The sequence below is a fragment of the Aphidius gifuensis genome, linkage group LG5 (assembly GCF_014905175.1).
Source record: "Aphidius gifuensis isolate YNYX2018 linkage group LG5, ASM1490517v1, whole genome shotgun sequence".
Classification (NCBI taxonomy): Eukaryota; Metazoa; Arthropoda; class Insecta; order Hymenoptera; family Braconidae; genus Aphidius; species Aphidius gifuensis.
The window spans coordinates 3,582,229-3,801,999 of record NC_057792.1 but is presented as its reverse complement, the minus strand read 5'-3'; the positions used below and the strand labels follow the sequence as shown (position 1 = coordinate 3,801,999).

General features: G+C 26.1%; 11 protein-coding genes and 2 non-coding genes across 23 annotated transcripts; 7 read left to right on the top strand and 6 right to left on the bottom strand.

The window, feature by feature from the left end:
* Positions 1-2,910: 2,910 nt before the first annotated feature.
* LOC122856230 lies at positions 2,911-9,466 on the bottom strand. The gene is made up of 16 exons (XM_044157922.1): positions 9,346-9,466; positions 9,164-9,281; positions 8,614-8,842; positions 8,297-8,544; positions 7,795-8,230; positions 7,537-7,716; positions 7,119-7,466; positions 7,004-7,050; positions 5,851-5,984; positions 5,726-5,750; positions 4,615-4,717; positions 4,158-4,491; positions 3,727-4,066; positions 3,482-3,632; positions 3,157-3,398; positions 2,911-3,058 (listed from the first exon to the last, which is right to left on the bottom strand). The coding sequence occupies exons 1-16, from the start codon at positions 9,464-9,466 to the stop codon at positions 2,911-2,913; spliced, it is 3,204 nt and encodes a 1,067-aa protein (XP_044013857.1).
* Positions 9,467-10,325: 859 nt separating this feature from the next.
* Positions 10,326-11,086, bottom strand: LOC122856229 (structural maintenance of chromosomes protein 1A-like). The gene is made up of 4 exons (XM_044157921.1): positions 11,021-11,086; positions 10,603-10,950; positions 10,491-10,537; positions 10,326-10,404 (listed from the first exon to the last, which is right to left on the bottom strand). The coding sequence occupies exons 1-4, from the start codon at positions 11,066-11,068 to the stop codon at positions 10,326-10,328; spliced, it is 522 nt and encodes a 173-aa protein (XP_044013856.1). The 5' UTR covers positions 11,069-11,086.
* Positions 11,087-13,795: 2,709 nt separating this feature from the next.
* LOC122856228 (structural maintenance of chromosomes protein 1B-like) lies at positions 13,796-14,420 on the bottom strand. Its single transcript, XM_044157920.1, has 3 exons — positions 14,337-14,420; positions 13,919-14,266; positions 13,796-13,849 (listed from the first exon to the last, which is right to left on the bottom strand). Exons 1-3 carry the CDS (start codon positions 14,382-14,384, stop codon positions 13,796-13,798), a joined length of 450 nt encoding a protein of 149 aa, XP_044013855.1. The 5' UTR covers positions 14,385-14,420.
* A 2,822-nt stretch (positions 14,421-17,242) lies between these two features.
* Positions 17,243-21,089, bottom strand: LOC122856227 (structural maintenance of chromosomes protein 3-like). The gene is made up of 3 exons (XM_044157919.1): positions 21,075-21,089; positions 20,844-20,919; positions 17,243-20,766 (listed from the first exon to the last, which is right to left on the bottom strand). Exons 1-3 carry the CDS (start codon positions 21,087-21,089, stop codon positions 17,243-17,245), a joined length of 3,615 nt encoding a protein of 1,204 aa, XP_044013854.1.
* Positions 21,090-24,321: 3,232 nt separating this feature from the next.
* LOC122856226 lies at positions 24,322-26,397 on the top strand. Its single transcript, XM_044157918.1, has 5 exons — positions 24,322-24,475; positions 24,634-24,765; positions 24,860-25,525; positions 25,793-25,928; positions 26,013-26,397. Exons 1-5 carry the CDS (start codon positions 24,322-24,324, stop codon positions 26,395-26,397), a joined length of 1,473 nt encoding a protein of 490 aa, XP_044013853.1.
* Positions 26,398-27,196: 799 nt separating this feature from the next.
* On the top strand, positions 27,197-29,235 carry LOC122856225 (scoloptoxin SSD14-like). Its single transcript, XM_044157916.1, has 5 exons — positions 27,197-27,429; positions 27,536-28,280; positions 28,381-28,571; positions 28,664-28,907; positions 29,002-29,235. The coding sequence occupies exons 1-5, from the start codon at positions 27,197-27,199 to the stop codon at positions 29,233-29,235; spliced, it is 1,647 nt and encodes a 548-aa protein (XP_044013851.1).
* A 6,686-nt stretch (positions 29,236-35,921) lies between these two features.
* On the top strand, positions 35,922-36,374 carry LOC122856224 (cell wall integrity and stress response component 2-like). Its single transcript, XM_044157915.1, has one exon. The coding sequence runs from the start codon at positions 35,922-35,924 to the stop codon at positions 36,372-36,374; it is 453 nt and encodes a 150-aa protein (XP_044013850.1).
* A 5,650-nt stretch (positions 36,375-42,024) lies between these two features.
* Positions 42,025-42,818, top strand: LOC122856223. Its single transcript, XM_044157914.1, has 4 exons — positions 42,025-42,082; positions 42,164-42,489; positions 42,566-42,754; positions 42,798-42,818. Exons 1-4 carry the CDS (start codon positions 42,025-42,027, stop codon positions 42,816-42,818), a joined length of 594 nt encoding a protein of 197 aa, XP_044013849.1.
* Positions 42,819-43,391: 573 nt separating this feature from the next.
* LOC122856909 (ankyrin repeat domain-containing protein SOWAHB) lies at positions 43,392-109,321 on the bottom strand. Of its 3 annotated transcripts, none has more exons than XM_044158801.1 (14): positions 109,147-109,321; positions 108,882-108,943; positions 108,004-108,396; positions 107,761-107,907; positions 98,390-98,425; positions 98,204-98,308; positions 65,499-65,510; positions 60,372-60,374; positions 51,296-51,394; positions 51,176-51,181; positions 47,547-47,619; positions 46,941-47,033; positions 44,397-44,575; positions 43,392-44,329 (listed from the first exon to the last, which is right to left on the bottom strand). In XM_044158801.1, exons 1-14 carry the CDS (start codon positions 109,271-109,273, stop codon positions 44,057-44,059), a joined length of 1,608 nt encoding a protein of 535 aa, XP_044014736.1. In that variant the 5' UTR covers positions 109,274-109,321; the 3' UTR covers positions 43,392-44,056. The 3 variants fall into 3 exon arrangements, with proteins under 3 accessions (XP_044014736.1, XP_044014737.1, XP_044014738.1); XM_044158802.1 differs by lacking the exon at positions 60,372-60,374 and adding an exon at positions 65,343-65,345 and having other exon boundaries at positions 43,638-44,329; XM_044158803.1 differs by lacking the exon at positions 43,392-44,329 and adding an exon at positions 46,089-46,113 and having other exon boundaries at positions 44,396-44,575.
* Trnav-aac lies at positions 82,156-82,229 on the bottom strand. The gene has a single exon. It is a non-coding gene; the product is annotated as a tRNA-Val (tRNA).
* Positions 82,893-82,966, top strand: Trnav-aac. Its single transcript has one exon. It is a non-coding gene; the product is annotated as a tRNA-Val (tRNA).
* A 720-nt stretch (positions 109,322-110,041) lies between the features above and the next one.
* Positions 110,042-156,911, top strand: LOC122856908 (homeobox protein caupolican). 9 transcript variants are annotated; one of them, XM_044158793.1, is made up of 9 exons: positions 110,042-110,410; positions 110,736-110,894; positions 114,002-114,162; positions 137,270-137,659; positions 141,289-141,422; positions 145,665-146,023; positions 148,400-149,528; positions 149,769-149,875; positions 154,733-156,911. In XM_044158793.1, the coding sequence occupies exons 3-8, from the start codon at positions 114,025-114,027 to the stop codon at positions 149,812-149,814; spliced, it is 2,196 nt and encodes a 731-aa protein (XP_044014728.1). In that variant the 5' UTR covers positions 110,042-110,410; positions 110,736-110,894; positions 114,002-114,024; the 3' UTR covers positions 149,815-149,875; positions 154,733-156,911. The 9 variants fall into 9 exon arrangements, with proteins under 9 accessions (XP_044014728.1, XP_044014731.1, XP_044014730.1 ...); XM_044158792.1 differs by having other exon boundaries at positions 110,130-110,480; XM_044158796.1 differs by lacking the exon at positions 114,002-114,162.
* Positions 156,912-180,809: 23,898 nt separating this feature from the next.
* On the top strand, positions 180,810-199,535 carry LOC122856907 (iroquois-class homeodomain protein IRX-3). The gene is given in 5 exon segments (XM_044158790.1): positions 180,810-181,030; positions 189,933-190,445; positions 190,811-190,923; positions 198,144-198,448; positions 198,703-199,535. Coding segments are annotated over 5 exon segments (1,803 nt in total). The 5' UTR covers positions 180,810-180,991.
* The last annotated feature ends 20,236 nt before the right edge of the window (positions 199,536-219,771 follow it).

The window sequence follows — 219,771 nt, the reverse complement described above, 5'->3', positions numbered from 1 at the left end:
ACCAAAAACTAAAGCGATATAATGAAAAAAGCGCCAGAGGCATCGTTACACATACAAAAATATATCGATCATTCTCCTATCAGAATGACAATGCTTTATTTATTTCCAAAAATAAATTAGTCTAATTTCATTTTAATATCATTTTATAATAATATATATATTTGATCTCTTTCGAGAGTTCATCGATTTGAAGATCAATAAACTCAAATCAAATGGTGCAAATATATTTTTAAATTGATTATTTATTTTTTTTATTTCTTTGCAATTGACATTTATTTTCGTGTTTGGTAGTATGTAGCTTACTGATATAATTTTTATCAGTAGCCTTAGTATTTATAAAAAGTAGTCTAGTATTTAAAAATCTGATAAACCTCAGACAATAAAATTGAGAAAGGTCATGTTTTTTATGTTATTTTTTGTAATCAGTTAAATTTATTTTACTCAACTTGTCAAGTTATTTATTTTGTCAATTATTTAAATAAATAAATTTATTTATTTTAATATTTATTAAACTATACATTTGCATTAATATATATTTTTTTTATTTTTATTTTATGACATTATTTATTCCAATTTAAACAAGCTAAATGAGCTGATAAAATTTTTATTGTTTATTTTATTTAAACTTCATAAATTATATCAAATAAATTTATTTATACATATCGTAATTAAGAATTAATTATTGTTTTATTATTATTATTATTATTATTATTTTTGCTCTTTGATTGAAGAAAATTATCCAATAAAATAATTCAATAAAATATTGTACAATTATTTTTGCAATAATTAATCATTACAAAGTAAATAAAAGAAAAAAAAAATAATGTAAATAAATTTATAAACATTGCATATTGAAAGAAAAAAAAAAAACATTTTTTTTTATTTACTCTGTGTTTATTTTATTAAGTATTTCATTATAAAAAGAAAAAAAATTAAAACTTTATTTCATTATGCGAAAAGAAAAAAGAAAATATAAAACCATTTTAATATTTAATAAATTAATTATTGTTATAATTTTTATTTATCAAGTCGATGAACTTTATAGATTTTTTTTTTTTTTTTATCATTATGAGTGAATTAGAGTCACTTGTGGTCATTAAACTATCAAAAACTGGACGACTATTCTATTTTAAACTATCCATTAAAATTAAATAAAATCATCCAACAAATATATTATAAAATTAAATGATTTATTTAATGTTAATACGCATTAAATTAATAATAAATTTAGAGATTTTGTTGTATCGTTAATTTCAGGTTGATTATTAGTGTATAAAAATTAAAAATAATATAAAATATTGTCTGTAAATTTATTTTAGAGCATATTAATAATTAATAAATTTACATCATAAAATTTTATACCATTTACTTTGTTAATTGGAGTGTTTCTTTTTTAATAATTTAATTATCTCGAAAAATTAAAAAAGATGTCATTTAAAAAATTCGAAAGACTTTTAATACAGTGCCATCTATAATTTTAAGTATCTGAGATTTATCTGACATCTCTAAAATGATTAATAAACTTGATCCAACTCCATAACACATGTTTATTGTCAAAATTTTTTATGTTGTTTACGTTGTTTATTTACATTTTTTTTTGTTGACATATTGCCAATACTTGTTGCAAAATCATTGAATAATAATTATAAATAAAAGTACAAGTTAAAATAATTATAGACACAATTTTAAACATAAAAATGTCAACCTGGATGGCATTAGGATACAACTCGATGATTAATTATCTTGTTGACAATAATATTAAGACTGATGAATTTGATAAATTTCCATTATTGCTAATAAAAGATATAATTAAAAATGTATATTTGAAAAATGAAAAAGTTAAAAAAACTAATACACAGTTGAAGCATTTTTTAAATAATAATATTAATCAAATTAAAAGTGATGTGTCATTAAAAATTAAATATCCAGATAAAGTATTTAATATAAATACTGATTTTAATTCACATCAAACACATTTGAAACAAGAAAAAATAAAAAAATACTCAAGCTACTTGATTAATCATCGGGATCAATTAATCAATGCAAAAAAAACAAACAAAGGATGGGCTGAATTAGCTGATGTTTTTTATGAAGTGATGACTAAAGATTATCAGTATGATATTAAAACTGGAATTGTTAAGCATAATGAAAAACGTAAACACAGAATGTTTTTAAGTGGTAATGTTGATGCAATTATTTCGGAAATTGATTTGTTAAATTCATCAAAATTGGATAAATTAAAAATTAAAAAAAAACCACCACAACGTGTTACATCATCAAATACATCAAAGAAAAAAAAACCAACACCACCGACTTCTCCAATTGCAAAACGAATAAGAAGTAAAATTAAATAAAAAAATATTTATTTATATTTTTATAAGTATTAATAATTATTTTTATTTAAAAAAATTAACAATGAGTTTATATTAATTTGTGTTTATTAATTTAATTATTTTTATTTATATAATGTAATTTTTTTTGAGGAAATATTTTAGACGATTTCGATTTGATATTATTGTTATTAAATATCTTTTTTTTTTTTTCGTCATTAAGATTTTTAATAATTTAATTCATAAATGAATATATTGCAAAGAATGGACATTTTATTTTAATGAGCCTCAGGCAAATTTATGACGAATAGGAATTTTTTTATTTTAAATTTTAAGATCAATAAATAAATTATGAAATTGTTTTTGTTGATCAACATTAATTTTGTTGGGGAAAACTGATGAATATTATTATTTTTTTGGGGCATATATTTTTTCTAGGACAATAACAAACATAATAGCCGAATATAATAATAAAAAATAAGTATAATATTTTTTTTAAACCAATTTTTTATGTAGAGAATGTACTCACGTTATTTGAATATATTTAGTTATTTCATGATGACATTAACTTTCTGTTTCATTAATATTTATATGTTTTGTTTGGTGTAATGAAAGTACTTGGCAGTGCTCTTTGATGTATAATATCTTTTAGCCAATAAAATGAAGTTCTTGGTGTTCTTGTACGTTGAGAACTATTGTGATCCACATGAACAATACCAAGTGGTTGACTAAAATTAAATTAAAAAATAAATTATTTACATATTCAAGTACACAATTAATCATTTTACAAATAAGAATAATGAATATAAAATTAAATTAATTTTACCTGTATCCAAATAGCCATTCGAAACTATCTAATAAACTCCAAACAACATATCCCTTGACATTACAATCATCACGATTTTTAGCAATAAGCATTTCTTTCATATGTGAATAAAAATACTTTGTTCGTACCAAATCATAACTACTTCCATCTGATGGAATGCCATTTTCTAATATATAAACTGGTGGATTATTGTATTTATTTTTAATAATTCTCAACATATCTCCGAGACCTTCAGGAACAATCTAATAAATAATAAAATATAAATCATTAATTTATCATCATTCGAAAAAATTAGGTTTTTATTTGAAAATAATAATTAACATACTGGTAACCAAGCTGCTACATCTATTGGCCACTCGTTATTTATTGTCATATTAACACCTGAGTCTTCAAACCATTTTTCGGATGGTGTTTTTTTAACATTAGTAGCCATTTTTGATGTATAATAATTGAGACCAAAATAATCAGATGTACCTCTATTTTTAAAATAATAATTTTTTTTATATTAATAAATAATAATAATTAAATTATGTACATAAACAATTTTTTTTCCATCAATAAAATACTCACTTAATTAATTTGATCATTGATTTAGATAATTCAGGTAGTCTTGACGTTGATAAACCTTCTAAATAACTATTTTCCTTGATTCTTTGTTTCATGATGTCTGGATAATCACCTTCTTTTGAAAATATTGGATTTGATAACCATCCACAGTTATACTCAAATGCAATATCAGCACTTTCTGGTTCACTTGAATTTGCTGGATAAAAATTCCAGCAAACATTGACAACACCAATTTGACTGTCTGAATTATTAAATTTATTTTTAAACATGTGATAAACTTGAGCATGAGCTACAAGCATATTGTGTCCACAAATATAAGGCCCCTTTCCATTGAATGTATCACCTTAAAAAGAGATCGGTTGTTATTATTCTATCAATAAGTATATCTATTATTGCATTTATTTAAATTGTCTTAAAATAAAAAATATACATACCAGGTGGTAATTCACCTTTTCCATGTCCATAATAACAATATGCAATTGGTTCATTAATTGTTGACCAAAATTTAACTATATTAGCAAAATTTTCAAATACAACCTGAGCATAATTATTAAAAGCAATAATCATTTTTTCAGAATTCCATCCTCCGAACTTATCAAATATTGCTGGATGATCCCAGTGATAGAGTGTGACAAATGGTATCATTCCTTGTTTTTTGACCTCATTTAAAACGTTTTTATAATGGTTTATTGCATTATAATTTATATTATCAATTGAACCAGTTGGTAATATTCTTGACCAGCTCAATGACATCCGGAAAATTTTAAACTGTTGAAAAACATAAAATCACATATACATAAATAAATGTAATTTAAAAATTAGCAAGAGATTATTTCATATAAAAAGTAAAATTATTGATTGATATAAATAGAATAAAATTTTTTTACTAACGTTTCCATTTGCAGCAAGTTTAATGTCTTCTTTGTATTTGTGATAGGAGTCACAAGCAATGTCAGCATTGACAAAGTTATTTTTGCCATTCATGTATCGAAACCTCATTTAAATCATGTTCAGTTTCGAAAACATATTCCGAACTCTCCTTCTAATTTTAACATGCGAAAATTTATGTACATCAGCTAGAGAATTGAAAATTTTCTACAATTCGAAAATTTTTAAACTGATGATTAGCACTGAAATAACATTATTCAAAGTCATTGGCTTGATATTTTCATTGTTGTGTATGTGTTTCAGTGACGTATAATCGTTGTCAAGTCAATGACCAAATTATAATGAATTCAACATTAATGCAAATAAATTTTAATTTAATTAATTGTTATTATTAATTGATTATACTCATAATTCAATTAAATATTGTTATAAATTAAATTAATTATTATTATTATTAATTAAATTGATTATTATGACTGAATTCAATTAATATTATTATAAACTAAATTAATTATTGCTTATTTATTGAACTGATGTATAAAATTAAATTGATTAATACATATTTATTGGATTGATTATTATTTATTAAATTGATTTTTATTGTTTATTAAATTAATTGATATTATTGATTAAATTAATTTTTATTTTTGATTTATATGATTATTATTATTGATTTAATTGATTATTATTGTTTATTAAATTGATTATTATTGATTTAATTAATTATTATTATTATAATTTAATTGATTATTATTATTATTTATTGGATTGATTATTATCATTTATTAAATTGATCTTTATTGTTTATATTAAATTGATTATTGATATTAATTTACCAATATATTATTGGATTTAATTGATTATTATTGTTTATTAAATTAATTGATATTATTGATTAAATTAATTTTTATTTTTAATTTAATTGATTATTATTATTGATTCACTAATTATTACGCTAATTTAATTGATTATTAAAGTCACATGCATCAAAATCTTCGTTTCTGAAACATTGCTATGGTCATTTAATTCAAAAGTAAATTATTGGATTTTTATGCACAAATCCACAATTTCAATTTTCTGTATTTGTTACACAAAAAATATAAAATGCGTGTACTCATCCCAATTACTTGGTGATTTACCTAATATTAAATAAATAAGTAAGTTAAGAGTTTAAAAAAAAAAAAATAATAAAGAACGTTAAAAAAAAACTTTCGATTAAATATTATTTTTTATATTTACCATCAACATCCCATGCTCCCTCAGTTTGGAAAGCCGAGCTTGCAACACCAATCATCAAATCATCAGGAAATTTTAAAAGTTCATCATCACCTGATAGATCAGACAGACTCTCAATTGTTCTTGCAAATATCAAGCTGGAATTTTATCAGTAGTTTGTGTTAATAATATTCAATTGACGATATTAAATATATGTATTTTAAAAAAACAAAAAAATTATAAAATTCATACCAAAGTAAAAGCAAAAATAATTGTAATCCAATTGAGATTGGCTTCATTTTTTTATTTTAAATGTGTATCTGAGAAAACTACGCAACAAAAAAAATTAATATAAAAATAAATTGTATTTGTTTAATAATAATATATTCAAAAAAAAAATGGAACGTATCATATTGCAGTTGAGCAAATATATTAGCAATGTTTAAAAATAAAATATTTTCAATGTATTATAAATTCAAATTATTAAATAAAAAATAAAATATAATTACCCACGGTTTGACTTTGTTTTGAAAGTATATAGTCTTCTCGAAAGTTGATTGATTAAAAAATTGATTCACACTGATTTTAATGAAAAAATGTAGTCCATTATATACTACTGAAAAAACTAGAGCATTATTCATGAGAAAAACCAGAGTTGACCCGAGGCTATTCTATTGCCAAAAAAATATGTTTTAAAAAAATCAATGCATAGTCAGTCTAAAATAGAGCAACAAAATAAAGAAAGGCTAAGCTTCAGCGTCATGATAATCTTTTTCCCTTAGATTTCCGATAAACTTTTAAAATTATTGGGGAAACATGAAGAAGAAGAGGTAAACATAACAGATAAACAAGTAAAAAAAAAGAAAAAAGTTAGTAAAATATTTTTTTTTCAATAAAATTTTTTATAATTATACTAGCTTCATTTACAAATATTTTTTTTTATTTGAATTTATATAGTTCCATTAGAAAATGAATGTCATTTGTCTAAAAAAATACATGACAAGAAATGAAAACAGTATAACGATTTCAATTGAAAAACAAAAAATCATTATTCGACGCTTGACTATAAATTTTTTACACTTATGTATATCTATTTAAATTTCAAACGATTCTTTATATCAAAATTAACAAAACAAAAAAATTACATTATATAAATGAAAAAGATTACTTTTAAGACTTTATCAAAAAGAATTTTTTCTCGATAGCGTTGTCATCTTCAGTATCCTAGAATTAAAAAATAAGAAAAAAAAAATAGAATTATCTTTTAAAAATATGGAAAATAAAAAACTCACCTTTCCAATGAAGATGACAATGTCAGCACACTCGTAGATTTTATCGTGGAATGATTTTTTTATTAAAATAATTTGTTGATTTGTTTTAAGCCGCATGAGATAATTCATCAAACATAAAAATTGTTTATCATCAAGCTGATCGTCAATATTGTCAAGCAACAAAAATGGTAAATGATTTATTTTACTAAGGCCAAATAAAAGTGCCAGGCCAGCTAATGATTTATTTTTTTCATCAAGTGAATCAATTAATTCGTCTGTATATTCAATTTGTATTTCACCCAAATATGGCTCTTCTGGATTTTCACAAACAAATTTTACACTGTTATCATCTTTTCCATCACTTAGCATCTATAAAAAATGAAAATCAATCAACAATCCATAATTGCCATTATAAAAATATTAATTAAAATTTAATTACCGAATATATTTCATTGACATCAATAGCAAGTTGACAAAAAAAATTCATAAAACATTGACTTCTATTATTCTTAATAGAATTAAATTTTCTACGTATGCTAGAATTTATAGAAACTTTTTTAATTTTATTTTCCAAATGATTCATTTCACTATTCATTGTATCAATATCTTTTTGAATACCCTTCATAACAACAATTTCGTCAGATAAATTTTTTATTTTTTTACAAAAAACATTTTTTATTATTTTTCGTTTGTTTACGTCTGTTATATTTAGGAATTCATCAGGCAATTTATATTTTTTTTTTTTATTTTTATCGTAAGTAAAAGCATGATCTTCATCATCGCTTTCATAATCATTATTATCTTTTTCTATTATCGCAACAGCAGCTTTCCAAACTCCATCATCCATTATTAATGTATTTAATTTTTCTTGTTCATGAATTTTTATTTTTGATGTTTTTTCCCTTTCCATTGATATTATATCAATACAAGCATCAAATTGTAAACTCATTTGTCTTAATATTTCAATTTGTTTTTCTGCATCATTATTTTTATCTAATTTATTTTTATCAATATCAAATTGTAATTTTTTATTGACTTTAACATTTGTTACACCATTTATGCTTTTAAATAATGTTATCACTTCATCAAATTTTCGATCAAGTTTCATTCGATCTGCTTTTATACTTGGAATACTGATAAAAAAATAATATTTAATTAAATTATTAAATTAAATAATTATATTTTAAATATTTACTCACTCTATACATTGACTTGGTAATAAATCTTTACAAATTTTAGATATATTTATTCCATTATTTTTATTAGTATCATCATTATCTGGTGATATTTTTTTAAATGGAGCCAATTTTTCAATACATTCGTCAAGTTTTATTACAATCTCATTGACTACTGTTGTCCAAACTTCAGCTGCTTTTTTTTTCATCATTTCAAGATCTTTCTCAAGATAGTGTGTTTCAAATGAATAATATTCCATGGTTTTTTTATGCTATTAAAAAAAAAAAAACGAATGTAAATTATAAATAAATAATATTTTACACACACATTTAAAATTTACCAGCGAATCTTTAAGTCCTTCAATATTAACAACTGATTTTTTAAGATGATCAACTTTTGTTTTTACTCTATTTAATGTTGTTTTTAAACTTTCTTCTTCTGATCCTTCTGAATTTAAATCTTTTTTTAATCGATCATATTTTGCTTTATACTTAATTGAACCACATATTTCTTCAAAAATTAATGTTCTTTCTTCTGATGTTTGATTAACGATTGAATCAATAATTTTTCTGTTAATTAATATATTGTTTTGTTCAGTTTTAAATTCTTTTTTTAAAGAATCAAAATATGTTTTTCTGGATACCAACTAATCAACATATAAATATATAATTATTTATATTTTATTAAATTATTTATTAAAGCACTGTATCTATACCTTATTATCAAGACAATATTCTGATTGTTTATTTTCAATTGAACGTTTAAATACTTTGTCGGTTCCATCGTCAGCTTTTATTTTGAGGGCAACATATGTTTCACTGTAAAATTATTAATAATAATTCAATATCAAATTTATTAAAATAATTAATACAAAAATTGAATTATGTTACCTTCTTGGATCTTGATGACCATTTTCATCTTTATATTTAAAACTTTCCAAACTGTGTGATGAATCATTTGGTAATTCTCCAAGTGCAAATAAAATGGCATCAATAAAATTGGATTGGCCTTAAACATTAAATAAATGAATAATTTATAACAATAAACAAATGTATTAATTTTCAATTATTACCTAATTTATTGTCTTCTAGTATTGTTAACCATTGACAATTATCGACCAGTTCAATCACAGTTATTCCATGAAATGACAAAAAATCTGATATTTCAATTTTGAGTAAACGACCTGATGGCATTTTGTTATTATTTTATTTTTAAATAAAAAACACAAAAACAAACAAACAAACTGAACTGAATTTATCTGTATCAATAATACGTGTATACATTTATTTCCAATCACAATTAATTTGTTTTTAATTAATAATTCAACAAGTAAACTGTGTAAATTAAATTTTATTAATATCAAATTTTATTTTTATAATAATTAGTTGTTTTGGAGTTAATTAAATAATGCTCATACTATTGACAATCATGACATCATGTATGTGTAATATCTAGAAGACAGTTCCTGTTCCATTGTCTCCATTTTGTTATTTTTTTTTGACGTATGGAAAAAAAAAAAAAAAAAACTAGAATTTATAACTGTATATTTTAGTCTAGACAGAGTGGTGCTTTGTTCAACACATTTATATAAAGGGTGCACACTGTTATACACAGTTATACACCACATGATCCAAAAATGAAAAAAATAACAGAAAGAAAGGACCATTAATTTCTAACAATTATATTAACTTTTTCATTACAACTAAGCATCGAAAAAAAAAAACACAAAAAATTACACATTAAAAAAAACCTGAACTAGTAATATATTTTTGTTTTAATTACTCTAAAAAATTTATATTCTTTTTTTTTTTATATAAAAAAATTAAACAAAGGTTTACTTTTTTTATATTTTGTCTTTCACTTAATAAAATTTAATAATATAGATTCAAATGATGAATCTCCAATGTGAGAATACATGTTTGCTTTTTTTTTTTTTTAAATGAAGATACTTTGATTGTTTAATACGCAAAACTATAAAAAAATACTAATACTATAAATTAAAATTAAATATAAAATATAAAAGTAAGAAAAAAAAAAAAAGAAATAAAAAAATTAATCTTGAGTTGCATTCTCTTCAATAAAATTATTAGCTTCTTCACGTGTTACACAGACAACATTTGAAATTTTATTTCTATATATATAACAGTATAACGATTTCAATTGAAAAACAAAAAAATTACATTATATAAATGAAAAAGATAATTTTACTTTTAAGACTTTATCAAAAAGAATTTTTTCTCGATAGCGTTGTCATCTTCAGTATCCTAGAATAAAAAAATGAATGAAAAACGGAAATTTCTTTTAAACATATGGAAAATAAAAAACTCACTTTTCCAACGAAGATGACAATGTCAGCACACTCGTAGATTTTATCGTGGAATGATTTTTTTATTAAAACAATTTGTTGATTTGTTTTAAGCTGCATGAGATAATTCATCAAACATAAAAATTGTTTATCATCAAGCTGATCATCAATATTGTCAAGCAACAAAAATGGTAAATGATTTATTTTACTAAGGCCAAATAAAAGTGCCAGGCCAGCTAATGATTTATTTTTTTCATCAAGTGAATTAATTAATTCGTCTGTATATTGAATTTGTATTTCACCCAAATATGGCTCTTCTGGATTTTCACAAACAAATTTTACACTGTTATCATCTTTTCCATCACTCAGCATCTATAAAAAATAAAAATTAATTAACAATTCATCATTGCAATTGAAAAAATAATAATTGAAATTTAATTACCGAATATATTTCATTGACATCAATAGCAAGTTGACAAAAAAAATTCATAAAACATTGAATTCTATTATTTTTGATAGAATTAAATTTTCTACGTATACTAGAATTTATAGAAACTTTTTTAGTTTTATTTTCCAAATAATTTATTTCATTATTCATTGTATCAATGTGTTTTTGAATACCCCTCATAACATTAATTTCATCCAATAAATTCCTCATTTTTTTACACATAACATCTTTTATTATTTTACGTTTTTTTTCATCTGTTATATCTAATAAATTATCAGGCAACTTATAGTTGTTTTTTTTATTTCTATAGTAAGTAAAATCATGATCTTCATCATCATTTTCACAATCATTACCATTTTTTTTTGTCATCTTAACAGAAGTTTTCCAAACTTCATTATCCATTGCTAATTGAATTAATTTTTCTTTTTCATGAGATTTCATTTTTGATGTTTTTTTCCATTCTTTTGATGCTTCATCAATACAAGTATCAAATTGTAAACCTATTTGTCTTAATATTTTAATTTGTTCTTTTGCATCATTATTTTCATCTAATTTATTTTTATCAATATCAAATTGTAATTTTTTATTGACTTTAACATTTGTTACACCATTTATGCTTTTAAATAATGTTATCAATTCACCGAATTTTCTATCAAGTTTCATTTGATCTTCTTTTACACTTGGAATACTAATAAAAAAAAAATAATATTTAATTAATTTTAAATTCAATAATTATATTTATGTTTGTATTTCAAATATTTACTCACTTTATACATTTGAAACATTCACTCGATAATAAATGTCTACTAATTTTAGCTATACTTATTTCATTATTTTTATTAGTATCATCATTATCTGGTGATATTTTTTCAAATGGAGCCAATTTTTCTATACACTCGTCAAGTTTTATTATAATTCCATTGACTACTGTTGTCCAAACTTCAGCTGATTTTTGTTTCATCATTTTACAATCTTGATTAAAATAGTGTACTACAAATGAATAATATTCAGTGATACGTTTATCCTAATAAAAAAAAAAAACGAATATAAATTTTAAATAAATAATTTTTCACACGCATTTAATATTTACCAGCGATTCTTCAAGTTCTTTTATTTTAACAACTGATTTTTTAAGATGATCAACTTTTGTTTTTACTGTATTTAATGTTGTTTTTAAACTTTCTTCTTCTGATTCTTCTGAATTTAATTCTTTTTTTAATCGATCATATTTTGTTTTATACTTAATTGAACCACATATTTCTTCAAAAATTAATGTTCTTTCTTCTGATGTTTGATTAACGATTGAATCAATAATTTTTTTGTTAATTAATATATTGTTTTGTTCGGTTTTAAATTCTTTTTTTAAAGAATCAAAATATGTTTTTCTGGATACCAACTAATCAACATATAAATATATAATTATTTATATTTTATTAAATTATTTATTAAAGCTATAACTACTGTATCTATACCTTATTATCAAGACAATATTCTGATTGTTTATTTTCAATTGAACGTTGAAATACTTTGTCTATTCCATCAGCAGCTTTTATTTTGAGGACAACATATGTTTCACTGTAAAATTATTAATAATAATTCAATATAAAATTTATTAAAAGAATAAAAACAAAAATTAAATTATGTTACCTTCTTGGATCTTGATGACCATTTTCATCTTTATATTTAAAACTTTCCAAACTGTGTGATGAATCATTCGGTAATTCTCCAAGTGCAAATAGAATGGCATCAATAAAATTGGATTGGCCTTGAACATTAAATAAATAAATAATTTATAACAATAAACAAATGTATTAATTTTTAATTATTACCTAATTTATTGTCTTCTAGTATTGTTAACCATTGACAATTATCAACCAGTTCAATCACAGTTATTCCATGAAATGACAAAAAATCTGATATTTCAATTTTGAGTAAACGACCTGATGGCATTTTGTTATTATTTTATTTTGAAATAAACAACACTAAAACTAATAAACAAACTGAACTGAATTTATCTTTGTCAAGAATACTTTATCAAGAATAATTTATTTCCAATCACAATTAAATTGTTTTTAATTGATAATTCAACAAGTAAACTTTGTAAATTAAATTTTATGTGTGTACATAATATCTAGTACATCTAGACAGCTCGTGTCACATTGTCTCCATTTTGTTATCTTTTTTTTGACTCATGTAAAAAAAAAAAAAAAAAAAAAAAACCAGAAATCATAACTATATATAGAGTGCACACAGTTATACACCACATGATCTTAAAGTAAAAAAAAATAACAGAAAAAAAAGACCTTTAATTTTTAACATTTATATTAACTTTTTCATTACAAGTAAGCATCCAAAAAAAAAAACACAAAAAAACCTGAACTAGCAATATATTTTTTGTTTTAATTACCCTAAAATATTTATGTTCTTTTTTTTTATACTAATAAAATACTAATACTATAAATTAAAATTAAATATATAATATAAAAGTAAGACAAAAAAAGAAAAAAAAAAGAAATAAAAAAATTAATCTTGAGTTGTAGCATCTTCAATAAAATCATTAGCTTCTTCACGTGTGACACAGACAACATTTGAAATTTTATTTTTATATATAACAGTATAACAATTTTAATTGAGAAACAAAAAATCATTGTTCGACACACTATAAATTTTTTTTACTTATATCTATATAAATTTTAAAAGATTTTTTATATTAAAATTAACAAAACAAAAAAATTACATTATATACAAATGAAAAAGATGATTTTACTTTCAGGACTTTATCAAGAAGAATTTTTTCTCATTAACGTTGTCATCTTCAGTATCCTAGAATCAAAAAATAAGAAAAAAAAAAATAGAATTATCTTTTAAAAATATGGAAAATAAAAAACTCACCTTTCCAATGAAGATGACAATGTCAGCACACTCGTAGATTTTATCGTGAAATGATTTTTTTATTAAAACAATTTGTTGATTTGTTTTAAGCTGCATGAGATAATTCATCAAACATAAAAATTGTTTATCATCAAGCTGATCATCAATATTGTCAAGCAACAAAAATGGTAAATGATTTATTTTACTAAGGCCAAATAAAAGTGCCAGGCCAGCTAATGATTTATTTTTTTCATCAAGTGAATTAATTAATTCGTCTGTATATTCAATTTGTATTTCACCTAAATATGGCTCTTCTGGATTTTCACAAATGAATTTTACACTGTTATTATCTTCTCCATCACTCAGCATCTATGAAAAATAAAAATCAATTAACAATCCATAATTGCCATTATAAAAATATTAATTAAAATTTAATTACCGAATATATTTCATTGACATCAATAGCAAGTTGACAAAAAAAATTCATAAAACATTGAATTCTATTATTCTTAATAAAATTAAATTTTCTACGTATGCTAGAATTTATAGAAATTTTTTTAATTTTATTTTCCAAATAATTTATTTCATTATTTATTGTATCAATTTCTCTTTGAATACCCTTCATAACATCAAGTTCATCAAGTAAATTCTTCATTTTTTTACACAAAACATCTTTTGTTATTTTTCGTTTTTTTTCATCTGTTATATCTAATAAATTATCAGGCAACTTATAGTTGTTTTTTTTATTTCTATCGTAACTAAAATTATGATCTTCATCATCATTTTTACAATCATTAGCATCTCTTTTTACTATCTTAACAGAAGTTTTCCAAACTCCATTATTCGTTGCTGATTGAAATAATTTTTCTTGTTCATGAATATTCATTTGTAATGTTTTTTTCCACTCTTTCGATGCTTCATCAATACAAGTATTGAATTGTAAACCCATTTGTCTTAATATTTCAATTTGTTTTTTTGCATCATTATTTTTATCTAATTTATTTTTATCAATATCAAATTGTAATTTTTTATTGACTCTAACATTTGTTACACCATTTATGCTTTTAAATAATGTTATCACTTCACCTAATTTTCTATCAAGTTTCATTTGATCTTCTTTTACACTTGGAATACTAATATAAAAAAAAAAATATTTAATTAAATTATTAAATTCTATAATTATATTTATGTTTATATTTTAAATATTTACTCACTCTATACATTTGGAAAGTTCACTTGATAATGAAGGTCTACTAATTTTAGATATACTTATTTCATTATTTTTATTAGTATCATCATCATCATCTGGTGATATTTTTTTAAATGGAGCCAATTTTTCAATACATTCCTCAAGTTTTATTACAATCTCATTGACTACTGTTGTCCAAACTTCAGCTGCTTTTTGTTCCATCATTATACAATCTTCATTAAGATAGTGTACTACAAATGAATAATATTCAGTGGTACTTTTATCCTAATAAAAAAAAAAAACGAATATAAATTTTAAATAAATAATTTTTCACACGCATTTAATATTTACCAGCGATTCTTCAAGTTCTTTTATTTTAACAACTGATTTTTTAAGATGATCAACTTTTGTTTTTACTGTATTTAATGTTGTTTTCAAACTTTCTTCTTCTGATTCTTCTGAATTTAATTCTTTTTTTAATCGATCATATTTGGTTTTATATCTTATTGAACCACATATTTCTTCAAAAATTAATGTTCTTTCTTCTGATGTTTGATTAACGATTGAATCAATAATTTTTCTGTTAATTAATATACTGTTTTGTTCAGTTTTAAATTCTTTTTTTAGAGAATCAAAATATGTTTTTCTGGATACCAACTAATCAACAAACAAATGTATAATTATTTATATTTTATTAAATTATTTATTAATGCACTATACCTATACCTTATTATCAAGACAATATTCTGATTGTTTATTTTCAATTGAACGTTTAAATACTTTGTCTGTTCCATCGTCAGCTTTTATTTTCAGGGCAACATATGTCTCACTGTAAAATTATTAATAATAATTCAATATCAAATTTATTAAAAGAATAAAAACAAAAATTAAATTAAGTTACCTTCTTGGATCTCGATGACCATTTTCATCTTTATATGTAAAACTTTCCAAACTGTGTGATGAATCATTTGGTAATCCTCCAAGTGCAAATAAAATGGCATCGATAAAATTGGATTGGCCTTGAACAATAAAATAAGTAAATTATTAATCACAATAAACAAACGTATTAATTTTTAATTATTACCTCCTTCTAGTATTGTTAACCATCGACAATTATCAACCAGTTCAATCACAATTATCCCTTGAAACGACAAAAAATCTGATATTTCAATTTTGAGTAAACGACCTGGTGGCATTTTGTTATGATTTTATTTTGAAAAAAAAAAAACACCAAAACAAATAAACAAACTAAACTAAATTTATCTTTATCACGAATTTATTTCCAATCACAATTAAATTGTTTTTAATTAATAACTCAACAAGTAAATTTTGTAAATTAAATTTTATTAATATTAAATTTTATTTTTATAATAATTAGTTGCTTGAATGTTATCAAATGAAGCTTATACTATCAATAATGTGTATAATATCTAGCACATAGACAGCTCATGTTACATTGTCTCCATTTTGTTATCTTTTTTTTGACGTATGCAAAAAAAAAAAAAAAATAGAAATCATAGCTGTATATTTTAGTCTAGACAGAGTGGTGCTTTGTTAAACACTATATCTATATATAGTGTGCACACTGTTATACACCAAATGATCCAAAAGTAAACAAAAAAAAAAAAAACAGAAAAAAAGGACCTTTAATTTCTAACATTTATATTAACCTTTTCATTACAAGTAATCATCCACAAAAAAAACACAGAAAATTAAATATTAAAAAAAACCCTGAACTAGCAATATATTTTTGTTTTAATTACTCTAAAAAATTTATGTTCTTTTTTTTTATATAAAAAATTTAAACAAAGTTTTACCTCATTTATATTTTGTCTTTCACTTAATAAAATTTAATAATATAGATTTTTATTTTTAAAAGAATAAAATATATATTTTATACTTGAGCACTGAATTTAAATTTGTTTTTTAAAAACGATATTATAGTTTGCATTTAATAGTTGATCCAGTCAACACAAAAATTTAAAAAGATGCATCAAATGATAAATCTTCAATGTGAGATGCATTGTTTGCTTTTTTTTTTTTTTTTCAATGAAGATACTTTGATTGTTTAATACGTAAAACTATAAAAAAATACTAATACTATAAATTAAAATTAGATATAAAATATAAAAGTAAGAAAAAAGAAATAAAAAAAATTAATCTTGAGTTGTATCATCTTCAATAAAATTATCAGCTTCTTCACGTGTTACACAGATAACATGTGAAACTTTATTTCTATATATAACACCATAAAATTTATCAGCATGCTCCAACATTTCTGGTCTAAATGTCGTTGTGATAAATTGTGCATCAGAGCTCAATTCATGTATCATATTAGCAACAGTTTTTCTGTGCTCTGGATCAAGTGCTTGATCAATTTCATCAAACAAATAAAATGGTGCAGGATCACATTTTTGAATAGCAAATATTAAAGCAAGAGCAACAAGTGATTTTTGGCCACCAGATAAATGATTTATTTCACGCATTTCATTATCTTTTCCATTAAACGAAACACGTATACCAATACCAGCCAATTTATTTGATTCATTATCATAATCATCATCATCATAATCATCATCATGTTTATAATGTTTTTTAATAATTAATTCAGCATGTCCAATTGGTACGAGCTTTTTAAAAACATCAGAAAAATATTTACTAACTTGTTTAAATGTAAATTGCATTGCTTCAAATTTTCTCATTTCAAGTACATTCATTAATTCTTTAATTTTAATATCAGCACGATCAAGTTCTTCTTTACGTTTCATAAACATTTGACGTTGATCAGTAAATGATAAATATTGATCCAATGCTTTTTTATTAACATGTTTATAATCTTTTAATTGATTATTAATATTATCAATTTCTTTTAACAATTGTTTTGTTGATAAATTTATTAAATTTTCATATACGCCAGAACTTGGTAATGCACCAAGATCAGTTATCTTTTTAGTACACTCAGATATATTATTTTCCAATGTATTTTGTTGACATGTAAATTTATTAAGTTGTTTAGCATCAGAATCAATTATTTGTTGTATATCTTTTTCTTGATTTTTGAATTTATCAATATTAGAAATTTCAATATTTAATTTTTCATTGGTAATTGTTATTTTATTGTTTAATATACTCAAATCATTATTTATTTTTAATAATTTATTATCAATATCAGATAATGATGTTTTTGTTATATTTAAACGATAATTACGATCTTCAATTGATATTACTTTTAATGATTCAATTAATTCATCTTTACGTCTGTATAAATTATTAATTAATAAATTATCAAATTTATTTTTTTCAGCTTCAAATTGCATACGTTTTGTAAATATATTTTTATTGGTAATTGTTAATGAACGTATTTCATCATTTAAATTATCAACTTGATGCTGATCTTGTGTTGATAATTGTGTTATTAATTCTTGATATAATTCTGATTCAAATCCTTTTTTAGTTTCATTTAAATTTTCTAAATTTGATGAATTTTGTATGAGACGATTTTTGTATGATTCTCTTGTTGATATAATTGTCATTAAATCATCTTTCATATTACGTATTTCTGTATTTAATAATTCATATATACCTTTAGCTTTACTTTTTTTAATATCATGTTTTTGTATGTCATTCATAATTACATTTAATTCATCATTAAATTTTTTAATATCATTTCTAACACATGATAATTGTTGTTCAGTTTTATTAATTTCATTGACAAGTATTGATGATGATGTGTGTAAATCAAGACGTGATTTTTGTGTATTAAAATGACCACCAGTTAATGAACCTTTTGATGATACTTGATCACCTTCAAGTGTAACACAATCAAGACCAGTTGTACGTGCAAGTTTTGTTGCTAATTCAAGTGAACGACATATCAATGTTCTACCAAAAATATATCTCATTGCTCTGTCATATTTTTCATCATAATTTAATTTTGATATCATTGGTATTGCATCAGGATCATTTGGATAAAGAATTGGTTTAACATATAAACGATTTAATGGCATAAATGTAACTTCACCTGGTAATTTTTGTTGATTCATTTCTTTGAGTATTTTTGTACCAAATGTATCTGTTTTAATAATATGATGAAATAACCTATTACCAGCTGTAACTTCAACAGCTGTATAAATTTCTTTATCACATTTAAAATTATCAATAAGTGGTCCACAATAATTATCAATCTCATTTGACATATCAGCTTGTTGATTAAATTTTTCCAGTACTTTTTTAACACTATCACGACCATTTATAATAGCTTTACCAATCATTGATCTTAGTACTCCCTCAGCATGTGATAAATCTTCTTTTAAACTTGATAAATGTAATTCAAGTTTATTTTCTTGACGATAATAATCTTTTATTATTCCTTGATTATTATTTTTTTTAATTATTAATTCATGATATTTTTTATTAACATCATCATTAAATAATTCTTTTTGTTCTTCCATTTCTTTTGTTTTAATAAGAATTGATTTTTCCAATTCATTTTGTTTTTTAATATCATTATTTAATAATTCATTTAATTTTTTTTCATAATCAAGCTTTTCTTTTATATGTTTTGTTAATTGTTTTAATTGTTCTTTTATCCAATTATCACGTTCATCTTTAGATGAAAATTGACTACAACGTCCTTCTTTTGCATACAACTCTTTACGTTTTTGTTCTTTAGATTCAAGTAATTTAACACATTCTTCTTCTTGATATTTTAATTGATTATATTCATGTATTATTATTGCCAATTGTTGTTCATTATTATCAATTGTTATATTTAATTGTTCAAGTTCTTGTTGTAATTTTAATTTATCATCAGTATCATCTTTAACATCATCCATTAAATCTTCAATGATTAGTGTTAATTTTGTTTTATCTTTTAATAAATTTTGTTGATCAGTTGTCAATATAATACGTTCATCTTTAGCTGATTGTAATTGTTTTTTTAATTCTTTAATTCTTTGATTAATTTCATATTTTTTTTGTTGTGCTTCATTAAGATCTTTGCCAAGTTTTACATATTGACCTTTATTATTTTCACGTAATGCCAATAGTTCATCAAGTTTATTTTTATATTCTTTTAATTCACGATCATAAATTGTAAATTCAATATATCTACGTTGTTTATCAAGTAGCTGATATTGTTTAAGTTCTTCTTTTTCTTCATCAAGTTTTAATAAACGTTCATCAATTGTTATGATAAATTCAGTTATTTTTTTAATACTTGCTTTTGTTTGTTCAAGTATTTCATTTGATTCTCTTCTTCTTTCATCATAAACAATTGTACCAGCAACTTCAAGAAGTAAATTTAAACGATGTTCATCTGGTGCTATTGCTAGTTGATTAATTTCACCTTGTTTAACAATATAATATGGATTTGAATGTGAAAAACCAGCTGATTCCAATAGATTTGTAACATCAGTTCTTGTTGCAACTTTATTATTTAATATATATTGATCTTTTTTAGTTCCAATTATACGACGTAGTGTAACTTCTTTGTTGTCCATTGGTAAACGTCCATCTGAATTGTCAAATATTATTTCAACAAAACCATATATTAATTTTGATCCTGATCCTTCATGAATCAATATTTGACGATGTTCAGGTTTTAAGTTGGTAAATTCATCACTCAATACAAATTGTATTGCATGAAAAAAATTACTTTTACCAGAACCATTTCTTCCAACTGTAATATTAATAATTATTTATTATTTAAACATTAATTAGCATTGTTTTTTTTTTTAAATAAAATTTTTTACATACTGACGACATTGTGTCCTGGATGAAAATCTTCCACGTCAATTTGTTCACGAAATGACTTGAAGCCCTGGATGATAACCTAAACAAATAAAAAAATAAATTAAATTAACATTTTTTTTATGTTTATTCATTTGTTAAATCAATAAAATATTATTCATTGTTTATTAAATATCAACAAAAATAGTATGTGCCTCTTTTGTTTTCTTTTGTGTAAAAGTATTTATGTCTATTTACCTTTTTTATATGCATTGTTATTGCAAGTTAATTATAACAACAATTATTCCATCAAATTAAGCAATATTTAAAATTAAAACTTATATCAATTAACCTGTAATTTATTATGGAACTGATCAAATAATTATTTATTTTTGCACAGATAAATTTTGCTGATTCCAAGTCAAATTGGCATCATAAAATAACTGTAAAAAATAATGTATGTCACTGTGTAGATGTGTATGTAGATGTGTATTTGTAACCGCCAAAATAAAAAGGCATGCGCATAATGTAAAGAGAAAAAGTTCTAGATTATGGGGTTCTTTACAACGTAATTTGCATAATGGCTGATGTCCAAGACCTGCAGTAGGTGGAGCCAAAAAATGGCAAAAAAAAAAACTAGGTTTTCGCACACGTGTGTAACAGGTTCCACATGAATTAGACCAATCAGAAGCATCTTATAATCTTATATTAGCTATTGGCTAGACACAGCTAGACAATAGTAAAGACTATTTCTCTTGGAATCTCTTGATAATTTTTTTCTATGATAATTTTTTTCTTGCACTCTGTGGACGTACTCCAGTAAAATCACGTGCTCATTAAGAAATAGCAAAATACAAGCAATTTTCCACGTGGCAGTATAAGCTCCAAATTAATTATAATATAATTAACAATATTATAAATAAAAGTATAAAGAAAAAAATATAAAGAGTGGTGTAAAATAGAAAAATAATTGTGTAAATTATTTTCTATTTATTGAATATTTATTAAAATGGCTCTTTTTGTATCCAAAGCACTTGCTGAACTTGATACACCAGTTGATTCAAGTGGACGTGAAGAATATCGTAAATTTTTATTATCAAATTTGTCATCACAAAAATCAAAATCAGAAGAATTTGTTTTTCAAAAAAAAAATCCTGGTACAATTGGTGAAGATAGACCATCAAAAACAAAATCACTATCACCAAAATCATGGCAATCATCGGTGAAAAATTTTACTTTATCCAAGCCAATGAGGTCATCATCTATACCACCATGTGGATTGAATGGACGTGGATCTTTTGAGTCAAGTATTTGGAGTTCATCTGAATCAAGTAATCTTACTACATCTGAATCAAGAAGAAGTAGTTTATCTGGATCAACAGAACGTGGTTCATATGAATTAAAAAAAGAACGTGGTTTATATGAAACAAGAGAACGTGGTTTATCTGAATCAAGTGGTCGTAGTTTATTTGATTTGAGTCGTCGTAGTTCATTTGATTTTAATCGACGTAGTTCACTTGAATCAAGTGGTCGTAGTTCATCTGAATCAAGAGGAAGTGGTTCATCTGAATCAAAAGTAAGCAGTTTATCTGAGTCAAGAGAAAGTAATTCATCTGAATTGAAAAAAGATGGTGATGTTGGACCACGTAAAATTAAATCATTTGATGACTTTGATTTAAATTTAAAATGTGATAAAAGTTTTATATCTCAACAAGTCAGTGAATTTTTTTATTCATTTTTTGACCACAAAGTTGAAGAAAAACCAAAAGAAAATGATATTAAAATCATGTATAGATCACGAGATATATTAGACTTTCAGTCTAATACACAATCAAGATTGATGATTAATTATCCAGCTAGTTATACAGCTGGTGATAATTTTTCATATTTTAAAAATAATGATCCTATTAAGGAAGAACGATGCAAGTGTTGCAATATGCCTCTCAATCCACCAATTGATTATGCAGCAATTGTTACACTTAATTAAAAAGTAACAATTAACTTTTATTACAAACAAAAAAAAAAAAATAAATAAAAAACCAATGAGAGACAACGAGGAAGATCTCATATATTTATTTAAAAAATTTTAACAATTTATATGATGATGCTTCAAATGACATAATTCTAAAATGAATTTTATTTTACAAAATTAACTGATCAATCATTGTTGAAAAAAAAATATAAAAAAAAAAAGATAACATTGCTCATCATATAAAGACACAATCAATTTTCATTTTATCGTACTGATTTTACAAATCAACGTCTAAATTTTTTTACTCCACTGTAATAGAATGTTTTTTTAAATGAAATTTTTTAAAATGTTTTTAACATGCATCAGTACTATGTGTGACTATATACAACAGAACATTAATTTTTTTACAGTACTAATATTTTTTAATCAAATCGACAATTTAATGACAATATTATTCGAAAACTATTACTATTATTGTACAACAAAAATGCAATTTTCATGCAACAATATATGTTTTTTGAAATAAAGAATGACAATATTATTTTAAAAAAATGTTTTATTATTATTTTATTATTAGATAAATTTTATTTATATACTTTGACTAATAAATAAAATTAAAATTAATATTTTTTTTAGTTTTAATATTATAATTAATTAAGTTTAGTTTCTTTTTTTTTTTTTGTTTAGATTATTATTATTTTAAAACTTATTACTTAGTTTTTATTTTTATTAAAAATAATGACTAAATATTATTTTATTATTTGTTTATTTCTTTTTTCTATGAAAAATATTTAATCTTTTATCTTCAAAAAAGAATTTTGTAGAAATTAAAAACAAGATAGTCTTTTAGATATATTATTTTTTCTTTCATCAGACAACAGGTTTATTTTAATTCTCAATTTTACTATTATGATTCACTGAAATATATTAAATAATAAATAATTTTATTTTTTGTTTATATTTTTATATTTTAAGTTAGAAATAAAATAATGAAAAATATATTATTTTAATCATTAAGGCTATTTCGAATAAACCACATGTACCAACAACTCATTTTGTCGCGAAAAAAAAAAATAATAATAATAATTCTTGGGCGTGGTGGTGAACACGTGGTATGACCTTCAATATTTAATCTTTTTTGGCTTACCTTTAAAATACCTGCAAAATAATAATAGCTATGTAGTTTTCTTTCAAAGGACATTTTCTAAAATATTTGAGTAAAATAAACCAAGATACTATACTTGATTTTACTGCTGAAAATAAACATACACTGTTGACATAGTCTAGTGCTGGTACTGGCTGGTACCACATGTTACAACATTTAATCTGCTGATAAACACCAAAAAGCCCATTCATATTTTATAAATATAAAAAAAAAAAAAAACAAATTTTATTTGCATGTTTTTAAATGCTTTTTTTTCAATTATCACAATGGCTAAAACTTGTAGTGTTTGTTTTATTGAAACATCAAATTTAACACCATTATTTTCCAATAATTGTAGTGAAACTGCTTTATCAAAGATTGTTAAATCAATGAAGGGAATTAAAATAAAAAAAGCTGATAAACCAACATCAGTAATTTGTTTAACATGCATTGAACAATGTATCAGCTTTTTCAAGAATCAACAAGTAAATAATAATGTATCCAATATGGCTGTTGCTAATTTATCAACAAGTCATCAACCAAGTAAGTTTGTCAATTATTCATCAATTTAAAATGATATCTAGCTTCTTGTTTTAATAATAATAAATAGTACAAGTCATATAAATTTTATGTTGTTTATTGTTAGTTTGAAAATGATGTTAAATTATTAATTTCTTTAAACAATTATTTATATTTTTTAGAACTTGAAACTGAGTCTTCAAACAATAGTGTTGGATCAAGTGCAGATAAATCCATCAACATACTGGATTATGATTGTCTTGCTAAAGTATTAATGCTTTTTCCACCAGTCCAAAGAATAAAATTAGAAAATGGTAAATTGAAATCAATTAAAAATATTTATATCATTTTATTTTATTTTACAAATAAAATTGTTTTTAATTTGTTTTTGTTTTTTTTTTTTTCAAGTATGCACAAAATGGAAAAAAGCAGGATCATTGGCTTGGTATGATATTAAAGAAATAAATTTTAATGCATTGCAAATTCAACATATGTTGAATAAAGAATTAATATTGAAGAAAATATTATTTAGATGTGGTTGTTATTTGACTCATTTGAGTTTTGAAATATTTAATACTGAGCACTCAGAGTTGTTTGATGTTATTGAAAATAATTGTCGAAATGTAACACATTTGTCTCTTGATATGATGATACATCCACTTGGTTATTTTAATTGGATAAAGTCATTAAAAAAATTACAATGTTTAAAGGTAAATGGTGGAGTACCAGAAGGTCTTTATGAAAAAATTTTGGCAATGATTCCAAAAGATATCAAAGAAATTTATCTGTTAATTAATAAAAATTCTGAAATGGAGAAATTGAGACACACAGCAGTAAAGGCTTTGTTGGAGTTTCATAATCTTTCTCATTTAGCACTTCACAATGTATTTATTGGTAAAGATTTAATGGAAGCATTATCATTAAAAACAAAACTTGTTTATCTTGATTTAAAAGGATGTCATTTTTGGGAAAATGATACATCAATGTTTTCAAAGCTCATTAATTTGGAGCACTTGGATCTTCGATATGTCGAGCATCTAGATGACTATGTATTTTCAGATATTGTAGAAAATTGTATTGAATTGAAATATTTAAATTTAGAAAGAATATATAACATAGAAACAAAAAATCATGTCAGTCAATTGGGAAATTTAAGAAAATTAGAATATTTAAATTTAAAAAATACACATGTTGGTAAATTCATGCTATCTGATATTATAAAAAATTTAAAAAATCTTAGTTACTTGGATATAAATAATTGTTATGAATTACCAAAATATCTTATCGATTATCTAAATAAATTAATGAATCTAGAATATTTAAATTTAGAAAATATACAAGATTTAAATACAAAATCAGTTGTTGCCCTTGTAAACAACTGTAGAAATCTTAAAACTTTGAAAATATTATTGTCAAACAATGTATCAGCAAATGCATTTAAAAAAATTAGAAATTTAAAAAAACTTGAACATTTACAGTTGGATTGTATTACTAAAAAAAATGAAAAAGCACTTGTTATTATTGCGAATGAATGTAAAAATATAAAATATTTGTTGATAAGTGCAAGTTCACGTGCTACAGTAGCTTCACCAGTTGAATTGGGTAATTTAATAAAATTAGAAACATTGATATTAAATAATTTCAATGAAGTTCCACCAGAAATATTTAAAAAATTGGATAGATTAAAACATTTAGATTTTTCATTGTGTAAAAATGTAACTGATTCAGTTGCTGCTTATGTTATTGATAATTGTCAAAATTTAACATATTTATGTTGTTCGGAAACTGGTATTTCCATTGATTTCTTAAATTATACTGTTGAAAAGTTTAAATATCGCACAAATAATAACATCTTGATAATACATGTTGATGAATCATTATACGAAGATTTCGATGAAAAAGAAAATTATTCTTCTGGTTTAAGAGTAATGCAAGATTATCTTTAATCAATTATAATGAAAGACAATTTATAATGTCATTTAATTTAAAATATATTTATAAAAATATTCACTGGAACAACAACAGTCAAATAGTAATATAAATTTTTAATTAATCATCAAATTTATCAATTTTTATATGTTAATTTTTTTTATAAATTAAAGAGTTTATTGTAATATTTATAATAATAATTATATTATTTAATGTGTAGGCAAAATAATATATAAATATTTTTTAGTTATTTTATTTAAAAGAAAAAAAAATCATTATCTTTGTGAATGTTAAAAATATATATTTGATAAATTTTTTTATGTTTTAAAATATTAAAATATTTAAAGTTGAAAAAAAATTTATTTCTGAGAATATTAAAGATATGAATTTTGTTAATAATTATCCACGTATATGGTATGCTATCACAGCTTTCTAAAATAAAAAAAATAAAATAATAAAAATCAGTTAGTTGAAAAAAATATTGTTGTCGATATTCTTATCAATTTTTTTAATCAAAACTGTCGACGTAGTGGATTTTTTTTTTCAGTAATATAGTCATTAGTGGCTCGTTGGAAAAACCAAGTCTTATCAATCACACACACAATAGAATAAAAGCCAACGCATCAACCTCAACAGGTCTTTTCATTTGACGACACCGGAGTGGAACAACTGCCTCAAACAATTCTGGATACTGGTAACTCGAAAAAAAAAAAAAAAATCAAATTAATTTTTAGTTTTTAAAATTATTTAATTTTATTTTACTGTATCAATTAGTTTTTTATTTTAAAGGTTGATTTTTTAAATAAGAATTTAAAAATGTATCAACCCGTTCAAAAAGTTGAAAAACGTAAATCATGTTGGAGCATTTTATTTGCAATACTTGGATCAGCAGCAGTGGCAACAGTAGTGACGTGGTTATTGATGAAGTATGGACAATCATCAGTACCATTAACCACAACAGTAAATTCAACTTTTGATAAAAACAATGATTATACGCTGGTTTTTGGAAAGGTCAATGGTGACAGTGATTTATGCTCACAAATGGGACGGTAATTTTTTTGTTTTTTATTCTATTTTATTACTGACTATTTTTAATTTATTAATTGAATAAAAAATAATTAATTAATTATATATAAATTTCAGTTTCATTTTAAGGAAAGAAGGATCAGCTGTTGATTCAGCAATAACGACAATGATTTGTAATGGTATAATGAAGCCATCAGCAATGGGTATTGGTGGTGGATTTTTGATGACAATTTATGATCGTAAAAATAAACAGGCACGTTTTTTGAATGCAAAAGATAAAGCACCACTTGCTGCTCACAAAAATATGTTCAAAGATGCTGGATATCATTCATCTAAAATTGGAGCACTTGCTATTGGAGTACCAGGTGAAGTTGCTGGCTATTGGGAGGCTCATCAAAAATATGGTAAACTTGCTTGGTTTGATTTGTTTGAGCCCAATCTTCAATTGTGTAAAACACAATCAAAACATGCTCTAAAACTTCGTTCTCAATTGTGTGACACACTAAAAGCTATTGCTGAAAAAGGTGCTAATGAATTTTACAATGGTACACTTGGTGAAATTTTGATTGAAGATTTATCAGAGGTGGGAAGTATAATGACTGTTGAAGATTTAAAAAATTATCGTGTTAAATGGACAGATCCAATTGTTTCTGATTTTTTAAATGGAACAAAATTATATACATCAAATTTGCCTGGTAGTGGTGGACTATTGGCATTAATGTTAAATGTTTTTGATGAATTTAAATTCAGTCGTAGAGATTTAGTAGGAGAAACAAATAGAATTCGAACATATCACAGAATAATTGAGACATGGAAATTTGCTTATGCAATTAGAAGTCAAATGGGAGATCCAGACTTTATTGATATGACTGATGTGAGTTTAAAAATAATTTTAAACAATCAATTAATTTTTAAACATTATTTTATCAATTATTATCATGTTTTAATATTGTTTTTTGTTTTTTTTTTTTTAGTTAATGAAAAATTTAACATCAAAAGATTATGCCAGAAATATCAAAAATAAAATAGATGATGAAAAAACTTGGAATGAACCAGGTCATTATGGAGGTGCTCATAACCTTTCAAAGGATCATGGAACATCACATATATCAGTAATAGCACCAAATGGTGATGCTGTTTCTGTAACTAGTAGTCTTAATGGAAAGTAAGTAAATTAATCATGTATGATTTGAATATTTATTTAATTATTAATTATGATAAATTATTATACATTATTTTTTATTTTTTTATTTATAGTTATGGAAGTCTCACAATAAGTTCTCAAACAGGAATTGTTTTAAATAGTGCAATGGATGATTTTTCAATTCCTACAATAACAAATACATATTCATTACCAGGAAATAATAAAAATAATGAAATTCAAGGTGGAAAACGACCACTTTCATCAATGGTACCATCAATTATTACAACACCAGATGGTGATGTTAAAATGGTTATTGGAGCTGCTGGTGGTACACAAATAACAACAGCTGTTTCATACGTAAATAATTATAAATATTTAATAACATATTTTAATTAATTTTTTTTTGTTATTGTTTTAAAAATAATAGATACATTATTGTTTTTTATTTTAGATCATAGCTAGACACTTGTTCATGGGTGATTCACTACAAAGAGCTATAACTGTACCAAGAATTCATCATCAACTTTATCCAATGGTTTTAACTTACAGCCATCTTATTCCAGATAGAGTAATTCATGGTTTACGTGTATTGGGTCATGTTATAGAACGATCTGAATATGATTCTTCTGTTATTGCTCTTGTTCGTTCTGATAATGGAACAGTTATTGATCATTATGGTTCATAGGCATATTTGAGATAAATTTTTCGCCTACAATAAATATTTGTGTTTATTTTTAAATACAATATTGAAAATTTAATTTTTATTTTCTAAAATATAATACATATATTACAATAATTTTTAATTACATTATAAACATATTATCAAAATTTAAATTCAAACATATTTGTTAAACAAAAATTATTAAAATTTAATTGACATAATTTGATTGTACAAAATTTGTGAAGGCCATTCAGATAATAATGTTTTAATTATTTGAACTTTGTAGCGTTTTAAACATACTATTTTCATGTCTTTTGTCATTCTTTCCCAAACAAATAAAAATATATTAATAAATTTAATTTTGAAATGTGTATCATCAGCCAAAAATGGCATATTTGTTTTTACAAATACACGAAATCCAATAGTGAGTAATAAATTTTTTTGTACATGAAAACTTAGTTGATTAAAAAAATATTTAAATGCAATATCATTACCAATTTTAATACAATAAAACATCATTTTTTTTTTATCTTTAAATGTACCATCAATATCATAAACACGATATAAAACACCAAGATGTTTATTTAATGATGGAGTTACATTTGTTAAATACCATTGCCAATAATTAATTAAATTAACATGTTGATAATTTTGTTGATGTAATTTTAATTGTAGTTTCATTGATAAATATATTTTTTCTTCTTCACTATATTTATTCCATATATCATGTATTAATTCAATCAAACAATAATTACATGCTTCTTCAAATAAATAATCTATATCAATTTTTTCATCAAGATTAGCATTACTATAGTAAATTAATTTAAATATTTCAACTTCATCTATAAAGCCTGTTTTTAAATTCCAACTTGTATGATCAATATAATTTTTTAATGTTGGATAAACACCATATGATTCATTTAATTTTGGTAATATATATTTTAACCAATTTGTTAATCTTTTGCCAAATAATTTTACAGTAAATATTAATGCTGTTTTAAATTGATTTTCTATATTATTACTAATTTCAATTTGTTCAATGATTATTTTAACCCATTTTTCATTTTCAATATCAATATTTTCATAAATATTTGAATTAACATTTATTATAAATTCTTGTATTTTTAATATTATTGATTCTTGATTCCATAGCCTTGATGAATTTTTTACGTATGACAATTGTATTGTATTTAATTTAAAATCTAAAAATGATTCCATTTTAACACAAGACTGTCACTCTGTTTTTGTTTTTTTCACTATTTAGTTATTGTATTTGTTTTTATTGTTGATACACACACGTGGTCACACGTGGTCACACGTGCACACACATACACACACAGACACTCAATAATTTAATTTATATAATTATTAAAATTACGTTGTTTATTAATTTTAAATAAATGTAAATTTATCAACATGAATTATGATAGATACTTGACAAGAATTGATTTAATTTCAGTGTCCAATAACCATGAGACAGGCTTTGTCAAGAGACACAACCTTATTGAAATGAAAATTTATTTTTCAAAGGACTGAATGAGTCACCACTGGGTTCAATAAATTTCCTTTATCTCATGTGTTTATCTGAACACATCAACAGTCCAAAAAAAAAACCATGAGTAACACTTATGACAACGATAGTTACAGAATGTTTCTGAAAATAAAATTGTTTGTATTATTTGGTTATTAAATAGATAATAAATTAATATTTTATTAATTTTTATTTACCAAATCAGAGATCCAACTTGTCTGAGTCAAGACATCTTCATTGTCATCAAAGAAAACATCTTTTCCGGCAAACCAATGTGTCCAGAAATTGATAATCATCATTAAAATTTATTTATTTCAAATTTAACACACAAGTAGGCCTAGTGTTGCTGATGTTGATGATGCATTTTAGTTGCTCCAAATACTGTAACAAATTTTGATAATGCTCTTGTTATTGTTAATAAATTATTGTTGATTTAAAATGCAATTAGTTGACAAGCAGGTGAATTGTCTTTAGCATCATTACAATTTATCAATAATAAACTTAATTAATGTTGAATAGAATGATTTAACACTGCTCCATTTATCGTTTTGATAAATATTTTTTTTTTTTTTTTTTTTTGCATCATCCAAGCCCTGATACTCCATCAGTTGCCTAAAATGAATTAATTAAAAACAACCTATTTTTTAACATTAATTTTATAAATAGTAATTTATAAATAAATAATTTAGGTTAATTTTAAAAAATTAATTAATTAATTATTATTTATTTATTATAATTATTATTAAATTTCTTGGAAATCAAATTGCGCGTGCGCAGAGACATTTTTTGTAACCCTTGCGAACGAGTTGAGAATTTGCGGGGGGCAAAATCAGTTGGTTGCGCAAATTCAATGACGAAGGACGTTTTTTTGTGTGCTCCCTTTTTTTTTGTGTATCATTGTGTATTATTTGTGAGTGCATAGAGCTCGAGCCTGAAATCACCTGTATTTGTCTGAATTACCGCTGTGCCCTTCTTATCTCGCTGTTTGCTGTTTTTTTTTGGTATTGTTTTCTTTTCATATTTCATTAAAAAAATTAGTTTTATTATGCATGCATAGTTGCTCATTTTTTGCATGACCAACGACGCTCGCAAAATGGCCGCCGGCATTTTTTTTTTTGCGACGCAATATTTTATTGCGGGCTGTAATAATTTTTTTTTTTTTTTTTAATTCGCTTATTGCTTAATTTTTTTAATTGACTTTGATAAAAAAATACATTATTGGAGCAGCCGGTTTTTTTTTTACTCATAAAATATCAGAATCGAATATAATTTAATTTTTTTTTTCTCTTTTTTATTTTTTTTCTCTATTTCGATTTTATTGTATTTTTTATACGATAAGATATATTTTTTTTTTTCCTCCTTTCCATTTTCATTATATTTTTTTATATTTTTTTTTTTTCTCCTCCTTTGATTTTATGATGATTTTTTTTTCCCTCTCCACTCCGATTTTGTGATGTTTTTTTTTCCCTCACCCCTTTGATTTTATTAAATTTTTTTTTTTCTGAATTCCCGTTATAGATGGCATTGATGTCAAATAATTAAGACGCCATGTTAGTTACGAAATTCAAATGACGTTTTTGATTTAAAAAAAAAAAATAAATAACAATAATAAAATAAACAAAAAAATTTTTAATAAATAAATATTTTTTTTAGCTTTTTAAATTTTATATTATTTTATTCGACAAATTAAACACTTGTACAAACATTTGACAAATTTAGTTTCAATATATTTTTCAAATATTTATTTATTTATTTAAAAATAGAGGTATAATCAAGTACACAAGAAAATATTTAGAAAATTAATTTTCAAGGTTACACATAGCAAGTAGTTTAAAATATTATTTTAAATTAAAATGAAAAAATTTAATCGAGTAAACTGTAATACGATAGATATTTTTTTAAATTAAAAAATTAATTTTTATTTTTAATTAAAAATATAATAATTGTCAATTTATGATAATACTGGTGGGTTATTATTTAACTCTGGTGTTTGAGAGATTGGTAGTTCATTTGGTTTAGCAACTGATGATTCAGTAACTGTTGAATTTGGTGATCCAGTTATTGTTGACGTTGGTAATTCAGTTGTTGTTGAATTTGTTAATCCAGTTATTGTTGAATTTGTTAATCCAGTTGCTGTTGAATTTGTTAATCCAGTTATTGTTGAATTTGTTAATTCAGTTACTGTTGAATTTGTTAATCCAGTTATTGGAGATACAGTACTTGATGTATCATTTGGTGAAATTTCATTCAATAGTTTTTTCGTCAAACTATCAATTATATAATCACCCTCTTTGTCCCACACATTGGTGGCTGCATTGACCATAATATCCTTTATTGCATGACCAGCCGTCTTCATTACCAATAACGTTTTACGATTATCTGTCGATTCATCATTTATTTTGTATGGTTTAATTTTCTTCAAATGTCTCGTAGGTGCAGTTATTCTTTTTATTGGTTTTTCAGTTATTACTTTTTTATCTTCTTTGAAATTTTCATAACGTTCTGTGGTTGTCGTACGACGAGAATGAATTTTTTTACCAGTACTGTTTGATGGAAAAACATTATGTTTATCAGATTTATATTTAATTTTTGAGTCTGCAATGGTATCAACAATCACCATCATCAGCACTGCTAAAAGTAAAATACGTAGAGCCAACATTTTTAAATATGTTGTCGAGTGCTACCAGACACAGTATTGTTTGAAAATTTTTTTTTTCGTTGCTTATAAACCTACACCGAGTAAATACAAATGTTTCCTCTTTTTATTAAGTAAATAGATATTAAAATAAATTAATATTATTAGTCATTCATAAATTAATACCTAGAACTGAACCATAATTTTATTTAAAATTATTTCATAAATAATCGGTCAATTTTGAGGTCATAATTATTTATTTAATTTTTTTAATTAATTTATATATTCAATTAATTAATTAAATTAAAAAAGAACTATTAAATTTCAGCTATAAAATATAATTATTTTAAATTAGTCAAAAAAAAGTACAAAGAAATATTTAATTTTCAACTTAATTTATTTTTTATTAATCATTAGTTTAATAATTTTACATCAATTGAATTTTTTAAATAATAAATAATTAATTTTAAAATTAATTTGGAGGTGCATTACATTGGCTTAAAGTAAATTAAACTTAATGATTAGTTATTTTTTGTTAATTATTCAGTTGTTGATGGTTCATCTTCTGATGATTCAGTAGTTGTTGTTTCAACATCTGATGACTCAGTAGCTAATGCATCATCATCTGTTTTTTCAGTTACTGGTTTCTCATTAACTGTTGTTGATTCTGTTGATGAAGAGTGAAGTAAGTTGGTGAGTTCATTTGTAGCAACATCAGAGCCGGTATTGACTATTATTTCTTGTGCTGTCTTTCCTACTTCTTTAGCAACTTTTACAGCAACTTTTGAAACCACATTTCCTTTGTTTTTTTTCTCTGGTTCTTCAACTGATTGTTCAACTATTCGTTCAACTGGTTGTTCAGCTTTTCGTTCAATTGGTTGTTCAACTGATGGAGTTTGTTTTGGTACTTTAGTTGCTGATTTTTTTTCTGCTTCATGAATCACAAAATCATTGGGCATATGTTTTTTGGTAGTTTTTTTATCACTACTAGTAACACTCTTTGGAGCAGAATGCATACTTGCAGCTGTACCACTACTGCTTGGTTTTTTAATTTTAGTTTTACCGTTTGTTGTTCCAAAACTGTCTTTATGAGATGTTGGTGGTGTTGGAGGCTTGCTTCTTATTGGTGGTGGAGTTTTTTTCTTTCTAGAAAGAGATTTTGGAGATGGATCAGCCATGGTGCTAACAATCACCATTAACAACACCATTAAAATTGTAATACGTAAAGCCAACATTTTTTTAAAAATTGCTATCAACTGTTAGTCAACTGTAACTGTTACTCAAGTATGATCATCTATGGTTTTGCTTGTCCCTTATAAACCCACAAGTAAAATCCCTCTTTTTTCTAATGAATAATATTAAAAAATATAAATAACAACAAATTAATTAGGAAATTATTGGCCGGATGTTATCTATTGTTTTTTATTTTACAAAGTTAACACTTATACAAATAATAAACGACGACAATGAAGAAATATTTTCAACATCAACTTGTTTTGTTTTTTTTTTTATATGAATTTTTGATTTTAGGCAACAGTTATTTATTTTTCTATTCAAAGTCATTTAATTTTTTGGAGCCTACTATTGAACGCAATATTTAAACAGCTGTTTATTTATATTTTAATATTAATAATATTGTCATTGACAAAAATTGAAGGATATAATTATCAATTGAGTTGATTTTAAATTTACAATTTAGTATTTTTCAATTTTTATGTTTATGTCTTTTCATTGTTAAAATAATTAATGATCATAATTTAACAATAATCAAATAGTATTTAATTTAAAGTATTTTTATTTTTATTAATATATTAATTGATAAATAATTTTCATTGAATAAAAATGAAAATATTAAATTTTAATGTTGCTGCAAGAATAAGAGCTCATCGAGTCATATAAAAAAAATTTTTTTTTCTCATCATTCCCATGTAAAATAGTTGAAAATATTTAGAGAAGCACCTATTTAATTTTACACTGAATATATTTATGTAAATTTGACATTGAAAATAGTATTAATAAAAAATAATACTTGATCGTGTTTGAACGTCTGATATTTCAAGTGGCGTCAATGGCTATTTGCATAGCTGTGTACGTCAAAAAAAAACTACTAAATTCCGGTTAATTGTATGAAAATTTATTTGTTGATATTTTTTTAATTTAATAGAATAAAGAAATTGATATTATTTTGAATTATTTCACGACATTGAACACAGTCTATACAAGCAAGATAAAAAAATTAATTAAATTATTACAATAGACTGATATAAAAAGTAACATTTGAATTATGAAATTTGCGTCAATCATTATTTACATTAAATATGGATAATTCAAATATTATTAATATATTTTATAAAACAAATAAAGTACAACGTAAAACAAGGAACGTAATGATTTTGTATTAAACAACTCAGAGAGTATATAAGATATGGAAAATACGATTGAAGAATTATACTGTTTAGTAAGTGAGAACTAATAAGTCTAGTAAAAATGTTGGCTCTACGTATTGTACTTGTTATGGTATTGATGATGGTGATCGTCAACACCATGGCCAAACCAACGAAAAAACCAACTGATCTTAAAAGTACAGCAACTGGTACTGATAGAAGATCATCAACAAAACCAACAAGAACACAAATAAGAACATCAACAGCTAGTTATTCAACAAAAGCAACTAGAAAAACAACAAGATCTCAATCAACATCAAGACAACGAACAACATCATCAACACACAAGCAGTACAGTCCAGAGGACATAAAAAGAATATGCTCCAGTCTTACTTCAATAAACAAGATCGGCTTCAATAAAGAACTATGTTCATTTAAATCAACAACAACAACAACAACAGCACCAGAAGTATCAGACTATGATGAAGAAATTAAAACTACCGAAGCTCCAGTTACAACCACTGAGCCAGTAGAAACAACTACTGAAGCTGATTATGGAACAACAACTACTGAATCATCTGAAGATGGAACAACTTTTGAACCTGAAAATTAAATTTATATTCAACTGGTTTCAATGAAATTTAATAACTGTATCTCTTCAAGTAAATAAAATTTTAAAACATATTAAAAAATAATTATAAATTGTTTAAACAATTTCTTAGATTACCTTTTAACAAAATCTAAAATAAAAAAATATAATAAATAGAAAATTAAAATTAAAAATATAAATTTTAATAATTAAATAATTTCAAATTATTTAAAAGTTGATAGTAATTAATAAATAAATTAAAACAATTTTTTTTTTTTTTTATTTTATAATATTTTTTGTAAATTTATTTTCAACTTACTAATTACAAAGTATAACTAAAAATTAATTTTAAAAATTATCAGACAATATTATTATTAGAAAAAAAAAAAAAAAAAAAAAAACATTGCTTCGTTGTAAAATTCAATTCATTTGTTTTGTTAAAAAATTTTGAATTTCATTTTCCGTATTAAAATACCAAAATAAAAGTTTTTCAACACTATCATCACGTGAACAAGAATAAAAATATTGAAAAGCACTTGTAACATCTAATTCACCTTTATAAAATAATCTATCTTCATCATTTTCCAAAATATTATTTAAAAAAATATCTAAAATATCATATTTTTCATTAATCAATAATTTTAAACTACATTTTTTAAATTTCATAAAAAAATCATCTTCAATTTGTTCTTCATTTGGTTGAATTGTATCTAAAATTTTATAACGTAAATCATCATCAATACAAGATATAAAAAAACACAATGCTTGTACTTGAACCAATTCATCTGAATTCCATTGAAATAATTTTTTAACGTCTTTAACTTCACTTGAGACAATTTCCCAACACTCAGAAAACAACCAACAACTGGTACGTTTGATTGTTCCAAATGTTTCATATTCATTCATGACAACATAATAAATACCTTCATATAATTTTTCAATAGAATTTTCATCTAATGTTGGTTTTTGTATATTTAATATTTTTAATATCGACAATTTCCATGGCCATGTTTGAATTAATATTTGTACAAACTCATAATTATATTTTAAAAATTCAAACTTTATATCATCTGACATATTATTATAAAGATAAAAAAGACTATCCATACATTTACTATTTTCATATTTCATTTTAGTATTTGCTTCAATATTATCTTGTAATTTTCTTGCAGCTAATAATATTATTCTATCTTTTTCATTTTGTGATAATTTATTATATAAATATTTTACTTTTGATATATTATTTTCAAATGCACATATATCAATTGATATTATTTTAAAATATATATTATAATTATTTTTAATTGAAATATTTATTTTATCACAACAACGATATAAATCCCAATAATTTAATAAATCAATTATATTATTATCAGGTTTTTTATATTTTGATTGAATTTGTGTTATTATATTTTCTCTTATTTCATCTGTAAAATTATTCCAAATTATTTCAATCTCATTTTCTAAACACAAGCTACATGCTTCTTTGTACATAAAATTCATATCAATATTATCACTCTTCATTGATTCATTTGTTAATATTTTTTTAAATATTTTTTCTTCATCAATTGTACCATAAATTGTCCATTGAATGTTATCAAAATAATCACCAAATGATGGATATGTATTTTGTATTTTTTTACTTTTTAATCTTATCAATGTTGACTCAATCCAATCAATAAATCTATCACCAATTGATTTTATAATTACAGACATGTAATCTTTTAATTTACCAACATCATTATCATCATCATCATCGTTGTTGTTGTTGTTATTATTTTCATTATCATTTTGATAGTTAGCTCGATCAACACGTGACATTATATCTCTTGTCCATTCTTCTTTTTTAGCAACTACATCATTTGATGGATTTGATGAATCATAAACATTTGTAAAATAATTATACATTTCAATTTTTAATGATGGTATTTGCCATAATATTGTTGCTGATTCTATTGTCATGTAATGTTCCTTACTCAGCTCCAAATATGATGACTCCATTGCAATGTTGTTTGTAAAATTTCCACTGTTTATTTTTTATTTTTTTTTTAATATTACACTTATGCAATTTAAACCAAGTACCACTTGTTTTTTAATGTATAATGTTTTTTTTCTTTGACAGTTATTATTGTATTAAAAAAATTACTCCATTATGCACGTTTGATAAAATGATAAATTGTCGATTTGAATGTCTCTCGAGTTCAATTAAATAACACAATATTAATTTAAATTTTTTATTTTGAATTTAATATTTAATTAATTAAAATTCACAATTAATAGTGCAAATTTTTTAGAGAAATAACCCCAAAAAATAACTGACAAGATAAGTTTTTTTTTTTTTTTTGCTTTGGCTAGATCTTTATCGTATCTCTTTTTGTTGGCGATTTTCTTATTTTTTTGCCATGTCGATTTCTAATTGCAAGTGACAGGACATCTAGTGATGGAAAATCAAGTTGAAAATGACCTTGACAATAGGTGAAATCAGTATACTATTATTTTTTTTTTTTTTTAAATAAAATTATTTCTACATTTAAAAATAAAAATATACAATAACTTTTTGTAGCTGATAAGATAAAATTTTATTTTTTTTCTTTAACAATTTTATTATTATATTCAAGGTTGCACGTGTCGACAAAATAAATTAATATATTCAATTTATTGTCAAGAAAATATTTTTTTAAAAAAGGAAAAAAAATAATATAATTATCAAACATTTAAATATTTAATTTTAATAATTAACTAAAACTATCTAATTCTAAAACACTCAAATGAGCTGAATGATATTTATCAGAATTAAAATTTTTTAATATTAATTTATCCACGACAATTGCTAATCTAATATCATTTGTACGTTTTTTAGTTTTTTCAGCAGCATAAATAAGTGTCTTGATTGTAATTTTTGTTTTACGTAAATGAAGTAATTTAAGATACAAACAATTATCAATAATTTTGATGATACATTTGTCATCAATATTTATACAATAATCACAGCTCAATACTTTAAGTTTATACATATTATTAAACATGATATGTGTTGTATTAATAATATGATTTAAAATTAATTTTTCTAAATGCTCTAATTTTTGAATTTTTAATAGTGTTGATTCTTTGACATCTATTGAAGCCCCAATATCAAGATAATTTATATATTTACAATTATCAATAATACTTGATAATGCATCTCCATTATTTGCAGTTAAATTTTTAATAACTAAATATTCCATTTTACGTAATTTAACAATTCCTTGTAAATCATTTGCTGTTAAATTATCTGATGTCATTATTAATGTTTTTAAATTTTTACAATTATTTGTAATACCAATAATACCATTTGGATTAATTTTCAATTGTCTAATATTTAAATATTCAAGATTTTTTAATTTGCCTAAATTATTTAATGTTGATGATGACAAACACGTACACAAATTAATATCTAGATATGTTAATTTTTCACATCTATTTGCAGTATTAGATATTAAATCGTCATCAATGTTTATCACATTTTTAAGATTTAAATATTCTAAATTTTTTAATTTACCAATTTCACAAAGTGCTAATGATGATATAGAATAATAATTATTATCTGCATTTTTTAAATTCAAGTATTTTAAATTTTTACAATTTTTTGATATACGTATGATAATTTTATCATTGATATTTTTAACTGATTCAAGATTGAGATATTCTAAATTATTAAAATTTGCAAATTCTGATGAATCCCTTTCAAATTCACAACCTTTAAGATCAAGTTTTATAAGTTTTGACTTACGTGTTATTGTTTCGATTGTAGCATTATTGAGATAACAATATTGAAGAGTAAAATTAGAAATTTCATTAAATTTTTCAATAGCCTGTAAAAATAGTTATTAATTAATATGCAATTTATGTATTAATAAAATTAATTTTATTTTATTACCTTGATAAAATCATCCATAAGTAAAATTTTATAATTTCCTGGTATTAAATGTATTTCTTTCATATCAATTGGTAGTACATTTAAAATATCAGCATAAGTTTTACTCGTTGGTGAACCTTCAATGATTTTTAAATATTTTAATTTGATCATTTTTGATAATAATTTTTGCCAATTATAATTATCAATAAAATGTGGATTCATGTCCAATGATAAACTAACAAGATTATAAAAATTATTTTCTATAATATTCATCAAATCTAATTTATAAATTATAGAATATTTTAAATTAAAATGAGTTAAATTTGGACCACAATTTATTAATATTTTTTTAATTATTATTTCTTCATTTGATGTTGATGGTATTTCTAATTTATCAATTAAATCAATTTTATTAATATCATACCAAGCTCGAGTACTTGCTTTTTTCCATTTTTGACAAACTAAAAATAGTTATTATTTATTAATAATAATGTTACATAAATATTTCATTCAATTTGTTGATTTAAATATTTTACCTTCTTCCATTTCTAATCTTTTCATCAATGGAAGATACATAAATATCTTGGCAAGACAGCGTTCATTTAAAATATTAATTGAATTATTTTTTATTTGTTTATTATTAATATTATATATTTCTGGTAAACATTGATGATTTATTTTGATAACTTCATCATTGTCATGAAATAAAAAATTATAATTTTCTTCATTTGACATTTTTATTCTTGATTCATTTGAATTGTTTTGATTATTTCTATTCGAGTCTGAAATAAATTATTTAAATGAGGATTATTTATTTAAAATTAATTAATGTAATTGGTTAAAAAAATTTACATACGTGATGATTGATTTGGAGAATCATTTATTAACACATCAGGTGTAACAGGTGGATTACCTTGATAAAATTGATCATGATAAAATACAACACTTTGATAAATACATGAAATACAAATCATTGATGTTGATTTATTAATATTATCAATTTTTATTCCTCTTGATGATTCAACCACTTTTGATAAACCAGTATCACGAAATACATTGTCACCAGTGTTACGAAAAAGTGGTGTTAAATTTAATCGTTCAATTAAACAAATGTTGCAAATTTCATCCATTTTTATTTCGAGGTTAGTGTATCAATTTTATTTATATATATTATTGAAAACTTTCAATTAATTAATGATCAAATAATTATATAATTATATATTTATCGACTTTTCATATTTACAATAACACAATACTTTTAACAAATCAACTCTTTTTAATTTCATTAATTGCCATTAATTAAAAATTAAATCAACACGTGTGTTTAGCATGGTTCCAATACCTGTGTATTTTTTTTTTTTTTTTGTATAAAAGGACCTGAAAAGGGGCTGTAAAAAAATAATAATAACATCCAGGCTAAATGATATTTTTCCATGTCATGATTTTTTCAAAAGAGGGACATTGAGTTGAAAAAAATTAGTTATAATATTTTTAAAAAAATATTTAATCAAGGTTAATAAATAGGTTTTTATTTAAATAATTTAACAAACATATTTTCATGGTCATATATTATTTACACGTTTCGAAAAAAACAAACTAATAAGGAAGATATATTTTTAAATTCCTGGTGAATCGTAAAAAATTTTATAGGATAATTTTAAAATAAAAATAATATTTTAAAATGATAACAAGTAAATGCGAAGGAATATAAAGTAAGTGCACAAGTTTTACTGGTACAGTTAAAAATTATTTTTAATAAAATACAAACGTTTTTTTAAAATGACTCTTGCAAAAGAATTTTTGCTTTTTGTTTTGTCGCTTGGCATATTAATTCAAAGTAAGTATAATTTAAATAATTAATTTATTATCAATAGTTTTTTTGTTTATTTATTTAATTGAGATTAAATAATTTTAATAGGTGTACGTGGAGTATTAAAGGGTGATCTGTATCGTTATACTAGTAGCAATGTTCTACCTGCTCGAGTAACACTTCGTTCAAATAATGTTGCTTTTTGTGATGGTGTTGCTATCAGTACAAAGCTTATTTTAACATCAGCTTCTTGTTTAATTGACAAATCAACAACTTATTTAAGAAATCCATCAAATATTTCAGTTACAATAGTTGATGAAGAACTAAAACCTGAAACTAAAGCAACAAGATATAAAATTAGTGAAATGTTTTACCATAAAAATTTTACTATAAATCATAAATTACTTCCAAGAAAAGATATTGCTGTGTTAAAGGTAAATATTAAATAGTATTTATTGATTAAAAAAAAATTTAAAAATTGTATAAATATTTTTCTTTTATTCAATATAGCTTGCTGATAATTTTGAGTTTAAAACTTCGTCAAGATTAGATGCTAAACTATCTAGCTACTCCCTCAACATAAGTAATACGGTATTTATGTATGGACTGAAAAATGGAATTGATTCAACTTCATCAGCAAATTTGTTTAAAGTTACAATGACCATTCAATCTCCAGAAACTTGTGCAGAACCACTTGGTGTAAATCTTGATTGTAAACAATTGTGTGCTATCGTCAATTTAGGACAAGAATTATTCAGAGTAAAATTATTTAAAATAATTATCAAGTATTTATAAAATAATTATTATTATAAACAATTTTTTTTTTCTTTTATTATTCAGAGAGACCGTGGAGCAGCTGTATTTATTAACAACAAAATTGCTGGTATTATATCTCATATGGATTTTTATAATGAAAATGGAGTTGTTGTTATCACAAATGTTGTTCCCTATTTGAAGTGGATCAACTATATCAAAAATAACACGACAAAATAAATTGAAAAAAAAATAAATCTAGACATAATAAATTTATTTAATATTAAATAAATAAATAAATAAAATAAAAAATTCTATCAAGAATTCATTAAAATTGTCTTTTAAAATTATAAATCAGCAGATATTTTCACAGTTGGGAGGGCTTCGCCCCCTCAAACCCCCCCTCATGACCCGAAATCATTCATGTAACAATTTTCTTATTTCAAATTTATTTTGTCCAGATTTATTTTTTTTTAATTTATTTTATCGCGATTTATTTTCTCCAAGTTTGTTTTGTCCGGATTTATTTTGTAAAATTTATTTTGTCATGTTACCATATCAAAAATATGAAAGACATATAAAATTAATTTTAAATTTTCAATGAATTTATTATTGTCAATTAAATATTTAAGTAAATATATTATACATATTTGATGTTGAAATAAACTAATATTGTTGACATGAAAAAAAATATATAAAAATGATTACATGAAATTTACTTGTTGAAAATTATTTTCATATTTTTTTGTAATCTACATCCTGGTATTTTTTATTTATTTATTCAAGTATTTTAACATAAATTTTCATTGGAATTTATGTTGTCAAGTTTAGTAAATTATTTTTACAATATAATATAATATAAATTTCTATTATTGGAATTTTTTTACTGTAGAGAGAAACGTTTCGAAAATAAAATAAATAAGTAGGTGGCAGCATGTATTGAGGCATCGAAATATGGTAACACAGAACATACAGACTTTTTACTTTCAACATCATAATAAAGATGGTGATACCAAAAATGAAATTGAGAAAAATTTAAAAGCAAAAAATTTTCCATTTAAGAATTTTAATTTACTAAATATTTGTTCATCATGAAATTTTGTTTTACAATAAAAAAAAACAAAATTACAATTGACAAATTACAATAGTCTAATCTTCAAGACAATATTTATTCAAGTAAATAATAAAAATACTTTGATTGATAAATTTTCAAACTAATAGTGAAAAAAAAACACATCATAATATTTTTTACAACTGGGCTGAACCACGCCAAGCTGAATCAAAACCACAAGCACCATCAGAATCAGAATCTGGTGCTGTTTGTATATTTGTTGATATTGCTGTTGTTGATGATGGTCGTTTTTGCATTATTCTTGAATTTGTTGAAATTTCTTTATTAATTGGTAATGGTGTACTTGGTTGACTAGCTGCATGATTTTTTGTTGGTAAAAAATCTTGAGCTTTTTTACTTCTACGTTTTTTAATTGGTGCATATTTTGGTGGTGGCATTATTGTATTTTCCTTGAAATTAAAAACAACAACATTAATAAAATTCAATATATAATTTAATTTTATAATTTAAACTCACTTGAATATTATCAGCAGATCCCCATGTTTTATGAATTTTATCACTATTATTACTAGTGCTACTCGCGACTCCAAGAAACTGGCTGAATGCTTCCGTGGTACGTTTCACGCGGACGTTCAATGAGCCAATTCGAAGGAAGCCAAGATCTTTCTCTGCGTGTTTTTTTCTTGCTTTTATTTCTGTAATATAAATCAAGATTAATTTATTATTATGTTTTTAAACATTTTTTTTTCATTTTGTTATTATTATTATTCATCTTTTTTTTTTTTTTTTTTACACAATGAGAGTTATGTAGACACAATTTTTACAGTATATATTAGATACATCCATACATAACAAAGTGAAAGTATATACAACTAAATTTATTAATTTAAAAAAAACAAATTAAAAATACTAAGATGATAATAATTAATTAATATGTAGCATTAATTATAAAGCAGAACATGATATGAGGTCCTGTTGATGCTTGAAGTGTCCTAATAAATATTAATAAAATTACTGCAATTCATTGAATAGAATATATTTTTTTTTTTCTTTTAATAACAAGCTTTTTATTAATTTCTTTGTTTAAATAAACATATTTGTTTTTTTTTTCTTTTTGTTGATTCATTATTTGAAAATTAAAAAGAAAAAAAAAAAAAACATTATTATGTTAACTTGAGTTAATAGATATAAATGATAATAACTAATTACACTGTATGGATAAGGACTGTGAGTACAATTAAATTGCTACAAAGAGTATATATTTAATAAATCACGCGTGTGCCATACCAGCTTGTGAAGATTATATGTGAATATGTCAGTATTATGTGGAAAACACTCTGGAAAAATTCTCATGTACATTTAAAAAAAAAAAAAAAGACAAAATTGTATATATTATACAATTTTTATAATTTAGATTAAAATAAAAAAAAAAAAAAACGCGTGCGCATGCCACCTCCGTGACGAGTAACACAAAGGGGATTTAACATTGCCGGCTTAATAATAATTAATAGTTTATAACGTTATCTGAAAAAGGCTTTTTGCTACTGCAGTGTGATATATGTATGTTGTGCCGCCACTTTAGTTAACATATATGCAAAAAAAAAAAAGAAAGAAAGATAGAAATAAAATCATACGGCCCAAATGGCAAACAAGTATTAAAAATAAAATAAAAAAATAATAATATGTGGAAAATTGAAAGAGCCTTAGAGAAACACAAGTACGATTAAACTGATAATTAAATAAAACGAGGTATAAGCATCTTGTGCACTATATGTATATTAAAATTTAAGATATTATAAAATATATTTTCCATAAAGGCATGAAGAAACACGTGCACACCTGTATGTTAATCAGTGAGAATATTATATGTTTTTAATGTGATAATTTCTCAGTTGTTTGTTTATAATTATATATTTTTTTCTTTTTTAATTTTCATTAATATATTATTGTTTTTTTTCTTTATTATTTATATTAATAGTTAGAATGTTGTATATTATTTTTTTTTGGTTTTTAGCAAGCACCTATTACTTGTGATTAATTATTATTTATTATTTTTAAATATCCATGGTTAACCCTTAACATATAGACAAAAAAAAAACTCATTATAGGGTTTCATATATACGTTACTTTTCACGATAATCTTACACAACTATCGTGACTAAAGCGTATACATTTAATTAAATTAACAGTATATACTTTTTAACTTGCCTCAATGTTACGGCCGACATAATCCCTAAAGAGAAAAAATTAGAATTAAAAGAAGAAAAAAAAGAAAAACCTTGTATATTAAACTATTCACCCATTTTTTTTTTTTTTTTATTATTATTAATTGTTATATTAAAAATAATAAAAAATTAAAATATTTATCAAATAAATCTACAAAAGATTTTATTTAAAATAAAAAATTAAAAAGAGTTAAGAGTTTTTAAATAAAAATAATAAAATTTATAAAATAATATTTATAATAATGATTATTATTAATGTAAATTTTATTTTTTTTTTTAAGTTTTTTAATTACTTGAGTTAATTTTTAATTAAAAAATTTAAAAGATAAAATAAATTTTATTATTTTTTCAAGTAAAAGTTTGAGAATATATTTTTAAAATTATTAATATAATAATATTTAATAAATAAATAAATAAAAGAAATAATTATTTATAAAAAAATTTAAAAAATAAATGTAAAAATCAATATAGATTAGGTTAAATTTTTATGTCATGTTTATGTGTGTTTAAAATTCACATTGAAATACGTAAATTTTATAGTGTAAATTATAGACCAGTTGACTTCATCCATTTCATCTATCTTTGATTTTTGTTGTTAGCTGTACAGTGTACTTAATGCATATGCATTTGTGCAATATGCTAATCTGCATGCTTCACATTGCCTCGAATTTATAAATAAATTCACACAAATCTCAATCATATATAACTTTCTACAGCGTAACTAATCGGATTAAAACTTTTAATTTTTTTTTATCTCAAAACTATTTGACCTATTTAATTAATTTATTTTTTTATTTATTTATATATAATTTATTTTTTTAATAAAGATACTTACTGCGAAATGTATCTTGGCTGACCGCGGCCTTTTGTGATGGAAGGTATTGCCTGGCTTTTTTCCCACTGTGGTCTCGAATTTCTTGATTAGCTCCTACAAAAAAGAAAATATTATAAAAAATCAATTTTATATTTATAAAAAAACTAATAAATAAAATAAATTACAACCCGTTAAATATTTTTGATACATATTTATAAATTAATAACAACAAAAAAAGAAAAATGATTTTATTAAAATTTATGATTAAATTTGTTTTTTTTTTTTTTTGATTATTTGAAATGAATAAAATATCTTGCATTATTATCATAGTGATAAATATCGATGGATCAAATTATAACTAATGGACTGTCTGTTGGTGTAATCGTTGACAAACTGTCTTTAATGTCGGCAAGTTTTCTTTGAGGCCGCACCCATTAACTCATACAAACATGTGTCGCAAAAAACTTGTATTAAAAAATAAATTAAATAAATAATTTTATAAATATCGTTTTCACATTTTTATGCAATCAATAATATGATTAATGTTAGAAAAGTACATAATTCATATAACGGTTATTCTGTCGATTGAATTTAGCTACATATGTGCGGTACAAGTATATAATTTACCATAGACTTGGACAAGAAGGTTAAAAATATTCTCGTTGTTGAACTGCATTGCAACGTGTAGTGCTGTGTAACCCTGAAAAAAAAAATTAAATTTAAAAATCAAATATATATATATATTAAATGAGAAATAAAAAAAAAGAAAACAACAACAACAACTAGATATTAAGAGAATATAAATTTATAGAAAGAATAGAAATAAAAAAAATAGAATACAAAGTAATATGAGGAAATGACCTCTTTTAGTTTGTTTTTTTTAATTTTTTTTTTTATACAGTCTGCGTGACGAATGGCATGCACTGAGACTCATGAGGACAATGAGGAATTAATAATTAACGATTTTATGAATATGACGATGAGAGCGTGCGAATCACGGTTTACTGTGTGATCCCATCATTTAATAAGCCTACAAGAATTTTAAACTAGCTACTTGTAATTTGATATATATTATATTTTTATTTTTACATGCGAGTTTGATTTATCTTTTTTTTTTTTACTATGATGAGATTATCGTAGTATTAAAATTACTATCGAAACATTTTTTTTTTTAAATATTCTGTTTTATTAATTAATTTTTTTTTTTTTTGTATTCTAAAACTTTACAAGACGACGATTAAAATTTATTATTATATAGATCAATTTTGTTAAATTTATTTTTTCACATATTATTTGATGAAAAAAAAAAAAAAAACTATAAAATTGAAATACACATGATATTGAATTATTATTATATTTTAAAAATAAAAAAATTCAATGCACCCTTTATTGTTTTGAAAAGGGAGAATTTTTCATTTACTCAGATTTAAAGTCGAGACAATAATACAGTCAGTTAGATATAAAGGCGTGAAATATACAATTTTATCTTGCCCCTTGATTTTCAGTTGAGGGGTGTGTCAACCCCTTTATCTTACAATGAATCCTCATATTCGCAATAGACATACAGGCAACATGTGCAAAAGTATTGCCATTCGTCTCACTCTACATGACCATGTGTTCAGCAAAAAACTACTCTTTTAAAATTTCTTCTTTTATTTTTGACAATATTTTAAAACAGATATTGTATTGTGAAAGTACATATATATATATAATATCAAGTACAATATCGCGACTTTTTCTAAATATTATTTTTTTTTTTTATCGCACTTGTGCCAAGTTGTGTCCTTCAGTCACTCAAGACAGCTGCTGGCCACCAATATCCTTCTTGTATATATCACAAAACGTTTAGTATTTTTTCAATTTTAATATGTTTTTTTATTTTTTGACATACATAATATAAAAAAACGGGTGAATTTTCTTGTTGTAAAGTGTAAATCATAACTCAGCTCAAGTGAACTTTTAAAACTTTTTATTTTTTTTTTCCAATAGTGAAATATATAAAAATCAAAAAAAATAAAAAACACATAACTCGTATTTAGATTGAAAAATTGGGCTTTTTTTTTCTTCTATTTTTGAATATAATAATATAAAAAAAATTTATTTTTTATATCTCTTTATTTTATTTTTATTGAGTTTGTATTTTATTTTTTTATTTTAAAGTGGAAACAGAGTGTTTTAGGATAAAAAGAAAAGCCATGTGTGCAAATGGTGTATATATTCAGATCCTCCCAGAAGAGGGATACTGAACGTTGGCCACCGGGGCTGGATTGTACCGAGTGAGATAAATATATATTTTTTATAAAAAAAAAAGTAAAAATACAAAAAATAAAGGATGAGAGAACTACCGTTTGCAGGACTTTGGATGAGATTGCATTGTCGTGGCTGTCGCACGCCACTGTATGTTTCGCTTGTGAAGAAGGCGCCACCCCGGCGCGGCTTACAGTCTCCGGAGACGGCCGCAATGTAACTCCCTCTGTTTTGTATTTTATTTTATATATATTATATATATTTTTTTCTCTTTTGGATTAAATGCAAAAAAGATCATGCGATAAGACTCGATAGATGGAGAGTAACCGCGATATCGGTGACAGATTAAGGCCTCGAATTGTCGCCAATATAAAAACAAAAAATAGACACTTCAATGAATCGATTTGATTTTGATATTTAATAGAAATTCAAATAAAATATATATAAATTTAAATAATTTAACATATTATTAATAAAAAGATTTAATTATATATATTTTTATGCAATTTAATTTTTAATATTTCAAAGTACTAATTGAGTTGAAAGTTGTGTGTTTTTTTTATATATATATTTTGTAAATTTAATTTTTGTTTTGACTGTTCAACGACTTGCAAAAGCCTCAAGTCATGAAAAAAAAAAAAAGGGAATAAAATGGACTGTCTGAGTACAAAGAGGAAAATAATAAAAAAAAAAAAAAAATTGAAAAAGGGAATCAAGAAGTAAACGCGTACGCCAAGAGGGCACTTTCTTTCGATAATTGGGTACACGGAATGCGACTCCTTTTTCTTCCCCACAAAAGTTTACAATATATAGATATATCCTTTATTTTTTATTTCAATGTGTATATAGTTATGGGGGCATTCGCTATTGAGTGGGAGAATCTCTTAGTGTAACGAGATAATTAATGTCTTCAAGTGGAATTAGCGATTTACATGAGGGAGAGTGCAGTATCATTGCCAAGCATGAAATTAAATTTTATCTTTGTCTTTCGTATGATTTACAAATGGTAGAAACAATGACAAGTTACGAATAAAAAGAATTTAAAAAAAAAATAATTAATGACAGAAACAACGAAGACTACGACGACGACGACGACTATGGTGGCAGGGCCAAGTCAAGAACGAAGAAAAAGGTGCTGCTGTGTTGACAGCTCAAGCTCTGGATTACACTGTTAAAACAAATGAGCATAAAACCGCATGTTGAGGGTGACCAAGACAACGGTGTCCAGTGTCCAAACAATTTGAATCAATGTCATTTTAACTATTTTTAAAAATATTTTATCTTTTACACACACAAAGAGAAACAAAAACAAGAATTCATTCTGAACAATTAAATTAATTTATTTGATTGTTATAAAATAAAATTTATTTAACACAAATAAATTAATTAGCTTACTTAAAATTATAAATTTATTATTATTTATTTATTTAAATTATAATAATTAATTTTAAAAATCTGGATATTCAACAAAATAATTTATTTATTTCAAAATTTACTTGATTCAAATAAAATAAATTTTTCTCTTTATATCTCTCTGTGTGCACTGATAAAAATTTGATACTTTATTAAATTCATTTTCATATAGAATAATCAGTTTAATTATATTTAAAAATTAAATTTGTGTATACCCCCTTTCATTATATAATTTAGTTTATATTTTTCAATGAAAAACAAGTTGAGGGAATATTTAAGCCCATCTATGTCGATATAGTGGTGTTTGTCGCGAGCCGCTAACGAGCATACCGTGCTCTCTTTCGACTTGGCTTATATAAGTCTTATATAAAAAATAAAAAGATGGACCACACGCATGCGATCCTATCTACTTGCATTGGTCGTCCACAAGTCGTCTCATTCTTTTCTTTCTCAGTTACAATTTCTTAACTATACATGTATAAATATATATATTTATCTTTTTCCTCTTGTCTCTCATCCATGTATCTTTCTTATTTCCCTTCATCTTATTTTATTGCTTGTTTATCTGTTTATTGATAATAATCGTTTCAACTTACCCCATTCTGTCATTTGAATAAATACCGGAAACAAATAAAATTGAAAAAAAAAATATTAGTAATATGTTATTTTTTAAATTAAATTTAAAATTTATATATTTTTTTTTTTCAAATACTTACAGTTGTTTCGTTGACACTCTTGATATAGTCCTTATAAGTTCCAGCAATCAATTTAACAATATCTTCATTTCCATGTTTAGCAGCCCAGTGTAATGCCGTCTAAAAAAAAAAAATAAAAAAAATTATATAATTAATATTTAATAATTTAAAAAATTTAATTTCTCTACACGATTAATATCTTTTAGTTTATTTTTTACAATTTGGAACTTGAGCGAAACGAGCAAGATGTTACAACAAGTATAAATAATAAAAATAAAAAAAACAAAGTAAAAAGAAAATGTAAATTCAAATGAAGCAGAATGAAAATTCAAAGAATAAAAAAAAAAAAATAAGAAAAAAAATTGCAAAATAAGACGAAAGATAATTCAAAAGACGAGATGTGAACAGCTGTTAGTATTTTGAGAGTAAAATTTACCCCTCAGAAAATATATACTCTGTGAATTAAACGAGGTGTCACGTTAACTTGGACGTCTGAATGAATGTGCTACGTCGTACTGCACTTGGATTCACCTCGATACTTTTACATTTTATTTATATATATATATACAATTTTTTTTGTCTTCAACATTTTGCAACTAGTATATATATGTTTAACTGAAAAGTTGCCTTTCAGTTATCTCAATTTTTCTCTGTCTAAAAAAGATGATCATTTGCCAAAATAATAAATTCTACGAAAATTGAAAATAAAAAAATATAAAATAATAATCTAACAGCAAGCTTTTGGTTTTTTCACTGTCTGGTAGAAAATTAAAATTTAGAGACAAAATTATTATTATTATTTAACATAGTCCTGGTGAGTTAATATTTCTTTATTTTTTAAAAGATTTTTTTTTTCCTCATTTTGATGATATTTTTTATTTTTTTGTGTCTCGGTGTTGAGGTACTTGCAGGTCGGTCTAATTAGCACGGAAAAAACCTCATTCTAACAAGGCAATGGTGCCTAATGACAAGAGAGAAAATATATATTTTTTTTTAAAAACATCAGCATGTTTTATATCCGTCAAGGGTGAATTAACAAGTAAAGACATGGAAAATTATTATCATCAGATAAACACAATAATACTCATATATAAATAAAAATTGTATAACCTTATTTTTCATTAATGTTGATTTTTAGAAAAAAAAAAAAAAATTGTTGTTAGGTAGTATTCTTGTCTGACAAATAATGAATTTACTACTGATGTGTGTGGGTAATAGACAGACGACAGCATACGTTACTTTAACATATAATTTCATCTCGGGTATATATGCAAATAACTAACAAAGTTTTATGAAGCTTTGTGTATTATATTTTTCTGTACTTTGGTAAAAATAAAAATAGTATATTCCTTAATTTGTGATAATACTGTGTGACTCTTTATTTTTTTTAAATTTTAGTATATCTTTCTGCGGCTACCTGTCGGACATTGGGGGTTTTTTTTTTCGTTTCGTTTTTTTTTTTTTTTTCAACCTCACCCGTATGAAAAGAATGGTATGTCGTCGTTGCCGACACCAATGATATATATCTTTTTTTTCTCTTCCCTTCATTTGACTGCTAAAAACAACACATACCCACAACCCTTCATGTTATATTATATATTCTTTCTCGCCTCGTTTATATACCGACACTGCGGGCCTATATGCAACTAAGAAATTCCATCTTTTGGCGAAAAAAATTCAGCCCAACACCTCACCAAATTTACCCACTTTATAAATCTTTTTTTTCCCATGCAAAAAATGTTTAAGAATATCATTGTAAAATAAAAGTTAACTGTATAATTTTTATTTTTATAATCATTAAAATATTTATATACTTTGTATATATAAATTTTATTTATTTTTAGTTTTTTAAATTTTTATGGGAATATATATTCTTAAATAAGTGTCATTTAACATCAAAGAATAGGTAAATTTATTTTTACTTTTTTTTTTTTGATGTATTTTATGTCTTTTAATGAAAAATAAAATTTCTTTTTTTTTCGTATTATTTTTAAATAATTAATTTTATATGTTAGCGTTAATATAAGAGTGTCATTTTAATAATTTTTTTTATTATTTATTGTTGCAGATTGAATGGATTTTTATTGGAACCAACTGACAAAATTAATTTAGAATTTTTATTAACTACAGTAATGGTGAGTTTAGTAATATGTATTATTTTATTTTTTACATGACCAAATATTTTTGCGGATTGTTTAAAATATTTTCCGTTTAAAAATTGTATTAAAAAAAAAATCATTCTTCACCTTTATAATCTTGTCAGCTGATTAAACAACCCGCGCGTTTATTTTTATAAAAAAAATTTAAAAACAAAAAATAAATAAAATTTGCTACCGCGCGTCGGCAATGCACGGTTAGTAGCTCTACACAAGTTCTGATGTATGCAAGCGATACAGATATCTTCGCAGAGGAATTTGCGTTGAATTAGCGTATAATCATTGGGCCCGATCTGCCTTCATACGGAATCCCGCGGACCGCTTACACGTGTCCAACGACCTGTATTCTCTGCGCGAACACAATATTTAGTGGTGGCTAAGACACCGCCATATATGAGACTTTCATGGGACCTCTTGTTATGTTATATATACCACTGTCTTCATATATATATACACTTGCTTTTATTTTTTTTCGCCCCTGTTAAATATATTTTAACATTATTTTATTTTTCATAAGGCCAAAAGGTGACAGTTGAAACGTAAATAATAAATATATCGGTACATATAACGTTGAGTCGTTTTCTGAATTATTTTTTACACTGATAGATCCCACTCTCATCAGATAATATAAAATAATTACAGTACAAAGATAAAAAAAAATAAAAAACAATTTCCAACAATTAAATTCATCAGCGTAAAGTTGAAAAGGTGTCATTAGAAATTGATAAAAACATATTAACGGAAATGGTTGAGTTGTATCATTTAGTAAAATATTAAATTTTAAATTCAATTGTCGAGTCATATTACAATGTAATCAAAATTCATCTAAAGTCATTTATAATACTTTTTTTTCATTGAATAAAAAAAAAAAAAAGAAAATAATAAATAAATAGCTTTTGGCTGGTAGTTAGTTGATTGTATTATTTACAAAACGCCCATCAACATTCAGACTGACTATTTTTATGCCATTTTTAATAGAATGATGAGTGTATAAGTATAGTGTTTATGAGATAAATGTTGAAATAGAAAATACATATAAATAAAAAATTGAGGAAGAGTGAAAAGTGTTTAGCTGACAGGTCAATATTGTATCATAGACAAAACAGGATATTCATTGCCGGCAGGTGCGTTATTCGACGAAGCAAAACGTGACAAGACATTGCCATCAGTCGACCATTAGTCTGTCATATTCAAATTAATTCAAGTTAAAATATACATATATCCTGTGACAATTATAATTGCAAGTGTTTATAAAAAGAAAAAAAAAAAAAAAAAACTAAACACTTTTACGATGAGTAATTTTATAAAATAATAAATATTTACAAAAGTAAACATTTTAAGAAAATATAATTAATTTAAATTATCTAATTTTAAAATAATTTAATTGCAGAAAATATTATTTAGATAAAATAAAATTACATATTTTTATTTTTTATTTTTTAAATTAAAAAGATTTGTATTTTTTTTTCTTTCGACATAGTTAATTTAAAAATAAGATAATTTCAAATGAAATATCTTGAATTAAATTCAGTGCTTTGTTAAACATTTAAAGAATCGATGTTCCGAAACTAAAATGCAATCAGAGATAATAGTGAGTGTAGTGAATCGAAACATTACGGATTATTAGCCACGATTAATGAATGCCTCAACTTGATACGACAAAGTTTCTCGAAAGCGTTTTCGACGCGGCTACTATTTCACCCTGGATTATATTGGCTTATACGATTTTCATTCTCAATTCCATCAGAAGGGCTAAAATGTTGAGGGGTAAATTGTATACGCACTATAAAATTAGAATTGAAAACCATGTGACACATGTTTTTTTATTTTTTTTACATAAAAACATTTTTTATTATTTTTTTTTTTGTTATAATAATTTATTACGCGTTTATTTATTTGTTTTTTCGTTTGATATTTTAAATCAAAATATGCCATTATATTTTAAAATACATATGTACCATGGTAAAAAGCAATCGGTATTCGAGAATGAGCCCACAAAATATGTGCTGGCGCTTGAAGATAAATCGTTATATGCACCGCTTTTATACCTGTTGCCAGTAATATTATTTGCTCTTGAAAACCCTCACAATCATCCACTTACTCACACCCTACAACACCCACACACAACGACTCATATTTCCATATTCAAAACAACAAAAAAAAAAAAATTATATAATTTTTTTTTGTACCCTAACGTGGCTGACCAAAATGTCTCGTTTTAAATTTTTTTTTTTTTTCATTTAAATTATTAAAAACTATTTTATTTTTATGATTGATATGATGTATCATTTCTATCTGGTATCAGAATATTTAAAAAACAAATTTTTTCGTTAAATAATTTTGAAAATTAAATCTTCTCTATTAAAAAAAAATTAGATACTTTTAGTTGCAAGTAAATATTTTTTTTTCAAATATATTTAGTTTTATCTAACAAGCGAGAAATGATAACTTGATTAGTCATGATTATCAGGGGGTTTGAATAATGTAATCCGTTTTTGTAAACAATCTCAGTAATATCCAGTGAACAGAGTAAAGGTCCAGGCAATTTAGTTAACCCAGGATTAGTCTTTTATGTATTTCTAAAATGTTTAACTTGTACATAGCAAATCGAAAAGTTCAACTATTTCCTTTGCAAATAGTAATCCTTCATTTGTCCCCAAAAAAACTATAAAACAACCCTAACAATCCCTCTACAAATGCATACATAATTGTAACAAATATATATTATTTTAAAAAATAAAAAAAATAAGAAAATGATTATAGAAAAATTTGTTTTACACAGTAATTTTGGTATAACAACAAAAAATAATTTTTTATGTCAACTTGAATATGAAAAAATAAATAAAAAAAAAAATGTATATGCACGTATCCGTATGCCGTAAGATTATTATCTTTGTTGGAGCCGCGGTCCTTTGTAGCTTTTTTAGTTTTTTACAAAAGACTTGCGTATGTATTTATGTGAGGTACTTCTACCAGCAGCGCCACTATGCATTTTATTTTTGTTATTTTTTATATATCTTTTTATTTTTATTAACGTTTCTTTATGTTACCTCTATCTTTTTTCTTTTATACTTTTTTTTATTTTTTTTTTACTTCGAGTCGATTCATGACATACCTGAAAAGCGATGGACCTAGGCGCGCGCTTTTGCATTGACCAATAAATTATATACAAGATCACAATCGAGCTATGGACTCTATATATATATACAATGTATATGGTTAAATTTTTTTTATTTTTCATAAAAGTATATATGGTTTTTAAAGATTGTTTTTTTTTTTTTGTATGGGGGATTGTTTTTTTATTTTATTTTATTATCCTGCATTGCGTCATTAAGCAAACGATAAAATTTTACATCAACTAATGTGTCTCAATATTTTTTATTGATCTTGTAACATCAAAAACATATTTAAGTTTAAATTTATTATATATCATTGACAATTTCGTATATAAATTTTATGGCTTTTTAATAAAATATCTAGTAAAACAATTTTGTTAATAATTTTACCAAAAATATTATAAAATTTAGAGTGTTAAATTTAATATGTGGTTAAAAAAAAAAAGAAAAGAAAATAATCAAATATAATTGGAATAAAAAATTGTATAGGATGAGTTTATTGTGTGCGTATAAAACTGAGAAAGGAAAAGAATCATTATATTGAGTTCTTGGGTGTATAAAATGAGCCCACGTACTGTTTTCGCGGTGAATTAAATCGTTTTACGGCCTTATCCAATCATTCGACCCAGCACGTATACACGTCAATCGATCTCCCGTTGATTCTTGGGAACGTCAACCAGTACAAAAATCAAGAAACCTTTTTTAACATATCAGTGACGTCTTGATTTAATAATAAAATTTATCTATATACCTCCCACTGTGTGTGAATATGTCATTATGAAAATTATAAACAGTGATCGTTCTTTGATCGCATCCAATCTTTTTTATTTATTTTCTTTTTGTTTATTATTTCTCACTTTTTGTTCATCATCTTCAGTATAACCACGTTTCAACGCCTCGATTAAACACACCATACACTTTTACCTCGACATGCGGTAAAACATCATTCAAGCTTACTCAGAAGTGTGCATATAATCGTTTTCAATCGATGTCGGTATCCTACGTTGACTTCCTATATAAACGTGCCGGCACTACGCAAGGATAAACTAAACTCTCACTCATATTTGTGGCTTTTTTTTTTATGTCTTTTGCTTTTACGAATAACAAGAAAAAAAAAAAAAAAAAATTGAGTATGCCAAAACCGGAAGTTCTTTACTGATGAATATTTATAACGTGATGAAAAACATTTGGATGTATATGTTGCATTGAAAAACTTTAACAAATTTCATGGAAATAAGGTAAAAATAATTTTTTTTCGTGAGAACTTCCTTCTTTTATAACAATATATATATTTGTAATGATAAAAAAATAATAAAAAGAAAATTTTTTTTTTATTAATATTTAACTTAGTCATTGAAGCCAAGTTTAGAATTGAAATTTTCTGTTCTAAATTTTTCAAATTGACAACAAAAAACACCGCTTTGTATCCTCGACCCAATCGAAGCAAATTAAAACTTCGTAAATCTTCGTAATTTTTTTTTTATTGAATTGTCTATGACCTAGACAAACTTAGAAAAAAAAATGAGAATTTTTGAAACCGTCGAAAGAGAGTAGGGAGTGGATTTTAGCTGTTTTTCATTTTTCCGACTATGATGGCAATGAGCTATCCTCGTAATTTTTTTTTTATTGAATTGTGTAGGACCCCAGCAAGTCTAGAAAAAAAAATGAAAATTTTTGAAACCGTCAAAAGAGGGTAGGGAGTGGATTTTAAGGGTTTTTAATTTTTTTGTCAATGATTTCAAGTGTTTTTAATTATTTTGTCTATGGCAGAGTTGAGCTATCCTCGTAATTTTTTTTTTATTAAATTGTGTAGAACCCCAGCAAGTCTAGAAAAAAAAATGGGAATTTTTGAAACCGTGAAAAGAGGGTAGGGAGTGGATTTTAAGGCTTTTCAATTTTTTTGTCAATGAATTTAATTGTTTTTAATTTTTTTGTCTATGGCAGAGTTGAGCTATCCTCGTTATTTTTTTTTTATTAAATTGTGTAGGACCCCAGTAAGTCTAGAAAAAAAAATGGGAATTTTTGAAACCGTCAAAAGAGGGTAAGCAGTGGATTTTAATGCTTTTAATTATTTTGTCATGATTTTAAGTGTTTTTAATTTTTTTGTCTATGGCAGAGTTGAGCTATCCTCGTTATTTTTTTTTTATTAAATTGTGTAGGACCCCAGCAAGTCTAGAAAAAAAAATGGGAATTGTTGAAACCGTCAAAAGAGGGTAGGGAGTGGATTTTAAGGGGTTTTAATTCTTTTGTCAATGATTTTAATTGTTTTTAATTTTTTTGTCTATGGCAGAGTTGAGCTATCCTCGTTATTTTTTTTTTATTAAATTATGTAGAACCCCAGCAAGTCTAGAAAAAAAAATGGGAATTTTTGAAACCGTCAAAAGAGGGTAGGGAGTGGATTTTCAATTTTTTTGTCAATGAATTTAATTGTTTTTAATTTTTTTGTCTATGGCAGAGTTGAGCTATCCTCGTTACTTTTTTTTTATTAAATTGTGTAGGACTCCAGCAAGTCTAGAAAAAAAAATGAAAATTTTTGAAACCGTCAAAAGAGGGTAGGGAGTGGATTTTAGCTGTTTTTCATTTTTCCGACTATGATGGTAATGAGCTATCCTCGTAATTTTTTTTTTATTAAATTGTGTAGGACCCCAGCAAGTCTAGAAAAAAAAATGGGAATTTTTGAAACCGTCAAAAGAGGGTAGGGAGTGGATTTTAAGGCTTTTCAATTTTTTTGTCAATGATTTTAATTGTTTTTAATTTTTTTGTCTATGGCAGAGTTGAGCTATCCTCGTTATTTCTCGAAAATTTCACGATACGATACGATAATGACTGGATTATCGTATCGTATCGTATCGCGGCAACACTATCGCTTACATTTTCTATTATTTTTCTAATTGAAAAATTTATTTTAAAAATGAATAATAAAATGAGTAAACTAATTGATTATTTCTCAAACCTCCCTTATTGTCCACGGTTTTAAGATGACAAAAAAATTTGATAGTAAAATTTTTGTGGGTATTTTGTATGCGACATATATAGAGCAGCTGGCGTGTGGTTGACCACTGGCCACAACGTTGCGTTGCTCGTGCATCACTAGCCACCATATCAACCCCAATTCCCAATACCCTAGAAATTCAGTACAAAAGGTGGCTATATACACAAACTCATATAAACCAAGGGATGGTCCACCACATCCATGGTACTATGTTGAACAATAAATATATATATCTAGCCTCAATTTAACCCCAAATTAAATAATAAAATTGAAAACAATATAAAAAAAAATATAATTAATTATTTATCACTCTTTGATGATGATGATGATGATAATAATAATCTTTCAATATTACTGAGAAATATCTGAATATATCCGGGAGATTATATCGTTTATATACAACAAGGCAAACACACAATGTAACCTGTTATATCGAAACAAGGCAAAGGTGTTCATTTATAGGTGTAGAATATAGCACGAGCTCATATTCCACATAATGAGACCAGACGAGAAACATCTCAGGTCATATCGATACATAACATTTCAACGTAATTGAAATTTACTGATTATTCTCATCAGAAATTTTTGCCGCTTTTGATATCTTCTATAAACATCGATATTAATATTTTTTTTTTTTATTTTTAAAACCACTAAAATTTGATTATACCTCATTCATTTCTTAATCTGCTATTTAAAATCAATTTTGGATAATAAATTTTTTTACTTTTTTCTATTATTATATTATTAAATAAAGTAATTATTTAAAAAATATTTTTTTATATTGTGTCTAATATATTTTATAAATTATTTATTTATTTTTTTTTTATACTTACATACTGTTTTGTTGTATTTTGAGTGACATCATTAACCATGGGAAATTCAACAGTCAGCAAAACAAGTTGATTGTAAATCATGAAACAGAATTTAAAAAAATATATATAAATAAATAAATAATAATTTTGTTTATTATTATATCTAGTGTTCGTGGGATTAAAAACTTCCTGTTGGTAGTTATAAATAATAAAAAAATAGAGAAAAATTAGAATTAAAAAAAAATGGATATAAATAAAAATAGTAGGCTCGTGTCAAAAATTTGAGTGCTAATCCATCATGATCAACTCGGGACCTGTGATTTAATTGTCACCGATACTGGGCTTGATTGCCAGTAAAAGAATTTAAAAATAAAATATAATACAAAATGAAATTTTATGGTCTCACGTATACTTATTATAATCGTAAATTTTTTCCCTCATTAAATTTATTTGATTTAATTATTTAAAAAAATTTGATAAAACTATTATTGGTTTTTTTTTTTTTAAATAAATAAATAAATAAATAGAAAAACAAATAAAAAGTTGAATAATTTTTTGAGTTTTCTTTTTATGATTATCGAAATACATGTCCTTTTTTTTTTTTCTCTTTCATTTTATAAATGTTTAAATATATTTTTATGTATATTGTTTTGCACCAAGCACCTTGCACGTTTGATGCACTCTATACGAATAAGTTTAAGTGCGTGGTGCACGACAGAGTGTATGTCTCGTGGTTCTGTATAATTTGACATGTTGTCGTACACGTTATTATTCAGATAGATCTCGAGATATGCGAAACGGGTAGTCGCTTGAGTACCTTGTCTCTCTTTCTTTCCCTCTTTTTTTTATTTTCATTTTTATCCTCCCTTTTATTCATTTTTTTTTTTCCATTTACTCTTTCACCCCTTTTTTTCTGCTTTTATTTTTCTCATCCTTTTTCAACCCCTATGTGTATGTCGTGCACACGAGACACCGACAATTTTGAATGTCACGAGATCTGAGAAACACGCTTCTCCTTGTTACCCGCAACTAAATTAAGAATACATTTTTTTTTCTTTTTAAAATAATTTTACTAATACCTTTTCTTTTTTTAAACATAAAAAAATACATTTTAATCTTTTTTTTTTACCTGACATGTTTGCTTGTTTTACAGGTATCTATGTAAATATAATTATGTTTTTTATTTTCATAATTTTTAAATTTAAAATAAAATAAACATTTATATATAGTTGAATATTATTATTATCATTTTTTTAATTAATGTATTTTCTTATGTTGAGCAAAATTCTTCAACAAATTATCACACATTTGTTTAACAAAATTATTATTCTACTTTTTTTATTCTCTTGGTATTTTTATTTATAATCTTTTTAATATTCTCACTTTTATTTTTTATATATTTGCAAATTTTATATTTAATATATTGATCTTAAAATAATTTACTGATAAGATATTATGCAGATATATATAAGAGCCTCTAAACACCAAAGCTATTATATTAGATTGTGTATATTTCCCTTCATAATTACTTGAATTATACGAATTATGTAAATCGCTATGTTAATACAACCAAAGTACTTAATTTTATTTTTTTTTTTTTCTTTCATTTTGTTTATCTCACTCTATCCATATACATATTGAGTATAAGTATTACAGCAATTTTGTTTAAAGCCTTGCCTTAAATGAAATTTGTATTTTTTTTTATTTTTCAATTTAATTTATTTATTTTTTATTTTATTTATATACCATGTTGGTGATTTTGCTTGTGGCATTAAAATAAAAAATAGAGAAAAAAAAAAAAAGGTTGAACAGCAACATTGTGGATTATTATGTGCCAAAGTAAAATGCAAAAGGCCATACCGAAAACGATACTATACCATTAGGGTTTTTATTCTTAAAACGTCCACTCTTAACATTATTTACATAATATCTTAGATCACTATCCAAGTGCCTACGTGACATTTAGCGCCCTCGAAAGGTTTAAAATATAAATAAATAAAATAATATATTAAAATGTTGAGCAACATGTTGTTGATCGCTACTGGGTTTAATCATAATATATATTTAAAAACCTGGTATCAAAAGTGGTTTTCATTTTGTTGATTGTATGTTTGTATGCTGTGTACAAGACGCGCCTGTAATTTGCTGACAATTTTCAGTATGAATTAACTTGAAAATACGCTAAAGACGTGATGAAAGTCAAGAAGACTTACGCAATTACTCAACCAATCTGTTTTATAATTATATATATATATTTTTTTTTTAAAATTATTATATCTTCGTTATGATCTTTAATCTCGTTGTTTTAATAAATATTAAATTTATGATTTTTAGATTTAAATTTTAACTGAGAAAAGAATGCATTTTATTTATAAAAAAAAATAATACTTATTTAAATCAAATGAATTTTATATTTTAAACAAATAAATTATTATTACATCTAATTAATTTATTTGTGTTAAATTATTCTCTCGGTGAATTTATTTTTTATATTAAAGTAATGATAAAAAAATTTGTACAGACATCTGTTTAATACTTTTATATATCACATGGCCTACATAAACCTTGTGATTTTTCATGCAAATTGAGATGTCTCGATGTCATTATGTATTAATAAAAAATAATGACAAAAACGATTAAGTATCAGCCACCATAATGAACGTCATATATTTTTTGTTTTTAATCAACATTTTGTTTATTAAAATTATTATTAACAACCTGAGAAAATAATTTTATATTTCGATTATATATTTTGTATAAAAATAATAATTACGTGTATCATCGATAAATAAATAATAATAATATAATCGATTAAAAAATTTAATCGATTTATAATTTTTTTTTCCCAACTGGTAGGAAAAAAAAAAGGTAGATTTAGCAAAGCAAAGTTGACTAATTACATTCAATACAGTTGTATAAATTCTTTTCGTCTGGCAGTTTGCAGTAACATAAATGTCCTTGCAACGACAATTTAATTGCTCGATTATGAGTAAATGAGTGTGATAATGTACATCGCATACACAGATATAGAAAAATGAACGATGTGTATACACATTTGCACTCTGGTAAAACACGGTATCACGCAACAAATTTAACAGTATAATATACATAAAAAAAAAAAAAAAGAGTGAGAGAAAAATAATAAATATTAATAAAGAAAAAAAAAATTGTTTATATCATCAGCTGTAGAAGATAATTATAGTTGCAATTAATACATTGTTGCCTGTTGGTATGTTCTGACAACTTTTTGTCATGCTATATCGTTCAAAGCCATTATATTTTCAACTCATTAAATTATAATTAATTTTTTTTTTTTTTTTTCATTTATTTATCAAGTTTAATATATAAATTTAAAACAAAAAAAAAATTAAATTGTCTTGCAAATCAGGATTTTTATCTCTTAATATTTACAGAAAACTATTTGACGAAAAATAATCTATACATTTTGCTATTGATTGTATCATCATTAGTAACTCGATTTAAGGAATGAAAAAAAAAATTTTAATTAATAATTTTTTATTATACACTTGGGAGGGAGAATTTTTTTTTTCTTTCTGTGAATCAAATTTTAACGTTGACATGAGACCAGCTGCAGTCAACAAATTAATGCAACAATTAACCTGTCTCTTATTTATATTTATATATATTTTTTTTTTGTTCCCACTGAGACGAATAAATATTGTAATACAACTTGTTTATTTTTATAAAATGTATATTTAAAAGCTTTTTATATATATAAAATTGAATCGTTTGATTCTTTGATTCACCAACAAACACTCTATCGTGTAAACAAGCAACTGAATATCCACGTCCCTCTTGTCACCCTCATTTGGTATAACATTTGTTGTTGTTTTTTTTTAATATATAAATAATCTCGTTGTTATTTATTTATTTATCATTTTTTTAGAATCAAATGTATTCAATCGTTTGGGGCAAAGAACCGAGACGATGCACGCAAGCTACATTTTTATTCTTCTATTATTCTTTTTTTTTTCAACATCGTTTGGATACATTTGCATTTATAATTTATTAATTACAAGATCCCTTTCGCGTCAACCCCTTTTTTTTTTTTCTTATACAATACCAGGCGTTATGATGTTTCTTCTTTTTTTAACTCTACCTTTTTTTGTTTTATTTTAAAATTATTATTTATTTAACTGTTATATACCTCAAATGCTTCTGATATTTTATGATTTTTTATTCTCTTTTTTGTCTGTTGAAATAAATATTAAAATATACAAACATATATTATATTTATTAACTAAATAAATAGATATGTAGGATAAAATTTAATGCTAAGATATAATATATATAAAAAATTTTTAAATAAATAAATAAAAATAAACGCGTTCCCGGTATAAAGTAGTATAGTATACAGAAAGATTTTGTTGTGATAAGAAATTGACATTGGCAGTGTCCATGCAGATATTCTCTGGTTGCAAATAAAACAAGTAATTCAAAAATAAAAAAATACATATATATTTGGTTATTAATTTAAAGAAAACCACAACGGGGCATCGAAAAAAAGGGCCTATGTGTTGTCTCGTTTCCTCACTGTTTATTTTTTTTCGTTTGATTTAATTTTATTATAAAATCATTTCTCTATCTTATTTTTGTGGCTAAGACAATGGTCGCCTGTGGTGCTGATGTCTACGACGAAGTCTGGTAACCCCCTGTTGTGACGCGGGCGCCATCCACCTTATACTTATATAGAGACGTCAGTTATCGGGTTCCATCGTTTTTCTTAAACCATCTCATAAATATTTTTGACGCGTGCCAAAGGCAACAGAGACAAGAATATTCGGCACTCAACTGTCAGACCGCACACGTGTTAATGGAAATGATTATATATATGTGTATTTTTTTTTTTTCTTTTACTCGTGTGATAAAATGTGTTTACAACAAATCTAAATTTCTCAAGTCTCATTGGTGTCAAAAAATATGTTATTTATTTATTTCTATAATTTTAATTTATTGATGATGTTTACTTACACCCTGTGATAGAGAATAACACATGTCATCATCATTCCAAAGAGTCATTGAGGGTTGTTGACACAGATTCAAGCATGAAAGAAAACATGCGTTATATAGACTGATGATTATTATTTATAATATTATTTTTTTTCTTTTGTTTGACGGTATACTTACGGACGATGGATCCTGAAACAGATAAAGGACAGAAAAAAAAAATTAATAATGAATATTTTAGTTTTGCGCAAAAAGTATTAAATATATTTTAATTCATGAATATATTATTGATATGGCTGTGGCTTGTGTGTGATTGGAAATTTCAAAATACTTGAAAATGCTTTTTTTTTCTTCAACGTAAATTCGTGTCTCGTGCGCAGGTGATTTTGGCATGTCTCGAAATTATGCGGGCAAAATAATTGGAATGTAAACGACGATGCCGTATATAAAAAACGCTGCAAGCTAAAGAACAGTTTTTTATTTTTCGAAAAAAAAACTTGTGTCTCTCCTTCACTTTGGTAACATCAGACAAACGTTATATTCAAAGGAGCACAGTAAATTAAAATATAAAAATATAAAAAAACTTAAAAATTCAGTAGCTCAAGATTTCGACAACCCTATCTTTGTGTAGCATTTATAAAAAAAAAAATATAAAAAACAAAAAAATTTGGTAAAACTTTAAAAGTATAAAGACGTTCGATAAATAATTTGTTATGCATACCCTGAGACTTGAAATTGCGTTCAATTTTATTTAATCTTTTTATTTTTTTCGTCATCAAAATAACATTGACTACATAAATATAGATGTTCATTTTAAAAGACAATTTTCTTGTATTTAGCATAATTCGTGTGTTGGTGAGGTATACATTTTTTTACTTAGCTACATCCTTTGAATCTCGATTTTTAATTCTTTTATTTTTTATAATATATTTTAAATATCAAGCGTAAATTTTATATACACACACACACATGTATTGCAGATGATTCGATTATTTAAATAAAAGAATGTGTGTATAATAAAATAATGGTGTATCGATTTAATGCGGAAATTGGTTTTTATATTTTTAGAAATATTTATCTCGTAGTTTTATCGATGAAAATTGCTATATAATTATATACGTAATATTTTATATAATTTAAGCTACCTGGAAAATGTTATATGAAGTTTATACATGGAAAAAATATATACATATAAATAAATAAACAATAAGAAGAAAAAAAAAATTTTAAAACATTATGAAAACCGCAAAAGTGCCTCGAGCTTCGCATGCCCTATGAAATTAAAAGAAAAAACTTTTTAATAATAAAAGCGAGGGAGTCTTTTAACGTCGTTAAGTTAAAAGTAAAAGAGATAGATATAGTTTGAAGAATTTATTTATACCTTGGATTATCCAGGTTTTATTTAAGCGAAAAATAAAATAAAAAAAAATATGGCAAGTGAATATAACCGCAGCATAAGAACCGCCGCAACCGCAAAATTACCAGCACTATACTCTATTGCATCGATTCGATTTGATGAATTAAATGCTGATTGATTGTTATTAAAATTTTTTTTTAAATGAATTTTCAACCCATCAGTTATTATTATAATACTTATTGAAAAGGAAAAAAAAATTAAGTAGTATAAAATTAATTTAGTCAGACAAAAAAAAATGATAAACTTAAAATATATAAAAAATTTTAAAATAAAAAAAATAATAAAATAAACAAATAAATAAATGTCAAAAAATATTAAAAAATTATTACAACACATTAATTTTAATCAATTGACAAAATTTAATGTATTAAAAAAAAAAAAAAATTATAATTTTAAAATATAATCAAAAACTTTCACTCAACTTCCGTAAGCAATTCGTCAAGTTAAAATTCAAAAAAAAAAAAAAAATTTTATTAATGACTCAACCGTTGTCCTCGAATATAGTTTTTTGAAAAATTACACACACACACATATACTTTACCCAGATAACTCACACAATATTATAAAATGAAAAAAAAAAAAAAAACACACGACTTGTTCGATAACTCTTAAATATTTACTTTCATATATAAAAATATTTATTATACATTTTATTTAAAAAAAAAAAAAAAAACAAATTCAACCACCAACTGAGTGTCCCAAACCGAATGATTCATGATAGTTAAAATAATGTGAGATTTATTCATCGATAAAATAGTCGTATTCCCATTGTGTATACACATATCCCCGCATAAATTGACCAAGCTCGAGAAATGCCTCAGTAATTTGTCCAATTCTATTCTATTTTTTTTTTTTAATTCAATTTTATTTCATCTAAAATTTAGATAGAATAATTTAACAACATATATATACTCTTCTTTTTTTTTTATCTGCGAAATTTTAGTTTTCCTCGTTTAATCATGGAACTTGATAGCAAATACATGTATAGAGTGTTTGTGTGCCACACGACCCCCCTGGATGAGATATAGCATAGAGGTATACATATATATATTTACAATGTTCAACTGGGTACAGTGCTCAAAGTGAATAAGGGGGATAAAAAGGGGGAACCAGAGAGAGAAAGAGGCATGCTCGAGCCGTCATTTGTCAGGAGCTGTCGGACCACGAGCGTGTTTCTGTTTCACCAGTGCAGATAGCGGCCCGTCCATGGGCCGTTCATCTTTATTCCTTTATATATAGTACACTATGTATATATATGTAAACACTTATACATATATATAGACGATACATAAATATATAGTCAAGCAATTCCCCTCATTTGAAACCACACAATTGCATATATACTTGCGTACCCCTCCAACATTTTATATCTATAACCCCTTTTATATAAAAAAAACCCCCCTTGTACCCTTCTTCGTCCCCTTTTCTCCCACTCACCCCACTGACAGTATATACCCATGCCACTGACTGTATACACGACTCCCTCGAACTCATTTAATTACAACAAACAATTTATTAGGTCCATCCGGGATCCGCCCACGGGCATAAAATGGCGCGGCTGCCACGCTCGATTTTAGCGGCGTGGGGAGGAAAGCGGGGGCGGATATTGCCCAACCAAAATTCCCACTTCGGGGCGTCACCGTACGATTGCATCTGTCGTCGAAAAAGAGGGTGCATATAATCACTATATGTGTGTACTAAATTGCCACTGATATATACTATTTTTTTTTTTTTTTTATTTGAATTTTTTGTAATTTGTTTGATTGTTTTTTTTTATATTGCTGTTTTGGGGGTTGTCATCAAGGCATATATTTTTTTATGAGAAAAGTTTTGTTCGTATTTATTTGAGAATGAAATTATTAGTAAGAAAATAATTGTCATTTAATGCGGTATAATGATTATTAATTTAATAGGGGTTGTGATTTTAATTTAATTTATTATCATTTAAAATAATAGATTAGTAAAGTGGTTCAATTTAATTTTTTTTTAATTTTTGAAAATAATGATTGAAAATAAAAAAAAATTAATTGTAAATTGACACACAACATGTTGTCTATCAGAGGATAAACCCCATATCGTATATGATAATTTTATTACACGCTGTTTTGTTGTGTTGAAGGGGAATAATACAAAAGATTTCATCCCTATAAATACCGAGTATATTTGTCACCATTTAATGCATATTTTAATATAATTTAATTTGCTAAAAAATATATTTATTGAATATAATTTTCATATAATAATTTAAATTCTAAAAAAAAACCATGATGTTTATAAATTTTGTTTCTAAATATATAATTCATCATAAATTTTATAATTTTAATAAAAAAAATTAAAAAAACAAAAGATCATAAATATTATTAAATTCAATTGACGATAAATTAAAATTACAAAACATGAGAAACAATATTGTATGATATGTCTTGTACATTGTCTATGTGTTTAAACAAACGTGGGTGCTGAATTGGTTGAGTTATATAGAAAAATAAATAAAAAAAAAAAAAAATAGAAAAATACATATCCGACAGGTACTCATATACTGTAAAATTGTTGCAGCACATATACGACAATTTTACGGCTTTGTAACTTGTGTCCCATAGAAATATTGTATTGCCTGATAATATACTGTTTGGATAATGGATTCTCTGCTTGTTTTGAATACACGCGTATTACCTTGTTGATGGCCACACTCTCATTCATATAATAAAGGCAAATATATTTATATGAAAATTGTAGAATTATAAAAAAAATAAATAATAAATTAAAGATTAAAAAATAATAAATATATTCGAGGGAGGTAAAGAGTAAAGACAAACATAAATAAATATTATATACATTTTAGCACATATACACAGTTACATATATTATATACATACATACAAATATATATATATTGTACTCACATCTTTTATTCATCCGACAGAGTGGAGCCTTAATTTGAATTGAATAGGATTTATAAATTATTTCAAATTATAGTTGCGACGCATGACCAAACAAACGGGGGATGAACTACTACTTGTTTATTTGTTTTTTTTTTTTTTTAAATCTTTTCTCATTTGGCAAACAAGCACACATACTTGATAAAGAATAGACTTTTACCTTCAAGTGGCGCCCAACAATTTTAGTCAGCAGGTGCACGTATATATTTATCCGACGGGGATTAATTTTATAATTCTTCAATTTATATTTTCATACTTTTAAAATAACCAAATTTATAAAATATCAATTAAAACATACAGTTTTTTTTTTAAATGCTAAAAAAATTATTTCTTTAATTTTAGTTGAAAAGAAAAAATTGTCAATATTCTTGATCAATTTGTCTTTTTTAATTTTATATATAATTTAAAATTATTTTATTGACAAACACGAGTAAATAATTTTTATCTGTTTATTTAATTTTATTATATATATATATTTTATAGAGAAAAAAATCTTATCATAATTCATATACAGTTATTATTCAAACAATAAAAAGTAAATAATAAAAAAAAGAGAGAGAGAATACATGAAGATGAGAATTGTAAAATTGTCTTGTTCCTCTTTCTCATTCAGTATATTTTTATGTGTGTGTATGTGTGTGTTCGTTAGGCAAGGTTTTATTCCCACGAGATTGCCAAAGGAGTTGTGCGCTTGACAACTGATCCAGCCAATAAAAAAAAATATATAAATAAAAAATAAAAAAAAGATACTTCATGAGCATCTTATAACGCTTTGTCCATCATCAGTTGCGTTATGAATTACAGAAGCATATAAGAAAAATTCACATTTTACTGAATACTATTATCAAGAGTTTACAATAAAAATATAATGGAAAAACTGCGTTATAAATATAAAACAATTTATCGATATTATATTCTAGTAACCCTGGTAGAAATAATTTGTTTTTTTTTTTTTTTCTACAAAGTAGTTTATAATGTAATTATAAATAATACAAAAATTTTTGCAATGTCAGAAGCGATTAATTTGTTGAACAAAATGAACTGACAAAAATATGCCTGAGAGAGGCGGATGTTGTTTGTAGAGTTAAATAATGGGACCACCATTTATTAAACTGAATAATAATATATAAAATGTTTCAAAAATTTTGGTAGGGATAAAAGCATAAAGTGCACTAAAAAAGGGGACAGTTTTTTTTTTTTTTAAGGAAATTATAAACGTTAAATTTAACATTATCTTGTGAAAATAAATTTTATTATTATTAATTTTTTTCTGTATTATTTCTATATGCCAATTGAAATATTAAAATTTTATTTTATTATATATATTATGACAGTTATGTTGACTATTAGATGATAATAGAAATTGTATAAATGAAGAAAAACAATGCATTAATAAATGAACTAATGATGATGATGCATTGTTAAAGATCAAGCATAAACAGACATTGTAGTTATTAAAATGCAGCACTATATATTATAAATGTGTATATATATGCATTATATTATTCATACAAATTGTCAATAAGGATAGCAATCGTGCGAATATTATCATTGTTGATAGAAAAGGTATAAAATTTAAATATTATATTTGTTTAGTGATTTATTTAACCTAATAATAATGCTATCAAACAAACATATAACAGTACTTGTTATTAATATTGTATATATATAACAATATCAATAACAAGTTAAATGATGATGGACACGATCATTTAAAGTTGCCACTACAGAGACGAAAAGCTTTGTAGTTATTGATTGCAGCACTTATAGACGACATGTGTCGCGATACTTATCGTTGCATTATACGCATACCATAGCGCTTGGTGTTCTCATTCACATTGGATGGGGCCTCATGTCGTGCATTCTCCAGTGTCATTGGAAGGGAGGGAAAGGGTTCAGGGGGAATTTAAGAACCTAATGTCACCTCTCAACAACAAACACGTCACCTTGCTTAAATTCTTTTTAAATAACAATAAATAATAAATAGTAGAAACACAAAAAAACAATTAAATAAATGAATTTAATTGATGATGGTATTTTTTTTTTTTTTTTCAAACAATTTCAACATATCCTCAATATAATTGTGTAAATATTTAATCATAATATAAATTTTTAATTATTTTTTAAAAGTATATAAATTAAAAAATTATTTATAAAATGGAAATATATATTGATAAAAATAATAATTTAAATTAAAACAATGAAATATGATCTTTTAAAAAAAATATATAATTAAATTTTTAATAATTTAAAAATGTATCAAAGTGTTTAGTTTCTATATTAACAACAGTCTTTCGAGTAGTTAAATATATATATAGATATATTTAAAAAAAAAAAAAAAAAAGCACACCACCAATTAGCTCAAAATAATGAACGTGTTTCGGCTCCTTTTGTTTTCCATCGTAGGTTTGCCTCAGAGCCCAAACGGTTAATATGCTGCTGCTTTTGCTTATAAACTGACTCAACTAATATACCCTATATCTTTCTCTCTTACTCAAGTATTATAAAACAATAGAGAAAATATTTCTCTCACATTTTGTGCACCATATTATGTTGGGATATTTCACCTGCAAGAATCTTTACCATCGAATTCACCCTAACTATAAATGTGCATGTAGATATATATATATTTTAAACTACGGAAATTGTAAGTTCTCTCTTATACTATATACAAGGTCCACGGGCTTTTCAAGATAAATGTAAACAATGCACCCTTGTTTGCTCATATTATTTTCATTATATATATAATACATAAAAATTAGTTGGCAAATATAATTAATTTATTATTTTTAATATCTCTTTGACTAAATATATTACAAGTATTAATTTTCTCATAAAAATAATTTTGATTCATTTGAAAAATCCCAACAATTATAATTTTTATTATCAAAATAAATATAAAATTCAATTTTTATAATATAAATTTTTCCTTTTTGAGTTTGACAGTTACGTTTATGTCTATATGAATAAAAAAAAAAGAAAATATTTCATTTAAAAAAACAATTTAACAAAAATAAATAAAATATATATAAATAAATAATAAAAAAAAAAAGGAGATTGGAATGGAACGGTAGCAGACGGAGAGCGTGGATTAACAATGCCGCAAATACTGGTATACTGGTTGTGGAATGCCCGCGAGCGCACACGGCGCATAATTAATACCAAAGAAAAGAGAAGAGAATAAAAGAGTAAAGCATCTTTTTCTTATTCTTCTTCATCTTATTCTATAACATGTATACAACTCTTAAGGTCTTGTCTTTGCTGAGTACAAAATATAAAGATGGGTTAAAAGTGGGTAGAGAGAAAATCCAAGAAGCCGGTTCTCTCTGTAACTCTTTACCTCTTATGTACCTTGGGTGTACTCTATACCAATGATGAGAGAATTTTACAAAGAGAGAAAATAAATTGAAAATTGCTGGTTATATTCAATGGGAAAAATTAAAGACTTCAATAAAAGGGGATGAAAGAATAAAACATTATATGGATCATGAGAAAAAGGGTGGTAGTTATGGTGGAGGGTATAAGAGGATCACAAAAAAAAAAAAAAGTAAATAGTTAATAAAAAAAAAAAAAGGCAATAAGATAAAAAAAAAACGAAGGGAGCCCATAGCATGTCCACGAGGAGGAGATTTATGTGGCTCCTGATTGAATCGTTCTCACTCGATCGCGCCGCTTGGCTTTTTGCTTCGATATCCCGGACTGTTTTACCACTCCATATATATATATATGTGTTATTTATATATACGAGAATATTTATTTGTGAGTGTGTGTTTTTGTTAAACGCAAAAGAGTACTTAACCTATAAGAGATTCTCAACAGACTGCAGACTCTGGACCGTATGCGAACTCAACTTATGGTCACGTATACGTGCCCAGAGTTTTCTTTCGGTATCACTGACCACATCAACTATTCTTTGCTGTTTTTTTTTTAAACTCAATTTTTTATTTTATTTTGTCTCCCCTCTGTCTCTCTCTCTCTCTCTTTTTTTTGTCTCTCTTAGGTTTTGCACACACAAGTCAGTTATCTATATGGTCACGTACATTGAGAACACGTTCATCTGAAAAATTTTATTCTTTTGCTTTTGTCTTTAGTTTCTTTATATACTTCAATTGATGCTCAATGCATTTTAACGTCTTTAAGGGTATGTTTTTTATTGTATTTAAGAAAAAACATGAAAAAAATCACAAATATTTTTATTGATGATTTTATTGCTTATTGCCTTGTCAACAAGAAAACTGAATTTTTCATTTTAAAAAATTTTCTTCAATTTTGCACAGATAATTCTGTATTTTCATTGACCCGATGCAAAAAAAAAATCAATCAATCTGTAAACTTTGGAGAACCACTTGTCTCAATTAATATTTAAAAACTTTTAAAAAAATAAAACTAAATTTGACTGTATTTTGTTGTTTCAGGAATTAAGATGCGGCATTGTGTGTCCACTGATCAACGTGTGTGAGGTGAGTTTTTAAAAAGATATATTTTTAGCTTAAAATAATACTCACGTAAATACATTAATTTATTATATAATATAATAAAAATTACATATGAATTTTTGAAAAAACAATTAATCATATTTGATGATACCTTTGTCGTTGTATACAGCTGCATCAACAAAGTGGATCTTTTCATACTGAAATGCATATTTTTTTGAGCGACATTGCTAACCCCATTATTATAAGAATAAATATATAAATGCGTGATACATAAAAAGCACAATGTCGAGTATGTGAAGCTTTTTGTCTTTATGATAAAGCAGTGTTAAAATAAATAAATCATATATACTTTACAAGTGTGTTTCATATATATATTTTTATACTGCACACAAACATGTATTAGTTGATTGGTTGGCATATATATTTTATATGAAAAGCAATATATGTTTTAGACAAGTGACAGACACAAGCGAAATGAGTATATATAGTAGTGGAATAAATAAATGTACAGTTTGAGTGGATACAATCAAGGGTGGTCTTACAAATAAAATGCACTCACGATGATGATACTACTACTTAACTATACTGCAATACTTGCTTGATGTTTTGACATTTTACCTCAACTTTCAAATTCTAATATATATATTTAAAAAAAAAAAAAATAGTGTAGAATCAAGTCACGAGAATATATATATTTATTTAGTGATGATAGATATTTTTATTTTTATATTTTACAAGTATAACATAGAGAAAAGAAGGGATAGATAAAAATAACACATTGAATATATGAAAATGTCAACTGAGGTTTTGAAAAATATATATTTCTAAATTTTTTTTTTTATATTCTGGATAAAATAGTGATCCAATAAATTGACTGGCGAATATTTTCTTTGGTGGTTTAAAAAAAAAAAGTCATGTGTATCCGGGTTTTAAATTGTGCTTTGTAAATGATGATATTTCAAGTGATAATTTTTTATTTTTCAAAAAAGTGTGGATCAAATTAGAGTGACGATGGGATTACGCGTTTGTTTGCCAGTTGTTGACGAGAGAGTGGAATGTTGAGCTTGGTTACAAACTCAAGACACGCAATAACACGTGTAGATTAAATTTTAATATATTTTAAAAATTTTACAAACATTATTATTATCGTTTTTTTTTTTTTTTTAAACAATTATTTTGTTATTTCAATTATTTTCTTTTTTTTTTGGGTTTTTTAAATGACATATAATTGTAATGACGATTTATAGGATGTATTTAAGTATTATTTTCGAGTTAGTTTTTTGTTTGAGTTAAAAGCTCACTCATGATTTTTCAGCTGCACAAAACTCGTCAACGGTGACGTCGGTGGCCACCCTCGGCGTGCGTTAGCATTCTTTCTCCAAAGAAATATAAAAAAAAAAAATGTTTAAAATGAGATGAAGAAAGAAAAAAGCAAAAAAAAAAAAGCCTTATAGTAGTTGCAATGGTGCGTCATTTAAGTTTTTCTTATTTTTTCCATCTTTCTTTTGAAACCTCACTCTTGGCGTATATCTCTTTGGTTAACAATTGCGGCCTCTCTTTAGTTACCGTGTGCAACACACGCGGTCTTTCTCCCTCATCGTATAATAGCCCCACGGCGACTTTACGTCGGAGTGAATATTTTTTTAGTTGAATCTTCGAACAGCCACAAGTCCTGGCTAAAGAGTCGTGAGGACGATACACGCGCCGCTGTCTTCATGCCATTTTTTTATTTTTATTTCATTTCTTTATATTTCTTTTCTTAAGATGCAAAAAATTTTATTCAAGATGACTGAATGATCAGACTTGATGAAAGTTTTACGATTGGTTTTATAATAAAAAATACTTTTTATATTTTTAACAAAAAAAAAAAGGAAATACACTTAATTATTTATTGTGTATATAATAATTTTAAAAAAATTTATACAAAGTTTAATTTAATTGAAAATAAAATATATGTAAATATCATATAAATTGAGTCAATTTAGAGGTACTCCATCATCAACATGACGTCCCCTTTGCTGATACTTTTAACCTTTCTACAAAATAAATTTTCCAGTAACTATTTAAAATAAAAAAAAATAAATATATCCAACAACGCATAAAGTATAAAATAAGATCTATAGATGTGAAAAATGACTGGGACGCAGACAGGGTGTTTAATGACAGTGATTACTCAGTGAATCGAATGGGCCGGTACTCTCAACTTGACACAGCACGTTACGAAATACCAAAATAACGTCACTAATAAATATACACTTGGTGTATATCAGGGCGGTCGTTCTAACGAATGACTCCAAAATTAACCGGCTCAACTGCTGCACAAAATTACACACACAAGTGCAAATGTTGCATTTACACTTGTTAAGAATTATTAAATGGCATGAGCCACTGGGTTAAGTTCAAATCACAAAAGAATATAATAAATAAATTAAATAATTATCATACAAAAAATTAACTTCAAAACAAAAATAAATAAATAAAAATTTATGACCAGTATATTTAAAAAAAAAAAAAAAACAAAAATACGACAAGATAAATAAATTTTAAATAAATTCAAACACCATCATATGAATGATCTAATAAATTTTCATGTTAGGAATGTCTATGATCATAAAGACTTATAGTTTTTCCTGTAGGCGTTGACAAATATATATATATATATTTTTTTTTTCTTTTTAAATATCAACATCTTCAGTGAAAGAAAGTGACTTGGTTGTCAACGAGTCATCGTCACCCCGATAACGAACAAAAATCCATGGTTTTATACACATACCAATTTACACAATAACAAACACACAAAAATATCATAAATTAAATTAGTGATAAATATTGTCAACTATATTAAATATTTATTTTCGGATATATTTATTCAATAAAACCTATATATCTCATCAACATCATTATAAAGTTAAAAATATAAACATCAAAACGACTGGCTAGATATTTTTTTTTTTTCTTTCGGTCTTTTTTTATCTACATGTATTTTTCTAACCACGTATTTCGAACTCTCGGAAGTGATTCGAAAAGGGAGAGTCGATGCAGTGACTTGGTTTTTATTTACTTTTTTTTTTTTTCTTCTTTTTAAATTCTTATTCTTCAACATATTGGATTGCCTCGAGGGACGAGAATGAGGACGAACGATGAGACTTGGGTGAACATAAATTACTCTCTAAGTGAACCACATATATAGGACCAAGGGGAAGTGAGTTATTTACGTGTGAGTGATGGAATGAACCAGCTGAGAAAAACCTCATATAGCTAAACACCCCTTATAAAATCTATATCAGACCCTACATTTTTTTTTTTTTTTATATATTCTTTTTTTCATTCAACACCTCCATCATTTGTGCCATTGACTAATGTCTTGAGGGTATATTAAACTAAATTTCAAATTCTTGATAAATTGAATTTCTAAAAAAGAAAAAAAATTTGCAAAATATTCAAGATAGCAAACTTTTTTTCTTTTTTATCCTTTGACATTATATGAGGACATGCATGTATATAAAAAAAAAGTAAAGAATGATAAACAGAAAAAAACAAAAAAAAAATTCATGAACCTTGGGAATATTTTCTTTATTATTTTTTTTTGTTTCATCATTGTGTGTTTTATGAATATATATCTGTTGAAGCCAGTAGGGTAAAATTCTATACGGATATCGGCAAAACATAAAGGCATTGTCGAGTGGCCACTCAGTGGTCATCTCGAGAGTATATATACGATATAACACGATGACCCTTTACCAAAGAACCGTGTGGTTATATATATACACACAGAATTGGCTTGATGTCGTTGAGGGTTTTCTCTTCAAGTACGTGTCCAAGCTCTTATATGCACGAGGACAATCCACCCATCAAAGTAAACATTCAATTGAAAAAAAAAAAAATAATAATAATAAAATACCACCTGGTTTAAATATTGCATAACTAAAACTTTTTTATTTTTATTTTTTTTTGAAAAAGCAATACGTATAAGACAAGTTACTATAAAAATTTACTTAATTTTTTTTTAATCATATACCCTCAATTTTTCAAAGATATAACAAAAGGTAAATCGTTTATCTTGCTTGATGAGGAAAGGAAGAATTAACGAGGAATTAATAGCACATTTTAAATGACAAATGATTCACCTTCCGAATTCGCTCCTTGACGTTGCCCTAATTTGTCTAATTATTTTACTTAATTCTACTTACATTCTGGGATCTTTGGACACGTATTTTGTAGATATATATTATATAGATTGGTGTTTGTATATGTATATATGGATAAAATACTTGTAAGAGAGAATAAAAAAGAGAGAGAAAGAAAGGAGAGAGAGTAAAAAAGCCACCACTGGAGATTCTTTGCGTCGCGCGGCATTCGACGAAACGAAGGTAATTAATGAAGCCATTAGCAAGGACGGAGGTCCGGGCGTGCATCTTTTTCGAAAGGTATATAGCCACCACCACGTATATATATATTTCGTTATATTTTTTTTTGTTGATTGCAATGTGTTCTTCTTTTCAACTCACGGGAACTTAGCAATTCTTTAACATTAACATTTTATCGATACCAAAGATCCACGTGTAAATAATCAAAGGTGGATTGGAATTTTTAACTGATTATTTCACCAGTTATATATAAAACATTAAAATTTAAAATTATTATTATTTTTTTTTTTTTTTGTTCAAATTGATTGTTATATACAGTTTATCATTCCAATAATTAAAATACCATTGTTTATAATTATTTGTTTAAAATTTATATATAATTTTTTTTTATGCAATTATTTATTTGAAAAAAATTTAAAATTATTATAAATTTTATTTTTCAAATTTTTGTTTTTTTAATGGCATTGTTTGGTGTAATTATTTAATTTTTTTTTTGTTTCGATGTGGTAATTAGTCAGGATTTTTATGTCCTGTTTTCTAGTGGCAAGTATTTTTATTCAGTTAAATAATGAACTCACCAAAATTGTTATACTGAGGGTTTTGTTCGAATGGGTTAAGAGTTCTTGATGTGGCGAGACTAACCGATGCACGCCTCGTTGATGCTGTCACCACAAAACTATCTCACTCATTAAATGTATATCATCCAACGTTACGGCTATTCTATACAGATATTTTAGTTAATATAAATATATATATTTTTGTGTTATATAGAAGCATCATCTGTCAGAAGCCGAGAATATTTATTAAATGTTTCTACTCTTGTGCTGACAGTTATGACAGGACACGTTTTTATTTAACTCAGTTGATATCTGTATGACCCTCATATTTTTTATTTTATTTTTTCACTCACAACAAACAAAATAAAAACTTAAATAAAAAGAAACATCCGTTTACACAATATTTTTAATTCCGCAATATTTCTATTTTTTTTTTTCAACGATGAAATATGGAATATTTTTTATTTTTTTATTTTTTCATAAAATATATGTTTCTATATAGAATAATTAAATTTTTTTTTTCAATAATAAAACATTCAAATAGGAGTTGTGTAATTTTTTATATTTTTTTAAAAGTATTTTGAGGAAAAAATTACTAAAGAAAAACTAAATCTCTTTATATAAATTTAATACCAAATTAAGAATTTCAAAGAAAAAAATAAGTATACGTAGAAAGATAATTTTTGGTGGCAAAAAGATTAAGTGTTTTTGGTATCCACCCTTTCTCAATCAGCAATTAGTCAAATGTCCAAGTTGAATATTTCACCTGCCACTTAATTGTCAGCTGTTGTAATATTTTCATTCAATTTATCTTTTTATTAAATTTATTTATTTAAATAAATATTATTTGCGTTACAATTTGTAGTTTAAAAATTATATCTTTTTTATTTTTATTATTTATATATAATGTAGTAAGTGACTGATGCATTTGCGTATGCAAGTTATTATTAGTAACGAGGCAAGTACGTCGACAAATTAAATGTGTCTCAGATAGTTGTTTGGATGAAGAAGTGTTCCCAAGAGAGGAGGGATGGCTTAAATGGCTTAGGCTATTCATGGTTTATGGTTGTTTAGATTTAGCAAGTATTTCAAGCTTCAACGAAAATCACATGCGAGACACACTCATGTTATCCGTCTACTAACGAGCATGTACCAACAATTAGGCATCATTCACATCTCTTGCAAAAATAAAAAAAAATATTAAGTAAATACATAAAAATAAATTAAATAAAAATTAAATAAATATAAGCTTGTAAAAGTGATGGAAAAAATTAACGATAAATTATTGTTATTTATCACTGGGTATGTTGATAAATGGCCCTTAGTTTTTTTCTATGTGTTTTGACAATTTCAAGTAGATTTCTAATTCATTGATGAAAAATTTAAAAAAAGAGAAATCATCACATAAGACACACGCTAATATTTTACCAATGCATTTTTTAAATTTTATTTTTTTTATATTAATATGTGTGTGCATGTGCTTGACATAAAAAATATCATGGTGGCTCATTAACAAAGTTGACTTTAAATTGCTCTTTCTCGCATGTGCCAACAAATTCTCATGACCGTTTTTTTTTTTTTTTTATAAAACATCAGGCAAAGAACTTTCTTTCTACAGATTATAATTTGTTTTTTTTTTTTGTTTTATTTTTGTGTTTTTTAAATTTGATTTGCAATTTGATGAACGAAAAAAAGTTTATGATTATTTTATATGGTGTATCCGACGGTAGAAAACGCATTTTGTTTTTCCGATATATATTTTTCTTGACATTTATTTTTGTTGTTTATTTATAATATTTTTTTTTGACCTTTTTTTTATTTTACCTCTTCGTTTTCACCGCGTTCTTGTACAGTTGTAGATGCCAAACATTGATATAAAATTTAGGAGCGTCACGGTGTTGAGAAACTGTCGACGTAATGATCAACGTTGTTCTTGGCATACAGTCACTGCCACGAATTAACTCTAGGATGTTTTTACATACACATTAAATAAGTCTTACTGAGTTATCAAACTATGTGTTTAAATTTATCGTCATTTTTTTGTAAAAATTCTTATATACTCCAAGAAAAATAAATATACAATTGTTTGTCGTAAATACTTTTGTTGTGGTGATTAGAAATTTTATGTTGTTAAATTTGAAGCTAAAAAAATATATAAATATATTATACTGACAATATATAAATTTAGATATTAATCAAACAGAAATTTTATAGAATTGTAAGTGTTGAGAGTGTGATTGATAAAATTGATAAAATTAAAATGCATGTTGCAATGTTAGTAAATACAAAAAATTGAGAAATAATAATTATAATATATATACGATCAATTATATTTCATCACGAATTTTTATTTTTAAAAATTAAAAAAAAAATTTAAAGGACACCGGACGAGGGTAATAAAAATTTCTATAGCAAAAGGGGCTCAGATTTTCGTCGCCAACTGACACTCGTTTTGTGTGTCTCTAAACTTTATTGCCCTTTTTAGAAACAAAAAAAAAAGACAAGAATTTTAAACTGGAAAATCTTGGAGTATATATATTTTTGAAAAGAGGTTTCCGGTTTTTTATTTTGAATAATAATTGTTTCAACATTGTAGGGGAAAAAAAAAATATGTCGTTAAAACAAAGCGATAAATTATTTCATCACATGTATAATAATTATTTTAAATATCAACAATTAATTTTAACGCAATAATTATCATCGTCATTATGTTATTATTATTTTTTTTTTTCGAAAGAATATATGCGGTGTGACAAAATGTTAATATATGAATAAGGGTAAATTAAATTCTGCCTATATAATCATAGTAATCATGGAAAATTTAATGGTGCAAACTGTCACGCCGCAGATGCAGACTAAAAAGGGTTGCTGGTGCAGCTGCCAGTTATCACTGCACCTCCTGCAACTTACGACCCAGTCATGAGTTAGATTTCCGTTTCGATTGCATTTCTCATGCAGTTGCTTATTATTATTGTTCTTTTTGGTATATTAGTTTGAAAAATTCATCCCATACTTAATGAATTCAGAGTGCATTCGATCACAACATAAAAACCCATCAAATTTTTAGAGAGAACCGGTCTTTACATAGTTATGCAGTTTAGCTATGAAAAATGCAAAAAAATGTTTTCGCCCAGGTTCGAACTGAGGACCTTCCGCGTGTTAGGCGGATGTGATAACCAACTACACCACGAAAACGATGACGTACGATGCGCTATAGACATACAAGTACCGAGATGTGTTCGAACTACGAATAAACTTGTATTTATTATCGTATTATGAAGCTAGTGTTTCTACCCTTTTTTAAAAAAGTTTTTCGGTTGAAGATGAGCAATATGTATCGTACAATTGAAACATCATTCTCATTTGCAAATATTCGACTATTGATCCGATTTTGTTCAGTTCAGCTATGGAAAGTGCAAAAAAATGTTTTCGCCCTTCGAGGCGCCTGAGGCGCGATTGCAACTACACCACGAAAACGATGACGGTCGATGCGCTATAGACATACAAGACCGGAATGTGTTCGAACTACAGTTTATCTATTGTTAAATTATAATGTTCGTTATTTTTTAATTTTTTATTATTGTAGAACTAGTGTTTCTACACTTTTTTCTAATATCGATTCGCCTTAAAACTATTTTAACCATGCATATATGTCCGTTCAATAAATATAAACATTAACTGTTAATCTGATGTGTCAATTGTAGAATACATACTCCTCATCTTTGATCAAGAAAATTTTTTTAAAAAGGGTAGAAGCACTAGCTTTATAATACGAGAATAAAAAATAATAGATACAAGTTTATTTGTAGTTCGAACACATCTCGGTACTTCTATGTCTATAGCGCATCGTACGTCATCGTTTTCGTGGTGTAGTTGGTTATCACATCCGCCTAACACGCGGAAGGTCCTCAGTTCGAACCTGGGCGAAAACATTTTTTTGCATTTTTCATAGCTAAACTGAATAAATTCATTCCCATTTGTAATTTTTTGACTATTCTTCCTATTTTTTTTCTGTTCGATGGGTCACAACAGTTTTCCTTTGGAGCACATTAATAACCATTTGTTTCGAATTAATAAAACATACTTATCAAACTTATGTAAAATACCTGTTCACTAAAAACTTTTATCTGCAGTGAATGCTTCCTTATTTTTTTTGTCCCAAAATAAAATAAAAAACCCAAGCAATTCATCTTAAGCATGAGAGATAAACAAAATAACTTTGTTAAGATAATTTCTCAAATTCTTACTACTTATTTATCATGATATTATTTATACTCCTTCAACCTATTAATTATTTTTTGAGTGTCCAGTCACAGAAAATGAAAATATACACATAATAATATCTCTGTAAAATTAAATTAAATACTTTAAATTGATATATGATTATGACCAGCAATGTGCATCTACATGTGCGCTAACAATTATGCATATGATATATGCAATGTGTAAAAATGATTTGTTTTCATCTGTCACGCTGTGTATTATAAAAATTAAAAAACAAAAAAAAATAGTGGGAAACAAAACATATATACAGAAACGATTTATAAATTCCCTTATTATATATACGAGTCCATGACTGTTTTAAAAAATTCTTAAACTTTTTTTCCGAACCTTTCTCTGGCGCCTAAATCTTTTTCTTTCGACCTAGACACGTCATCCTCGCACAATTTATAATTGTTAAAAAACTAAAGATATAAATAAAAATCAACATGAGTTTGAGATAAAATTTTTTTTTCAAAAAATTAACGATCTGTCTTTTTTTTTTTTTTTTGACTGGTGTAGAGACTAATTAGTTGAACACAAGGAAAGAATTTAATTGCACAGCTTGAAAAGTAAAATCTTGAATATATATATTTATTTTTGAGTTTTTCGTCTGGTTCAGACTTAATAATCTCAAATTTCACAGATATTCAGAGATGAGGTCATATTGCTGGCGCGTCAGAGGTAATTTATCACTATTGTGTCGATGCATCAGCCACTCCCACACTGTCTAATTTATTCCATAAACGCGTGAAAAAAAAAAAATAAATTAAATGATTTGAATGTTTCAAAATGAAGCTATACACTGGTCGAAATTGTGTCGGAACAAACATGGATCATTTTGAGTTTCTCATTTTAAGTTAACGAATAAAATAAAATAAAAAAAAAAATTATATACATATAACTGAACAGGATGCAGGTTCATGGCGTGTGTGGTCAGTGTTTGGTATGACAGCGGGAGTTCTGTGATCTGGTCCTGGTAAACATATACAATTCGCTTTTGTCGCTACTGAAAAACGACAATATCTGACTTATATATATATATATTTTCTTGTCTTATTCAACGAACATGCGTCCGGCATATGTTTCCACTCGGGTTAACATATTTTGTCTGTACAATTGTTATGATGCATCATCAGTAAAATATATATGACATCTTCTTGTAGATGATGAAAAACATAAAACTTAAAATTCTTAGAATTAATATCATCAAAAATTGAAATAATACAGTATTCTCTCAATCAATGAATATTAACTGAATATATAAAATCATAATGCATCAAAAAAATAATAAATAAAATTCAACAAAAGCAATGAGGTAAAGTAAATAAAATTCTATAATACGGAATGTTGAATAAAATGAAAAATTTATGAAACAAAAGATTTTAAAAAGAATAAAAAATTAGCTATACCTTCATAAATTTGTTGAAAAAAACATTTAGAGACAAAGATGTTTGGATATGAATCAGAGTATAAAGAAAGGAAAAATAAAATAATAAATAAATTTAAAAAAAAAAAAAAAACATCCAGACAACATAACTTGAATGAAATCGAGCTACCACAACCATCTGGCTCCTGAATGGCGCCTAGGATATATATCCCTAAGAAAAGTCAGTAAAGATCTAGAGGGATGTTATCGATGTATAGATCAGCGAAGAAAAAAAAAAAATAAAATAAAAAACAAAATTTTAAAACCTACAAAACAAGGGGGATGAAGGATAAACTGGCGCTAACCCCCCTAGATCATTTTCTTCATGTTTTTGAACCCGGATACACTCGTCATCCACACGATTTATTCGTCCCACTTTAAGATATATATGTCTTACAGCCATAATTAGGGATTCACCGCCCATGTGAAATTTTAAACCGGCTATTCAGTTGTCATAAACTTGAAATAAAATCTCTAGAATTTGACAACTCTGACGCCAGATGTATTATTCTATACCTATATGTCATCAAATATTTAACACAAATATTTTTCATATCTGATAACTTGAAACAAAAATTAAAAGCTTAATATTATTCAAACAATAATAATTTATGGATTGTAATAAATTTTAAAAATTAAAGAATAAATGGTGTGCAGTCATAAAATATTTAAGTATACACTGCAGCAACTTTGAGATTTGAGTCTCATTCATACAGATAAAAATCCAGTAAAGGAGACTAAAATAATTTGAGATAAAAGTCACAACGGAAATGTATCCTGTAAACTATATACTAATCATCATAAACCACCATTTTACACGTGTTACAAATTTACTGAGAAGAAAATTTTCACTGGTCGTTTTGTGTCACAAGTGTGTACTTCTACATTTTGTTATCCTCAAGGGATATAATCTTATACACCATTTAATTTTCTAAAACTATATACAGATTAAATATTTTATTGTTTAAAAAATGAAACAAAAAAATACAGTAAATAAATTACTATGCTCTGTTTGAAATAAACTTTGATAAATTTTTTGTCGGTTAAAAAAAAAGATTGGAATGACAATGTTTTATCGTTGCAGCAGTCACGATGGATAATCGATTTTGAAATATTCGATGTTAGTTAAAGAGAGAGAGAGAGAGGGAGAAAATGTTATAGAGATAATTTTCTTGTGGACCAGCAACCCCGCTGTGGAAGTTTAGGAGAACAGCACGCCCACGTATGTACAATATGAAATGGTGAAGGTGCACAAGAGAATTCCAGACACACAAGACACCACTCCAGTGACTTTGGAGGGTATAAAATGAAGATAGTGGAGTGAGGAATCGAGAGAGGATTGTATGGAAGAGACATTCGTCTCGCATTAGCATATACATGCCACGAGAGGGTCCGTATGCTCGTTTGATTCTCTTCCTTCCTTCCTTTATTTGGCCCCATGTCATCTTTCTTATTTTGCATTTTCTTGCTCTCATCTATAAACTTTCACTCTCTATCTCTCTCAATGCACCAGCATCATTGCTTAACTCTTGCTAAAGTATCTTTGCAAACAGTTTGCCATCAGAATATCTCACACCACACACACATTTACCATGTTCAAAATACAAAAAAACAAACAAAAAAAATAATAAAATGATTCAGTTATTTTGCATCAGGAATATAATTATATATATTTTATATTCGTGTATATATATTGAAATATATTATTCATTTTGATTATTTATAGTATTCATTGGTAATTGAAATTAGATAAATAAACACAGCTTTATATTTTTTTTAATAAAAAAAAAATATGAATTAATAGTTTTTGCAGTTAGGTTATACTTATTTTGCAACTCATTCGGTTTGTATGTTTTTCATCCTTTTTTTTTCTTTGAATTAATATTTATTATGGATAAAAATGAGAAGAAAAAAAAAGGATAAAAATATATATATATAAATAGTAAATAAATATATAATCAATTTATTCATTAATAAATTGTTACTCAAAGTAATTAACCTTATCAAAAATCGGTAACTGCAATGTTGTTGGTACATTTGCATGTGGCGAAACAGTTGGATAAGAATAAATACTGACGCAAACAAACAGCACACAAGAGAAATAGCGCTTTGAATGAGTGCATCGTAAAACTTTGTATTTTCTTGGATCTTCCATTCATCTGTCGTTGAAGAATTAAAAAAAAAAAAAAAAAACAAGTTAAATAAATAAAAAATAAATTTGAATAAAAAAGAAGAATGATCGAATAAAAAAATAAAACAATAAAAAAAAAGGCGCGTGTGCCAAAGTCTCGTGCAGGTCCATGGCCGGATATGATAAACCATCGGATAACGATCGTATTGAGAGAAAAAGATATAAAAATAAAATAAAAGACCAAGGACCAAATTAAATCTTCGAGACGTCGAATCCTTACAGGTTCAAAAAAATAAAAAGCAAAGTAACAAAAATTAAATTAAAACAAATAAAAGTAAGATAAAAAGTTGAGTTAAAATAAAAAATAAAAAAAAACAAAATTACAGAAAAAGTTTACGAGGGTTACAATGGGTCTCTTAAATGACTTTTGCAAGAGCTAAATCGGCAAAAGCAAAATGCAATTCAAAAAAAAGGACAATTCCAATCACACAAGAACCATGAGAAGTTTCATATACGGATTTTCTTGCGCACGCCATACGTTATTCTTGGCGCCGTTTTTTATTTTTGTTTTTTTTTGGCCGCCCATGAAGAAGGATCATGAAAAAAATAAGCCAAAGAACTTAGCATCTGCCCCCTTTCCCTCTTCAAGGGTTGTTAAACGTTATATTACCACTCACCATAAAAAAAACCCCACAAGAAAAAAAAAAAATTATCGCAAAAACAATGACGTTTTATTACAATAGAGCCTGACCGAATAAGGGTTCTCAAAGTGTTGAAATAATCAACATGAAAAAAAAAAAAATTAAGTGAATTCAAGGGAGGTATAAAGTTTTTGAAAGAAAAAAAAAATAATTAATATCAAAGTTAGGAAGTGTGAAAATCCATGAATGTTTTAAATTTTTTTTTCCTCTATTTTTTGATGATGGTAGATTTTTTTTTTTTACTATCCCACATGTGAGACATGAAAGAATAGATATATGACTGTCGTGTATATGTAGAGACCATCCAGGTACCCCATGTTTTGACAACAATTTCCACTTAGTGTTAAGAATACCTCGGAGACTGGACTGACATTATAACCTGACTATCTTCAACATCGAATAATGTTTAAGCTTAATTTATATTTTTTTTTTTTTATGCTGACATAAAGCATCATTTGTATTTTGATATTTTATAAAAAAAATTAAAGAAACTCGTGTTATTTTATAATTAAATTAGAGATAAAAATTTAATTTTACAAATTGAGTAAAATATTATTATTTTTTCAACGATTGACTTATTGCATCGATATTCTTAATTGTTATTTTTTTTGTTCTAAATTTAAAATCAAGTTTAATAATAACTAGATATTTTTTTTTTCGTTCCTAATAATGTTGAGTTTTGGGTATTTAAAAATTCAGTGATATAAATCTGTTTATTTGCAGTTTATTATCTTATATATTAATTTATAAACTTTTTTATGATTTTAATCAATTTTTATATCGAAAGAAATATTATATATAAAGTAAATATAATATCATGACAATATATATGCAGATATCACACTCAAGGGGAATTATATAGATCCAGCTTGCATAATGAATATTTAGGGGAGGTTTTAAGCAGCTCTTTTGAAACTCCTTGAGTTGATTAGTCGGGTGAATTGACGTTAGAGCCATTTACAAAATTATTCGGGGGAGGAGTTGAGATGATAAAAACACATTATTCGTAAGAGGGTAGTTATGGTTGTTGTAATGTTTAACTTGGAAGATGAAGGTGTCAAGATCCAAGTGAACATTGTCAACTTGTAAATAAACAAAAAAATTATACCACTGTTGATTTTTTTTGTACAAAAAATAATTCACTTCTAAAGATTTTGAAAATTGTAAATCTTTACTAAAGAATGTACTCGTTTATTTATGCACTGGTTAAATTTAAAAAATAAAAAAATCTAAGTTAAGGGAAAGGGGGACAAAAGTGTATTTATTTTTGAGATAAATTATTTAGCAAGTCACTGTGGCCTCTAAAACAAGTATCAAAAAGATAAGAAATAACAAAAAATAAAATAATTAGAGGAGGTGTTTGAGGGCACGAAATAAAAAAATAAAATAAAAAGGGGTGAGTAGGTGGAGCAGTATAAGACCACCCAGTTTGTGTCGGTGATTTTATAGTGTTGGTATAATGCGTGGGCGCCATTATTCGACCTTCTTTAGTTATTTACTCTGGCTTCTTTTAACAAACCCCTCCTTAAAATTACTGCACTCCCATTTCGTTTCTCTTGTCACCGAAATAAGTGTCTCATGTCGACCAAATAAAAAAACAAAAATTATCCCATTACATAAAAGAGTTAAATGCAACTAAATAAATTTGAAAAAAATAAAAAAAACTAAAACAAATATATATGAAGAAAAAAGAAAAATTAGTAGAAGTAGAGAATTTAAAGGAGAATAAAAAAAAAATATATTGAAGATGTAGAAGAAACTTGTGTGATCATTAATAAATGGCAAAGTAAACGTGTAACCAATTCACCATTGTCTCACTGAATGAATGAAATCGTACATTTAAATTGAACATTTAGTATTTGTATAAGTATTTTTGGGTGTTAAAAAATTCGTAAAAGCCATATTAAAAGACTACCAAGAATGATGACATTCAAAAATTACGTTAGTGCTTCCGTTCTTAAAAATTCTTAGGATCATCAACGAAGACATCATTATTCTCATAAATTATTGTTACTTTTACAATGATCGATGACTTGAACCTTTTTCTAGTTGTTTTATTTTGCATATTCAAGTGCACAAATACACACATCGATAAAGCTCACTTTTTCGAAATAATCATCAGTCAAATTTCTATTAAAAATATAATAATACTAAAATTAAAAAATAAAAATTATATTTAACAGACAACCTATTCATTGAAGCTTTGAAAATTTCCAATTTTCAACAGGGCATAAATTTGTAACGAATTTTTTCAATTTTTAATTTTAATAAAAAAGCAAATTCCATATAGAATTCCCAGAAATTTTGTTTGTTTAACAAAATTTTACTCTCGGTTTGTTCATTACTCGCCAATTATCGGTTTGCCCAAGGCAAAAAATTCAACAATATTCTCCCATTATTGGATGACAAGCTTATACCTTTCATTCAAAAAAAAAAAAAAAATAATTGATATTTATTTTTATCAACAAAAAACAAGGCTCAGTTGTTTTATTTAAAAAAAAAAAATGGTTGTTTTTAATTTAATAGCTGAAGCTTTTGACTCTGATTTATTTTCTGTTAACTGCATTTTGTTGATGATTTTTTTTTCTTTTCAATTGTTAACACAACCATAGCGAGGTTTTTCCTAAATAAAAAATTGACAAGTTTTATCATCTCTATAAATTACATCGTTTAACATGAAAACAGTCAAGATTTCGTATCTCGATTGGTCTTATCTTTAAAACACCCAATTCTGATTTTATTTTTTTAAGGGTTTTTTTTTAAAATTTTTTATTTACGTTTAAAGTTTTTTTTTTTTTTTATATTTCTCATTCTTCACAGTCACTGGGATATTTTTTGCTATTTTATTACGGTCACTGTTGAATTGGAGAAGGGAAAACATTGAATCCCCTTTGCGGCTCTGGTAAATGTTCGGCAAAATTAAATGACCAAATTCGTTGGGGAGTATATTCATCATGGCCAACTATTTTTTTTTCCCTCTACCCCTTTGCATATTGCTATTCGTTTTCAACGATTGCCACTTTGCAAATACTCGTGTATATATTCTTATTCTAAATTTTAGGATTTTATTTTTTTGTTAAGATGCATAGAAAAAAAAAAAAATAATAATAACAACGAAATTGAGAAGAAAAATATGGTCGAATTGGTTCGAACAAATTACAGATTTTGGTCAACCTTCGGAACTTTCCCGGTGTCTGTGTTTCAGAGATGCCGATGGCGCGCCAACCCTTGTTGTAAAAAAAAAAAAAAAAAGGTTCGACGCGAAAGATAATATCTCTGGTTTCGATGGTTATAACGATCTCAAGTGGCGCCAGTGTCCACGAGAATCTGGATATTTTGGCTTTTGACAGTTGTCACAAAAGAAGTAAAATAATAAAAATAAAAAAAACAAGAAACCCGAAAAATAAAAAAACAACAAATTTACAAACTTTGTTATTTGTACTTGTTATTTTTTGTCTAAAACTAAATTGATGTTCGACTGACAAATTAGCATCAAAGATAAAGAACAAAAAAAATAAATAAATTCCATTGTATAATAAAAAACTAAATAATTCAAAAAAAAAAAAAAAACTACAAGACTATTGAAAATTTAAATTAAAGCAATTCCATTAATATTTCAATGTCAACACCATGGCTGTCAGTCATTAATACCACGTTGAAGTTAGCACCTTCTTCAAAGTTCTAAATCGAGTTCAAACTCCTAATTGCCTCAACACACACACACAAAAAAAAAAAAGGACATGCATAGTCATAAACTCACACACGTATATATTAACAAAAAAAAAAAGTTTTTTTTACACACCTATAAAACATCAAAAACCTCTTGATTTTTTTTATAACCAACGAAATAATTATCATTATTTTCTATTTAGTATAAAAAAAAAAAACATCAAGAAAAAAAAATCATTTTTTTTATTTATCTATAAACACAGTTATTCACCATGATCAACAAAAGAGCTTTAAATTAAATTGATAACGAATAACGATATACACACGAAGCAGCAAGATTTTTATCAGTTGTGCTATATGTTTGTTTGAATGGCTGAGCGCAAATGTAAAATAAAATAGACAAGGTCAATAAATTAAATGTGAAAATAAAAAAGCATTTTTAAAACATAAATAAATAAATAAATAAATACAAAAATAAAAAAAAAAATAAGCAAAGAGTTGAAGGTAGCTGGTATAAACCAGTTAAATAATAAAATAATCAAATGCAAATAATTCTAAATACAGTCCTTGTATGTATGTTATTTAAATGAAAAAATTTAAATACTTTTAATCCTAATTTTTTCAATTTTTTATTTTCCTTTTTTTTTCATAGTTATAAATGTATATTATAGTTTAAATCTGACGGAGATTAGCAGATCACTATCTTATGGGTGGTTTTCACTAACAAGCCACTCCAACTTTACCCAGCCCATCCTTCGTTTTTCTTTCTCCTCTTGTATTTTTTATTTTTATTTATTTTGCTTTATTTTATTTTTATACTAAAATATATATATATCCTTCATTCTCAGTCTCTTCTTGCAAACTTCCGGTCTCTTTTACTCTCAACAAAACTGTCATAATCAATTATCAATTTATGTATCTTGCTTGTTAAAAATATATTCACAGTATAAATCTTAACGATGCATAACTGATAAAAATATAAAATTAAATTAATTTTTTTTTAAATATAAAAATGAATTTTTAATTTGATATGATATAATTAACAAGTTTTAAAATTATAACAATAAGTCATTTTTCCATTGACTTATTTTTTGAGATACAATAAACAAAAAATGTTCTAATTTTTTTTAATGAATATTTAATAATAAGCTTATTAAATTATATGTATCTTCATGTGAAGTATTTTTTTTTTTTTTTTGAATATGTTTTTTTTAATATGAATAACAACTGTGACTGTTGTTTTTTTGTTTGAAGATAGCTGATATCAAAAAGATACATATTATAAATTTTAAATAAAAAATAAAAATAGATATTAACGATGACATAATGCGATGGTATATATAAAGGTAAAGGTAATAAAAAAAAAAAAAAAAGAGCGTATTATACTGGCGTGGATTAAAAGTATCTACGAGTAAGTTTGACGCTTGTTCGCACCGTGGGCCCCACTAATTAGGCACCGCAAGAACGATGACTATCTGTCCAGCCACATGTCCCTTAAAGCGTTTCCAGTCCCAAACATCCGGTGTAAAATATACCAACTCTTTACTGTTGTCCCCTTGTTTTTTTTTACTTTTTTTTTTTTTACTTCTCAACAACTTCAAGACACATTATTTGTATAAATTCAAACTGCAAGCACGTGTTTTATTTATTTATCCCATATTTATTGTGCCAATTATTTATTTTTATAAAATTTTTTTGTACAGATTTTCTCTTGGCATACACGGAGACAGTTCGATAGAATGAAGAATTTATTTTACAAAAAATAAATATTTACTTAACACAACAATAAATAAGGTATTTATTTAAAATATTTAATTTATTTTGATTATTTATATTTATTAAATTGATTATAGAGTTTTGAATGAAATAATATATTTTTATTGTTAGATAAACATTTATTATTTTTTGCATGAAATATTTTTTTTCATATATGCGAGGAGATACACAACAATAATTCTCGTCAATTGTGTCTTGGCAATTAGTTGAGTGAAGCTTTCATTATGTAAATTTAACGCGTAACAAAATACTTAATAAAAGTTTCATCATGAATTTTTAAATAGACAAGTGAATATTTATATATATATTTATATAAATGTATGTGAACCCGCATTTATATAAACACCTTAGTCACGAATATATCTGTATATATTGTCTAAGTGTAAAAAAAAGGTGGTGAATTAAACGTGCGTTAAGTAGTGTGTGTACATATTTTTCAATATATGTATTATATTAAAAATACATTATTCTTGGTAGAGTTAAAGGGAGTAGTATATCCTCTCTTTTTGTATATTTTTTTTTTGGACTCTCTTAGGCAAACGCATCGCGTGTCGATCCACACCGAGATATTTGTTACTTTACAGTTGTATCACGTTTTGTTTAACGCAACAAGAGGGTTGGAGAAGACAGAGAAAAATATAAATAAATAAATAAAAAAAAACTTCAATGTGCCCCATTGTTTGCACTACGTATACCATGTAAAATATGTCTTTTTTTTCTGCGTTTATATATATTTATTTCTACAATTGCGGATACACTGTCGAAACATGTCGGCCTCTTTTTTTTTTATTTCCATTCATTTCTTGATTTTATTATTTTTTGAAATCATCAAAACGCTTTCCCTTTGTCTTTCATAAACTATACTACTGCAAAACGTTTCCTTCATTTTTTTACTATATCTCCTTCCGTACGGTTTTTTTTTTCTTTCTTTTTTTGTTAAAGAGAAAATTGGAGACTTTCTCGAGAGAATAATGACGACAGGGTCCACCTAATTTTTGTCCTCAATCTAGTATTTTTTTATTTTATTTTCGCGAGGCGGAGTCGGTCTGATGGTTGAAACCCAAGACACCGAAAAACATGTCTCGGAAAATTCGATGACGGTAACATAGAAAAAGGTGCGGAAGACGATGCCAGTTAGAGATGACGACTTGCTGGCGCCTAGAATATATATCCATCCGAAAAATAAAAAATAAAAAAAAAAAAAAAACCCATAAAAAATACTCGTAACTTCTATAATACATTCTTGTTACATTTTTGTATTTTTCAACGTCACCTCCCACGTTGGATATTTTCTAAAAAAGTATAAAGTATGTCAATAAATTCAATTTATTGCTTCAAACCAAACTAAATTTATACACATGTTTTAGCTACATACTTACATGTGTAAATATATTGTTCAAATACTTGTTACCAATTTATCACGAACAAAAAAAAAATATATATATAAACTATCATCACATTTAATTATTTATTTATTTTTTTTTTTTTCAATTAAAATTATTTAAACACAGTATATACCAAGAACTTGTTAAGATACATATTTTAAAAAATGTAATAAGCTAACTGGAAGCTATATCGTATGATTGGAAAATAATAAAAAAAAAAAAGTGGGCTGAAGAAGAATCGAATTGAATAAGTGCCTTGAAGGGTATATATACTGCACTCTGCAGCATCTTCAAGACAGGTAATATAAAGACAATTACGCTTAGCTAAATGAAGCTCGAGGTGAGTAATGGTAGGCTGAGTAGGCTGGTGAGGTGATTGGAATTGCCGGAGGAAATGAGAAGAGTATATAGATAATACAGTCACGTACACGCGCCAAAAAATATCAGTGTATATTTGCATGTATATATAAAGTTTATTTATTTTTTTTTATTTTTTTTGGCTTTTTTCGATTACTGCTATTATTATTTGTTTGAGTTTTGCAAAATGCATATAATGCGTATACACAAGGGTCTCTTATACATACATATATAGAATAACCACATCTCTTCAGTATTAAAGAGGACAAGAGGCACTTCCTTTTCCCGAGGGGTTGGCCAGTAAGGTCGAAAATAACTTTAGTGTATAATAACATGCATAAATCACAAGTGTTAATATTAGAGGGCGTATTTGTAGAAGGTGTATATTTATTCCACCTATATCCACCTGTCTGGACACACTGGGTAACCTTGCATCACGAATATATATACATAAGGACTTTTAAATAATACTAATGTTGAAATCGGTAGATCATATTTGTTATAAATGTGCACTCTAGAGTTGTTATACGCCTACTTGTTTAATCACAAAGTTTACTTAGTCCTTTGTGCTCTTCTATAACATCTACTAATATAGCTAGACGTTAAACAACTACTGCTTTGTATATGAATATAATTATTTATATTTTTATATATACTGTTTTTAATGAGTAAAATTTCAATGAAAATAACAAAATTTATATACTGTAAATAATATGGTATTTCTTTATTTAAATTATTAGACTAAAATTAAAACACAAACACCTTTATTTTTCTTTTGATGAATTTTAAAAAATAAATCTATATGTAGATAAGTGTGTAGTAGTTAAATAATGACAGATAGACGTAGTAATTTGTATAAGTCAAAGAAAATGAAGTTGATGATGAATATCAGGTAGTTAGTCAGGTGAATAATATACAGAATATATTGGTACATTGTGGGCGGTCCTGCACCCCTTAAATCAGCCTCAAGCAATTATTATTATAAATCCTTGTCTTGTTTATTTGTTTTTGTTTATGGAAAAAAATGTAATTAGAATTTGTTACAAATAGCTCATTACTTATATATATTATTTATTGATTAAAAAACAAACAAGAAAAAAGGCTTAAAATAAATAAACAAATATAAACTGCTGCAAAGGTAGCAGCAGTGAAAAATAAAATAAAATAATAATGAATAATTGAAAGAGATGAAAATTATTAATAGAATGTAATATTTATTGATTGGTTTTATTGAGTGGATTTGATGAAACGATAGATGATTCATTTATTCAGTGGATGAGTATTTTGTTTTATTTTATAAAAATGTACATAGTGTTAGTTCAAGTCATTCTCTGACACAATGATACACGTTGATTTTTCAAGTTCGATAACGATGAGTGACAGAAATAGACAGCACTAAAGTTAAGGTGTCTAGATACACACCTCAGTTAATTTCTCACCGTCAATTTTTAACTAATACAATCGCAATTTATTTATCGTAATGCATCACACGCTTTTATATATATAAAAGAGTATATATAATAATACTGAAAAGATAATCACAACAAAAAAGTCTTTTAAAAGAAAAATAAATAATAAACAAACAGAATAAGTATTTTGAGAATTATAATCGAATCATTGAAGCTTTTGGTCACGTATTAACGTGACTCATTAACCATACGGGTTTAGAAATAAATAAATATTATTAAAAAAAAAAAAAAATATAAAAAGTTTTGAATAATCAAGTATGGTAAATAGTAACCCTCATGATAAAAAAAATTAAAACAAATTTGAAAAGAATTTCATTTATATTCTGAATTCGAAAAGTTTCCATTCATGAAAATAAAATAAAAAAAATTAAACATATTGAATTTTAATTTATCAATTTTTTTTTTGATAAAATTATTTCGATGACTCTTTTTTTTTTATTTTTTTTTTTTATTTGTTGATTCATGTTTATTTTTATTGAATGAGTAATTTTTTTTTTTTTGTGTCAATTTGAGATTGTTAATTAACAAAAGGTTTAATTTTCTAAAACAGAAAAAGTATTGGGGGTAAATAAAGGTGTGACGTAAATTGAACTGTAAAATGAATTGAGGGGTGTTGAAAGGTGTATAGTTGATAGGGAAGTCTCGTTAATTAGCCCCGGTGTCGATTTAATTACCGGCTGGATAATTGACATTGGCCAATATTTTTCCCTCTGCTCTTCATCCCTCAAATCTCCCTTTGTTCATTTCGTCATCACTCTGCATACCATTGCATATTCATCGTTTGATTATTATTATTGAATTTTCATGTTAATTTTCAAACAAATTTCTAGCTCGATATATTAATATTCAATTTTATTTTATTTATTTTTAAATAATAAAAACTAAAAATAAATTTAATTTATATAATTTATAAAAAAAAAAAAAATAAAATAAAAATTCTATTTTTTCAAATACCCAAGAGTTAAATTAAAATTCCCAATTTAATTATTAATTCTAGTATAACTTTGAGGCAAACAATTTTGAAACAAAGTGAAACACAATTTTCACGAGGTCATGTACATTTAAAAAAAAAAATAAAAATAAATAAAAACATTGTTGTTTGTATATATGAAGAAGAAAAATAAAAAAAATAAAATCAAACTGTTTTTCCAGGCTTACAAATACAATAAAGGTTGATTGTGTATAGGTTTCATTTGTGTATGTATATTGTATATAGTAATGTTATCCCACAAACACGCGAACTATGGCCAATTTATCCCAAGGGATGAAGCCAACGACGACGTGCCGAATATATATGTGAATGGGGTATGAGGCAACCTTGTCCACCAGAATGAATTCAGTATATACGAAGCCTCATGCGGTTTGGAATACTGACCATACAGTATTGCATCAACCAGACAATTTTACTTTGTTAATTTTACAAAAAATAATTAATCAACAATATTGCGTAAAATCAACAAATAAAATTACTCGTATAATCTTTATACTTTTAAAACAAATAAACATTTTGTTTCTTATTAATTTTTTAAAAACATAAATTACACGTTAAAGTTTGTGTCTTTTTTTTTTTATTTTTGTTGATAAAATATTCTACAACTATTCAAACGATAGCCACTAATATATACGCGCGTAACTGACTATTAACCTGCAGAAGGTGCATATATTATAAAATATGCACACAGATGGAATATTATTGCAAAATATACACCACACACGATCATAGAAGCCACATCGTGTGTATATTGTGTGCATGACCCTCTCAGTAATAAGTACACCAATTCTCTCTCTATGTACCTAAAATTATCAGCAAAATATTGTTGGCAATGTGGGAGTTAACACTCGCCCATCATCATCATCATCAAAATTCAAAATAACCAAAGCAATTATAATAATATGTATACCTTGTATACACACACCTATATATTATATATTATATACGCAACGAGAAAAATTATAAGCATATATATTTATATCTTGAATTTTTTTTCTTACCTTCAATCTGGTCAAGCGAGGTTCCTCTGCTGCTAATTTAGCAAGTGCATGATAGTCACCCTGTGCTGCTCTCACAAGCCACTCTCTTGATTTTCCATCAAGTTGCTAAATAAAAATATTATAAATTATATTTTTTAATACTACAATCAATAATGTAAAAAAAAAAAATTATATAATTATACTCACTGATGCTACAGAAGCGCGATCATCCTCCTCTGTTCCCTGAAAAGATAAAAAAAAAAAAAAATAACATAAATATTATATAAATTGAAATTATTTTATGTATACAAAAAAAAGTTTAATAAATAATGAAATAAAAAAATTGATTATCAATTAATTTTGATTCAAAAAGAATAAAGATAAAATTACTGTAAAATAATAAAAATTAAATTAATATAAGAAAGTATTGAATGATAAAAAAAAAAAAAAAAAGAAAATAAAATTAATAAAAAATTATTAAAATCGAATGAAGGATGATAGGCAGGCGGAGCAGTGTTGATTTAAATCATGGTAAATGACTATTCATCCCTGTTAAATTGTTTGTATTTTCACTCGTCACGATAACGTTAAAACTCCAGGGGGTCAAATACCTATATATCGACACTTAACATTGTGTTGCGTGCAATCAAAGTACCATGACTTATCATAAATAAAAAAATAAACGAATAGTAACTGCGTCATCATTAGTTTTATGTATATATAATTTATTTTTTTTTTATCATATATTTACATTTCGATTGGCTGATATATCTTTATCTAATATAAGATTTTTAATTCTTTAAAAAAAAAAAATTTATAAATAAATTATTATATTATTAATACAGCTGAAATAATATTTAATTAATTTTGAAATATTTAATATCATATTAGTATTAATTTTAATAATATTAATACTTAAAATATTGAATTATTTTTGAGTATTGAAATTTAATAATATAAAATAATAAAAATTACTAAATTGTTTTTATTTATATAAATTTTTTTTTTTTTATTTTAGTAATATATCTTTTGTGTTTAAATAATTTAAAATTGTTGGATAAATAATTTTAAAAGGTCGTGATAGGGTGTGGGTTGAATGAGAATAACGAAGATGATGCAAATAAGAGGGTAAATGTCGAGAGACAAGCGAGGACCTCCAACGTGCAACAATTATTCTTCTTTTCTCTCTCTATCTCATTGTGATTTATTTTATTTTTTGGTATAATTAATATTTTAATTGAGATCACTGAAAATTAATTAACGCAAAGAGATTAAATCCATCTTGTTGGGGGATCCAAAATGTCTTTTGATTGATCTTTTTTTTTCATTTATTTATTTGACATAATAATTAAAACTTTCTCACATAATATATTCATTAAACATATTTAATATTGCGCATTATAAAAAGCAATATTATTTTCATTATTTTTATTTTATCAATATTCAAAAAAAACTTTCTCACGATATACTACATCATGTTTTCCAACAAAACTTTGAAAAAAATAATATATAAACGATCAAGAGCTCTTGGAAACTTTATTCCTAACATGAATTTAGTTTTTCATATTATATTCTGATCCTCGAAAATTTACTCATATGGATCAAACTTCTTTACAAACATTTTTTGTGTTTTATTTTAACAATCATATTTATATTGTTATACTTTGTATTGTTTGTAAAAAACAAAAAAAAAAAACATCAAAGTGTCCTTGATCTTAATTCAAAGAGTTTTTTTATTATTAAAATTTGTATTTTATCATTGTTGTTATAAAATATTATCGAAATAATTGCGAGACACGCGTTATTGAGCCAACGGCACGTGGCTTTTTGTAAAAAAAATATAGCAAAAAAAAGTCGAGGTGTTTTTGATGTTAAAAGGGCGCGAGAATGTGGCTGATAAAGGGGTGTTTATACTCGGGGGAGTATGTTGAAACGTTTTAATAAGTCAAAACACATACATACACACACACACAAATTTATATAAAGTTTTCATGTGCACATGCGATATATGAATGCATGTGGTTAACGTCTCTCGGGTGCAGCCAAGTATAAAGTATATATTTGTATATGTCTGGGTATAATATGTATATATATCTATGTTGATGTGAAAATTGGGGGATGAAACTGGCGGTCATACAGAAGATATCGGTTGAATGGGGCTTGGAAACAAGAGGCAAAACATGTTGTGGCACGAGCTGACTCAAGAGCCACTGTTGAATTAGCTTTATTATAACCTCGGGGCTATCTATACCTACCATAATTGCAAGTGAACATTTACAAAGAAGACAAGTTACATTATTAAGAATAATAACAGTAAAATAATATAAATAAAAATATCATTTTTGTTTTTTTATAATTTAAATATCAAGTATATTTATTTATGAGAATGAATAATCATCTTGCAACGAGAAAGTTGGAACATTGATGAACATTTTAATTTTTTTTTTCATGTCAAGAAATTAAACAATTTGAATTATCAAATTATTCAACAAGTATGGATCATGAAAATCACTTGATTTTATTTTTTTTATATTTTTAAATTTGCCTAGATCATTTTTAAAAAGTTTTCAAATTGATTTCTCATGTGACATTGTCATTTCGAAATAAAATTCTACAACATAATAGAATGACGAAAAAAAAAAAAAATAAAAAAACAATTATTGAATTGATTCAGCGACAAAAAGAAGAAAACAAATTGCTAAACCTTTCTACATAAATATAACAGGGTATATAACAGCAAGAACAAAGCCTTAGTATGTATATGTTAAAATGTATGATGACGATAGAGGATAGTAAATTGGTAGTAGTAGTAGTAGTATATAGAAGAGTATAGAAACGATATAGAAGGAATGAGATAACCACACAGGATTAGTTGGGTAGGTTATATTTGAGATCGATTATGCGATCTGTGGATAACGTTGGTCTGATTTATTTCCCTAATGGGCGTTCGCGCATTCATTTCATTTGGACGAGGCAATTCGCAAGCATTGGGGGGCTTCATCGCGTACCACCACCATCACCATACTACTGTAACTGACAGGAAAACTCTCGTTGGGTGATTCAGCGTTTGGTTTCGGCGACGCCTTTCACCAAAACTATATACGACTATGGATATAATAATACCAAAGTCACTTTGAATAACTAAATTCTAATTGAATATATCATCTATATGTATTTTTAATGTCTTTATGAAGACTGAAAAAAAAAATCATTCAAATGGAAAATAAAAAAACAAAAATAGCTATGAAAAATTTACATAAAAATTTTTCATAGTTTATTGTGTTTTTTTTTTCTTTAACTTTGATGGATTTTGATGATGATGATGATTGATTATTTTGATGCAAAGTCAACTCTTTTTTTTTTTGAAATATATAATGCATTAATAGCGTGGGACAGACAGGAAACGAGAATGAGAATTGGTACGGTAGAATTAGCAAGTACAACTCGATTATTAGTTTGGTGGCTGAATGGTGATTCATTGCTGGTTTCGTTGTATTTTACCTCATACTCAACAAATGCAATATTCACTAGATAGACAGAGAATTAAAGAGAGAGAGAGAGAAAGAAAGTTTATAGTTTGCTTTGGATAGTGAACATGGTACTAGTTGACAGGTATATTCGTACGTGTACAATTCTACAAACTCTCTAAAATACCCTCATATCTAATTCTCTATATTCTCATCGTATCACAACGACAATATCGCGAATATTCACTTCAATAATTTACTTGAATTATTATTCAAGTACTTGATTTGGTATACCATTTATATGTCATGTACCATCATAACTGAATTTTGAAATTAACAACTTAACATTATCATTAAATATACATTCAAATAAAATTACCATATTATATATTTATAAAAATATATTATATTGGTATTTTAAAATAATGATAATGATTATTGTTAAATTTCTCAATATAAAATTAATGTTATCATGTGAATCAAATTGTCAAGATATTGCTAAAATAATCAACAAATTAATCAGTAAAGTTACTAACGAATCAAAATGGCCAAGTCACGATGTGAGAATATTTGCGTAGGTGTTGATGAGGCTTTCAAGTAAGCAAACAAACAAACAACCAACAGCAAGATGATGATGATGCTTTATAGAAACAATGATACAGAGAGAGTGTGGGAGAGAAAGAGAGATGATAACCTGGTGTACACTCGTGATATACCTTTACTTTCCATGGTTAATTCTGAGGTGTAATCTGTGGGTACCATCTCCATGGATTAGCATATAGATAGCGTTAGGGGATGAAGGTAAATGTATACCAAGAGATTGGCTACTTTGCCTATAGACAATCAACCTATCACGATCATTTGGTTCAGTGTCTCTTCAACCCTAAAACAATATCAAATTACCAACAACATCCATACAAAATAACTATCACTATTTTATTTTTTTTTTATATTAAAAAAAAATAAAGATAATGCTAATGAGTATTGACAGAATGATACTTGGTTTAATGCGTTAATAATTATTAAAAAAAAATAAATTTATATTTATTTATTTATTCATTATTATTATGTATTGAAAATAAAAATGATTGGAGAGAGAGTTTCATCTCTCTTGGTAAAGAAGTTGAAGGTAATTTGTGCTCACAGCAGGACTGAACAAACACGCACAGTAGGGATGCTACGAAAAATTAAATAACCCGATGACTGGTCACATTTTGTTGTGTGCTTCTATATTCATATATATATGAAAGTGCAGTCTTATTTTCGTTGTTTGTTGCGAGAGAATAACGGGCCCCGTCACGCCGAATGACGTTGCCCTCTTTCCATATATATATTTATATCGCATTATTGCCTTCTGGACCTTGCCAACCCTTTTTTTTATATAGACTATCTCATCGTATACACTAATTTCATTTTTTTTTTGTTTTTTGTTATCCAGACATTTTTCATCAAGTTACAAATGAAGAATTATCTTGATACCCAATATGAACACTTAAAAAATAATCTTGACATCTTAAAAGTGGATTTATCTTTTTATTTTTCTTGACATTTTTAATTTTTTTTTTTTTTTACTTTTAATCATATCACTAGTCAGATAGCTTTGAGAATTATTTGGGGCATGTTGATGTGATTTAAAATAATAATGAAAATAGGGAAAAATAATATGGGAATTTTAATTTTGTTTCAGTACATCAACGGGGTACCAAATACTAAAGTACCAAGTGCACCGACCTCCTGCAGACTTATGAATACAAATAGCCATTCACTGTGCAATTCACAGATCTTTGATAAAGGTAAGTCTCAACGATCTTGGACTCGCCCCTTCTTCTTCAAACAATCTTATATTTATTTTTTACGATGAATAAAAATAAATAGTGTCTTTGTGAATATACACCAACACAAGAGCAATCGTTTAACAAAAGATTATCCTTTACATCCGATCTGATATTTATCTGAACGACTTTTGCTCGAGTAATCAGTGTCATTAGTTCTATAAATATAACTGATCACACTGAAGGATATATATTATTTTTTATCACTTTGCTGATGAAGAATTTAGTGTTTATATAGAAAAAAACAAAAAATTTAAATTTATTTAATTTTTGTTTAGTTGTGACATTAGAATTAATTTAGAATCATTTTTCTTTTTCTTTCTAATCAAACTATCCTATCAAACAAATATTTTAGCCTTTAGGGTTTTTATTTTATATTATACAGTCAATTCAATCAAGCTTATCAATTTAATACTCAAATTAAATCAAAATTTGTTGATTTGAGAGAAGAATAATATATAAACAAGTTTTACAGTAGAATGGATCAATTTGAATGAAAAAGTGATACTGTGTTTTGGTCCGTTACAATCTCAAAGGTAGATGGAATGTCGTTGGTTTATTCTCAACAAGACACCCACACCCATTATCCATTTGCTTGAAGCATATATATTTGTTGCGGTGACAATATAAACTCCCATCCCGCAAAATAAAAAAAAATATACTCCTAATGTCATGTTCAGACGTCATGCCAAGAGGCTCATCAAAGAAAATAATTTTAAAAAATTACTCTGACTTTATAAATAAAAAAAAATAAATAAAATCAATGAATTAATTCAAATGAAAGTTAGCAGTTATATCTGTTTATTAAATCAATCAATTCATCCTTCAATCAATGATATATAAGAAACGAAAAAAAAGTTCCCATCATTAAAAAAAGAAATAAAAATAAATATAATAATAATAACAAAAAGAAGATATATATAAACAAAGAACAAACGTGTTGGAACGATGGACAGGCAGAAAAAAAATTCCAGGTGAATTCTCAAATCGACTTTTATCAAAATAACTAATTTGTTTTCACCTACCGTGGACAAGATATGTTTGAATGAATAAAATAAGTGTATATAACAAATGAAATAAATAAAAAATTCTTGTGCCTATCATACGTATCTTTTCGACTAATAGTGACTAAATGGATGGGTTAAAATTTGTGTTTATATATATCTGAGAAATTGGAGGCCAAAGACACACTGAGAATAAAATATATTATTTTTAAATTTCATTGCCAGGTGCTTCCGTACGACGAATACGAACCCCATGTTGTCTACCTGAATAATGACTTAAATGAATTTTTAATATTAACAATGATATACACCTTCATAGTTTCCGGATGCAAATTAATAATAAAAAAATATATATTATAAATGGGTAAATAAATAGAAGTCAAGTACTAATCGTCTTGTGTATCATCAAATATTATATAGATTTGACATTGAAGATAGCGAGCTCATACTGAGAGCAATAAAAACGCCTACCACAATGTTGAATCAACGAATATAGCTTTTTTTAAATATAATTTTTAAAATGAGATAAACACAATTTTTTTGTTTTTTTTTTGTTTTATACACACATCAAAGTGAGAGAAAAATGTCTACCACAGTTGGGCGCATTTAAAAAATTTTTCCAGTCATTCATCATAGATCACATTGAATGGATCATTCAGACTGTAGAAAAAAAAAATTTTAATATACCGTTGATTCACTGATTTAACCTTAAAAATAAGATAAGAATTTTTTTTTTTTTTTTTTAATATTAGCCTCATTTTTTAACTTTAATTTTTCAATATATTGTCGTTGTAATTTTTTTTTTTTTTATTTTAATATTAATTTATTTTAATAAATTTTTTAATAGATGTCAAAATATATATATTTTATCTTTTTAAGATATCATATTTGGTGTGGTATACTCAATCACTTTTCATATGATAAAAAAAATAAAATATATACTTTAATAATATATAAAGTTTATGAAAAAAATAAAAAATTGAATAATGATTATGTTTATAGAGATGAATAGATATGGTATATGGAAAATATATAGAAGCTACTGTCTGTAAGACACGCGCATAATTTAACTAACAGTTGAAAGTTGTCGACAATGTCGTTGTCAGAAATCATGCAAGCTGTGGCCCCCCCTAAAAACAAAGTCTTATACCTTTTACCTTAGTCTATTTCAACACTGTCTCAAACCCTCTTTGCATATACATACTGTAAGATTACTTTGTGCGGTTTAACACTCTCTCAACCCTTTTAACATTAAAACCGTCAAAGTGTATGCCAACCTTGTTTAAACTCCACCCATATAGATATATATTTTCAAGATGAAAACTATATAAGGCCATGCCAGAGGCCAAAACTACCATCATCCAAGTTTCGTCCTTCTTAATGTATGCTAGAAACTATATACAAAACTCACAAGTTTCCCTTACAGTTTTAGACTTGGAGAATGAGATTTTCGTATGAGATAGTATTAGTTTATATGTATATATATATTTTATATGTGTATAGTTGTTTTACTCTGATGTTCGTCTAGACTCTCTCTCTCAACATTGGATAGAATTTCTTGATGAGAGAGGACCACTAAAAAGAGAATTTCATGCACAAGAACACGCGTGATCTTAATTAGGAAAAGGCCTGAGGGCAACAACAAGTAACTCTCTGAATTTTTTAAAAAGAAAAAAATAATTTTTTTACTTTAAAAAGCTTGTATGTTCAACTGTTAATAATTATTATTAATTTAGCTATATAGAAGAGAAAAAAAGGAAAAAAACATTAATACTCCCAGACTATTAAAAAAGAAACAATTTTATGATTTTCTAAATAATGAAAAAATAAAAAACATGTATTTCTAAAAGTAGTTTTAATTAAATGAAAGAAAAAAAATATATATATTTATATATTTCATGTTGAATTGAAACATGAAAAATGTTTTAATTTTCAAATTATCATCAATTGATGAAGCTATTTAGAATATATTACGGTTATTATAATAATTTTTTTTTAATAAAAAAAAATTATTTATTTAATGTTGCTGATGAAATCATCAACCTCTTTGTCAATTAAAATAACAAAAATATAAATAATAGTTGTATAAATGGCGCTAAGGTTTATCAACATTGATCAAAACATTAAAAATCAATCAGTCACGTAAAAACTATTATACAAAAAATAGTATATAGTTAAAGTCGGCACGCGACAGAGTCAACTCATTGTAATGCCAGTGGCTAAAAGACAAGTTACCATTGTGCATGATAATTATAAGAAAATAAAATATAAAAAAAAAATACGAGTTGCAAGTGCATGCCGGCATCATCATCATCAACAAAACACAAAGATAACAGGATGTCCGTCGTGGGGTGCCTGGTTACTTTCAACGCAGTTGTATGACAAAAAAAAAAAAAATGATGATATTGAAATTGTCAAATTATTTAATGAATAAAAAAAAGGACCCACCACATCGATAAAGATTTAGAGATAATTTTTCTTCCTTTCTTTTATGCGTGGATATATGTAGACACACAATTCATTTGATAACTTTTCGATGATTATTTATATTTTATTTTTATATTATTCAATATGATATTTGTTGTTTATGCAATTTTGTTGACTTGGCAGATTGTACAACATGATTTTGGTTTCTTTTATTAAAACCGCTCAATATAAATATATATTTGAATTATGATTAAGCATCCGGTTACGTTAGAGTCAAGCTTTGTAACCGATATATGTGTATACATTTAATTTTAAACTCTCGACTAATTATGATTTACGAACAACACAGGTACGAAACATTCTGATCCTTTGTAAAGATATACACAACACACCGAGCAGGATATTCATATATGACTATGAACGATAAATTTTTATATTTTTTCCCCTTTTTTTTTCTATATTAATCTGTAATTTTTGATCGTTTTGAATAATGGGAAATAAATTTATGAAAATAAAAAAAATGATAAAAATCTATAAAATTATTATTTAAAAAATATGATAAATAAATTTAAAAAAAAAAAAAACGAAAAACGCAATGTTTTGGAAAAATAAGCTAGTGAATTAACCGACAAAAGAATAATTTTTCTTGATAATCAATTGAGTATGCCAGATGAGCACACAAGCACGTAATATTTATTTTTTATTTTAATTCTTTTGAAATTTCTTCGAAGTCTTTATTTAGATATAACGCGTATTGTTATATCATTGTAGCCTCACAAAATTAACAGTAATCATATTGTATTTTTAAATAAAAAAAAAATAAAAAAATTATTTATTTTTAATCTTACCTTCTCGGTGCGTTTTTTTGTTGGGGTCGTTGTTCCATTGGGACGCCCAGGAAGATCCGTCTCACATGCCATTTGATTAAAACGTTGCATACGTTCACGAAAACTTGGCAATTCAATGCCACTATTTCCTGATGTTCCATCATCATCCTGAATAAATTTTAACGAATTTAATTAAATATTTAAACAAGTAAAATATATATTTTCTTTTTTTTTTTGAATTTAAATAAATAAATTTATCATTACCTTGATTTCTTCAGCAAGACTATTATTTAATTTATCAATACTGATATTATTTTCTTTATTTTCCAGACGAAATTTATCCTGACTTTTTCTACGTGGTGGAACAATTGGTGGTGAAGCTATTGGTGAGTTAACTTCTGAATGATTACGTTTATTAACTGTTGCATATAAATCGTCAGCTACACGATAGCTTGATGATGATGGTGATGATATATCAGATGATGTTGGACTTAATGGTGCAGGTGGTGGTGGACGATAAGGTGGTGGATCACGAACTGGTGATGTTGGAGTTGAAAAATCTGATGTTGATATTGGTGATCCACTGTCATAATACTTTGTTGTAACATCCTCAAAATTGGTTCGATACTTTTTTTTTAATACTAAATATTTTTCACCCTAAAATTAATAAAAAAAATAATGTCATTCTGTTATTAAAACAGTCAATATTCTTGGTATTTTTATAAGCTACATAAATATTTAACAAATGTTTATAATGATATTAAATTTCAGGAAGTGATTCATCAAGTTTCTCTGTTATCAATTAATGTACGTGATGATTGTTAATAAAAACAAATCATTTTTTTATCAATACTATAACTTTGTTGTAGTTTTGAGATACTTGTTGATAATTTAAGCTCATATCAAATCTTGTAAATGATAATCAATTAATAATATTTAATTTATTAGATATAAATAAAGTGAATATGGCAACGTTGTAAGAGAGCATGTCTTTTAGAGCAACAAGTCGTTCCACTGTCAGAACAATTTGGCCACAAGCTATACTTTCATAAACACACAGATAAAAATAACACAAACACAAGTCACAATACTAATACTATCACACACATAATTTATCAAATAAAAATATACAAAAAACTCACATCTTCATTTTTAATTGTAGCCAATGTGTTGACATATTCTTTGAATTTATTTCTTGCTTCAACTGTAATATAAAAAATTGATAAATGTCAATTACAAATTAATTATGATAACACACATGATTTAATTTAATAATATTGTTTTTTATATTTGTAAACATAGGTTAACTGGGGTCAATTTTGTTGAGCTAGATGACACATAAACACGATAACAAAAAAATATTAAGACAGCTAATGTAGATTAGTGATTTGACTTAAACAAACTTACCACGTGTTAGGGGATCTGTTAAATAATTTTTAAAATATTTAACAAGATCATGATTACGAGCTAAACCACCATTATTTAATAAATATTTACGTATTTCTTCAATTGACAATTCATTCGGCGACGCCATGTTGGCCACTGAGCCGATTGCCACGAGCCTGGCGGTCAACTACTTTTCATTTTAGTCGGTAAGTCAGACATTTGCCCTGAAAAAAAAAAAAAAAAAAAATACATACCTATATATGTATACATTCTTATAGGGACGCGTCATTTTTTATCGTCATCATTCCAGTGAAAATATTACTCATAATCAACTTGATAATAATTAACATTTAATTAATAAAACAGCAATTAATAATGCTTAAATTATTTAAAAGAAAAATACATAATCACTCGAGGTAAGTTTATTTATTTGTTTGCTTGTAAAAGAAAAAAATTAACCTGTAATTTTTATATTTTCATTAATTGTTTTTTTATTTTTTCTTTCATTGATTTTATGGTGAATTGAAATTGTATTTAACGTGTCTATTGAGGCAATTGATTAAATCCCATTATTTTATTTACTCACAATGACACATTGAAAACGTAAATTTATTGAAAGCATTTTATCGTATAACTGTGACAATCGTCTGGAAAAAAACGTATTTATCGTCATATGTTGGAGTACATTTTGTCAATGTAAATATATTTGACAATAAAGTGGCTTAATTTATAGCCACTTTGTGTTGATAAAATCATTCATAACAACAATTTGTATTATATATAAATAATACGACAAACAATTTCAATTTATTTGTGTTGTTAATTATGTCACACTGAGTAACTGCCAATTAATATGACATGGCTGTAAAATATAATTGTCACATAATGTTGTTTGTATTTTTTTGTTTCAGGATTATTATTTATATGTTGATATGAAGAAAAAATAAATAAGATGAATAAGACAAGAGTCTATATCTACATGTAATAAAACAAATGAAAACATGGGTCAGAATTTCCGGGTCTCGTTTGGCGGATAGGATCGACAAAGATTGGTACTTGGTGAAGATTGTTGTACACCAGGAGGCAGTGATATGCTCGTATTTTGCGAGGTCAAGTTAAGGGTTATAGATATAAAGAGCCCGTGAAATACAAAGAAACAACATGAATACTGTGGGCGACGACACCCCCCGTTGGCCCTTAGGTGCATCACCGATATCATCTACCTGTGTTTCTTGGCGTTATGTTTATGATCTTGCATACGTAAAAATTCAACATTTTTTCAAAGGTTTTTGCTTTGACTATGGCGCTCATATATACAACACAAAATATTGTTACTTATTTTCAACTTTAACCAGGTAATCTACTGCTTTTTGTATGACATTTTATTTTAAATATTATTTTTTATTTTCTTTTACAACTTTATTTAATTTTTTTGCTTTATTTTTTTTCACTTGATAAACAAGCTGTAAATATTTGTCAGTTAATTTTTAATTGATTAATTGTGCTTATAATTTCATTTGATTGATAAAATTGAATGAATTTTTAAATAACAATTGTAATGTATATTTATTTGGTTAATTTAATTTGTTTTTTTTTTCTGAATTAAAAAGACTTGTAAACGATGAAAAAGAATGAATATGTCAGAGGATTGTTGGGACCACGTGGGATTACTCCAGGATGTCAATCATTTGGAGCAACAATCAGCAGCACAAACAAATCAGGATTTTCTTTGTCTTCAACAGCCACTGCATCATGTGCATCAACAACATGTGAGTCATTGTTTCAATTAATTATTTATTTTATTTATTTTTAATTTTTTTCTAAATATATTTAAACTCTTATTGATATGATTACTGATAACGACAAAATTCTATATACAATTGCATAAGAGTATTATTTGTAAAATTTATTTAATTAATTCACAATGTATAAATTTGTCATTGTGATACGGTCAAATTTGCCATGTCAGCCTTGTTACTAATTTTGTTGTTGAGGACATTATACCCAATGTGACTTGGTTGATGCTCGGTATATAGCAAGCTTCCTTACTCTCGGGACCCCATGCAAATATTTCAAGTTGATAATATTTTTAGCTTTATTTATAAAATGAAATAAAAACGTTCGAATGAAAAATAATTAATAATAATGAGCGATAAATATTATTTCATCGATAAATATATTTTATTTATTATATTTATTTTGAATTTTTAATGACGTTTTTCACATCAACTACATCACGTATTGGAATTTAAAATAAAAAAATTAAAAAATCCATTAACACGATGGCTATGAAAGGTATAGTCTCCTTGTGTGTGAGCAAAGAAATTCAATATCAAAAAATTGCTCTCTTTGTAATTCTTCATCGGTTGATATGCTGGATGTTTGACAAAAAAAAATTTATATAAAAAAAAAAATTGCATCTAAATCTCATTCGTTGGCTTGTCATCGAATGTTGCGTTATATATGTTATGGATGTCAAGGCGAACCAGAGCATCCGGGGAGTCTGAAAGACGTGATGCCAGAAGAACAAAAATAATACAAAACTTATATACACAATAATTTATTTTCAAGATTCGTGACTCGATTACAAGATCGCGTTAAATTTGACAGATCTCTTGGTTGAGCTCATCCTTCATTTCTCCCTCTCATCTTCACTATCATATATTTATAATACTCTAAAAATTTATAATAATGCATATATATTTTTTTTTCTTATATTGATTTTATCAGAAAAATATTTTTTGTATTTTAAAAAATACTAAAAATGACAATGATTTATAAATCCATCAATAACAAAATTATCTTGAATTTCAAATTATTTAAATATTATTCTTTATTGTTTATTAATATATAATTTTTAATATTTTATTAATCGAAAATACTTCTAATTTATATTGACATTCGAAATAAGAATTTTTTATTTTCTCTATTGCTAATTTCCAAGAAAATATTATCTAAAAAATAGAAGAAAAAAATCCTTAGATATTTGATGACTAAAGTACTTGAAAAAAAAATTAATTTATTTTTTAAAAATCATCGACACACATGAATATATTATCTCACTTGTGTAAAATGCACCTGTTCATCATCAGAAATAATCTTTTGTTTAATTTTCTCACAGTTAAATATTCATAGAATATTTTTTATTTTTAATTAACTATATTTGATTTTCAAAGACTTCAATAAACTTTAAAGCTCGACCATGACAGGCATTACACATAATACACATAATCCTCATATTATGTGCGGAAGCTGTACAAGAGCTGAATGTGTGTATAGACATGCCAAGTATATATGAGCATGCGTGACTCTTGGAAGAAGCCGCTAAAGAAAATACATAATATTATGATGCACAAGAAAAATAGTAGAAAAAAATATTATATATATAAATTCACGCAAATGAAATTTAAAAAATTACCGAGCCCCTTTTTTTTTTCTTAACGAATCGAAAAAAAATATAAAATAAAATCGAAATTTTAACGAAAATTTTTCATTTTTAAAATTCAAATATAATAAAGATATATATAATCTCATCAAAACATAAATACTAACACCTTTTTTAAAATAAAAAAACATTATTTAAAACACTAAATAAAAAAGATACTCGTTTATCTAAAAAACCATTGAAGATATGATAATCCAAAAAACCATGAAACAATTTTCAATTTGTGATACAAAAAAAAAAAAAAAAAAAAAAGGCTACTGTTTAAAAATAAAGATAAAAAAAAACCAAAACAGAATATTATCATTGAAAAAGCTGATTAACAAGTTTAAAAATGATTTAAAATTAAAATGAAATAAATATAAAAATGATTAAGATAAATTTGTCATTGAATAAAATATATATATAAAAATGAAAATTTTATATATAGTGCGCAAATGTATGATAGGTATCGACAAAGTACACGCAGGTCTTTGAACGGGGGGCAGGTATTGGCGCCACCTCTAAAACTCGAGTAGAGAGAGCTTCGACTAGGGCAGACTTACGCCTTACGCCTCACTATCACTCCCTCCTGCCAAACCATCATTTCATCCCACTTTCATCCTCTCTTTATCATCAGCTATATATAAATATACCTATCAAGTATCTCTCTCTCTTTTTCTCTTCTTTATGAAAATTCTCTCTGTCCTCTTTCTACCTCCTCCTCCTCCTCTTTTTCCCCCCTGCCCCCCACGCACATCGCATGCTCATATGTCCCTCCACCTTTGCCACAATTTCAACCCATATCCAACGCATAAGTTTGTCCCACTTTAATCCATCCAAACCACATTGTATTTTGTCTTTATTCTTTACCACCCGCTATATCCGTTCTCCAATGTACTCTCTTGTCGTTGTCGTCATCGTTGATGCTGTGTGTGCCGTTGTGCTCGTTGCTGCTGCTGCTGCTGCTACCTCTGCTGCAACTCTCGGTGGCCACCACGACTAAAACCCAACCTAACCCTTTTTGGCAAACTTCATTCCACGCCGACTGACCACCACCGACGGCAGACTCCGTTGTCTACGTCGTTGTTATCGTTGTGGCCCGCCAAATATTCGACAATTAAAATATAATCGGTATTGATATCGTGACGTGATTATAATTAATGTTTTTTTTTTTTTGAAAATATAATACAAAAAGTGTTTTTTTTTAATTCAATTGAACATAATAACTATTTGAATTTATTTATAGTTTTTATTATTAATATTTAATTTTGATTTGTTTATATATTTTTTTTTAATGAACAAAGTTTTATGTGCCGTCGGTTAATTTTTGATTGATTAATTGTGCTTAATTTTGTTGGATTGATAAAGTTGAATGAATTTTTAAATAACAATAAATACATATGTGTAGTTATTTGGTTAATTTAATTTGGTTTTTTTTTCTGAATTAAAAAGACTTGTAAACGACTTGAAAAAGAATGGATATGTCAGAGGATTGTTGGGACCACGTGGGATTACTCCAGGATGTCAATCATTCGGATCAACAATCAGCAGCACAAACAAATCAGGATTTTCTTTGTCTTCAACAGCCACTGCATCATGTACATCAACAACATGTGAGTCATTGTTTCAATTAATTATTTATTTTATTTATTTTTAATTTTTTTTTAAATATATTTAAACTCTTATTGATATGATTACTGATAACGACAAAATTCCATATACAATTCCATAAGAGTATTATTTGTAAAATTTATTTAATTAATTCACAATGTATAAATTTGTCATTGTGATACGGTCAAATTTGCCATGTCAGCCTTGTTACTAATTTTGTTGTTGAGGACATTATACCCAATATCACTTGGTTGATGCTCAGTACTTACTCCTGGGACCTCATGCAAATATTTGAGGAGATTGAACTATCGATCTTGCTTGATATCTGACTAAGTGTTTTGTGGTCCAGACCCTCTAAAATATGCATTACTCATCATCTATTAAATTTTTAAAACACATTACTAATTATTTAATTATCTAAAAAAAAAATAATCATCATTGACCAATTTTAAAAATTCATATATCTCAAATCAAATTTGTCATTTTTTAAATCTAAAAAAAAATTTTTTTTTTTAATGAATTTTTTAACGCTACATTATTCTCCATTCGTTACGACTAGACAGGATTGAAAAATAAAAAAAAAAGCAAAACTGGAATGGTGAATAAAAAAATAAAAAATTGATAAAAGGGTTCTATTAGCCGGAGGCTGATTCAAACTGGCAGGTGAATTTCATGCCACCTATTATTCACATTTATATATATTTATACCACACTCCAGAAAGATAGAATAGATGATATAGAATCTGTTTGTTTGTCCAGCTAAAATATAACCCCAAGTTAAACCAGTAATGATTTCAATCTCTTGAATCATCGAAAAATAAAAAAAATAAAAAACTCGATCCCTGAATAAGTGACACAAGAATTATCATTGATGTCATTCTTGTAGAAAATTTACTCCAGCTTCTTTATTATTTATGTTTTTTTTTTCCATATAATACGTGCATGAATTTAAAAAAAATATATATTTATTATAGAAAAAAAAATGAGAAATAATGATAAACGAGGTTATTTTAATTTTTTGCAAATTGTAACGAGGTAAAAGCACGAAAGGAGTGAAGAACTTTATACTTTAGTTTAAGTAGCTATGGATGAAACATTGCGTCGGGTATATCGGCTTTTGACTTGGGCGTTGGTTATTCTGCCCTGTAATCATACAACAAAATTATAGACATTTAACTGTGCATGAATGAACGGATAGAAAAATTTAAGAAGATATCGGTGGCATCAACGCGCGTTAAGGGCGCGTGCACGTCTTCAGGGCTTGTCTGACCAACCTACACCTGCTGACCACCTTCAAAAATTTCTTCTTCCTGTTGTTATACAACTGATCAATATCGTGATTTGATACTATATATTTTTTTATTTTTACTCAGATTATATATACTCATTTTTTTATAACCCCCTTTTTTTTTTTTAAATTTAAAAATCCATTTACCAAGTATTGATAAATTTTCATTTAAGGTATTTCTTGAATTTTGATTAAATAATTTATCAATTTACAAAAAAAATATAAATCTGCTATTTTTTAGAGATAAATTTTTGATTTTATTATTTAAGTATAATTTTTTTTTTTCACTCAAATTGAGATGAAAAAGAAAAAAAAAAATCTAAAGGTGTATTGGCTCACGTATGAGTTTCCCACGGATAAGTCCAACCGACGTGTGGGAATATACTGATTATTACGTTTAGCATAGTTTAATTCACTCGATATCAATAATTTTTATATTCAGTTGGTGTCATGAGTATCGACACCATTGGCCCCGACAAATATACCAGTTACTTTCGGCAATACAGATGATGATGTTGAGATATATATTCTTTTTTTGACATGATCATTTACATCATAAATTTTATCGGTGACAATTGTAAAGTACAATCTTGCAAGATGAATTTTAAATCTTTTTTTTTAATTCAATATTAGTATAGACATAAATTACTTCAAGATTTACTGTCAAATAAATTGTTTAAGTTTTTTTTTTTTTTTTTTTAATTGGCATATAACTTTGGGTAAAATTAATTCAATGAAAAAAAAGTTTTTTAACTTGTAGTTTTTATATATTTATATTCAGCAGTTTTTTAGTATTTATAATTATAATTATTTTTAAAATTTTAAAACTAGACAAATATAAACATAAAACATGAAATTAAATTTATAACTTTTTTTTATATTTAAATATTTAACATGTGTTTTTCAAGTTGGCATATAAATTTAATTTTAAATAGTAAAAATTGCATGATAAATATAAAAATTAATAATTATCTTGGTAGATATTTTAAATAGTTTTTTTGAACTCAAATTTATTTATTTATTTATTAACCCTTATTATTGATACCCAATTTAAAAAAAAAAAAAATGATAATTGATTACACAAATTTAACATTAAATATGAAATAAAATTTTAATTTTTCTTAAATTTTAAATTTATTTTTTCAATTTTAGAATATATTTAAAATTTACATCTCAAATTTTAAATATCAATTTTTAAATAATATAATCCATCGGTCAATTATAAAATTAGAAAATTTTTCACAATCATTAAAATTAATTAATTTATAAATTTAAAAAATCTTGTGACTATTTTTTTTCTTTTCAATTTTTAAACGGATGATAATAGAATTAGTGACGGTTCAATCAATTTATATATTCTTAAAAAATGTTGAAATTTCAACTTAATTTAATTTTTATTTAAAATATATTACCTATATATCGGTGTGAAAAAAAATAGAAAATAACTGAGGATTATCGATGAGATAATCAGATATTGGAGTGTCGATATTTGGCAATTGAATCACGGTCTGAATTGGATAGTATAAACCGTTGTATACGTGGGTTATATGTGATGTATATAAATATATGTACCTAGTAGACGATGGGAAATACTGCAAGCCGTCACTAATGGATATTACGTACGCCAGGGACAATGAAGTAAATTTTAGTGGCCACCGACGCAGAGGAGACTCTGTATGTAATACAAATCGAACGCATTTTCTCTCACGGACTCTTCAGTTAAATATACTTGTCAATAAAAATAAATAAAAATATCATATAGGACTATTGTTCCGTGTCAATTCGTAAATGCTCTTATCACCAATACTCTTTTTTTTTTTTTTTAATGCTGTGGAATAAAATAGAAAAAATCTATCACTCTTGGAAAGAAAAAAACAATTTAAACTAAAAAATGAAAATCGAAATTTTACAGTTGACATTGTGTCACCATTTATCAACTTTGAGTGACTTTTTAAAATTTTCTTTTACTCTAAATTTTATTTCTTTTTTTTTTTTTTTTTTTCTTCACGTATATATATCTACTTTTACTTGTCTAACATTTCAAATTTGTTAAATAAGAAAAAAAAAAAAAAAAAAGTAAACTCAAGTAAAATTTACGTTTTATATACCTGTGAAGTAAGAAAGTTTGTCGCCTTGACCACAACCATTTTCCTTGCAATTTTAAACAAAATTTATGACTCCATTCAATTGTATGAAAAGAAACTTTTTTAAAACGGAAAGGAAAATAATCTTTTAGAAAAGCAATTTGTATATAATAACGGTAATTCTTCCAGTTATTTGAATATATGAAAAAAAAAAAAAAAATAAAATAAAATAAATAAATCGAAATAAATAAAAAATCCTTGAATTAGAAAAATGAGATTTTTAAGTTTTCGTGAAAAATCTATTATGTGAATTTCAAGACTGGAAAATAATTTATTGCCTCAAGGCATGGGTCATTCTTTTTTCTGTCAACGGGAAATAAAAAAAAAAAGTGCTGAAAGGACACACACAAATTCACCAGGAAAAAACAATAAAAATAAATAAATAAAATAAAAACAAAAAAATAAAAACCTACAGAGAACCGTTGAAAAATAAAGTTTTTTTTTTTTTTGTTAAAAGATCCTTGTTATAATTGTTATTACGTAATTATAAGGGTCGAGGGTATATATTCACTTATCGACGATCGATCGTATAAATGCGACACTTCAAGGATTATTATAGGACCTGACACGACGTGCCATGGATGTTAATTTATATATTTTTTTTTTCACTGCATTAAATTCACGACCATTGCTTTTTATTATGGTTATTATTCAAGGTTAACACACCCCCTTCCAATCGCCAAAAATAAAAAAAGTATTACGTTTTTTTTTCACCTCAGTATAATACAGTTATTTAAAAGCTTTACTCGAAATTATTATATTCACAAAATTACCCAAAAAAAAAAACTTGTACAACGAAACAATGTGACAAGCATGAAAAAATAAAATACAAAAGAATCATAAATTAATAATAATTTATTCTTGGAATAATTTTAAACATATCAACAATAAAATCAAGCTAAAAAATAATAGTTATAATTTCATATTTTTATCTAGACAATATAATTTTGTTGTATTTTAAATAAAAATATATCATATTAAAAGTTTTATACAGTAAATTTTTTTAATAACGTCTACAAAGTGCGTTACAATTCACTGATTTTTGATGTATTATCAAATTAATTGCTGACAATTTATGTTGACTATTACAATAATAATTCTCGAAGTAAAAAAAAAATTTGATAAAAAATGAAAAATAAGACATAAATAATATGTTTTTAAAAAGAAAAAAACAACAACTTTTAGTTGAAATTTATTAACGTTGGATAATTAAATAGGATACACCTGTGTCTCATTTTCCGTCCCATAAGGTGTCATGTTGTGTTGGCTTTTACCGATCCCCTATAATACATATACTCAAACCAACGACCATAGATAAAACATCCACTTCCGGGCCTTGAAGTGCCCGTATCTGTTTCTTTTTTATTTTTTCTTCGGGTCACTTCTCCGGGATGGGACTGGTTATATTCATTTTTTAAATTTATTTATTTTTTATTTTTTTGAATGCCTAGAAGACATATTAGAATCAAACCTGGATCACTATCCACTGGCTACATCTAAAATGATCCACAAATAAAATAAAAGACAAGGTTATGATACCCCTCGTTTAATATCAACTATATCTTTTTTGTTTTTTTAATTTTTTTTTATTTATATATAAACGCACGATAAATACCTTATTCACAACTTCATCCGGTATTTCCTTCAGCTGCTTATTTTAATTCCGTCATCGAATAATATACCCTATCGCTATTTATTTTTTTCACATGTATAATAACTTTAATTAGCCAGCTTTAAAATATATTATATCGTGACTAAAATAAATATTTTCAATGATTGACTTTGAATCTTGATTAAAAAAAATATTTGACAGTTAAAAATATAAAATTTTTTTTAAAAAATAAATACACTATATAGTTGCACAGTGAAAGTTTAAAATAATTCAAAAAAATTTAAAAATATATCTATTAATTATACTTTCGAAATGAGAAGAAGAAAAAAAAAATTTCTAATAGAATTAAAGTCATATTTTTTTTCGATGCATTCACATCTCAATGAACGCAGACAATTAAAATTTACAAGAGAAATTATAAATGAAAAAAAAAAATTATTTATTATATATTTATATTGAAAAAAAAACGGACATCCGAGTTGTAATTGTTTTTGATATCTAAGCGATTAATGAAGTGCACAAGCCATCTCATAAATCACAGCAATTACTAAAGTCGAGCGTGAAAAAACGAACAACAAGATAAGAAGGTTTTGTAGCTGCGATACTTATTTATATATATAATGTATCTTCCTTTCTTATTTATTTATTTTTATTTTATTAAAATTTTTTGCTTTTTTTGCTGACGCGGTGGCCACGAATGCGAGAGAAGCGTTGATTAATTCATTTGGCCATGGGTCTTCGAGCAACATGTATATGTGTATATATAATATACGAATGAGCCAACGGCCCTGGACCCTGAAAGGTACCATGGCGGTCCATTAGCCCATTAGGAATATTCTCTGTTGCAATATATATTTTCCTTTTCTCTCTCCATCTTTCCATCTCTTTCTTGTGCTTATGCTATTAGTGGTGTCTTGAAATTGCACTCAACACAAAATCACATATTCACATCAACAAATGTCATCAAGTGTATTGTCTAAACACACACATGTGTTTGCATCTGTGTTTGCATATTGTGACATTAGAAATTGTCTGGGTGCATATTCATTTTGTGTGTGCTTGTGATATACATATATATATGAACCTATAACGAGAACGTTAACGACCAAGGTGCAGTGTATTATTTACACTTAATTTTGTGGCGTGTCTATGTCCACTTATCCACGCATAATCTGTCTTTGATGGGTATGACATTAAAAAAATTTATATATTCTATTAAAATTGATCTCTTTCTTTTTTTTTTTCTTCTCACCAGTAATCCATCAATTTTTTTTTTCTTTTAACAACACTGTATCGAAAAATAAATTTATAAATTTTATAAAAATTAATTTTATATCTGTGAATAATTGAAAATACACAAGATGTATAATTTGTTATTATTCCAAAGTAGAAAAAAAAAAAATAATAGTAGTAGTAGTTTAAGTGTCACTAAAATTATTGAGGGTGAAACACAAGTACTTTTTCAGTCAAAAAAAAAAATATATATAGACTCAGTGTATATATTCATAGACTCGATAGAAAAATCTGCAAATTTTCACACGAACCTTTTTATTTTATTCTCCCACAAAATACGTATTGAGTACTTGTCTGAGTAATTTTTATTTTCCCCTTGTGTTGTGTATTCTTGACAAGTACACTTTTAAAATATATATGAATTTCTTTAAGGGTGTGAAACGGTTGACTTGATGCACGTGCATGTCCCGCATTGATATGACACGTGTTTAAAATAAGTACCTCAATATTTCTTGACCTTCAATTTTATTATTTTTAAAATGATTAATGCATACGATGGTTTTATTTTTTGTTAATATTTTTATTAACACACATATTGGTTGTGCAATTGTTTATGTAGAATATTTTTTTTATATTTGTATATCCATAAGCAAGGTGGTATAATATGTGCAAGTTGATATTTATATTTCGTGTTTTTGAATATGAAAACAACCCCCATATCTATGATATGTGGTGAGATGTATTTATATATATTTCGTTTACTCAAATAAGAGGGTACAATCTTGTCTATATGTGTATACACTGAACAGTGGTCTAGGCTTCATTAGCTCGAAGCATTCTCTTGAACCCCTTGGCACTCACTTCATCTCGAGTTATGACGCAACAGTTTGCACACACCCCTAACTAAAACACTCAAAATATTTCGCTTTATGTTGCCAAGTCTTGTTTTACCTTGTATTTTCATTCATATATATTTTTTGTTATTTTTTAAAAATATCTCAACAAGTTTTAAACATGGTTACATTGCTTTTCATTAATTAGATTTTTTTTGTTTTTTTTTCAACCAAGTTGAGGATTATTATTATTTTTTTATTCTTTTTATAAATTTTAATCATCAAAACATGTATGAAATTATTTTCTTAAAAATAGATAATATATTTTTAATTTAATTTATGTAGTACTTGTCAGTAAAATTATTTTTAATTCAATATTTTTTTGATTATTTATTTTTTTTATTTTTCATTGATTTCACAACCCCAACGTGTTGCTTTTTTTTCTTCTTTCAATATACGATGTCAGTGAGTTTCCCGCTTATTCAGCAATGATTCAATTCGGATATATATATTTTTTGTACGCCCATTGCGAGTAGTAGGTGCTTGAAGTTTAGTTGCCATACAGCCCCCAACACTGTGAGCCAAATGAAACTAAAATCTGTGGTGGGTTATGTGTGATGCCAAAGTGGCTCAATACACTCAACCACCCTCTTTTTTTTTCTTTTGCTTTTATTGTACTTTGAAAACAGATTGCTTCACATTCATCCACCCTTACTTACTTTTTTTATTTTTTGTCGTCTGTACGCCTCGTTACATTCGTCTAAAAGCAAATCTAAGACAACGATATGGCATTTGGCTTTTAATACAAACTAACGAAACGTAAAAACTAATTTAATATATTATTTATTACAAATTTTTTATATGAATTTTATTTTTAAATAAAACTTGTTTAATATTTTCAATTCATATATCCTTATGAAGAAAAAAATTAAAATATATTTTAAGAAAATTATCACGATGATATGGTGAAGTTTAAATAAAATAAAAATAAAAAATACATGTTCATGTTAAATGATGATATCAGAAACAATGATTGGTCAAGTCCCAAAGGCAAATGCTTGCCTTCGTGACAGTCTTGCAACTTGGATCCAAGTGATCATTTTTTTTTTTTTTTATTCAACACAAATATGGAAACATACAAAAACACACACAGCCATATTTTGTCAGTAAGTGTTTACTGACGTTTCGTGATGTTTGTAATTATCATCATGTATATATGATGTTGTAAAAAGTGTTCAATATCTGAGTATACACTTGTTTAAATATATAAAATGAAAAAAGTAAATAAAAAAATTATTGATAGGGTTAAAAAAATAAAAATAAAGTCTTTGAGCATCAGTTACGAATATTTATTAAATATATGGGTATATATCGTGGTCCCACCTTCATCAGTCAGTCGCATATTAATACCCAAGTGTATAGCTATATAATGCAATATACTGTGTTGCCAGAAGCGGACAGCTGCCGGCTCGTTTGCAGCACGCGAACTTCAAGCTCTCACCTGTAACGTATCCTCCTTCTTTTCAAGTGCTCCCGAACAACCACCACAAATATTGCAATATAAACTCAATATAATATTGCATGTATCATCCTCATTTTGATAAAAAAAATTAAAAAAAAAAAAATATTCTCAACAATTTTAAATATATAGCACCTTCACAGCTCTTTTATTTTAACAAACAAAAATCATATACACTTTTCCAATGATCATTTTATATTAAGCAAAAAAAATTAAATTAAAAAAATTATATATTTACATTTATAAATTAATCGAATTAACAAACAGATTGCATGATCGATACTTGATCATTAAATAAAATTTAACAAAAATATTCTCAATAAAAAAAATATATATATTCAAAAAAAAAAAAAAAGTTATAAAATTATATCTTATTTATAAATCGTAAAATTTATTTAAACATTTTTTTTTTTTTTTTTTTGGCACACCCAATTTTAATATTTGACAAATACGATACATTGAAATATATTTATCGTTTTTCATGTGTAACATTATTCTTCTTCTTATGATATAAAAAAAAAATTAAATATTATTTTCACGATTATAATTTTTTTTTTTTTAATTTGAAGCAAATAAATATTGGATAAATTTTATATATATACAATGTCAATATATTTATTATATGAATGTATGTATTTAAGTATCAAAACATTGCTTCCTTTTAAAATATAATTCTAATATACTTACGCGCAACAACTTGGCATGTAACTTGGCAATTTAATAAACTTTACAAGATGCGGCTTCAGGTAAAAGCAGTGTATATTCACCTTTTGAGATGAAAACGATCGGATAATTGGTGGTGGAAGAGAGAAAAGGGGAAATCGATATTAAATCGTGGTGGATCGATTCTCACGCTCATGGGCCACGTTTGTGTTTTATATAAAATATATATATATGTATAGTTTTAATATTTAATATATATATATTTTAAATGTGTATATGAATTTGATACAACATGCAGGTATATATTCCCGACGGGGGAATCGTGTGCGCTCGAGTTTTTGATTAGTCGCTGACTGATATCGATGTACGCATGTATTCCTCTGAGCCTAACATGAACAAGATCCACTGTATTACCTCAACATCCCCTTTATTCTCTTTCTCGTTTTTTATTTTTTTTATTTTTTCCCCGTTTTACCTCCTACTTTTTCATGTATCATCCAATCGAGTTTCACTCCCTATTGCCGACAATAAATTATCGGTTATTACTGAATGAAATATACATGTTTATGCGAATAATATTTACCAACTACCTCATATTCAACTTTAATATTCCAATACAAATCTTAACTCGTCAATAAAAAATTTTAAATTACTTGATTTTTTTTTTTTTATTAAATTTATTTATTTTTATTTTATCTGGAATATATATATTTCAGTATTTAAAAATAAGTATATTTAAATTAAAGTTTGAGAATTGAGAAAAAATATTTTGGTGTCCTCGCTCTTCTGAATATTCAAAAGAATTTATATCTTTAGCCAAAAATATAACTCTTGATATTTTCTTGGTCTGAATTGTTTAGAATTTTTTCCATTATTATTCAGTAAATTTTTAAGACAATCCTTCGTTGTGTTCTTTTGGTAGAAAAAAAATAAGATTGCGAAATTCTAAAAATGACTATTTTTTTTGTCGAGAAAATATCACTTCTAAAAATTTCACATTTACAAAAATTTACAAAGATTAATTTTAAAAAATAGGATAATCTCTTAACTAAACAATTAATTTGATTATTTAAAATAAATTTTTAAGAATATTTTGGCTTTGGCAATGAAAAATTTGGAAATGAAAAAAAAAAAGATTTTCCAACAAGTTTCTGAGAATCAAGGGTATATGCATTTCACCTTAGTCGTTCGACCTTGGCCATTTGTAAAGGTTTGAAGGTAGTTTTTGGCATTATACTAAAAGGTGAAACGAAAAAGAAAAATAAAATAAAAGAAAAAAGTACCGTTATCCATGAAATTGAATATTATACAATCACAATTAGAGTAAAAGAAAGTTTTGTATAGAAAATAATATTTTAAAAAATTTAACAGGTATTGTTATACAAAATTTAGACTAGACATAATTAGTTCCCGATGTCGCGACAGTATTGTAAGTGAAAAATTTCCATTTTTCTTTTTTTTTTTTTTTTTTTTATATATTCATTTCAAGTTACCTTCAAAGTATAATATATACTTAATTCTTTGATGGATAATTTTCCTGTGGCAACTGTGCAACGTCGTTGTCCGGTTAACTTGAACGAACACTTAACTCTGATTTAATGGTCGTTTCGTGTTTTTTTGAATAAGTCAATTGCTTGCTGTTTCACTATATATATAAACGCACTTTGTAAGTTGCGGTATATTATGTACGACAACACCATAGAGTGCACACAATAGTTTTAAAAGCATTTGACTTCCGTTTTTTTTTTTTTTTCAATTTTATATATTTTTTTAATGCGCAAAAGAATTAAACATCACAGAAAAGATGACCATATGATATATAATCACGACTCTACTATTTTCCTTTGTTACTCATACCATCATTAATTTAATTGCAACTATCAAATACCAAAAGTATTTTTTTTTTATATCTAAAAGTTATTTTTATATCTCAAGATTTTCATATATTTAAAAATTGATTATTTATATTTTTTATTGCTCTGAGGATAGTTTAGTGTGAAGGTTTTTCGACGTATCCGGGACATTGATAGAATAAATAATAGTCTGTCCGATGGCATATCGATTGAATCAATAATTATAGGCGTCAAGGGGAACAGTATAGTTTGCATAGTTTGTTGATACTTTCCCACGCGTGACTCACGCCATTCCACCTTAAAACCACAACAACAACAAAAATTTTCATGCGCACATCTTTAACATCAAAAAAAAAAATTAAATCTTAAACTATTCATTCAGCTATAGGTATACTTTATACTAAATAAAAAAATTTTTATGAAATAATAAAAAAAAAGTTATAAAAACTTGTCTGAAACAAAAATTTTAAACATCAACGAAATAAAAAAAAATAAAATTCAAATGTTGGATATCTTCATAGTTATCGTTTCCTGCTCAGTTTAAATAAAATATTGCCCGTTCATGGGTGTATGTCCCCCACGTGGTTGCATTATATCTTTCAGTACGAAAGTGCGACGCCTCGTGTCGTCTCGTTCAGGGGTAAAATGGAAATGCAAGAGCCAGCGGGATCCATAGGAAACCCCGGTGTGTTTGAGTGTACGAAAAATGAAGAAGAGGATGAAGAAGAAGTAGAAAAAAAAGAACAAGTTAAATAAGAGAAAAAAAAAAATATGTATGAAATATAAAAAGTGGGATAACTCTCAACCCCTGGCGATATGTAATGTTGCCCATTGCAAAATAGAAGTCTATAGTTCCATCAGGGTTTTTTTTTGAAATTTTTTTATTTTTCTTACTCTCCTGCAAATGACTATACCCGTCGGACCTCAGCAAATAAGCTATACGTTCTTTCTTTCAGGGCTTTTACATTCATTGACAACCTGAAAATTTTGTCGTGATTAACAACACCCTGACGAAAAATCAAAATAGGGAGCTTTTTTAATTGGCTATAATTGTCTGGCGCAATATTTTCCTTTCAATTTTGATTATGATGTGTTATTATACCCTTCTTTTTCTTCAAAACATCTATCTATTTAATATTTTTAGTACAATTTTTTAAAGTATAAAAACTATGATTTAAGAAATTGCTTATTTATAAAAGAATTTATTGATTAGAAAAAAAAAAATCACTTCATCAACCCTGCATTAAATGTATATTAAATATTACAAAAAAATGTAAATAAAAAAATCAAAGATGAGAAGAAGAAAAGACGTATAAAAGGGGAAGAAAAAGAGTCCAGGGCGCCGAGTGAACGCGGCAGTTTATTTTGGTCGGGTTAATTAGTGTTGCCTCGCAAGGTTTACGGTTGACATTTAGTTTGGTCGTTGGGTTATTTGGTATAGAGAAAAGAAGCCAAGCAACTAAGAGTCTCTTTCAGATACGTTAAAAAAGATGGAGACACATAGACAAGGTGAAGTTGGGTGTGCTGAGCCGGCTTTTTTTAAAAAAACTTTTTTTTTTTCTTACGGCGACATACTGGTCAGCCATACCAAGAGTCCAGTTGAGAAAGGCATATAGGTAGACATAAAAGAAAAAATAAAAAAAAAAAAACAATAATAATAAAAGACTTGCGTGCACCAATAAAACTTTACCGCGTTTTGGAATTAAAACGACTTTTTAAAATATATATATATATATTTTTTTTTTTTTTATATTCTATAGAGGCGCCAGTTTCCTCTTTCAAATACTCACTGAAAAATTAGACAAAAAAAAATTCAAAAAAACCCACTTGGTATATATACAATAACAGTTTAAAAAAAATAAAAATCCAACTCGAGAGGGTAAATAATAAAAATATAATAATGGAATAAATGAATTAAAGTAAATTTTTTATTAACAACTGCAACAACTTTTGTTCCCATTATTCTTTATTTTTTTTTATTTTTCATATTTATTTTGGTGTGAATATTTCGTTAAGTTTAATAGTCGAAATTAGAATCGACTTTATAGTATAACGACCATACACCCATTGAGGACTTGATGCCACTAAAGAGAGAGTCAAAACTATTTAGGATCCCACGTGTCATAAAAACGTTCTCACAAGGTCCCAAAAAAAAAAGAAGAAAAAAATAATAAAAAAACCATATATAAAAATAAAAAATACATAAAACAATAAAAAGCAAAAAAAATGTGTTAAAAAAAAAAAAATGTATTCAATTTTTCAGGTATATAGAAATAAAATAACTTTGATGGGTCGTTGAAAATATAAAATACCAAGATTTTTTTAATTTTTGACGAGTCGATGATAAACCCAAGTCTTTTTTTTTTTATATCTATTTAAAACTTTATCGAAATACATATATATTTAAGTGATTTTTTTGGTCGTGGTTAGTGGTGATGGTACACCATCAGGTATAAGGGTGTAAAACCAATCAAAACCGGAAACAAACATTAAACTTATACTTGATGTATTTTAAACCACTTGACAAACAAAATTGTATAAACATATATATTTAAAAGATTAACCTTTTTTTTAAAAAAAGAAAAAAAAATTTACTTTAAAGATTTGTAAAACAAACTAACCTCACTCAATTATTATCACAACGGTTTATCAGGTGTTTTTTTTTTTTTTTTTTATTTTAATTATTTACACAATCAGTGTTAATCACTATGATAATTTAAAGCATAATATTTATCATCAAAACATAAATGTTTATTTTAAATTATTATCGTGTACTTATATAAATAACTTTAATTATGAAATTTAAAAATTTTCAATTAAATACATTTTTTTTTTTTAAAACTAAATAAGATTTATTTGAGTTTACTGGATAATTACTTATTATTATTTTTTTTTTTTAAATGTATATGGAATTTTTTTGCTAGATTTGCTTTTTAAGTAACATAGACCATGCACATTTAATCAAATAAAAATAATGAGCTGTGGAAATGAGGCAAACTGAGCATTCATGTCGATCGTGAAAATACCAAAATACCAAACAATTTATCAAAGCTATATAGTCTTGTTGCTTTGACACAAACACGCTAGGTTTAAATTTGTGTGGGGAGGTAGTTTTTTTTTTTTTTTTCTTTGCTTTTTGTCGACGCAATAATATATATTTCTTCAAGTTTTTATTCTATTCAATATTGTTTTGTGGTCGAGCACGATAATGTCCTACTTAAATTCAGAGTGAAACTTATCTTAGGATTGTACATAGATGTATTTCATAAACTTTTGTGAAAAAAAAATTAAATGCGATTATATTTTACTGTTTATATTTATTACAAGTTGAGAAAAATATATATTTAATATTTATTTACATCTATAAACATATAGAGAAGAACTTGTTTTATATAAATAAAGCTCATTTGAAGTTATAAAGTTTAAAAAAAAATTAAAATAAGTGAAATTAAATTCTATAACTTTCAGAATAATTATATTCCGACGTTGTTTAAATATTAGAAGGATAATTTCATGAAATTTTAGCTTAGAAATATTTTTTTTTAACACTAACCACTTATGGCAAAAAAGAGTAAATTTTCAAAAATTATAAAATTGAAAAAAAAAATAAAAATAATTGAAATTAATTTTTATAGCTTTCAGAATAATTATATTTCGGTGTTGTTTAAATATTAGAAGCATAATTTCATGAAATTTTGATTTAGAAATATATTTTTGAACCATGTGGACCTCTAGTCAATTTTTGACATTTTTTGTTTTTTACTTAGAGTTATTAGTCTCTATAAATATATTGGAATATAACAAAAGTAGACTATTTCTGTCATTTTTCATCTCGTAAGTCAAAAACAAAAGGTAATGCGATATGATGGTTATCGAGGCGACGGTAATTGATACTCAAATTTAATGCAACGAGTTTTGTGTATGATTATTGGTCGACCTTTCTCCTGCATTAATGCCTCATTCGTCGAGACACTTATAGTCGAGTTTATGAGACCACCTGTCGTGCATAGAATGAAATATTTTATTATATATATATTAAAAAAAATTATTTTTTTTATTATTGAAATATATGCTTATAGTAAAATTTTCAAGTGTCGAGTTGCGAAAAAGATATTCAAGGATAAAGAATAAACGAGATACTGAATTTTAAAATTGTCGGCAAACATCATAAGAAAAGTGAAAATTTAAAAAATATAAAATAGAAACCGTAACAAATAATATATAATTTTAAATAAAAAAATTTTCCTCAAAATAATCTCTAAATGTCACGCAATTTAAAAAAGATAAAAAAATTTTTCTTCTCATTTAACCGAAGAATGCTGGCTATTTTTTTTTTTTGTCCCCTTTTTTTTTCTCCAGGTCAATGGAGACAGGACAAACTCTTGACTGACTAGATCTAAATGGTCAGCTAAAAATTATATCCACAACGACTGAAAAAACGAATTTAGTAAAATGAAAAAAAAAAAAAAAAAAAAAACAGTGAGAATTGAAAATTGGCCTAAAAATTGAGGGGGGTCACCGAAAAAAAAAAAAAAAAGGCAAGTTAGATTTATTCAAAGCACAAGAGAACAATATAACAAGCAAAGTTTAAAAGCAAACTACTAAAATTTTTCACAAACAAATAATTTTCACATATTATGTCGTCTTGCTGAGTTTCGGAACGTATAACGTCGTTAAAAGAAACCGGGTTTACGCAGTGTGGTAAATCATCCCTATAGATTTTCGAGATATCTCTCGACCTCGACAAGTTCCCTGGGGTAACAGGTAAAAATACCTTATCCCTCAAAAAATAATGGAAAATAAAAAAAAAAAAAAAAGTGAAACGACAAGAAGGGAGCCATCAAAAGGGACTCTTCACCACCTTATCTTTTTCGTTGTTTGGGGTCCCTAGGGTGTCTTTAAAGAACAATTGTTCTGTCATGTAATCCCGTTACTCTTTAGAAAAATAAAATAACATATTGAATAAAAAAAAAAAAAAAAAATCCCTACGGTTATTTTACATGATTTTGTATAGTTTTCATCAACAATGTTCGATATCATGTCATGCTCATGACAAATTTATAGATATAATCATAAAAACATATTTGTCAATTTCCTTTTTCCATGTGGCATCAATCCATGCAGATTAATTTTTTTACTAATTTTGTTTTTCATCTTGAAGAAAATTTAATTGGAATGAACGACTTGATACTTACAGACTTCTATACGGTTGTTTTTTGTTTTTTAATTTAAAATTTTATACTTGAAACTTTAAAATTAAATCCATCGTAAATTGTTGTATTATATCTTTAAAAAATTTAATATAAATTTACCCTTATGCTGGTTTTTTTTTTGTTTTTACATATATGCGCATAATCAATCTCATGTATAATTCGCTTGTTTTGTCCTCACGCCAATTATCATGAAACATGCCATTGGTAATTAAGCACAAAGTAAAATGAAGTAAAATACCGTAACAAGTACGAACTATCACTATATTTCTTCATCCCTCTTTCTCTGTCTCTTCAATTTCTTGTTCAACTCAACATGGCGACTAAAATTAAAATAAAAAAAAAAACACACACACACATATTGCAGAAACGAAAACAGAAATAAAAAAATCTACAAAATGAATATATATCAAGCCATACGCCAAATTTACAATTTGTCCAGGCCCATCAATTAAAGCCACCTTATCTTCCAACATATCCTCGTTTCCACCAGGCCAATCTGTACAATCTTGCACCAAAGGTAGATAAATAAAATAAATAAGACAGGAAGAAGCAAGGACACGGAATAAAAAATAAAAAAAATCATGAAAAGTTTACAAAAAATTCAAAATTATATATAAAATTAAATGTTTTTTTATTTTTTTCGTTGTCAGTGTATATCAACTATATCAAAAAAAAAAAAAACAGGAAAAAATTGTTAGATGGATGAAATACGCGGGCGCATACACAGGGTAGTTGATTGTGTCAAAAGGGGATGAAAATAAATAAAACAACAAATGGTAAAAAAAAATGGAAAAAAAAAAAAATTCAAGATTTATTTAAGTCTCGTGCCAACGTAGATGACAAGATTCGAGTCGCGTAAACACACTCGTTTCTCGTTGTTCTCAGTTTGTGTATTTTTGATACAATGAAAAGTAAATTCATGAGCAAGTTGGTATTATATATATATAAAAAAAAAAGTAACAATATGCCATACAAAAGTATATAGACTTGAATGTAAGTTAAATAAGGATAAAATAAAAACCAAGAGGGTAACATGAGTTTCCAGGATGATTTTAAATGTGAGCTTTTTTTTTTTTTTTCTTTCCATTTGTTTATATTTATTTATTTATTTTAAATTTTTTATAAAGAGGGTGGGATTTGTGTTGTATAAGGCGTACGTTAGGTGGCAGTGCAGCCTGTTAAAATGTTGATAACCAATGAGAAAGGATGAACACACCCAGTTAAATATTTTACAAGCACATGCAGTTTAATTTGATTGGCTTATTCTCACTAGCTCCACCTTTTTACATAAAAAGTGGGAGTAAAAGTTCAAGTACTTTACTCGAGAGGGAGCTACTAGCACGTGAAAGCTCGCTGAAGTGGTGTGAGTTGAGACAAGTCAGTCGTAGACTGGAGAGCCCTGTGAGAACAGGGGACGGATCCTGTGCTAACTAAAATTATACTAAATAAATAAATCAAATAATAATAATAATAATTCGAAAAAAAAAAAATCCGTCCCGCGTGTGAATATTTTCTAGTGTTTTTTTTTTTTTTGCAACTTTGTTCTACTAAAATCAACTCTTAGTTTTAATAATTATAATCGTAATTATTTTATTTATTTAAAAATAAAAACACAAGCAAAAAAAAAAGTGCAAAATTTATAACGTGAATTTTTATATTTAAAAAATTTAAATATAACAGTGTTGGTTTTTTTTTTTTTTTTTTTTAATTTTAAATAAAACGTTTTAGTAATGAGGGGTGAAAATTATAAATATGAAATACCGAGACAAAGAAAATGAAAAAATAATGACTTGATGACACTATAGTTGATTTATTATATATTTTTTTTTTTTTCTTTTTTTTTAATTTGTTAAATTTATTATTTATTAATAATTGCTATTAATTATTGATATAATATTATCGATTAAAACTTGAGTGAGTGATTTATTGTGTAAGTGCATCAATTTGGTGCAATATTGTGATTTTGTATAATATAATATTTGTAAGAACTGGAAGACTTTAGAATAATGTCAGCTTATGCACAGTTCGGATACTCGTATCCGTCGGCATCACAGGTAAATAAAAAAACAATAATTAACATCAATAATAATAATAATAATACTCGTAACTATATCAACGAGTTTTTCGATTTATTTTTAAATTCCATTTGACATGTGTAGTCTATTTTTCTATGATAATAATTGTTGTTATTATAACTGTATTATTATTTTGGAGTAAAAATATTTTAATATACAATTTGGCACGTGAAGGTATGGTCCTGATGTATCAAGTGGTTATTAAAAAAATATTATTAATCCTATGTCGGTTGAATTGTAAACACAAAGAACTTGTCATAAAAAAAAAAGAGAGTTAGGTTCGCGCACCTGCTGAGTTTACTTAAGGCTTGAATGCGACGGCCGTCGCTCAGTTAAACTTAAACAACAATAATTATCGTGTTTTATATTTTTAATAATTTAAACTAAATTATCAATTGAAATAAATCACTGTTAATATTAAACAATACATGCGCGTGATAACCTATTTCGAAAAAATAAATAAATATATTTATTGCATTTTATAATAAGCTAAAATAATGCAATGTAATAGATAAATATAAACAAGCTTCTTATCAGTACTTTTAAATCATACAAGGATATTGGCTAATATTTTCTTGCTCAATTTACAATTACAATTTTAAATACAGGATATTAACAAAAAAATATAAAAAGTTATTTCTTTGTTCTAATTATATTTAAAATGAAATGAGAATATTGTTTTTTTTTTATTCTTGTTTAATTTAATTTTGGAGTAGATATTTTTCGAGTATATAGACATAGAGAATTTTATTTTAGTTGACAGACAAAATCACGCGGGCGCGCGCACATGCTCGCGCATTGAATACCGATCTGTCTGGCTAAAAAGACTTGGGGGTTTACCCGCACGAACGATTAATCGGCATCCCGGTGATCTTTCCCCGCGAACACAGCGGGATATTCTCACGCTGGAGCAGACTCTGAAGTGCTTATAGGCCTTTTTCGCATGCCTCGTAACTTCATTTAAAACAAACACAAACACGCACACATACATATATTTATATTAAAGTGAGAATCCTTTGGAATTTCATACGATTTTATTTTTATTTTTAAGAGGGACAATCTTTCGCGCCTTACACCTTGTTGTGCTTTATTTGAACGTTGAAAGAATTTTCAATGAATAAGATTACAAGGAATAATAAATTCGTTTTTTTTTTTTTTTTCTTTTTTGCGCTGAGCTTTTTTCGTATTTATATATTATTTATTTATTTACTATTATTATTATTTTAAAATTGATTTTTATACTGTAAAAATACTTGACGGTTTTTGCTTTTGAATTTTTTATTTTTTGTTTATTTTTATTTAGTCAACAATTGAATAAATAATGATTTTTTTTTGTCTTTAAAAACTTGAAAAAGTTACGTATATATAGAAGCACTCGGTTTGTGATGTTTAAGTTTATATACGCACACAATATTTTTGGTTAAAAAGTTATCTGTACTTGGAAAAGTTTTAAGAGCCATTTCTACCTTTATTCAAAACCACCCTTACAATTGAAACCCACCAACTGCACAGCTGAGTCACCTCGGGATACTCAAAATTTTACAACGCAAGCGCAAACAAATTGCCATTTTTAATATTACACGTACTCATATTATTTTCTATTTAACAATAAAAATATCTAGTCAATAAAAATTAGTACAAAAATAAATAACAAATTTATACTATTAAAATTATTAATTTAATACAGGTGTATAAATAATTTTTATAAAAACAACGATCCCTGGCGACGGAAGAAAAAGTTTCTTCACGGTTAATATATATGAATTTGCAATATACATACATTTACAAATTGCATTATTGGCTGACAAACAATTCATGTGTATTAGACCATTTTATTTATACAATATAAACACAACACTAATTTTAATCCAGATTACTTAAACATGACAGATATATATTTATAAATAAATAAATTTTAAACTTTAAAATTTTTTATAAATATAAATCATAATTATATATTTTCAAATTGAATTCATACGTTATTTATTTTATTATTTCAAATAATATAAATAATCATATGTTTTAATGTACAAACGGAAAATAAATTTAAATACTTCAAGTAGATATAAAAGTAAATAGTCAGGCAATTTAAAAGGCCTACTTTTACGACAATAAATAAATAAATAGATAAATAATTGAATAATCAGATAAATAAACAGTCGCATATATTTTAAACATTTAAAGGGTGCAAGTAGAAAGGCTGTAAGGGTTATTAAAAAAACAATTTCAAGATAACGAAAAAAATCTGATTTAAATAAATTCAAATTAACTTGTGAGCAACTCTAATAAATTTTATTGTTGTTTATAAATATATATTTGACATTTTTTTTGAGCTATGATAATAATGAAAAAATTATATATCTATTGCAAGTATATTTTTATATATATTGTATTCATTTTTATATTATCGAATGAATACAAAATTAATAGTACTTGAATCACGCAATTTTTTTTTTTTATTTGTATCGTGTATCATGCGCGTTTTAATTACTCGGTCACGAACTACAAATATAACATACATATTTTTTTATTTTCATATCTCTTTGATCTATTATTTTTTTTGTTATATTCCTAAAAGAAAAAAAAAAACAGCCAAACAAGAAATAAATATAATAGCTTGAAACAGGAAATATATATACAAGTTGAATAAATCAACAAGTTTAAAATTTATTAGTCAATCAAAATCACTTTAATATAAATATATATTATTTATTAAAGTACCTGAATTTTTTTTATATTGTTTTTTAATTTATTTAAAATGTAAAAAATAAAATAATACAAAAAAATATTGTCAAAAAAGGCAGTATAGTATTTAATTTCACCCTCATTCAAAATTGGACATTGTACCGTTTAATCGAACAGTCAAAAGTTTATATATATAAAGTTAAAATAATAACAATAATAAATAAAATATAATAATAAAAAAACGAAAAAAAAAAATGTACTCGTTCGTGCATCGAATAACAAGAGCAGCTTTTTATCGTCATGATGTTGGTTCTATATGTACTTTTTCGTTGTTGGAGCACATTATTCGGCGACGAATCGACAATTGACCAACGAATTCACGCCTCAGTGTCTCGGTTTGCATTGTTGTTGTACATTGAATTTATATTTGTATATGTATTATACTAACACATTTAAAATTGAAGCCCCAGTAAGTATATAAACATACACCAAAAAACCGGTTGCAATGATCTCACATACACACATGCATGCATGCAATTTTATTTTTTATTTCTTTTCTAAATAAGTAAAAAAAAAAATGAAAATAACAACCGTTTGGCTTCGCGTATATCATTACGTATTTTGCACAAACTTGTGGCGCCCTCTTTTACAAATAATCTATTTATTGTGCTTGCATAAAACAAATTTTAAATGTTATTTTAAACATCAAGCTTTAAAACTATATAGTTTTTTTTTTATATAAAAAAATAGATAATTAACAGAAAAAAAAATAAAATACATAAATCAAAATATAAAAAGATTCATGTTAATAATAAAATATAACAAGTAATTTTTTAAATTTATTTATTTATATTATTCTTGATAGTTTATCTTATGGTTTTTTTAGTGAAAAATAAGTTGAAAAATTTGAGCATCTGTCTGTGTGCATTTAAACAGGCATATCCACATCCTAAAAATGACTCAAATAGACAGTAAGAGACACACACTTGACGACATGTTCATCCCACGTTTAAGATATTTTTCTTGACTCCCTAATAACTGAGAATTTTGTCGCACGAGTTCATCTTTGACGAGTAAAAATAAACATTTGCCTTTGTCTCATGATTATTTTCTCTGTATTCAATATTATAAATATAAATTTTACAAACTAAATTTAATTTTTGTTGACCTTTTTATTTTTAAAATTTTACTTGTTTATCATTTATTAACATTATAAATTAATTAATTTCATTTATCAAATAATATATCATGTTATAAAAACATTGAAAGATATCAATCAACATAATTTATTTTTTTTTCAAATAAAAAAATTTCCAAATGACATTGATTAAATTTCATTTAAGTTTATATTATATTATTTTTATATACATATTTTTTTTTATTTTTCATATTCATTACCAATTTGTTTTCTATAAATTTTATTGAAATGACTTAATTTGTTGACATGTGTGCTTTGTATATATCCATAAATAGAAAGTTGTAGTTTGATAAATTGAATAATAATATTATAAAATTAAACTAACAAATGATTATTTGAAAAAAAATGTAAAATAAAAAATAATACAGTAGCCGGATATGTACAGAGTTTCTGCGCAGAAAAATTTTCATATATTTTGGATGCGTGCGCCACGTGAAAATTTTTATAAATATATTTTTATTAAGAGGGTAAAAAATAAGGGTAGTACTAGCTTTTTCAATCTGTATTTTTTTTGTCACGTACATTTTGTTTTTTCACTTGTTTTTTCACACAATTTTGATGAAAACGAGTGGCTATATATTGTCATCATCGTTGTCATGCCATTAAAAATATTTCCAGCACTTCCAAGGGGGAAACTGAGAGTGCAGAGATATATATACTTTTATTATTCCATGACTTCACCCAAGAAAAAAGCCCTGATTATTATTATTATAAATAACAAGAAAAATATATTTTTATTAATGTGTAAAGTATTGAGCTTTAATTCAACTAATTTTTTTGTTTTTTGTTTCAGCTGTTAATAAGTGGTGGACAACCAACAACAGCAACATCACCAGCAATGTCAGGTGGTGCACTAAGTCCTGGTGCATTATCACCTTCATCAACGGCAACAACAACTGGTGCAGCACCAGGTGCAACTGGTGGTGCAACAACACCAGTTGGTGGTTCAACTGGTCCAAGTTGTTGTGAAAATGGTAGACCTATGATGACAGATCCAGTAACTGGTCAAACAGTATGTTCTTGTCAGTATGATAGTGCTGCTAGACTTGCACTTGGTGCTTATCCAAGACTTGGTCCATCAGCAACATCATACTCATCTTATCCAACACCAACACCTTCAGCAACTGATCAGGGACCTTATCCAAGTATTGGAATGGATAGTTCTGCCTTTTATTCACCTTTGGTATGTCAAAAGCAATAATAACAACATTTTATTATTATACAAATACATAAAAACATTTTTTTTTTTTTTCTTTTTTAATCAAATTTTTAATTACTTACCATATATACACACAGTCACATTAATAAATAATTGAATTTTTTAATTATACCTTGATTGCTTGACTCTTTATTGATTGCTTGCCAATTTATAATCATTACAATTTCTTTTTTTTTTTTTTTACTATTTTCTTTTTTCAATAATCGAATTATTGAAAAATAAATTAATAATTTTTTTTTTCATTTATAAAATTATATTTTTTTGTCCTTCATGTTTTTTTTTTTTGCAATAAACACATACACACCTTTTTTTATAATACACATACATTGTCTCTTATTTATCCGTTATATTGGCTTTCATTTTCTTTGATGTTGCCGCATGCAATAATAAGATCAATATCACTGAGCCCAAGCCACCAAGATAAACACTGATTTTTTTTTTTCCTTTTTTTTTTTGACTTAAAACTTATCATTGGATATCTGTTGTGATTTTTATCGTCTGAACAAATTCTGATTCACCTTAACATGTATTTCATATATACCTTTTAGGCAATCGTTGTCAATTTTTTATTTTATCATTTCTTTGAATTTACTTAAAAATAATCAGTAGAAAATTGAGATTATAATTTATATTAAGTAATAATAATTGAAACAATATAATTTTTTAGATAGAAATAAAAAATATATATAAGTAACTTTCATAGTTAACATATTGAAAAACATGTTGGCAAGTTGAAATATAAATTTAATCCCACGTGCTTGTTACAAAATTGAAAGACATTATCATTTTTGAAGAATCAGTTGTTCTCACGCGTTTATATTCACATGTGAATGATTCAAAATAATATCAACTGTCTTGTGACGAATGATTTTATAATATCGAACATGTGTATGAATTGATGAGATGACGGTGAGACTATAGAAAAAAAATAAAATAATCATTTCTTTGTGAGAATAAAAATATGAAATTAAAAAATTAAAATTATATACATTTGTAGTACATGAAAGAAAAAAAAAAAAAAAACACGAATGACAATTGTACAACAATTTATGTAGACAGTGAGATGCCGCGATTATCAATAATCAAAATCGAAATAAAGTAGGTGATTATAGACACGAATACTATTATGATAACCCCATGTTTCTCTTTTTTTTTTGCTTTATTCTGATGCAAACAGAATTTTTTATTTTTTTTCATGTACATTATTATTTATATATTTATTTTTTTTCTCGTTGATGATTATCACATGTGAAGTTTGCTTTTTAGTCCTTCGTTTCATACGATAATTTGTGGTACATATGCACTCGAAGGTAGTTAGCATCATGGTCGTTATAATGTTTCATGTGCAATTTTACCATCGACCATTTCCGGTCTGCACGCGACAATTATACCCTGAAGGGTTGAATCGGTAATTCAGAGTATTATTTTTATACTGTCTAACATGAAATAATAAAAATAAATCTTTACTTATTTTGTTATTTTATGTACGACAAAATTGAACATTTTTTTTTATGGATTATAAAATTTTAAATCGACTCAATAATTGTTAAATTGAGTTAATTTTTTTAAAAAACTCATTTAAAAATAATTGCATTATTTGTTTTAATTTTGTATTTTTTTTAAATAATAATCTTTTAATATTCCAAGTAGATACAAAATTATAAATATAAATTTATTTTCCCTTGTAAAATATATATTTTTTTTTTCAGTAGTAAAAAACTTGTTTTAGTCAGACTATTATAATTTTTTCAATTTATTTTATTCCAACAGAAATATTATTTATCCAACTAATAATTTTACTCAAATAAAAAAAATTTAATGTATCTTTACATCAACTCTTTTTACTTCTCAACATATCGTCTTGAAAAAAACTAAATAATTTGAATTTAAAATTATTTTTCTTTACCAACTAAAAAAGAAAAAAAAAAATCCTCATTTTTTTTTTTCAAATAATTTTTCATTTAGCTTAATAATAAAGTCATTTCGCAAAGCAATGAATGGTAAAAATTTCAAAAATAATGATTATAAATGTGTAACTAAAAAACTTGACTAAATTTTTTTTTTTTTTAAACTTGAAGATTCATTTCAGTATCCAAACATGATGTCTTATTTACTGTCGAGTTTTTTAAAATTTTTTCTAAATCCTAAATGTGTCCGTGTGTCTGTGTGTCGACCATGAAAGAGCAAAAATTTTTTTGGGTACAGTAGCACGTGCTACAAAAAACGTTATTCAAGAGGGTTTTGAGTGCGTTATTTCAACAAGCGTTATAAGAACGTAATAAGAGGCCGGACTATCATTGAATGAAATGGGCGGTGCGACGGCAATAAGGGCAATAAGCGCCAAGAGTCCTTATATATGCCAACAGGAGTAGAATCGAGCACACACGGTGGTCCAAGTCACATGCTTTTTATACCTCTTCTCTTTCTTTTACTCTTTAACTTGGTTTATTTATTTATTTTTTAATTCCCTTTTTCTCCATCACCACCACTACTTTTATATACTTTTTTTTTTATTTGTTATTTTTCATCTTGCTCATGTATAATGTTTACTTTTATCATGGCCCATTCTTTGGTTGCACTACTTTTACCTTCATATATACCTTTAATACATGTATTGCAACTATACATGAATTTCAAAAACCAAATAGTATATAGTAAGGTTTCATCCTCGTATTATCGAGACTTAATCCAATTATATATATTTTTTTTTTATCCCTTTAATTCGTGTTATTCCGTAATTGAACTGATTTCTCATCGGTAAACAATGTTCAAGCTTTGACAAAAAAGGGCTAGATATATATCATAATCTATATATTTTATTTATTGATAAAAATTGATTTGGAACTTGGAAGTTTACGACTTTTTTATTTATAATAATATTTGAGTTGATTTTTTTTTTTTCAACTCGTTTTGTAAATAAAAAAAGAGTAGTAAATATTGTAAAATGTGAAATTATCTGATGATAAATCTTGATGTTGTCTTTAACAAAAAAAAAAGTATGTACAGAATGTTTTTTTTTTTATTTGTATATGCTCTGAATGCATTTAGAGCAGTATATAGAATGAGTAAAGCAAGTCGTCTACCATTCGCCTTGTCGTGACGTACCGCGAGGAAGAGGTTCACATACTCTTTGAAAGACCACCCGTGATCAGGTCGCCGTCGTAAAATATCGGCGAGTGGTCCCGTCTCTTCGATCCTAGGAGGTCTTCAATGTTAAAATTTCATTTCTAGTACATTGAAAAATAATAAATTATAAATTGAAAAATAAATCGAAAAAAAAAAATTAAAATGTAAATAATGAGGTATGTAACTAGAATGAAAAAAAAAAATTTATAATATAGATTTATTTATATATTGTTGAAAACAGGTTGAAAAAAAAAGAGTACAAATATTTAATATAAATTGTTCATTTTAAAATTAAAGTGAACAGCTAGAGTGAAATACGAAACTTTTTTCGTGCCAAAAAATTGCCTAATAATATATCTTCCATTGTGTGCTATTGTGTCATTAGTTTTAAATAAATTTTTTGACTTGATTTAATTTAAATTACCAAATAAACAATTATATTTTATTTATATATAATAAATTTTCAGGGAAATCCTTATGGCTTAAAAGATGCAACGGGAATGGGTATGACAGCTGATATGGGTGCAGCATGGGGAGCAGCAGGATTGCAACCATCACCAGCTGGATATTATGGCTATGATCCATCAATTGCAGGTTACAGGTATGAAAAAAATTTCAATCATTAAATTTGTCATTTAAAAAAAACAAAGTTTTATTTATAAAATTTCAGTCTAATCTATGATATAACACTTTGTATGAAATTTAATATTATTAAGTAGTTAATCTCTTGAGTAAAAACAGTAATAAGACACAGTAAGATTATTTCAATTTTTTATTTTTAATATTTATCTTATTATGTGGTCCTTGTCGTCGAACGTTCGTACACGTGTAAAAGATTTTTTTTGAATGATGAATGTTTATGTGGCTGTTGAACCTTATGGGAGCAACGATAAAACTAATCTCGGTAGCATTATATATAACCCCAGTCTCTTTATTTTATTTTCTTCTTTTTTTTTTTTAACGCTACTTTCACGATCGAAGAGCCAATAGACTCACATATCTCTGTATTATTCCGTAAAACGTTTTTAAAAACCTGTCAAACTATACAGGGATTTGTTGAGTATCATCTACCCTTGTAACGAGATTTTACTTGTCTACAGAATAGCTCAAATTTACACTGAGAAAATTACTCTTTCATAAAGTATAAAAAATTAAAAAAAAAAAAACCAAACAAACTGTCTATCAAAATTTGAATAAAAATTAAAAAACAATCAATCAAAAAATAAAAGATTATAGATGTGTATACAAGCTGATAGATTAATTTATTATTTTGTTTTTTTTATTTTTAAAATCAAATATCTTTTGTGTGTTATCTTTTTAAATTCATTCACATATCCATTATCCTTTAATTGTCGATGTTGAATGACATGGATGCAAAGCACGGGTACTAACAAAATGGCTGGTAGACGAGGAGTGGGCGTACATAATGGTGGCTTCGTTGTAGGTATCGTAACATGAACAGAGAAAGAGAGCATGAATAAAGTGAATAAAGAGACGAGAGGCAAGTTTATTGATTGGCTTCCTCCCGGGGTTTGTTGCTTGCTCTTTTCATCCCTATCTTTCTCCTTTGCTTTAACGTGAGAGATTGGTATAGTATACGGCTTTTCCATGTTGTATATATAGTACAACATATATACATGTATAGACAAAGAGGGTAGAATGAAAAAAAGAAAAAAGAAAGGTCCTCAGTCTGTATATTTCACCCTACAATATACAGTCACCACCCAGTGGCTCCCACAGGTGCTTTGCTCTGCTTGGCAACCCTCGTGGTCGAACCATTTCATGATGACATGTATGTATATATTTGGTTGTACATATATGAGGAAAATATCCGGGCAAAGATGTGAGGGTTGTGATATACAAGAGGTGGAGGAGTTTTGTTTGGTAGGGAGAAAGAGAGAACGGACAGACACTCCAGTATATATTCTACTAGGCATTGTTTATCATGGAATTCAACCCTCTCGACCCTTTTCTCTTTTACCAACAATCAAGGGGGTGCCCTTCGCCAGAGAGCCACTATTAATTTACTTGCTTAATATAATACTCGGGGTATGTGTGCGGGGTATATAGCTTCTACACTTGATCCATTCAAACCTACTACTATACTCCTCACCATCTCTGCAATATAGCTTTTGCTCTTTGTGTTTTAACTCAGTCACTATTTCGTGGATACACGTGAGAGGAACCAAGAGAGACATACAGCATCACTCGAGTCGACGCTATAGGCGCCATTGTTTTACCTCTGACAAAAAATGTTCTTTTAAAAAAAAAAGAATAAAAAACATTATTTACAACTTTTTTTATTTGTTGCTTTGAGTAATTCTCCCATTGGGTGAATACATTTACTTGTTTATCTTTTTTTTTTTTTTATGTTTTTACTCGAGTTTGTATATCTCGTTGAAAGTTTTGGGTTCATTCGGTGTTAGTCAATTGTTGTAGATGTGAATAACAATGTTTTTTATCATTTTTATCTATTTTTTTTTTTATTCAAGAAGAAAGGATATATTTTTTTTTTCGTAGTTGAATTGTTATTTTTATTTTTAGAATGAAAAATAATTGATTATTATTTTGAATATTTATATATTGCTATTTTGTAATTTGTTTCTTTTTTTTTTTTTGTATTTGCAATGGGTAAAAATTGGAAAGTGGAGTATGCATACCTGGTAGCTACATTATTATTTATGACTGACCACAACAGCCATTTCTACTTCCCCTCAATAGCCAGGTACTTTTTGGTTGCATAAAATGAAAAAAAAAAAAAAAGAAACAACATTTTAATGGGTTTTTTGAATAAATTTAACGGGATTCATATATAGGGCTTTCATTTTTTTTTTTTTTGGGGAATGCGATCATGGGAGGTTGAGGTTTAGAGGTTCGTAATTACGTGGGTTCTGCCAATATTGGTTAACCTTTCGAGGTTGACGCCACCATATGCAAAACCCCTAATGAGTCGCTCGAGTGGCGATGCTCAGTCTCGTATTACTCTCCTTCTCTCTCTCATATATATATTTTATTTTCATTTTTCTCTTCAACATCGACTATAACATTTCATATCGTTATTGCCTGGCAGCAGTCATCTACGCGCTGTGTGTTGTCCAACTCACAAATGAGACCACTTCCCATATCGCATACACTTTATATAATGCTTTTTCATTTCTTTTTTTTTTTTTCTCATTTCATTTTTACTTTTTTTATAATGCCAAACAAGCCCTGCCAAAACGAAAAAAATAAAAAATTAAACAGGAGCCATTTCATTCGATTTTGCACTTTTGAATTCGTTCAACGACTCTCTTTTACTTCGAATGGTTTTGCTCACGTAGTTATTTAATATTCTCTCGTTGGTTAAAATCAACTGCATTTAAATTCTTCTATTTTTTTTTTTTTATTGTTAACAGCCAGTCTGGTCGATAATGTTAACAAAATTATATCAATGAAAGTTTTTTTTTTAATTAAAAAATTGTACTTCTCTCCAAATGAAAATAAAAAAAAAAAAATTTGTTATTGTAATTGTTATTTAAAATTTTTACAATATTTTTTATTGTATTTTTAAAATCAACAATAGCATCTAGATGACAACAATCGATTTTCTGATTGAAAGATTTTCCATACCCTTTTTTTCTCAGTCTCGGTAAAATTTATATATAGACTTTTTTCTCTTGGGTTTATTTTTGTGAAACACGCACGATTTTATTGGAAAAAAATAGGACCTCAGTGGCCGCCTTTCCCTTGTCTAAGGGGAAGTTTAATAGAGGGTGAAACCACCTCCTACTTTCTTCAGTCTATACGCCAGCTTTCACAGCCATTGTGCAAGAAAACCCTCTTATTTTTTTATATATACATATATTTAAGTCACTTTAGCCTGATTCTTTTACTACTCACATTGCCAACCCCATTTTTTTATTTTTCATTTTACACTTATTTGATAAAAAAAATTTAATTCAATTTAAAAATAAATATATTACACAGATTTTAAGATATACCTAAAAAAAAAAACTTGATAAATTAAAAATTAAATTTTTTAAAAATATTTTTATAATTCAAAGAATATATAATATATTCAGTTAAAAATAAAATATTCAGCTTGTTAAGTGGGTCACAGCTGCATGTGCACCCCATTAAATATATAAATATATAAATATATAAATTGACTGACAAAAAAATGTGATATTGAATCACGATGAAACTGGGCAATTCGTTGGTCATGGTGTGGCGATTTGGTCGGTCGTTGCACCCTCATGAAGCTACTCACCAGCAGCTTTAGTCCCCACATGATCTTGCTTGGGTATTTTAGCTTTGAAAAGCCACCATTCCGATGTATATATATATATGGCTATAATATACAGTGACTTGAAAGATGGGGAGAAAATAGATCGATCGAATCGCCATTACAGTGTGAGTGAGTACCAGTGTGCCTCGATGGAATCACAGTGGTATACTCAACCACCACAAGCCTGATGGTTTATTTTCTCTCATACATTTTGCCAGCAATGTGTATCAACCCTCGTATAAAATAAGATGTCGTTCTCTATAGATATTTTATATAATACACAAGCGTATATTCTACGCACACATGCTTTTTTTATTTTTATTTATTTACTTTTTTTTTTTGGCTGAGTGTAGCCCAAGGGAATTCTCGAGTTATAAACCCTCTTATTCTCTTATATACACATACTCAAAAGACGAGGGGTTAAAGAGGGATAAATCATGATAGAAAGTAACTTGAAAAGTGTTTGATATACTCAAAGACTTTATCATGTATTTTTTCTTTTAAGTTTCTAGTTTATTTATTTATTTAATATTTTAAATATAAATTATTAATAATAGGTTTTTTTTTTCATTACAGTTATGGCGCTGGTTATGATCTTGCAGCACGTAGAAAAAATGCAACAAGAGAATCAACAGCAACATTAAAAGCATGGCTAAATGAACATAAAAAAAATCCATATCCAACAAAAGGTGAAAAAATAATGTTAGCAATTATAACTAAAATGACATTAACACAAGTATCAACATGGTTTGCAAATGCAAGAAGACGTTTAAAAAAAGAAAATAAAATGACATGGGAACCAAAAAATAAAACTGATGATGATGATGATGCAATATTATCTGATTCAGAAGATGCTAAAGATAAAGATGACATGAGTAGTGACAATCGTAGCGATAGAATTGGTGATGAATCAAGACGTGGTCTTGATGATAATGGTAAGTTTAAATCACTTTAAATATATATTATTTAAATTTAATATACATGATCAATTTGAATTTTCATGTTGTTAATTGTGTACAGATTATAAATAAATTTACTGAAATATATATATACATAAACATTAGCTGTAACTGGTGTATATATTGTTGAAATGGACATAATGGTTCACATGTGGGTAAACACAGTGACGGGTTGTGGGCTGCCACCGTTGCAAAGAGATTAATGGTCTTTTGGGTTTGCTTTGGCTTGTGTAGTCTCTCTCTCAGGGACCACCACTATCAACTCTCACCCCTTTTAACTTGAATTTCTCTTTCCATTGCCACAATGAGTTGAGTATTTCTATCATTCGTTGTATGGTCATGTATAGATGCTGGCTGGACTGTTGGGAAAATGTCCAGGCTAAAATACACCTAGTCCATATATATATATATATTTAAGGGTGGTATATTTCAGCCCCTCAAGAGATTTGCTATAGCAACCATCAGTTGTACAATTCTATATACCTTCTCAACCTCACTTTCTATACATTCTCTTCTCTTCATGTTCCCCTCTTTCTCTTTCTCTCTTGGTACACTCTATTTTAGAGTCTATATGTATATATATATCCAATACAAAATACTCGGTTCGAGGCATACTCGATGTATCAGCGCCCAAGGCGAGACGAATGGCAGAACACCCTCACTGCCAAACCATTACCAAACATATAATACACTCTCAATTTAATATATACATATATATTTTTGTAATCCAATTTTCATTCGGAAATGGGGACACATTGTTTCTTTATAGGTTTTCGTTTATTATTATTATTATTATTGTTGTTACTTTGGCCAGTTATATTCATTGTTTCTTTATGGTTATTTCAGTAAATTTCCATTGTTTCAAATCAATACTTTATATGTATTGTTGTTTATTTGTAAATAAATATATTAATCAAAAAAGTTTCAACAATATTAAATTATTATATATATTTTTTATTTGTTGAAATAACTATATATTATATAAAAAATAAATAAAGAATAATCCTTTTTTAAAGTAATAATAAATTATCACGATTAATCGGTAATAAAGTTTGTTATAAGGGTCAGAAGTTAAAGAGCCACTTGTGGACTACTGGCAGTATCTATTTAGTTGTGCCATAAGGTTTCTTTTTAAGAGAGTTCATAGGGGGGAAAGAGAGAATGGGTAGATGATTTTTACCCTAAAACTCTTTTGGTCCTTGTTCCACTTGAAATATTCTGGACAGTACAATAATGAAAACAAGAGGGTGTTGATGAGAAAAACAGAGAAAGAAGTAGAATAAAAAAAAAAGTAAAAATAAATGTTAAATGAAATTCTGTATACAGAAATATAGCTGTAGCATCAACAGCAGCAATGTGGCAGCATCGCTTTCGCTTGGGGAATTATCGCTTGACGACCCATCAAGTAAACCCTCTGCCAACTCATTCGAACCTCTTAATGAAATTCTCACCCCGAACTGACTGGCTTTGGCCAAGCCTGCCAGACGTGAACACCACACGGGGATGGTGGACTTTTTGCCGCCAGTCCCGAGTGCTTCAGGGGGCTGGAAAATGAGGCAAAGGGTGCCAAGGGATATAAAAGACTATCAAAAAAAATAAAAGAGCAGTGACGAAAAATAAAAAATAAAAAAAAAAAGTGAAAAGAAAAAGAAGGGTGATGAGAAAGAGATCTCTGTCACCCCGAGGGGATCTGAAATCTCTAACGCTCCCCAAAGTGGTTGCAGACTTTAATGCCCCCTTCCTTTTTTTTTTTTTTCACAGCATCCCTTACGGCTTAACTCCATCGAGAACGTTGAAGAAAAAAAAAAAAAAAACAACCCCCTTTCACTCATACCCATTTACGTTCTTTTCTTCGAGCACTTTTCTCTCCCTTATATTCTCATAGCATCCCCCGCAATGACACGCATACCGCGTCTCACTTTCACACCAGGGACTATAAACCATTAACGCACCAATATTGCGAGAGTATATATATATACATCCAGGATGCTCTCAGCAACATCACCCCCATTACCCCTCATCCAATAATTAACGAGCCCCGGGATTTTGGCTTATCGTTTTATTTATTTATTTATTTTTTTTTATTATTATCTATAGATATATATCTATCTGTCTCTGTTGTTTCAAGTCACACCCTCGGCTTTGTGTGTACTTATGTGAGTCTCGAGATTTTCCAAGAGGTCGACAAGTCGATTGGTGTTTTGATACATGACAAAGCCTTACGTGACACGTGACACGTGTCACTCTGCAAATAAATACATTAAAAAAAAAAAAAAAAATGTATCTTTTATATAAAATATTCTTGTTTGAATATTATATTTAAAATGAATAATAATTTCATTGTATTTATAGAACCAATGAGACACGTTAAAGCTGAACATATGCAACATGACAAAGATCTTGATGATGATGATGAGCTTGATCTTGAAGATGATCCAAGAAGAGGAGAAATGTCATTTCATCATATGCCCCAACATCATCATCACCTTCATCATCAATCTTATGATGATCATATGAAAGAAGAAGTTAAATCTGAGTGTCAAGCTAGTGGTGTACCAATACCAGCATCAAAACCAAAAATTTGGTCGTTAGCTGATACAGCAGCATGTAAAACACCTCCACCACCATCTCATCCACATCATCAAGCTTATTTAAATCATCAACAACACTATGGACATCATCAACAACACTCACAACATCATCAGCATCAACAACATCATCAACAGCAACAACAACAACAACAGCAACAACAACAGCAACATCACCAACATCAACAGCATCATCTTGCAACACAACAGTCACAACATTCTCATCAACATTCACAACAACCTTGGCTAGGTTCAAGTGGACTTGGTAGTGTAGGTGTTGGTGGTGTCAGTGGTGGTAGTGGTATCAATGCAAGTGTTGGTGATAGTGTTAGTGGTGGACTTGGATCATTTGCATTACCATCATCAGCATCAATGAGTCCATCATCAGCAGCAACAGCACCATATTCAAATGCCGTAACAAGATATGGTGGTTTTTTAAGTTCATCATCAGGTGGACAATTACATTATAATCCAAATTCATCATCAGGATCAACATCAAGTGCATCATCATCAGCTGCCGCGGGGTTTCCCGAAGTTGGTACGGACACGCCACCACAAACACCACCGAGTATGAAAGTGGCAACACCCAATGGCGTGATCCCAGCACAAGTGGGAGCATATTGCCCAAGTGGCAATACCACAACCAACAACAATAATAATAATAATCAAATAACAAATCATCATTATACAAGTGGACATGGTAATAGTAGTAATGGTTATTTATCAACAAGTTCTGGATCAGCAAGTAGTAATTCTTCATTTGGATCACGTTTACAATCATCACCACACAAAGATTTTGTTGGTGGTAATCAAAATTCCGTCCTTCATCAGCAAACAACTGCCAGTCTTCCACCCACAGAAGCTACCACAGCGTTTAAGCCATTTTATAAAGGGTGAATATTTATTATCTTTATTATTTTTTTTCTTTCTTTCTAAAAGCTCATTTATTTATTTTTGCAAGTTTATTAAAATCTATATAATCTTTGAATATCAATAGAAAAAATTAAAAATTAATAACCGTTAAATTTGGATATAATAATTCTTGTCAAAGTTGTAAAAGTCAAGTGTATATATATATATATTAAATGTATAAATTTATCACTCAATTCAATCATAATTTAAAATAAATTAAGTTACAGATCCCAGTCCATGGCCACCGGCTTTGTATCGCCCGTTTAAGAATCATCTTTCCAGGTCAAAAAGCATCATCATTAATCTCTCCTTTTCTCTGTAACCTCAGGTAAGACAAATAAAATAATTTTTAAAAACAAAATAATACAAAAAAAAAACATTACATAAACAATAAATTAAACAATTATTCACACTTGATGAATCAATCAACACAAATCATTTAATAAAAAATAAAAATCATATATATCAAACCTACACATTAAAATAACATTAAAATAACTGCGTAGAATTGAGACTTGTTCTGAATTAAATATTTTTGACGCTTGAACGCACGGTCATAAATTATCGCGTCAAGTATTTAACTCTATTTTATACCAGAAGCTTGACAAACTGTATCAAATGAAAAATAAATAATAACACAAGAATTTAATATAAAACAAATTCAATTTAAAAAAAAAAAACAAAATTTTATTTTATATATTATATATATAAAAAAAATAAATATAAAGAAGTCATAGTTTATCAATAAACATGATCGAAAACTACGATGAATGTAACACAAGTTTAGTCGTATTTTTAAACTTGATTATTTTTTTATTAAAATTTTATTTATTTATTTAAGTTGAATTTATCGATAGTGAATTAATAATATCCAAGAAGTTTTTTTTTTTTTTAATTTTTTTTTCATAGATTGGTCTTTTGACATGGAAAGTTAGTTGGTCCTGTGGCATCGAAATAATAATGGAATAAACGGGTTTGATGTTGAGTAGCGTGTGGCCATAAAACGAAGGCTATCGCCACCTTCATGACAGTGACAAATGAATCTTGATTTTGATCAGTGAATGGAATCACTAGTTGATTCTTTCTCTATAATTTTCTTAAGCAAAATTATTATTAAAGCTACAAGTAGACACACCTCAATTGCCCAATCGTATATAAATATTTCATTTTTATTTTTTGATCTTCATTTAAACTATATTACTCTCTGTACATCATCAGACTTTTACTTAAATTTTTTTTCCCTCTTTTATTTGTCTCATAATAATTGTTGTCCTCAATAATATCAAAAAATTTTTTATTTATTTTTTCAAAAAATAAAGATAATATGAAAAATAAAAATTTAACAAATAATTTGGTACATAAAAGAAATGAGAGAGATACTTAAATAAATAAATAAAAACATAACGGAATGAAGTGAAAAAATAATAAAAAAAAAAAAAAAAACCCGAGACATTGATGATGTGTATTTATATATTCGGTATAGTCAAGATGAAATAAAATAAAATTAAAAAATATATAAAAAATTTTTTTACGAAGGTAGACTGTAGATGGAATGAAAGGCAAAAGGACGGAAGGTAGCGGTGAGAGAAGTGGTCACCACCGTCGTTGAGTCGTCTTTCGGAGGCCGGGTGTTAGCGGGATGCCCTTATCTGGTGGCAATCTGATCCTAATTTATAGCCACGTCCCAAATAAACTAGTTTTCGCTGTCGTCACCTCACCAAGAATTGCCTCAACGATCAGTAGGCCCTCTTGGAGTCCTCACCTTATTGCCTTCTTTCTGCTCATCATCACACTAACTTTGATACTCTACCACCATTCTTTGATTATTATACTGCCATTTTGCCATTATTATATATATTTATTTTAAATAAAAATATATTTTTATCATCATGATCATCATCATTATCATTATCTGGTTTTGCTTTATCAATTTCTTCTTTTTTTTTTTTTCCCTCAAACTACAACTCAATGATATTTTTTTTTTGTCATTTCTCTCTCACTTTTTTTCGTCAAATAAAATTTTGTAAGCTTGACAAACAAAGTATTTAAAATTTGACAGATAAATTTTTTTTTTATTTTTCAATTCATTAATAATGAAGGATAAAAAAAAATATAATATTGTATATTTAAAAAATTTTAACGTGACCAAATGAGCCTTAATTAAAATGATGATCAAAAATAAATAAATAAAAAAAACTTGAGGGTATCAATTCTTGTTTGTATATATGAAAAACTGGGAGGCCTTGCTAAGAATATATTTTATTTTTTTTTAAAACCCTACACCAGGTAGCTAAATAAATAAATAAATAAAAAAAAAAAATTTCAACGCCTCGATAATTGCCAATTAGCCCAAAGATATTTAATTGCCATTAGGATGGGTGGGTTTATTTTTTCAATGACACTGCATTTTAAATTTAAACATCTGTGCTTTTTGTTTTAAAGTTTATAATACCCATAATAATATTCAACCAAAGATACTATTATTTTTTCAATTTTTTTTATTTGTTTCATTTTATAAATCGCGCCTTTTCGATATTTATGCGATAACCACAGTATCTGCATAAAATTTTACCAACTTCTACGATGCCAGTATATACCCATCGTTTTCATTCTTTATTTTATTATATTTTTTTTCTTTTTCAAGCACCTTGAGTTCTCCTTAATAAATCCTTATGCCCAATGGAGCTCTGGAATGGACACAGGGATAGCAATATACTCGTACTTGTGACTCCTGTTGCCCTCCCACCCTCTCCAATGAATTCCTCTTTCCTTTCGCACCTATTTTTAGTCTTTTCTCTTGTTTGTTTTTACCTTTTTTTTTTTTTTCTCCTCGATGAATATAAAAAGAAAAAAAAAGAAAGTGAAAGACCTAAAAAAGAAGGAAGAATTTCGCGATCGACTTGGTAACGGTTCGATGAACACAGCGCGTCAACGAATTACACGATTCGCCGCGCAACAAGTGGCGAAGCCCATTTCTTATTCGACAAAAGAGGCGGACGCGTTTTCATATATATTTATTTTTTTTTAATCTTTTATCCAAACAATAATAATAAGTTAAATATGGCTATGGTTGTAAAACGTGAAACAATTTTTCGATTAACAATAATTACTTTGAAACATTTGTATTGAAAGTTAAAAAAATAAGTAATAAAATGTAACCGTTGATCGCGTGTATGACGCACAAAAATAATATAATAAATATAAAAAAAAAAAAAACAAACAACCAAGTTTTTTATATCGTAAACGCGCTTGTTTGAAATTCATGGTATGCGTATTTTATATATATAAACCTACATGTATGAGTTTAAATACATTTATCCATATATATATTTATTGAATATATGTGAACGCGAGGAAGAGTAGATATATATTGAAATGGTATAAATATACATGCATATCGATTACCTCTCCAAAAGATGTAAATGTTTGTAATGTCAAGTGAGAAATATGTTACACTTGTTATTAAAACGATAAATTCTTGATATGTTCTTAAAAAAAAAAAACAATTTATATTATTTTCTTATTTTTAAATTATTTACCTTGTTATATATTTGTGTTTATGGTTTATTGGTACACACTCGAGAATAAAGAAAATTGTTTAGTAAAAAAAAAAAAAAAAATTACTAACAAGATGTGTTAAATTGGATCGATGAAAAAAAACGAAAAATAATATTTAAATTACATTTCAAAATGTAATATTTTTTTTTTTTATATATAACAAAATAAAATTATATTTTATTTATTGGTTTTTTTTAATTTAAAAAAATTATTTTTGTTTATTTTTTTTTTGTTTATTTTTTAAATTTAAAAAATATAGCTATTTGACGTTATGGAAAATATATTTTTAAATATTTTTATATGATGAAATATTTTTTGATACTTTTTAAATTTGTCATAAATCAGTATGAATATTAAAATGACAAGTAGAGGCGTTGAAGCATCAACTCGAGTAAACTGATATTTCTCAACTACATATACTATTACAATATTGAATCACTGTCTGACTATATTTGAAAAAAAAAATATATATAAATGTGTGTGTTTGTCTTGAATTTTTATTTGCTATTGGCAATGAGATGCGCATTCAAGTCAGTCAATATAAAAACACACACATATATACAGTAGCCAAACCAGCCAAACCTAATAGGCATGATAAAACGGATTTGTCGTTTCTGGAATATTTCTTGTGTGTATCATGAATCGTGATTTATTTAATCCACATCCGGGTCACTCAAAACTTCCAACTATCATTCTCACAATTTAATCAGAATAATATATAAAAAAAAAATAAATAATCATGATGAAATATATTTAAAAACAATATTTATATAATTGACAGTTGAAAAAAATGATTAAATATTTTGGTAAATTATTTTTAAAAATACCGTGTTGTTATCAAAAACACTAGGTGTTTTTTTTTTCAATTAAAATTCATCATTATGAGCATAGACAAATAAATGAGTCAATTGATCATCATGATTATTTTATTTATACGTTTAAAATTTAAAAAAAAGTTGAGATTATAATTTTATAAATAAATAAATATAAATTTGTGTATTTAACCAAAGTGAATATGGTAATTATATGGTAAAAAATTCACTGCGTAAATATATATCATGACTGTCTGTTTGGTCGCGTAAGTGCTCCAGTAACAAGCAGTTAACAAACATGGCTTGATGTACGTTTGGTGACAAAGTTAAGCATCGTTGTCTTTATGTATATATAAAACCGGTATCTCAGTGCACCATTACAATTTATATTGTACATGTAGATATAGGTATGCGTTTGACCGCTAGAATATATATAGCTAAGTAACTATAGATAAAATGATGCTCTTTCTATAAACATTTGCAATAGTGGTAAACATGCTTCTCTTGTAATTGCAAATAGGGAAGTATCCGCGAGCATGTGACACTCACGATTTGGCCTTTTGATACACTGAATATTAATCATCGCAGTTTGAATAAATAATAAAATTACTATATTTTTAAGATTTATATATCTGCTAAATTTATTACAACACATTTATGTATATACCCTTTGACGAAGAAAAAAAACAACTTTAAATTTATTCAATTCGTATTTATGAAGAAAAACACAACACAAAAATACTCTAATACATGAATAATTAATTTATAAAATTTATTATTATTTTCTAATCGTAAAATTTAATTTATTGTTGCAGGATAAGCAGAGGCTTGTGATAAGAAATTTTTTTTTTTTTTATATATATATTATCATTGATTGATAAGAACTGGTCTATCCCATAAATTGCAAAAGAGCATTCACCAAAATGAACAAAAAAAAAAAATATTATTCTTTCAAATTCACATGGGAAAAATATATATATAAAAAATAAAAAAAAATCAAATAAATAAAACAGCAAAAGCAGTCAAAAACGATAAGATGGAAGAAGAAAAAAAAAAGAAAAAAAATTTTTTAGATAGTGGAGATGAAGGCAAAGAGTGTCTCGACCTTCTTCATCCATAAATCGTTGGCTCCATTGCAAAAGATCACATAGAAACCAAGCAGACATTGAAGGGAGAAACTAAAATTCTCTTGGATTAGACGATGGACAAGAATGAGAACGAATAAAAATAAATAAAATTTTAAAAGAAGGATTAGAAGAGGAGAAAAAAAAAATGAATAAAAAGAGTTCACTGAGTGAAGAAGAGTCGTTGTCAGAGAAACCAAGTGCATGCTTACAATAAATACGTGCTAGGAAACTCAAAGCTTTTCTTGTGAATTTTTCTAGTAAAAAAATAAACGAAAATAAAGCTACAAATTGTAACTCACAATACAACATCAATTTTTCAAAAAATAATAATAATAATTATAAATTTAAAAAAGATGATTGCAATATAAAATTACAATTATTATTATTTTTTTTTTTTTCAAGTATCAAAGAGTAAACACAAGATCAAGAAAATTCGAAGATAATAAAATGATAATATAAATATATACATATATATAAATGGCATATATGTCGGGCAAAGTGCAAGAAGAAATGAAAATTAAAGTGTGAATAAAGAAAATAAGAAAACAAAAAAAAAACAAAGTATAAATGTTTAAAATAAAAATTATCACCGCAACGAGATAACTTGATTCTAATCGCTGGGCGGTCGCAAGGATTAAATAATGAAAAACTAGATAAATATATAAATAAATTTCAGTCGATGATACTCCATTGTGTATAGAGACTTAATAATATTATTAATAATAAAATTAATTTTAAACAAAAATCGTACCTTACGACCGCGGCAGTGTCTCGCTTTTACCTATCTACCTGTTAGAATATTAATTAAGACAAGCAAAAAAAAAATTAAAAACTTAAAATAAAATACAGAAAATAGACAAATCATATTTAAAGTTATATCACTATTAACCATACACAGAAAAAAAAAAAAAATATTAATAAACTGTCACTGTTAATTAATTGTTTTACCACAAGAAAAAAAAAAAAATAGTTAAAACGAAAAAAAAAACCAGGTTAAATAAAAAAATTGTAAAATTATTGCAAACATTAAATTAAACGTAGTCCTGTAGACATGTACTTTAAGAGGGTTAATTGCATACCACGTGATTTTGCATCCCTCCTCTTCCTCCTCCTTGAACCGCCTCCTTCCTCAGTCACAGTAGACACGCTATGCATATATTAATATGGAGTTGAATATACGTGGACGATGATTACGAGTAATGCAACGAAATAAATAATCATTATAAATATTACACGACATATGATTAATGAACTTGATAAAAAAATCAGTGTAAAAAAATAAATTATAATTATTAAATTGTATAAATTATTGAATAACAATATTTCAAAAAAAAAAAAAAAATTCATTAACAATTGGCTCTTTTCTGTGTCTATTTTGAAACTTTAATTTTGCTAAAAACTAAATGATAAAAAAAAATATTGTAAATTTTAATCAAAAAATTTTTATTTTTTATTTTTTAAGTGATTTTTTATTTTATTTTTGACAATGATACACTGTTGATAATGTTTTAATAAGTCCCTCTGCGATTTGCTACTCTAATTTAAAAAAAAAAAAAAAAAATGAACAAGTGTTTTTTGTACTTTGGCATTGTAAGAACAAAAACAAAAATATTATACAAGTGTAATGAAGATGATTATAAAAAAAAAAAGGAGAAAAGTTGATTTATTTGTATCTGTGATAAAAAAAAAAATAATTAAAAAGAAAGATAAAAAAAAAAATCTATAAAAGATTGTGTAGTGGGTGTTTGAGCATTCGTTGACTCGTATATATACGACCTCTAATATGTATATATGCATAAAAATATTAACTAAATTAGATGAATAATATGTCTTTTTTTTTTTGTATATAATTAGAAAAATTAAAATAGGGTCTAAAATCGAGCAAAAATATAGCGTGGAGGGACAAAAAATCTAGCTGTGTTTATCAATTTTTTCGTAATTTTTATTTTACACTTTAGAGATATTATCAATTAAATAATTTCATTTTTTAAAACTAAAAGCGGTCCACCACCATTTGTGAATATTTTATTTAATAAAAAAATAATAATAATTAGAGCGGGTATAAGGTATACAGCTGAAAATCCTTGCTCGGTTGTTCGTACGATTGTAAATTAAAAAATAATTATGAATTTGAGGAAAATAAAAATACCTGGAGAAAAATGTAAATACTTTTGAATGTGAATATAGATAAATTTAAGTAAAAATTAAAAAAAAAAAAAATCTATTATCAAATATCACAATATTATATTATTATTGTCTACTACGATTATGAATTATATTAAAAAAAAAAAAAAAACAATGAATACTAAACCTTGTTTGTGTCAATATTTATTATAATTTTTTTTCTCCATAACTATAAATAGTTACCAGTTGTTAATATTAAAAAAAAAAATTAAAATTGTTAATAAAAACATTGTTTTATTGTGACACAATGTGCAATAAATAATAAACAATGATTTCATAATTTTTATAATTAAAATATTCAAGTGTTAGAAAATTATAAATATATATATATTATTTTTGTTATTTATTATTTCTAAATAAAACATTAAAATTAATAATATAATACCACATAAATAAATATAATATTAAATAATATTGTGAGAGGGTTTTACAGCTTGGTTATTTTATGCACAACATTAAAATCAATTGCGGCATCTTTATAGATTAGATATTGCCTCGGGGGCGTCACAGACACGAGAACCTCTATCTCTTAATTTATTATCATTTTTTTTTCCTACATTAACTTCATCACAAATATTTTATGAAGTTAATTGATTATAGCGAATATTATCCACCAACACACACACGAATTATACAGCCAATCCTAAAATTCCATCCCCAATAAATTGGCCAACAAAAAATTCCCAGAGATATTTTATTATAATAAAAATAAAATTTGCATTGAAACAAAAGAAACAGTATAACAATTTTAAAATTAGTAGTGAGTGTTTGAGATATAGATGTATAGAAAAAAAAAAAAAACGAAATTTAAAACAACTGTGAAACCAAGTGCTATATAAAGTCGTAACAACAATTTTTACTTTATACTGTCTGTCTCTCAACTTGCTTCAATTTCATATATGTTATTTACTCTTGTTGTTGTTTTTTATTTTTTTTTCAACATGTGTATATATCATTTGTATATTTTACATAACATATATACATGTACACTTTGTTTCAGTGTGTATAATAAAATATGCAGTAAGCCGCGTGCTTCAAAACTCATGGCAGATGGAAGTTAACTTTACAAGACACTCTCCAGCAATATATATCATTTTTGAAAAATACAAGTTGCTTCTTCAACAAACACACACAGATGAAATATATTAATATCTCAAGAATCTGCAAGTAAACATGTTGTTTTTTTATTATTTATTATATTTATTATATTTCAATTCAACAACCAACAATAAAATTAAATTAAAAAAAAAGAACACGTCATTTTATATTAGAAAAACATAAAAAATATATTTATTTTAATATATAAATTGTATAAATTAGAAAAAAAAAAAATTTAATATGTTTTTATCTTGAGGATATTGAAAATCAATTATGCAATCGGTAATTTCTACCTTGGTTACACGGTTGTAAATTTTTTTTTTTTTTTTAAGACATTAATGTGTTAACTCTACAATAAATTAATTGCCAGTAAAAATTTTATGTACAAGAATATAATTAATAGGCGAAAAAAAAAATACACATTGTCCTTGAAAGTGTTTTTAAATTATTGCATAAAAGTTGATACACAAAATCGACTACAGAATATAAAAAGAAAATATATATTATATATACTTGAATATTATATGTTTATTAAACTTGCCAAACTTTACATCAAATCTTTTTTTTTATTTTATTATTTTTCCTTATTCAAGTAATATATTTTTCATTTCTTAGTTTATATATATAGTTTTTTTTTTTGATCTACCCACCTCCTTTGCGTACCCACTGAATAATAATATTATACTCGATCCAAACAACTGCGAATATAATAATAATACCAATAATAATAAAATAACAGTAAAGAAGAAGAAAAAGAGAATGATGATATAAAAAAAATAAAAAATATGAATATTATATTGATAACCAAGTCCGAGGGATGGGCATTATCATAAATTTGAATGTCCACGCGCGAGTTACAGAGCTAGAGGAGCCTTCACTTTCAACCAACCCCCTGCTCCGTGACACATTTCCCTTTTTTTTTATGCATTTATTTTTTTTCTTTATTGCTTACTTTATGGCGAGGACTCAATTTGGTACCTTCTGGCATATTTCACGTATATAGATATATATTTTTTTGAATAAACATTTATATAACTATGTTATAAGATCTTTGTTCAAGTTTTACCAAAAAAAAAAAATAAGTTAAGGTTTTTTCTCTCTTTATTTATAATATACATATTCTTTGGATGACTAATATACACATGATAAATACTATCGTCCACTCGCTCTGATGATGCATCGTCATGTGCATATATATACATGAAACTACGAGGACGTCGCGACGGACCCTCGGGTGCTTTTATTATTATTTATTGATTGTTTTTTATTTTGCAGCACTGTAGAATACCGTACGCTGCTACCTTGGGTTGTACAACAGCTATTTGGTTTGGATATTGAATGATTTTACAGTTTTTTACAATTGCCAAAGCCTTAAGAACGATTAAACAATTAAAAAAAAATTATTAGAGATTGCTAATTTCATTGTAAAGATTATTGAATATTTTTTTTTGAAAAGGTATCGACTGTATGGACAGTTTTTTTTTTTTTCAGTTTAAGAATTAAGAACAGGAACATAGAACTAGCGAAGAGGTATTTCTTATTTTCAAAGTTTACCTCTTCTAATTTATAATTTCTTGATAAAATCAAAAATTCTTCGGACAGTTTTTTTAAAAATTGAGATTTTTTAACAGGAACATAGAACTTGCGAAGAGGTATTTCTTATTTTCAAAGTTTACCTCTTCTAATTTATATTTCCCTAATACAACAAAAAATTCTTCGGACAGTTTTTTTAAAAATTGAGATTTTTTAACAGGAACATAGAACTTGCGAAGAGGTATTTCTTATTTTCAAAGTTTACCTCTTCTAATTTATAATTCCCTAATAAAATAAAAAATTCTTCGGACAGTTTTTTGAAAAATTGAGATTTTTTAACAGGAACATAGAACTTGCGAAGAGGTATTTCTTATTTTCAAAGTTTACCTCTTCTAATTTATAATTCCCTAATAAAACAAAAAATTCTTCGGACAGTTTTTTGAAAAATTGAGATTTTTTAACAGGAACATAGAACTTGCGAAGAGGTATTTCTTATTTCTAAATATTTTCATTCTTAATTTATAGATTCATCTAGGTATTTATCAAATTACCTCTTCTAAATAATTAATAAAAAAATTCTTCGGACAGTTTTTTTGAAAATTGAGATTTTTTAACAGGAACATAGAATTAGCGAAGAGGTATTTCTTATTTTCAAAGTTTACCTCTTCTAATTTATAATTCCCTAATAAAACAAAAAATTCTTCGGACAGTTTTTTTGAAAATTGAGATTTTTTAACAGGAACATAGAACTAGCGAAGAGGTATTTCTTATTTTCAAAGTTTACCTCTTCTAATTTATAATTCCCTAATAAAACAAAAAATTCTTCGGACAGTTTTTTTGAAAATTGAGATTTTTTAACAGGAACATAGAATTAGCGAAGAGGTATTTCTTATTTTTAAAGTTCACCTCTTCTAATTTATAATTCCCTAATAAAACAAAAAATTCTTCGCACAGTTTTTTTGAAAATTGAGATTTTTTAACAGGAACATAGAATTAGCGAAGAGGTATTTGTAAAATAAATGTAAAATTGTAAAATGTTCAATACGACAATGTAAAATAAACAAAAAAAAGTAAACAATTTATTTATCATCATAATAGTTCATAAAATAATAAATTGATGTTAAAAATTGATGTGTAGTACAAAATTGAAATAAAAAAATAACTAAAACAATATATTATATATTATATATAAAAGAGAATGAAAAAAAAGAGGATGAAAAAATAAAAAAACACATAAGGTTGTTAAATTATCTTGATAGAGAAGCGTGAGAATAATTTTATTTTCTGAACTTCTTTTACATGGGATCTTTGTTTCATTCACGCAATCACAAATTCATTGATGCTGCGAGATTCAAGTTTTTCATCTCCTTTCTGTCGCCATCATAAGAGAAACTATGTTGTCCAGACGAGAATGGTGTAATGATGGTGGTCCCCACATAAATACAAATGTCCACAAGATCCGTGAGATTTTGAGACCGAAACTTTTAAAACAAAAATACAAAACAAAAATTATATACGTGAGTTTTCATATGCATTGTCCAGTTGAGTTAAACAAGAGTTGAAAAAATTAAATCATTCCAAGGATATCAAAGTCACACTTTCAATCTTTTAAACTAGAAATATATATTCTTTTTTTTTATTTCTATTTTTATCTAAATATTTTATAATTTTTTTCATTTCTTCTTATTCGTAAGCTTGTCTTTTGTTCGTGCAAATTCAAGAAATATTTTAGGTCTGGCGAGAACAAACGAGTTGACTGGAATTCAAGATTCTTACATATAGATTTCAATACATATATTTATTGTCAGCGAATAGATAGGTAAAAAAAAAATTCTTTATTTTAAATAGTCAAGAATACCACCTGGGTTTCGGAACAAAAATTTTTTAAATATATTAATTTTGTTTTTTTTTCTTTAAATTCGAATAGTCATTTATTGTATTTTTATTTTGTCTTTTTATGCTTGAGACAGCTTGCAGTATAAATACTTGAAACTGTCATTGGTTTTAAATATTTTTGTATAAATCTGTGTGGCAATTTATCACCAATGGTTTTTGTGTTTTTTTTTTTTTTGTCAACTCAAGGCATCATTATTTTAGAATAATCTAAAACCAATGGGTGATTAGTGAAATGGTTGTCTCGCGTGCGTCACCTGGACACTAAAATCAAATCCAAAAGACACATAATGTTTGTTCATCGATCATCGGTTTACGGTCACAGCCATCAAAAGATAGTCAAATCATTTTCAATAGCTTCCGGCTGATAAGCACCATGACATTCACAAACACTCAACTCATCATTCTGCTTCATAGGATTTTTAAAATTTCTTTTTAATATTCCTTTTTTTTTTTATATATTTATTTTTTTTTCATTCGCACAAGATGAGGAACTGATGAAAAAAAAATATATAAATAAAAAAGTCAAGGTTAATTATGCGTAGTTCTCAAATATGTCAACCATACAAAATTATTTTATTTTTATTTTTAAAGGTATTATCTAAAATGTGAGAAAAAGAATAAAATAAAAAAAATTTAACGTCAATGTTTTTATATCTAATTTTATTGATAGTATAAATTGACTTTAGTCAAAGTGATTGATGAAAACGAGCAAGTTTTTTTTTTATAAATGTTGTGAACCCTCATAAATTCGTTATAAAACAGTACATTTTTATTTTTTTTCCTTAATTTTAACATTTTATATATAGATTTATAAATATATATTTTATATTTCATTTTTTATATCATTTTAAATTTAATTTTTTTAATTACCAAGATCAAATAGTTTCTCAACATTTTTATAGATTTTTTTTAATGGTTTTTGTATTTTTTTACTTTTTTACGATAAAAACAAAACGAGAAATTAATTTTTTTGACAATTTTTTTTGTTAAATGTCTTGTGAATATTTATTTAAAATTTATTTCGCTAGACAAAGTGATAATTTTATATATTTTTTTGAATTTTATAAGTCATTCAACACCCACATATCGATTTGTCCAATGAAAAAGTAAAATAAAAAAAAAAAAAGATAATATTCCCTCCTCTTTTCCTCCTTGAAAATCTCCAGCATCATTGGATCTGATATATATCACCGGATGAATCTCACCTTTATTTCTCATATATGTGTGTAAATTTAAAAAAAAAAAAAAGTCGCATGAGAAATCAAAGAAATTTTTCGTTTACCGGTAGAGATTCCACGGGTCCTGAAGAATATTCAACTCTCCAAAGCGGCAAAGTTTCGAATCTCCCAAGAGATAGAAAGAGAGAAACAAATAAAAAAATCAAAAATAAAAAAAAAAACCCTTTAGCCTCTTCTTGCATCTATAAACGACCGGATGTGGCCAGTGTTTCAGTTAAATATTTTATTTAAAAAAAAAAAAAAAAAATCCTTTTTTTGGGGTCGTTTCTCAACTTTCCACCTCGGTGGACACTATCGCGGCATAACAAAGAGTAGAAAGAAAGAATAAAAGAATCAAAATGTATAACGAAAGAAAAATAAGGATAAAAAACAAAAAAAGTATTAATAAAAATAAAAAATAAATTAAAAATAAATAAAAATTGTATAAGAAAAAAAAAAAAAAGCGGCACATAACAATCTTTGAAGAGTATCAAAAGTGCAAACACATGGAATGAGGTAAAAAAAGCGCAATCTCTATGACAGACATTTTGGTAAATTTACCAGTTGTATAGAGAAAGGATAGAGGTGGTCCTTCAGGATGCAATTTATTAGCCATTATCTGAGACAATGTGGCTACCTGGGCGCCAAATGCAGAAATGCCGGTGGGTCCACATGCATGACCGCACTGATATCCATACAGTGATTTTGTGTCCTCGACTACATTTAATATACCAACTTAAATGTACTACCTGATTTTTTTATTTGTTTATTTTTTTATTTAGTGTATATTTGTTTATTTATTCTTGTTGTATTATTGTTTTATTTATTTTATTTTTTTGTACTCTGGTAAATCTTTCGTGTGGATACTTTTAATTTCTATATGTACATTCATGAATTGGTTTATTTGTGTGTGTGGATATTATATATATATATAATTCTACTGATGGAACCAATGCCGCGTGCACACACTTTATACTTCTTTAACCATGGCCAGGAAGACGCGGTGGAAAAAGTCACCTAATTGATGCTTCGTCTTTGTTTTGGTTAATTCCAACATGGTTCGGCCATTAAAACGTCCTACAATATCGGCAAGTCCGATCTTCGTTGCGAGATAAATGATGACACCCGGTACGAGGTTACCATACTTACCACCACCATCAACAAAATTTAAGAAAAAAAAAAAGTAATAAATAAATTAAAAGAGAAAATATATATTCACCTTCTTCTCTGATATTCTCTTCTGATCTATACTCTATACCATTCAGCTTTTTTAAAACGTTTATTTTTTATTATCAAAATATACAACTTTCAAGTAGTAAAATTATGCAATTTATTTTGTTATCAAAATGTTTTTTTATTTTTTTGATAAATTTATAATTGATGATTATTGATTGTTTTTTAATTAATTATTAATTTTTATGAAAATAAATTGGAACCGTTTGACTGGACATCATGTAATTTTAGTGCGATAAAAAAAATAATGTCTGACTAAAAAGGACTATTTTCACTTGTGAAAAATAAAATTGAAAATTATGTTTCCTTTTTTTATTTTTTACATGTAAATTATATGATGAATTGAATTTTATTGTACAATTATATATTTATCAAATGTTTCATTTAATTTCAAATAATTTTTTTGATAATAATTATTTATACATATATATATAAATTTTTAAAGCCAAGAAGCACTGTGAGCACTCAACTCAATGTGGCATTAACGGTCGACAATCGCCACTAAAACACTCAAGTATTAATGTAAAACACATTTCTGATAAAGATAGCCCTACCAAGCTGGACGTGGTTGGTGCGAACACGCGTACAAACCGGTGTGTCATTGCTACAACGTTTATTATTTTTTTAGATATGAAATAAAAAAAAAACAATATTTAAAACTTATCTTGTCAATTGCTTAAAATTAAAAATATAAAATGTATTAAATCAATTTAAATATTCCATCACTATTTGCTTATCAAAATTGATAAAAATAAAATTAAAAAAATAAACAAATAAATGAATAAATAAAACGTATATTATATTTTCAAATAAAAACAAGATTAAATTTATGAGTTCATGGTTTTGTCAATGAGAAGTAATTTAATTGACATGTGTTTTTGATAGACAGTATCTTGAAATAATAATTTATTTATTTAATAAAAATATAAATAAATAAATAAAAAACTGGATGTATGGTTTTTTTTTATTTTTACACGGCGGCAAAGTTAGATATTTAATTAAATAAACACTCAGTGAGATTAACGAAGGTGCGAGAAGAGATCAAAGATGCATATAATGAGTAGTCAAGTGACCTCTCAAAATAAAAAATATAAAACTTTTATATATATCTGGGTGGTCCCACTTGATCACTAACTATACACTTTTTTTTTTTTTTTTTTTTTCGATGCATTTTAACTCGTTAACAAACACACCAATCGAGACATATTTTATTGGCATTTTTTTAGTGTCGACAATCATATACCAGTTGAGCTCGATTTATTTAAAAATATATTTTTAATAAAAACAAGTTAATCATTATTAAAAAATATAATAATTAACAATAAAATATTATCGTGAGGTTTATATTTTTTTTTTATACAATTAAGATTGTTGTAAATTAATTTCACAATTCTGCTAATAAATTAGACCAATTAACACCATTTATTATCAGAGTCAAAGTCGACGAGATAATAATACAAATAAAGTATATGAAAAAAAAATATAATAATATTCATATCACATAATATTTCAATTTACAATTTAATTTTTTAAAAATATGTTTTGTGTATATAGTTTCATGTATTTTTACTTTTTTTTATTATTTCTTTATTGTCGCTTTTTTTTTTATCCATGTTTTTGATTATTATTCAGTTGATGAATTTTTAAGCTTAGTCATATTTAACAAAAGGATTAATATTTTACGCAGTTAATTTTTTATTCAATAAATATTATGACATTTAACTTAAATAATAATATTATTGGCACGTGGTACATTATCCTGTCACGTTTTAAAAAAAAAATCAATCAAACCAAGAACACTATTATGTTCTTTTGATTATTAATTTTTTTTATTATTTTTTATCAATCATGTGTACTTGCTAAATTTACATGTTGATGTCGATAAATTTAGACGACACGAATACTGATGAGCCATGGAATTGTTGACCAATTTAAATATTTTTTTCTCAAATAGTCAATAGCTTGAATGGAAAAAATAAATAATATAAAAAGACGTATAGATTTTTTTAAACTGAAAAAATTAATTTTTAATCTTTTCATTTTAGCTGTTGTATTATATATTATTTTGTTTTTTTTTTTAATTTTTTTTTCGGGGTGAAGAGTCGACGACTGTCTTTGGTATTAGATCGCGTTATCTCTAACGAGCAGTTGGTGAGTGACGACGGTCGTACACGCGGCTTTCTTCGTTTTGGATCAGGTTCCACTACCATCGTCATCTTCATGATGATGATGATGATCATCATCATCATCATCCCACACTAAACTACCTTATGTATACATATATATATAAATACACTCACATTTTGTATATATAAATAAGATGAATAAATATTAGAAAGAGAAATAAAACAAGCGGCATAGATGCCCTTGATTCATTCAGTCCCTTTTTATCTTTGGTATTTGTCCCGGAAAGGAGGCGTTATTTCTTGGAAACAAAAACGATCTGTGTGCTTGTTGAAAATCAAAAAAAAAATATATATATATTTTAATGGTGGTAGTTTTTAATAGTAAATTGGATGGAGACACATCAATGGACTTGTCCATTCATTTGGACTACGATATTAAAAGGAAAAAAATAAAAATATACTAAAAGAAAGAGAAATATTTTTTTTATAAATGTGATTCTATCACAACGGTTATTTTCTATATCATATATCTTTTTAATTATTTTTTTATATTTTAAATTGATATATTTTTATTTTTTGAATTTTTTTTTCAAAATAAACTAAGCAGCTGTGAATGAAATTTAGCCAACATATTTAAATATATATTTTATAAAAACACATATACACATTATCATTTAGTTAAATTTATGTTTAAACTTAAAAATTTATTATAAACATGTTACTTTTAAATTGTCTTAATTCATTGAGATGATGTTGAGACATTTTAGAATTATAAAATTTAAATCATATTTATTTATTTATTTATTTATTTGTATATATTTTTTATTAAAGTTAAATTAGTTAAAGATATTATTATTTTATATATATATTTATATTATACTGAAAGACATTATACAAGGTGGTATATATCGTATCAAAACTTGAGTATGAATCTTGACGGGGGGTGGTGACAGCAGGCTAAAATCTGCGGGGGTTCTAGTATCGAAAATAAACGAGAAATTTAACTCACCATGCAACAGTAAGGAGCCGTCATATTGAGATACTCTGAGCATCTATTACCTCCTATGGATTTGGTCAGCACAACCATATAACCCCTATATTAATATATTATTTAACCTGGACGTGATCCCTATTGAGATTCTCAAGAATTCTTGAGACGTCACATACCTATCATTGTTTTCATTATTCATATATTATTTTATTTTTTTTTGTCTCAAGTGATATACCGGTAAACCATTGTGACGTTGATTTGTACTATTTATTTATTTATTTAAATATAATAATAATAATTAATAATTGTATCATTTAGTACTTGTAATTCATGTTTTTAATTTCTACAAATATTGAAAAAAAAAAATTAATAATACAACTATTTTTATCACATTTATCATAAAAAATTTTACAATCAATTTTAATCTTAATTGGCATAAGTAAAATTATTTGCATGAATTTATTCAATTATAAACAATTGGTATGCTTGACTTATATAGCATAGCAACACTCGACAAATAGAGTAAAAAAATAAAACAACTATCAACCAATGAAAATACGTTATAAATTTTTACACATGTATGTTTTTAGTATCGTAAAATTATCACGCCCAATTAATTAATGTCAATAAAAATTTTTTTTTTTAATTTTTTTTTCAATATTTTTATTTCTCTGATAATGCATTATGGTAAATAATCATAATAATAATATACAAAAATTACAATAACTTTTATCGTTAAATTTTTTGTTTCTATAAATAATTTATGTATTTAAATATTATTCAATTGAAATATAAATTGTAGTGGAATATTTATAAATTTGCGGTCAATATATATGTAAAGTCATAGTGATTCGACGACGATGCTTTATTATATTCACACAAGTTATATCTTCACCTCTATATATAGCATTACAAATGGACAATGGTTTTATTCGTACAGTTATAATATGACTGTTTGTTTAATGCATATATAGTCAAGACCGTATTCATTTTCATGATGTCCTCAAACCTCATATAAACCTGACTTAATTTAATACGCGTATACACAATTTGTGTATACATATCTCACTCATTCATTGCTATATCGTCATGGTAATAAAATCATAACGTGTCAAGAGAATATTATTGAACCAATTTTTATACGATGTTGACAAAGCGTCGGACAACGTAAATGATAGTCACACTGATTTGTTCTTCAATAAATAAACAAACGATAAAAATAAAACGTAAATTAAAATAATAAACTAAACATATTGAGATATAAATAAATAATAAAAATATAAACATTATTAAAATATATTTTTTTGTTTTTAAATTGAAAAATATATTTTATAAAATAATAATTGTTGTAAGACGAGTTTTTTTAGTTTGTTTATTTATATTCTTATATAGATATTTTATTTGAAAAAAAAAATGTTTTTTTTTTATATTTATTTTTTTGTTGCATCCTCCTACGCAAACCAGTATATATACCTAATGTCTAACGAATAGCCCCAATAAATTCATAAGCTGGCCAAAACATGCCCGCGAGATGCAAAACACGCCGCACTCTTGGGCATTAACTCCAACGAAAACCTCACATTTATACATGTTATTTCTCAGCACTTGGTTTTTTTTTATATAAAATATTTTAATATAAGCTATATGTAAAAAACTTTACTTGCTCCAAAGTCGAGGTGTATGTTTAATTTTTAAAGTCATATAAACATTAAATTTGTTGTTAAATATATATATTGAAATTTTGACTCTCGTTGAGCACGTAATTTACTGGGATAAAACAAATTCTTGGGATTGGTAAAAGTAAAAAAAATAATATATATACCACTTTGTATTGTGTGCTCGATTAAACCAACATCATATATAAAAATATATATTTAATTTTAAGGCAATTTATTTGTTTCAATTATCGTAAAATTATTTTGATTTAAACTAATACATTTTAATGATTTTTTAAATTTTATATAGATGCATATTATATGTATGAAAATATTTAATATTTCCAAAACACATTGAGTTGCTTTTTGAGGAAAAGTGTCCAACGACATTGTCACGAACATGTCATTTACAAAGTTCAGCTATAACAAGATATTGTAGTTCAACAACTGTACCTTGGGGAACTTTTTACAAACTATATTTGACTGAATCTTCTTCTTCAAGTTTTACCAACTTTTCAACATGCAAATACTAGTTATGTTTTTAAAAGTTTTATACTTTTATATATGTACAGTTTTATATTATAAAATTGAAAAAAAGTTTGTGGTTTTGTTGATTTGACATTATGATCTTATTGTTAAGATAAAAAATAAAAATAAAAAAAAAACAATAGACATATGTCTGTCAATATTTATACACATAAACAAACATGTATATTGTGAAATAATTTTCGTTTTATTTTTCATTGTAATGATGTAAAATATTTATCAAAGATTTAACAACAAACATGTAGACAATGATCATACGTATTTCATTATTATTTATTATTTTGTTTTTTTTTTTTTTCAACATCATGTTTATTTATTTTTTGTAATATTTTTTTAAATATACAATTCGTGTTGTTTGTTGTCTCGGATGAATAAATGCAACACTACAATCACGATTTAACTGAGCAAACAACTAAAGTATGTATATAGAGTATAGAGTGGCTTTTAACACTTAAATATTATCTTAATCAGTAACAGACTAAGACTAGAGTTGTGTCTTGTTGCTGGCAAACTACCTCAATCGTGATTAAATGTACTTCAAGTCACCAACAATAAATAAAATCAATTTATATATATGTATACTTTTATTTGAAATACGTAATCCTTCAAATTGATATAGAAATATCTTTTTCTTATATAAATATATAAAGATTTCTTAATTGAAAAAAAAAATATATTAATCATAAAATAATAGGCGAGAGAAAATAATCATTTTCTATAATAAAAATTAATTAATTTTTCCATCATGTAAGGCAACTAATGAACATCAAATATTTGACGTTGACAGGATAATCCAACTGGTCATTGGTCAATTTGTTATTTCAATCGATAATAATTCACATCATTTCTAATTGTGTTTTTTTTTTTATTCTTCATGTCAAATTGTCATTGTCAAACTTGTCAATTGAGCAATCAAGATTGATGTTAATCAGGTAATCAAAATTTTTATTTGTTGTAATTATTAATTATTCAATTTAATAGCAATTATTGTTGGTAGTGGTTGGGGACAGGTGGCAGCACCATCCTGCACGATTAAAAGACTAAAATAATTTTTATTCAAAAAAGTGTACAAATTCAAATTTTACATATGAATGAATGCAACAAAGATATAAATCTCTCTTGTTTTTTAATAAAAAAAAATACATTGGTATTTGAAAATAAAAACAAAAAATGATGGTTAAATTTAAAAAAAAAAAAAGTAAACGTTGTTTAATTCTATGTGTTTTTTCTTATCATGAGAATTTTATCATTAAGTTCTTCATCGTGTGTAAAAAATTGTCAGGGATTTGCAAATTTAACATGGTGAGTTTCTAATGATTCCTTGGAAATAATGAAGCATGACTTTGTATCAAAAATGGGCGTTACTTGGGGCCCAGTGGACTGGTGCTGTTTTTATTTATAATAATAATATTATGATTAATAATAATAGTAATATTGGAGGTGGGTTCTAATGAGTTTTGCTGAGGCGGATGAAATCAAATAAAAAAAAAGTAAAATTGTATAAAAAAGAAAATAGTGATGAAAGAAGAAAAAAAAATCAAATCAAAGTGAGAGAAAGGTAGATGGTGAATGAGTTTATGAGAGAAGGATATACATATATATTAAAAGAAAAAAAAGTTAAAAAGGTGGAGAAGGTTGTACCACGATGGTAAGGATCATTGGCGTGGATTGGTCGTTCATGTGAACGTGAGGCGTTTCGATTTGGCGAACCGGTGATATTGCTGAAGTAGAGAGTGCAACAGTAACGACCAGGTGAGAAAAAAAAATATAAAATAAAAAAACTAACAAGTAAAAAACAATAAAATGATTTGAAAATAAAAATAAATAAGTTGAAACAAATAAAATACATTGAGTAGACACATAGTGGGATAAAAGGTTATCTTATCTTTGAAAACTGAGACAAAGAAAAATCAGTAAGTAAGAAAATTTAAAAAAAAATTCTACTTAGAGGTTTTAGTTCGAAGCACTCTGAGTAGATGTCGTTATTAACTATTTTAATTTTTTTTTCAAAGCTTAATAAACAATTTTTATTAATTTAATTTTACTAATTTAATTTATTTAAATAAAATTTATTTGAGTAAAAATTAATTTAATTATAATAAAAAAAAACAAATCAAATTTAAATAAATAATAAATAAATATTTTAAATACCTAATTTTTATATTTATTTTTTAAATAAAAAAATGTTAATTTGCTAATTTCTTTTCAAGCCATAATAATTTCCTCGACATTGAATAACGAGGATAATCAATTTTCTCTTAACATTTAAAAAATCAAACCACTTGACAATTTAATAAATCTGTCCACCTCAATATGATTGAATTGTTTAACGTTTAAAATGAAAAAAAAAAATAAAAAATCATCATTTATTTTCTACCTGATAGGCAACAATTGAATATCAATATATATATTGTACAAAGGTTGAGTATAAATTTTTCAAAGGCATCAAATCACACCTGTCACATGACATCAACAATGATGGATCATTAACAAATATATATATTTAGTAAATACATAATACAGATGTACATAACCTTTGTGGAATTTAAACACACATACATATAAAACAAGGGGAATTTTGTGCTTGCAATCTTTGTATATATGTGCCTGGCTCAATCAAATTTCAATTAAACAATGGAAACCAAGTTAAACGTGAAAGTCAATTGGTATGTGATGTGTTCTCATCACCCTGCAGGCTGTTTGTATATCTATATTTTAAATTTATATATATATACATCATTGTGTTTATCTATGTGTGAGTGTATTCGATGATGGGATTCGCATCGCGTCACATCGCGTAAGGGCGGGTGGCAGAGATTCAGTCAGCTTAACGCGAGATGAGAAGAATACGAGAGATGAAACGGCTCCGACAAAAGGGGACAAGATTATATTGAGGGTAGGAGAAAATAAATATATATATACACACAAAATGATCGTTGGAGAAATCTTACGCTTCGCTTAATTAATGAATGCCGGCGTCGCTTCGCTTTTGATTCTAAATGCGTAAGCCGACATTATTTTCTTATATATATATTTTGTTTTTTTTTTTTTTGTTTTTTAATTTACAAATTTTATTTGATATTTAAAAAAAACGAATTTTTTTTTTCTCTATGTTTATTTTTATTATTTATATTTAAAAAAAAAAACCATATATATTTTATTTCAATTTTTTATTTTTTTGGCTCTATCTTGACTATCAATCTGTTTATCTGGCCACAATCAAAAATCCTTCTCTTCACTGAATGAACACCAAACCTTCCATCTACCTTCATATACGTATAATACGTATGTAAACTCTTTCGGGCGCGATTATTTATCTTTTAAGCGGTGATGCTTTCAGAAAATTGTAACTCCACATATCTCGTTTCGTTTGGTTGTTATTTTATATTTTTTTTTTTTCTATCGTTTATATACAGTATAAATATGCGTACAATATCTATGTATTATTTTTTATAATTTTAATGTTTACTTTTTATTATTTTTGCTTTTTTTTGTCATTTTATATTTGCCATGTCGGTTTTAATCCTTTGATGATAATCTTGTATCTAATAACAAATCGATGTTTTATATGAAAGAAATATATGTATTTCATTTAAAACACATATGCAATATATATATTTATACATAGGTATGTATGTGATATATAAATCAACTGATGAAAAAATAATTTGGGATATTGAAATAATGATAACGTCGTTTTTTTTTGTCATTTTATTAGTTGATAATCATCAAGATTAATGACAATTTAAAACGGTTTTTTTTTCCTTTTATTTACACTGACATATGATTAAACTTTTGTTACGTTGTTGATAAAAAAATTAATTAATTATCATTAATATTCCATTCGATAATTAATACTATTATTATATTGGGAATTGTACGGACTATTTGCATAGAGAGCTTTTTATGAGCTTTTGAAAAAAAATAGATAATTGTATGTGCGGATGATTTTGGAAATTAAATTATTCACGTGTACATTGTTTCAGTGTGAAATAAATTATAATTTTGGAAATCAATGTGAATTGTATTATTGAAAATTGAAAATAGATTTAATTGCAATCAATAAGTAAAAAAGCAAATGAATATTTAATTTGAGTCATATATAATTAATTACTAACTTTCGTTTATTTAATTAACAAAATTTAACATGAAAATCAATAAGATTAAATTATATTGAATCCCAAAAGTAAAACAAATGAAATCTAAAAAGTGGATGACATAAAACAATATAATCCTCGATTCAATATGAGGGTCTAGCCTCAACCAGTTATTGATTTTCGTGTCATTAATTAAGATCAAAGTATTGACTTGTTAAAAATCTCGTCATAAAGAATATAAAATAAATATAATTTTGCTAAAATGTAAAATACATTTGTAAAGTGAATAAATTAATCATAAAATTTCCTACATTAAATAGTCAAGCTAATAAAAAAATTATTAAAACTTTCAAAGTGGATATTAATTAGCCCACAAATACATTTTGAAATATAATTTATGATAAAGACGAAATATATATATAAAGAGCCTATCAATCCAGCAAGATTAATCACTTGAGTATAAATTGGCACAACAGCCCTTTTCAATTTTATCCACTTTATATATAATACAAGTTGGTTATATAGATTTTATTTTACAACTACATTTCTTGTGCCTCGTTCCCCTTAGTATAACCGTGTCTTTTTCAACACCATCAACCGTCGTCTTGATTTATTAAACGACAAAAGAAAATATATATATACATGACAATGTGTTATACACTCATAGTTGTAGGGTGTCTTCAAGTTTATCCCCTGTTGCGATAACTGTATCAGTGTATCCTCTTCATGACAAGCTTTGCTATTTCACCATGACTACATATTTGTGAACATGCACCTTGATAATGCCAAGCTACATAATCCCAACCTAATCATAATCATATTCATATTCATATTCACGTCACTCCACTTTGCATATATATATATAAAAAAAACATGTAAAAAAAAAAATAAGTAGAAAAATCACTATACTCTCAGACAAAAAAAGCTCATTTGAAATATATATTTAACATAGTGATTTAAAAGAAAAACTTGATTATTATTTTATTGTTTAAAAAATTATTCAAAAGAAAATGTGATCAGGTGCGCACTCTGTTGTATGATCGGTGAAGCTTTTACCGGTGTACAATACTGTGTGACACGTTTATATGTATGTGTTTTAAAAGTACCCACATACAGGCAAAGTTATAAATAAATATTGCGGGTATATATATATTGCCTCCTCTCCATAAAATGATAGTACAGTATTTTACTTATTGTGGCTATTAGACATGTCTCATTCGGAGAAACTGTCGAGGCAATGATCACGAGTGTACTCAATGAACTGCAACTATATGCATTAAGTGCAACAAGGAAAGAATTTTGATATTTGTATTTGTCTATGTATATGCAATGACATATTCATGTGTATACGTATATCAGTACACCTTTTGCCCCCCACTTTATACCTAACATTTCGTTTTTTTTTTTGAAAAACTCAAAGTGGGGAAATTTTTTTACCCCTATAATTGAAATTGGGTGGGGTATTGTATAGGTATAGATACACATACACATACAAATTTATCAGGTAGCGGGGATGAAACTTTCCGCCCCTCTTAAAATATTTCCACCTTTTGATTCTTCTCCTACTACTTGTTCTCATCTTTCTCCTTCGTTCTTTTTATATTAACTAAAAATGCCTTCCCCTCTCACAACCCCATTGACACTTCTTATGCTCCTCCTATTGAAATGCTTTATATATATAACAAGTAAACTATTAAATGCTTTTTATGTGTGATCACCAAACGATTGTCGATTTGTGCTGCCCTCTGAATAAAAAACTTTCAAATTATTTATAAAAAAAACAGAGTTTTGTGGTGAGCTTGCAGTAACATTATACTGATTTTTAAACTTTTAAAATGTAATAAATTTTTTAAAAAGTAAAGTTACATGTATACACTGTGGTAAGCTCAAAGTAATATTATACAAATTTATAAAAATTCTACAAGGGTATATAAAATTACATTAAAAAAAAAAAATAAGAAAGTTAATGAATTTACATTTTAATAAATTTTTAATAATATAAAATTATTAAATAATTTGTTCATTTTATTTGTTTCAAATTGACTGAAGATTTAAGAGTAATCAAATTAAAGACAAAAAAAAAATACAACAATAAAGCTTCCACACTTATAAACAACAATTAAAAGCTCTATAAACAGTCTAAATTAATGCACATTCATATACAGAAACATGTTGATGTACTGCAATTGTGACATACACACTAGTAAGTGATCTCACAAGGGAAGTTGAACGTGCGGGTGTTCCGGTTGTCGTTGAAGTATATAGAAGCCGAAGAAAAAGAAAAAAAATAAATTGAAAGAGTGAATAAGGGTGAATAAAAGGATATAGGTGGATGAATATTGCCAAAAACGAATACAGTATGTATGTATGTATACGACATACACATTGTGTGCGAGACGCAAGAAGACTATGTGTAGACTGTGGTGTTAACAAACGGTACACTAATGTTTCACATCGAAGAGTATGCCTTTGCAGTTTCCACTAGTATAACCCACCACCTTACCATCTTATTTTGTCCCCTTTCCTCTCTCTCTTGCACTCTTAATGCTATTTTATATGCTGTATATATGTGTGTTATCAGCCACGAGTGCAAGAGCGCAAAGCAGCAACTCGACAAAATATATATCCTCCCTTTCTTTTCTCTTGCACCCTCAAACAATACACCCCACCAACAAAACCACCTACAATATAACACGTTTAAATGTAGTTGGGTTTATATTATATTGTATATGTGTTTATGTGTGTGTGTACATTTATAACATCAAGTTGCAAATGTATATATCTATGTATATTTGTTATGTTAATAGTGGGGATAAAAGTGATGGTGAGACGCAAGAACGCTTAACCGTGTTTCAACACAATTTAAATAGTGGGGAGAATATATTTACATGTATTGGTTGTTGTAATTGTATTTGTGTATTTTGTACAAGTATATATTATGTGAGATAAGAGAGAGAGAAAGAGAGATAATGTGTAAAATGCTTGCCAGAAGTGGCTGGGTTATTTTGCACCCAGTGAAAGGCGGTTGAAGGAGGGAGGCGGAGTCGTGGCTTGTCCGCGCCCCTAAAAAGAGGGGAAAAAAGCGCGACTCAATTCTGCGCTGTTTCAATACTACTTTTTTTTTCATTCAAATTCATCTCTCTTTATTTTTACAAAAAAGCAAAAAAAAAAAAAACACATTTGAGGGGAAGGTAAAGAAGTATGTCTAGAGTAAAAATTCCGTAAATTTATCTCTTTTTTAGTTATTTATTTATATTTATAAAAAAAAATTTTTTTCTTATGCTACATAACTAGCGTGTATGTACGAGTATGAAAAAAAAATGTATTTGCGTAATAATATACTATTCTTTTAAAGTGAAATGTATACACGTAAATATAAAAAAAAAAAAAACATGAAATTTTTGAAATACTTTTTGTGATTTAATTATTTTCATGTAATTTTATAATATATAAAAATTGTTTTATTTGTGAGCTTTATTCAAACAAATGAAATAATAAAATTAAAAAAAAAAAGGTATATTTGTTTATTAAAATTAAAAAATGAATAAAAAAAATTTGAAAAATCAAAAGAGTCAAGTAAGCAGCGCCATCGTGACAAAACTTCAAATTTATCAAACTAAAATTGTCGTGTAGATTAAATCCCCACTATTTAAGGTAATATTATTATATCCCCTTCTATAACAGATAGTACAAACATACTGTGTCCCCACCCATATAAAAGTAAAATGAAGTGGGAATAAAGCAGCGTCACGCGAATTCGTACGATCAGGTTATATCGTATAGAGGGGAATAAACCAAGAACAGACAAGCAAAAGTGCGCGCAAGTTGTGGTTTTTAGTCTGATGGAGATTGGAGAAATAATAAAAAAAAAAGTGGATAAAAAGAGAGATAGAGAATGAAAAAATAACATATATATACATATAGTCTCTTAGAGTACATACATGATCATCTATATGCAAGCGGGGGTAAAAAGGTATTTGAGGAGAGGGGTTGTATGAGGGATAATAAAACAAGGTGAGCGGAAATGTGGCAATGTGTGTATGGGCCTCATAAGCTGACGAACCATATTTTATCCTCGTGTTTACCAACTCTAACTATCACACAGTGAATCCTTGTTACAGCTTTGTCTGACAATATATACGGTTATACTACTTAATTATTTATTTATTTAATTTTACGCATATCAAAAAATAATATGTATATTGCATTATGAAATTTTTCAATTACATCAATTGATTCTAAATTAAAATCTAGATATTACATTTGTTAAATATCTATCATTGGCCTTCATGAGAATATACATAGTTCTATAGTCTTATGACGCTTTTTACTTTTTTATCTTTATAGGTACATAGATGTAAGGTTTTTTTTTTCTGACTCTTGTGCATTGTGTTGTCGTTATAATTACAGACATTACCCTCAAAATTCATCTTAATTTTATTCTAAATACACATATTATATAAATATTTTTTTTTTTTAAATTCAAGTGTGTACACTTTTTGAAAAATAATTTTGATATTATAGATATGCAAATTTACTTATATATATTTTTATGTCTATCATTGATTTGTTTTTTTTATATTTTTTAAGCTTTTATTCGTTCTTTTCCCAATAGTCTGTTGTTTATATCATCTTTTTTTTCTTAGCTATACATGTGAGCATGTCATTTACTGTGGAAGACACTTCTACAATCTACTGTATACCATCAAACTAACAATGTTTGTTCATGAAGAAAAAAAAAATAAAATAATAACAATAACAAAAAGAAATATGTACGTGAGTGTGTCTTGACTATGTTTTTTATCTTTGTTGTCAAGTACGACATTGCAATTCGTCGGTAGGTATATGTATATAGTAGAAGGGTATATCTTATAAGAGGGATAACAACACTGTGACTTTCTCGTTGGTAACTTGAGTCAGTTGATATACAGGTACTAAGCCACTATACTATATACAGACCAATGACTTTAAACTTGTAAATACATATATGTATTTTATGTGTATATATGTGTCGACGGGTGGGAAGCACACAGTGGCAAAGTAAGCGACAAGACAACACATAGTGGCACGAGACAAGAAGACAACCGTTTGTTTCTTCGTCCACATATACACCAACAAGTTTTCTCACTTTATCCATCTTATTTTCTCTCTCACAATATATTTAACTCACTCTTAATGTATACCCCTTACCCCCTTCTTTCTTTTTTTTCCCCTTAACACTTTATCGTCATCCTTCGAACCCTTTCGATTCGCAATTTCAATGTACACTTATACTTACTCCCTGTGCTGCAGTCACAGTGTTTGTCTCTACTCTAGTTGGTGATAGTTGCACATATATATATATTTGAAAACATTACAGAGTACAGACTCACTGTACTATAATAGACATGCACTATATATATATTTGAGAGTTTGAGAGTTAACGGGAGCCAAGTGGAATAACATAATATACACATCCAACGATTTGCCGCTTGCAATGCTCTCAAAACCCACGGGATAAAAACCAATATAATAAAAAATGCAATAAAATTTATAGCACTAAAAAAAATATCATATAATATTATTTCAAACAATGATACTATTTTTTAATATAAATTTAATATACAAAAAAAAAAATTAATTAATAAACATAGTTTTTATATTTTCATATATAAAAAATAATAAAATGATTAAAATATAATGATATATAATTAATTTTTTGTTTTACTTTATTTACAGTGTTGATGATTATAATTGAAATAAATATAAATTAATTTGATGTAAATTCATTGTTATTTTATATAAAAAAAAAAAAAAGTTTTATCTCACTTTATTTATTCACCTCCTCTTTTCATTATTGTCCGCCCCTTAAACCCCCCTTTTACCGCCCCTTTGCAATTCAATGTACCGCCTTGCATCCACACACTTTTTTTTTTTTTTAATTTTTTCCCCTCATTGTGTCTCGATCAAGTATAATTGTGTGTTGCTTTCTTACTTTGCTGTTGTTACTTTATTTCTCCCTCTTGTAATAATATGTGTATATGATTCTTTCTCTATATTCTACAAATATGGTATCTCAAAGAGTTTAAAAAGAAGGGGAAATATATGTCTCACAAGTAAATTCCCCTCATCGAAAAGAAACGCGACGATTTTGTATGTGAATATAGTCGCGACCGATCATAGCTGGCGCGTCGATCGGATAAACTTGGGGGAAATAGAACGTAGTACAAACTCGAATAAGTCGGACAAACAAACGCGCGCGCCACTAGAGCTTTTATCTATATATTCAAAAGTTGTATTACAAAAAATCATAACAATATAGACAAAAAAATACATAAAAATTTATATAATTGTAATTTTTTGTTTAAATTGAAAACTGTTAATTAAAAAACAATGATATTTTGATTTTTGATTTGTTTTTGGTTTGTTTTGATAAAATGTCGATTATAAAGTGGTGTTGAGAGGACAAAATACAGTGCCCGCCCACTGTTCGACACGCTAGAGTATACGACAGCCGGATGCGAGTGTTTCGAGTGATGTGAACTGTTACTTTTAAACCGGCGGGAGTGAAAGAGTGAGAAGGAACAAAAAAAAAGGTGGGAGTCGTGGGATTGTGTTGAATATGTGTTTAACAATTTTTCGACTGTATACTATATGTGTGTTATATAAATGTGTATAAGGAAGGGGAAAAATAGTGCCTTTTTTTTCTTTTTTTTTTTTTATTTTGTCTTCTTTTTCTTCGTCTCTCTTTTTTCGCTTGACGCGACCCGTGAGCAACTAGAAGAGGGGGAAAGCCCGAGGGCCAGAGACCCCTTGTCGTGAGTTCTTTCCAGCAACCAGAGTCAGTTTGTAGTTTTCAACCGGGGAAAACTCTCCATGACCCGGCGCGCACGCTTAATAAACACACATATATACATATATATATTTTATATATTATTTTCAAAAAAAAAAAATAAAAAAAAAAGAAGAAAACATAAACATTAATTTTTTTGTATTATTAATTTAACTCAGTTGTGACAGTGCACCGGCATAGTAAGCTTATGGATTTCATCTGTGATTATCAAGCCTGAGGATTTTACTGTGAACTATTTAATAATTAATTTGAAAAAAAAAAAAAAATATAGTGACAAAAAAAAATAGTGAAATTATTTTATTTAAATTGATTGAAGATTATATTTGAATGGTTTTTTATTTTTTGATATTTATTAATTGAAAAAAATATTGTTTGAAAAAAAAATATAATAATAAAAGCTGCGGTTTTTTTTTTTGATAGTTTTTTAAAATTTTAAAAATTTTTCAAAGTGATAATATTAGTGATTGTGATAGCAGGTGGTACGCAACATGCTTGCGTAGCGGATCACGATAATCACGGCCCTGTGTGGCCGACACATCATGTCACAGTTCTCTTACCGAGGATCACCAAACTTACAGGTCAGACTAAACTCTAATCATATCACTTTTTTTTTTCTTTCTCTTTGCTCTTTCATATTGGAGTATTATTTTTCCTCAAACATCCTATGCAGACATCTAATTTTGTAATTTATCTGGGATTTAAAAAAAAAAATTAAATAAAACGGTGACAGTGAAGTATAAATTTCGCGCTGTGTGATTAAAAGTGTTGAAATACATACTGTCGTTTGATAAAATTAAAAAAAAAATGAGATTAATAAAAATAGTGAAATGACATATATTGCAAATCATTTGATTTAAAATAAACTCCAAAGTTGACAAGTGCGGATAAATGCATTAAATTGTCAATGCTAATGATATACAAACAAAAATAAAATAAATTAGATTAAGTCTTGAATTTATTTGTGGAAATGTTTTAATTTTGTGATAGTGTTAATGCTTATTTTTTTTTATATTAAAAAAAAAAAAAAAAACATATTCGTTAACTAGTTTTTCAGGGTTGAAGCTTCATCGAATAATAAACGTGTTTGCTACGGTTCTGCGTGCGTTCATGAGCCTCGTGTTAATCGCGATAAACGTGTCTCAAGGAGTTAGGCCCTTATTGCAGTATATATATTATTTTTTTTTTTCAGTGATGAATAAACAAATGTGTTGTCGTTGATCGTGTACCCCACACAGTTTAGATCACAATCCGGTTACTTGTATTAATAAAATCTCGCCATCATTTTCATTGAATCAAAATAAAACAAGATTATATGAAAAAAAAAAAAATAAATACTTGAAATATCTAACATGTAACGTACATCTGCATTAATCTTGTGAAGCATAAAATCATAATTTAAAAAAATAAAAATCTTTATATAAAGATTATCTTAATTATTACAAACCACAAAATTGTTTTTTTTTTTTTAAATTTTGTTTTCTTTTTTTTAAGTTTAAAATTATTTATTTTTGATGATATGAACATGATATTTTTCACGCACTAATAAAACCACATTGATCTGTAAATATTTGTGCAATATCGCGTGACGAAAAGTTGTTGATTATAAGTATTTTAAAAATTATATATTCAATTGAATATATGGTTGATGTTGCTGCTGTTAATGGCATAGCTGTCTTGTTACATTTTATATTTTTTATGATTTTTTTTTTCATGAAACTGATATCAGTGATTTTTTTTTAAATTCTATTTTTCTTTTTTCGCAAATTAATTGGTACAGATGATTGTAATTTTGAATACAAGATAGTAGATTGCAAGAGGGTTATACATATTGCGAAAATTTGAAACGGTTGGTAACACTGAGAGCGGGGAAGGCCACGTGTCCTGGACACATACTGCACACTTGCATATATATTTTACATTTATATATACTATTATTTAAATAACACATCTTGTTACTTTGAAACAAACCGTATATCATTTAAACAATCTTTTGATAATTCTATTTACAATGTATATATTTTATTCAATTTAAATCTCACAATGCTAAAAATAAATTCTACCACAACTATTTTAAATATTTAAATAATTTATAGAGATAATGATTTTATGAAAATATTAAATTTTCAACATTTTAAAATTACACTCACTTTAGTATCATTTTAAAATGTATATACAATTAAAAATACTCTTAAAATTGCATGTAAAACTATGAAAATAAAAAAAAAAAATTCAAGAAATTGTGTAACTATTCAATGTATACATATTTTTATGATAAAAATTTTATAACATTTATAAATAATCATGATAATTATCATTAAAAATTAATATTAATTTAAAATTTAATTTTTTTATTGATCGTAAAATTTTTTATTGGTTAATTCAATGTTTTATTTGAGCTTTGAGTTTTTTTTTACTTTTTTATTCTTGTTTATAATGATGATCTACAATGCACATGTAAATTGATAATATATCCAGAAGCCAAGTTAAATTTACCAGCCTTGAGTATAATCAACTTATGGAAATTTAATATTTTTTTTTTTTTCCGTTTTTTCTTTACTTTCCATAATTCTTTAATTTTATTTGTAAAAGTAGTAAAGTGTTTGACGATTATGCAATGCCATTAAAATAATGTTAACATATTATCTAGTTACGAGTGAATATTTCATTGCATTGTAATTAATATTTAAAATTTATATATTCAATAAAAAATATATTCAAAAAAATTCTATTTTTGTTAATTTAGTCAAATATATTTTAGTATGTACTAATAATCACATGTGTAACTTAAAATAAATCATATTAAAATTATTTTATTTTTCATCACAAGCCAGATTTGTGTGTTAAGTTATTTTTGGTATATTGCATTTAATTTAACGAGATAGAAAATACACAAAATACACAACTATCTACATGTATCAAAGAATCAAACTACTCTAATTCAATGATGAATATTAAATAATCACTTTCTCATAGATTCAAAATTTATTATACAAATATAAATAGATACATCTAAACATGTATTATCAATAAATGTTTATTTAAAATAATTATTATTATTTATCTAATGAGAATAATGTGTGTGTGTGTTGTTACGATGTATCGATAAGTCTACTTGGCACATTAGAGTCATGTCCTACATGCTTGAATTCAAATACCAGTGAAAATGCAAATGAATTAGTCATATACGCAATCAAAACCGGTAGGTGGAATGTTTGCTCGTTTATTTAATACTGATATCAATCAATTATCATTGACTTATAATCAATTTTTCAACGTCAGTATATTCATACTAAAATTATCAATTTGATTTATTTATTTAAATTCAAAAATTTAATTTCAAACAATTAAAATTATATATATTTAAAATTAATATATAATCTGATTTGTCAATATTATTTTTTTACAATTTCCGGTTTACATTGTGAATAATAATCGTTTATTAAAAGTCAATGAATAGTTTTTTTTTTTCACATTATTCATTGACGGATATTTAATGAAAATAAAATTTTTAATGAATGGTACTTGCAAGCTTGCAAAATTTAAATTTATAAATATTTTTTTTTTTTTTAATTATTTTTTATTTCTTTGACATTTTGTTTATATGTACTTTTAATTTGCTGACTTGAAATATAAGAAAATGATGAATTATTTTGTGTCGCCAGTGTAACGCTGACTCAGATCCGTCTTCATGCGATTTTTATATTCTCTTATGTCGCTTTCATTCAATACTTTATTTGTATATAAAAGAATTAAAAAAAAAAAAAAATTAAAAATATATTTCTACTATTTCTTTTTTGCTATATTCATATTCCTCTATGAGACCTTTTTATATTTTTTTTCTCACTGTTAATTTTATGATTATTTTTTAAACTTTCATTCAGCTTCATTTTTATTTTTTAGAACTCTCAATCTGTCAACGTACACGCGAGTCACTTCCGTTACTCGAATTTCATATGATTCCCTAACTGAGTGCTGAGTTATGAACCTCCCTATTCATTTATTTATTTATTTATTATATAATCTTAATCTTTTATTTTTTTTTTTTTTTCTAAATTATAATTTATATGTTTGTTTTAAATTTTATTTTTTCGAAAAACCATTCAAATGAATAATTTATTATTTTTTTTTTCGAATAAAGACATAATATGTAATTTGAAGATTTTAATGTTTTGTTTATATATAACCACAAGTGGTCTCTTACATTGATCGTTTTTCTTGGAAATAAAATTTACTCGATATGTCTTACATTCGTCACTGGCACCCCTAACAAACGCCGGATGTAAGGACCCATGTCGTGCACACGATAAAATATATATATGTATTATAAACTCTCCTTATTCTGCATAGTTTTGTGTCGTCTTATTTTTATATTTTATTTATACAAGCATTTTACTTTGTTGTAATCACTTGGTCGGTTACAAAGAAACGATGGAATCGGATGACAGCACATGCAGAAGATAAACCGCCGTATTTTTTATATTTTAATACCAACTAAACGTATCGTTGAATTGTTTCATCAAACAATATCTAAACAAACACTCTACAGATATCATCATTTTCATATATATATTTAATATATAAATTTATTTTTTCATACAATTTTTTATTTTGTTTCACTCTAATTGTCATAAAGGCAACATTGTTAGGAGGTTAATTTTTTTTCCAACATATTATCCGTATATTCATCAAAAGATTTATTAGTCTTGTCTTTGAAAAAAAAAAAAAGGATCTAAAAATAATTCCTCGCAAAGAATAATAAATGTTTCATAGTCATCAGTGTGACCGAGAGAAATTCTTGTAACTTTATATATATATATTTTATTTTTTAGAGAGAAATAAAAAAAAAAATTTGTTGTGAAACATGTATAATATAAAGCTGTCTTTTGCAAATGTGATAATTTTTAATTCCAAGTACAAGCCTCCTGGTTTAAGTCAATTTATATATATTTAAAAAATCGGCGGTACGTTTTTTCTTTAAAGGATCGTATAGATATTGTACTTTTACCAAAGTGAATAAATATTGAACGATACTCTGACGGTTATCTTGTCTTGAAAAACAAAAAAAAAAAAAAAAAAAAAAGATAAATAAAAATTTAAAGGTGGTGGTTTCAAAAAAAGAAGAAGGAGAAAAAATTATATACAGAATATACATGTAGGTGAAGGACAAACGATGGATATAAGGCTCATGCCAAAATCAATGTTAAGCTCTAGTGCATTATGGGTGTAAGGGCGAAAAATAAATTTACGTATTTATAATATATATAGTACGTGTGGGAACATATAAGTAAGTACCGCTAAAGGCCTAAATATACAAAACGGTCCATCAATCTGGCCAGAAGTCAATATTTATTTGGCTGGGCCTCGTTGCAAAGAGGGCATCATCGGTACACACATAATGATGGAAAAAAAAAGCCGCATTTCACCCTCTTATTTACCCCCCTCTTTACTCTTATTTCTATACCATCGTTTTTCATACCTTTTAAAAGTTGCAGGACACGCGTGACAAATGCTCTGACTGCAAACATCAGAGCATCTGTGTACACAGGATAAAACCGCTTTGCTCATATATTTTCTACTATTTATTTTATTTTATTTTTTTGAGATTAAACAAATCTTATAATACTCGTGTATATAAATAAAATATAAAAATTTTTATATAGTTTATATATATATTTTTATGTACTAGGATTGAGGTAGTCCAATGACCAAGTAGACGATTTATTTTATACTCAAAATATTGTTATGTAAATCGCATATAAATTTATATTGTGTATTTAAAAAAAAAAAAATAATAATCCAGGTAGAAATTTGAAATCATAAAATTGACATGCTTGACCAAACATTGGAATATAATTTAAAGATTTATTTAGTTTTTTCAATAGTTGAATTTTTTTATTTAAATTAAATCATGTTTTGAGTAATTTGGCTATCAGATCTACCTTGATATATAATTTTATTAATGTTACCTTTTAATAAATTTATATTGTGGAATTTTATGTTGACATTTGCATTGTAAATTTTTTTGTTAAAAATATATTTCAACTCAGCAAGTAACTTGATACAACATTTAGAATTTTTTTTCGCAAGTGTCTCATTGTCATTGAGCGATAAAAAAAAATAAAAAAAGTATCGCGTGAATCACAATGTTCAACGCACTTATAAACATTATGAGATATCTTTTTTTTTTTTTCTGATATTTATTTTTTATTTTATTTATCTGGTCACAAAGAGGCCAATACCTACTGGTCTCACAAGTCATTCGAGTTGTTGCGATAATTTTGTCTCCATCAGTAATACCGTAAGATAAAAAGAGAAAAAAATTGAATAAAAAAAAGAATGAGTGCATCCGTATGTACAAAATACATATAAACTTTTTTTCAAAAAATACTTGACGACCTTGCTCGTGTCTCACAAACTTATGATTATTTTTCCATCAAGTCGTTTTTTTTTTTTTTTTTTATTTCCTTAACGAAATGTCAAATGTATTAAATTCAAGATTTTAAAATGATAGGAGTAATCAATGGAATAGTTTAATAAGTTAATTTTATTGAGCTATGATTTGATGACGAATGAGCTGCACATCTCCCGTGATCCCATCATGGATGAGAATGAGATTCTCAAGAGAGCAGAATTAAAAATAAGAAAAACAACTTATATACCTCTTTCAATTATATATACTGAAGTGACTATGCGCAGCTGTTCTCGACGACATTCTCTAAGTTTATACGACACGTTAAGCGCATCTGTGTATTTGTGTTCACGAGAAACGTAGATTGTCAATTAGCTAAATACTACCTAGTGATAAAAACGAGCTAATATGAACAACTAATTATTTTTGAATTTCAATTGTTGATAAATTTAATATCATTATTAATTATATTCAAACTAATTTGACAATAACTAATGATTTTTTTTCACTAATAAAAATTCTATATTTTTTTTTCTTTCATTTGATTATCATCAGTATGGATTTTACCGATTAAAAACGAAAAAAAAAAATTAGTAATCGCATGTTTTATACTATTAGACAGGTAATTTTATTATCTTGATAATTGAAAAAGATATTCTTAAATATTTTATCAAAAAGAAAAAGTTATTAGAATTGAAAATGAATAATAAAATTTCCCATAAAACATAAACAAATATATATACATAAATAAATTATTTCCTGGATTTTAATCGACAAAGATATTTCAATACTTGTTTTTACGATATTTTGTAGCTTCACCATGAGCACCTGTGTATATGCCTTGGTAAAGAGAAATAACGATCATGCAAGACGCACGTTCAATCGGCGGCTACCATCTGTACCTGGTATCTTGTAGACAGCAGCGTGAACTGTTAACTTTTTATTTTATTTTTTCAGCATCTTTTTCTTATGCATTGTATAAATATATAGTTTGTACTTAGTTTAGTATGTACACCATATAGGTGCGAGAATAACCCGCACGAATTAAATATATATATATTTATGTACATGGACATGTCTTGTTGAGAGAGCCCCGTGCTCACAAGAAGATGTGCGACTTTTTGAAATGTAAAAAATAAAAAAACAAAATATATACCTATATATAAAAAATATATATTGTTGAATACTGTAAAGTATATATCCAAGTGTGAGAGAGTGCTGAGAATGAGGTGTTGGTACGCGCGGGGCCAGTTTTAACCGATTCAATCGCGAGGTGTAACTCAGACCTTCGGTCGTCTCTTTTTCTTCAGCTTCAGCATCTTTTATATATATATTTTTTATTCTTTTTCATCATCTTCTTTTTCTTCTTCTCATATGATTTCTTTTTCTCTCTTTTATACAGTATATATGTGTGTGACTATGGTCCTTGAATTATGGCCTACAGGTCACTCGCAACACGCTTCGTCTTTTAACCCCCATACCTCGTTCCAACACGGACGCCGAAAGGTATTCACCTGTTTTGCTGAGTATCAATTTATTTTTCTATCTCTTTTTATCATTTAAAAAAAAAAACATATATTTTATTTCTTGTATTTTCTTTAAAGATATCTTGAGATATTTACTCGACATATATTATTTTTTTTTATTTTTCCAAATAATAAGTTTACCAAAAAAGGCATATTTATATACTGATTATATTTAATTTAATTTGCTGAATTTATATTGAATAAAAAAAAAAAAATAGCAAGTGTAAGTTGAAAATCAAATGAAATAATTATGTGATCATGCGCAGAAAAATAATAATGCAATTAGTAAAAGATATAGAAATAGGTTACACGAGTATATCTTGGTGATACAAAACCGGGTGGTATTAACACGTGTATGAATGATCACGACATACATTGTGAGGTTCACAGGAGGAGCCACTGGTTGGTGTGATCCATATCAGCATCACCATCATCAAAAGTAACTTGTTTCTCTCTCAAATTTATTCTCTATGTCTCACTCATAGTAAATTTTCACACACAAACATTTAAACATTTTAATATAAATATATATACATGCAACATACACACAGATTGTATAACTGCAATTGAAAATCTCTCACCCTCTGCCACATATACAAATACAAATACTAAATGTATATAATGTACATTGGAAGGGTGACAGTTGGTTCTCGGGTATATACATATATTCGTAGTTGACAACAAACGCATTAACGTGACTCGAATTGTGGCTAAAATTGAATGACAAGAATTGAGAACAATACAAATGCAATATGACAATATGTTTGGATCGTTGATGTGCATATATAAAACTGTAAAATAGACAGATAAAGAGTATGAAAAAAAAAGAAAGGGAGAAATTTTACATTGTAATAAAAAAATAAAAATATTAGAGGCATATTATTTATTATATAAATTATTTGAATGATGGGGAGAATAAAAAAAAAAAATATTTATTAGTGAAAAATAGTATACTCTATGTGGGCACGTTTGTTTAGGTTTTTGACAGTAAGGGGGGCACTTGAGCTGCTAATCTATTTAGCCACGGTGTTTGATATGGAATTAATGAGGACCCAAGAGCGTTATATTTGATTCACCTTTTTTTTTTTTTTTTTTATTAATTTTATTATTATATTTACTTTTATTCTCTGGTTTCTTGTTTATTTCCCCTCAACTTAAATGTATCTTTCTGGGCATCCACACCGGTGCCTGGTTTAATATAAAAATAAAAAAAAATAAATAAAATAAAAAAATAAAAACAACTATAGCCAGCTGGCTTTTTTGCTAAAAGATTCCGATCTGTGATGTGCTTACCTCCTCTCCCTCATTCTTCTCTTCCTACTGTTTCTCTCGATATCAAATTTAAAGATCTCAACAAAAGAAATACACTACTCACTCCTATAACTCCTTTGTTTAGACTTTTTCTTAATTGCCAAATTGATTCCATTAAAAACCATTAAAATTGTCTTTCATGTATTAATTTGAATATATTTTTTATTTGAAATATTTATAGTTATTTATGTCTGTGTATATATAATATTGTTTTTTTTTTTATTTTTATTTTAGTGTCCTGTGTCAGTGAGTGCCGCACTCGTATCATCTTCACCAAGTCCGGCAAGTGTGCCAATATTAAGTGTAAGTGCAGCAGCAGCAGTTGCAGCAGCCGCATCAGCAGCATCATCAGTGACAAGTGTTAATCATCAACTTACATCACCAATATCAAGTACAAGAATGGCTGTAACAAGTGCAATTGTAAGACCACCAGGTAGTCCAACGACCTCAGTTAGTCCATCACAACCACATTCACAACCACCGACGGCTGGTGGTGGTGGTGGTCCAACACAAAGTGGTAGATGTTGTGATACTGGAAGACCATTATTTAATGATCCAATAACTGGTCAAACTATTTGTTCATGTCAATATGATTTACTTGGTAATTATCAAAGACTTGGTGGTATGGCACCAGCAGCATTATCAATGTATAGTGCACCTTATGCTGCTGCTGCCGCTGCCGCTGAGGGTATGGCTGCATATTTTCCATCATTAGGAGCTGAACAACCACCTTTTTATACAACTGGGGTAAGACAATTCATTCATCTCAATATATAATCAATAAAAATTGTAATCCAATATTTTTATATCTATAAAATTTTTTACGGATAATTTTATTTTTATATAAATAGAGAAATAAAAAAAAAAAACGAAAGGGTTTCTAATTGATTATAAATCCGTTGTAAATACAATGAACACAAAGATCCCATCATTTTTAATCTCACCGAAAATAATAAAATAAAAAAAAAATACATAACGAGTTTTTGGTGGAAAAAAAAAAGAATATCAAGATGATCGATTGCCCAGGTGTTTCTCATCTCACCTATACACATAAATAAAGCGTGTAAAGACTAGATTTAATCCGTTTATATTTTTTTGTTTGTATTATTCAGGGTGGTGGACTTGATTTAAAAGAAAATCTTGGTGCTGGAGCAGCAGCAGCATGGCCATATCCATCAGTTTATCATCCATATGATGCTGCATTTGCAAGTTATCCATTCAATGGGTAAGTTTCATTCAACATTAATATGTTAAACATGTATATCAAATTATAATATGATACAAATATTTTTTTTTATCATTTGTTTATATGAATATGAAACGTATAGTTAAATCAAAATTTGTTACAAAGTTGTTGATGGTGTATTTATATATATTAAATTAAAACGGATGTTTATGATCACAGTATTAAATTGTCGAGTATTTAATTTCAACTATGTATTAATATATTCTTGGTAATTATATGTATATTGAATATTTTAAGAATTGACATAAATGCTATTTCAAATCTTATCAATAAAAAAAATTTCTTATCACTTTTATATGGAGGCCAGAGGCCAAAATCATCCGTCGCAAAGTCTCAATCCGTCACCAATCGTCGCATTAAACATGCGCGTGCATGCAGTAAACTTTCAACAAATCACTTTAATTACATAGAGATATCCATTTTTTTTTTTAAATTTTAATAAACATTATTATATATTTAATCGTAATTTTTAATTATTCTCGTTTGCTCAACTTGCTATGACAAGTGAGCAGTAATATAAAAAAAATAAATCACAATGATTATGTTGCCTTTGGACTTTTTATATATACAATTATAAATTATATGTGTGGACGCATATGTATTTATGTTTGATATTGATGCTGGGTATATCGTGTGATAAATAATAAGTTTTAACACATAAATATTGTAATAAATTAGCGCTCTCTTGACCCAAGACTGTCGAAGAGGTGATACATTTTGACGCGACGAGAGTGTCACGCAACCGATAACGAAAAAATTATATAAAAAAAAAGAATTAAATATATATATAAATTGGAATTTTTATTTTTGTAGGGTATATTCATAAAAGGCAAGAGGTTAGCCTTGATTAATTAATTATAATGTTTCACAATATTATATTTTAATATTTTTTTTTTTCTTAATATCAGTTAAATTTATACAGGGTCATTTTGTTGATTTTTTTATTTTGCGTGTTTAATATATTCACAAATAGATGGGACTTTTTAGACTATGTCATTTCGATAAAAATTAATATAAATTTGATGATGTAAAAATTAAAATTAAATTCATAAACTTACCCTTACTGCAGTTGATGACATTGTTGGCTTATCACATTGAAATTAATCATCATCTGCAACAATAATTGAAAAATAAATCTTAATAATTAAAAAATAAAAAATACTTTTGCCTTGGAGCAAAAGCAAGAAAATATAATTTAAAATTTCACATCAGTTTTCATTATTGAATAAATTTTACTAAATTTTCGTCAGTCCATTTTACCCAACATGCTTTTATATATCCAACTAAATTATTTTCAAAGTGTGACTCATAATAAAATTTAAAAAAATAAAAAGAATAATGAAATATAAAAAGTCAGGTATGATTGAAAATGGTTTCCGGAGATTTGTTAAAGTGGCGGTGGGTCCTTTACGCCAAAGGATGATTATGAGACAATCGACTAGACCGAATGGATGCTAAGCAAGCTGTTGTATCCAATCGTTTCCTTGCATACGAAGCAGTAACACCGGAAGTGCGTCATAATTTTATTTTATTTTTTTGTATATTTATTCATTTTTATTTCACTTATGCTCGATAACTGTATACGATATATACAAGCAGATTTATATTTTAATTTATTTTTTTATTTGTATATTTAAAAATTATTTATTTTTTTATTATAACATTTGTTGTCGTTTCAAAGTGTTGCTACTACCATACCAGGTATTCAAAATATATACTTTGCGGTGGCAGTACATACTTAACCAGTCAATACGTGACTATGAACAACTTTGAAATGATACGTGATCAAACGATCAACTAAATTATACATATTATTTTCATATAAGTATCTAGAATTATATTTTGCATTATATATTTATAAATTTAAAGGGATAAAAAATAAATTACATACTAAATTAATTTAATATATAACAAATGTTATATTTCGAATAATTTTTATATTATAATATTTTTTTATTTGCGCAATTATTTTTTATTTGAAAATATTGTTTCTAATGAATTTATTGTCAAAGTTTTTTTATTTTTCTTATCATTGTTTTAATTTTATTGGATCGTTAATTGTTAAAATATACATTTTACAAAGACAATAAATATAAATATTTATTAGAATATAAAAATTGACTATTTGAATATATGATTAAAATTTGAATAGAGTGAATGCATAAACTCTTATCACTTATAGTTGTTTTTTTTTTTTTTTTTAATGACACTACATTTAATAGTCGTATTCGTTAATCACTGTTATCAATATTCAGTATTATGTCACATTTGAATGCTACAATGTATGCTATATTATGATAGCAAAAATAAAAGAAAAAATTAAATGAAAAAAAAAAAAAAAAGGAAAATTAAAAATACGAAAACAAAACGACGTTACAATGTGAATATGTTAACCATTGTTCTACACAAAAACGAATTTTGCAAATTGAGAACACAACGTTAACGATTACATGTGCAACTTGAAGGGGGCTGATTATCATAATTTATGCTACCCGTGTTTCCGTTTTCAGTTTTTATAATATCGCAACCAACTGATCGCCACAAATTTTATTGCGTAATTTTTTTCAATATACTTATTATATTTTATATTTTTAAATTTTTTTTATTTTTACTATAATATATATCTATAAAAAAAAAATTCACGGAAAGATAAAAATTAAATCCTGATTTGATATTTTTAGAAAAATTAATTTTCAAATTTATATATTATTATAATTTTATTTTTACAATTATATATCTTTGAATAGAAGCTTTATAATATTATCCAAAATAAAAATTATATCATCTATAAGTAATTAATTTTCGTTTGAATAAAAATCATCTTCAATTAAAAAATTAAATTTTTTTTTAATTTTAAAATATAATTTTAGCTTTTATAAAAACATTTTTAGAATATATTTAATTGATGCTAATTGGTATATTGTAAATTGACTGATTTAAAATCGATAAAAGTATTAAAAGAATCAGAAAAAAAAAAAATGAAGAAGATGATAATGCAATGTTAGCATGCATAGTCGCGAGGTCGGGGGATCGTGCCAGGTCAATGGTCTTGTCTTTCCGGCGGATTGGCCCTGCTTCCGGAGACATATAGGGTAGACAATGAGCAATAGCACACGAAGAAACCGATTGACAAGCAATCCACAGCACGTGCACATTGTTGTCAATTCAATTCATCACCACACGAATTGAATCAATAACACAGTTGAATCTCAATAACATATTAAATGCTTTTAAAATATTAATAAACTTTGATGGATGGTTGATTATATATGATGAAAAAAAAATCATATATACAAGTGCGCAATGATATATGTCATTAGAGACTAATGATCAGTTGCCTGTCATTTACATCCCGAATATTTGGCATTTGTCTCTGCGTGTTTTTTTTTTTTCCATCACACAACTGATAACCCTTGCATAAGTTTAAAATTGAAAAAGAAAAAAATCATCCCCTTTGGCTCATTAAATAATCGTAGATCATTCACAAACCCCTTAGTATAAAATCATGGAAGACTTGACATTGACGCTGTCACACGATTGTCAAATTTACGTATTTATCTTAAATTTTAATTATAAAAAAATCAAAAAATATTTAAATATTTAAATTTTACTATTACATATTTTTTAAATTGATTAGTCTTAGTTAGAATTAATTTAATCGCAAAGAATTTACTCATAATAATCATAATAATTATCATCAACACCATCGCAACAGAATGATTGGTTGTGTGAATGCTTGATTCAAATGTTAATAAAATTTCAAGTCAGGTTTTGCATACTCAAGTTTGATTTATGAGCAAGTAAATTTACGCAACTGAGTGTATACATCTTATGTTAACTTGAGTCAATCTCCATTTTCTCTCCCTTCTTTTAAAACATTATTTTTCATTAATCATTAATTTATAAAATGTTGTATCGCCCACCTAAAATCCGTATAAAATAAAAGAAAAAAAAATAAATAAGAATAAAAGAGGGGTTAAAATAAAAGGAGTTTAAGTAAATAAATATCTAAAGGGGCTGGGAAAAGATTGGTGTGGCTTCACGGTAGATTAAGTTACCACTGCATCACGACCAAGCAAAGATGGCGTCTTGAATCAGCAGCAATGGCCCCCACCAAACAATTTCTCTGTGTATTCACTTTTTTTTCCTCATTTTTAAATTTCAATGATATATTTTTTCCCATTTGCAAAAAAAAAAAAAAAAAAGAATAGGAAAAAAAACTATGAGAACTAGATAAATCAAATGTTAGATATATAGCACCATAAGGACTCTTGTACACATATCATTTGGTGTTCCTCAAATTGAAAAAAAATTGGACAAAAAAAAAAAAATAAAAGTATGAAAAAAAAATTGAAGAAACATGGCGGACAGGATTTGTTGGATATGTACAAATGGCTACGCACCTTTGCGTGCTTAGATTAAACCGAGGGGTGATTTCCAACAAAGGTGGGTCGTTTCAGTTATATTTCCACCCTATGGCACTTATATTACATTCTACCCTCAAACCATAATACTGAATTTCCGAAGGGCGGAGTCCACCAAAATGAAAAAATAAAAACATACATACACACACCTGCCGTCACGCAATACTAATTTGTCACAAATTTAAATTATTCAATAATATAACCTTTGAATACTTTGATAACAAGAATTTGAAAAACCTCAAAATCAATATGCAAAATTAGCCACATTTTAATGTACATAATTCATGAAATTTATAAAACAATTTAACAAATGGAATAACTTTAAAAATTCTTTATGTATAAATAAATTTGAAAATAAAATAATTTAGAGTATTCTAATTTATTGTAAATATATATTTCAATTTATTATATCAAAAGAAAATTTTCATCAAAGTATTTTATAGAGAAAACAAAAAAAGAGGAAGCAAAATTTAAAAAAGAATTTACTAACCTCAAAAGCTGAATTAAACAACTTTGCAATAAAATAAAATTAAAAAAAGAAAAAAAATTTAAAGAATCACGTATTCCCTGTTGGGTTAAGTTTAACTGTATTTCTCGGCATTGAAGAAAGTAAGTTGAAAGAGGGAGGCTAAAGAGATAAGGGGGTTGGCCTCTTGCACGGGCCGATTAGCAATCGCCATGGAAACAAGCAGTTGATGCGATCGGTTCGCGCATGAGAGCAAAGGGTTGGGATTTGAACATATACAATAGTTTCAAGCACCGACACAGATATATATAAAATATATATATACACATTCATTGTTGTACATCGATATGATACTGGGAAATTCCTGAATGCATTTGAGTGGTCGTCGGATTGTCGTACAAAAAAAAAAAAAAGAGATAAAGTGAGACAGAAAAATAGATAATAAACCGAGCAAAAGAGAATATATACAGTCAAAGCTCAAAATCCCTTCTCGCACTTTTTTTTTCAATTGTTTTTTTTTTTTGCATTCGCGAACCAGAAGCCCGCTCCTGTTATCATGAGAAACAAGCTTCCACTCTGATTTTTTAATCCACCAACCACCCCTTACTCAGCCGTTAAACTGAATTTTAAAATAACTGCAGAACGCCATTTGCCGCTAGCAAACAGAAACCTACGGAGAGGGTAAATTTTAAGCTGCACAGCCGTTTTTTTAAATTTCTTTTTTTTTCTGTTAAATATTTTTTATCTTTTTGATTCTGTATTTTTTCTCGTCTCGTGTCTTTCACCTACTCTCATTTCTCATTCGTTTTCCATTTTCCTGTATATATACATTTTTTTTTTTTTTTTCATTTTTATTCTCGTCCCTTTATTTATCCTTCTCCTGCACCTTTTTTTTATCTCGTTCTTTTTCCACCTACCCTTGATCTCGCCTGTCCATCTTCCTCATGAAATATATATACATTTGTACGACAGTTAAGCTCAGATAGAGAGACAGAATTATATACATATAAACGAGATAAAAAAAAGCTCTTGATGCCAAATTGAAATGTTTAACGTATCTCTCACGTTATATCAAAATATATTTATATTTATTTTTTATCTTTCATTCGTTTGTTTGAAATGCATATATAGTCAAACCCCTGCCCCGCGCGCGCGCTCGTTCCTTCGTCAACATTGGGGGATCCAGGGTGTGTCTCGGTGCTTGGATAAAGTGACAGTTTTATTAATTTCCCATCTCTCTACTTGCGCTGTGTTGCCCATCCAACACCACTGTGACACGTCACGTGCCTAGCCAACCAGAGACCAGATATATAAAAGCTCAATAATACCCTGATGGCAACTGACGACAAGCACTCTTTGACTCGTGAGATTTTTAACATTTTTTTCGTTAAACACATATTATATTCAAATAATAATGCCAATGACTGATACTATTTTATTATCATCATAAATAAAAATTATCCCCATCAATTTTATTAAAAATACATAGAAAATCTCATTAAAATTTATGTATAAAAAATTATAAGTTTGAATTGATATATAGACTAGATATTTTTTTTTTTTTTTTTGAACTTAAAATTGAAAGAAAAATGGTGACACATCAGTAACTACTGTGGAAAATTTTCTTGGTTGGTTTTTTTTATTTTTGAGCTTTGGTAGAAAATTTAATTTCAATTCCGTCGATTCAGCAGTTATACGAAAGTTTAATCTTTGATAAGGACATCGTATTTTAGTAATGGGCTCTTCAGAGGGGTGAGCAATTCTATCTTAACCAACCTCGATTCTTGGTCTATACTCTTGTAGGCTACAGAGTAAAACTAAGCAATGAAAAAGTAGGAAAAAATAAATAAAAAAAAACATAAGAAAAAACGCGAAAGAGCTTAAACTGTTTGATAAAGATCTGCGTTTGGATGAAACTACTATCCACCGCTTTACTCTGGTTCTTCAACTCCCTCAAGCCCTTTTTTATCTTTACTTTTTTCTTTTTTGTGGACCTGACTTTTTTTGTGTTTTACTATATTTTTTTTTCATCATTTTCTCATTCAACCCCCTTATTTCTTAAAAAGAAAAAATAGATATTTTTTTTTATTTCAAGAGTTTCTTTTTATGCTATGACCATAACGAGTCTACGATTGGATAACTTTTCCGACGGGTTACTTTTGCTCACGGCAGCTCCCTTATTGAAATACCATTCTCCAATTTATTTTTATTGAATTTTATGTCTTAATAAATAATAATAATAATTATTAGTTTCATTATTATGTTTCAAAAAAACTTATAAATAAATTACTTTTGTTTTTTTGTTGCAGATATGGAATGGACTTGAATGGAGCAAGAAGAAAAAATGCAACACGAGAAACAACTAGTACACTAAAAGCATGGCTTAATGAGCATAAAAAAAATCCATATCCAACAAAAGGTGAAAAAATAATGTTAGCAATAATAACTAAAATGACATTAACACAAGTATCAACGTGGTTTGCAAATGCAAGAAGAAGATTAAAAAAAGAAAATAAAATGACATGGGAACCAAGAAATAAAGATAAATATGACGATGATGAACACAAGTTAATTCAATCAGTTTGATGATCAATAAATGTTGATTCTCAAATGAGCCGAATTGACGATATCATCTGTAGAATTTTAATGAGTCTTCATGTATGTATAACAATATGAATATTCAAATTCAATAAATTTTCAATCATAAAATGAATATATAGTTTTTAATTTAGTCAGTTTTGTTATTGTATACTTTAATTAACAAGACATTTTCATTGTCAGTATATGTTGTGATAATGTATGGATAAAAATTTCATACTCGAGCTAAAAATAAAAATAATAATGATTATTTTTATTTATTTGTTAAAGATTCAAAAGACTCTGGTACGGGATCAAGTGAAGATGGTGAAAGACCAGCTCATCGACTTGATTTACTTCATGGTTCAAGTACATCTGGAAATATACAAAATCGTCCAGAATCAGAATGGAGTGAATCACGAGCAGATAGTGGACCAGATTCACCAGAATGTTTATTTGATCAACGTGAACCACGACATCCACTTCAATTACAACATCCAGCATATTTAGGAAGTCATGGTCGTATATTACGTCATCCATCACCAGATAATACATCACCAAGTGGTGTTGGTAGTGGTACAAGTCATTTACCACCATCAACATCAGCATCATCAACTGGTAGTGGTGGTGTTGGTCCAATAAAACCACGTATTTGGTCACTTGCTGATATGGCAAGTAAAGATGGTGAACAACATCAACAACATAATAATAATCATTCAAATTCTTCAATAACAAATTTATCATCACCGTATGGTAGTGGTAATGGTGGTGGTAAAATAGTTAGTCCACTTGCAAGTAGATTACCACCCCATCATCCATTACATCCAGCAATGCATACTGGTGGACAATTTGTACGACCACATCCAGATTTTTATCGTAATTTTTATGGTGCTTCACATCTTGGTACAAATGACATGGCATTATTAGAATCATATTCAAGAACACTTGGTAGTTTTGGTGGTGTATTACCACCAACAAGTAATCATCCAAGTTTATTAACAAATTCATCATCAGCAACATCAAGTAATATTAAAAATTTTACAATTAATGGTAATGTTAATACTGGACAAGTTTTATTAACTGCATCATCTGGTGTATCGCCTTCATCATCATCAACATCCTAGTCATCCATCAAATCACCTGGTAGAGCTCTGATAGAAAATACGACAAATCTTTTTAAACAAACAAACAATTTAAACGAATTTATATATTGAAGACGAATGAAAGAATAATGAGTCACTTTAATAATAATTATATAATAATAATAAAATGAGACATCACAAAATATCTTGTAATTAGTGTACAGTTTTCAACGAGTTTGCGATGGTATATAAAAGTACTGCCCCCTATTACCCCCCTATGACCCTTCGTCCTTTTTAATCAGAGAACCTCGTCAAATAAGGTAAATTATATTAAAAAAATTCCTTAATCAAACTTCTCATTCGTAGTCGAAATGTTTAAGTGAAAAAAAAAAATATACAAAAACGAGGACGAAAAAAAAAACAAAAAGGAAGAAGTAAAAAAAAAAATTTTAAACAAATACGAAAATACAAGTATACCCTAGAGACGAATTCGATATTAAATATATATATATGAACATATAAATAAATATACATATAGTGATGATTAATATTATTATTTATGCGTTTGTAAATAGTAGTCGGGAGCTGGATCAACGCCTAGCCGTTAAAAATAAAGATTAATAAATAAATAAATATTAATTATAATAATTAAAAAATTTTAAAAATTAAAAATTAAATTTAAAAAAGAAAAAAGTGTATGTATTGTATTTAGAGTAGGAAAAAAATTACGAAAATGAAAAAAAACCGTAACAAAAAAATATAAAAAAAAAATTAAAAAAAAAAAATAATAAATTAATAACAAGAAACAGCATTATTATTATTATCATTATTATGATTATTATAATTATATAATCTGAATTTTAATTCGTGCTAATTGATGATTGATACGTTATTGACAGAAGAGAAAAAATTTAAACCAAATGACTGACGACTAATTTTTCATTATTATATTATTGTTATTAAAATATTTACTAGCCTGTCAAAAATCGGTGTAATCTCTTAATTTTTCATTGACATGTACAAGGTACTTGAAATAAAAAAAAAAAGCAAACAATTATATAAATTAATTAATAATGAAATTATAAAATATAAAAAAAATAATGTGATTAAATGAAAAGCTTGAAAAGTTTTTTTTTTTTTTTTAGTCAGAAAAATTTTACGTAGTTGGTTTTGTAAATCGTACTTAATTTCGTACATATATATTATAAAAAAATATATATTTTCGTGTTGATTTTTCATTTTTTTTTTTTGATTCTCTGATGAACTGTTAATAAAATTAACGTGGATGTTTGAAGAGATTGCGTCGTACATATCAACGTCATGTCACAAAAAAAAAAAGAAATAAAGAAAAAAAAAAGTCAAAAATATCAACATCAAAACCTCTTAGTCATTCGTGTCCAAAATTCCAATACACGCTGATTCCTCATTCATTCAACGTTTTGTTGCATACAGAAATAAAAAATACAAAAATATATATATAATATTGTACACATGAAAAAATAATAATAATAAGCAACAACGAGGCATGGAAAAGTTATCTGCGTTAATTTCGCAATAAACAAATAATTATGAAAGATAAATTGTTTAATTTAATGAAAAAAAAAAAAAACCTCTCACTTCCTTTTATTTCCTGAATGAAAATAATAATACATATTTTTTTTTTTTTATAATTACAATATGATGTTGGGAGCTTGATCATTGAGTATTTAAAATTTTATTTGTTTGAATAATTTAATATATTGAAAGACTTTGCAGATGTACTTGTAAAAATGCAAAATATGTTTGACTTCTGGGTGGTTAGTCTGGTGGTTGAATTACAAGTCTGATTATTAGTAAACATTTAAATTAACAATAGCGAAAGTTACTCAAGTTTTTAGAGCAAATGCCAATTTGAAAAGAATTTTATTCTTTGTTTTATTTATATATATTATCTTTATTCAGCATACCATTTGGATTTTCAATGGCTCCGTTAAAGTTTTCAACGTGACTGCAGAAAATAACCAATGTTTTGTGGCATTTGTTATATGTATGTATGTGGAGGAGGAGGAGGAGGAAGACGGCAATCATCGATTGTGAATAGCTAAGAAATAAAAGTAAAAAAAAAAAAAAAGAGAAAGAGAAACAGAACGTTTGTTGTAGAAACAAGAAATCAAGAGATGGGACCACCCGCCACGACCTTGGAGACTTCTTCGGATTCTTTGCCGCGAATCCCAAGGAGGTCTTTCGCGTCTTCATGAATCAAAGTTTCCTCTTAAATCGGCATAAAATTTTTAAGGTGGAGCCACTGAATTTTGTTAGTTTTACCCCAAAAAAATTTGAAAAAAAAAAATATTTTAAATTCTTTTTAAAAAATTTCAACAAAAGAAAATTACTTTCTTAAAAATTTATAAATTAAATTATTTTCTCTGTGTCAAATATATATATATATATAAAATTTTAATTTCAATATGGACTGGAAGAGAGTCTTTACAAAGCGGAAATTGACAAAGACAGGATACATCCTTAACTTTCAATTCACGTATATCCATTTGGCTTGGTCAAGAAGGAAGCAGCAGGAATAAAATATATATAATAAAAAAAAAAAAAAAAATTAAATATAAAGAGGAAAAAAAGAAATGTGAAATAAAGACACTAAAACCTTGTTGAGAACAGTGCCTTCAATCAGGCAAAGACTGAGCTGTGGAGAAGCCACTTGCTTTTGCAATGAGACATACGAATGAAGAGATCTTGTGATGATAAAAAATAAAGTAAAAAAATGTATAGTTAAAGAAGCTGAAATATATATATAGATGCTTTATTACGGCCACCCTGTCATCGGAGTTTCAACGTTAACAGGATTCTTTTATGTTAACGCTCAGTCAGTTTGCTTTATGGCTCAAAGAATATTTAACCAAAGAATCGTAAAATCATATTTTAGCTGTGATAAAGTCAAAAACATCGAGTCAATGGTATAAAAAAAAAAAAAAAAAACGAGAAGAGAAGTTTTTTATATTTTTTAAAAATAAATAAAAATAAAGTTTTTTTTTTGATAAAGAAAGGGTTGTTGGATATAGTGAGGCTTTAAAACAAAGTTTACCTCGTAAATACAAGGTAGAAAGTGGATTTGAAAAAGGTATACCAAACGAAAAGCGAAGAGAGTTTTGTCGAAGTAAAGGAAGTTTATATTCTCAATACTACAACGACGTATAACTTTTTGAATCTTGAGTTTTAACGTCAGCAACTAATTAAGGGCTTTTCGACATCCAAGAAAAGCTCTTATCTTTCTGTTAAATTCCAAACTAGCTAATTCAATTTAAATGTAAAACTTTTTATATTTTAATTTATTATCTTTAAAATTAAAATATGTAATTATTAATTTTTTTTTTAATATTTATTTTGATGGTTTTAATAAATTATCTAAAAAAAAAAAAATTTGAATTTATTAACAGTGTGCAAAGCATGATTTATATTTTAATAATAAAATTTTTATTTTTATTTTTACCGAGGAGACAAATTATTGTATCATAATTGTATTATTAATAATTTTTTTCTTATAAAATAATTCACAGAAAAATTTCTCCATTTTAGCCAACACCTTCACATAAAAAATATGATTAATAATGACTCATCATTAAATATTTTGTCCTCAAAAAAAGTCAAATAAAAAATGTTTTTTTCTTTTAAATATAAATCATGGTTTATAGACTGTTAATCAGTTTTTTTTTATAGATTCTAAAATTTTATTTTTTACTGACAGAAAGAATAAAAAAAAAAAAATCTTTAACAACTTGATAATTATTTCTGATACATATCATGTTTTTATTTAAGAAAAAAAATCTTGTCTCCATATTATTCACTGAATTTTGTTTAAAATTTTAATAAATTAATGTTATATTATTTTTAAACTAAAATTTATTTAAAAATTAACATAAAAAAAAATATCCATTTATATATATTTTTGTGAAATTTAATTTTAACAATATAATCTTTTATTGATTGTGATTATTTTTTGTTGAATGGTTGACACATGCGTAAGAATAATGACGTGCAAAATTTTCACATAAATAAAAGTATATATAAATATAAATATTGGACACGACAATGTGAATAAAAGTGTTGACGATGAAAAGGTGACATTCGTTGAGTTTCGAAGCGTGCGCGCGCGTTCCCCAAGTTTGAATAATTAATGTTACGTCGGGGACAAGTTGCCGGACCTGGAGTGAACAAGTCAAGGTATATTCAAGCTTGTGTTGGTGTATAATGTTCAACACAATCAAAGCATCCAGAATAAGGTAGAGAAAATAAAAATGAAAAAATAAATAAAAGCAATAAAGTGCTCGATAAAGAGAGAAAAAGAATGAGGCAGTATGAAAAATTAACGAGGCCGTTTTTTGACATTGCGTCAAACTTTCTTTGTATAACTAAGTGATAGATTGTCTCGGCGGGTGTTGTTATACAGTTTGTAATACTTGGTGAAAGATTTTTAGTTAAACTTTAAATGGCACAGTGTGTGGCTGACAGTGTCATACCATGTATATATACTTATTTTACTCAATTAGTTCTCACGCAAGTTTTATTTTTTATAATATTATTTATTTATTTATTCTTAATAATAACTTGTTGGAAAATTAAATATTTTTTTTTTCAGTTTATTGAGTTTTTTAAGAAATAATAATTAAAATAAAAAAAAAAAAACACAGGAGTTATTTGTGAATTTTAATTTCAAGATCAACTTTGTTATTGTTTTGATTCAGTATTTTTTTTTATATACTATGCTGCTCCATAATGCTGTTGTTTACATACACATATCACACTTCAAAAAAATACTCAATTGTTGGCAATAAAAAAATAAATTAATAATCCGTGAAACATGTATTAGTTAATAAAAAAAAAAAAAAATGAAATGAATACTAGATGTATACATATAAATAAAATAAATATAGTAAATAAAATTACATACCTAGTGCAGTGTGTTGACAGGTCCAATCTGGTTCAACAGCCAGCTGATTGCAACATGATTTTCTTGACACTCCAAAAATTAAATATTAAAGTCACATGCACACACGTAATTTTTACAATTAAAAAAAAAACAAAAATATATTTTAAAATAACTCATTAGAATTAAAAATCAACAAAAAAAAAAAAAACAATAAAAATATCGAGTACTAATTACAACACTATCACAACATGGCCGACCCTTTTTTTTTTTTTTTTTTTTTTGCACAAGGGGAGAGGTATCGTACGATAAAAAAAAAAAAAATGCCGCTAGTAAGCATCATACTGATATAAAAAAATTATCAATACAAAATCAATAATCAGTCACATTTTTAGTCACTCGATTCGAAATGCAAAGCAATTATTTTGACCACAACACGTAAAAAATAATAAAATAATAATCATGAAAAAAAAAACGAACGCTCCGAAGGTCATTTTTTTTATGGAGTAAATTTTTTTTTTTTGTTTTTTCTCCTACAAACCACATAATACACTAAAATGATCACTCAAAAGCCGAATCGTATTCTCCACTATCTAAACTATCATATTATTACATTTTTATAATTAATTTACACTTTGAAATATTAACAAAATTGCGACAAATATTTAGGTGTAATGTGCGCGTGGGGTACTTGAAAAAAATTAAGATGGAGTGTTTATTTTTTTTTTTCTCGAGTGAGAGGGCGGAAGTAAGATGGGGGAAAGACAGAGAGAAAAAATAATCCCGAATAAAAAGAAAACATTGGAGTAAATATAAAAGAAAATAAATATAAGTAAATACGTAAAAAAAAAATATTAAAAAGAAGATTAATATTTAAAGTTGATAATTAATAATAAATTTAATAATTTTAGTTAATAATATTTTTAATTATTTATGTGAACATAGAGACTTCCGGCATTAGCGGTTAAAAAAAGAACTAAATAAACAATTAATAAATATTTAAATAAACAATTATTTAATTATGCATTATTTAATTATTATAAATATCTACTCATTTTTTAATTGTTATTAAATTCATTTATTTTTTTTTTTTTATTGTTTTTTTATATTTATTTTATTATTTGTTGTTTTTTTTTTTTATTGGTAATTACGTATTGTGTCTCTGTCTTTCCCCCATCTTACTTCCGCCCTCTTGCTCGAGAAAAAAAAAAAAAAAAATTGAGACACTCCATCTTAATTTTTTTCAAGGAGCTGACACGCAAATTACACCCGAATATTTGTCGCAATTTTTTTAATATTTTAAAGTGTGAATTAATTATAAAAGTGTAATAATATGATAGTTTAGATAGTGGAGAATACGATTCGGCATTCGAGTGATCATTTTAGTGAATTATGTGGTTTGTAGGAGAAAAAACAAAAAAAAAAAATTTACTCCATAAAAAAAATGACCTTCGGAGCGTTCGTTTTTTTTTACATGATTATTATTTTATTATTTTTTACGTGTTGTGGTCAAAATAATTGTTTTGCATTTCGAATCGAGTGACTAAAAATGTGACTGATTATTGATTTTGTATTGATAATTTTTTTATATCAGTATGATGCTTACTCGCGGCATTTTTTTTTTTTTTTATCGTACGATACCTCTCCCCTTGTGCAAAAAAAAAAAAAAAAAGGGTCAACCATGATTGTCGGCCATGTTGTGATAGTGTTGTAATTAGTACTCGATATTTTTATTGTTTTTTTTTTTTTTGTTGATTTTTAATTCTAATGAGTTATTTTAAAATATATTTTTGTTTTTTTTTTAATTGTAAAAATTACGTGTGTGCATGTGACTTTAATATTTAATTTTTGGAGTGTCAAGAAAATCATGTTGCAATCAGCTGGCTGTTGAACCAGGTTGGACCTGTCAACACACTGCACTAGGTATGTAATTTTATTTACTATATTTATTTTAATTATATGTATACATCTAGTATTTATTTCATTTTTTTTTTTTTATTAACTAATACATGTTTTACGGATTATTAATTTGTTTTTTTATTGCCAACAATTAAGTATTTTAAACTGGGTAAAAACAATTAAATATGAGTTTAAAAAAAATAAAAACAAAAGTGACCTTGAAATAACAGCTCACAAACTCTTGTGTCTCTCAAAATATAAGCAGTTATTTTTTTTTATTATTTTTTTAAATACTCTCTTTGACCTTCATCAGTATTAGTAATATTTGTTTTTTTTTTTTTTTCAATTGTCTCAGGTCAGTATATTCACAATTTTTATCTTCTGAATTTCATACATTTTTTTCAAGACCCCAATATTATTCTTTTAGTCAAAATATATAAAAATGATTTAAAATAAATCATTGATAAAAGTAAATCTTTAAATTTTTGCTTGCTCCTCGTCTACAATGGTTTTATATATTTATAATTATATATATACATGTTTTATGTACACATATATATTTAAAAAGAGATGTTTTTTGATGCAGCCGACTGACTTTTCTTCGCCGTGGGTCCAAATATATATGTTTTATCTTTTTCTTTGGCCTTTTGAATATGCCTCGGGGACTATCTATTGTTTCTGAATAAACCATCGTCCAAACCAGTCGGACCATATTCCTCTTGACCCTTTCGTTATACAACTACACACAAAATCATATCATTATTATTATTATTTTATTTTCAATATTTATTATTTTTTTTATCCTGAATAAATGTCTCCTTTTTAGATAATACAAAAAAAAAAAAACAACAACTCTAGCAATATTTTGTTTTTTACATAAAGATTTGTTAAGTTTAAAAAAAATTTATAAATCGTAGTCGATGTCTCTCCTTCTTTGTCGTCAGTCGATTCTCAAAAAACATTGAATTTTCAAAAACATCAAAGGCAACTTTTAGCGGATGTCCGGTTTAGTTATTCTATCTGCATTGAAACACACACACACACAAACCAAGGAAGAAGGAACTAAATTATCTATCTTTGTCAATTTATTGTACATACATACTATTCATGAATTTCAATTGCAAGTTAAACTGCAAGACAGTACTCACGTATATTCATTCAACACACAAAGTCTGTCTTGTTTGTTGGCAAGTATAACATAAGTCATCTACTAAATTAGTTGGCAAAATAACCAGTGCATAATTCAACGTTGACTTAATTGGCCAACGTTTTCACGCCAACAACGTATGTCAAAGACTGCGTCCCTATATACTTGTGTGTGTGTTACAAAAAATTTTTTAAATTAAAAAAAAAAGAAATATACATTTATGCATACATCTAAAATTGCATGCCGCTTTGCTATATACCCGCATCAATTTTGTCGCGTGCTGCAGATAAATACAGAAAAATAAAAAAATAAAAGGCGCGAGAGCGAAACACACTTATGATGGGGATTATATATTTATTTATTTTTTATTTTTTGACAGAGTGTGTGTGTGTCTTTATGCCAAGTCTGTTAGATTTTTCTTTTGGCGGTAACTTATTTAATTAACCATATCGGTGTTAATATCCATCAAAAAAAAGCAGATGAAACGAGATGAAATTTTGAAAAGTGTTTATACTGTTGAGTAGGGATTTTTTTTCATCCAAACTGTAAACATTATGATAGATTTTCATTATTTATCTAGGATTTAAAATAATAAAATGAAAAAAAAAAAAAATCAAACTTAGCATATATATAAAAATTGAAACTATATTTAAACAGCAAAAAAAAAACATATTTTTCTCATTTTTCAGTAAGCCACAAACATTGAAAAAAAAAAAAACACATACACATACAAAATGAATATTAATAATGAAATTTTTATTAACAAAACTTGTCATTTATAATTTTTTTATTTCATTTAAACTTAAAATTTTAGTTTACAAATTTTTTTTACAGTTATGATTTAAATAACTCACACATGTGTGTATGTTTTTTTTTTTTTAATTTGAAAATAAATTTAAGGCTACATTTTGTATACACATACTGGAAGTGAGTATATTAAAAATCAAAATAAAAAAAAATAAAAATTACGACATTGCTAGTGTATATATAATGTAAACTAATGTTAGAATTTTGATTAAATATTAAACATTGTTGTACTGAGAATTGTAACAATAGTTTAAATATTTTTTTTAAAAAACAATATGACACGCGCAAGCAACACTAATTATATCGATGTTGTATAAATGTATATTTATAAAATATATGTGTGCATTTGGCCTTCCAAGAAGACTCTTAAACGACGTGACTAACTCTCAACAAAATTCCCCCTTCTATTATATATTTCTTTTGATTTATTGATGACTGTCGAGACGTATACATTTATAAACAACCTGTATATAGTTGAATAACAACATTGAAAAACTGTATTTAATTAAATCACTGGTGAATTTGATGAAGGTAGTTTAGCTGTGTCGCTTTGTATGTAGTTGCTTGGAATTAAATCAAAGTATCAAACCCATTCTCCATCATCGGGGGTGGCTTGAAGACTAGTCTCAGGATTCCGAATAAAAACTTGAATTTTTATATTTATTTTGTTTCGATTTTTTTTTTTTTTCTGATCAACCAAATCAAATGGATGACGAATCAATCCAATAACATATCCGTCAAGGTCTATTTCAAATTTTGCTATAATAAATTGTTGATTTTATTTTTTATTTATAATTTCGTTGAATCAATATTTTTACGTTGAAGTTGGAAAAAATTTATCAAGACATTTTTGGGTGTGTATAATAGAAATAATTGAAATTAAATTTCAAAATTTTGCACCTTTTATTAGTTGAGTAAGTGTTCATCAACACTTGAACAATTTCAAAGATCATCAACAGGACAATAGCTAAAATCTTCCATTCAAAAGTTGAATATATTTTTGAAAATAAAATTTTATTTTTATACAATAATTGTAATAATATCATTTAGAGAATTTTGGCTATTATAAAAACATGTCATTGAAATGTCTGAATTTATTTATAATAGAAAAAAAAAAAATAGAAAAAAAAGTAGCCAGATGTTTTTCAAGTGGGTTTTGTTGAGAAAGCATTTAGGTTGTTCGTTACATATAGACGAGTTGACAAAGATCCAATGTATAAACTATAGTTTATATAAAACTTTAACTATAGATTGTAAAGAAATGTCATCTTGTTGGTCACGTCTCAATCAATTGATGCTGAGAGATAAAAGAAGGGTAAATATAACAGCCAGACAAAAAAGTTTTAAATTCTTGTCATTGACGTGCTGAATATTAATTAGTTATAATTACAATTTGAATTTAAATTTTTTGTTTTTAATTATATATAAATAGTTTAATTATATATTTATTTTGATAATAATTATATCAACATATGAATTATTTATTTAAATAAATAATTTAAAAATAAAATTCATAATTTATTAAGTAAATATTATTAGTGCTAATTTAATTTTGAAATTTAAATAAAAATAATTTATTTATATATTGGATAGGATGTTTATTTAACAAAAATAATGTATATAGATTATTATGAAAAATATTTTCATATTTAGATTTATTATATTTTTACATAAAATTTGTGACATTTTAGTCTCATTGGTGGTAATATTTGAAACACGTCTTTGATGTTTCTTCACTACTACTGTCGGTATAATAATGCACATGATTGATCATACTACTTCCAAGAGAAAATATATTATTATTTTCAAGTGGCAATTTTATTCCTCTAAACAAATCGTCGACTTCTTTTGATCGTTGGCTATTTATCAAAAAAAAAAATATATATATACATTTTGTTTTATAAAAACTTTGTTGCATGTTGCATAAAGAAAAAATGATAATTTCAAAGTACATAAAAATATATAGAAAAAGCAAGTTTGTATTTTTATATACTTGAATATTTTTTATACAAAAATAAATTAACTATACTTAAAGTAAAAATTTATTTTATGAAATTCAAAGTAAATAATATATTTTTCTGGTAAATAAATTTTATTAAGTACTCGAATTTTATTATTTTTTGTTTATTATAATTTTTTAAAAATATATAATAAAACGATTTATTATATTTTTAGTACAACTTGATCAATCATCAGTTGTATAATTAATTTTGAATAATTAGTTAAATATCATTGGAGTATCTAAATATTTTTCAAATATTTTGTAAAATTAAAATTTTTTAAGTGAGACAAAATATATAATATATATTCCCTAATGATCATAAGACAAACGAGCATCCTTGTGTTCCAAAGAATAAAGGAAGAAGCACGTCACTAAGATCGTTATGAAGACGAATTCAAGTTAGTCTTTTGGTCACAGGAAGTCGAAGAAAGGCGCGACGATACATTAGTCACACTCAGTTTCAATATACTACATTTAAAAACCCCAAATAAATAAAAAAAACATGTCAAAAAAAAATATATATATTTAAAAAAAAAAAAAAAAAACGACTCCAAGTGTTTGTAATTTTTGTGGGTGTTTGGTTTTCTTCAAAATCATGTTGAAACATTTTCTGACAATCGATAAGCATATGTTTTGATAAATAATTAATGAGACTAAAAAAAAAAGATAAATCTCCAAATGATAAATAAATATAAAATAATTATTTAGGCGTTAAATAATTGTGTAACAAATTTTTATTATTTATTTAAGTTAATCATCGATCATGTCAGACAACAACATTGATCATTTATTCTAAATGTTGTCACATTAAAAGACATATTTATTACTATTCATATATTGTCTTTTAACATTTAATATTTTTCACCTTGTCACATACCAATAATAATACAATTATTTATATTCATATTTTGTTAATCTATAAACATTTACAATATAAACTCTCGCTCGTATACACAAAAGCAAATCTTGCGTGAAATGTTTCTTTTTTTAATTTTTTTTTTTTCATATATATATTTGGCTTTGTTACCCTCGTGAACCAGAGAAAGTCTCGAGGACAACAAATTTTTATTTTTTGAATACAACTAGATACTGTGTGTGACTCCATGGTGTCATCAATCATCATGTCCCATTTGAGCCACATTTATTTTAAGTCACGAATTTTTTTAATACACACATCGTTACCGCATGCTAACACATCAGTTATAATAAAAATCAAATTAACATTGTGTTCAATTGAAAGAAGAAAAAAAATCATAAATAAATCTAAAAATATGCATATCATTGATGAAAAATAATTTTTAAATTTATAAAAAATACTCAGAGAAAAAAAAAACACGACTGTGCTAATGATGGGGCTGTTTGCTTTTGCGTGTAAAAAAATAAGGAATAAAAATACAGGCTAGGAAAAGCTTTATTATATACGTAAGACAATATAAAAAATCATTTAACATGAGGCAATGGTTAGGAAGATACTGTGTAGTACAGTGGTTGATAGTGGATGAGGTTTGGGTGTTTCAGGGCGTTAATTAGACAGTGCTCATATGCTAATACGCAAGACTAAGCCTGTGCTTATTCGCGTTGTAGCAACTATGAGCCACGTACAAGCATATACAACTCCTGGTTAGTCTCAGTTATGTTGTATATATAATAGGTAAATTGTAGTTGGTCGTAAAGGGATGAGAAGCTTGCAAATAAGGTCTCTGATACTATAAGGGGTTGAGAAAGTGGATGGGGGCAAGGCTCTATAAAGGTGTATATATATGAAAATGTATACACAGTTATAGTTAGTTCATCATGTACACATAGTTGCATATATATATTTATCATGTATATAGGTATATTTACATGCAAGTGAAATAAAACCACCTAGTTTCAAGCTAACAGCTAACATACGTGTACCCCATCTTTTCATATACCTTTCCCTTCTGTTTAACCTATTTGTCTTGCTAATAACTCTTACGTTTACTTGCATTAGTCTCATACTGAGACACAGACAATTTTTTTTCTCTGTATTTTATGTACATGTACTGTGTGCTGTTAATTATTAACGCTCACCTCAATATGTTAAGCAACTATGTAAACATAAATTAAATAGTTTTTCATTTAATTTATATAAACAATTTATTTTGATAATTAAAATTTATTTACTTTTTTGTTTCAACATTATATATAAATGCAATTATAAATTTTTTTTTCTTAATGATAAATATTATAATTCTAAATATATTGGTGAGAATTTTGTCGTATTTTTAATAAAGTGTGATAAAAGATATAGTATGAATTTAAATTGATGAAATAAAAAAAAAAAGGATACAGTTGTTGAAAGAACTACTAGGCATTATTGGTTTGTGTCTATGGATAGATGGAAACCCTATATTGTCGGTGTCGGTGTCTTTGATGCTTACAGACAAACGCGTAGTTGTTGCTTCACCCACCGACCCCTTGGTCCATCACCACACGAGAACTACAAGCATCTCAAATACCTCTTGCGGTATATACTCCAGGAGTTATACAACACGATTCTCTTTGTGGTTCCCGTGTGTCTCATTTTATATATATATATTCGAATCAATGATTTTTAAATAAAATTTCGTATATTAAAATACAAAATATCAGGGGAAAAAAAAAAATATCTTTTAGTTTTATAAACTTATAAGTAAATAAAATTAATATGTTAATATTAAAATTTTTTATAGCTTCAAATCAATATAAAATATTCAATATTATATATGAACTCGACTTGATGTTTTAATTTAAAATTTTCATTTATAAAATACATAAAAAAAAAAAACAAGACGATCAACAAACGTGTCAGTTATGTTTTTTTTTTTTTTTTTGTGTATCTTGTTTAATCAAGGCCAACTGTTTTACGTACAATCATTAAACTTCAGAATAGCCCATGTTATACCCCAATGCATAAACTCGAACGGCAATATCAGCAAGTTTTACGTCACTTTTTATTTAAATAAACCGTCCAACCACGTCTTTTTGCTGTTACCAACAGCATTTATATATACTTGATCATTTTTTCTTTTTTTTTTTTTTTCGTTGTTTCCTCGTTTTATTTTAAAATAAAAGGGGAAAGAAAAAAATAAAAATGTAGTATCGTAATCGTATAAAAACAAAGCGATCATCAAAAAATTTATACATTGGTTGTAACAGTTGCCCCTGAAGTTAAATAATAATAATAATAACAAAAATTTATATATATAAAATGAGATTTTTAACACGTAAAATATGCGTGGGTTGAGTTAACGAGGACCAATGTTTACGAAGCTCTTGTTATCCGCCAACTTCTCTTGCAATACCCAGAAAATGTGATTTAATCACTTGTCTGCATCAGGCAATATTTAAAAAAAAAAATAAAATTGATTTAAAAATAATAATAATATTTGCGTGATTAATTTTAAAATTTAAATATTATAATTGGAAAATTTGTTAAATTAAATTTAATAATTTTGCTAATTTGGAGTATTTTATTTCTTGATCTTCTTGATGAGATGTCATTTATTAGTTTTCATATTTTATTTTTCATAAATTAATATTTTATATACTAGCTAAATTAAATTGTAAAATTATATAAATTTTTTTTTTTTTTTTTATAGATAATATTTAAATGTTTATTTATAAAAAATTTCCTCAGTTCATTGACAGGTTCAAATTGATTATATCAGTAATCATAATGATGATGAAAAAAATTAAATTTTAATTTTTTTTCTTGTTTTTATTGATGTTGATAATAATGTGAATTTCCCAGGCAAAGTAATGATGGCGGTCGGTCATTGTCTTGAGTATTATCGAGACGGGCATCTCAACGCCTCTTCAAATGCGGGGGCGAACGAGCTCCTGCTTTTTTTTTTTTTCCTCTCAATTTTTTAGTTTTTTTTTATTTATTCCCATTTAATATTATTTTTTTTTCATTTCATCACTTCACCCTTTTGTATATTTATTTTTTTTTTCTTCTTTTTATTTTTGCACTTTGTGTGTTGAGAAAATTTTTAGCCTTTTTTTTTTTTTAACTCTCGTTACATTTAAAAAGAAAAGCTCTATCCGTAAAGCTATTATTTTAATTTTTAAGAAACGTATAAAATACAAGAATATAATAAATAAAAAATATATAAAATCTTGCAGAATATTTTTTATTTTTATGATTATAAAAACGGAAAATTATAAATAATGATGAGTTTTATTTATTTCAATTTATTTATTTATTTTTTATATTAAAGTTTGATTGAATGTATTTATATAAAAAAACGGAACTGGACAATTTTCATTCCTGACAATTCTTTTGTTGAAAAAATATATATAAATTTCTTTTTTTTTTTTTTTTTTAACACCAACTAAATATACTTCTTGGAATTTTCAATACATATTACTTGAGATTCAGAATACAATTGAAATAAAATCCTTTTGACATTTGCCTAACGATCAAGTTATTTCTTTAAACTTTATTTTTATTTTTTATATATATTATTTCTTCTCTTTTAAAATCTAGATAATCGTAACATCCGGTCTGAAAACTCGTCACATATCAAGGAATTATTTCAAGTAAATACTTGTCGTTATCTCTTAAACACTCAGCATGTCAATGCATCAATTTTTAATCGTGTCAATACTTGTCAAGTAACATACAACCAACTTAAATTTACCATCATCTCGTTATATAAATATATATACCAATTTTAAATATACATTTATTTTTATTAATATATAATTTTTTGTAAATATATATTTTAATTTAATTCGTATTTATATATATAAAAATTTAAAAAACCTGTTTACTGATTATTGAATATCATTTAGGCACCTTCGTAATAAAAAATATATTACACTATACATAATTTAATAATTTATACAAGCATACATATTTAAAAATATCATTTAATAGCTGCTTCGATAGATATTACATTTCAAAGTATTTATTAATAATAGTAATAATTTTAAATAACAAAAAAACAAATGTTCAAGTTAAATCGAATAGATTGTTAAAGATTGGTGCAAAATAAAAATAAAAAAAAAGATATGTATGACTATCGTTACGCGCAACGAAGCAGTAAATAACTGAGACGATTCGCAACAATACATTTATGTTATCAACAAAAATCTACAATCATGATTCCGTCTCATTCAATTTATGAATCCATAATATTTTTTTTGTTTCCCCGGGGGTAATACCCACACATCTGCAGCTGAATATTTTTCAACAAAATGATGATCTATCTCATCCGTTTATGAATGAACTCACAAGATGATCATCTACAAATAAAAAATTTCAGTATTAAAACAAAGAATTTTTTTTTAAAAATAATAATATTATAAATTATTTTGTTGGTGTTAGAATTAAAATATAAAACAATAAAAAATAAAATCAAAAATAAAAAATATGTTTGTTGAAAGCGTGGGCGGCCCCCGCATCCGGCCTAAACCGAGATAATATAACGCGCGGTTCGTCGAGACATTTGCACCATCATTAAAATTCGCGATAGCGGATCGAACAAGCCAGTGACATCACCCTCGTTCTCGCGGATCCAACTAAACTAACATACCATGTTAAACCTGCCTGCTTGTCCTACCTTTCCATTTTTTTTTTTTATAAGCCTTTTTTTTGGCATTTGATTTATTTATTTTCTTTTTTTTTTTTTGTCAACAACACACCTCAGGCACAAATGTCCAATGCGACAGCCACTTCTTGACTTGGACAAAATATATCCAGTCTCTTCTCTGATATTATATATGTTTATAATTAGACAAAGATAAAAAAAATATAAAGAATAACCTACAGGTAAAATAAAAAATATATTTTATATTCAAAAAAATTATCTTTTGTTTGAAAAAAAAAAAAGGTCAGGATGTTTTGATTTTTTAAAATATAAAAAAAAATCTTTCATCTTTCAGGGTCATTTATTTTTTATAATAATTCATTCTGATTTTTAATTTTGATTTAACTATCAAATAAATAAGCGTGACGTCTTTATTACTGCTATTATAAACTAATTGTTTTCACGCAGTATAATCAATCTATTCACATCAGTCTACCTTGATGAAAATATTTTAAAAATAATTTTACAAAAATTACACGTGTATATTTATAATTATAAAAATAATATTAATATGAACAATGAACAAGTTGTTAATAATAAAATTACAATAACAATTTAACAGAAATAAAATTTACAAAAAAATGCAAATCAATTTCTGAGAATTTTCACGTCCATTAGTACAGTAAGATAATAAACTACACGTGTAAAAAATTAAGACTCACTAGGGGCATCATGATGCGGCATTTTATTGGATCCAAAAATATCCAGCACACCATATAAAGCAACACCATCAACAGGATACACAGTATATATATATTTTCAGGATGAGGTGGCATCGAATATTTATGCAGATTTGAATGGATCGTTCTCGTCGCATGGTAACGGTAGCTGAAAATGTTAATGCGATCGCGTTTAAGTGGCGGCAAGGTTGTCGTAGTTATCGCGTTTTCAACTGACTTGATTTTCAAAGAGTAAAATTATGAGACAACAAGGTGAAGATTGATTTAATCATATATACATTTGGATGACGTGATCCATATGAATCCAAGGTGATTCATATACAGAGAGAAAAGAATTTATTACATTTCAAATAAAAAGCTTACTTGAATGCAATAAATTTCATATTTTTTTTATTTATATATAATATACTCTGATGAAAAAAATCATTTGGAATAAATAAATTATTTATTTGTATTATAGAAATTTAATATTTTAAATGATTATTTATTTACGCAGGTGAAATAGTTTAATGATAATTAGCTGTTTTAATTTTTTTTTTTCTCGTTAAATAATTAAGTTTGTTGAGCTAAATAAGTTATATTTTAGCTGTTAGTTTTACATGAATATAAAATTTATAATTAACAATATTATTTTCTAATTTTTGTTGCAGATGATAATGTGTTTTATTGAGACAAACTGATGCGATTTATCATCTAAAAATTTTATCAACTGCAGCAGTAAGGGTAAGTTGAATGAATATTAGAAAAAAATAAATAAATTTTATATTAATTAATTGAAACAAGGATAGATAAAAAATATAATATTTATTTATTTGAATTTGTATTTATCCTTTCATAATTAAATATTTCTGTAAATATCAAATTAATTAATTTACTTTTGGAGAATATAAATTCCTTTCTCCCTATTTGTATATATGTATAACATAAAATATATATAATATGTTAATATTACAAACTTGTATATAATATACAGCAATTTTGCAATGTGAAATTGAATTCCATGCAAGTTATTCAGACGTTTAAAATTATCTTCATTTATTTCTCAAGTGATGAGACGTTCCGTAACAGTCAGCAGGTAATTGAAGAAGCAAACTGGTTACCAGAGATATGATTACTTCCGGCACATTTTACTAAGTACTTATAGTCACCCCTTTTTGTCACTATCATCAACTTACAGAATTTGTACTAATACATATACTTGTTCTTCAGCCGGAAATTGTCATGTGATTGTACATATACACCGAGTATATGAAATTTGATGATAGTATACTTGAAAACACAAAAATTATCTTTTTTATAATTTCATTTAATTCTTGTTCTTTTTTTTTTTTCCTTTTGTCAATTAAATTTTTTAAAAATGCCAATTTACAACAATTCTCATTTGACAGTAATTCTTATTAATAAAAAAATAAATAAAAATAAATAATAAATATATCTCGAAAGAATAAATTTATTTTTATTAAAAATAAAAAAAAAAATAAATAAAAATTAAATTTAAAAATTCATGTTGAATACTGCTCTTGAAGAATATCCAAGATGAGAGTCTATAGTCATTAAGATTCCAGAAAGTAACTTTGTTTTCTTCACTTTAACCAAGTGACTGTGGTAGTAGTAGCTAGTGAGCGCACGGGTGTTACAAATCCGGCAAAACTTGTGCGCGACATTTGTTGAATAATTCAGTCACACTTTAGCAGGATAGTAACGACAGGTTTCTGAAGAAGCTTGAAGGAAGGAGTAAAATGAATAAAATAAAAAAAATTTTTTAAAACTAAGTGGTTATATAGCCCCCCTCTGATTGCCACAAGAAACAATTTCTGCATTTACCAAGTGTATAAATATACATTTTTCTCCATGTAGTTTGTAACTTTTTTGAAATTGCAAAATGAAAAATGAATAAACAGCATCAAAAGTTTAAGATGGATTGAAATAAACGTGTGTGGTCTCAGGTATGACACTTGGGGGATGACAATTGACAAGGGGGTCAATAAAATTGTGTACCTAAAAATGTTTTGCAGGTTTTTCATACACATCCAGTGTTGTATATATATCACAAGATTCAAAAATGAAAAAAAAAAATATACTAATAATAATAGACCAAAGAAAAACTTGAAAACTGCGTGGTTTTTTTTTTTTTTTTTTGTTTGTGCCGATATGTTTATCCAACCACGCCCCAACCACACACCCTACAAATATTTGTCGAAAGATTTTTTTTTTTTAAAGAATTTATCTTTCTCATCTTTTCATACATGACATATATTCAAAAAAAAAAAAAAAAAAATACTTGAACCTTTTTTGGATTAAAATTCAAAATATCTAATACAGATTGATCATTTGTAAAATATATATCTTCTTTCTTTATTAAAATGAATATTGATTTTAAGAAATAAACTAAAAAATTATAAATTAAAAAAATGTATTCAACAAATTACTTTTTACCATGAGTTATTTGATTGATGACTTTATAATTAACACAACAATTCACGATTAATAATTTTAAAGTTTTCTAAAAAAAAAGAACTCGTTTTTTTTTTTCAACATCAGGGTCCAGTTGAAGTATATATATAATTTTGTTTGATAAAAATTTTTGCGGTAAGCTCATTAATCTTTTTTATGACTCTCGTAGAAAATGAAGAAGTTCCAGTTGCTGGGTAGGTGACAGAAAAGGTGTTTCACCCTAATAAATAATTTCTCGCGTATTTCTGGGTAGATCTGGTGATGATAAGCCCTAAAATACGTCTAGTACAAGGTCTGTCCCTCTTTTCAAAATCTTTTTTTCACATTTTATTTCTCTCTAATACAATTTCACAAAAGAATATATAAATATATACGTATGACGTTGAATAGCTGGCAAGTAGTACTATATACATATTATGAAGGGGGTGGTAGGTAGAGGGTATAAAGAGGTAGATGATAGGGAAAAGGAATAGTATAGAATAAGTGAAAGAAAACTGTCACCACCGTATAAAACCCCGGGAAAATGCAAGCAAGCATAGAATTGTTGGGTGGTTGAATCCAACGAAAGCCACAAACAAGTACCAACATAAACTAGAGAATGAATGATAATATATTTGACTTCAAGTGAAGGGACACAATATATATATATATACAAAGATTTTCTATATTGGACAACAGTGATAATTTTTTTTTCTTCACCAGTTGGTTTACTGGTTGGTTGCTTGTATCAAGAGGGTGGATATAAATAAAGGCAAAAATAAAAAAAATTAAAAT

What these genes read in the sequence shown, in the direction of transcription:
- LOC122856230 (XM_044157922.1), bottom strand. Translation starts at nt 9,466, where the DNA reads ATGCCATCAGGTCGTTTACTCAAAATTGAAATATCAGATTTTTTGTCA. An exon ending in AAAAGGTGAATTACCACCTG is followed by an intron (nt 4,067 to 4,157) that starts GTATGTATATTT and finishes TCTCTTTTTAAG; the next exon opens with GTGATACATTCAATGGAAAG. An exon ending in ATGTAGCAGCTTGGTTACCA is followed by an intron (nt 3,399 to 3,481) that starts GTATGTTAATTA and finishes ATTATTTATTAG; the next exon opens with ATTGTTCCTGAAGGTCTCGG.
- LOC122856229 (XM_044157921.1), bottom strand. Translation starts at nt 11,068, where the DNA reads ATGAATTTTTTTTGTCAACTTGCTATTGATGTCAATGAAATATATTCG. An exon ending in ATGTCAATGAAATATATTCG is followed by an intron (nt 10,951 to 11,020) that starts GTAATTAAATTT and finishes TATTTTTTATAG; the next exon opens with ATGCTGAGTGATGGAAAAGA. An exon ending in AAAAAATTCTTTTTGATAAA is followed by an intron (nt 10,405 to 10,490) that starts GTCTTAAAAGTA and finishes TTATATATATAG; the next exon opens with AAATAAAATTTCAAATGTTG.
- LOC122856228 (XM_044157920.1), bottom strand. Translation starts at nt 14,384, where the DNA reads ATGAATTTTTTTTGTCAACTTGCTATTGATGTCAATGAAATATATTCG. An exon ending in ATGTCAATGAAATATATTCG is followed by an intron (nt 14,267 to 14,336) that starts GTAATTAAATTT and finishes TATTTTTCATAG; the next exon opens with ATGCTGAGTGATGGAGAAGA. An exon ending in TTGTCATCTTCATTGGAAAG is followed by an intron (nt 13,850 to 13,918) that starts GTGAGTTTTTTA and finishes TTTTGATTCTAG; the next exon opens with GATACTGAAGATGACAACGT.
- LOC122856227 (XM_044157919.1), bottom strand. An exon ending in TCCAGGACACAATGTCGTCA is followed by an intron (nt 20,767 to 20,843) that starts GTATGTAAAAAA and finishes TTAATATTACAG; the next exon opens with TTGGAAGAAATGGTTCTGGT.
- LOC122856226 (XM_044157918.1), top strand. Translation starts at nt 24,322, where the DNA reads ATGAAGGGAATTAAAATAAAAAAAGCTGATAAACCAACATCAGTAATT. An exon ending in TTCAGATATTGTAGAAAATT is followed by an intron (nt 25,526 to 25,792) that starts GTATTGAATTGA and finishes AAAATATACAAG; the next exon opens with ATTTAAATACAAAATCAGTT. An exon ending in AAAAAACTTGAACATTTACA is followed by an intron (nt 25,929 to 26,012) that starts GTTGGATTGTAT and finishes TTTGTTGATAAG; the next exon opens with TGCAAGTTCACGTGCTACAG.
- LOC122856225 (XM_044157916.1), top strand. Translation starts at nt 27,197, where the DNA reads ATGTATCAACCCGTTCAAAAAGTTGAAAAACGTAAATCATGTTGGAGC. An exon ending in TTATGCTCACAAATGGGACG is followed by an intron (nt 27,430 to 27,535) that starts GTAATTTTTTTG and finishes TTTCATTTTAAG; the next exon opens with GAAAGAAGGATCAGCTGTTG. An exon ending in TAACAACAGCTGTTTCATAC is followed by an intron (nt 28,908 to 29,001) that starts GTAAATAATTAT and finishes TTTTTATTTTAG; the next exon opens with ATCATAGCTAGACACTTGTT.
- LOC122856224 (XM_044157915.1), top strand. Translation starts at nt 35,922, where the DNA reads ATGGCCAAACCAACGAAAAAACCAACTGATCTTAAAAGTACAGCAACT.
- LOC122856223 (XM_044157914.1), top strand. Translation starts at nt 42,025, where the DNA reads ATGACTCTTGCAAAAGAATTTTTGCTTTTTGTTTTGTCGCTTGGCATA. An exon ending in AAGATATTGCTGTGTTAAAG is followed by an intron (nt 42,490 to 42,565) that starts GTAAATATTAAA and finishes TATTCAATATAG; the next exon opens with CTTGCTGATAATTTTGAGTT. An exon ending in CTTGTGCAGAACCACTTGGT is followed by an intron (nt 42,755 to 42,797) that starts GTAAATCTTGAT and finishes TCGTCAATTTAG; the next exon opens with GACAAGAATTATTCAGAGTA.
- LOC122856909 (XM_044158801.1), bottom strand. Translation starts at nt 109,273, where the DNA reads ATGGCGTCGCCGAATGAATTGTCAATTGAAGAAATACGTAAATATTTA. An exon ending in AACAGATCCCCTAACACGTG is followed by an intron (nt 108,944 to 109,146) that starts GTAAGTTTGTTT and finishes TTTATATTACAG; the next exon opens with TTGAAGCAAGAAATAAATTC. An exon ending in CTACAATTAAAAATGAAGAT is followed by an intron (nt 108,397 to 108,881) that starts GTGAGTTTTTTG and finishes TATTAATTTTAG; the next exon opens with GGTGAAAAATATTTAGTATT.
- LOC122856908 (XM_044158796.1), top strand. Translation starts at nt 110,757, where the DNA reads ATGAATATGTCAGAGGATTGTTGGGACCACGTGGGATTACTCCAGGAT. An exon ending in CTGCCTTTTATTCACCTTTG is followed by an intron (nt 137,660 to 141,288) that starts GTATGTCAAAAG and finishes ATAAATTTTCAG; the next exon opens with GGAAATCCTTATGGCTTAAA. An exon ending in ACGTGGTCTTGATGATAATG is followed by an intron (nt 146,024 to 148,399) that starts GTAAGTTTAAAT and finishes TTGTATTTATAG; the next exon opens with AACCAATGAGACACGTTAAA.